General features: G+C 39.4%; 2 protein-coding genes and 1 long non-coding RNA gene across 6 annotated transcripts; 1 reads left to right on the top strand and 2 right to left on the bottom strand.

The window, feature by feature from the left end:
• Positions 1-70,172: 70,172 nt before the first annotated feature.
• Positions 70,173-189,110, bottom strand: RSPO2 (R-spondin 2). Of its 3 annotated transcripts, XM_054816372.1 has the most exons (6): positions 188,804-189,110; positions 188,220-188,490; positions 129,785-129,973; positions 118,679-118,822; positions 117,462-117,650; positions 70,173-72,271 (listed from the first exon to the last, which is right to left on the bottom strand). In XM_054816372.1, the coding sequence occupies exons 2-6, from the start codon at positions 188,311-188,313 to the stop codon at positions 72,162-72,164; spliced, it is 726 nt and encodes a 241-aa protein (XP_054672347.1). In that variant the 5' UTR covers positions 188,314-188,490; positions 188,804-189,110; the 3' UTR covers positions 70,173-72,161. The 3 variants fall into 3 exon arrangements, with proteins under 3 accessions (XP_054672347.1, XP_054672348.1, XP_054672349.1); XM_054816373.1 differs by having other exon boundaries at positions 188,220-189,110; XM_054816374.1 differs by lacking the exon at positions 118,679-118,822.
• A 23,289-nt stretch (positions 189,111-212,399) lies between these two features.
• Positions 212,400-237,945, bottom strand: EIF3E (eukaryotic translation initiation factor 3 subunit E). 2 transcript variants are annotated; one of them, XM_054818714.1, is made up of 13 exons: positions 237,743-237,945; positions 235,821-235,935; positions 232,774-232,891; positions 229,806-229,848; positions 229,238-229,342; positions 227,131-227,256; positions 225,524-225,648; positions 224,338-224,464; positions 222,154-222,255; positions 221,032-221,141; positions 216,531-216,633; positions 216,147-216,281; positions 212,400-215,063 (listed from the first exon to the last, which is right to left on the bottom strand). In XM_054818714.1, the coding sequence occupies exons 1-13, from the start codon at positions 237,830-237,832 to the stop codon at positions 215,025-215,027; spliced, it is 1,338 nt and encodes a 445-aa protein (XP_054674689.1). In that variant the 5' UTR covers positions 237,833-237,945; the 3' UTR covers positions 212,400-215,024. The 2 variants fall into 2 exon arrangements, with proteins under 2 accessions (XP_054674689.1, XP_054674690.1); XM_054818715.1 differs by lacking the exon at positions 227,131-227,256 and having other exon boundaries at positions 237,743-237,922.
• Positions 237,946-238,030: 85 nt separating this feature from the next.
• On the top strand, positions 238,031-280,640 carry LOC129203782 (uncharacterized). Its single transcript, XR_008576146.1, has 3 exons — positions 238,031-238,775; positions 273,109-273,300; positions 276,753-280,640. It is a non-coding gene; the product is annotated as an uncharacterized LOC129203782 (long non-coding RNA).
• Positions 280,641-288,358: the final 7,718 nt, after the last annotated feature.

The raw sequence follows: 288,358 nt of genomic DNA, 5'->3' as shown, positions 1-288,358 counted from the left end.
AATTAGTGAATTACTGAACTTCTAAAAGACTTAAATACTTACTTTTTTGGTAGGAAGATGTTCTTGAAATAAGATTTAGTTTGGGGAATAAGAGGAAAGAGGAAATTATGGTAAGAAGCCTGGAAACAAAATTATTTTGTGAGGTTAAATATATTGGAGAAGGTGTCTAGAAGACGAAAGCTGTTAACCATTTCTGAAGGACAGACAAACTTGACACCCACTTCATGTCTTCAGAGCCTCATTTTAGCATTAGATTCTTTGGTAGATAACTCTTGTCCCCAACTTTAACTTGATATTTTCTGAGCGGCTACAGAATTTGCCAAGCTAAATCCTGTCCTGTCTGGTAATTGCCTTCAAGATTAGAAAGAAGTCCTTAAACCAGAAGAGAAAGTCACTTGCCATGATGGACTTCAGCATAAACTTCCCCGCTCCCCCCCCCGCCATGGCCAGAACCATAAGGAAGGTAGAAAGGTACATTTTGTACCAGCTGGAACCTGTTCAAGATAGTCACATTCAGTTTCTAAACATACATTTAAAGTAGTCTTTATGGGAGTCAGGAAAAACTGCAGACTACTGAAGTAAAATTCTCATCAGAGATAAGGGAATTAATTTTCCCAGCCAGCTGGAGAGAAAAAAGGCACTTCTGGAAACCGATGTTACCTGCTCATCCAGTGTCGGCAAGAAGTCAAACAGAGCCCTGAGGCTTTGCACTGTTTTGATGAATGACAGCTGTATTTCTTCAATGGAAGGTGGAAGCTTTTTTATTATTATTATTTTTACCAGATATTCAAAGGATTTCCCTTTTCTGGTCAGTATTACTTCACTCTTCCCTGGGTTCAGTTTGATCAGTGGGGAATGTCTTTTGGCATTATGACAGTCCAAAAGTGGGGAAGTCCAGAAGTCCATCAGCTGACATTACCTCGTAATTTCCTTCCTTCTATGGATTACTGCTAAAGATAGTCAGCAATATCAGTCATAATGTACATCTCAGTTATGTGCAATAATGTAAACTGGCCAACTCGTGCCCAGTCTTCTTCACAGAGCTTTTGACACATGCCACTATCAGAAGCAAAGGCTTATATGTAGCAAAAATGGGGGACGTGGAGATTTGAGCTTTTGAAACTAGCTGTTAAAATATGAAGATGAGATGGGTAGAATTAAGATCTACTCTCTAATCTAGTGCTGTATGTGCAGGACTGGCAGCTTTTCTTTAGGGAAGAGGAAACATCTTGAATGTGAAACACAGAAAAACAATAAAGGAGAAAGTCACAACAACATTTTTACAATGCCAACCTTCAAAGAAGAAATTTATGATAAGTAATCAAATCAGTATATGAAATCTCCACTTGATACAACTTTTTTATTGGTAGCCTCTCTCTTTTAGGAAAATATGCCAAAATATCTCCAAATATATCAAATAATTCCATTCCAGTCTTTGGAAGAGGTCACCTGTGTTAGGCATCTCTTGAGTGATTGGTTAAACCAGAACAGAGATATTTTTATGTAGTGTTAATGGTAAAAAGGTCTACCACAATTCCAGATTAAGTCAGAATAAGTTTAGTGAAAAACAACCTACCTGTCCATATGGTCTTCATCAGAGTAATACCCTACACTGCCCAACATTAGCATAAAACTCTTTTCTGACAAACTAAATAGAAGAGATGATCTTGTAAAATGTTCTGACAGTAGAAAAAACTGAGGGGTTTACAGACCCATTGAGGCAAAAAAGTGTGAAGACCAAATGGAGAATGACCTGTCAGGCAATCTATGTCTTGTTAACAGAAGGAATTTCAATTCAGTCATCTCTGCTGACCAAAATATGTCATGAGGAGACTTGAGATCTCTTAGGCTACACTTACGTAGTTAAATACCCCTAGTTCACAAAATTTCTTTCCAGATTTGAGGCCAAGTAGCACAGACCACCCACATCCACATCTCCTAGCACTTGGCCCTGTGTCAGCTCTCAATCCTGTGCTGTTTCCGAGTAGCATATGATCATAGAATCATAGAATATCCTGAGTTGGAAGGGACCCATAAGGGTCATCGAGTCCAACTCCTGGCTCCACACAGGACCAGCCGAATCAGAGCATATGACTGAGAGCGTTGTCCAGACACTTCTTGAACTCAGTCAAGCTCGGTGCTGTGACCGCTTCCCTGGGGAGCCTGTTCCAGTGCCCGACCACCCTCTCGGTGAAGAACCTTTTCCTGATGTCCAATCTAAACCTCCCTTGTTGCAGCTTCATGCCATTTCCCTCGGGTTCTATCACTGGTCACCAGAATGTTGTTTTTTATTCAAAGGGCCTGCAAGCAATGATGGGGCTTACTAAAGTGGGTTTTTCTTCATCACATGATATTGCAAGTGTATGTTACATGCTAAGGGGTATGCTGGAAAAGTTTATGAGTGCATTTGAGATGGCAAAGCTTGTGGCAATAAACAAGAAAATATGGGTAAAAGTTCATCTGCTGCAATCTTGACCATGTTGCTTATCGGGGATGGTCCTGATGCATGCTATACACAAAACCATGCCTAGGCTTTGTCTCAGAGAAAATTAGTCACCATTAGTGATTAGATAGTACCTAGAAGCATGATAACAATTAAGGAATATAGATGGCTGGCAGTTAATCTATCTGTCTCACTGTCATATATCTAGCAACATAAATACAGGTTTTGTGAGGAATATAGGACATAAGGAGGAATACAGAGGCACAATCTGAGCATGTAGGAATGAGATTAGGAAAGTCAAAGCCCAAATGGAATTGAATCTGGCAAGGGATGACAAAGGCAGCCAAAATGGCTTCTATAAGTATGTAGCTGATAAAAGAAGTCATAGAATCATAGAATGGTTTGGGTTGGAAAGGACCTTAAAGATCATCTAGTTCCAACCCCCTGCCATGGGCAGGGACACTCTCAGTAGACCAGGTTGCCCAAAGCCTCGTCCAACCTGGCTTTAAAGGAAGACTAGGGAAAATGTGGTCCTGCTGCTGAAGAAGATGAGGGGACCTGGTGTCACAGGACATGGAAAAGGCTGAGGTACCGAATACCTTCTTCACCTCAGTCTTTACTAGTAACACCATTCTTTAGGAATCCCAGGTCCAAGAAACAAGGGGAAAGCCTGGAGCAAGGAAAACGTATGCATGGTGGAAGAGGATCAGGACAGCGAATACTTAAGCAAAGTGGACATACATAAGTCCATGGGCCCTGATGTGATGCACCCACAAGTAATGAGGGAGCTCGCATGTGTCATTGCAAGGCCACTCTCAATAATCTTCAAACAATTGTGATAAGAAGTGCCTGAGGACTGGAGGAAAGCAAACATCACTCCTGTCATCAAGAAGGGCAAGGAGGACCCAAGGAACTACAGGCTCATAGAGAAGAACAGGCTTGAAGGGCAGAGAGGGAGGTGGACTGAAGACTAGCTGAATGGCCAGGCCCAGAAGATGGTGATCAGTGGCACAAAGTCTATTTGGAGGCCAATACCTCGTGGTGTACCCGAGGGGTCAGTACTGGGTCCAGTCCTGTTTAACACCTTCATTAATGATCAGGATGATGGGGCAGAGTGTACCTTCAGCAAGATTGCTGATAACACAAATCTGGGAAAAGTGGCTGATATGCCAGAGGGTCCTTCTGCCATCCAGAGTTACGTCAACAGGCTGAAGACATGGGCTGACAAGAATCTCATGAAGTTCAACAAGGGCCACAAAGATGATTAAGGGACTGAAGCATCTGTCCTGTGAGGAAAGGCAGAGAGAGCCGGGACTGTTCAGCCTGGAGAAGGCTCAAGGGGGATCTCATCAATGTATCTAAAGGAAAGGTATAAAGAAATCAGAGCCAAGCTCTTTTCAGTGGTGCCCAGTGACAGGACCAGAGACAATGAGCACTAACTGAAGCACAGGAGGTTCCCTCTGAACATCTGGAAACACTTTTTTATTGTGAGGGTGACTGAGCACTGGCACAGGTTGCCCGGAGAAGTTGTGGAGTCTCCCTCCTTGGAGATGTTCAAAAGACGTCTGGACATGATCTGGACAACTGTGTCTAAGTGTTCCTGCTTGGGCAGGGGTGTTGGACTAGATGACCTCCAGAGATCCCTTCCAACCTCAACCATTTGGTGATTCTGTGATTCTGGTTTGGATCCCCCATTTATAGCCCAGGATTGCCACCTTACTATCAGTCTTGAAAACAAGATAAACTAACAAAGATCATATAGTAATGGTTGAGTTCACTTACAGAAAAAAAAAATAATCTCAACTTAATTAGTAAGTTAGTTTGTTTAGTTTGTTTAGCAGATTGTTGAGTCCTAAATGGAAGTAGAGCATAGGGTAGTAGTTCAACATTGCTAGGAAAAGGTGTGGATGATAGCTATAAGATTTGCATCTGAGTTAAACAAGCAGTGTCTCCAGCTGAAAAGCAACATCTCAAGCTGAAAAGAGGCAGATCTTCAAACACAGGAGGTTTAATTCACAGTACTAGTGTAACACATTATAAATAATACGTACAATGTTTTTTCTAGTCCTATACATATATGACATTTTAAAGAGCATCTTTATTTATAGGGACCTAACTTGTTTCATTCACTAATTTTTAATGAAATCATATTACTTTCCTCTTGTCATAGCCGAGTTCTGCTGCATTGTATATGACTGCCTGGAGAACTGGCTGACTGTCGGGAAGAAAGTATGTTATACTTTTCCCTGAAGTGTAACAACACTTATGATCTTAATGCAGATATTCTTTTGTGATTGCATTGCTCTCTCAACCTCTCATTAAAAGTAATTTAGAAGTAAAACTTTTTTATATGCAATCATTCTCTTCAATTAAGTTACTCTATCCCCCTCCTCTGAATTTTTAGAGGCCAACACTTATTTTCTCCTAAAAAATATCTTGTTTTGAGAGACTATCATCCTAGTCACATCTTAGAAAACTGTCTTGCTTTGAAGAATCGGGGCACCAAGAAATCAGGAATATGAGGCTTTTGGTCAAATTATTCATTATTTTTGTTGCCACGTTGATAATTGGTAGTCTGTTATTTGCTTATGTAGTGACAAAACCAGCAGTGCATTTTGCCTACAATGACTAACCTTTTGGCTATGTTTTAATACTGTCTTATATTAAAACACCAATTTTTCCAAGAGCTGGAGAGCACAATAGTTATATTTAGACATGGTTAATGTTAAATCCTAACAGTAAGTGAACAGAAACTAAAGTTTTTATTAATATTTATGTGACAACTGCAATATCAGTTCACACCAAGAACCCAAAATGATCTCCACATTTATAATAGTGTAGTCCTGACCTGAAGAGCTGAACTCTGAAAGTCAGACCTCTAACTGATCTGCATCTGAAAGGAAACAGTTGAGCTCACTGGAGCTTGAGAGCAATGTATTGAAGCTTGTCATTAAATTTCAGTTGAAAAGTAGATATTTTACATTGTTCTCAGAAATCTTTTTTCCATGAGCACCACTGAGCTATTCTGATTTCTGCAAGCTAAAATTTTAGACTAAGCCTCAGAGAGAATCTTCTCATTTTTTACAGAGGAATGACAGTATAGCTTCACTCTGGGGAAAATAATTTGAAATCAGGTTTAAACAGGAATACTTTTTTTTTTTTTTAAATCATCTTGCTGTGATGTGAGCTAGCCAATGGTGTTGACTTCAGTCGTAGTGATGGTCCAGAGTAATGAGCTGTAAACAGCTGTAAACAGAGAAGCATATTGAATCATAGCATGAGCTATGAGTTATGAGTGATCTTTACACTGAAGTGAGTGGAGAAGCAAGTTTGTTGTGCATTACAGAGAGATTAGGCAGTTACCTCCCTAGGAGAGCTGGTTAGGGAATGCAACATTTTCCCATGAAAAACATACTGAATCATTAGAAGAACGACATATACTGTAGGAATGCATCTATTTCAATATCTTCCCATTGGAAATGAGAGAAACCCTGTTTTCTGACAGTTTATAAGCCTTCTCTGCAATTGCCCCAGCTCCTGAACCATCTGGGCTGCCTGACTTTCAGGAATCATGAGCCACCTCCTTGGGAAATGGTGCCACAGAAATCCCAGCTCCCCAACACAGCTGGGCCTTCACAGTTCATAGCCCTTAATATGCTTCACACTGCTCCAGGAATGAGTTCCTCTGGGTTTCAGCAGTTTCTAAATCACGGCTCCCACGCATTTTATTTTTTATACTTTTAAATGTATCTTAAACATTCTAAATAGAAGCTTTGAACAACATTTTAAATGTTTTATTTTAATTACTTCTTCAAAGTATCTCCTCTGTTGTAATAAAGCAATTTGACACCTTGAATCAATGTGTAAAACTGCTCCATTATAACATCAGATAAGGGAAGAAATACTTGGAACAAGAAAGTAAGGTGTCTCAGTCAATACGAGTTAGAGTAGCAGCTGGTTTATTACTACAGCAAAATGCAACCAAGCTGCCATCCAGATATTAAAAACAGGCATCTATCTAAATTGTGCTGAGAGCTCATCTTATTTTCTGGTTCAAAGTTTCAGAGTCTTCTATGAAAAGTCTAAATAAAAGGCACACTGAAGAGAAAAATAACACAAGCTCTATGTCAGAAGCAGTTGTTCTTTACAATAAGATTAAAAAATTTGAAGAAATGAATGTAAATAAGTAAATACATTTTAAATAAAAACTATTATAAAATCACAATGTGCATACATATTAATCATATTAATAACAAAATCAGCTTAAAATCATTTTAACATATTAAAATAATTTAAAATTATAAAAATTTTATTCTTACAGTGATACTACATTTAATTTATGATTTTTTTTTAAACTAAATAATGCAGTTAGTTTGAAATTGAATTCATAATGGATTCTTTTTCCATGGAGACCTTTGTAAATTTTAGTTTTCATTTCAAATTCAAATAGAAGCAAATGTCAAACCCTCTAGCAACGGATTTTCCTGTCTTTGTCCAATTTTGTTTGCAAGCACCAAGAGATTTTTTTTAGGCTGCACTGTGAGAATGTAGTATTTTCTTTGGCAGTCTGTGAACCATAACTAAGGAGATATTGTCTTTGTAGATATCAATTTAGATACCTACTATTTCAGTCTACAGTGTATTTCAAACATATGTCCGCTACAGAGATGCCAATTCAATATATATCATTCCTTGGGGATTTATTGCTATTATTTGCAAAGTACCTTTAGAAGAAGCACATGAGAAGCAGATTGAATGAGAGTGAAATGAAGCAACTCTGGAAAACTGGATATATTAACAGAAACATAGAGAACTAACTGTAAAATACAAAAATGTTTTACAAACTACAGGCCTTTGCGGGAACATTGTGCACGTTAATTAAATCTTTTGGAAACTTCTCATGTGGTTAATTGTGAAGATTTTTTTTCTGTATGAGCATTAGGCATCTGTCATGAAATTTATGTTCAGCTGTACAGGTGCAGCTGTACCCAGAAAGTGCAAACTGCCAAGGTCTGGCATCCCACCTGTCCTCAGGAATGTTTCCTACCCTGATAAGAAAAATAGTTCAGCACAAGTGGAAATTTAATTGTGTTTCTTTAAAATCTAGATAGCTGGAGATGTGGTTATGGGTTTGAAATGGGTAATCCAATAGTTTTATGATCTGACTGATTTCTTGGATTACTGAACTTGTTAAAAAATGGAAATGAAATGGAGAAAAAATCAGATTAGTGTTGTTTTGAGGTTTTCTAATATTTATTTAATTATTCCAATATTTTAATAAAAAATGCAATAATAGTGCAAAAACTTCAATGGGAACAAGTATGAAAGTGACTTTTTTTAAAAAAAGATTAAAATAGTCTTTCATTTGAAACACTTAACCAGGTTTTGGGTTTGACATATATTTGGAAAAATAGTGTTTCTATTGTCTACATAGAGCTATGTGAGCTAACATTAAAATACAGTACAGGTCTTGTGTTTGAAAAATAATTTTGGCTTAAAGTAGCCTGCTCTATTTATTTTTTTTAACTGTAACCAAAATGCTGGGATTCATAGTTTGTCTTAGGGTGTGAGAACTTTGGGGAAACATATTCTCAGCCCCCTGTTTGTGAGAAGACTGCATGTTCAGCTGTAGCAGAAACACTGAGCTCTGCTGGTTCTACGACTATGGCCGCTACAGTAAGGATCACGGCTTTGAAGGTAAGGATAGTGAGCTGCACCAGCTCCCAACACTTTTTTTTCCCTTTTTGCCAATAAAGTTGGAGTGCTGTAAGTTCGTACTCATAAAGATGCACATTTACCATTTATTTACCCAGTCACAACGCCATAAACCCTGCCGCAAATTGTGCCGATTCTGAGTACAGCAGTCTAGAAACAATATCCTGTTTTCCAGAGTCCCTTAGAAAGTCTGGGAAAGAGTGATGACTCCTTTACAGGGTAGTGACACTCTTTTTCCCCTGGAGTACTTAGTTCCACCTCAGAAGACATTTTTCATGCTCTAAAGCATGCCTTGCCATAATTTCCTGGAAGCCAGCCACATCTAACAGGTTAAAACCTTTAAAGATTGTCCAGTCTGCAGGATTTTTTAAAGAGCAGGAATAGTTCAAGTATGATGTGGGTCCAAATGCAGAGTTTAAAACACTAGAGATATCTAAAAATAGTACTTAACAGTGGTGGAGAAATGTTCCTGTGCCTCCTTAATCTCCAGATTCACCATGGGATAGAAGCTGCCTATATAGGCACCAGACACTGGTGATTTGTGTGCATGCAGCGATTGAATAGATATTACAACAAATCTTCATGGGAATAAAATACGGATTGTGGAATACTTTGAACAAGCCAGTAAAAGTATAGCTATTGGACTGCAGCAAATCCACAGGGAGAAGGATCGGTGCAGATCTGCTCACAAATCAGGGAGTGCAGAATTATGAAAATATCCTTGCTGCTTCTTTTTGTATGTTTGTAGAAGCTTTTCATACCGGGTCTAGGTCATTATTTACAGCAACACAGAGACTCCACTGCTGTGATAGGAGCAGGCTTTGAGGAGATGGTATCCTGTACTATGTCGTCTCCTATGCCTACACCTTATTTTTCTTCTACTCAGTACTAGGCAAAAAGCATCACTTGCTGTTGACCGTTCCTAGCAGCGCTCCTCTTTTTCCTCTGGAACTTACTTCCCCACAGGTCTTGCCCATTCCTTTCAGTCTCTCTCCAGTAGCAGGGTTCAACATTGTTTCTATATTGCAGCATTCTTGCGAGGTTTTTAGTCTGCCATACTTTCCAAACCACAAAAGTATGGTCACACAAATCTCTCTGTCTCCAGTGTGGGTTAAAGACGTTCCACTGCTCCAGTCAGAGAGCAAGAGAGAGAAACAAGCTCCTAACTTCGGTGCAGTAGTTGTGTAGGCCCCCCCATCAAAATGCTTGGCCACCTCAGTATAAAATTTATCTAAACATCAATCTAATTAGAAAAGCATACACTCCTGAGACCTCTCAACATAATTTTCATTAGCTGTTGCTTATAACTTGATTTGATGGAAAGCAATGAGCCAGATTTTCACTAAACCATCTGTTAGATAGTAACAATGAGATATCATGACATATGACCATTTGGTGAATATATTTCCAATATTTAGGGCTATGTAATGAGAAAAAATCTCTTGACATAAAAAAATCTTCTTTCAAGGAGGTCCTGGGAAAGACTCCAGACACAGACAGATTCACAGATGGAGTGTCACAGTGTATCATATATTTATTTCAGTAAGGCAGTTAAACTTTAAGAAATAAAACACAACAACCATTTGAAGTAACATTTGCTAAATTCCAGTGATCTCATTACTCTCTATCTGAAAACAGGTTAATCATGTCCATGCATTTCATCCAACCATTACCTATCTCTATTATAGGAGGGAAGCAGTAGACAGAAACAATAAACACTGATAATTGCAGGTTTAACTTATGCTATATATCTTCCTCATTTCATGCCAGGTTCCAAATCCCGTTCATTCATACCTCCAAGAGTATATGTACAAGCACAAGCTGAAAATACATAACATGCATCTCACACAAAGAAGAAACTTATATTTTTATTCTTGTTCAAATATCACTAACACAGTAGCACTAAAATACATAGATCATGTTCTAATAGATAAGAAACACCTCAGCATTTAACACTTAAATCTTCATCTCCATCTTTAAATATTTCAAAGAAAAAATTCTTTACGCATCTCATGTGTTTGTCAGATAATTCTAAATATCTATAATGAGTACCATTAAATCCTTCAGAAGCTGTACAGTAATGCATAATTCATCTCTGTTTGTAAAAGAAAATAAAATGAATCAGCCTCCTATTTCAGAGGAGACTCCCCCATATATTTTCATATGGTCTTTAATAGCAACTAAAACCTATTTCTTATCCTACTGAGTAATGCTGAGGCAGCTGCAGAGAGACAGTGAAAGGCTGTTTGTAGAAACAGCAGATTATTTTTCTTTCTCTGGGTAAGTTAACATTTTAATTCTTTTAGCCCTCAAAGTTATTTTTGGCGGAACCGATAGAACTAGCCATTGTGACAAAGTCTGATCCCACAGCCCTCTATTATTGTAAAGGATAGCCCCAGGTTAAATTTTCTGTAAAAAGAAGATTTAAAAAAAAAACACGTTCCCCTAAAAAAACTCATCCCCACTCAGCTATCCCCATTGCTATCCAGATGTTGAATTTTCCTACACACCTCAAAACCATTCTTTGCATGAATAACTAAGAAATTGTAATCACCGTAAAATAATGAAACTGGGGCACTGATTTCTCATCATCCTCTGATTAATCACATACATATGTCTCTCCAGCTCACAGCTGCACTTCTGGGGTCTAGGGAAAAGCATACCTATAAGCTCCTTGAAAACGAGGAAAAAGCCATTGAAGGGACATACCATAATCACAGTAAATCAAAATAGAGTATGCGCAGTTTGCTACCAGAACATCAGTCATCAGAGTAAATTGCTGTATTTTGGGTGACAGCCAGACTCTGTAATTTTTTAGAGTAATAATTGTGAAGTTCACAGCAACATTCCTTGTATCTGGCAAAACCTGCTCAGGCCAGCCCTCCTGAGATGCTCACGGAGAGGCACACGGCCATGTCCACCTCCGTCAGCTCGCAGCACTCATCAGACTACAAAGTGCATCTCTGGGAGTACCTATGTGATTCCACGCATGGAAACTCATGTGCGGTGATGAAGTGGAAATGTCTAAATCAAGGTTTCTAAAATAGGCAGATCAGTGTGTTGGTTCAAGACAAGCATAGTTAGTAGTGATGGATATCTTTAATGCTGCCAAGATCCAGCTGGGACAGGTTCTCAGAAAGTACAGAGGGAAGATAGATTATGTTTTCTTCTACTGAAATCAAGTGTCCCCACCACCACATTGCTACAAATCTCTGATCTCTGACATTTCAAAATGTAGCAAGACTGTTGATTTTAAGGTGGAATGTGTTTTGAAAGGGTTAAAAGAACTGAAGAGCACCATACAGTCCCTCGTCTTAACTTTCCCTCTGGTGCTGAGGATCAGACACGTGAATAAAATATTACTGAATTGACATAAAATCTTGAAGGTATTATTTAGTTTTAGTAAATCTCTGTGAAGAACATTCTGTATCAGGAGGTGTTTATTGGAATAAAAATAACAGGTAGCTTAGAATATCAACAGAAATAAAGTGATAAGAACAGTATCTTTCCTTCCAATGGAATAATACAAAAATATTGCTGTATTTAATGCTGGTTGCACTTGTTATGAAAGATTAAAGAAGTTTGCTCAGGGCAATTGGAGCCTGTAGTTTACAGGACTGCTACTGACATAAGGAACCACTAGATCACACTTTTAAAAACAGCAGCAGAATCCCCGAGGTAAGTTTTGCCCTCTACTGTTACTAATATAAAGATGTTTCAACATTTAAACTTAATAAATGATTGAGTCTGCTTCTTTCTTTTCTTTTTTCTTTTTTTTTTTTCCTTTAAGAATAAGGTAATTCTGTGCTTCATGCAACAAGAATGGAGTACATTACCATTACCATCACTGATGTGTGACAAGAGTGTTCAACCAGAACATCTTAATGCAGTATCTACAAGAGTCAAAGCAGGTGTAGCAAATGGCAACATAAGAGAAGCACACAGTAAGGAAAGATGTAGTTCTGTATGTCTGTAACATTACAAGAACTCAAACTCTTTTGGAATAGAGAGATGGATATTCAAGTACATGTGAAATGTAGATAAAACATTAACTTGATTGCTTTTTTGAGCACTCAACCTCATACTTTTGTTTAAGTGTTGTCTGTAACCTCAGCTTTAACAGTATAATTATTTAACTAAAAGACTAGTAGGAGTAAAAATGATAAAATTTTGCTTTAAACAGTAGAATACCTGCATAAACAAGTGAATTACCTAATTTTAAAAGAGACTGATCCAGAAGGGATTACACTTACATCAAAGAGGATCCTAAAGGCTTGAAATCTTAGCACCAGACAAAGTGCAGAGACCTAAGTGATGGAAACAAAGATGTTTTACTGTTAAACACTCTTCCTGTAATAAATCACACACAAATCTTACTCTGCCTAGGAAAAATATTTGTACTTAATGACTACTTGAAGTAAATAACAAAATTTCATAGTCGTGCCAATCCATGCCAATGCAAATGAAGTGTATATCGATCGGATGTACCTTCTGTGTTACACTTCTGCAAAGTGATTAAACTGAAATACTGTTAATACTGCAGTGGTGGCATAAGAGCAGTCAAGAAAGCTATCTATTACATTAGTCTTCCCCATCACTGCGTGAAGAGCTTAGGTTTTGGAACACAGAAATCAACCATTTGGATTGTCTCTATCTTGTCCATAATCTGCTTTTGACAAAAAACAGCATCAGATATTTTCAGTGAAATAGATACGAACCATAGCAACAAGCATACTCTGCCTGTCTTATGGTATCTACTAGCTCAGCTAAAAATATTTAGTGCTATACTGTAAAGCTTTTCATTGATTGAAAAAAATGAGTAGAATTACATAAATACAGTAATAACCTTGTAACTTTACACTTGTAATGCTCATTTTCCCTCTTGAGACTTGTAAAACACTTTATAAACACAATAAGAGAGAAAACAAAACCTCAGTCGAACTTGGTAACGAAAGGTGCAGGAAGAGCACAGGGAGGTTTAGTGACTGGCTGAAGATCCCATACCAACACTGTGACAGTGCCAAGAACAGAACATCAAGCCCCTAGTTTTAAATCTTCAGTTTTAACATTTAACTGTTTCCTAGACATACCTTTAACTATATCACATCTCTGTCGGGTATAAAGTCAAAACAAATCAATCCGATTTAAGCACTTTGTGGTCTTGCTAATGTGATTATATTCATGCCCTTGAACGATACCTTCATGGAAAGTGAAACTACCACAACATACTGAATCAGTGCCGTGTTGAATTCCTGTAAGATACATGTTAGAGGGTAAATTTTCAACTCTTACTCATCTGAGACCACATGTTTAGCTGGGTCATACTGGTGGTTTGTCCTTGACTGGGTCAAGTGGCAGTCTGTTCCCCCCGACACACACACACACACACACACACTGTTTCTTCCAGTGCAAAGAGGTTGCTCAAGTATGCTTTACCCCACAGAAGCACAACAAACCTGGATGGAGAACGGCGTCACTACAGGGATTCCCATTGCGAATCAGACATGGGTGAGTTACCACCCTGCCAACGCACAGCTTTTTGTAAAGCAACAGGTCATTACACATATTGATTTCTGTTTAAGAGTTTAAGGTTTTTAGCAGTGATACTCCTGAAGATGTGCTTCCATAAAGACTCAAGTGCTTTACTGAACTTGGATCCAAAATACTAAAAAAGATATAATTTGTACCAATGTTGAAAAGCAGCAATTTTCATTTACATTTTAGAAATTAAATGCATAAATAGAATAATTTTTTTAAATAGAAACATTATTTTCTTGTAAATTTCCCAAAAGACTGCAGGCAGCTAGGGAGACAGCCAGATTCTTCATTGAACCTTGCATCCTCTCAAAGGTAAGCTCTTTTACATGGTCAAAAATTACCTATTTACATATCTATGAGTAGGTGGTTTCCTTAAGGGTGGGTTGGTTTGGTTTTTTTTTTGCATGCCTAAGAATCCAGGACAGCAAAGCCCTGCAATATAGAGTGTAAAACATCAAATGACACTACTATACAACATTCTAGAATATTAAATATCATGATACTATCTCAGAAGCACCTATTTTGCTGCTGTTAAACAGAACAGGGAAAGAATTGCAGACTCTTCCCAGAAACACACACTATTTTTTTCATAGTCTCTGTAGGTTTTGGGATCAGTCACCAGTCTGCCCAACCATTCTGAGCTGCAGAAAGCAATTTTCTATTCGGTTGGTCCAAATAGTTGTTAGTAAACTAGTTTATTTCTGCAACTATTCAGTTCCCTCTCAGTTGAAAAACAAAGGACCGAAGGAAAGTCCTCACTTTTCTGCACACAGAGTTACCATAAAACAATCAATTAAGTTTTTTTTCTCCAGAAACCTATGCCTTAAATTGTCTTAGAGATATTTGACCACATTTTAATCAGATTTAAACTTGTAATGTGAGAATTTATGCTCTAGTTGTACAGAATTATTGTTGGGGTTTTTTTTGCAAATTAATCACACATAATCATAATTTCCTTGTGCATTATGGTTTTTAGGTTGCATCTGCATTAATGAATACATTTAATGCTTTGAAGTTAGTGACAGGTATTTTACACGTTAATACTCTCTCCTAAGGTTTCCAGAGTAGTTTATATTTTGCTACCAGTCAAGATTGAAGGAGAAGAGATGCTTTCAATTTAGCCCGAGGTAGGCTTCTAAGAATAATTACTGGCTTTTATGTCATTGCAATAATTATTTTTAAAAATCAACAATAAAATAACCAAACCAAAACTAGAGCAAAATTTTAACTCATTATTATGATTCAACATTTTTCATATGTACATAAGCCAGGGATTTCTTCCTAGCATTATTACGAGGATAAACTATCTCCAGTTACAACCTTCAGGGGAACTGCACGTTGCAGTCAGTACCTGCATCCCCATAGCCCTCGGTGACAAGGCTGTTGTGATGTGAATTTGAGGGACTGTAATACCTTCTGGCCTTGGAAAAACAAGGTGGCAGGGAAGCTGTTCTGCAGCTACTTCATCCCAACACTGATTGTTTCAACTGAAACAGGCACAAATTAGAAATATTTGCTGAAAATAGCTGATTTGTCACCTCAGTTCCCTTCGTCCCTCTTCCCATGGAAGCTATTCACAAACTCAGAGAAACAACTCACATTTAATCACACTCAGAAGTCTTGCAAAATACACTTAGAAACAAAACTATGTTTGGACTTGAACTGTCTCCAACTGAGAGCTCAACAGCAGTGCCCAATTCATCTTAACACTGACTTTATTGAACCTGTCTTATATCTCTGTAAAGAAAAAAATGTACATTTCAGATACAGCACCTTGTATAGCACAAAATTCATTTTAGAAGATAAGCGAAAAAAACAAGGAAATGCAGGCGAAGGTGAAGCTGAATTAATTCTGTCTCTGCGAAAGAATTTCTACCCAGAAGCATTACTTGATATATAATTATTTGATAGGTAATGACAAATGACCTGACGATTACAGAAGTTGTCAACGCCATAGATTTGCCAGCAATAGAAAGCATCTGGGAGCCCTGCGTGGAAATAAGTGCCACAAAACCAAATTTTAAAATGAAATGTGCCAACCATGCTTACCTCATTGCATAAATTCTTGTTGCACTTCTGAAATAATCTTACATTTATGTTTTAAAAGATAGGGAAGTGATACAACTCAAGAGCTACCATCCTAAAAAAATGACCGTACAACAGAGTGTGAGAACTTTAACAAGCAATGATAAGTCACTTATAGAAGGTTCTCTAAATAATATCACTCACAAGTGTATTGAAAAAAGTGGTAATAATACATGAAAGACAGGAATGTACTTTGTAATTTCAGAACAACTTTATATGTCAGACTGCCAGATAAATATTTACAACACACTCCAACTTAGCTGAACTTATATGACTTCAATCAGGGGAAACTGCTTCCAGACACAAAGGTCGTGAAATATGTTATCAACTTTCCAGAGCCTGCCTTCAAAATCACATTGAAAGTGGAGAGCCACACGGCTGTCTAGTGTTATGCAGACTTAGAAACACTGATAGGAAGTTTATGAAAGCCTCCCCAGGGGAAAGAAGGGGCAGGGGAGGGGGGGGAAGACAACTGTACTTCTATCATATTATTTAATAAAAACTATGGAAGGTTGTTCTGTATGTATGACTCTTATAATCATGCCTGGGAACACTGACCTGTGACATAGAAGGCCATGTAGATTGCTGAGACTTTGAACGTGGATGGTAAGAATCACTCTGACAAGTGAGAACAAATGCGTAGAAAGTCTGTGCAGCAGGCCTCTAGCCAGATCTGCAGTGTCAAGTTGTCTTCTTTTAAAAGAAACGTGACTAGTGCTACACAGGAGTGGAAAGGGAAAGCATACCAGTTGGAAAAGACTGTGAATGGAGGCAGAGACCGGGCAAAGTTGTCACTGACAGCCACGGTCACAACTGGCAACAAATAATTATTTGAGATTAAAGTCTTTCAGATCTTAAAGAAGAAAATGTGAAGAATGAACAGTGTTTCTAGGAAATGTCACAATTCCATTTGGTATCATTACTATTCTCTTATTCATAGATTAAGTTAATTCATTATATGAAATTATCATGCAAACAACCCTCTACCCTGTTAAAGACAGAGAGAAGCAAACTATTCAAGGTATGACGGAACCTTGCAATTTAGGCCTTAGGTCATGTACAATAAATTCTTCAAATTGCAGTTAAAAGGAGTGTTTTGATGGCAATTACTATTTTGAAGCATCACTAGCAATGTTGAGAATTCAAAAAATTCCCAGTTTGGAATCCTTCCTCTAGTGAAAATGTTTGGTTTCTTTTTAGTTGCTTTCTGTTTTCTGAGCCTTAGGCACATAAAAAATACTAATTTCTAGTCTTCCCATGTGATGAGAAAAGCTAGAAATGACTTCTGCTTCATTTGTCTGGACTTTTTTGTTGTTTATTAAATAAAAGCTAAAAAAGAACATGCAAAACTTTCTTCATCATGAGTTTATGCTCATGTGGAAAAAGCAGAGAGGAAAGGATTAGTCTCTTAACTATTTTGCTGATGAATTTATTACTTCTTGCGTACCCAGTATTTGATATTGCTACTCCTGCCATACACTATGGGATATTGTTGGATACTTCTATTACTACTGGATAGCACTGTTGCTACTAAAAGAAAGACTATAAAAAAGTAACAATACACACTATTTTCTTGGCTGATTCTTACAGGAAATAAGAAATAACATTAACACCGTTGTATGTATAAACGCATACAGAAATCAATGAGTTTAGGTGTATTAATGCCCAAATAACCTGAAACTTGCTCATCATGTCCTACAACAATAATGTGGACTATTACTACCGACACAGTGACTATATCAGTTCTCAGCATATATGCCAATGCATGCAGTATACATGAGGGAAAAAATAAGAAAAGGAAGACCCACAGAGTATTCCCTGACTTCGGTGTACTTTCTGTCTCTAAATGCTTTTAAATAAAGCAGAATGATAGTTTATGTTGTTCACAACAGCCTTACGAAACCTTTGCCAATATCCAGCCCATTGATCTGAGAAATACAAGTTAAGATGACTTGGGCCCCCAGCTTAGACTCATACTGAGTGCCGGAATATTGATCATGATGCACAGCGGGAGAAGCAGCAGGTAGATGGCAGGGCTGAGGGCTAAATGGATCCTTTTTCAGAGGTGATGCAGGAAGGATTTTCCAGGTGAATTAAAGACTCATTGATTGTGTCTTTGGCCTAATGAAAAAATGGGCAAGTTGTGCTAATTAGCCCAACCGTTTAAGCTGTTTTCTTGACATTCCTGCTTGACTCTCAAGTAAATTAAATTGATTGATTTAACCTACAACATTCCAAAGAAAAAGACTGGGTGGAGGTACTTCTAATTCATGGGGAAAGAGTTGGATCATTTTCCTTTTTTTTTTTCAAAAGCAGTCCTGGGAACACAAAATAAATTCATGTGTAGCTTAATTGTCCCCAACAACAATTCAGTGTTTTTCCCTAGTATTGAAGTAGAAGCCCATCAGCAAAGCTAAGTGCATTTGCCATGTCATTAACCAGTCCTAGAATCAGTTCAGTTTGAGTTTGCTATAGTCACATCTACGCTGGTTTTATGCACAGCTGCCACACAGATTTGACTATTTTTTAACTTTTGTTGTTGTTGTTGTTGTCCTGTAATCTGTTTTATTTTAACACAGTCAGAAGAACAAGATATTCTGAAACCCCATTGCTGTCTCTTACTGGTGAGATAATCGATGTTACAGGCCTGTTGGTCTTATCTTTGGGGAGTGTTTAACAGCATAATGGGAGTTCCATTTTGATTTGTGACTGTTCCATCTGGGTGGCCCGAACAACCCATGGAAGGTGTGAACAAACAGAGAGCTGCTGCTTTTATAAAGCAAAGAGTTTGTTCTGAATCTTAGGTTTTATTTTTGAGGCAAGTAGAATATTGGGATTACAGCAAGTAAGACCTTGGGATCAAGCTGGTGCCTGCAGATCTGATACTATTTGTTTAAAGAAGGAATCACTCATCCAAAAACAAGTCTGCCTAGTTCATCCAAGGAATAATACCCAAAAGGATGTACCAGAAGGTGTACTTCCTCTTGTAGCCTAAACAGTGGAACATTTGCAGGATCATGGGGATATTCTGATGGCACCTCACAATTTAAAAAATTTCTATTTTCAGATGTTTAGCCTCTCTCAAATCTCTTTTTAAAAAGGTTTACCTTTCAAGCATAGCATCAGTCATTGTTGCTTGTAATGGCATGATGTGAACAATGCAATTAAAAGAATACCAGTTTACACAAAAGGCCTTAAGTTTCTGAAATGTTTCAAGTACAATGTTATATTTAAGTAAGTTCAGATATATTGAAGAAGAGGGCAAAATCTTACTGTTTAGAAAGCTCCTCTGGACCTAGAAAGGTATCATCTCTACTGATTGCTTCAAAAAATATGTGCAATTCTAACATCATTTATTGTATTTCTAATAAAAAGAGAAATACGTTAACAGATTGTGCTGGCTTTAGTTGTTAGGGCCATTGTTCAATTAAGTGTATTCCAGCTGAAGGTTTTAAGCTCCAAGATAGTTAGGAAAGTTGATGACCTACAGGAATATGTATAGTATGCATGGTGCTGAAAGGCAAGAGAGTGAAGTTTGACTCTATTAAGATGGATGTGGAGTGATTGATAACATGTGTGAGAATGTAGATAGGAGTCTTGAACACGGAAGCAGAGGAGACAGGGAGTGTATTTTTACCCATTTCTAAAACTTCTTTTCTAGAGCCAGAAGGGACAAAGTGCAGATTATTTGTACTCTCCTCCAGTTTGCTGTGGTAAAGATGATTTTTTAAAAAATCTGTGGATCCAAAACTAAACCCAGAACACCGGAAAGACTATGATTTGAAGAAATGCTACCAGAATTCACCACAAGACCTTCCTATTTGGTAAATGAATTACATTTCTGTTGCACACAACCACAAAAAAGCTGTCAACATCCACTAAGGGTCTTACTCTGAAACATAAAAGCTCATGAACACTCTTCTGCCTGTTTACAGAACTATCCTTCCCTTTCCTCTGCAGCCAGATCTACCTTGAGAACTGAGGAAGTCAGCTGAGAGGACTTTGACATAAGCACACAGATAAAAAAAGACTGTCTGCCTTCTAAACCTGAAAATGCTGCTTAAAAATAATTCTGCAACTAATCCTTAAGTGTGAATTAAGCCATTTAAAAACGTTGCGTCTCAGTCTTCTGCCCATAAATAAGGCACGCTATACATGTTTATCCTAAAACCAGTGGTTTTAATTTATTGCAATCAGTAGACTCAATCACTAAACGATGGCGATTTATTTAACTCTTTTTTAAACTAAAAGTAAACATTAAAAGCCATATAGGCAAAATATAATCTACACAATCCGAGTCAGTCAAACATTCTTAAACTTCTAGTTGTTATAACAAACCATTTTCTGGACCCAGTCTTTCAATGTGCTTTCAAAAGCTTTCATGTGAGTTGTTGCCCCTTTTCTTCATTATCTTTACTTTGTCAGTAAGAAGTCTTCCCCTACAAGCATTTCCAGAATTCTCCGTTGTGTCCTGAAACAGCAGATTTTGTAGCTAGAATGGCCTAAAGCAATGGTGACTAACATATTCCAGCACGCAGGTATATCCCCCATTCCAGCTACTTTTCCTGTCCCTCTGCACTGTGGCAGCAGGCACGCGAGCAGGCTGCACTTACTGCAAGAGGCAAATAAGATGCGGAAAGATATTTCTGTGTCTTGCTGAGACTTACAGAGTGGATGTTGGTATTCCAAAAGCAAGAGAAGGCACTGATTTAAGGACAGGCATTCCTCCTTAAGCATCATGATCTTCCACTCACTGTTGTCTCTAAAAAAACTTACTATTTTTTATTATTCCTAACATTTTCCTCCAAGTCACAAACTGTCAGTAAAACAAATAGATTAATAAATAGATTTCAGCAACTTTTTGCATTTCCCACCATGAGAAAGAATTTCTGGAAAAAGTTCTGCAACCATTTGTCCTTGCTTTGTTAAGATTGTTCCTCAAGAAGGTTTCAAGGTTTCACCCAGTATTTTCCATTTTAGATGCACTGCCCTGACTGAAAATGTACTTTAATCTGCTTTCCACATACCAGAAACTATTCTCTGAAAGTTGATAAATATTATCTCTATTAAAAGTTGATTAAATGCAAAGAGAGACGAATTGATAGTTTTGTGAGTGTTTGCTATTTTTGCATGTCCAACTTCAGACATACGATGTAAGTAAAAAGAGCAGTTATCAGTTCATCTGAAAAATCAAACTTTTTGGATTTGACATTGAATAACCTGAATTTTGGGTCACTTTGAGCATAAGCTCAACGTTTCCAGGTTTTTTCCATATTATTTTTGAGGAGTATAAATGTAAATCTAGCAGTAAGAAGCTCCAGATTCTACCACCTGATTTACTGGCGGACTTGAAGAAATCACTTCAGTTCTTTAAACTTCATTTTTTTTTCATTGAACGTTTAAAGTGCTTATCTATCTTCGTCCCTGTTTCAAGGCGAATGGTTTTGGTATCGCAGGAGACGGTGGCTTGTTATGCTCACACTTGGCACCTCGCTGCTACTGCTCTTCATCTCTCTCTGGTTATTGCAGAGCCTTCACTAACCCTCTCCTTTCCAGCTTCCGTCAGTAGACTGAAGCAAGCGCTGCACATTTCGTGATGGAGGCCAGCACACAAGCATTACCCCATGATTGTTCCTAGCTCACCGTGGTTACATTCATCATCTCTGGGATATGTTTATTTTTCATACTGTTTACTTCTTCCCCTTAATACCATCATTTAACGATGAAGCTATGCCATGTTTACATGTGCAAAATATTGCCTTGTTACACATGAACAGACCTTTAATTTGTTGCCTTCATCCTCACACATGCAAGGAGATTTATGAAAGCTTTTCTTGTTTGGTCCTCATGAATTCTCCCCCAGCTGAACATTCTTTTTATGCTTTTTCATGTTTGGCTTAAGTCACATCATATTATGTTAAAAAACTTTTGGCTCCATTTCATAACATTGAAGCAGAAAGGCTCATAATAAATTGATTTATGATCTGTAAAAAGACCTTATAGAATGTATGAGCCCTGACCCTCATTTCAGTGTGCATATATATGAGAATATAGGCATGTATGTGCATGCGTGTGTACATGTATTTCGTATGTACATGTATATGATGTTACTACAATGTGGCAAGTGTCCAGGATCTGAAGGTTTCCAGCTGTGGTGCAGTTTAGATCATTAGCCAAAATACACTGATAGTGTGCATATATCAACTGCACAATCGGTAGAAACACACTTTACAGTAACTGCATCTTACCTCTGCTAATATATAGATATTTCTCAGTAAAGCTTGTGTGCAGGACTACCTTTCTGAAAGAGGAAAGGAGAGAAGGAGAGAGAGAAGAAAGTAAAACTGCACAGTATTTCATCTAAGCAAATTGCTACAGAGCTCTCCACTGATTCCGACTTACAGATTTCGCTAATCTTTTTAGAGGAGAAAACAGTTGGCACATTTTTGTCAGGGTGAAATAAACAGAGTGTTATTTTAAGCAAAGAGTATATACATATTTTTAAAACCTCTTGGCATGATGAAGAGTGGGACATTAGGGAAATAGAAGTGTCTGGTTTTTGTAAAATTCCTCTGGTTTCTACAGAGATCCTCTCTGACCACAAAGGTTTACAAGGGAAAATAGAGTATAATGAATTCTCTCATAACTGCTCATGCCTCATAGACCTGAATTTTTGTAAATATGTCCTGATTCTTAGTATAAGGTACAACTTTTTTTTTCTTTTCCTTTTTTTTTTTTTTGGTGTCTAGAAGCGGAAGGACTGACTTCTTAAAAAGTAAAACACAAAACACAAAGTAAAAACCAAAACAGTTAGGACTCAGATATTCTAATTTTCCCCCAGATGCAGTGTTCCAGTTAATTTGTAGAGTATCTGAATGTTACTATGGTTATCTGAAATTTATGCTGCTCTGTGGTTATAAAATTGTTGAAAAACTGGATGATAACTTTTGTTTTTACTTATTTTGGGTGGAGATTTTAAAGCAGTGGTACTGTTCTCCTAATATAAATTTCTTTGTACCATCTACTTAAGCAAGTTCCATCTTTATCCTTGTCTTTGTATACTTTTTCTTCTTCAGTTTTACCACTCTCCAAAACCTTTTAGCAGGTGACGGACTCTATGTTTAGTTTTACACATAAGAACGCCAAAAAGTTCAAGGTGTTACAGTAGCTGCTCATTTCTTACAACAAGCAGAGAATGGTCAAATGTCTGTCCCAAATTACATTTTTAATTATTTGAAGGAGGCAAATCTGATACACTCCAACCATTACCACAAATGTAATTTAGCGATGGCTTTAGCAACCAAATCTAAATATTTATTACACTGTAATGCTCAGAACAGAATATAGAAAGATAAACTGTTCTTGGGATAGTCAAAACACCTTAAGGCTCTAGGAGTCTGAATCCTAATTTCAGAATAAACTCTTCATTTAGGAGTGCCATTGTGGTTTGGACTTAATGGTAAAACAGCATCTAATTGTTTACCAAATCTTTCCCCTTTCTGAATTAGGCCTTTCTATCTGCTTATTTTTGACAGACGTGAGTGTATAAGCCTTGGAGGTGTGGGTCATTATAGCGTCAGAGCTGTTAGCAGATCTTCTGTATCTGATGCATCTCCAAGGAAGTGTTGGCAATCTGAAATGCAGAACCCGTTAATGTGGACTAGGCAGACCTAACTTTCATTACCAAAACCTGGGCTGAATTTACAAGCCTGGCAGTCAGCTATGTAGGAGTTCACTGTTCTCCTACGTTGTGAGTGGCCATTAAAGTGGGAAACAGTAAGTATGCAGGTTTAAAGTACTGTTTTTCATACACACACACCCCCCCACGCATGTGCCTGTCGCAGTATAATTACTGTTGACTAATGGACAAGTGTACATCCACTAGGTAACTTAAAAATATGTAGGTCCATAAAAAAAGATGTGGAAATATTGTATTTAAAATAATGTTTGTTCCTTTGTTCTGGCTCTTCGCATCACCTCATAGATAATGAGTGATTTTTTTAAAAAAAAACCTTTGTGTACATTTGTCTCAATGAACTATGACCAGGCCCGATGATGAGTACAACTGTACAAACCAACCTAAAACACTAGTAAAATTGGGTCTGTCAGAGATAGGTCTGCTGGGTATTAATTTTGAACAAGATTATACTCTGGCAACATAGTACTGCAAATGTTCTAGTAACAGCCTTGGCACAGCCGCACACTCCCATCTTAATTTAACTTGTCAGGCTCATCATGAAATAAACTATGTGCATTTTATTTTAATTTAGTGTATAGTATATAGAAAACAAGACCAATTCCACATGAGAAGCTAACAAAAGAATGGGGTAAAGCAAAAGCTCAGTCACATCATTACCTGGATCGTGCCATTTCCCCACCCACTGCTTGCAAGAACAGGCAACAAAAAGGATCCAACTTATGATGACAGAAAAAAACAGGTAGGATTTTGCTCAAAAAATTGCATTTGCTCAGGCTTAATCCTTAAGCAACAAAAAAGGAGTATGAAATCCTATTAATATGGATGTCCTACAGGCTTCTGTGTGACTTCTGTAAGCTATGTCCATGAACTCCACAGAGATCATTTCAGTGGGTATATACCACTAGATATTATTCATTACTCATTTTCTGACAGTAATGTCATGGAGACTTCATACTAACTTCTAGGAATTATTTAACCACATAAAACAGGATTTATCTGCCCTAACTTGGGCATAGGTATTACGGACATCAAAGTGTGACATCTAGAGTCTCTCATTATAGGCCATGGAGAAAAATAAGTTCTTCTAGCACATCATTTCATCTTGACATGGGTGTGCCCAAAACATGTTTCCCCATCAGCCCACTGTTTAAGATCTTCATTCCTACAATACCTCTGAGAGGTATGGAAGTACATTCAGCACTAGGACACAAAGATGCTGGAGGCAATGTTCACAAAGGTATTTAGACAACCGCTCCTAATTAGGCACCTAATTTCTTCCGAAATTCATAGACACGTTGTGTTTGCCTAAGGTTAAGCCGTAAATCATAATCACCTTATAATACCTGGCTTTGGCAGTTTGCATGTGGTCACACAGGAAATTTTTGGCAGAGCAGGGAAATGATGTGACTTTTGCAAGTTTAGACCAGCACTAAAGCTACCAGGTCATCTGTCCTCTACATTATCTCTCAGCCTTGTCTAGCTGGTGCTCTTTCCTTAATGTTTATTTGGCTAGTTCCTACGTCTCCATATCTCACTGGACTCACTGCATGTGAGAAATTGCCTTATATATTATCCTTAACAAAATCATTCCAACTGCAAACCAATTATTTGAAAAGCAGTATAGATACCCCCGAAGAGGATTGGAACAGCCTCCTTCCAGTAGGCTGACAGGTTCTCCTTTGTTTCCTAGTCTTTTCTTCCCTGGCACCATAATCCTCCTAGCTGAATTCAGATACTCTAGAAGTATCAACTCTCATCAACATGATGGATAGCATGTCAAGCCCACAGCTAAAAACCCTGAGACAGGAGGCATTCAGGTAAATTTCAAAGTGGGCCAAAGTCACAAATTAAAAAAAAAAAAAAAAGAAAGAAATAGCTGGTTCAGTTTTAAAAAAGATGTAACTGATAAATGAACTGACCGTTCCCAAACCTCACACTCATACCATGTTATCAGCTTGTTATCTGCTCTGAGGAAAGAGCAGGGAATAGAGAACTAACCCAATTGTAGTAATTGGAGAGGATTTTAAAAGAGGATTTTTAATAATTAGCTAACACATTTGTGTTTGATTTCACTCATTTAAAGTACAGAATAAAGTAGCTGGATTTTCTAACAGTTGCCCTCATACTGTGGCCTCAGCTCTCTCCGTGTTCCAAGACTGATATAAACGGTCCATCAGATGAGACAGCTCTGGTTTAGAAAGTGAATAGATGAGACAGTGCAACAAACAAATACATCGCTCTTCTGACTGGAGCTTGTTAGCTCCAAAATGTGGTGTGATGCTAGCACAGCTACATGCCTCCTGAAACAACTGGCTTGTGTCTGACTCGGCATGTGGGTAAAGCTTTCCTGCATTTACCCACACCCCCCCAGCAAACACCTCTCCATGGGCTGGTCACCCCTTTGTGCCTGTCCAACTGGCTGGTGCCCTGCACAACTGGGGGCATGTGAGGATTCAGGTTCAACAGACCTGTTGCACTTCCCAAAAACTATGGGGAAGGGAAGACTCAGGCACAATTCCTGCTGCTCGTTTGGGGACTCGTGAAGCCAATAGCCTGTGCGAGAGACAAAGAATCTATCACACTGTCCCTCACTCCTCTGTGTGGCCAAGTGAAGATTCAATAGCTCAGAAATAAATAAATACAAGATACAGGGAATCTGTGTCAACAATAATGTGTACAGAGACTTCAGGCATGTCTACACAGCGAAGGTGAGAAACGTTTGAACTTGCAGCATTTTGAAGCTTAAGCAGTTATTTGGAGTCCAAGTGTTGGTTTAGTGAGTATTTGTTGACACATTTCCCTGTTCTACAAGAATAACTCTTTGAAATTAGTTATAATGACATTATAAGAGGACACAGTGTTTTATAATTAGCTGCTAATAGTTAGCTACATGATTTGAAAAGGTTTAATAGATTTAATTAAACTACTTAAACATTTACATTGCTCTAATCAAGTGTTAGGAAACGAGCACGATGCTACCCAGTTTTATGATTAATTTAGAAAAACCTTTTATGAATATGAATAACCTTTTGGTTGAAAACTATGTATTCATTAGTAAGTGTAAAAGGTGAACGTTTGTACCTCTTATTCCTTAGGAAATGCGCGTGGTTTCCTTAGCAGATGTTTACAATGAAGTTCCTGCCTGGCAAGAGTTTTACAGAAACTGTTAGCGACAGTTAATCCCTCAGATTTCTATCTTCATTTAACCTGCTGTTTGTGTGTTAAAGATGAAAGGATGAGACATGGCTGTTTATTTTCCTGCTTTCTGACAGCTTTACTACGTGCAAGTAAATATTTTTTGAACTGTAACAAGTGGCAAATAGACTGTTCACAATACTACAGGTTTGGGTTAAAATTTATTGAATATAATGAATAAAATCACTGATTTTCATTTCCTTTTCATCTGTCCATGGGAGAAGCAGCTGTGGCATCACCTGGAACTAGAGCGCTGAAAAAAATAGGTGACACTCCACCAAAAGAAAACATGGCACAAAGCACAGGTAACATGAGGGATGGGTGAGTTTGGAAGTACCGTTGGATGTTATTTTATGAAGATTTATGTGTCTGCAAAAGTAAGGCAAGAAGTCTCCAGTGAAGGTGGGACAAAAAGGTATCTGACACAGATGTACTGGTACCATGGTCCTGAGAAAAGCCAGCTGGGAGCTGCTTCCTGACCTTGTGAGGTTAGCAAAACACCTGCTCCCTGTTCTGGGAATCCTGCTGAGTCCATAATGGAAACAATGTCATCAAAGTTACAAAAAGCCCTCGGTATTTTCTCCTCCAAAGTTGCTCAGTCGGCAGCATGACGCTGTTGGGCATGAGCTCAGGCAGAACTCATGATAGGTCTTTAGGTAGCCATTAACGTGACTTTCTTAGCAACCTCTAGCTCAAGAAGTCTCCAGTTGCTGATTGCCTGAACATATTCACCCTATAACTTACCCTCTATTTCTTATTCTGTGTAAGCATCCACTACCAGGTCACTATTAAAATAGGAAACTGGGGAAGATGGACTTTAGATTTATTCTGGAAGTTCCTCAGTTTTATCTACTTAGTTTAAAAAAAAAAATCAACAGTCATCAAAAGAATCTCTGCAGTACATTGGAAGAGGCGCAGTGTGGAGTTTGGGGTTAATGCCTTAATTTCATATCACATGATTAAATATTCTACATTTTTTGAACAATAAAAATTATTATAAGGGTAACAGTGTCATACAGACTTTCTTTTATGAGAGGGAAGCCATACAGATCCACCACAGTTTGGAGCCAAGACTGATTTTCATAGAATCATACAATCATAGAATGGTTTGGGTTGGAAGGGACCTCAAAGATCATCTAGTTCCAACCCCCCTGCCATGGGCAGGGACACCCTCCACCAGACCACGTTGCCCAAAGCCCCATCCAACCTGGTCTTAAACACTTCCAGGGATGGGGCATCCACAGCCTCTCTGGGCAACCTGTGCCAGTGCTTCACCACCCTCACAGTAAAGAATTTCTTCATAATATCTGATCTAAATCTACCCTTCTTCAGCTTAAAGCCATTTCCCCTTGTCCTATCACTATATGCCCTTCTAAACAGTCCCTCTCCAGCTTTCTTCTAGGCCCCTTTAGGTACTGGAAGGCTGTTATTAAGTCACCCTGGAGCCTTCTCTTCTCCAGGCTGAACAACCCCAACTCTCTCAGCCTTTCATCATAGAAGAGGTGTTCCATCTCTCTGATCATCTTCATGGCCTTCCTCTGGACTCGCTCGAATAGCTCCATGTCCTTCTTATGTTGGGGCCCCCAGACCTGAACACAGTACTCCAGGTGGGGTCTCACAAGAGCAGAGTAGAGCGGGAGAATTGCCTCCTTCAACCTGCTGGTCACACCTTGTTTAAGGCAGCCCAGGATACAGGCTATTTGGCCTATTAAACAATAAATAAGGGGATGTAGGTCTTCATTATTGCTTCTTTACTTTCATTTCATTAAATACCTTTGAATCACAGCAAATATCAAAATGATCTGTGAAGTATGCACACACAAAACTCTTCCCTGTATTTAAGTCTCTGTATTGCTGAGTAAACTCTACAATGAGAGTTTCAAGGTATCTCTGGTTTTTAATTGTAGTGTATTGCACTTATATATTTCATTTGTCAATATTTTTTTTATATATTATGTAGCGCAATAGCACCTAACATGAAGGTCAAATTATACTAGGTGCTGTTATACAGAGGCACAATAAAACAAGATCCTCTGTTCCTAAACCTGAGGAGTTGATGCTTGGCCATGTATCACATCTTCAATGACCAACTGAAGAATAACTTTTCAGAAACTGGGCTATGACAGGGCAGGACTTGTGAAGAGTTGATTGAAAAAAATGAAGTAAATGCAAAGCTAAAAAAATGACTGAACATTCAGAATCAATCATGATTCACTGCATTTGTCTTTAGGTAGAACTATGCAGTGTGTGTGGTCTTGGCAGGCTTTGATGGGTTTACCAGAGGGTTACTGTTAGATGGAGCATATTATGGAGAGATTTCAAATGTGCATTTAAAAACCTGTATGTCAAGTGAAGAGGAAAAAGTCTTTAAAATCAAATAATATAATAAAATATTTCATATGGATGAACCAAGACATGCCTATCTGTCAGCTGTTTTGGATCTATATTGTTTTATATTAATAATGTGTTTTTTATACTGCAGCACTAAGTATAAATTAAGCATCACACAAGCTGTTATGCAAGCGTCCCCATTCAGCTTTGCCAGCAAATGTCAGCACTGACCCCACAACGCCCCATGCCTAGGGCCTCTCTTACACAGAGAATGCCAATTGTACTGAACTGTGGGAGCACTTATGCTGTGGAGAACAGAGGCTAAAACAAGACCCACTAAACTTAATTTCACTTGAGATCAAAGCCAGAATGTGAGTTCAACTCTCCAGACATCAAAGACCAGCGCAGAAGCCCACTGTGCCACTTCGACCTGAAATTATGTCCTTATTATGTACAGTGGGCAGTTTACAGCTTTTATCTCAAAATGCAATGCAAGAAATTCAGTTAGCTAAAAATATGAAATCAATGTAAATAATAATAATAACAGTAATCATCATCACCACCATCATCTGGACTTGATCAGTAAGAACACTGCTATTAAAATTAAAAGAATTGTTTCTATTCTTCCAAGATTTCATGTTAAGTAGACTATGAAAATGATTGAGTGGAAAAGCCTTATCCACAGACAATAAAATCAATATAATTTTCTTTATAATAGAATTTGATGAAACTCTAACTAAGTATGTCATAGTTTTACTGTGTTTCATATACAGAGACCTCAGAGCTGTCGTCTAGTTAAACCTATTTTACTAAATTGAAGATTATAAGCCACTGCAGTTCTGTTTCTGTACTCTTTGAAATCATCAGAAAGGCCACCTGCTGCTTCAGGCAAGTGGGGAGGTGGAAGATGATTCCATCAATGTGATTAGGGTTAGCTCTCGTTCAACATTCACATTGTCTTTCAAGTAGGTACATTGATACCCGTCAGTGTGAAGACTTCACTAGTGCCACCAAAGCAGGCAAGTGTTAGATCTGCAATGTTTTGTTCTCCAGTAATGAACCAGAGAAGAGATGATTTAGACAACTGGTTTCTTAAGTTGGACAAATGTCTATAATATACGTGGAAGCAGATGATTGCACATGCACAAAATGGGCACTTGTCCAACTTTGTACATGATCTTGACAATAAACAGCAAAGTGTAGATGTCACTCAGTTATGTGGCAATAAAAGAGTGCAGAGCATACACTTTTAGCTAGTCCAATGGCATTTAACCTTTTTTTAATATCATTTGGGATACAACATGAAAAATTTTCACTAGAGGTGTGTATGCTTAACGAGAGAATCATCCTACTGACAATAGACTAATTATTCCTGGTCAATTACAGCAGACCTCTCAGAAGTAATGAAGCCTGTAGAACCCCAAGGACCTGAAAAAAGGAAGGTTAAGCAGTGCATTAATCTAATAAATTTTTCAGTTCCAAACATATCTCATGAAATATAACCAAAGATCCCAGGAGTGGATAGTGGATATCATAAACAGTCATTCATGCATGCATAATACGTATGCCACATTGGAGTATTTTCCATTGACATACTGCTATACCATGAATATGAGTTCTTGGTGAAGGACTGTCTGAAATTCTTTGTGAATACCATGGCCCACCTCACCAGTGATCCTCCAACAGGTAGTAAAGGTAGGCTGTTACCTACATGTGACCTGTGACTAGTCAAAGTTATGAAAGACGTGCCTAGACTGGGTAGCAGGCACACGAGGATTGTGGGCCCTTAAACATCCATAGCAAGGATCTGGTCAGAGCACCTTCTTTCCAATGAGCAACCTGAGCTTCCTGCTGTGGAAATAAGGGTGTACGGAGCAGACAAGGTGTGCAGCACACACCTGGGTCCAACAAGAGTATGGTGTGTGGAAGTGCTCCAAGGCCCTGAGGCTTAGGTCTAGTGATTGTCTCTCCCATCTGCAAGGGCTTTTCACTTGTTAACTGTACAAGAAAGTTTTGTGAAACATCAGGCAAGATAAAACTAATGTACCTGTAGCACTTTAACAACCTGTAGTCCAGAGCCCGTACACAAACTGAAAGCTTTAATTCTGGGAATATTAAAAAATATAAGACATAGTAAGCACAAACAAATATATTTACACACTTTCTTTTGATTACCATAAATCGGTGCCACAACATACCTACCTCTTTTCTGACATCATAAGCTGGTGGTACAAGGGGTTACTTTATGGTTCACTTCCATTCTTGTTGCCTTGTGTTCAACTGGCTGGTTGGTATTGGTTGCTCTACACTGACCACTCATCCCTCTCTCTGCAGCCAGGTTTGAACCAAGGTCATAAATCAATGCTGTTAGCTCAGCTTCTGTTGAATAAGTGGATGCACAATATATTGTGATAAACAGTTGTAGCTAATAAAAGCTGTAGGACTAAATAAGCATAAATACTGAATCACCCTTTGAGCCCGTTGGAGTCTAATCTCCCAAGCTGTGAGGGAGGCACATTTGCAAGTAGTAAGCAATAAGTCAGTGATCACATGATGCCCACCCACATTGTATCTGGGCCCTGAACATATTTATATATTAAGAAAAAATGATTTGAGCATTTTCCTATATGAATGTATAAATATAGAAGGAAACAGTATCTTTAATATATTCTAAACTACTAGAATTTCAGAAAGAAATTATTCAACCTCAGTTTTGGCATTAGTCTGTTTCTATTAGTGCATTTTATTAAATTTTTATATTGTAATATTCTTATAAAACTAAATATTTATAAGAAGGTGCCAGTGAATTAAGACTCCACACAGAATTTCATTAAAAATCTTTGTGTTTTTCCTGTTCTATAAAAATAAATAACCTTTTCTTCAACTGGCCAAAACATGATCATTCTGAATAAAAGTACAATTCATCGTCAATCCAAGTTGCTCTTTAACAATACCCTTTGTCTCTCTGACATAAAGCTACATTCATTGCTTTTTGAAAATTTCCACTCTTAAATGCCTGTAAAACTAAAAACATGTACTGAAAATACTTTGGCTGTTTCTTCCAAAACACGTCTTAAATAATAATGAGACTTAATTTCAAAATAGCTGTTTAATAACCTCAGGGTTACAAATATTAAGCCTGAAGACAGGAGTTTTGGAAAGTAAGGGAATAACTGTGTGAGCAGAGCTGCGCAGTTTGAGCAGCCCTGGATGATCCAGGTTGGATCACAGACTAGCTAGGCACTGATGCCTTTGGTGATGGTTGCCAGGACTACAGGTAGCGTAGCCCCGGTCATGTCCAGACAGAGCAACTGTGTTTCCTGGGGAAAGGGGCACCATGTCAGATTCCTGTGGACACTGGCTTTTGGGGTAGTAGTAAGGAGAAGAAACTGATCTTGCAAACAGTTCACAGGATCACAGAATGGTAGGGGTTGGAGGGGATCTCTGGAGATCACCTAGTCCAATCCCCTTCCTAAAGCAGGATCACCTAGAGCAGGTGCACAGGATCACATCCAGGCAGGTTTTCAATATCTCCAGACAAGGAGACTCCACAACCTCTCTGGGCAGCCTGTGCAAATGCTTGGTCACTCTCAAAGTGAAGAAGTTTTTCCTCATATTGAGATGGAACCTTCTGTGTTCCAGTTTGTGCCCATTGCCCCTTGTCCTGTCACTGGGCACCACTGAAAAGAGTCTGGCTCCATCCTCTTGACACCCACCCTTTAGATATTTATAAGCATTGATCAGATCCCCTCTCAGTCTTCTCCTCTCCAGGCTAAACAGACCCAGCTCTCTCAGCCTTTGCTCAAAAGTGACATGATCCAATCTTGAACTGGGGAGCCCAGAACTGGACACAGAACTCCAGATGTGGCCTCACCAGGGCAGAGTAGAGGGGGACAATAACCTCCCTCGACCTGCTGGCCACACTCTTCTTAATGCGCCCCAGGATACCATTGGCCTTCTTGGCCACGAGGGCACATTGCTGGCTCATGGAAAGCTTGTTGTCCACCAGGACTCCCAGGTCCTTCTCTGCAGTGCTGCTTCCCAGCAGGTCAACCCCTAACCTCTACTGGTGCTTGGGGTTGTTCCTCCCTAGGTGCAGGACCCTACACTTGCCCTTGCTGAATTTCATTAGGTTCTGCTCCGCCCAACCCTCCAGCCTGTCCAGGTCTCACTGAATGGCAGAGCAGCCTTCTGGTGTGTTGCCACTCCTCTCAGTTTTGTATCATCAGCAAACTTGCTGACGGTACACTCTGTCCCCTCGGCCAGGTCATTGATGAGTATGTTGAACGAGACTGGACCCAGTACTGACCCTTGGGGCAGACCACAGGCTACAGACCTCCAACTAGACTCTGCGCCGCTCATCACAACCCTAACAGTTATTACATAGTGTGGTGCTTCTTCCCACCACAGCGGAAGGCAGTTCAAGGCAGTCACCACCAAGACATATGGCTCAGAAACAGAGCACAAAAAGGTTTGCCTGTGTAAAACAGAGTCTTGTATCTGCAGCTGACAGCAGGTTAGGTGGACTGAAGTTAGGGAAATTGTTTCAGTGTCAACTGGACATACCAGCTAGTAATTCCCCATTAGAAAATTGTTTGGTGACAGTAATACACAATATAGATAAGAGTGCCAGAACCTCAGCTAGAATAAACACGGTGGCACAACAACAGATCATCTGCGGTCAGACCAGCTTTGCTGGTTTACAGTAACTCAAAATCCATGATGTTTTGTAGCTTTATGAGAAAAAGGCCGGGAATAGCTCATTTAAAAAAAAAAAAATTAAAGTGGGTGGAAAAATTCTTGGTGGTCGTAATGACTGCACCTTCAACAAATGAAAGCAAAAAGTTATTGTAATCTCTCATGTTAATCCTTCACTCAGTTTTGCTTTCTGTCTAAGTAATATTGTTTTAACACTTGTGCCAATGGAAGCCTTGCCAATATTTTCACAGAATGTGGATAGGTTTTGCCAATGTTATATTAAGAAGGACATCTAAGAAATGCAAACATTTAGTAGACTTTTATGAAAAGTGATGTCTGTCCAGTATCTCATACCACTGGATAAAAAAGAAAACAAACTAAGAACTAGACCTCTGGAATACATTCATATTTCATATGACAAAGAGACTCACTCTTTGTCCTGTGAAATAATGGATATATATTATCATTGTTTGTTTTCAGTTGCCCAAATATACTCACATAATCTCACACTGTCCTTATCATGAAGCCCTTGCAGACTAGAGCCTACAAGACAACAACGATACATGAACATAGAGAAAAGGAGAAGTAAAAGAAGAAAAAAGTGGGTGATGAGACTAGCCAGGTCAGTAAACATATCTAGTGAGTTCATAACTTTTTTCCTTTCCCTTTGCTGTCTTGTAGTCAACATAAGTGTACTAATTTAGAACTGGTTGAAAGTTAGCATGTTAACTGCTTTTCCAGAGAAATAGAGACAGTTACACATAAACAGTTCTAATGTTCTCAGAAACACACAGAGAAAGGCAATGCAAATAAGCAAAGAACAAAAATGTGACATAACTCTGACGCACAGCAAATCCCAGAATTTCAATTTCTCCATGAAAAAAAAAAAATTAGGCTTGTGCTGTAAGCCAGGATGAATGGCAATGCTTGGGAGATACAGATCCCTTGAAATCCTAAAGGCTCAGCCTCTGAAGCAAGGCAGAGGAGTGGAAGGGCTTCATCCAACTCCTGCCCATGTTCTACCAACACCTCACTCAGAGCAGATCACTTGGGTATAATGCCTTGATTTTTATGACAAAGCCAATTCTGATCTAAATTAATTTTGTCATATTGTTCATGCTTTGAAAAAAATAATGGGGAAAGACAGGATTAAAATGTGAAGTTTAAGGCTTAATACTTCCTCCCAAAATTTCATTAGCATTAACAACAACAAATTATTCTAAATGGGTAGGTTGCTTCTAATATTTATAGCAAATGGCATAAAAATACTTGGTTGAGAAAATGTAACAATGAGTTGATGAGGGGAGACACTGGTAGAAAAGACATGAGTTTAGAAGCTCAGAATCACAGTAGAGATAGCAAGGGTTGCAAGAAAGTGCTCTGCAACAGAAGACAGGCAGTTTGTGTTTTGTTACCAGGGGAAGTGGAGGCTGTGCAATATGAGGGTGTAAAATGCATTAGGCACCAAGATCTGCATAACAGCTCCATCTTAAATGGATGTAAATTGAGTGTTTTAAAGCTGTGATAGTTAAAACTTAAGATTTTTTTTTCCACATGAGTGAAATGGAAAGATTCTCCTAGAAATGGGACCTGAAGCTCTGGGAAGAAGGTTGAGGTTAACACAATCCCCATCTTACAGGCATCAGGCCCAAGAAGGACAGTGGTAATATCGTGCAAAGATAACAAAGAAAACTGAAGGGGGATGATGAAGAATTGCATTTCAAGGATTCTGAGCTTGCCCTTGTATTAAGTAGCACTGAGAAGACTGGAAAAGAATTTGAATTTAACTTGGAGTGGAGGAGTAAACCTGTGAGTCGTTGGCGTACAGATGATAGTTGGAGTTGTGTCTGTAAAGACACAGGAGGGAAAAATAGAAGTAGTATTAAGGGATGAGTCCCATGAAACCTCAGAGAAACTTGGGAGGAAGGCATGCAGGCTCCCCAGGGAAACAGTAGCAGCAAATGTTCTTTGCAAATATTGTTGTGACTTGTGTTTGAAAATCCAAAACTTTGTTTAAAGAAATGCAGTGAAACACAGATGAATATAAATAAGCTCTGTAATATAGTTACAGGAAGATGATTTCCAAAGATCTAAAAGATGGCTTTTAACAAATAAATTTGCTGCGGTATTCAGATCAGGCCATGAGCAGCAAGGCAATCACTGCTGCCAAGAACTCATGATATTTAATATTATACAGGTTCTTTTCTCTTGGGCTCTCATTTCATGTCTTCTGGTGTCTCACTGTCTCTTAAGTAGATTCTTACTTCTTCCACCAAATTTAATATAGAATAATAACACTTTCAGCTAAGTTCAGACAAAGACTGTACAAGTCCCTTAAATTTGGTATGTTGTGTCAAGAACTGTACAATAAAAAGTAATACAGGATTTGTACTCAAGCCCGTAGAGGTAAACAGAGAATTATATGCCATGGTCAAGAAATGTCTATAGAAATCTATAATAGTTCCATAAATTATACTATTTTTTTCCTCTTTTAATCCTAGGATATTTCCATAAGAGTTTATGCTTTCCATAGTGCCATTCCCCTATCTGTATTTACACATTTCTTCCACCTATTTACAAGATTTATTTTGCAAATGACAGACTACGATGAGCATGGAAATGCTGAGTATGGTGTGACTCTTTTATTGAGCTCTCGTAGTCAATTGACCTAGAATGAAAAGTTCAGTTTACACAGAGAAATATAACAAGTGTAGCACATCCACATTGAGTGTTGAACACTGTAATTATTTAACGTGTATTTAATGTATCAATAACTGGTAATAACTTTTAAACCACCAGACTTACAGCATCTCGGGCTGTAGGAACTGTTGGGATAGCCATTCTCAGGTTGCCCTCTACTGTTTAAGGTCAGAAAGACAAGGCAAGTTTTACAGAGCTGTAAAAAGCAGTTTGGGGAGGGGAGCGGGTAGTTCTGGGACTAGAACAGGAAAATAAAGGCTTGCACAGAGGATTCATATCTTTATAAAAACTCCATTCGTTTTAAAAGGTAACATCAGAGAAGTAAAAACTCTCTGAAGAGGAGTTAATGATGGAGCAAATGTAGAAAGCTCTGAAATGTAACTTGATTTCTAAGAGACTGCAAAACTATTACTTTTCCTGGAGAGCCACCAGCTATAGGAACAAATCCTGCAGTTGTAACACAATTTCCCATTCAAGTCAATGCCACAAATCTAATTCTTAGAAGTGTGAACACTCAGTTGAAATTCCTGGCTTGGAGAATTTGACCTGGGAATGTGGCAAGAAACACTGACTTCTCTTTTACATCTACTTTATAGATCTACTATTATTTGGCATCATATATATATCGATTTGGAAACTTCAGGGGCTGTGCTACCTAAATAATTGAACTAAACTGACCCAGGTGCTTCCTGAACCTCAGCAAAGTTCAGTGCTAAAGTTCTTGAAGGGTGACCCTGGAATGACAAGCATTTCCAGAAATCAAGGGAAAGATCTGCTGCACTGGGAAGAGGCCCTCCATCCTCAACAGAGAAAATCACCTCTTTCCTATCAAAATGATCGTATTTGTCCCTTATGTAGGGTTTTCTTCACTAGTCTGTCTCAAAACAGTGGGTACAAAAGCCAGCTGTAGCATTACAGTAAATACCCAGACTCCAGTATGACTTTGAGAAAGCAGGTGCATAACAGTCCAAAAGAGCTTCACAGAGATCTTCTGCTTGCCTGATCAGCCAACTGATCTTTAACCTTGCAAACAAGGGCAAATCAAATTTATATGGGACAGAATGAAGGACAGAGGCAGGATGTGCTTGATTTAACTGGAGCAGAAGGGTGGGTGGGTTGGTTGGTTGGCAGTGGCGGTCAGGCATGGGGCCCAGTTGGCTGAGCGTAGGAACTGTGGACCTTCAGAAACTCCTACAGTGTCTTCCTTCTGGGTAGTGAAGAAGGTCCTGAATAAAGGTTTCTTGTTCAGTGACACTCACAGGAATTTTTTGCTGTTTGCTTCAAGTGCTTTATATGGACATGCTGATTTGCTGATTATGTTGTTTGTTTCTTTCCTTCATGAAAATATAAAACTGTCAAACTGTCAAAGTTGGTTTTGGTTTTGGTTTTTTTTCAGTGAGAAGGTAACAAGAGAGGGTCTAGTGTTCATTGGCCAATGAAGAACTAGTGGGAAAAACCTTTAGGTGATTTTGGGTGATTTGGATCTGCTGCATGGAACCACTAAAGGAAATTCATTTCTTTAAAAAAGTTTAATCATCTTTGGGCTGTTATGAAAAAAAATCAAATTATTGCCACATGGTATCACTATGGAGTGTGGCATTTGTACATTTTCTTCATCAGACTAATTTAGGTTTCTTACATGGCTCTGTTTCTTGTATTTGTTCTGCATGCCCTTTGGATATCTTTATTACTCAAAATTATAGCTACATCTTGTGACCTTAACTTGAGCTTAGCATAGCTTTTGTCTAGGATTGTGTATATTTAGGGTCACTACCAATTAACTTCAATATAACATTGAATTCACATAATAAATTCAAGAGAATGTAATGTATAGAGAGTTCTCATTGCCTTTAGGGAGAAGATTTTCTGCCTCTAAAAAAACACTCTGAACTGACCCAGATGTGCAAGAACAATACTCACTGACTATACAGAACAGGTTCTGGGGTCCTTTGATCTTGACCTCCCCATTTCTTTTCAAAACATCTTCAAAGAGCTGCCTTTCTGAAAAGAGAAGTTCACCCATCCTTATTTGCTGACAGACTGAACAGGAAGGGCACATGGAAGCTCTTTTTATTTTATTGTTTTATTTATTTAAAAAGCAAATGTAAAAGGTCTGACATTCTGACATTCACTGGGATCCAGGACTCCTCAACACACAGCTGAGTTCTGTACCATGGCAAACTCCTCAGAGGAGTAAATAGCTACAGATTGAATACTTAAGTGAGTCAAGTGCAAAAGTGAATGTTTTTTTTTTTCCATTTACACACTAGTCTAACACAATAAAATTCCATCATGGTTAAATTCTGACCAAAGTGTCTCTGTCACTTACAAAAAGATGAAATACAGACAGATCTTGGAATACAGAGAGGTTCTTGTTCATTGGAAGATACAGTATCTCCAATTTTTATTCAGGTTATCGGAAAATCTGAAGGAAAAGGTGTAAATAAGTGGCTTCTTTAGTATTATTTATAGACTGACTGATTTAGACCTCTCGAACAGCACTGTATATATCCTTTTAAGTCTATCATGTAGATAAGAAAAGAATGAATTTATACAATTTCCTAAAACTGACAGAGTAGAAATCGGTAGCAAGCCTAAAGTATGATGCAGGGCCTGACCCTTCACAACCACTCTATGTACTTCTTTGTAACAGTTCAAAGTAGATGTGGTCGTATTTTTTATGGTGTAAGGCAGTTCAGAGACTATTATTTCATGAATACATAAAGGTGCATCTATTTCTGCCACATCAGAATCCTTGAAATGTTAAAGTCATTATTCCAACTCATGCTCTGTATTTTCAATCATTTTACAAACAGGAAGACAGGCACTTCTTCATCTTCCAAGATGAGGACAGAGGAAACCAGCTTCTAAATATGCCTCAGAGACATTAATAAAGAGATTATAGCCATCTAACCATGTTACCTTCTGATTCTCAGGAAATAAACATAATGGCAATTCTCAGGGATAAGTTTGTGCAAGTTCAAGCTTCACAGGAGAGCAAATCCCACTGATTTGTGAAGTTTCTAAATATTAGAACTTCTGTAATGAAACTTACATACCTAAATATGGACTAAAGTGCATGCCCTTATCATCTGTCCAACAGTTGTGAGACCACATCTGGAGTACTGTGGCTGGTTTGGAGCTCCTCAGCACAAGAAGAATACTGACACACTGGGGCAAGTCCAGTGAGGGCCACTAAGATAGCCAATAGGCCAGAGAAAATGATGTGTGAGGAGAAGCTGAGAAAACTGGACCTGTTCAGCCTTGAGAAGATTAAAGGAAGACTTTACTGCTGTCTACAACTACCTGATTAGAGGATAGATATGATGAAGACAGAGCCAGGCTCTTGCAAATACACAGTCTTATGAAGAAAGGCAAGAGACACAACTTAGAAATATCGAAAATTCTGATTATATATTAGAAAACTTACTTTTCCATTAAACATTGGAACAGGTTGCCCAGAGAGACTGTAGAATCTTCATCCTTGGAGATGTTCCAGATACAGCCCTGAGCAACCTGGTCTAAGTAGATGTGCTTTAAGCAAGAGGTCAGACTGGATGACGGCTGGAGGTCCCTTACGACATAAATTGTTGTATAATTCTGTGATTCAGTGGGTGATGTTATTCATCCACTCACGCTGTCATTGTCTGACAACCCGTGGATTTGAATCCTAACAGACTGGAAAAGTATATTGATTGTAAAACTCCCACTTTCTGGCAAGAGCTCTAGCTGCTTTAGTATTACACAGAAATCAGGAAACACAACCTCTTCTGTCTGTTCTATAATAAATTAAGCACTGCTCTGTTCTACATAATCTCAGGAGAGAACTTCACATTCTGGCTCCTAAGTGGACAAAAATGCCCATTCATAGCCCTTATAAATATCTATGCAAGTTCTACAAAACAATGGTTCCTCAAAATGCAAGATTTCTTGACCATCCTTTAGAAGTTCTAAACTCTTCAGTGCCTTGCATGAGGATGCACGTTGGTTCTGGATTTCATTTACCACAATTTGCCTTCTTTGTCTAAGAGCTGGCATTATGGACAATCCATATTGTTTAATTACTAGCAAGCCTCCTGGCACATTTCTTTTTTCATGCCAAAGAGCACTCTCACAAACAACATCTGAGAACAGTTTGGGGATAGCATAGGGTATAGGAGAAAGAACATTTAGTTACATGGATGTAAATTGTGCCATGACACATTCCCTAACAGCCCATTTTAATTACATGCATAGATGCAAACAAGGATTCTAACCCTTAGATTCTTAGCTCCTTTCCTGGATATAGCTTGTAGTGATCCAAATTACTTACCCATACAAAAAGGAGTAAAACATGATCTAATACCTTTTCAACTCTACCTCTACAGGTTTATCCATCCTTCTCCTTTAATCAGGAAAGCAGGACTTAGAAGAAACTACTCAAACTCTCTGAGAATCCTATACCAATGCAAAATGCCATAGCAGAATAGTTATACCATACAAACTTTACAAAGGTTCCAGTGCAATGCCCACTACAGACAACAGAAAGACTCCTACTGACATTGTTAGACACCGGATTAAGTTAAAAAAAAGTGAGAGAAGATACAAACTAACTAAATATATACATGGAATTCAAGAGATATAGTTCAGGAATAGAGAAAACAGTGATAATACTAGAAGCATGCAGCTAGCTAGGAGCTTGTCAAAGGCACAGGAGTAGAAATTCCTCAACAAAACTTTAGTTGAGAGCCAAAGAATGTGGATTTATTTCACTAATGATGACAAGTTCAAGGCGTCTACACAAAAATAAGATGAGTGCTGAAAGATGAATTGACACAGGCTATGCACTTCATCTGAGGAGTGCAGATACTGTTCTTACAGGAGGATAGAATCATTCAGAGCACAAAGTTATTACAGACAGAACAATGACTGCTGTAATAAAATGATGTACAACAGGTCAGAGGCATAAAAAAGCTGTTTCTTTCAGGGGCATATTTTAAGTCTTTTTCTGTTTCAGAGCTGATAATAAAATTGTCTATATTGAGAAACAGCTGAGAATCCACAAGCATGGTATTGCTATGTACTTTATCATTATTTTACTGTGAAAGAGGGGAATGCTACAGATAGGTTCAAAAAGTTCCTCTTGCACAGGTTTATATTGAACATGGCTTAACACTCAGCAACATCTACCTCACTGTATATGGATGATCATCATCTTTCTGTACTTACAAACTGTATTAGTTAAGTTCACTAGAGGACTGAAGTGTTTCCAATTGGAAGAACAGGAAATTCCACAAATTCGAGATAAAAGTAAGCACTATTATGCACTAAATATCCATCAATAAACTGCAGGATGGCCTCGGCATTCCATATGCCCCTCCAAACCAGGGCCTGCTATGGCCCATTTGGACACAGAGACATGAAAAATTATTGTTATGAAAGGAATAGGAAAGAGTTCTACTTGACAAGAGCTTTAGCCTTCATTTTGCAGATAAGAATGTAGCTATATCATAGAATTATAGAAACATGGAATGGTTTGGGTTGGAAGGGACCTCAAAGATCGTCTAGTTCCAACCCCCTGCCATGGGCAGGGACACCCTCCACTAGACCACGTTGCCCAAAGCCCCATCCAACCTGGCCTTGAACACTTCCAGGGATGGGGCCTCCACAACCTCTCTGGGCAACCTGTTCCAGTACCTCCCCACTCTAACAGTAAAGAATTTCTTCCTAACATCTAATCTCAATCGACCCTCCTTCAGGTTAAAGCCATTCCCCCTTGTCCTGTCACTACACTCTCTGATAAACAGTCCCTCACCAGCTTTCCTGTAGGCCCCTTCAGGTACTGGAAAGCCACAATTAGATCTCCCCGGAGCCACCTTTTCTCCAGGCTGAACAATCCCAACTCTCTCAGCCTGTCCTCAGAGGAGAGGTGATCCAGCCCTCTGATCAGCTTTGTGGCCCTCCTCTGGACTCTCTCCAACAGCTCGATGTCTCTCCTGTACTGGGGCCCCCCGAGCTGGACGCAGTACTCCAGGTGGGGTCTCACAAGAGCAGAGTAGAGGGGCAGGATCACCTCCCTCGACCTGCTGGTCACACCTCTTTTGATGCAGCCCAGGACACGGTTGGCTTTCTGGGCTGCAAGCAGACACTGCTGGCTCATGTTGAGCTTCTCATCAGTCAACACCCCCAAGTCCTTCTCCTCGGGGCTGCTTTCAATCCATTCCCCGCCCAGCCTGTATTTGTGCTTGGGACTGCGCCGACCCATGTGCAGGACCTTGCGCTTGGCCTTGTTGAACTTCATGCGGTTCGCACAGGCCCACCTCTCCAGCTTGTCAAGGTCCCTCTGGATGGCATCCCTTCCCTCCAGCATGTCGACCACACCACACAGCTTGGTGTCATTGGCAAACTTGTTGAGGGTGCACTCGATCCCCCTGTCCATGTCACCGACAAAGATGTTGAACAGCGCCGGTCCCAGTACTGACCCCTGAGGGACATCACTCGTCACCGTTCTCCACTTGGACATTGAGCCATTGACCACAACTCTTTGAGGTCAAAGGAAATGTTCTTAAGATTTGAATGTACTTAAGTAGTTATAAGGAATTATAATTGTTAAAGAACGCTAAACCAAAAATACCAGGGAGTAAACTGACTTAATGAAGACCTAGTTCTTACAGTCAAGTTACACTGGTTTAATGAAATGGGATCTTCAAAGGCAACTTTAACATTATCATTTTTGTTTTAAGAATTGTTGCTTTTGCTGTAAGTTCAGGTCACTCTTAACCCTAAATTAAACTGATTTCTCATGGAGGCAGGCTTTAGTGCTACAGACTCCTAAGAAATTTCAAAATGTACAAAAAAACCCTACTTATGCATCTTCCAGTTTGCTATAATTTTGGTTTTATGCAGAACTTCTACAGAGCATGACTTCTCCTACCATTTCCACTCAAGTCTGTCTCCCAGTGACATCTATTTACAGACATTCATTAAGGATTTTTTATTTAAACTTGCACTGTATATGTTTATGGATACACAGGTTAAAAAGGAAATCTAAATATAAACAGGGATATTCAATCAGTACTTTTCTTTTGGCATATTTGAATACTGGGCTACAAAAAAAAAAAAAAACCACACCACACACCAACCAACTTGTCAGCTTGAAGAATATTCTAGTCCTTCATTAATTAGACTAAGGATGGATCAAGGATGAAAGACTCTAAATTTAACCCCAGAGAGGGAAAGTCACAAACTCACCAAGGCAAAGGAATATTATGCATAGGAGCATATACGTTAAAGGTGCTTTGCAGACAAAAAGTAAATCCAAGCCTAAGTTTAGAATTATTTTTTTTCTCTTCTTAATAAAAGAAAGCCCATTTAGCTGAAAAAGCTAGAGCAGCAGCCCACTTCATAGAAATGTACTCCTGTAATTAGTAGCGGTAAATATGGTACTTAAGGTCAATTGGCAAAATAAAGAGGTTCAGGTGATGGGAATCAACTGAGAAAGTATAAGTACATGAAAAACTTAGATGCAAGAGAGAGTCCTACTGAGATAGACTGAAATATCCGATAGTCTGATTTTTCTTTTCTTTTTCATTGCTATTAGTTGAACAGTTGCCCATTCTGTTGTGTTGAGTGACAATAAAGTTATATTGAAATTTTAGACTAGTGCAATAAGAAGTCCATGGAAAACAAGTACCAGAAATATTCTCTTTCTCTATGAGAAGAACATTCACATTAAAATGACCTGGAAAAATGCCAGCTCAAAAGTACTCAATAAGTGCATAGTTATTGAGACACAAACAACAATGAAATTAGTAAAATTTATAGTCTTAAATCTCATATATTCTACTACCATAAAACTGAAAATTAAAAAAAAAAAACAACAAACAAACTAATAACAAAACACCATTCTCCTTTTTCACAAATAAAATCTGAGGCATCTCATGATGAGCAAAGAGAAGCTGAATATTTTTTTTAAAATTGTGGAATTTTTGAAAAATTACAGGGAGAGAAACAAAATCTAGGCATTTCATGAAATCACAGGAGACACAGACATGCATTTTTTTAAGCTTACTCAGGAATAAACCAATAAAATAAAACTTTAATGTTTTTGTTTGCAAGAGCAAACACTTAGTGGAATAAGACAATTTGGAAGAATACATGGATTTACTTGCTGTGAAATGTCACTAATATGCTTTGCAGCCAGGTTTCCAATCATTATTTGTTCATGTGAAATAGAACCAGAAACAAATGTCAACTACTGAGAGCAAAATTTGGTACCCAGCTCCGTTCCCCATCTTTTAAAAGAGGGTTCTTTCACACTTTTGAAGTTCATGCTAGATATTGGGTGGACCATCTCTTCTCAAACTACTTTATGCCCGTATTCCTTGGAGCAAAGGAAAGCAGGAACCTATAATAATAGGACAAAGAATCTTTTGAAGAATCAGGTAGAACTATGAAAATTTCTCCCAAAGAAAAATATGCTACTGATAAGCAAATTGCTTCCAGCAGTGCTGCTAACTTCACTGCTCATTTTTGCATTTGAACTTATCCATAATCATAGAATAACTCATCCCCTCTTCCATATTTCTATATCAGTGATAAAAAGAAGGAAGGAAGGAAGGAAGGAAGGAAGGAAGGAAGGAAGGAAGGAAGGAAGGAAGGAAGGAAGGAAGGAAGGAAGGAAAGGAAGGCAGGCAAGTGCCAAACTAAAAAAAAAAAAAAAAAAGAATTTGTTCACAAGATGATCCTCAGATATTACAATGATAGTCATTATTATAGTAAAGTATTGTCTCTCAGATTTTATTTTTTTTTTTGCACTTTGTGCTTCTTTAAGTGAATTATTAACTATGTTCCAATTCTGGAGCCATACACACCTCACCCTCAAAAATGTTGTGTCTAGATAGTAAAATAATATGAATAAATAACTTTGGTACAGTGATAGAAATATCAGTAATATGCGCTGCTCACTCACTGTATTAACTTCTTAAGAAGCTGTTTGCAAAACATGTTTAAATCTTTGGAGTAACTACTGGAGAAATACAAAGTATTGTTATTAGAAGATATTACAACAGATGTTCCCCAACAATTTGCCACAAAAACAAAAACTTAAATTATTTTATAAAGTTCCTTTGGTGTTTCAACAGTCTTTGAAGTACAGAATAACATTTTCTAAGAGCTGTGATTTATAGCCATACCGTTTTATTTGGAATTTTTTGTAAATCATGTGGGGTTTTATTCTGCTCTTGTAATGTGACAGCTTAACTCCTCTCTTATGTTAGAACAAACTGAAAAAAATCCATAAACAAAGGAAACTCTCTTAGGACTTGTAATTCACAAAGTATACATTGGCATGATGCATATCAGGAAAAAAAAACAACCCAACTGTAGGCAATTTCACACTTGCTTTCTGGTGACTGGAATTTTATGACTTCATTGGAAGTAAGGCTCTTACACCTATTATACGCTAAGCTTACACTAAACAATGCACTGTGATTACTCCAGATATCACTGAACGTGATACATCTACATTACACAAAGAATTGTCCTAGAAATCATCAGCCAGTCCTGCATTAGCCAGGGGTATTTCCTGGAAAATTAACTGAAACTATCAGTGGTTTAGTTACGTGTGGGTAGCTGGTCCTCCTGACTCTTCTGAGTCCAGAAGCAATAGGATGTTTTCTGAAAGAAACACAAATATCTCTGTAACATGCTGCACCATTCACTCTGGACATGGTTACAGCTCCTCAAACAAATTCGTGCTTCTGGATTGTTTCCCCTGTTGGTGAACCCTAATATGCAATAGCAGTTAGCACTAGAACTAGCTGAGTTTTTAGCAGCATAGAGGTTCTGATGCCAACAAGAAAAATCATTTGTCTCATACAGGAAATAAAGGAAAAGTGTTTCAAAAAAGGTAATCTACTCTTATTTTTTTAAATAAATGTCTTTTTTTTTTTTTTTTTTCCAATTCAGAAAGGCTTTAACTGTGGAAAATCCCCATGATTTTTTTTCAATAGTGCTCACTAATTCTTAGAATTAAACTTCTGCGTCAACTTAGGGTTGGGCTTATTTTTTCTCAAAATGGTCATATTTTGTCCCCAGATATGACATTTATTCACAGAGCTCTAGTTAACAAGGTTTGAGTTGAACAGATGTGGTAAATTATATAATAAATACACCATTTACAAGAATTGGTAAAATCTGTGGTAAATCTAATGACTTTTCCATCCCCAGTTCCCTTAATTTGTTAAAGAGCAAAATACAGATGACTGAGCAAAAATTTGTTTTCATCGGTAACGTTAAACAGCTTAGCCATATATTTAAAGAATTACTTGAGCATTTTCTTAACCCTTTTGTGGGCACTCTTTACAGTGTTTTTCCTAAAATATCTGAAGATCATCCCTGTATTACTCCTGGAAGTGTGGAGTATTTTGCCTTTACATTCTTTTTGTCAGGCAGAAGTCCTGGGGCCTGAAAAGCAATGATAAATCAAAACGTTAGTCTGCTGCTCTGTAAACCCAAGAAAGCGCACAAAACATTTAATGACTTACCGGTAAGGCAGTGAGGTCACAACATTAATACCTATCAGTAGCTAATTAAATGAATAGGAATACAGAGAAGCCTGAAGATCTATATTTGCGGAAAGATTCATGTAGCTGTACAAACCTAATCTTATTTAGACAGGCACCTATAAAACCAGCTAATTATTCAGAAGTTGGGAGGTTGTGAGAGGGAAAAAATCTCTAAGTGCGTTTCATGCTCATGCAACTGTTCTGAATTCAGAATACAGTAATCTGGAAAAAATGTCTAGAAACCCAAATGGCTGGCTGCATTCATGTGCGGCTCTCTCTCTCTGTGAAAGTTCATTGACATCATGGAGGAATATAAGGAGACTAGAACACACTTAGATGCTATATTGTTCAGCATCTAGTGTAAGTTTTAAGGGTGCACCACCACAGGCTTAAGAAGAGTGGACTTAACTCTTCAAAGAGTTATAAAGTATATTGTGCAAAACTGTACACTGAGGCATCCCAAGTCAATGGCTGAAAGCCTCAGCCCTGGAAATTGAATGCTTTTTGTGATTTTATGAGTCATCATAAAATTGTTGTTGTGTTTTACTTCTTTAATGCTACTTTTTTTATAGAATATACGTGAGTGGAAAGCACCACTAATAGAGATCTTGCCCCATGTCAGTCTAAAATGTATTCTAAATTGTATTCTTTCCCTTTTGGGGCTAGCTACCCTCTAAAATGCACTTTTCTAACAATTCTGTATGTGTTTTAAGTGAGTCAAGTAAATTTGCATGTTCCGGTTTGATTTGTACATCTGGGATCTCTTTAATCAGTCATTTTCTTATTAGACCATGTAGAGAAATCATAGTCTTTTTCATACAACTTTGCATCAAAAGGAATGCATATGTTTGCTTCATGAAGGGAATAAAAAGAGTCTAGGGATGTTGGAGTTAACTGCATGGGCAGGTTACCTGAGATTTAACAATTCTTGCTATTCACTGCTGTCAGTGTTGCATGTAAGTGTTATATTCCCTGTTGTCTCCCAACTCTTCATACTTTTTGTAAGATAAATACTGCTCAAAGAATTATGTAAGACATGCAGCTGGTAATCAACAATCTATGATTAAAGCAGTTTTTAAAATATGCTGGATATTCTAATCCCTTTAATTCTTCATTTGCATAACAATTTGTCTTCATATTTTCCCTAAGGAGTTTAAAACTGTAATATAAGAAAAGAAAAGAGAGAGCTTCATTTTCTCATTAAAAATTTCCATTCACTTTAATAGCAAATAGGAGCCTGGAATAATTTGTCCGAGTATTAGCTGGTGCATATGGAGCGAGCAAACTGCCCAAACAACTCTCAAACAACTACTGCTTCAAAATATGGTCTGGACTGGACGAATTTTTTGCTGTTTCCTACCCCTGAACATCAGCATCATATGCTACCAGTCTGTATCCAAAGACCTAACAGGGATAAGGAAAGACGGAGGGACCTGCATGTGAAGGAGAGACCGGGGTACAACAGAGACATCAGCATTTTTTCTCACAATCTCAGCTTGAGGACAAAAGGGAAACAAAAGAAACCTCAGGCAGCTTTGATCAGCAGGCTTCCTCCTCCAAATTGTTAGACTTCATCCTGGGATGGATGGATGGATGGATGAGTGGATGGATGGGTGAGTGGATGGATGGATGGATGATTTTTTTAACAGAAATCTATAACAGAAATATCAAAAAGCTAGCTAAGCTCTAACTCCATGGTAAGCCAAGACGAGAAGTGACAGCACCTTGATTTAACTTACTGTGTTGTTTGATCTGAAATTTTGACAATGAGTTTGAATTGTAGGATAACAACTTTTGGAACAACATACTCTTTTCCAGTGTCCAATATTATGCTCCAGAAGAACAATGGTTTTGTTTTAAAAACAGTAATTTTTTACCCATGTAATGGGAAAGATCATTGCATGTTTTGCATCAGATTCATGTTTTGAATGCTACATCTGCCAATGTTTGCAGAGTCTGAAAAGATAGTCTGAAAAATGTGACTTTTCCCATTTGGGTATTAAGTCATTCACAGAACTCGGGAAAGAAACCTCTTGTAGCAAAATAATTGCGTATTCTTGTATTTTCTCCTAAAACTAACAAGAAGAAAAAAGAGGAAAAATTGTGTAACTGTTCCTTTAGCCACTGTGCAAAAATGTGAAATGCTTTTCATTTAGCATCTGACATTTCCAGCTTTTTCCACTGTTAAACAAATTACCTAAGAAAAAAGATTTCCTATGAGCAACATCTCATTAAAGTGAGATGTCCTTAAGAAGTTCTGCTGACTCTTACAAATAAGCAAAAAAAAGAAAGAAAAAAGAATAAGCAAATTACCAGAGCTGAACACAATCCCAAGCTGAAGAGCCAGATCTCAGCGGACCAAGAAGAGCTCTGAAAGCCAACACATCCACAAGGACTCGCAAAAACCCTCATGCGGAGCAGTCAGAGCACACCACTGGAAATGGATCTTACATCACTTGTGTGAGAGCCGTACTAAATCAATGGCATTTGTACTGGGGATGGAACATTGAAAATGTCACTTTATTCCTTTGTTCATTTGGTGTCTGCTCTAACATCACTGATCACCCAATTATATTATAAGTACAATATTGTTTATGGAAGAATTAGTTTTTCCAAGAAGTGTTCCGATGTAAGTAGAGTAGCACTTTATTCCATGAAGGGCTGTTGAAGAGCATATTTTGTGTTCTTTTCATTTACTCCTATAAACACAAAAATTGGAGTCAGCTGACAGTTTAGTTGAAATTAAAAGGATGAATATCACTTTAATGTTACAATTAAAACCAGATTACTCTTTAAAGAAAGAAAGAAGCAGCAAGTTATGCCTTGAAGAGTTTGTAGAAGATTTATTGCAAATGCACAAACCGAAATCATTTAATGCAACCACAGCTAAGATGCAGTATATATTGTTTTATTTTTCATACAGCTAATTCTGGCAGATACTAATTATCTCACCCAAAACCAGCACATGTATTTGATTATCATTTTGTCTCTAAAGCTGATATAAATACCAGTAATATAACACAATTTAAACCAATTTAAATATACTTCATTATTATTGGGAATTATACTTCATTCTTCATCGTCATTCTTCATCTTGTGTTTAAAATATAATTCTACTATTCTTACCCATTATTCTGAGATTTTCTTGCTTGTCTTGATTTTTCCCTCAAGGAAAGCCTGGCTTAGTAATGTTTTGTGACAACGGATGCACTTTTATAATGAAAACACAGTAGAATGCAAAGCTCATTGAAGTCAATGACAACAAAATTAAACAAAACAAATGCAGTTTGGTGTAGTTGCCTTTGGCTAGGATGCTGCCTTCTCTGCATGTAGCTACATCATCGAGAAAATATTTGCAAGTAAAAGCTGATAATAGTAGCAGAGTACGCACCAATACTAGCTGTATACTAGCAATGAGGTAATCTTTTCAAAACACTTATCTTCAAGCTGTCAACAAGGCCATGCCTGCAGCAGTGTCTTCCTCGCCTTTGTAAAGGCTCTCTAGCCAGCTAAGCTCAAGAGTTTTCATGCGTACCTACTGCAATGACCCCAAACAATCCTACTCTCACCATATAAATTCTCTTTCTCCTGGTAACTTCCAGCAGTGTATTATTTTGTAGTTAGCAGGTATGACTGTTTAAGCAGCAGTATGACAGCATGCAGCTGCCGTAGAAGAGCCCTGATGAAGTAAGGCAGAAGTAAGAGCTTCCCTCACCCTGCGGTACCTGACTCCCCTGCTACTGACTAAGGGGTATCCAGTGGGGTGCTCCTGAGTCACTGGTCTGCAGTACTCCCTGGAGATGCTCTCTTAGGGTTTATGGGATTTATTCAGAGAACTGCCTGTGCAAGAGAGAAGAAACAAGCACAATACCCAATGGTCTACAAACCTCTCAATGATTTTATGGCCAGTTTACAGGAATATAGTAGTCTCATTTAGATTTAAGGTAGTTGGACTGTAGATGAATCAAAGATTTTGAGATGGACAGGTCTGTCCAAAAAAGGAAGTATTATTAGTTTGGTACCATATAGTTACCCAGTAACCAGCAGGAGATCCATTTACTCTCTGTTCCAAGTATGATTTGTTTCCATAGAGGAGAGATTGTGGTACAAAGCAGGATCGCACAGTGTAATATGTCAGGATCACAATTCGGGACTTCAGGAGAGCAGACTTTAGCCTCTTCAGGGATCTGGTTGAAGAAATCTCATGTGATACTGTCCTGGAGAGAAGAGCAGTCCAGGAGAGCTGCTTTATTTTCAAGGACTACCTCTTCCAAGCTCAAGAATGGACCGTCTTCATGTGCAGGAAATGAAACAAAGGCAGTTTGGAGGAGTCCTGCATGGATGAACAAGAAGGTCCTGACAAAACTCAAGCATAAAAAAAAATCATACAGGAGGTGGAAGCAAGAACAGATGACCCAGGAGGAATATAAACACAGTCTGACCATGCAGGAATGGGAAAGACAAATCCATCTAGAGTTAAATCTGGTAAGGTATGTGAAGAGCAATTAGAAAGGCTTCTACAGATCTATCAGTAGTGAAACAAAGATATGGATAGAAGAAACATAGGCTGACTTCTGAATGGGATAGGGGTCCTGGTGACAAAGGACATGGGGAAGGTCAAGGTGCTCAATGCCTTCTTTGTCTTGGTCTTCACTGGTAAGCCCAACCTTCAGGAATCCCAGGCCCCTGAGGCCTATGGGAAAGTCCAGAGCAAGGAAGACCTCCCCATGGAGGAGGACTAGGTTAGGCAACATTTAAACAAATGGGGCTTATGCACAGGATATGATGAGATGCACCAATGGATGAAATTTGGGGAGGTTCCAGAGGACCAGAAGAAAGTACACATCACTTGTGGAAGAAAGTAAATGTCACTTCTATCTTTAAGAACAGCAAAGAAATGTATCTGGGGAATTACAGACTGGTCAGCCTCACCTCAATTATTGGGAAGGTGATGGAGCAAATAATCCTGAAAACTGTTGCCAAAAGTCTTAAGGACATAAAGATAATGTGGAGAAGTCAACATGGATTTATGAAGTAGAAATCATGTTTGACCAACCTGATAGCTTTCTATAATAAGTGGTTCTATGAATGAGAGGAGATCACTGAACGTTATTTATCTTGATTTTAGTAAGGGTTTTTACACTGTCCAAGTAGCCACCTTGTTCAACATGAGCCAGTAATGTGCCTTTGCAGCAAAGGTGGCCAACAGCGTGCTGATATACCTCAGGAAAAGCATCAACAGTAGGTTGAGGCAAGTGATCCTGCCCCTCTACCCAGGACTTGTGAGACACATCCAGAGCACTGGTCTCCCCAGCAAAGGAACAAATGAACATACTGGTGTGAGTCCAGTGAAAGGCCATGAATACGACTAAGGGACTAGAGCATCTGTTGTACAAGGAGGGGCTGAGAGAGCATGCACTGTTTAGCCTGGAGAAGAGAAGGCTCAGTAGGATCTTATAAATATTAATAAATACCTGATGAGACGGAATGCAGATGACAGAGCCATACTCTTGAGTGGTGTACAGTGAAAGGGCAAGAGGCAATGGGAACAAACTGAAATAAAGGAAATTCCATCTAATCTTAAGAGAAAGATTTTTTACTCTAAAGGTGATTGAATACTTTGAACAACCTGTTCAAACAGAGAGGTGGTGGATTTTTAATGCTTGGAGATATTCAACACCTGGCCGGACACAGCCCTGAGCACTCTGCTCTAGCTGACCCTGCTTTGGTGGTTGTACTAGAGGATCTCCAGACATCCCTTCCAGCCTCAACTATTCTGTAGTTCTGTGATTCCGTTTCCAAACCTACCTCCCTTGTTTTGCAAATGAAAAGCTTAAATCTTTCAGTCCATTTTTATCTTGGGAATTCACTGAAAATTGGAAAGATTTTTAATACTCACATAATACCAAAAATGCATGGCCAGTTGAGAATAACAAGAGAAACAAGGTACTTCTACAAAGTAAAAGCTCTCACCAGCACTTCTAACTGGGATATTACTCTTCTCTTTTTTAAATAAAACACACATACCTTGCAAGTGACAAGTCCTGGATACCCTGGAAGCAGTATAAGCAATATTTCTTCAAGCCACATAGCTGAACTGAAAGCAGTTAAAGGAAGGAAGCCATGATATACTTAATTTATATTTGATTTTTGCAAATATGCTGGTTTTAGCTGTAGGGTTTTTTTCCGACTGTGTAGAGCAGGCAAAAAAATTAACTGCAGTACTTTGAGGCAACACTCCCTTTGTCTTTTGATAATGAAATGTCTCATCATGGGCCTACATGTAATTATGGTTTAAACGATGCATAAGATTTGGAGAGAAGGTTTATATTTTTCATTACACTAATTTGGTCCACGAAAATGATTTTCCCTTCCAAATCCTGATACTCTTATTTCTTTTAACTATTGCACCCACAATATCTGTGCATATGAAGACCACAGGCAACATCACCAAGGTAGAGAAGGATCTGTTTTTATTAAGCTTTGAGTGTATAGGACAAAGCCATATCAGTACATCCAAACATGTGAGCATATTATATAAGATGAATCTTGTCATGCCAGCTCTCATTTGGCTATAATATTAAGTGGAAGAAAAGTCAAAGTTGGAACTGAGAATGGATCCCCTCCTTCAGTCTAATCCAAAGTGGGATTAAAAAAATATCATATTAAATATCATACTCCTTAACAGTAAAACAGCTTACCTTCCAAACAACATTCAGCTTAGTTCAGCCTTTCAGACAGGTTTTCTTTTCTTTTTTTAAGCATAATCAAATCTATGTACTGTTCTGATCATTCTTCAATTGCAAGAATACACATGAGGGAAAAATTCATGTCACAGTCTTCATGAAATAGGTATTATCAGCATAGGATAATCCATCCAGAGGAGGATATATGCCCCCATCCAGAGGCAGAAATAAAAAAATACTTCAACTGTGCAATATTGTCCAATGAAATTTCCCTAGTGTTTTCTGCAGGGCTTTAAAAAAAAGGTCACACAGAGTGGTGAAAAATGTCCTCATGTGAAATATTGCCTCCTTTCAGGATTGCATTCTCTCTTTGTGTTTTCTTATAGCTGTGTATTGTCAGCTTTTTATCATCACCGTTTTGTAGAAATATTTGCACACACATTTTTATATTGTTTAGCTGAGAAAGGAAATGTCATTGAGAAACAAGACTCAACATCTGACATATTAAGTTTTGATTAATTTAGGTGAAGTGCAGAGGCACAGTTGTAAATGTGCATTGTGAGGAACCTGCAGTGGATGTTTTGTTAGTTTGATGTTTCCACTGTACCGCCAAGTTTGGAAATCAATGGTTTAGAAATCAGAAAACCACAGTTTATGAAAGTTGTTGGGTTTTTTTGTTTTGTTTCGCTGCTGTGAAGCATTTCACGTTTCATAAAGAATGATGCAGCTTCATATGTTGCCTTAAGTTACAGTAAAGGCTCCTTCTCCCAACCCCGCAGAAACGCTGCTGTATGAATTGCAGCTCTGTTTCCTTCCATTACCTGGGAAGACGAGACATGTTAAAGGTTTAAGAGCCACGACCTTTTCACATCACCCTTATAAAACAAATATTGGGATCGTAAGGGATGAAAAGGCCTCCATAAACCTGGGATACCCGCGGGAGCCGCTGGCAGCGGGATAACCCGGCGTACGGCGGCGGCAGCCCTCCTCCGTGGCCTCGGGGCGGCACTCGCGCTCCGCCGCCGGGGAGCCGCGGGAAGGGAGAGCGCTCCCCAGATTTACAGCTCCGTTATTCCTAGCCTGCAGAGCCATTTCCCATCAGAAACTAATCCCGTTTTCAAATCCGCATGTTTCTTAGAACTACCCCTAGAAAACTAAAGGAAAACAAAAGAGCTGTGCGGCATCTATGCAATAACTCTTATACTTGGCTCCAGCCAAGCTGGAAGTGCCAACAGAACGGCTTCCTGCAGTAACTCAGCATTTCTTATTTTGCATGAGAACGTTAAAATAAACACAAACGCATACGCATTACTGTTCTGATTTTGTTCAGAGATAAACCTGAAGGGTCAGCCTCCTTTTTGTTAAAAATAATCTTACTCTCATCCACAGAAGAAAACAGCAGCACACATGAATATGCATGTTGGTTTCTTGGATGAAATTCCTTAGACAAGGTTTCTTAGATATTTTTGTCTTTTTTAAAAAAAATAAATAAAAATGCTATTCAGGCAATAAACCAAACTCTGTTAGGATTTCTTTGAGAACTTTTCTAGGTTTAGTGGGTCTGACATTTCCTTCATAGTTCTGCATCAGAGTGGTCTTGGAAATGAGACAATGTTTTGTTACTAAAACCTATGACAGCAAAATCTCTCATCTCTATTCAAGCTGCACACCATTTTTCTTCAACCAAATAATACCTGATTAGCCAGATAATGTTTAATATGAAGGAAGCGGAAACTGTCCTTTATTTTGTCCATAAACTGAATCTGAACTAGCAAAAAATCTAAAGTCTAAACCACCTTTGGCATATGTAGCTGCTGTCTTTATAGTATGGGAAGAAAAAGGAAAAAAGTGTTCTTTACTCATTATTACTTGCATATGAAGGGCCTTTTCTGATCTGAATTTGGGCAGAATGAAGTACTTTAAATTCTTCATTAATAGAAAGACTTTCATTTAAAAAAATCAAACAGTCTTGCTGCCTCCAGAGGATGCCTTTTACCCACAAATCTTCATTTGATTACTTTCAAAGGAAGCAGTGGTCAATTTTCATCAACTGCCTTATTTTCAAGAAGTGTTTATTTTGGTTCTTGTTCCTTTGAGAAGATCTTTTGAAGATTTGTGTGATGTGGGTTCTTTGTGAAATCTAATCGGGTAATCTTCTTCTGATGCAAAACTGTTAAGCTGTTAGCAAGAAGTCATACATGAACCTAATAGCTGTTAGATAATAATGTTCTATTATATCCTGCTGAACAGTGACAAACTGTTTAGAGATTACAGATGGGATGAAGATGATAAAGGAATTGACACCTCTTGTCTAAGCCTGAAAGACTAGTAGCAGTCTTTGTCCACAGTGCGATAGTCCTGATTTATTCCTGTGGAAGATAACAGCAACATCAGCACAGTGGGGCTGGAGGGCAGTTGATCCAGAAAAGTGTATGATGAAAGGATATTTAGAAAAGCATGGCAGTTAACTGGAAATCAACAGGATAGGACTATACCTAATAACACAGTATTCCAAGAGCAACTCAGACCTGGCATTAAAGCCCAAAGTCTACACGGCATGGACACAAGCCACAGACCAGAAGCTTTAGGCAACCTTGATGATATTCCAGAAGAAAGGTTGGTAAGCTCCATCCCTCAGCAAACACCTATGAGTGCATGAATCACAGTGTGCAGAAGACAGTTTATTGGGGTATGTTCCACCTATGCTTAAATAAAATCATGTGACAGGTAGATAAGAGGAAGGGCCCTGTCCAAAAGGTCCCTCACTAGGATGTAACAGCAACCAAGTTGACTAGTCATGTATGATGACCATAAATACTAGCACAGCACAGTTCCCGCTCTGTAATACCCAGTTTGTGAAGTGTTCCACTGGAAATTTAGGCAAGGTAGTGGAACATTTTTTCCTTCTGTGCAATGGTCAGAAAAACAATGGAGCTACTAATGGACCAATGATAATATCTTATTAAAAGATAATATGCTTCCAATTAAGAGCCTTGTATGATAGATGGATACAGCAGTAAGGGAGAAGAAATCCCAAGCAACCAGAAAAACTGGGTGGTTTCTATTTCTACCTAAGCAGAGATGGTTATGCATAGGTACCATGCTGTATGGAAATCTGCTTGCTCAAACTGGAAAATAACAGTAAAATATTAAACTTTTCAAACAATTCTTTCAGCAATGGAATACTATTTTATTAATACTAAACCAGCAGGCAACATATTACTCTTGAAATAAAACAGTGGTAATAGAACAAAGTTATTGTAAAAATTAAGATCAGAGGAACTGAGGCACAGTCAGATGAAGGACGAAGAGTTGTTCAGAAAAATCCTAGGAGGTGATGTGCTCAAAGCAGTCTCCTTCTCCATCTGTTGTGGTTTAACCCAGCAGGCAGCAAAAACAACCACACAGTCGCTTGCTCCCTCCCCAGAGGGATGAGGGAGACAATCGGGAAAAAAGGTAAAACTCGTGGGTTGAGATAAAGACAGTTTAATAAGACAGAAAAGGAAGATAATAATAATAATGAATATACAAAAAAAGTGATGCATAAATGCACAGCACAATTGCTCAGCACCTGCAGACCACTAATGCCCAGCTAATTCCTGACACCATCTCTCTGAAAGCAATAGAGGAGAATATTGTGGCAAGGATTGTTATTAAAAATTAATTGTTTTCCACATTTCTTGGAGGTGATATTTGACATTTGTAACAGAAGGGGTTCCAGCACAGCTCTTTGCTGCTGCACAGTCTGCATCGTGCCCCTTTCCATTCACATGCTCCACCGAAGTCCCCAGACAGTCTATGGCCTTCTGCAGGGATGGAGCTGAAGCCTGTGTTCCCTTTACAGTTTTCTTTGAAGATTTGTCAGCCTCCCTCTGGGTGACAGTTCCCATCTTCATATGGGCTGTACTTCTGCAGTTGCTAAGGGAAATGATAAAAAGCCCAAGAACGTGTTGGGCTGCTCTTAGTTTTCATGCTAACAAGGATGAAAATGTTTCTGCTCAGAGCTTTGGAATGCTGTTGCCCTCCGTCTCCTCTGGGGTGGCTTTCCTTTCAAGGGTCTTGTCCAGAAAGGCCTGGACAAACTAGAAAGAAATGAAGTGCTGCTATTCACTTGGCAACATTTATTATAGGTACAGAGGGCAAACAGTCAGTCCGTCAGGCCCTCTGAGTGGTGCTTTGACTTCCAATTTACACAACAAAGCAAAACATCCTCTTTGGCTTCTATTCAGTTTTATGATACACAGAAATCTGCATAAGTTTAATGCAAATTTTAGCATTCGCATTGCAGAACTCTGTTCAACAAAACACTCCATACTTCCTCAAAGATTTATACAATTTGAGCCATCTCTGTGGCTTGATTTAAATATTTACCTCTGGAAGATTCAGCTTTATTTAACATTAAATTTATTAATGCATCTTTGAGCTAATACATCTTTCCTATTGTTTTAGTTACAGTCTTGGTATCTTTCACTATTATAAACATTTTTGTTGTGCAATGCCTGAATATTTCCACTTGTTTTGTGCAGAGAACTTGAATTAAAGGACAGCATGGGTTCTGAGGATTTTATAAGCAGACAGTAAGTCAGGGAAAATGTATGAAGGCAACAAACATGAGCTGTGATTGAGGATTTCATGCAGAAATTGAAGATCTTGGAGATTTTAAATTCTTCAGACTTGGTAGCTGCTTGAATATGTGGCATTAATCCTAAGGAAGGATCGTAGGTTTACTAAGTATTGCAGCAGGCAGCTGATATGCAGAAGAGGGTAATTTTGGTGTCTCCTGCGCAGAAGTGAGCAGAACAGAAGATTCCCTCTGTAGCACCTCCGGAGTGACTGAACTGCTCCTTTACAGTGTGTCCAGCACTGGTGCCCGAGAGGCAGTCTACTCGAATGTACCTGGTCGCTTTGGTAAGTCTCATCCTGTCCAGATCTTCAGCAAGGAGGAGAGAGGTGGAGATTCAGCAATGAAAAGTGCTGTCTGGGACATTTTGATGACTGTTCACTTCCTCTTCATAAACATGCAAGGATGCATTCCAGTTTTTCATTGTGTGGCCAGACAGCAGTATAGTGAGGGGTCTTGCTTTGGCTTTTTCTCCCGAAGACATTTCTGCCAGTGATCCTTTCATTTGTTTTAACTTTGGGGACAGTTTTGTCTCTGCCCTTTCTCTTTGAAAGTGCTTGACAGGAAAGTGTAATAAAGATGTGGGCATTCTCTGACAGTTCTCCAGCTGGAGTTGAATGTGTGTATCTCCCTCGAAGGCACTAGGATCTTTGAAGAGTTTCCAATAGAAGTAGCCGAAGGCAAGAGAATGGCTGCACTACTAGTTGTGTGATGTTACTACTTCTTAATCACAGCATGGTAGAGATTGGAAGGGACCTCTGGAGATCATATAGTCCAGCCCCTGGGTTCACTTAGACCAGGCTGCACAAGATCACACCCAGGCAGGTTTTGAATATCTCCAGACAAGGAGACTCCACAACCTCTCTGGGCTGCCTGTGCCAGTGCTCAAAGTAAAGATGTTTTTCCTCATGATGGAACTTCCTGTGTTCCAGTTTGTACCCATTGCCCCTTGTCCTGTCACTGGGCACCACTGAAAAGAGTCTGGCCCCATCCTCTTGACACCCACCCTTTAGATATTTATAAGCGTTGATCAGATCCCCTCTCAGTCTTCTCTTCTCCAGGCTAAACAGACCCAGCTCTCAGCCTTTCCTCAAAAGTGAGATGTTCCAGTCCCCTAATCATCTTTGTAGCCCTCCGCTGGAGTCTCCAGTAGTTCCCTGTCTTTCTTTAACTGGGGAGCCCAGAACTGGACGCAGAACTCCAGATGTGGCCTCACCAGGGCAGAGTAGAGGGGAAGGATAACCTCCCTCAACTTGCTGGCCATGCTCTTCTCAATGCACCCCAGGATACCCTTGGCCTTCTTGGCCATGAGGGCACACTGCTGGCTCATGGATAACTTTTTGTCCACCAGGACATCAATAAGAGAAACTCCTGTCTTTTCACTAGTTTTCAATCAGAATTATGACATCTAGTCAAAGTGATCCTTGCACAGAGATCAAGCGAGCAATTGCAAGAGTTGCTAGAGAACAATGCTTGGGACACATCTTTAGGCCCCAGGTTTTTTGCAAAAGCTCGCCCACAGAGCTGAGGAAGAAAGCCAGTCATGAAAATCTTCGTGATGGGAAAACCACTTTCCCTCATGTGTTTCCGTCTAACAACATACCCCTCTCCAACCTCTTTCTGAGGTAGACTGTTAAATAAAATGCCAGCTCTGTGCAAACAGTTTTCCTTGCAGAACACTGTGGCCTCAGTGCTCACCTGAATGACTTATTCTTGAGAAGAGGATTAACACTATGATACCGCACAGCTGCAACAAGTTACGGTAGTTCCTCCTTGTTGAGCCAGCTAAACCTGCAATATGGGCTCGTCTGTTCAAGTGCCTGCTGACCGACTGCAGCAGCGCCGCTTTGGACTGGCTCTGCTGCAGCGTATGCCTCAAGTACAGCATGTTCAGCCAAGGCACCCTTAAAAACCTAGGCTTATATGTTAAATGGATTTGAATTGAACCTTACCTGAGAGACAGAAGGGTGACATCAGAGATCCTGTAACACACGGGCATTTGAGAACACCAATTTTTGTGAAGTGAAGCATCTGTTTCTATTCTAGGTCTCCATTACTGTCTGCAAAAAATATTACTAGCTACCACTTGACACAAAGTATGACACAATGAAATAGAACTACTAAATGAGTTCCTTATTAAAAGCACTTTAATTCTTTTTTCTTTTTTCTTTTTTTTTTTTTTTTTAAAGTACTGCTGTTACATTTCCAATCAGAGATTGAAACTCCGCAATGCTCTTGTCAAATACATCATTTCAGACAGTAAATTATCTGGAAATATTTGCACACAACCTCTGATAAAATTTCAAGGAAGCAAAGAACCAAAATAAATGTTAACCTGCCAACAAATCCAACACAGTTCATTTCCTTTACTAGATTCTTATAAAGGTAGCTTTATGTGTTTTTTCAGCTTGGAAAAAAAAAAATGTTGTCTTGTCTGATGTTCTAATCTGTTCAGGACCTTTTTATTACTTCTCTAACCTGAACATTGTTAAGAGTTCCCGCAGCTTGGCACTATTTCTCATGCCAAACATCTCAGGGTATGGAAACTTTTTAAATGAAATCTGCAGTTGTCCTCAATTAGTGTGAAATATGAGTGACTAAAACATTTTGCCATGATTCTCTCTATAGCATCACACTACTAGCTCAACCTGCCTCTTTTCTCCTGCTACAGCCTTTTTGATATATATTTCCATTTCTTTGATCCTAGGCAAGAGACCATGCATCGCAGGACGATTCCTGAAAACTCTCCCAGACTGGCAGCACAAGCCAGAGGTTTATGACTCACTTTTCTTCTGATGGGTACTATTTTTTCTAAATAGACTGCCTTCAGCATTTCCCATAAGGACTCAAAAAATTTGAAAAATATTTTTCCAGAATATTGCAAAACAAATACATACATAAAGAAGAATTTTGCATATTAAATTGGGATCTCAGCGCTAGCAGCTCTACCAGTCTACTTAAACCTGTGCTGTTAGGGGCAAAGCAGTCTAGATTTGGGGAATTTTGCTGGAGTACCAACAAACACAAACGTCTGCTTATCAAGTTTGGTACTGAAAAAAAGAACACGCACACAAAAAAACCCTTTGCATAAACCTCTGTCCTCCTCTGTCCTCAGTCTCTATTTTCCTTCTTTCTGCCATGGATTACACTAAATCCATCAAAACCCATCCGGTGAGATGGTGAGCTGCAGCCCTTTAGGCGATTCCCTGCCCTGGCATCAGTGACCCACAGCTGCAGTCCCTCAGAGGTGTACCTGCGCCAGCGTGGGTTGCTCACAGGCCCATCAGGGTGTCCATATCCCCTTCTCCTCCTCCAAGAGTGCATCTCCAGAACACAGCAGTTGCTGTTGTCCTTCTACAATACTTATGAGTAGCAGCACTGGGGGCTAAAGTTTTGATCGGGGATGGGTTTTTCTGCTGTTGACAACACCTGTTTCAGAGCCACCTGGAAGCAGCTGTGACCATCACAGGGTAGTTCGTGGCCTCCCCACACTGGTCACCACTGCCTCATCCTGTGACTTAAAACCTGTAACTTATGCCCACTTATACCTATATGCCAAATATGAATTTGGAAAAAATTAGTGTGTGCTGAAAAATAAAATGGTCACATGTGACAAGGTATTGTGAAAACAGCACTGAATTTCCAATACCTCAAATATTTATGTTGTACTCTTATGCTTCACACTACCAAATATTTCTCATCAAAAGAGTCTTTTGAATTTGTAATTCGTGTATAAAGTAGACATTTAAGTTTGGGGGTTTTCATTTAAAAAGTAATTTTTCCAATTGACTGATACCAATCATACTCCAATTCTGGTTAGCAACTGGCAATCATCTACCTTTGATTCATTTACTGAGATAAACAACTCATGGAAGAATTTTATTATTTATTTTCCAAACAAGAGGCTTGCATTTTCTCTAAAAAGCTAAGCAACAATTATGAAGCTCACAGTCTTCTAAATAGCAATTTGCATAACTGGCATTGAACTGGCATTGAATATGCAAGACATTGGGTCCAAGCCATGCTGTTGAGAAGTTCATATTTGCACACATGCTTTCTATCTCCCCCATGATCCAGAGATAGGAGGATTGATTAAAATAACACTCCTGGAAGAAATGAGGGCATTTTCAGAATTTTGAGGGCTTACTAAGCTTATACTAGTTTTTCAGCTGTTGCTGTCCCCCACTGATGAAAAACTGCCTTTGCAATTATACTTTTTCATGAAGACCAGAAAAAGGATTTATTCCCCCAGAAGGCAGCAGTTTTACCGACACACACTGAATGGGAAGAGCTAAGGAAGATCCTATCTACAAGGCTAGCTTTTAAAAATTAAATAGTATTTTTGTGTTACCATTTACAAAGAAAATACTTATCTAAATGTGCCATATGCTACACCATTCTTGGATTCTTGCCAGTTTAAGATTATACTGTTCTTCAGCTTGGGCAGAACATTTTTGGAATGTTTTTGGTTTTGTCCTTATTTGTATCTCACTGAATACCAATATGAATTTTCTCAAAAAAATGGCATGACATTTTAGACACCAGCCAAGACGGTGTTTTTACAGATTTGTGCCTCCTCAAACTCATGGTGAGTCATTGAAGTCTCTATGGGCCTTCTGGGAGATCACAAACAAGATGAACACAGTGGTATCTGATAGCTTCCTCTCAAAAAGATCTACAGATTCACCTGCAATATCTAATGAAGCTCCTACATCTAGGCATCTGTCTCAGTTCCACTCTGAAGATTAATGTGATATAGCAGCATGTTACATGGCAGAATGCTTGTTTCTGGGCTGCTGTAAGTTATAGCCTCCTAAACACAGATACATTGCCATCTATTTCAATTTAGATTAATATGCATGACTATGCATGACTCTCAACCATCATAGCTGAGAAGAAAGGCTGGTGATGATCGCCTCTGGCAGTCTCTTGAGAAGACAGGTAGGAATTCAAAAGTGTCTGGTTGCCACGGTTAAGTTAAAGAAGGCTTGTGAGTCAGTCCTCAGCAGGACCACCTCAACTGTACAGACACATATATATAACAATTAAAAATTAGTTATGGGCTGTGCATTGCCCTTCTCTTTGGCCATATGCACATACGCTGCTTCAGAAAAATAAATACATGCAGAGCTATCATGTATTCTTTTCAGGTAACTAATCTCCTTTGCAAATGGCTTACCTCACACTTAGTTGGGTTTCAATGTCCAATGGATGGCAAAAGTGTAGTTAATAGGCCAGGCCATGCTCTAATGGCAAGCAAAGCTCTAATAAGTCAGGATTTTATATATACTGTATTGGGTCAGGCTGCGATGGAGTTAATTGTCCCCACAGCAGCCCTCACCGTGCTGTGCTGTGCATTGGTAGCGAGCAAGGTGTTGGTAACACACCGGTGATCTGGCTGCTGCTGAGCAGTGCTGGCACACATCAAGGCTGTCTCGCCAACATTTCCCCTCCCTCACCAGTAGGCTGGGGGTGGGCAAGATCTTGGGAGGGGACACAGCCAGGACAGCTGCCCCAAACTGACCGAAGGGATATTCCATACCACAGCACGTCTGCTCAGCAATAAAAGCTGAGTGGGGGGCATTCATTATTTACAACGTTTGTGTTCCAGAGCAAGTGCTACACATAGTGAAGCCCTGCTTCCCGGGAAGTGACTGGACATTGCCTGCTGATGGGAAGTAGAGAATAATCTTTTGGTTTTGCTTTGCTTCCATGCATGGCCTTTTGCTTTTGCTACATTAAACTGCCTTTATCTTGACCCATGAGTTTGGGGTTGTATCATGGGTTTGTCTAGGATAGAGTTAATTCTCACCAGAAGCTGGGATGGGACACAGCCAGGACAGGTGACCCAAACTAGCCAAAGGGGGTATTCCATGCCTTGTGACATCATGCTCAGTATAAAAGGGGGATAGTCAGGGAGGGGCGGGGCGGCTCCAGGGCGCATGGTTCAGGGATGGTCCGGCTTCGGGACAGGTCTGAGCGTGTGATCTGATTTGTACGGTTGCTGGGGGAGAAACTGCATTATGTATCACCAGTTTTGTGTATTCTGTTAAGTACTGTTGTTATTTCCCTCTCCCTTTGCCGTCCCAGTAAACTGTCCTTATCCCAACCCATGAGGTTTTGCCTTTGTCTTCCCATTGTCCTCCCCATCCCAACAGGAGAGGGGGGATGAGCGAGCAGCTGTGTGGTGGTTTTTTCCATCTTATTTTTATCCCCTCCCAGTCCTGCTGAAGAGGGGAGTGATAGAGTGGCTTGGTGGACACCTGGAGTCCAGCCAAGGTGAAACCACCACAATACTGAGGTGGATTTGCTATTAAGTCTCACTTGGACAGGTATTATTCATTTCATACAGAAACAACTGTACAATTTTGACAGTTTTGAAACTACAATTCACTGATCCAGGTGCACATTGCATAGCAGATGACATGTGGAAAATGGAAACTCCAGGTTTCTCCAGACATTTCAATCTGCCTGATCAATCCACCCTTGCCTAGTTCCCAAGAAGGCAGAAAGTACACACGGTACTGTGTATACAAAAGACCTCGTTGCTGTTGGTCACCCTCAGGACTGCTGCACTCTGGATCATGATCTATTCTCAAAACCTTTAAATTATTTATTTATAAAGGACAGAGGTGGCATAAAATTTTCTACAGGAAAGGAAATTGACTTCCGCGTGCAAATGTAGCATTAAAAATGGGCTACAGCCAGTGGACAATTTTGCTGCTGGAATAATTAGGCAGGTGAAAGCAGGCTGAAGGAGGGCACTACCACCAGAAGCTTGATGTGGAGAGAATGAATAGTTTGCTTTTTTTCTTGAGACTAGGTCAGATGGAGGAAAAAACTCATTTCAGACATTATGTTGTATAACCTGCTATATTCCACAGAAGAAATTCTGCTTAGGAATCAAAATTGTTCTAGGCTTCAAGATCTACTCCAGATTTTAAGAAATATATGTTGGGTTTCTAGACTGGTCTTCAATATAGCCTTGGTGATACAATAGTCCAGGCTGAAATGCACACCCCGTCTTCATTGTTAGCAAGGGGTCCATCAGCCTTAAATTACCTATATTTGCTCAACATACCTTCATATATATTTATATCTGTTAATTAGCCATGTTAATAGGGAAAAGGTAATTTTGGGTTTATGATAAGGTTATTTGTGGCAGGAAATTCTGTTGTACAGATGAGTTCTCCATCTCCTCTGTGTATTCAGTACAATAATGCTAGCTTTCTGCTTAAAAACAGACTGATATTCTTCAGTACCAGTATGGTCAAGGATCTCATTTTTCTAAGTGGATTTGGAGGCTTCCCAGATAGTACATCTGCCCTTTCTTTTTACGTCACACCTCAAAAAATGAAGCCTACCAGAGAAATCATAAGAATTAATATATTTCTCCAGAATGCATGCACTCCCTACTTTCTCTGAATAACATCTGGATTTTCTTCAGAGTGGCTGGCTCTGCAGTATGTGTCAAAACATCTGCAAGTCAGATTATATGAACATAATCATATTGCAAAGCATCTGCAGCTTAAAGCTCGTGGGAATTCCTTGAATTATGGTATAGGGAGCACAGGGGAGCAGGAAGGAAGGGGAAGAAAGAGTAGACAAAACCCCAAATCTTTGTGCTGCACTGTTTGCATGAAGGAAAGATAATAACAAAATGAGAATAAGAATGAAGAATGATTGCCTCATTCAACTAATCAGCATTGCAGAGCTGCAGCTCATTTATAATCAGAAGAAATACAATTCTGATCATCTCAGTAGAGACTTTTAGAATGCTTTAATTCAGCATTCATGCATCCTTATCATAACTGCATACAAAATTCAGACTGAAAATGTTTCTTCCACATGCATTTTTACTGTTGCCAATCTTGTATGAACTATCACCTTGTCATAAACTGGAAAATTCTTTGTAGTTTTAGTTCAAAGTCAAATATACCTTTAGGTGATAAGAACCTTGCACCTGCCGAAGTCTCCAACTGTCTTTATCAACTGTCCCAACAGAACTCATCAGTCCATTCGTCTCATACTGCCTCATCTGCAATCGTTGCATCAGGCATGGCCATTATACTTGCCTATATACTTACCTATTCCTGGTTTAGATTATGGATGTAAGAAGATATATACTTGCCTATTCTCTCATCATCTGTTTATAGACCTTTAGTCCATGAATTTCTCTTCAACTGTCTAAAGGGAAAGTATCTAATCACAAAATAAATTACTGAGATCAGCCTTAGCGTTTGAATCCATGTGCCCTCGTCAAGAGAATAAGCAGACTGTAAGACATTTGAGGTAGAAGGGCTGTTCACTGCTCCTGCCGAAGCCAGGCCACAGGGTAGTAAGGAACATGAGGCCAAAAGGAGAGTACCGAACTGTGACAGAGAAATCCTGTGGCTGCACTCCATGTTCCTGAGATTTTTTTGTGTACATATCACTAGACAGCCACTAGACAAAAGACTGAAACAATTCTGGAGCAAAGATCAGGAGCCCTCCTGCAGCTGAGGGCCTTAACTTCTGTACATAGCAACCAATACCTTCAAGTCCACTGAGAAAGAGAAATAAAACATAACTTCTCACTGAAGTGTCTCATAAAAAGAGGACTTCAAGAGAAGAAAGGGAAAAAAAAGCTCTCATCTCTCCCATAAAGCCCCTTTAAAGTCTGACAGGGAAGCTAAGACATAGTTGCAAGCCAAGACATGACATATTCTCTAACTGCCACTGTTTGCTTTCTCGAGCTGAATTTTTATTTTGAGAAGTGCTGGGGACAAACAAATCAGCCTTGTTTTCAGTGTTTATTCATCTATGAACTATTAGTTGGTTTCATTGGTATTGTCCAAGTAAAATCAACAAGATCACACGAGTGTCACTGAAGACAGAATTTGAAAACAAGGAGTCTGGGCAGCTCTTTCACATGACCACTGCCAGATATACTACCAGACAGTTTAAGTAAGGATCCAGTTTCACTGGGGTTGAGGATATACATTCATTAGATGTAAACAGAGCTTGTTTGCATTAAAAAAATATTAGCTGAAGTCTAGAAGAGTTAGACAATGGGCTGAAGGCTGGGCTCACTTAAGATGCTCTTACTAGTCATACTTTCCTTACAGCATTTTTCACTCCTGAGAGGAACTCAGTTTATACACTGGCCTGCCTTCCCTCAGGTGTCCTGTAGGTCAGGCTGCTCTAATGCTTCCTAAAGTTAATGTCCTTTCCTCACTCCTGGACAGTCTTCTCATGAAAGAAATGATGCCAGGTTCAGTGCGGAGCTTTCGGTAAAGAACTGAACAAAAAGCTGACTGTGGTTTCTGCATTACGCTTTCAGAAGGGTACATTTTGTTCTTGTTGGTGACAGTCCAGAATAACATCAGTCTAAAGTTTACTGGAATTTATGCTGGCTTACACCATCAGAAGTGAAAGTGAACTAGTGTTAAGAGACAAGTACATTTTGTTGGTGAAGGCAGAGAGATGCGCAGTTTGAATTCAAAAATCTCTCATATCCCCTAGTAAGTGGCAACATCAGTTATCAGTAGCATCACCAATTCAAAAAAAGTTTGGCACTTGTGCTGGTAGTATCCAGGTAATTTTATTCTATATTCTATTTCATCAGTATAACAAAGTTGAAGCATTAACTTTGATCTTAATCTGTCTGGAAAAATCTTCTCAATTTAGAAGCTTTCAATCAAGACTTTATCATTTGTTTGTTTGTTTTAATAAAGTTAACAAGGTATTTAATTGATTTTTGGTTTATTTTTAGCTCAAATGAAAATCTGCTTTACATTTTTTTCTGCTCTGCAGTTTTCTGTACTATAAACTCATACTGATAAAGACACATCAAATATAAGTTCTACAAATATTCACCTTTCTTTCATTGATATCTTTATGTTAAACACATAGGTGTAAAAGAGGAGAATAATTTCCTAATACTGACGTGTAATATGGAAGGTTTGCATTGCCATAATGTGGAACACAACTTCTTCTTTTTTTTTCCCCCCCTAGGGGTAAGAAAAGAGACATGTAACAATAATTTCTCACTAGTAAGAACAGCTGAGATGCATTAAAGACCAGTCAGCCACAAAATAATTGCTTTAAACTTGCACCTGCTTTTATTTATTTATTTATTTATTTTTAATTTAGAGAGACAGATGCTAGGGGGTCAGGATTAGGTAAGACATACTGAGGATAGAGAGATCCTAAATGCAGAGTGTGGCTATGAAATTGTCTCTTCTGGGACAGGTGAATAAGATATAAAAGAATGTACACTTTCAAAAAATAACTTTTTGCACGTCATAGCAATGTAACACTTTTTTCACTAATGATTACAGCATGGAAAGTTCTTTAACCTACTAACTTGAATCTCTTCTAGTTTTAAACAAAGTTTCAGTAGGTAATCATTAAGCCAGGGCCATAAAAACCTTGTGAACACAGAAGCTCCTCTGCTCTGAATCCTTCCACTGTTTGAGAGAAACAGTTACATTCAAAAAGTAATGGCAGCTCTGGAAGGGGGAAAAGGTGGCATCTGTACCTGGTCAGCTGCTTACCAGAAAAGAAGCAAGACCTTTACAAACCTGCTTCTGACCAAATTTAAAGGAAATAAGAGGCAGAGTGGGCACAAGCCACTTTCATGGTATCCAGCTTTGAAAACCTGATCTTCTTCGCTTTATCAAGAAACAGTATCTGTTTGAAGATCCTGAAGCAGTAGCATAAATCAGTCCTCTCCCAGAGCTGTCCCCAGTTCTCCAAGCATCCCAGCAGAAGTATGAAACCCACCATTGTGAGGATCTTCTCTGGAATCCTGAAAGGGAGTAGTCCAGGAGAGATTGGACCTCCTCTGCTCGGCACTCAGGAGGCTGTGGGTGCTGGGGTACTGTGCCTGGTTTGGAGTACTCAGTATGAGAGAGGAATGGAGTAAGTCCACTGGAAGGTCACTAAAATAGTTAGGAGGCTGGAGCACAAAACATCCAAGGAGAGGCCAAAGGCACTGTCAGTGTTTCACCTGGAAAAGAGGAGGCTAAAGGGAAATCTAGGAGCAGTCTTCAGCTGCCTGATCAGGGCTTATAGAGAAGACTGAGCTCAACTCTTCTCAGAAGGGCACAGCAAAAGGACAAGGGGCAGTGTACACAAATCACAACAAAAAAAATCGCTACGAAGGTGGTCAAACATGGGAACGCAGACTAGAGAGGTTGGCAAATCCTCCACCTCAGGCGGATTTGATACAACTTTGAGGTTAGCCCTGTTTCAAGCAGAGATTGGGACTAGATGGTCTCTCAAGGTCATAGAATCATAGAATATCTCAAGTTGGAAGGGACTCATAAGGATCATCAAGTCCAACTCCCTGCTCCTCTCAGGGCTACCTAAAACTAAACCATATGACTAAGAGCATCATCCAGATGGTCCTTGAACTCTGACAGGGTTGGTGCTGTAACCACTTCCCTGGGGAGCCTGTTCCAGTGACCGACCACCCTCTCAGTGAAGAACCTTTTCCTAATGTCCAGGGAACGGTCCTTTCTAACCTCAGGAGAAGTATGATCCTACAAAAACCCCAGTGCTATGAATACATTGATAGGATCCACATGCAAAGGCAGGATAAAACCGGATGTCTAGGACAAAGAAGAAACTACACATGAGGGCACTCACTACCTAGGAAAGAGCTTTTGTATCTACACTCTCAAGGAAACTCTGAATATGAAGGTCACAGGGACAAGAGAAATCAATGTATATCTAATGTACAGTCCCTTTTCAAACATGTTGTAAGTATCAAAAAAATAGCTGTTTGGAAAACCCTGAAATTTTCCACTCCAGTGGGTGAAAATCTGCATCCACACACTTTCTCCAATTCTTCTATGTGTATGCTATTCCAGTGGAATACACTCTTTGAATTAAAAAGGACGAAAAATATTTTACTCAGAAGCTTGTGACATCATTTTATTGTATTCTGTAGCATTCTTTCCATGGCATGCCTAATACAATATTTGTAACCACTACTAAAATGATTGTATGAGGGCATTCACTGCACTTACAGCCAAATTTGATAACCAGTAAGCAAACAGGCAGCTTTTTTTTTATTTTGAAGTGAGCATTTAATGTCCAAAATAGCAGCCCAGGATCAGAACAATCTTACTGTCTTTAACACTGTTATGTTCTAGGTAAATATGAACATATTCTAAATGAAAGATGGTGAAAATCTCATGGTTAAGTGGAAGTCCACAAGCGGTTTCTTGGAACATTCATATGTGCCTAACTACTGCACATTATTGTAGCAACACTTGTCCTAGCTAAATATGGATATATTTGTGCTTATAGATGCTTTATTTCCCTAGTTTATTTGTAAAGCATATAACCCATAAAACTAAAACTGAGATTTGTGGGATTTTTCTAAAGTATATGTCAAAAAGAGTTTTGTAGTTGTCTGGGGTCTGTTTTACCTTTCCCTTGCTTTGTGCAGGTCATATGCAAGTTTTAGTCCTAGAACTGGCATAACTTCTCTAAGCGACAGCATAAATGACAGCAATTTTAGTGCGGGTTTTCCCCAGCAGCGATTCATAAATCTCCTTTAATGCAAGCCCAATAATGCTAGATTACCAAATGATATATCCTGAGCCATTTTAACTTCCTACACAGAAAATTCTCTCCACCTCTCCTAAAAAAAAAACCTCAAAACACCAGATGCAGATTAAATTTGCTAAACTTCTACAAATAATTGGAAATACTGAGACATTGTCTGGGGTTTCCTATACTTTTGAATGACTGAACTTAAATAGCTTTTTCTTTTGTTCCTCCCCTATTCTCCCCTATTTGTTTGCTGTAACTGATGGGATCAGGACTAACAGAAATGAAACATTGTGCATTATATTTGAAAAAAACTACACATAGAATCTTAGATACCAAGAACTTTCCATATAATTTCTCTCCTGACAAAACATCTATCATCATCATGCCTCATCTTAAAAAAAGTTACACTTCTTTTTCTGAGACAAAATAGACCGGGGCTCAGATAGGAGTACAGAATAGCAGAAAGGACTCGCGTTTTACTAGTGTGGCAAGTCTACTTCAGAGCTGACACTCCATTGTGAGGGCCAGTACAAGGTAGTTTAGCCATCTGAATGTGCTTTACAAATGAGAAAAAAAAGTCCAGTTTGTAGCTATTGAGAAATATGAGAAGATACTTAAAACATAGTAAAAAGTAAACATTTGCTGGATTATTTTAAAGTATATTACTAGAACCAACAGGACATAACTTTTAACATGTATAAAGTATTATACATAAAAATGCATAGATGTACAGTAAATATGTTCACTTATATGTAGACAGAGTACTATGTACACAGAGGGTCTGTTGTGCTTCTGGAACTCTAAGCAGTAATTCCTGCAGTATATTGTCTTAAAGCAGTTTTATTATACAACTGTTTCAATGTAGCAGGTGCTGAGAACAACGTACATTAACGCTAAGTAGGTAAGTCATACCCATTTACTCTTGAAATGTACAAATATAGGAAACAAAGGTCATAAATGCAATAGTACCTACACCTCCAAGACTTCCTTTTTTTTATTTAAATATGCACAAGTCCGCCTAATGGTGATACATAGGTTTCTTTCCTGCTCCCCTTCCGTGTCAACACGTTAACCAGGCACTCAGGACAAAATCTTTGATGCACTTCAGCACCACTTCCACTGATTCAACTCAGTGCACTCGTGACCTTGAAGTCTTCAGGTCAAAAATGAGAGGAAAAATATACAATAAAAATATATAAATAAAACAAACAAGCTTGTGGGCTTTTTTTTTTTCACAAGTTATTTGCCACCAATACTGTCAAAGCAGCTGAATCGCAGTGCATCCATGGGCAGGAGCACATAGCAGCTTTTGTGCACTTTGCAAAAAAAAAATATATTAAAGAAAATCAAGTCTTTACTGGCTTGTTTTATCTGTCGCTAAAACAATGCTGTGCTGCTTCTGAGCCCTTTCCATCAAATTCTTTTTCTTTTTTTTCTTGTCCTTTGTTTTTGTTGGCCTTCTTCCTAAAAAAAAGCAGAAACAATATCAATGAGTCAATTAAGTAAAGAATACAGAAGTGATATTAGACTGCAGTCGAAAAACTCAGTGGCACAAAAATTACTGATGAGGACTGCAAATGTAATGCTGGTTAATGAGCGTCAATGATCAGTGAAAACACAAGTTTTCAATGTGGTACAAGAGGAAGCAGGATTCTCAACTGTCATCGCTTGTCCACAGGCACAATTTTGCTGGTGTGAGTAACCATCTTGATGTAGGTCTGACTTTCGGCAGGATACCTCACGCAAGCAATGTTACGCAAGCGCCTGGGGCTCAGGGCCAAACGAGTACGTAGACTCCTAACTCACTGAAAGCTGGATACGTGCCTTAGACCCTTGCGTAAATTTGCTTGAGTGAGTAATCCTATTTAAGTCAAGTCCAATACATCCGTGATTTCAATGAGAAATTAGGCATTGCAGCCTAAGTATTTGGTTGGATGCCATCCTACATGCTTTGGCAGAAGCAGTATCACTTCTGTGAAGAACTGCTATTATTGCTTATTAGTACACAGTGCCTAATTCTCACAGCATATTACTGTGCAGAAACAAAAATTCCATTACACGCTTTTTGTTATTGGAAGATCACTGAAAAATAACCACAATCGGGAAATCAGGATCAAAAAAAATTTTCAAGACTCCTGGGATGGCAAAGTTTTTTCCTGTTCAGCTCTAATAATAAAGCAGCATCCTTTAATTATCTCAGCAAAGATACCATGGACTGAAAAAATGCTAGATATAAAGGCCCTCATTCAGCAATGCATTACCTTTTAAGTATATGCTTAAATCCTATTGACAGTAGGACAGTAGGATTTAAGGAGACGACCAAATGCTGTCTGGAGTGAGAACTGTCTGGGTTTTCTTGGCAGTATCATGTACTGAAATATGTGACCAATGGCAAAAAAATAAGGTTATTAATCTCTAGAGGTGCCAACTTTGTAAACTTTCAGGAGAACTAAATTAACTTAAGGTGACAGTAAAAAGAAATTCAAGTAGCAGATGACACAAAAATGTGAAAATGCACTTTTCATCTACAATGTCAGGACATTATTAATTGGGAGAGATGTTTGCCAGTCTGGCTTTGTCTTATTTCCATGTTGTTTCTCAACTACGAAGGCCCAAACCAGTATGAAGCATTTTTCTCTATTTGATAATAACACTGCATAAATCTGATTCTAAAATTACAAAAATTTATGATTCATTAAAAATAGAAGTTTATATACTTGACATTACATATTTGTAACGTGCTGTCTGGGCTACTATTCTCTAGGAATTATTGGAATACTTGTATATAAAATAGGACAGGACATTAAGGTAACAAGCACATGAGTTTAGTCCATATTAAAATCATAAAGGTCCTTGGAGTTTACTTCTGCTTCTCATTAAAGTCTGGCATTAATGCTACTATGGCATTTTGCCATTTTTAAATCTAGTTAATCCTACACAGTAAAACCTCAGTCCAACCAATCATTAATCAAAGCAGCTTCTAAGTTAAAACTCTTTAGTAACACTGTATCTAATGACTAGGCACACCTAATGGGGTCAGAGGGAAGGAATACTTGACACAAAGTGGCATTACAAGATGGTTTCAATTATAGAAATTTCCATATCAAAATTTTACTATGCGATTCTACTAGCTGGTATATTGTAAGGTAAGAGAACTGGGATGAATGTATAGTTGAACACTGTATTCTGTCTTGCACTTTAAATATTCTGATTTTTTTAACCTGAATATTTAATATTTATTAAGGAAGAAGTAGATGACGGGAAACAATTTGAAACAAGTGACAACGCTGCTCATCAGGAGACCAGCAGAATCAGGTAGAACCTAAGTGGGGTTTTGCTATCCTGTGTGCTCAGTGATACTTCCTGAAGTTTTTCACTGTACAGTCCAGTTAGTAAAAGAAATATAAACTCCAGTCAGTGCCACATCTAGTCTTCTCTATGATCTCCTCCAGAGAACTAGTGTAAATGCTTACTGTAAGTTTAAGGAAGATTCGATTCTTTTTCCTCTGAAAAGCACAGATAAAATGACACATAATCCACTTGGTATCTATTTGTGTAAGTCTTACAAAGTAAGGCTGTAAGGCAAGCATCAAATCAAATTGCCAGCATGCTCCCCATACAATAATCTTAAAATAGAAATGAACCAGACTAGATTTCAGTGATTTGATGTGTCATTGTGCAACAAACACTCTGCCATGTTTCTGCTGCTCTGCAGCAATCGTCCCTGTACCTGTTTTTGCCCCAGCGTGCACCGAAGGCAAGTTACCTTCTTTTACACGTGCCGTGGAGCAACAACCCGTGCCAAGTCAGTACCACTGAGCCGTTGGTACCTGATAACTTGTTCCCCTGTTAGCGAGCGCTTTGGCTGCTCACCATATTTCTAAGTGTTCTGTAGTACAGAATAAGTTTCATTATTTTCAGGACAATATTAAACCACACAGAGAAAATCCAGATGGCTGGCGAGGCTAACAGAGTCCCAAACTCCAACTGTCATTTTAACCAGAAAACTGAATATAAAAGGTATTTCTTGGCTAACCATCGGTTCCTATATTGCTACTAGAACATAACAGAGATTAAGAGATTAGCAAGAAAAAAGTGACTATAAAGACTAGAGAGTTCAAACAAAGTATGCTGCTGAAGTCCCCACACATGAAAACTTTTATTAAATTCAGATTTCAGTTGCACTGCTTATTTTGTCAGCAGAAGCACAATGAACAGAAGTAACTTCTGAATATCTTGCTACAGATATCTTTTGAAGAACATGACGTTTATGATACAGAAAGATCCTCAAAGAGGATCGAGGAGCCAAACCATCCCAGTTCCCCAGCTGGAGGGCTGTGGGACAAGGACAGGCAATGGAGGAGGCGCTCCCCTGGGGCTGGGCTGGCAGCGGCTCCCTCCGCTCTGCGCCATGGGTAGGGTGCGGAGAACCTCACCCGCAGGGACCCTTGCACGGTGTCCCCCATGCCTCGCCATGTTCACTGCTCCTGAGAGCAAGAGCCCTGACCCCGAGCCCCTCAATCCATAGGAAGCAGCAGGACTCTGCTGTGCTTGGCTTTGCTGGGGCAGTTGAAAAGGAGTGGATTTTAGCAGCGGCGTATTATAGTCCAGAACTTGCTGTTGCACACAGACAGCAATTCCTGGCTGAAGCAAACAGGGAGGGAGAGCAAAAGGACTCTGCCCCTCTAGAGGGGTTTTATAATCCACTATGTGGACTCCCAGCCCTTAGAGGGAGCAGGATGGACGAGAAAGCCATGACCATCCTTGCTCAGCAAAAACCCTTCAGCACAGACCAGGCAGGCTAGGAGAGCAAGCCACCCCTCTGGCGAGAATGACGAAGCTATTTGTAAAAACTGCTGAAACCTGCTGTGTAAAAACAGGGCTGCTGGTTAGAAAGGGAGCACCTGCTACGTGTCCTGGGAGGCACCGGGGCCTTACACCAGGTTCCACCACAGCCAGTTATTCAGCACAGTGTTTCCTCCCCATCTAGCTCCAGCTCTCCAGTATCAATAATGGGTTATAGTATTACTGCACAGGACAGAAAGTGACAATATCTGAGATATTAAGTCTGATCCAGCTGGCCAATAAACCCCTCCTCATCAGAAACAGCATCCAACTCGTCCAGCGCAGCCGCCTGGGATGCGCAGCCAGCACCACTCTTTAGGCGACATTACACCCTTCCTAGCGATAACTCCCCTGCTTGTCATCTGGCAGGTAGCCATGCGCCTCGCTTCTCCTTTCCAAGTTGCAAGCCTCCACATCACGTCTCATCTTCAATCTTTATTTTATGATTGCAATCTATCCTTGAAAGCCCCTGGTGTCAACAGCAATAGGAGCAAATACAAATAATTCAATCAAAGAGCAGGATAGCTGAACATGGGCTGTTCAGGTTACTGTACTCCTATTGATTGCCTTTTCCCTTGCATACTAACTAGCTAACTAACATTTCCTTGAAAAGCACTTTTTTTTTTTCCCTCAGTTTCTAAAAAAGGGGTCCTCAATTTTTATGATCAGACAGCTCTGAACATAATTTATAGAAATTTATTAATACTCCACAGAGTGGTACATATACACTGAAAGGTATAGGGTCTAGGAATGATCTGAAACTTAGCTGGATTTGGTTTTCAATCATTTAGCCAATAAAACCCTTAAAAGCTTATCTATCATTCTGTATCTCATATTTCTGCGGAGGTTATTTTACAGAAGCAAGACTGGCAAAGCCATTCATTCAAATCCTTTATTGCAATGTTATAAAATTTCAGTTTTGCTGTTTGCTTTATAAATTACCAACAAGTCAGTCCTCATTTTCTACTAAGTAATTTATCCCAATAGTTGATATCTTTACAGTGTTATTCATTGACCTTTTGACAACTTGCTTATGGTAGGTAGATGGGCAACTAATACACTATGCAATGAAACATTATCACTAGCTAACAATGTACCACAACTTCTAATGGTATGATAACATATAGGTAATGGTAGAATAACATATAGGTAATAATGGAATTCCAACATAAATTCCTGAAAAAACATTATTTATGCTAATGTACACAACACTTGTCCATACATGAGAGAGTAACAGCTACAAAAATAATTAACTTGGGTCTTGCTGGATTATTTTTCTTCCTTTTTTTGTTGTTTTTGTACCATTTTATCAGTGTTGCTCTTATAGCTGCTGCGTGCTGATATATTAGAGACTTGTGCTCAGTTCTCTGGTTTGTCTCATACCTTCAGCTGAAAGGTATTTGGAAATACTGCATGCTCCTTCTGGTCAATTGGGGATACACATTACCTGGTTCCAAAGGAACCTTCATCACCAGGCAGCTTTTTCCGGACAGAGTTTGGGCAGCAGATTCCTAATACTCAGAGCTCTCCTGATTCTCTAGGATGCATTCAGATGTAGCAGCAGATGGATTCACAGGGACTCCCAGACATGTTGGTGGAGATCCTTGGCTCAGACAGCATCAGTTCAGTATCTGAATTGTCCTTCACCTGCTGTATAAATACTGTTGTATGTACTTGCTATCCTAACAAACCCCATCCATTGCCAGTTTCAGCAGACGGAGACAACACAGTGTACATCCACATGAGGGCAGCAAGGATTTACATTTGAAACATTTAATAAAAGAAAAAAAAGCAACAACTATCCGCAGCTCTGTTTCAGAGTGTAATTCCCTCAAGAATTTTCAGCATTCTCACATACACATTATTATTTTAGAGATATCAGAATGTTTAATACTGCCTTCTTTATCTAAAATATTTTTCTCTTCTATTGATGATTACTGAATAATGGGACTTACAAGTGCCTGCCTGCTTCCCTTCCCTGGATTTTCATAAGCAGAACTTTCACTGCTAGCAGCAAAGGCACAATGGTGTCCTGGGGTAATAACAGACCTTGCTAAACACACCTTTTAGTCTTCTCTTCCCTTTCATTTGACCTTTTAGGAGCTAAATGTTGCATACTTGTACATCATTCCGCTATGGCGGCTTTTCTATCATAGATCTCGTGTGTGGCAGCATCTCATTCACGTGGTAAGCTAGAAAAATTATTACACACAAGTCATATTGCTGAAGGCAGGCAGACACCAGGGAGCTAACGACAGCGGTGGAAAGATGATAGGAATACTCGATGATTAACCAGTCAGATCGATTCAAGAGAACTCTGGCAGGACAAACTTCTGTCCTGCACAGACCTGCAGATGCCTCATCATTTACTACTCATTTGCACTGCACTTCAAACTACATATAAACAGTGACTGCAAAACACCAACAACAAAGCAAAGGATTCAGTCCAGAAATTATTCCCCAGAGGTAATTTATTTCCTGGGGCTTTCAGTCGGGTTAAAAATTTTGGATACTGAAACTGCCAGAGAAATGCACAAATTGTTAAGAAATTGTATAAACACACACTCAATGGAAAAAAAAAAAAAAATCCCCCGCTGCTACAAAGTCAGCCTCTTCCTAAAGCATGATTTACAGACCAGCGCTGACAAATAGCCCACAGGAAGAGGATGCAAAGAGCTTTAATAGCGTAGCAAACTGCACGCCGCGGGCAACACTACCAATGTCACCTGCTACCGAATCCGTGACAGCTTTGCCAATGAAACTTTAGTTTGTAGGGGTTTTTTTAAACAGCATCAAATTTAGGCTGAAATTGGCTATGCTGAATGTGTGCCACAGGAAGAATATGACTTGGCAGAAATCAGCCACAGTAAAATAGCCTTTTTGGACAGGGGCTTGGATGGTGACACTGGAAAAGAAGTGAGAAGGTTGAGGAGATGGTACAGAAAGTCAAATGTCAGAAACCAGTTCTTCGTTTTCCTGGGTCAATTTCTGATATCATTAGAAGAAGTCATGCAAACACATATTTGCCTCTGAAGACAACAGAAAGGATGGTATGATCATACAGAGCACATCAGCTGCCCACACCACCATTTCAATTCCCAAAATACCAGAATTTTTAAAGGTGGGTTATGTAAAGTTTGCAAAGCACTGGAACACTGTAACAATGGACATGATGGAAAACTCACAGATTATTTTATCATTCTTTCTTCATTTGCAAGGGTTGAATAATGTTGAGCAACTGAGGTCTTAGAACAATTACCGAATAAAAATAGAAAAAAAACCATACCATAATTATAGACTTTATCACAACTGATAGAAAGAATGAGCACGTGAAGGCATTTCCTTAGCTTTGAAGTGCTTGAGTTTGCAAGCTTACTGGTCGTCTTTTGTATTTTTTGGTGCACTACTAATAGCTAATGGTATAAATGATAAGTATTCCCAACCTACTGAAATTAATAAAGCTATAACAATAATAGACTATAAAAATGAGTTCCCTTATGTAAAACGCACAGTTTGATGTTTTTCACATGTTCTTGTCTTTTGATGTCAGCTTTCCTGATGAAAATCAGGGAAATTTTTGTCTTGAGCAAACCTTGTAATTTCTACACAAATCATTACAAAAGCACTGGTAGTGCAGATCTAACCTGCGTGATATCTTTTTCAGTTCCTGACAGCCAGAATCTTGATATTTTATTTTCAACTTAGCAATTTCACAGCTTTGGGGAAATTATTATATCCCAACCAACACTTAACATTGCATATACTTTGTGTTTGTAGACAGCAGCTAATTTTAAAGAATCAAAGAATAATTCCTCAACTGAAAGAAATATCAAATTATCCCAAGTTTCCGTATCTTAGTCCCCCTAGCTTTTTTTGTTTTGACACATACACTAAGAAATTAAAGGTTTTACTATTTAGGGCATGAATAAGAAAAGGGAGATACTCTTTTTCTCCCAAATTACACATCTACTTTTCATCTGGCCTGAATAGAAACTAACTAAGCAATACTAAAATCTGATGTTCTTTCCTTCTGGACAATATTGAGTATCATCAGACATTGTAATCTGCCTAAGAAATACTGATTCCTCCACAAAGAAAGGAATTTACACGTCACAGCCTATTGAGAGTTCAGTGGATTTTTCCTCGACTTTAGGGCAAATTCACTGGGAAAAGAGTCGTCTTACATTGCAGAAATGCAATGCGTTTCCCACAGTGTACAGTAGATGGCAGGGAGGTATTGGATTGGGTCTGGCTGCGATGGAGTTAATTGTCCCCACAGCAGCCCTCACCGTGCTGTGCTGTGCATTGGTAGCGAGCAAGGTGTTGGTAACACACCGGTGATTTGGCTGCTGCTGAGCAGTGCTGGCACACATCAAGGCTGTCTCACCAACATTTCCCCTCCCTCACCAGTAGGCTGGGGGTGGGCAAGATCTTGGGAGGGGACACAGCCAGGACAGCTGCCCCAAACTGACCAAAGGGATATTCCATACCATAGCACATCTGCTCAGCAATAAAAGCTGACAGAGGGAGGAACGGGGTGGGGGCATGCAGGTTTTTTATGTTTTTTGTCTTCCAGAGTAACCAGTACTGAAGCCCTGCTTCCCAGGAAGTGGCCAGACATCGCCTGCTGATGGGAAGTACAGAATAAATCTTTTGCTTTGCTTCCACGCATGGCCTTTTGCTTTTGCTACATTAAACTGCCTTTATCTTGACCCACGAGTTTGGGGTTGTTTTTTTCCATCTTAATTTTCTCCCCTCCCTGCCTTGCTGAGGAGGGAAGTGATAGAGCAGCTTGGTGGACACCTGGCCTCCAGCCAAGGTTAAACCACCACAGGTATTAACTGAAAACTGGCTTCCACTTCCATCATTTCAAAGAATATTAATTTTTCTTTATAGAAGTACCCATTGCTCTGCCTAGAACATAAGCCGTTCTATTCATTAATGAATATAAAAAGTGCAAAAAATAAAAATTCACACATATGGACTCAGAGAAGAAAGCAAAAAAAAGCACACTGGGGGAAGAGAAAAACTAGCAAACTCAAGGTGACATGGAAACTCTCAGAAAACTCTGATAGAAGACCTATGTTTAACTGAACAGTATAGATCTTTAGATGTTGGGTCCCGTTGTCATTTCAGCCACAGTTTTGTGAAAACAGTAGGACTCCATTACAGCCAAAACATTTTTCTAATGTAGATTTAGCTCAGAATTCAAATAATAGGACTATCAGTTGCATACAGGGTACTCACTATTCTTATCTTAGTCAACACCATGTGAGATCAGATGCTTTGCAAGCAGAGCCAAGCAAAATATTTCCAATGAAAGGTTTGGGTTTCTTTGTTTTCCTTCCTTTCATGGTGCAATATAAAGAAAATTTCAAAATAATAAAAAATACTTATACACAGTCAAGAGTACGTATACACATGTAACTATATTTTAACTCTATAGGCAACAATTATAGCAAAGAACTAATTAGCTTTGAACTTCTCTAGGTTTGTTTGGACACTGATCTGACTTAACACTCCCTCTGTCCAGTATTTCACAACAGATTCTTTATTTTTCTTCTATGTCCCCTTTTCCATCCAATTTAATTAATTTTATTTTTATCTCATCATATAGGGAACAGAAAATAAATTCTATTGAGACAACATTTACTTGTGGCAACTGCAAGGCTTAATTTCATACTGTAAATTGCATTTTATTCAATTAAGGGCTTCGTACAGAGAGAGAGATTATACTGGACAGTTGATATTTTTGTAGAGATTTTTTTTCTTCTGTGAAATACTAATTAATTTTGAAGGGTTTTTCTTTTTTAATTCTGGTCAAGAACTGAGGAACAATTTTGTTCCAGGAATTTTTTTCTTTTCTCTTTTTCTTTTTCTTTTTTTTTTTTAACTGAAACAGCTCAAAAAATAGTTTTAATTATCACTTCTACCTCTCTTCAAGTAATGCACAGGTAATCCTATTGAAGTTCAGTAAGAAAAAAAGGCTAAATTCAACACGTCAGGCAGAGTCTATCCAGCAGGAAGAATCTTACTGAATAACAACTGAAAACCTATCAGTGAAGTTTAATATATTATTTCTAATAATATGATGTAAAATTATTACCTCAGCTCCTCAGGAGTAGTGTACTAGATTAACCGCTGCACCTGTGTTGCTCACTGAGATTCATTTGGCTTATACTTGAGAAGGTGCTGAAACAGAAAGTACTCATACTGCCTACCTACACTGGTGTTGGTTAGAGAATATCCCCAAATGTTGCACCTCAGTTGTCTGTCATGTTTTGACCTGAGGCAGCCAGCACTCACCCCTGGGGCTGCTCCCTCAGGCACCTCCCTGGCTTGGGAGCAGAGCAACACAGACATGGACCCTGGGGAGAAGGACTTGGGGGTATTGATTGATGAGAAGCTCAACATGAGCCGGCAGTGTGCACTTGCAGCCCAGAAAGCCAACCGTGTCCTGGGCTGCATCAAAAGAAGTGTGACCAGCAGGTCGAGGGAGGTGATCCTGCCCCTCTACTCCACTCTTGTGAGACCCCACCTGGAGTACTGCGTCCAGCTCGGGGGGCCCCAGTACAGGAGAGACATGGAGCTGTTGGAGCGAGTCCAGAGGAGGGCCACGAAGCTGATCAGAGGGCTGGAGCACCTCTCCTGTGAGGACAGGCTGAGAGAGTTGGGGTTGTTCAGCCTGGAGAAGAGAAGGCTCCGGGGAGATCTAATTGCAGCTTTCCAGTACCTGAAGGGGCCTACAGGAAAGCTGGTGAGGGACTGTTTATGAGGGAGTGTAGTGACAGGACAAGGGGGAATGGGTTTAAGCTGAAGGAGGGTCGATTGAGATTAGATGTTAGGAAGAATTTCTTTACTGTGAGGGTGGTGAGGCACTGGCACAGGTTGCCCAGAGAGGTTGTGGAGGCCCCCTCCCTGGAAGTGTTTAAGACCAGGTTGGATGGGGCTTTGGGCAACGTGGTCTAGTGGAGGGTGTCCCTGCCCATGGCAGGGGGGTTGGAACTAGATGATCTTTGAGGTCCCTTCCAACCCAAACCATTCTATGACTCTATGACTGATCTGTGCCACTCAGTACTGTGCCAGACAACACCCCAGCACGTTTAACTACCTACCACAGAGATAGTCACTATCTTTGAGACATAGCCAGTCGGGATTTAAAAGATGTCCTGAGTTACATGGCTTTATCCCTAAAGGTGTTACAGTAGCTTTCATGCTGGCTTAAAGAGAAGCACTTTCCACAGACTGCCTGCAAGGACCTAACGCTCAGAAGCATGCCAGGCTGATTTATACTGTCATCAGTCAATTCCACATCATATCACTACGGAAGGTTTATTCACTATCAGAAGCTGGAGAAAGGGCACTTTTCACTCTAAATCTTGCTTGTTTCCCAATAGTCACACACCAGTTTTTCATGGATATTAAAATTAATACTGCATAGCCATTTATAAAAAATGGATACATACAGTATCCAGTATGGCATTTTAGTTTGTTAAAGCTTTTGTTTGTGTGCTAGTATCATCAAAGCACTGTCACAACTTTAGAAACAGCTTTATGGCCCATGGCAGTATAAATTTTTTTATTTTTTTTTTTAAACAATGAAGTAATGAAATTAGGAACATAAAATCACCCGACTGGGTTCCGTTAACTATGACCTGGACCAGCTTTTGAAGCTGTGCTTTTATCTTTGGAATGGGAGCACATGAGGAGTTCTGCAAGGAAACAAAAAGGCATCAGGACGACGGTACCTCCAGAACATGGTCCCACTGCCCCTGAGCCCATCGGCTGCCTCTGTGGGAAGTGGCAGCACAACTCTCCCAGGATGTTGATGCTTTTTTTTTTTTTTTTTTTTTTTCAGCAAACATGCCATGGGGAGAGCTGTGGAAAGGAACAGCTGGAGTAAAGTGTGAGTTTCAGCACTCCAGGGAAAAACGCAGTTCCTTCCCTACCCCAAACCTGGTACTCAAACAGGTACATAACTACTGTACGTTCACCAGCACATACACAGTGTGTAACTTCTTTGGTTTAAAAGGAGACTTATTCAGACTTTAGTATCTGACACTAAATGTTTCATGCTGCCTGACAGACTTTGCCTGGAACGTGAAAGAAGGAGAAGTCGTATGACCATTGGCTCTTTGTGTTATTGTCTATTTTATTTCATAAAAAAGTACCATTAAGCCTATTTTCATTTTCACGCACCACACACCTAGAGCTTTGCTGTACCCCTGGCTCCTAGCCTGGCTGTGTTTCTGGCACACAGGCAGGGTCTGTGGGGGCTGCCTCAAACTCTGGACCATGAAACCGTGAATTTAAAACTACTGAACCAATTTTCTTCAAACTTCCTCCAGGATTTTCTTCTGAGTGTTTCAGCAATGCTCGTTCAAGTGCCTGCATAATTCTTGCCACAGGAAAAACTTTGCAGCACCATCCCCACAAAAAAAAAAAAAAAAAAAAAAAAAAAAAAAAACCACAACACGCAAGCAGTCCCAAATGTCCTCACGTTGCTGTGAAGTGTTAACTAAACTTTTGTGACTGACTGGTACTTGAGGCTTGAAAATGAGCTGGCTGAGGACAGGAGGAAATATCAATAAATTAGGATCAAAGACCTAAGATAAACTGAGCTTAGAAGTATTTCTTGTAGGCTTTCTCCAAAGTATTGCATAAACAGACCACGGGACCACCTAGCTTTTTTTGCCCCTAAAGTACTAAACCGGTGTATACCACTCATGAAATTCTTGTGCCCTGGAAAAATAATTTTGCTCAAGGTATTGTGAGCCTTTAAAAATGTGATAGTTAATGGTTTTCAGGGAATGGGTGGGAAAATATTTAGGGGTTTTTTTTTGTAATGCAGATGTTGAATTATTGAAAGGCATTCCCCTCCCCACGCCTTTTTTTTTTTTTTTTAATCAGAATATAGTGTAAAAGATCCAAAAGCAGAAAATTCAATCTGATGTGCCTGGAGATTTTCACAGAGAAAGTGTCACAGTTGAAGGAAATAAATGAGGTGATTTCAAAGCTGTGGTTATTTAAAATGGAAATTCACACAGAAACAAACAATTTATGCTGTATTTTCTTTAAATTATGGTCTACAATATTTCCAAATAAATTCAAGTCCACATGTAATAGCAGCATTAGATATAATGTATCCTATATTAAATTTTGCTGCAGATGCACATGAGAGCACAGTAAGGACGAACCACAAGCAAAATAACGCTGTGTTTTCTCAAAATTTATTATTAGGCTTAATAACTTAAAGTGCCTTTTTTGCCTTGAAGTCAGCTGAACCAGTTCTTATCTGAAGTTCACTGCATCAAGATTGTCTCAAACCTGCATACCTTTTCAAAGTCTGTAGATTAAATAATAAATACCTAGATAGGAAAATCAGATAATGCATCTCTATGAATTCTTACACTTTATATTAATATAATTGAAAACATGTTTTATTCCTTAAAATGTAAGATGATGCAGTGATTGCAAGTGAGACGTGGAGTCAAGAGAACCTCTAGTGAGATCTATTACATAAACATGAATAATCAAACATTATTCTCATATGCTGTTGAGGCTAATAACTTGTTGGAGACATGCAGCCCGTCTAGATCTGAACACAAGAGGAGACGGAGGATCCACCACTTCCTCTGGTAATTGTCCCAGCACTTAATCATTCCACCACCAGAAATATCTGTCCAATTCCTAACTTAAATTTTAATATCCAGCTATTATTTCTCATTATGCCTTTCTGTCCTAGATCAGACTTTTCTCTTTATGCATTGTAGATAAATCTCTTCTCATCGTCATTCTGAGAAGTTAAACATATGGGAGACTTTGTGCACCTTTCTTTAAAGCTTATTTTGTAGCCCTTAAATAATGTTTTTGACTCTTATCTGCACAGTTGCCAACTGAACTCTCTGTTCAGTTTTCCAGTATCTTCTATAAAATACGGGTCTCAGACTGGATGTCAGAGTTCTGCTCGTACATAGGATAAAACTGATTTATTGTGCTTTTCCCTTATTGCCAAAGTTATACAGCCAAGAAATGCATTTGACATTTTTTTCTTTATATTGTAGTGGACTCGTGTGGTTTCTGCTGAGAAACACTGTTTTTTAGATGCCATTCCTCATCCTGCAGGTATGCATTCCTAGTTCTCTTTGATTCTCCAGGATAATTTTACATTCAGCTAAATGAAAATTAATTGTGTCTGAATAGGATCACTTTACAAAGCAACCTGGATTTATCTTTAGGTCTGCTTATTGTTTACCTCAGATTATCCTCAGATTGTTTCTTTTTTTAAAAAATGTGTATATAAATGACTGAAACAAATAGCAGCGCTTACAGAACTGTATTAAGGCCATCATCACTTTTTCCTAGACATCCAGCCAGCATGTGTTTTAACTTTATTTTGTAGTAAAGATAAGAAAACTTTACAGATCTATAAAAGTCCCAAGTCTGAACATTTTCACGTATGGTAGTTAATCCTACCCATGACTTCTGCGATGCTTCTGTTAGCTTCATTTCCACAGCTGCAAATATTAATCCAAAAGGTAGTGACTTTGCAGAAGCTTTCCACATATGAATGTACAGGCTTAGTCCTCACACAAAGAAATTTTACTTTGAAAGGAATTCTGTTTGGATAAATTTATCTGCTGATAATATGACAAAAACAAAAAATAAAACAAAAAACCCCCCAAAACTCTACCTGGGCTTATCTTAACCATATACCTCTAACAAATTTTACATCAGAAGCTGCAATAAGCAAATAACAAAACGTGATCTATCAGAGGAGTGCCACAGGGCCTGGACTTGTTACTCACTTTCACCATAAAACCGTATGTCTAGGAAGAGCCATGAGAAGCTCAAGGGGTCAGTACTGAGACCAGTGCTGTTCAACACCTTTGTCAGCGACGTGGACAGTGGGATCGAGTGCACCCTCAGCAAGTTTGCTGATGACACCAAGCTGATGACACGCTGGAGGGAAGGGATGCCATCCAGAGGGACCTTGACAGGCTGCAGAGGTGGGCCCGTGCGAACCGCATGAAGTTCAACAAGGCCAAGTGCAAGGTCCTGCACGTGGGTCAGAGCAATCGCAAGCAAAAATACAGGATGGGCGGGGAATGGATTGAAAGCAGCCCCAAGGAGAAGGACTTGGGGGTATTGATTCATGAGAAGCTCAACATGAGCCGGCAGTGTGCGCTTGCAGCCCAGAAAGCCAACCGTGTCCTGGGCTGCATCAAAAGAGGTGTGACCAGCAGGTCGAGGGAGGTGATCCTGCCCCTCTACTCCGCTCTTGTGAGACCCCACCCGGAGTACTGCGTCCAGCTCTGGGATCCCCAGTACAGGAGAGACATGGAGCTGTTGGAGAGAGTCCAGGGGAGGCCACAAAGATAATCAGAGGGCTGGATCACCTCTCCTTTGACGACAGGCTGAGAAAGATTGCCTGGAGAAGAGAAGGTTCTGGGGACACCTTATAGCTGCCTTCCAGTACCTGAAGGGGCCTACAGGAAGGATGGTGAGGGACTGTTTATCAGGGGGTGTAGTGACAGGACAAGGGGTAATGGGTTTAAGCTGAAGGAGGATCGATTTAGATTAGATGTTACAAAGAAATTCTTTACTGTGAGGGTGGTGAGGCACTGGCACAGGTTGCCCAGAGAAGTTGTGGAAGCCCCCTCCCTGGAAGTGTTCAAGACCAGGTTGGATGGGGCTTTGGGCAACATGGTCTAGTGGAGGGTGTCCCTGATCATGGCAGGGGGGTTGGAACTAGATGATCTTTAAAGTCCCTTCCAACCCAAACCATTCTATGATTCCATAATCCTGAACAGAGTGTACTTGCAGAGCGGAACCAGTATTACTGCTGTTATGGGGAATGCGCCTTTTCTGGATCCAGCTGGAGCAGCTGAGGACATTTGTGCCCCGGCTATTCCTCCATGCCCACCACCTGGCAATTACCACTCTCACAGCTTTGCAGACAGAAGAGGCTGTATTAACAATTGCTAATCCACTGAAGTACAAAATCGAGCCTGCAGGAAGGCTCAGACTGCCTCCCTTGGTGCTGAGGGCCACCGGGCAGACAGTGGGGCTGGATGAGGAGCACGGCAGGTTCCTTCCCCCAGCACAGCCGCAGGAGCACCTGCAATGGGGCAGTGCTGGCTTCATGTATAACAACCATGCAGAACTGAACAAAGACTTACTTGAAAATGGTTTTACTAAACTGAAATAAGCCCTTGACAATAAATTTATCCACATGAGCTGTTTCACATGCTTAAATAGATTGAATAATGAATATGTATCTCAACCCAAAATGCATCAATGTTTAAACACGTTGTATTTAAAACCATGTATTTTTTTATATTTAGTGCTGACCTGAAGAACAACAACAAAAATACTTTCTTCCCCTTCCAGAGGTAAGAGACATTAATTTGCTAGGGGACTGAATGGACTGCAGCATCTCTGTTATGCCAGCCTACCGCTGCAGATGCTCTCAGCACCACAGGGGACTGTCTTCCCCCCTCACATACACAGCAGCTGGATGCAGCCTTGGCATCACATGATGTAAAAAGCAGTATAATGTGGTGTCTAGTAATACATGTGGAGTGGACAAATTAGGTTCTCTTCTTATTTTGAAATACATCTGCGAGAAAGACAGCACTATAATCCCCACCATCAGTTTAAACAACCAGTCTAAAGTAAATTGAAAAGTAAAGATTTTTCGGGCATAAAATGGTTTAAAGCATAGATTCACTGATAAAGTTGAAGAAATATGTGTGGATGCTTTCTTAAGAAGAAAAGGAAAAAGAATATATGAAATAAACACAGCATGTAGCTTAAAGACTACTTGCCATAAAAGTCTTTTCCTGACTGGAAGTTACAGATATACTTAAAAAACAGATGTACATCAAAGACTGTTGATTAGAAGCACAGAGAGAAGTAATTATCAGTTATTTTTTTCAAAAAAAGAAATTCTTTATTCTATTACCAATAAAACCTTAGCATGTACAGAATGATTCTATGGGTTTAATTAAACATATGAAAAATGTAAATATATATGCTATTCCTGCTCTACATCATCACATTCTTATGGCTACTTTGGGTGAGATTCTGATGGATACGAGATCTTGACTTCATTATTTTGTGACAGTATTAGATTAAAGACATTGCATAACTCAGATTGTTCAGGATCTATTTATTTTTTGCTGAGAAGTGCCTGATGCTAATAATTCTTTGTGGGCCAGAAGTGTTTCCACTTCTGAGGCTGGCAGTCATAGAGAGCCCATCCTGCAGTACAGTACAGTACAGTGAGTACAGTAGCACAAACCACAATTCTTGCTAAACTGGTGGCTGGCTGCAAGGGCTACACCTTATGAACAAAATAAAAAGAGTCAGGGCACAGGTTTGAACACTGTCCTGAAACACTAGCAGGTTTCCTGGCAAGTTTCTGACTTGTGCCAACTAGTACTTCTCCCAAGAATGGTACATTCCTGTCTCTACGTTCTTTGTGGAAGACCAAGAGATGATGAAAGAAACATTGACCTGGACCCTTTAGACTTCACTAATTTCAAATTAGCAGCTGTTTTTCAAGCTGTACAACTTTTACAGTTCTGATTTTAGATGCATACGTGATAAGCCCCCGGACTGGAATACACGGACCCGAAAACCAGACATGCAAGTGTATAACTTTGCGTACATACTCAGGCTGGGCTGATACTGTTTTGAATGCTGGAAGGAAGTATTTATTTGAACCAAGCTCAGTTAAGTGATTATCAGCTTCTCACATTGAAGTATAGTTGATCTCTGCTGAATGCTAATTATTTCATCATGTTACCAAATACTCATTTCTTGGTCAGTGCCTTCATCACAATTTGTTCCATGTGTTGACTTAAACAGTCCTATAAGATTAATAGTGGGTGACAACTGGATCATTTAGGGTGTGACATGCTTACCAAATTAGTTACCAGTATCCACTCAACTGTTTATTTTCTCTACTGAGACAATTAACCCACTATTATAGCCACTTTCCTTCTCTCTAAGTCAGACTGGAAGGCAGCATTTTCTTCTTGTCATTTGCTGACTTCGGGAGATTCCTTTCAAATTCTAGTTTGAATTTATTCTCCTTCCAGTTATGCTTAACATCTTTCAGTTTCCTTCTGTGTAGCGGAATGATTACTTACTCCTCAACGCTATCCAGTTATTCATTGTTAAACTTCTTTCCATACATACAGGCTTTGAACAAGTGATTGTTGTTGTTAATATCTGTGTAAATAAGCTTTAGATAATAGCTCTTTCCCCAAACCTGACTTCAACAGAAAAGGTAAAGTCCTTATATGCAGTCAAAAAGAAGTGTTTTTAATAAAGAATAAGCATTTCTCCCTGTTTGCCTGTCTATTCAGACAATTAAAATCTGCACAATTATACAGATTAGTTAGAAATTGCCAGTGTCTCTATCAGAACTATGGAAACATCCTACATAAGAGTCACGAAGCAGATTGACGCTTGTATCTCCATGATGAACATTCACAATGTGCATTAATAGTTATTAACATGTAACTAGATGGAAAAATCCTGTCACCTGTAAAATAAGCATGCTATACAGAAAAAAATGGTTTAAAATGCCCATTAGGATGTAATATCAACATCATACCATAAGTTAAAGAGTTTTTTATAGAGTTAAATTTTCATTGATATACAGTTAGCATTTCAAAGGAAAATACCTTAGCCATTTCAATATTTCTAGAACACTGAAAATAATTTGACCATTTTAAACTACTAATCAGTTTCTGCATGGATCTACCCAATAGACAAAACACATAGAAACATTTAAGAGTGATTTGTGAGGTAAAAGCAACAAAGTAATTACTCATTGTCAGGAAATGTGTCTTTTTAGATTAAATGACCATAATATTATTTATTTCCAACAAATACAATTCTATAATCCTTAAACAATATATTATTTTGAAATACCTCTGACTTAATGACTGATTTATTTTTGAAAATCTGGATAAATATACAAGCGAAATCTTTGGGAATCAAGACTTTCCATGCCAAGTCTCAACTGCGAGGGATTTTTTTATGATTAAGTATCAATTCCTGGAAAACATGGTTTATCATAGAGAAACTGGCAAAACTTTTACAGTATTTGCTCTAACAGGCGCCACTGTAATGGGCTGCAGATCTATGAACAGGCCAAGAACAGAAGCTAAAACTAACACTGAACACTACAATATGTCACAAAGTGGGAAGATACTTTTTTTTTCTTTTCTAAATTATAATAGATGGGATTTATTTCAATCCATAATTTACATAATGAAGAACTTAACTGGCCTGTTTTCATAATTTCTCAAGAACATTGTTTTGATAAGTGATTCTGTTCCAAAATTTCATCTGGCAATGAAAATATGGTCATCTTTGAAGAACTGGTTTATTCTATTCTTCCATGCAAGAATTACTGCTTGGGAACCTAACTGAGCTTTCAAACAACAGATCAGATATAAGTTATTATCACTAGCAGAATTTTGTTCATTCCATGTTGGTGAGAAGTCTTGAACAATGCACTGACCCTCAAATTTCACAAATCCTTAAAAGCCTATGTGCATAATGTTACAGGCTGGGAAAGTCAGCTGGTAGCATCGGAACACAAAAACATGAAAATGGCTGCTCTGGGTCAACCGAGGATCCACCAAAACCACTGTTGTAACAGTGACCCAAAACTAACATGTTGGTAACAGCATAAGAGTAGGACAAAAATATACTCTACCTTTCACAAGAAACTTCACTGCCACAAAGTGTGACCAGCAGGTCAAGAGAGGTGAATCTGCCCCTCTACTCCGTTCTTGTGAGACCCCACCTGGAGGACTGCGTCCAGCTCGGGGGGCCCCAGTGCAAGAGAGACATTGAGCTGTTGGAGAGAGTCCAGAGGAGGCCACGAAGCTGATCAGAGGGCTGGAGCACCTCTCCTATGAGGACAGGCTGAGAGAGTTGGGGTTGTTCAGCCTGGAGAAGAGAAGGCTCTGGGGAAACCTTCTAGCAGCCTTCCAGTACCTGAAGGGGCCTACAGGAAAGATGGTGAGGGACTGTTTATCAGGGAGTGCAGTGATAGGACAAGGGGGAATGGGTTTAAACTAAAAGAGGGTAGATTTAGACTAGATACTAGGAAGAAATTCTTTCCTGTGAGGGTGGTGAGGCACTGGCACAGGTTGCCCAGAGAAGCTGTGGATGCCCCATCCCTGGAAGTGCTCGAGGCCAGGCTGAATGGGGCTTTGGGCAACGTGGTCTAGTGGAGGGTGTCCCTGATCATGGCGGGGGGGGTGGAACTAGATGATCTTTGAGGTCTCTTCCAACCCAAACCATTCTAAGATCCTACGATACCATGCATCAGGCCTGGCATGTACATGGCTGTACCGAGTCACTTACTGTGGAAGGGCTTGCAAACAGGTTTTTGCTGGGGAATGTATTTTCTGGTAGAACTCTTGTAAGTGGAAGCCCCGCTATCTGCCCTTCTGCCATTCAGTAATTTCTTTGCCACTTCATGATCCTAATCCTGCAAAGCTAGTTAGGATCATGCAACTGTGACATTTTGTCACATAATTTTTCAGCTGATTATAGATCAGGCCAAACTTCTTTTGCACAGAAGGGACAGCAGAATCTGCATGACACTGAAAATGCATGAAATGTAGGCTTACCAGGGGAAAAAGCCTGAGACAGGCATCAAACCTGCAAATCTCACATGCCTGAAACATGAGAGACCAGAAATGATAAAGGAAAATCTGAACTGCTGTATGAGATGAGACTAATAAAGAGTGGAAGAAAGAGTGGAGTTACAGCTGACTGTAACAGTGCTTTCATGCTAAAATCAGGGTATTTGTTATTTCATGGCCCTGCACATCAGGTCCATTCCCCACATGATAGGACATGAATGTACTTCTTTTGCAATGCTAACCTACAGCATCATGTATTCACACAGAAGCTGCCACTAAAATCTTTTAGCTCCATAGTATATCATCCAAAAATGCGTGCATCATTCCACCTCTAATTTAAATGCCTTACAAATCAGAAACATAATGCCTGCATTTCAGTTATTCCAGGTTTACAACTGTGGAAAGTGATTGCATAATTTTGCTTATGGCTCCCGCTTACTCACAGTTTTGAAAGACTGTCCCAGAATGTTAGTTACAAAAGATGACAGCATGTGGAAACACTAATTTCTGATAAAACGATCGGTTAAGATTCCCTCTCTTATAAGCTGACTACATCAGACAACACTCTGAATTAAAAGCTCTATCATCTTTGGGAAAGGAAATAGAAAATTATTTTCCCTGTGCTTAAAGGGGGTCAGAAAAGAAAAAGGCATCTGTTAATTTTCTGTGTTGAGGCAAGCTTATTCAGCCAACTATTGTGCTAAGGTAAATGATAACAGTTTGTTGCAGATGTGCAGCTGAATATGATGCAGCCAAATCATCTGGGCTTTTTGCAGTAAGAAACTACACACAGAAGATGATGGTGGGTTCAATAAGCATTTTCAAAGAGAATTTTAAGCACAGTGCCTTCCTGTCAATTGCCCCCCAACCTCAGCCACCAAAAGTGCAAACTTTCAGTTGTAAATGTTATTTTGAGAAGATGTAGAATGACTCAGAAATCAAAGTACAAGTGGCTAATGGATTTCAGGCTTTAATAATGACATTTAAAGGCAGAAGCAATATTTTTAGGTTCTACAGTCACTCATTATATTGATCATTGTTATTATTGTAGCAGAGAGACAGAGATTGATAGAGTGACTGTAAAACAGAGGAAGTATTTTAGGACAGTAAAAAAAGAGACAAAAATGGTGCTAAGTGTCTCAGTTGTAAGAAAAGATCACCCAGTGTAACAAAGAATGAAAGAATGACATTCTGTCTTCAGATATATCAAATAAGCTGCAGATATTTTGCTGGCATTACTGTATCTTAGGTAAATTCTCACTAATTTTTTTTCCCATAGTGCTCCACAGGTTTCAGAAATTTTCTTCACGATCATCCTTAATGTTGCAGTGAGGTGTACAGCTTCCCATTACTCATCTAGCCATATAAATTGCCCTTCCCCTATACAGCAATGTCCACACCTGGAGTAAAACATCTGGACTACACAGCACCAAGGCAAGTAATTATTTATTTAATATATTATTTTTAAAATAAAGTATTGTAATTATTTTATGGGAGAAAAATTAGAAAACTGATAGCATTATGCAGGTCTGATAAGCTCAGCAACTTTGAAAATTCAGGTTTTGGTAAAGCTACTACAGTCCGATGTGTACGTGGATGTGTACACACTATGCAAGTGCCTGTAGAAGAGCAGATCTGTCTTTGTACAAGCATCCCGAGTGCAGAGTCGCTCCACCAAACAAGAACATCAAATCTTGTCTCAATACAAGACTGACAAATTATGCATAAGATTTGAATGGAACATTATGAAATACTATCAGACTTTTTTTTTCCTCAAGTGACTTAAAAAACATATCAAATTTTTTGTGGCTATGTCAGAGAGCTAAGTAAAAGAAAGAAAAAAAAAAACCAACCCAGAAGTAGATATGTCTCAACAAAAATGCACAGTGTGCACAACAGCTATATCTCCTCTCCAAACTCCATTATTCCACTGAAACTCATTTATTGTAGTAACCATGAAATGGAGTTTTAAGGTTATTTACTAGCCACATCTTGACATTTAGAAAAATAGCTATATATCAAGTAACACAATTACACACAGTACAATAACAATATAATCGTACAAGACAAAACGCAATCCGTTAACCACCATTTGAATATTTTCATATGCTTCTGCAATTCATAGTTTTAGCCAGTACTGGAAGCTCCACAAGACTGGAAGAAAGATTGTTCTTATGGCATAATTTCAAGGCAAGATTTTACATGTTTCTATTACCTACTGAAACATTTATCCCTTCCTTTTAAAGGGTAACATAAATTAAATGATAGTCAAGAATTTTTGCAATTATATAGAAAGCTAAATATTCTTGAAGTCATGGTTCAGCTTCTGGGGATGTGGGTTAATATCCTACTGTATTCAAAGACATACTGTGCTATCATTATTCCAAACTAATAAGTAATGTACACGTAGCTACAATAGAGAAATTTCTCAAACAGAGCACTCTTCATTATTCCACCCCTTGATTTAGCTGTTGTAAAAATAAGGTTTTAAATATTTGAAAATAGAGTATATTTTCACTGATACCAGCCAATTCCAAGAATTTCTAAACTGTTTCAAACCCCATTTCTAAACCAAAGCCATGGAGGGCTCCTTGAGGAGTGTTCAGCACATGTGACCACTGAATTATTTTGTCCCACTTGGGCCAATAAGTGTAACTGCAACATAGTCCGAAATATTTCATAAATTAGGTCACTGCTTCTGAAAAAAACAAAACAAAACAACAAACAACCACAAAAAGGAGAACATGATTCTATGGATCTATTTGTAATCTAGCATTTTACAATCTTGAATTTTTGCATGGAAAACTATAAGACTCCAAAAATCCCACAGCATGCCCTACAATACCATTACTTTGGGCAGAAAAAGACTAAGTTTAAGACGGACATTTTCACAAAACCTTGAGGGATTCAGAATGGCAAGTCCAACTAGAAGTCAGTAAGGCATTTTGAAAAAAGCCGGAGGAATGTCTTAAAATACACTCATCCTTCTGAAAGGATACTCTTCAGTAGCAAATATTACAAAGTGGTCACCACTCAATAGGGCCTGCTAACAACAAAATGGTTATGGAACAAATTTTTGAAAGCCTGACCAACAACAGCTGTGTATTAAAAGAAGTACCAATAGCTAAAGATTCAATTATTCTAGCTTAAGTATCTTCTGGATTTAGGAAATACTAGGAAGCTTGGAAGCATACCAATGCTTTTATTTCTATCCATATATGCATACATGTTAATATTTGTATTATATATAAACAAACAACTATTGTCCCAATCTCTCTAACATGGAACATCATTAGTTTTTGGGGATAATGTGATGAGTGTTAGGTATAAAAGAAAAGTATGAGAGATGTCAAATCTATTTATAAAAAATTTAAGCACACACAAAATCTAAGTTTCCATATCTTAGCCAAATGTGTTGAGAGTTATAAAAATCAAAGCAGAATAATAAATGTTGCCTCTTGAGCTACAGTAACTCAAACAAAAATGTTTCCAAATTTTAACATTATATACATGACTAAATACTCTATTTCTTGCTATTTTTCCATCAAAATAAAGCTAGACTGGACTAAACACTTTATGATGCTTCAAGCAAGAAAGATCTAGATCTGAGTATTCTTTTTTTTAATTTTTTTTTTTTTAATTTGCCAGGAAAATACTCCAAAACTTCAAAACTAGACAAAGTACCTCTTGCACTTATCTTCAGAAGTGTAAGATCACCATAAGTACATTTTAGCTCCTTTTTAACAAGAAAATATGTTTGGGAGCAAAAATGAGATTATGGAGCTTGTTTAGTATTAACTTCTGCCAAATGTAAACATTTTTTCTCCGAGTTATTACTGAGTCATATGGCTAATGGCAGTAATTGTTATCACTTCATTTTCTGCAAAATGGCTTAGGCTTGAAAACTCCCACACTTTCCCCCTGCGACTACCCTGGACTGTTAAACAATCAGAGAGCGCTGGCTTTCAAAATCTAATAGGTGTAGTATCATGGTGGCATCACTACCATTCCACAGCCTTTTAAAATGTGCATTTTTTATTTTGGCTCAGCTCATGTGAATTTGGCTCAGCTGAACACCATATTCACATGAACGCTAATGTCATAAGATAACTTCAATCAAATCAACTTCGAGGATGACATGTAACACATTTTTAAAAGAAAACTACTTTTTACTAGCAGACTGTAAATATAACTGAAGATTGAAGTATTTTTATCTGTAACAGGAAATTGCTGTGCTTAATGAAGGATTTGGAAAGTCTGACTATATCATAACTGGTTTTCGTGCAATCTCTTTCAGGACAGACAATTATACCTATTCAACACAAATGATACTGCTGACAGGAACCAAGGAAGTAAATTACCAGCTATTATTTTGCTTGGTCACAATGCATTGTGTTAGCCCATTTTCAGAGCCTAAACTAGAATATGAATTTTAATCTCTTCAAATTAGCATGCTAGATCATTGCATTGAAATGTTCCTTCACTAATAACCCTTGATTTTTTGCTGCTGACTAAGTTTTACATAAATACCATGAAAGCAAGCTCTTTGGAAATATGCCAAATCTATAGTCCTACATGACAACATTCTCTTCTTCACAAATTATACGGCAAATATTTTCATATAGAAATACATCAGAGTTTTCATATGAATACCTAAATGAGACACAGCATTTTAGCAAACATTGAAAACTCTAAACCAGCACCTTTGAATATGTTCTTTTTGAGGTTGGATATCAGGTACAAGTTTGACAACCACATTCAGTCAAAAATCTTGAGCCAGTCGCAAGTAAAAATTAAACCCACTAGATTTTAAAGCAGTAATTAACTACCAGTGCTTTTTATTTCATTTCTGATGTTGAAACATTCAGGGTGTCTGTGTTTTCAGACTTTTGCCTGCAGCTACAAAGACTGGAAAAATAGCTAAAACATGAAAACTGTTATTATGTGGCGGTTTCAGCAGCTGAGCTTTAAGAAATAAGGAAACTCGTAACAAAAAAAAAAAAAATCACACCAGAAAGCAACACAGGGAACTCCCATTAATGTCCTCATCACATGGGTCAGGATTAAAGGGAGCACATGGACAGGGGACATCATAGCAGGGGTCTGCTACAGGCCACCTGACCAGGGAGACCGAGCAGATGAGGCCCTCTGTAGACAGATAGGAGCAGCCTCACATTCAAAAGCCCTGGTCCTCATGGGGGGACTTCAACCCTGACATCTGTTGGAGAGGCAACACAGCAGGGCATAAGCAATCCAAGAAGTTCCTGGAATGCATCGATGATAACTTCCTCCTCCAAGTGACAGAGGACCCAATGAGGAGAGGTGCCATGCTGGACATTGTTCTCACGAACAGGGAGGGGATGGTAGGGGCTGTGAAACTCAAGGGCAGCCTTGGCTGCAGTGACCATGAAATGGTGGAGTTCGAGATCCTCAGGGCAGCGAGGAGGGTGCATAGCAAGCTCACTTCCCTGGACTTCGGGAGAGCAGACTTTGGCCTCTTCAGGGACCTGCTTGGTAGAGTACCATGGGACAAAGCCCTGGAAGGAAGAGGGGCCCAAGACAGCTGGCTAATATTCAAGGGTCACCTCCTCCAAGCTCAGGAGCGATGCATCCCAACAAAGAGGAAGTCAGGCAAAAATGCCCAGAGGCCTGCATGGATGAACAAGAAGCTCCTGGGAAAAGTCAAACATAAAAAGGAAGCCTACAGAGGCTGGAAGTACGGGCAGGTAGCCTGGGAGGAATACAGAGAAACTGTCCGAGCAGCCAGGGATGAGGGTAGGAAAGCCAAAGCCCTGACAGAATTAAATGTGGCCAGGGATGTCAAGGGCAACAAGAAAAGTTTCTATCGGTATGTTAGTGATAAAAGGAGGATGAGGGAAGATGTGGGTCCCCTCTGGAATGAAACAGGTGACCTGGTTACCCAGGACATGGAGAAGGCTGAGGTACTCAACGACTTCTTTGCCTCAGTCTTCACTGGCAAATGCTTGAGCCACACTGCCCAGGTCACAGAAGGCAAAGGTGGGGACTAGGAGAATGCAGAACCACCCACTGTAGGAGAAGATCAGGTTCGAGCCTATCTAAGGAACCTGAAGGTGCACAAGTCCATGGGACCTGATGAGATGCATCCGTGGGTCTTGAGGGAACTGGCGGATGAAATTGCAAAGCCAGTCTCCATCATATTTGAGAAGTCCTGGCAGTCCGATGAAGTTCCCACTAACTGGAAAAGGGGAAACATAACCCCCATTTGTAAAAAGGGAAAAAAGGAAGACCCGGGGAACTACAGGCCGGTCAGTCTCACCTCCATGCCTGGAAAGATCATGGAGCAGATCCTCCTGGAATCTATGCTCAGGCACATGGAAAATAAGGACTGGTGACAGCCAGCACAGCTTCACTAGGGGCAAATCGTGCCTGACAAACTTGGTGGCCTTCTATGATGGGGTTACAGCATCGGTGGATAAGGGAAGGGCAACTGACGTCATCTACCTGGACTTGTGCAAGGCATTTGACACTGTCCCGCACAACATCCTTGTCTCTAAATTGGAGAGACATGGATTCGATGGACCACTCGGTGGATAAGGAATAGGCTGGATGGTCGCACTCAAAGAGTTATGGTCAACGGATCAATGTCCAAGTGGAGAACAGTGACAAGTGGCTTTCCTCAGGGGTCGGTACTGGGACCGGCACTGTTCAACATCTTTGTTGGCGACATGGACAGTGGGATCAAGTGCACCCTCAGCAAGTTTGCTGATGACACCAAGCTGTGTGGTGTGGTCGACATGCTGGAGGGAAGGGAGGGACCTTGACAGGCTGCAGAGGTGGGCCCGTGCGAACCGCATGAAGTTCAACAAGGCCAAGTGCAAGGTCCTGCACATGGGTCGGCGCAATCCCAAGCACATCTATAGACTAGTTGGGGAATGGATTGAGAGCAGCCCCGAGGAGAAGGACTTGGGGGTTTTGATTGATGAGAAGCTCAACATGAGCCGGCAGTGTGCGCTTGCAGCCCAGAAAGCCAACCGTGTCCTGGGCTGCATCAAGAGAGGTGTGACCAGCAGGTCGAGGGAGGTGATCCTGCCCCTCTACTCCGCTCTTGTGAGACCCCACCTGGAGTACTGCGTCCAGCTCGGGGGGCCCCAGTACAGGAGAGACATCGAGCTGTTGGAGAGAGTCCAGAGGAGGTCATGAAGATGATGGGAGTACTGGAGCACCTCTCCTATGAGGACAGGCTGAGAGAGTTGGGATTGTTCAGCCTGGAGAAGAGAAGGCTCCAGGGAGATCTAATTGTGGCTTTCCAGTACCTGAAGGGGCCTACAGGAAAGCTGGGGAGGGACTGTTTATGAGGAAGTGTAGTGACAGGACAAGGGGTAATGGCCTTAAGCTGAAGGAGGGTCGATTGAGATTAGATGTTAGGAAGAAATTCTTTACTGTTAGAGTGGTGAGGCACTGGATCAGGTTGCCCAGAGAGGTTGTGGATGCCCCATCCCTGGAAGTGTTTAAGACCAGGTTGGATGGGGCTTTGGGCAACGTGGTATAGTGGAGGGTGTCCCTGCCCGCAGCAGCAGGGGTGGAACTAGATGATCTTTGAGGTGCCCTCCAACCTATGACTCTATGATTACTACTTTATTCTCTCCACTGAATTATCTTAGGAAGTAATAAGGTAAAGCCTTTTTGTAACAATTCCTGCAAGAGTGATGCATGGTGGCTTCACAGTTCAAAGTATTCTGCTCAAGGAAGTACCTGAGCATCCTCCAAGTGTCCACAGGGGACAAATACCCTTACAGATTTCAGGGCTGTTGTTACCGAGATCATATATCTTTCCTTTAGCAGCTGAAGCATTGCAATACTGACAGTATCAGAGTTTCTTTTCCTGAAAAAGTGTCTTTCCAAAATCAGTCATTTTTTGATTGAGGGAGAAGCCCGAAGTTTCCACATCGCACTGTTCTTAGTAGAAAAGGCTTTCATTTATTCTCTGGTTTAATATTGTCTTAGAAGAAAAGCATTAGAAAAATTAGCATAAGTGGTATAAAAGGCAGACAAAACAATTCAATTGCCAGTGAGCTGACATGATGTCTTTACTGCAAACTGAACAGTTCTAGAGAGTTTACACAGTTATAGAAAAATAAAACACACCCCTATCAATAGATCCGCATCCTGTTTTAGGATAGCCCTGAAAGATGATACAAACTTGCTGATGACTTGGACAACTGTCAAAAAAAAAAAAAAAAAAAAAGCTAAATTGTTCTTTTGCAACGTGTTGCTCCCAGCCTTGAAGTGCACACACTGATGTAGCCATTTATAACTCCAGGTCCAGCAGCGCTATTTAAATTCTTATTCTGTACTCAACTAGTTCAAAAAGTGTATCCTTTCCCCCCCCCCCCCCAATCATTTCTTCTAGGACAACCTTCCCTGAATTAGAGAGAGGTTTCAAAATTGCTCAATGAAGCAAGTGTAGTTATATTCTGGCTACTCTTTTAAGTTCACTTTTTAGTTCTGAGATCCTGTTATTTTGTGGAACAATTAATGATTACAAAACAGCCAGATTTGCTTCTCATTTAAACCAATCAAGCAATAAAACTTTGCTGGCTTTGATGGAACTTCTGACTTGGCAATAACCATCAAGAAGCTCACGTTCATCAATGCTATCAGAAATCAATAGGAACTCATCTATAGAACAACACTAACCTATTCCAGATAAGTATCTTACCCAAAGAACTAGGATGTGAATGCTTTATAAGCTTGAGTCACAGTTTGAGATACTGCACACCTATGACACTGTAATAAAAAGGCAGGACAGGGGCGGCGCAGGAGTGTTCCTCTCCAAAGAAATGGAATTTCTTTTCCTGAAAAAATAATTCAGATGGTTGGAAGAAAAGTAATAGAAAAGTAATATATTTTTCTTTCACAACATACTCCACCTGAAAAACATTATTCTGGAAAAGATGTATGAATCAACATTTTTATAGGAAATTTTAAGGACAGTTACTTATTTAATAAAAAACTTCAGTTGAAAGAAATATTCAGCATGTTATAAAGCTTCTTACAAAACACTTTGGTGTTTTTTGGGCCATGTCTATTACCGAGTTCTACAGAAATGATAAATCCCTCTTCTCTTTTTACTTGCCACAGCTGCAAGAAAAAACAAACCTTATCTCCCAGGATTTTTCCATTTACATGTGCAGGACTCAGGATCCACTGGCTTCCCCTGCTCTCAAAAGAGGTGTTACTGCAACCTGCGCTCAAGCTGGCAAAGGATTGCAGAGCCGATTAAGAAAGTCTGGTGACAGAATAATCACGTACTGAGTGCTGTGAATTACAGCTGATACATCTATTCGTAAGTCCTGCAGAGAATATATATTTAATCACCTTCAATCATTACAAAAAATTGATTTTGATCATTACATCCAAATGTCAGTATTTCACATTATAAAACTGACAGAGTCTGTAATGAACTTGAAACCAACTTCCTTTTGCTCTCAAGACTTCTCTCTCTGTATTCCACCTTGGAACGTTCTTTTAGCTAGAAATCTTCCAGTAGCTATTCTAGTTGTCTAACCAGAGCAAAGATTTGAAGCCTGACACAGGACTTGCTCAGTAGACATTTTTAAACTGTGGAGTTTTTATGGCCCAGAAATTTCTTCAGCCATCAGTTATCAAATACAATCTCTTTTCTTCTGTTGTAAATACACTCAAATAATCCTGCTTGTACATCACTCCTAGTGCTATAAGGCAGACTTGTGAACTGCTTTTAGTGCACCTTTCCTGCATAATCTTTTTCAATGCTTTAAAATTTATTCTCTGTATTTGGCCAAATTGTGAGTTTTCTTTGCTAGGCCTCACAAAAGTTGATTCTTCTAGTTTAGATGTTATAAAGAACAGACAGTAAATCAGGAGGTGTTCTGGTTTCAGCTGAGATAGAGTTAATTTTCTTCCTAGTAGCTGACATAGTGCTGTGGTTTGGATTTAGTATGAGAATAATGTTGAGAACACATGGATTTTTTAGTTGTTGCTAGGTAGTTGTAGTGCCTACACCAAGTCAAAGACTTTTCAGCTTCTCACACCCTGCCAGGTGCACAAGAAGCTGGGAGAGCACAGCCAGGACAGCTGGCCCAGGCTGCCCACAGGGATATTCCCTGCCATAGAATGTTGTGCTCCACGGATAACTGGGGGAGCTAGCTGGGAGGCAGATTCGCTGCTCAGAAACAGACTGGGCATCAGAGATGGGAGGTTCCACATGTGGTGAGCAATCGCATTTGTGCATCACTTGTTGCTGTTCTTATTAGTATTATTCTCTTCCTTTGTTATCCTATTAAACTGTCTTATCTCAATCCACGAGCTTTATTTTTTTTTCATTCTCCTCCCCATCCCCTTGGTGGATGGAGGGGTGAGCAAGCTGCTGTGTGGTGCTTAGTTACTGGCTGGGGTTAAACCACCACAGAAGGTAACAAAATAATCTGGTCCATAAAATCAGAGCAAAAATACAAAGCTAGAATTTAACCATCTTTGTGGTAGTTTTTAACTAGTTTTGTTTCAGAAACCCTTTACACATTTGCCATTTCAAGTAGCGGATAAATGTAGCACTTTTGTCAGTATTGATGATACTATAGTATTAAGGCTAGTTATGCTAGATATGATCAAAGTTGCCTAGCATTTGCACGTAGTCAACAGCTAAGGTTTCGTTGTACAACTTTAAAAGCAATTAAGCAAAAAAGTTTGACAGTTTTTACAGTACTCTTTCTACTGTGCTGAACTCTTTGTATAAGTACAGTTGGCAACACATTCAAGATGTTCATATTTGTATCCGACAGAGAAGCAGAATAATTTAAGAGCTGGCTGTCATTTTCACCAGGAGTTCACTATAATGTGTGCCATGGTGTTATCAGGGGATATTAATGTCATTGGAAGTACCTGTGATCTTTATGCCACATGATAGTGCAACTCAAACATAGGTGCTTGAAAGTCACACCCCTTGTTTGAACTTCTTAACAAAGTTCTTAATAAATCTAATGTGCTGAAAAACACCTTATTGATGTCCTACTGCTGCTGTTCTTTGCAACTAGATACCTGATACCTGCATGCTTCTCTGCTCTCCAGCAGAGTCTGACTTGGTACCAGGTTCCCAGAAGTTATCAGAATTAAGTGTATGATCTGCTAAGAATGCCAAGAAAAGCTCATAGGAAACCAATAAACAACAATTTGAGTAAAAAGGCTTAAAATGGACAAATTTATGGACAGTCAAACTAATCGGGTTCTACAAGAAGAAAGTTCTCAAATGAATAGCCTTAAAAGATGAGCTAACAGTTTGCTATTGTCTCTGCAATATTTATATGCAGTAAGTACATATCCATGACATAAGATTAAAGCGTCAAACTTGGAGGTGATATGTAAGGCTGTATAAACTCAGCCTTCATTTAAACTCAAATAGCCTTCTTCCTGATTCACGCTGTATAAAGAAACATAAACCAATAAACACATTATATGGCAAAGATGATGTAAGATTCTAATTCAATGGAGGACATTTTACCTCAAACTTTTGTGGCCCCTTCAGAATCTAAGCTGTGCCAGTTTAGACACACAAAATAACTATGTTTAAGAAAGAGGACTTACTGCATAAAGGCGTAAGGGACCCCTTTGGGAACCAAACATATTAGTGCAGTATTGTGTCCATCATAATTAATAGGGCTTCTATGCTTGATCATACTGTCGTACTGACACAGGTACAGTACTGAGTTACCTCTGTAGTACTGTACTGCTATTTTACATGTTACTACTCATTTTAAGCTAATTCATTCTTAAAATTGTGCTCAGAAAATTATTTAAATCCACCCATTTTTAATGTGAGGCTATAGTACCATGTAAAATCAACGCAGAGTAGGGATGCCCTGTTCATCATGAGCAGTTCTTGCTTTCTATTGTTTTTTTTCTCTGCTTGCATTCCCACTCCTTTTCCAAACATTATCTGCAGTCATGTTTGTAGTTCTTCAGAATGAACCTGGAATTCAAACTGTTCAAGAGGAAGTTCTTTTCATTCACCTTTGAGGTGCAAAGCAAGAAGTACTATAGTAATCAGTGGTGTCCAAGCTTTCCAATCTGAGGTAAAATTATCTCAGAAAGCTCCAAAAAAACCAACCAACCAAAAAAAAACCAAAAAACCCCAAAACAAAACCAAGCAACAATATAAAAAAGCAGCAGTTTTTTCCTCCATTCCCCTCCTTCTGTGCTGCTCATAAGAGGTAAAGATGCAGACATACCTAAAAGCTCTCTATGAAAGATTTTCACAGCACATCCTTAAAAATCAGTGCAGTTGACTCCAGCCTAGTTCTAACACTGGGGAGGCTTGATCAAGTGAGAGCAGCTGGGGAGATTGCTCCTCCACCTATTCCCTGTTGGCATTCCCCCTTGACTCACTCCTGTAGCCAGCTGGTGCAAGTTAATTAAATTAAATCTGGCCTACAGCAGAGTACTGGAAGTTGCTGCATTTATGAAATGCGCAGCATCCCTTTCCGGAATTTTTGTGAGCCCCTCTGTGATAATTATTTGACAGGAATAAACCCTGCAAGAGAATGAGTCCCCCAAGTTAGCACTTGGGAGCTATGCACCCATACAGCAAATCACAGTTCTTTATCACAAACATAGTACCTCATGGCCTGAAAACATTATATCTGCACAGCACTGTGCCAGATCTAATATATCCTGTCTCTCAGCAGGGGTAATTAACTCTTGCACAGTATTATGTTGACACTTTTAAACTGTTTCTGTTTCTTGAGCTACCTTATGCAGCACCAGCTTGGGAGCCTCTGAACTACACATCCCTGTAGATGTGCCTGTTGTGGGTCAGATTTTTAAAGGCACTGGGAATCTGTCAGTGAAGCAGCATGGATGGATAGGCTTTACCTTTCGCACTTGGCTAACAAAGCCATTAATTAGGACTCAGACGTCCCTACATGATTTTTTTGTCTGAAGAGCCAAAGAACAGGAAGAAACCACAACTATCTGTTTCTCAGATTCTTCCCTCTCTCCTCCTCTTTGCTGGATTCTTTACTCTCCAGATTTGCCCTGTCTAGTTGTGGGACAGGAGCAAACAATTTCTGCTGAATTCAGCCTGAATCCATCAGGCTCCTGTTTAGGGCTACCTTAGGTTGCCACTAGCTATCAAGCATTCAGAATGATTCTCCAGGAGAAGAGAGCTGTTATAAAGGGTACAGACAGGCCATCACAATCAATCAAGTTACAGCAGTGTACTGAGTTCCTAGCTCAGCAGCCAAGGAGCTGCAATTAGCTGCATGTACACTGCTAGCCTATTGCAAGTCAGAGGGTGATGTTTGCTTAGGTAATTTACTCTGCATTGGTGCTGTGCAATGAGTATGCACCCAGTTATGTCTCAGCTGAAAAGCTTTATCTACTTACACTGATAATTTAACTGTTGGTAATCACATGAGCATCCACAGAATCATTGGGTCACAACAACCCCATGCAATGCTACAGGCTTGAGGGACAGTGGCTGGAAAGCTGCCTGGTGGAAAAGGACCTGGGGGTGTTGGTCGACAGCCAGCTGAATATGAGCCAGCAGTGTGCCCAGGTGACCGAGAAGGCCAACAGCATCCTGGCTTGTATCAGATATCGTGTGGCCAGCAGGACTAGGGAAGTGACGTCCCCCTGTACTCCGCACTGGTGAGGCCCACCTTGAGTGCTGTGTTCAGTTTTGGGCCCCTCGCTACAAAAAGGACATTGAGGTGCTGGAGCGTGTCCAGAGAAGGGCAACAGAGCTGGTGAAGGGTTTAGAACACAAGTCTTATGAGGAGCGGCTGAGGGAACTGGAGTTGTTTAGCCTGGAGAAGAGGAGGCTGAGGGGAGACCTTATCGCTCTCTACAACTACCTGAAAGGAGGTTGTAGTGTGGTGGGTGTTGGTCTCTTCTCCCAAGTACCAAGTGATAGGACAAGAGGAAATGGCCTCATGTTGTGCCAGGGGAGGTTTAGATTGGAGATTAGGAAAAATTTCTTCACCAAAAGGTTTGTCAATCATTGGAACAGGCTGCCCAGGGAAGTGATTGTCACCATCCCTGGAGCTATTTCAGACACATACATGTGGTTCTTAGGGACATGGTTGAGTGGTGGGCTTGGCAGTGCTAGGTTAATGGTTGGACTTGATGATCTTAAAGGTCTTTTCCAAGCAAAACAATTCTATGATTCTACTTCTGTCACAGCTGGTTAGAGATCACCAAGCCAGTCCTGCAGAGCAAGGCCCAATGTTCAGAGTCATGTTTTCTTATAGCATCCTTCAGGATGATGAAGCAGATAGAATCTAAATATTGCATACAAATACTGCTTATATTCTAAATATTACAGTATGATGAAGTCTTTCTACTTCAGTCACAGCTGCATTATTTATGGAATAACTTCCAATATTCAAACACTGCCATTATTAGTACATGTTCTGCTGGAGAGATGAACTGTACAAAAGATGAGGAAACATCCAACCAAAAATTCTGCCAGAAGTACATCAGGATGTGGCCTTTCTATCAATGTTGTGAAAACAAATAGTATCTGTGTAGCCTAATAGGTTCATTAGTTAAGAAAAGACTTCTGTGCAAGGAAAGTGAATCCTTAAAAATGAGCAAGGCTGCCTGCTCTCCTGACATGCCATACCTGAAGTAGATTGTTCTCCAGACCTGCTATACCCAGGCCAGTGGTCTGGGAGAGGACAGGCATAGAATTGTGCCTTACTGACTGATCTTCAGGGAGGAAAATATAAGCTCAGGCAGGTGAGTGTTTGCTGGTTTCTCTGCTGTGACTGAAACGACTAATACTATAATGTATATAAAAAGCTGTCTGGCTGAGACTCAGAAATGCGTAAGTATATGGCTTTTCCTCCTACGGGTGGATTGTAGTTTCAGAATGAGCAAAAGACAAAATCTACAGGAGTTACTTCATAAAAGCATGCACAATAAAATTTGTCAGGTACCTTTTATGGACAAATTCAATCTGTGCACTTGGATCAGCTACAGCTCTTTTCAGTATTCATATTTCCATGTGGATTAGCAGCTGGCTCTCTTTCAGTATTTTTAAACAACCCTGAACTGTAAAATTGCCATGGGACAGTTCTAACTCACACTGTGGTCATTTACCAGGATTTACACTCTGGTACTTACTTCATTATTCATTAAAAACAGATAACTCCCATAGGAGATACCGCATCACATGATGCTCACGCTACTTCTGAAATACAATATACTTAAGGAAACACATATGTTGAAAGTACTTATCTGGTCTAAGATATAATAATAGCAATAAATAAATTGTGCATACAACCTTTTAATGATTAGAAAAACTATGCAAAAGTCTTCCCAAGAAAATATTTCCTATTAGTTTTACTAAAAAGGCAGATTGAAGGATAATTTATGTTCAGAAGGAAGGGAAAAACGTGCTTGAGTTGAGTATTTCTGTACTGCCAGTAACTCCCTGATAATCCTTTGAAAATAACTTGAAAATGTATCATGCTGCAATACGATAAAACAAAACATAAAACTCCACAGGCTGAATTGTCCTGATAAGGTACGTAGAGCTAAAACTTTGCACTCAGGAATATATAGTCCATTACAAGATAAGCTTTGGGCAGTGGTACTGCCAAAATCAGATGACAACAACTCTTTTCCACAAAAATATTTTGCTGATGTCTTGAAAGGTACCCTCTAAAGGTCACTTTAGACAGATTTTATTTATAATCTTAAAAAGAACCATGAATTTTTAAATTCTGTCAAAGAGAACTAAGCCTGTTAAAACCTTTAAAACCCTAACTTATTAGTTAAATAAGCAAACCAAAACTACAACAGCACTCCAAGGAAATTTAGGCTACTTGCATCTAAGCTAAGTTACACGTTTCAATAAAAGTAATGTATTATTTCACCATATTGACACAAACCTACAAATTTTAATAAGTGCAGCTGTAGCCCATTGTAATATTTATCTGGACTAAAACAACAAAAAAAGGTTTGTAGGAACACTGTGACTTAACATCAAGCTGCCTCAACTTCCATGCAAGATCCATCATACCAGTTTCAAGGAAAATACCAACCCAAATACTAAACAGTTAAAAAAACCCTCAAACTTTGAGAAATTCTATGAACACAGTATGGGCATAAGCAAAGAGAGAACATACTAATTACTTAAATCTTGGAAGGGTTATTTTCAATAAGTGTTGCTATTTATCAGAGAACTTAATTGCTTAGCTGCTTAATTTAACTAGCCTCATTTCAAACACACAGAAAATGGAGAACGATGAGTCAACAGCCATATCTTGTTCACAGAGATTTGAGAGCCATCTAAACGATCAAGCAATGTGAGGCAATTTAATCACAGCAAAGAGGCATCATTCCTCTAAAATCTGCACAGGAAACCTGCATGTTGGTCCTTGCCAGATAGTACTTGGTTTTAGAATTAAACATAACTGATGTTCAAGTTTATAAAACTTATAAAAACTATTTTCTAACTGCTTTTCAGACATGAGTCTAATCAGATTGCATTTTCCCTTTGGAAAATAACTAGGGAAAGGATTGCTTCCAACAACGTAGCAGACAAATAATTATAAAGCAATTTTTAAAAAGTCACACCAAATTTATACTTGAACTCATTTTAATGAATGTGACTCAAACGCATGTGTAATACAGCTATTTATTGTCTTAGCTCACACGTGTGTATGCATTTTCTTTTCTCCACGTATTCAGGGGTTTTGTTGCTTGGGTGGGGGTTGTTTTTTAAAACAAGTGCTGAAACATAAATTCAGGCGAAACATTTTGTGTGCAATTTTCAGAACAGGATTTCATAGATTCATTCAATCACATATTTCCTCATTCATATGACCAAATAACACACAAATTACCCTGTTTGAACAATAATATTTATATTAATTTTTTTGTATTTCTGTCCTATAGCTGTGAACATCAACATGTCATACTGGGTTGTCAGGATTAACAGATTTGTTGTTCATCAGCCTTAACAAAAGAACATATCTGCTCATGTTTCATCATTAACAGACCTTAATTTTCTTTACTGCTTTGATACAAAAGTATGGAGAAGAACACTCCTCTATCAACAGATTCCTAATTTTCCTATCCACACTGCAGGATGGAAACAGAAGACAAACACACAAGAAATATCAGTATAAGGTTTTTTGTTTCTAAGAAAAAAATAACATAAAATACTATATTTTAATGCAGAAAAGAAAAATCAGTGTTTCTTGCTATATTTCAGTTATTTTATAGTAATCTGTCGGCTGAGAGGTACACTGCCTAACTTTTATCTGCAAATCTAAGAGGCATCAGATTTAGAAGTGCTCTAATACAGGTACATATCTGCATTATATAAGTTTTCAGATCCAAGTGTAAATGAATGAAAATGTAATTTCAAATTTGCTGTGCATTTTTATATTTTTCATTTAGAAGCAAATAAAAATAACACCATTTTCCCTAGAGTTTATAAAGCAGCATCTCACAAATAAAGATGTGAAGAGGAACAGAGCTATGAGCAAAAAAAGGGAAAATATTTAATCTCTGAGGACTTTCAGAGTAATAGCTAATCCTGGTTTTCTCACAGCTGACCTGATTTAACAGGAGGCTGGAGTAGATGACCTTCTGAGGTCCTTTCCAACCTGAACTACTAAGCTGATTTTTTTTATTATTACCAAATACAAATCACAGCCTTTGTGCTCTTTTTTTTAGAAGCTGGCACACACTTATCGACTATTGATAATATAACTATACCTCTTGCCTATGAGCCTTAGTTTAAAATACTTAAAGTCTAGTTGCAGGCACTCTCACTGGAATAAGCAATATTATGAGTCGTATTTTCCTTAGGGTTTGGATTTCCTATACTATTAGTTTTAACATGCAGCAGTCCCTTCTGAATATGATCAGCTGAAGGGTAGAGTATTAAAATGTTGGTTTTTTCTCAGCACAACATTCTCTGAAGGAAGCAGATGTTGACAATCCAGGCGAGCAGATTCTGCAGCTGACAAAAGCTTGTTTCCTGAACAAGCTTACTAACAAGCGTGCCAGGCTCCGAGGGTTAAGCCATGCTATAAAACACTTCTTGTTTTCTGGAAAGTCTCCAAACTATGTTCATCTTGTCCCTTCTTGCTCCCACTTGCTAGCTCCTTCACAATACGTGCAGAACGGCAATTGACTCAGACACTCTGAAATATTTGCTTATTACTATTGCTTTCCCAACCTGCACTGGGCAAATAAGTGTCTCTGGTGGAGTTCACTTCTTGTAAGCTCTCTGCTGATGCTGAAATGTGTTTTCCTCTTTTCCTTCAGAAGCTTTGAGTCATGCCTTGTAACAGAAAATTATGGGTTGTATTTTCAGACAAACTGAGGCCAAGCCTTCTTGGTCAGAGTGCAATTGGTGCTCACGAAATACATCAAGGACGCAAGCCTGCTTGGTGATACCAGTACTCGAGCAGAGCTGCACTTAATGCAGTTTCTACCTGTCCGCTGAGGGCAAAAAAGGGCAGATTTGGTCCAATGCTACTGCAAAATTTATAGAGAGCTGCAGTAGGCAATGACAGTATATTGTTGTAAATACTATGTACTACTGTCTTGTTTAAAATGTTGATAAGACTTGCAAACACTGATTTTTAGTATTACAGTGATAAATAATATTCCAACGTCTTCAAGATTCATGCAATGCTAACCAAAGCAGTAAGACCTTACTGTTTGTAAATCTTGTCATCTTTCCCAGCATCACAATGCTTTTTGTTTGCTACCATCCCTCTTCAGATCATCCCTCAACTTATAAGATAATCTTTTATCTTTTTTATCTTTATCATTTTCTTTTATCTATAACTTGCCACATACATTTATGTCACAAATTAACTAGCAGTGGAATTAAATCCTCAAGTTACTAAAAATTTCAACAAATTAGACTGGACTTTTCTTTAAGATTTGAAAAGTCAAAGCAAAAAAACTAAACTGAAGTTCTACATCTGCATCTCTACAGTACCTCTGCTGGTCTTTCAATGTTTTCTTAGACGGACGTAGTGCATTAATTTAAAATAAAAGTACGTTGTGCTATGTGTCTTTTAGATCCTATACAAGATTTTGAAATTAGAAGTCTGTAGCATTCAGCTAAATACAATTAAGTGAACAGGTCAAACGATAATAAAGTAAATTAAGAAATCAGCACTTCCAACTAAGCTTCCATACTGATTAAAGGTAAACTCGGAAATGCATGAAACAGCATTATATTCAAAATGTTAGACACATGCGTGTTATTTCAGTATCAGTAAAATAGGCCAAAATAAGAGATCTCAGCACTATAACAAACACGGTAAAGACTTGTTTTGTTCCTTTTCCCTATGACCTGTCATTTCAGCTTCTCTCTAATTGGGACTAGAAGATATCAGAAATTTTGCAAAGCCCAAACAGGAAGAACAGGGTTCTTTCAGCCTAAATCCAGCACATTCTGCCTTTCACAGCAGAAGAATCATCCAGGTTGGTCCCCAGTCCAATTTCCCACTCTCAGTAGCATGAAGACCATTCAGATCAGATTGTTCAGGGCTTTGTCCAGTCAGGTCTTGGAAACTTCCAAGGACGGTGGCTGCACAGTCTATGGACAAATCTAGCCTAGTGCTCAACTGTCCTTGTGGAGAAGGTAACAGTTCTTGCTGTTCCTCCACCAGTCTTTGCCACTTCAGCTGTCTGTTCTTGTGGCAACATAACAAGACCAACAGGAGACACAAAATGTGGTGGTTATGTTTATTGAGAACCACCGAGAGAGAACCCTAGCATTGACACCTAAAAGGCAGACAGCATTTGTAGGTATTGTGCCTACTTGTGACTACAAGTGCAAGGTATAAATTAAAGTCTCAAAAGCATCCTGGCGTACAACTTTTCCACATTGGGCACTTCAGCATAAATGTAGTCAAAAAGATCAAAAGAACATAATCATCTGTCTGATCACAGAGATGACTCACTGAGTTCTGGTGATACATTTATTTTGAGGGGGTTTTTTTATTTATTTCTCACTTTGAAGAAGAGATTCATTGTAGCTGAAAGGAACCTCATGAAATTCAACAAAGACAAGAGCAAAGTCATGGCCCTGGACCACCTTGTCTGACCCTACTTTGAGCATGGGGTTGGACTATGTAACCTCCCTAAGTCCTTTCAAACCTGTATTATTCAATAATTCTATGATTTTGTTGGTTGCACAACTAAAAAAATTCTTCAGTTAGCCTCTTCTAAATAAATCTAATGAAAGAGAGAAATCCTGATTTCCTTTGCCAGGTTTCAAAAGAAAACAAGTGTTAGCACCAAACTTTTGGGAGGAGTGGAGCGGATTACACAAGAAAATTTTTGACCCTTTATACTGCAGGTTGTCAAGTTAAAGCCAGAAATTTTAAAACATTCACTCTCAGAGGAAATATGTCAATTTAAAGAAGGAAAAAATACTTACCTACTAGAGATAACTATACTTGTAACATGGCTTCTATTAGAAATTCTGCTAGTTTAGTATACTTAAGTGTATAGCTAGTGTCTTCACCAAAGTGTATGTACAGTTTTACTCTAAATATTGTTTATCCTACCTGAAATATTTTTGCAAACTGGGATCATTAATTCCCTGTTTGCCGTATCACTAGTAGCTTATTGGATTAAAAGAACTCACGCTACTCAGTTGTTAACGTGCATTTTTTCAGCTTTGCATATTTATTAGTTTTCTATATTAAGTATATATTCTTTAATCTCTTAATCTTTTCAGTGATAATTCTGAATATTAATAATGAAATGTAACTGCAGTATAAGGACAGAAAGCCTGACTGGATCCTTTTACTGTTGCTCTTCCAGAAGTCTTAAATTGTATTGCAGCAATGGAAAGAAGAAAGATTACTGCATTAAATCCTCCACAGTCCAACCAAGCAGCATGAAGTCCATCCAATTACATGTCTGTGTCAAGCAAAGAACGCCTTCCCATTGTAGCCTCACGACCTGTCCTGCTACCTTCCTTCTTCTGAGCTCAGGACATTAATGCAGACATGCATCCCATCTTCACCTCTCTTTTTCTTGTCCAAAATAAGCACTCAGAAAAGGCATAATGATTTTTACTTGAAATAATAGAATAATATTCATGGAATCATAGAATGGTTTGGGCTGGAAGGGACCTTAAAGATCACCATGTATCAGATAACTTGAAGAACTGTGGTCTGATGGAAGACTAAAAGAAGCAGAGAGCTGCTTTGCTTGCTTTTGTAATACTTAATAAGAAACATGAGAGCAATCTGCAAGTACCTCCAGGGTACAAATGAGAGAGGAGTGATTTACTGAGATGAACATGGGGAACATGTAAAAATAAGAAGTAAAAAGAGAATATTTATACTAAATATATGGGAAAACTTCTAGACAGCAAGATGTATCAGCCCATAGAACATTTCTGCCTGCTTGTAACGCAATCACTTTTTTAAAAATTGTTTCTTTCTTTCAAGATAAAGAGGAGAAAATTCCTTATCCCCAAAAGACCAGCAAGGGTAGGAGGTGGCCTGAACAGTCCAAGTCATCTTCTTCTAAGTCTAACCTCTCACGCTATGAGTCACGTTACACCCAAGCCACAGGGTAACATACATAACATGAACAGATACACAAATGTGACATTCCCATCCGGTAATAACAGTTAAATCAATTAGTACTGACAATAAGAAAATACCACTGAGTAACATATTTGAAATCAAGTAGAATATCCTCTTATGTTGCTGGCTTCAGTAGGAAAGAAGTGAAATCATCTTTCACTTGCATTCCGGCTTCTTCCTCTGCAACTCTGCAAATACTGGGAAAGTGATAAAGAATTCTTCATCAGCTATATTTGTACCACAGCCATACAGACAGATGGGTAACATCTCAATCCTTGATAAATATAAAACTGAAGTACTTAGTAGGAAAACTGAATTTAACTCCAATTCTTCTGCAAACATGTAAAAATCTGTTTTGGAAGTTTTTTCTGTAATGTGGACCATAAATAGTAGCTCTAAAATGTACAGAAGTAGAAAGCATGTGTCAAAAGCACTGTATTTGACTGTGTTATACCAAAAATATCCTTACTTCCTGTGCTCAATTTAATCCATCACAATCTACAACCATTTTAGCTGTATAATCCAATACTCATCCTACACATTCGTGTGAGTTTATGTATTGAGAACATTAGAAAGAAAGGATTTAACAGCCTCTCAACTGACATTTACACGGATTATGGTTCTTCAGTCCCCCAGTAGTGCAAACATTATATTTTTCTCTTATTTCCTCAGTTTAAAAGTTCAGTTACAAAATTTCTAACGTTAGGAATACACTGTATTTTTAAAAACACAAAGTGTCCTCCTTAACAGCCCGGATCTGCTCCATCTCAGCTTCCCTGTAACCAGCATCTCCGCCTCCTGCTACTTCACAGTGAGTACGTAAGCAAAGAAACATTTCGAGTGTCTGATGGGGCAACCTGCTAACTAAATTAAATGGGATAAAGGAATGGGATCTTACACCAGCTGTGTATATAATCATAACTAAAACATACTAGGAAGCAGGATTTTTGACCAGGACGATCTCCGTGGCTTCCTCACCCGCAGAGATAACCAGGCCTGGGGAAGACTTACCCCAGGTGCTTAAAACACCACTAACACACTCCCTCCCAGGAGTTTCTTAGGAGAAAGAAAGGAGTTTATACTCTGGCCAGTGTTTTATAAGATTGCACAGAAGCAGTATTCAGCATCAGCATTCAGGGCGGAGAGTTCAAACCTGCGTTTTTGTACATATGTATTTTTATCTCTGAAAACACAGGCAGGGAATTCCACAGCACGGGAGGACAGGAGAGGACTGTAATCTTTAGGATTTACTGGAGCCTGTGGTTATGAAAGAGTACTACAAGGCTTTCACACTGAAATTGTAACTTTCCTGATACATAGTGAAAAAAATGCAGAGATTTGGTCAACGATCTTGATACAGACTAGGCAATAAATTTCCTAACTCTTAGGAAAGCCCACCACTGTGCCTTTGAAAAGATAAAATTTGAGAGGTAAATCTTTAATCTGTAACCTGAATTGCTGGACAAGAAAATTTGAAACAACCTAAGAGAATCTGCTACAAAAAGGTATGAATATTCAATAGCTCCAGATTACCACATGAGCATGCTACAGCATTCATAAATATCGTGGTCCATGTAAGCATACTTCTCAAACTATTTACAACAATTTGAATAATTTGTATCCTAACTAAATTATCAAGAATAAACCCACACTTGTAAATTTCTACTTGCCAAGAGTTTGTATAGAAGCTGGACACCGCATCCACGAAATACCTCCACCTATACACATTGGGTACATAAATGACTAAATCTTTACCACATGGAGTTGAACTGAAAATATTTTGCACTTTTCTCAAATTTTCCACTACGAGCTGAACTTCATGCATCTGAACAGCAGAAGAAGAAAATACTGACTAGACATTTAGCAGAACTTCACACAGGCTCTTTTTTCTTCTTTCCATTTTAGCAGTAAAACATTTCCCCAGTCGATGTGATCACTGGAACAACTCATCCACCTCAGCAGGCTGCAAGCACTGGTACGTGTAGCTACCTTGATATAGATGCAGCTGACTCGCGTTCAAACATACCATGAGACACATACCATGGCAGCCCAAATCAGCCTTGATTTTCACCTTTTCTCCTTCCTTCCTATAGAGATGTTCATTTTGTAGGTTCCACCCTTCAATGTCTTTGAGACGTTTATTTAGGTTGCAGGTTAACTCTGCTGTAGAATGCACCCCAGTACCACTGCAAACATGGACTGTACGTGCACGCACGTGTGTATGAGCACGGGGAGAGGGACAGGGAGGAAGAGTGCATAACAGACTCAGTTAACCTGGATAACAGAGAATCAACTTGATATTCTCTTCCAGATTGTGTCAGGATCCTAGAGACAAAAACGAAGCTTGCACAAATTTAATCCGTAAGCTAAAACTTTATGTATCATTTTCACACATACTTGTGGGCAGTACGTTCAAGCCAAGAGAGACAAATTCAACAATCCCCAAACACAAAGCAAACTTATTTATGAACCTATTCTAAGATTATTTCAGTTTTAGTTTATTCATCAGGTTATGGCTTTTCTCAGGACTCTGCAACCCTTTATTCCTTTTTATTTGTCTGATCTCATGGTTGACCCAGCCTGTAGCAGGAGGTTGGACTAGAGATCTCTTGAAGTCCCTTCAAGCCTGATTCTTTCTTTAATCCTATAATTCCAAAAGGAATGTCATCTTTATCACCTGTTGATCATCCACTTCCTACAAATTCTGAAAACTCTCTAAGCATTCAGTCTGCACAAGTAAAAGGTTAATCATTTCAATTTAAAAGGTAACAAAAACTTCTCTCTCAGTGACATGGCTCCACTTTGGGGCCTACAAAACTGAACGCAAATTTGAAACTCCATTTCCTTTGTCAAATCAGTATCACTAGTTAAGTCTTAGAACACCACGATAAAGAAATTTGATTATTTCTTTTATCTACCTGTGGTAATTGCCATAAGCCGGTCTCATGCTGAAAAGCTTGATATTTGTCACTATTCTGCTTGTATCGCATCTATAATAGTTTGACCCTGATCTACAATAATCACAGCAATAAACACATTCCAGTTAATAGTTCCAGCTAACAATGCCATATGCAACTAACCACCTTTAATTTACATACCCATCGCACCAGCACTGGGTGTGCTGCATGCGGAGAGGTTTAGAATCACAGTCTTTCCTGCCATGCACAGAGCAACTAGTTAATCCACCATCACTATCATTTTCATGCTGAAGCATAAACCACAACCTGTTATGGTTCTTCCACAAGGCACCTCTTTGAAAAAGCCTCAGTACCACACCAGGAAAAACAGAGTTTCACCGTCTGCTGAGAGACTGATCACTCCCACGCCGAGCCTTTCCCTGGGGTCTGGCTGCACACATTAGGACCGCCGTAGTACTGCTGCCTTTCAGCCTGGCTGGCAGAGCAGAGACTGGATTTCCCCTTCAGCGGGGATGAAATAATAGCTCTTTTTTTCGAGTTAGAAATAGGATTTCAGCTAAGGAAAGCTCATAAAGATCTTTGTGGCATGGACTACACTTACCTCCTGGGCAATGCCTCATGGCCATTTTACACCGTCTGGATTCTGCAATGGTTGGACATGGTATCGTGTCTTTTGCTGGCTTCTTCACAATTTGTCTTGTTCTCGTTTCCAGGCCCCACTTAAATCCACATGTTTTGTTATTTCTGCTGCAAGTTCCCCACTCACTCCACTGACCCACTTCACAGCCCTCTGATAAAGCAAAGGAAAACACAAGTGAGCAATTCTTCTGTTTGTTTGTTTTCCTTTGTTTTCATTTTTGTAAAATTAGAATACACTATTAGAAAGCACCACTTGAAAACTTTACTGTTAACAGACAAAAACTTAGAAACAAAATTAAAATCTCCTACAGAACCTGAAATAATCTTTCTAGCCAGTATCAACCTGAGTATAAAACCATCAGACTATCAATCTGTATGTATAGACATCATGCCAGTTCCAAATATTCAAAACTCCTCCTGAAACTGTGAGACTGATTTAAATTTTTTCTCTTTTTAATAAATAAATTCTATTTGGTTGTCACCTGGATTTGCAAATCTCAAGAGTTCACATTTCCAGGTGTTCTCCATCGTGAAATGCAAGGAATACTTTTGAAAGAAGAGTCTGTTCTGACACAACTCCCAGGCTTTAAGATAAAACACCAAATTGTGAGACTCAAGAAATATTGTGAGAACTGCCAGTGCTGGCTCAGAGTTATGAAGTAAATTTCTACTAAATCCACTTATTTAGTTATTTATATTTGTTACTTGCTAATGGAAAAGGGGGGAGCTGCAGAGAAACTAAAACTGAATTTTAAATCCAGATGCTACAGGAATTCCATCTGCCCTGCCCCTGATTTCTGGCCTTGGTAAAAGGCAAAATGAGCGGGTAGTTTTGTGAGGGAAGGAGTCTGAGTACGTCATTGACTTGAAGTTCTAATGCAAAAACTGGCCTTCCTGAAATCTTACAAATTCTGAGTTATAAATCCTCGTACAAGGTGATTTATAGTTAAGAGGACAGAACCTTCTGATGCGGAACAGAGAGACATTCCCAACAATGCAATGTTTCAAAGTTTGCAACAAACTCTTCTTAGGGGTAAAGAGATCCAGACGCAATCCCTCAGTGAATATTTCTTGTTAGAAAATACTAAGCATCAGCTTAAAAATAGCGTCGTAAGTGTTTGAACCCAGCCGCCTGGCAAAAGAGCTGCTTCAGCAGCACTGCTCTGCTAGAAGACTCACCCACACATTCCATAAGCTCTTCCAAGGCTGCAAATCCAGGGGGGCATCCTCGGAAGCAGCGGCCTCTGTGCGAGTAGAAGCCGGTTTTGCATTTGGTACAAAAGTCTCTGCTAAAGCAGGAGTCGCAGTTTTCTATTCTGCATCCTGAATCAAAAGGATCATAAGGAACACTGAGAGTTAGGGCGAGACTGAAAATTGAAGCTCTTATAAAGCAATAAAATAGCAAAACCAGAAGTGCTCTAATGAGGAATACTGTCATTCTGAAATCTATCATCTGCTCTATAAGAGAAATTATAGTTAACTGTAATTAATTACAACATTTTCCCCTGCATCCTTTTAATACTATTTTTAAAATCAAAACTGTAGATAAAACCTATAATTAAGTGATATTTGAATTAATTACATCTTTTTGGAGGAAAAATGTTCAATGTAAATTATTCCTGAGTTTAAGTAATTTTGAGGAAAATAAGATGTGGCAGATTATTTTGGGAAGTATGCATGTATTATATGTACTGTATTCAGTTTATTATTTGTCATTGCAAGCAGGATACAATTTTTTTCCATGAGTTGACCCTATAAATAGCTCAATGAATGCTTTTATGTGTTACGTCTGATTTCCATATCTACACATATGCACACGCAATTTTTCTGGATATAACTCCTCTTCATTATAAATGAAGTCAAACCATAAAAAATGGCCATTATATTAATGACTAAAAGACATAAAGTCATAAAGTTATAATCAATAGCAAAAAAAATACTATTCCCTTTTGAAATATTGGATTTGTCTGAAAATTTAAGAGAGATACAGATTACAGACTCAGAAGCAGACTGCTCACAAACATCCTATTCCATACTAAAACATGGAAACTTGGAAATGAACTATGTATCGACAATTATATGCACACCCGAAAAGCAAAAATACTTACATGGAGGCTTATGAAAGTCAGTCATACCTACATAGTTGCCTTTTGATGTCATATAAACACGCTTAGCAGGCGAAAGCCTGCCTCATCTTACGCTGGGGGTCTCCTCCATAAAACTATTGCTATTTAACAGTACATATGTGAATACCCCATATTTAAACATTAAATGAACTAATCAATCTTCTTTCAGTTTCTTGATCTTACTTCAAAATTCTCATCCTATTTATATCTTTTGCTTTGCCTTCTATGCCAGTTTTTTTTTTCTATCACGGTAGAGTCCTTGCCATGACAATTATATTTTGGAAGCATTAGTAGGGGCTCCTGGGTTAAGGCTGGGTGGAGTTCTCACCAAGGCAGTTTAGTTTCAATTTTTTTTCCTATGAAGATAAATTAGTCCAAACATGAAATACCTATTATTTAATCTCTATTAGATGCAATTTAGGGGGAAATACTGAAAAATTATTAGGAATACTTTAAGAATTCTGAAATTAAAACATTAATTCAGCAGAGTGATAGTCAGCACAATGCTTGGGGTTAATGGGTGCTAACTGTAATGATAATTTAACTCAATAATAGACCACACCGTAGCTGAAGATCAGCTGGGATCGACAACTACTCCTTTTTGACATCCTCCATACACTCTCTTTCAAATCACGAATGGTGCTGGTGCAGCTTTCTGTCTTGCAGGGACTTTTTTATAAAATTTAAATAAACTAAACTAAAGAACTAAAGAAGAGGAGCACTCCAAAAGTTAGAAAAGCTAACTTTCTAGAAGTCTATTTCCAATTACTACCTATCATAGGAGTGGTTAGAAAAGAAAGACATTTTTAAAGAGTTTATTACCTTTAGTGCCTAGCTTAATTTTATTATATTGTTTAAATGCTTATGGGGCACATTTTCTTTTTTATTTTTTATAAAAGTGCTATTAATAAATTATTTTAACTGTGACTGAGGTTAGTAAGTTAGAATAAATGAATTCTTTAAATTCTTTTGCTTTTACAGCTAAATATACCAACATGGAAAGAGAGAGAAAGAAAGCATACACATTTTTAGTTGGACTCTTAAAGAACATTGATACTCCATTATGAATATTAAGATACGTTGGCTTGGAACTAAATATAATTGTGTCAAATTTTGTATCTTTTTATGGGTAATCAGCATCACTAACTGTGTATATTTTATTAAATATAAGTCTTAACGGAGAATTGCAGAATTTGAAATTTTTTTTGCATTCTGTTGTTTAAATAATAAATTGATGTCCTGGTTTTGGCAGGGATAGAGTTAATTTTCTTCCTAGCAGCTGGTATAGTGCTGTGTTTTGGATTTAGGATGAGAATAATGTTGAGAACACGCTGGTGTTTTTAGTTGTTGCCAAGCAGTCAAGGACTTCTCAGCTTCTCATCCTGCCCTGCCAAGGAGAAGGTGGGCGGCGCCCAGGAAGCTGGGAGGGGACACGGCCAGGACAGTTGTCCCAAACTGACCAAAGGGATATTCCCTACCATATGATGTCCTGTTCTGTATATAACGAGGGGGTGAGCCGGGAAGCAGGACAGCTCAGGGCCTTGTGGAGCATCAACTTCGAGTGGTGAGAAATTGGGCTGTTCATCACTTATTTTGTATATTACTACTATTATTATTATAATCATCATTATCATTGTCATCATCTTCCTTTTTTTGCCCTATTAAGTTGTCTTAATCTCAACCCACAAGATTTTTTTCCTGTTCCATTTTCAATTCTCTCCCCCATCGCACTGGGATGGGGGAGTGAGTGAAGAGCTGTGTGGTTGTTTTAGCTGCCTGCTGGGTTAAACCATGACAATTGGATAATAAATGAACAATCTAGTATGAAACCTACGGAAGAGCTGTTTGACATAACATACAATAATTAAGAAAACCAGCATTGTAAAAAATTGGTTTAGCCTTTACACAAAATAATATAATAAAAACCAAGGAAATGTTTTTTAAAGTTAATGACCTGAACTGCTTGCTTCTGATTGATTGCCACCCTTTGAACTTTCTGAACTCAGCATCTTATGCCTAACTCTGGAGAAGAAAAGCAAAATCTTTCCTACCTTTCAAAACCCCTTTCTAAACCCTTCAGTTTACCTTTAAAATAACTAGTTAGTTTACTGATATGATTACAATAAACTGGAACAAAAGAGATTTTTATTTTTTTTTTAATCTGCAGAAGGTTCTTGTCAAAAGCCATTTTATTACTTCAATTTACTATCTATAGATCCAATTGCTTTTCTCACCAGTTCAGTGCTTTCATTTTCTGAATAATTTCAGTAGCTAAACCATGCTGCATTCTTTTTATTCCACTTAAAAGATTACCTAGAAGTTTACAACACTAAAAAAACCCCAAAGGAAACAAGATCAAAACACTTGAGCATAGCAAAGATTTTAGACCCAAGGAGCATTTTAGAGGAAAGAAATAGATATTGCATAACCCACAGTATTCTTCAGAAATGCTTTGATTTCTATTCTCTAAAAATAAACAGAAAATGGTGCCCACTAGAGGTTTCCAGATAGACAAGTGTAACTGCCTGGGAGGTTTCAGAAGCAGTAAGGAGAGGTGGGCTAGAAGTGGAAGCTTTGGAGGCATGGAGAAAGATAAGATTGATGTTGAAGGGAGAAAGAATTGATAAATTCAGTTGTGTAGAACCACCCCAAAGAGCAATCACATACCTTTGGCAGGCCTACCATACTTGCAGGGCAACAATGACAAGGTTGGAAGCTTAATCTTCAGAACCTGAGAGTGAAGAAGTAAAGGGTGCTTCATTGCTGCTGTTCCCATTTAGCTAACAACAAGAGGTCTGTAGGTTAGGGGAAGACACTTGTGACTCCCTACCTCTTCCCTCCCTTGTATTCAGTTTGCAGTGTCTCATCAGGGGTCTGCTTCCTACAAGACCTCAAATGCCTTCTATTCCTGCTCAGCATCACGTCTCCTCATATCTCACCGGCTCTGCTACCCTCTACATAGCCAAGACCTCTCAGACTCATCACAACACTCTTACAACAGCTCTTCTAGCACAATCTCATATTTTCTTCCCAGTGTTTCTATCTTCGGAAAGTCAGAAAGTCAAATATTTGCACCCATCCTTCCACACGAAAGGTATAAAACACCCTTGAAAGCCATCCCCATATGAAGACTGAACATCTTAATCTGGTACCGTCCTCACATAACTGGACTACAAAAAGCACACAGGGAGACCCACAGAAATCTGCTGGTATGTCTGATTAGTACAGCCTATTTCTAAACAGATGACATTTTTTAAAGTGTTACATCGTACTTCCCACAAGACTTGTATGTGAATGCTAAAAGAACATTCTGACCTCACTGAAATCCATGGCAAAGGTCCTAACTGCTTCCGCAAGGGCAGTTTTAAACTGATAACTTTCTTATCCCATCGGATAGACCAGAGCTCACTGCAATCACTTTAACAGGCAAAAGTAATATTAAAAACCCTAAAGAAATATAATCTTTCTTGATAAATACATATTTATAAAGGGAAAAGTAAGAACTGAAGAGCAGCACTCCAAAAGTTAGAAAAGCTAACTTTCTAGAAGTCTATTTTCGATCTCACACTGTCACAGGAGTGGTTATAAATTCACAGCTCCACGACTTAACCTCTCAGGGGAGAGGGTAGAAGAGAAGTTACTACTTTGTCTGGTGAAGCTAAGTTGGGCTGAAATTAGACAGAAGCACCCTGCTCAAGTATCTTCAGTGTTTAGACAAAACGAAGCAAAACAACAACTTATCCCTTCGGCAGAGCTCTGAAATGTTGATTTATGGGACAAGATATATCCTTTCTCCAATGGAAAGTCTATTCATGCTGTGCAGTCTCTTAATTTAGGCTGACAGGAGAGTAAGAACGTGAATGATTGGCATTTCAGTGCAGCGCAAGGGTAGATTACAGTATGTACAGGTGAAAGCAGTTACAGAATATGCTCGAGAAAGAAATGTAACTCCATGAGCTAACACTGTGGCACTCCTCAGTCAAGGGACAGGAAACCTACAGAAAGGAAAGACCAAATTCTTTGGTTCTGCAGAGGAGAAAAAGAAAAAAGACATAATATCCCCATCAAAAAAAACATTGTCAGAAAAGAATCTGAAGACAGAAATTTAAAACATCTTTAATTTTGCGTACGGAAATAGAGTGGCAAGGGCTTAGGAGCTAAAATCCCCTTTTCCTTAATTTTCAGTGAGCTCTAACCCCCCAGGGCACTTCAGAAATAATTTTCTTCTGAAGTGCTTTTGCACATACACCAGATTTTTTCAAAAAGTAATAGCTATGAACCATGTTTCAGTCAAGGCTAGGGCAACCAATCTGGTCTGTAAAAAGTGCATTTAGCTAGCCAGGAATAATATATTTGTATTTAGGCTTCGTAATCTCATTTATATCGCCTAAATGTTTCTCTGCCATTTAAATAGCAGAAAAAGCACAAATCTGATTGACGTGGATGAAACTTAGACTATTTATAAAAAAACTGCATAAATGGTGCATTAAAGAACTCTGGAAAGAGAAAGCCCAGATTACAAATAATGCCCAAATTAGAGATACATTTTAAGCAGATGAACCACAGTGATATTGAAAGATCTTCCTGACCTGCTTTGGCTTCCTGACAGTCATGATAAGCCACTCCTACTCATTCTTCTTTTAAAATAAGCATTAAAGAATTGACAAACCTGTATTTTAGAGAAGAAATCAAAAGCCCAGGAGTTCAAATTACAAATTCAGACATTGAATTAAATTTATATGCAGGTGCATATGCTTTGTTCCTGTAAAAAAAGACTATGTGCTCCTGTAAACAGCTTAATTCTGCACTATAATTACAGAGAGCATAACATTACCAAAACAAATACTATCCTTCCATTGTAAAACTTATCACCAGTTTATAAAACAGAATAAGCTGAATTGTAGGGAAATGTAATTTGAAGCTCAAAATAAAGCATAAAATGTTCCATAATGAGATGCATGTGCTTCATATTTTAACATACCTTTACAAGAAGAAGGTTACTATATTAGCATACGAAGTGCAATATGATGAATTTTAAGGTCAAAAGATGTCTATCTCAACTTTTAAAAGTGGTTACTCATTTGGAAAGTATTTTTATTGATATGCATATTCTTGAAAAATTTATGTGAGCCTTATTTTGCCTTTGTGAAAGATCCCTATTCCATTGTCACATTGTTCCTTTCTAAAGATGATCAATATGATTAAATATTCAGCCACAACTCCCTTCATAACAAAAATATTTTGTAGTACCTATAGCAGAAAAAACCGCTGGTCAAGTCCTAGTAATGTTAATAATAGCAACGATTCACAGCAAGTTTGCTCCGCATGAAACGCAGACACCAGCGAAGAGCAGTTGAGTATGGGAAAGGGCAGTGAGAACACATGAGAGGATCTGCATGAGTGGAAGCCAGCAACCAGCAGCGTTAGAAAGAGAACTGTACCGAACACCTTCAGGATGGAGACATAATGATCATGTTTTGCAAAGGGAAGCTGCAGACTGAAGCTGAGGAAGGAAACGTGGAATTCCTAAATTGAAGGGCTTGGTAGTCTTTGCACTGCAATTGGGTTCTTGCTTGAGGTGTCCCCTGTGTTTAAGATGACAAAGTAATAGGAGATGATGATCCTCTACAGTCAGGGTTTTCCTTTCCAAGGTCAAAATCAGTCTTTCGATTAAGTCACCATTCCAAAGGAGCCTCTGGGCCCATAACTTGTGAGGTTGGTAATCCTGGGGTGTGACAAACTGTTGCTGGGTCCAAAGTACCTACCTTGCTCTTTCATACTGAGCTCTGACTCACAGCTTCCTACTCTTCTTGTCTTAGATCTCTCTGCCTCTTCCAACCCAGAACGTCCTAACTTCACCTATCCCCAGACTGTCCTCACACCCACCACACTCACTCCTTCCAACTCCCGCTCCCATCCCTCTGCCGCTCAGTAAAACAGCATTGGCGCTAGAGACTTAACTTCACCCTGCCATCCTGGCGCGTCCGTTGTCACTCCACACCAGTCTGCCATCGACCCACACCACCTTCTGTGCTAATCCTCTCCTGCATTTCCTGAGCTGGGAGAGACTTCAAAAATCCAGACAGACTACATGTTTCGTAACTCGCCTTGAGGACACACGGGCACACGAGGGACAAAGACTGTGCTAGTGCTAACAAGAGCAGGAGACAGAGACGGGGAGCTGAAGGCAGATATGACGGAAGCAGTTCTGTAAGGGATGGAATATCACTTGCAGAACCCATTCAGGGAAGACATTGAGGAGATAGTAAGGAGAGGAGGAAAATCATAAAGCAAAAGAGCTTTAGCCTACAAGGGAATAGCTAGCTATTTAACCTCCTTAGCAGATGTGGCTTAGGTAGCTGCAGGTTTATTATCATTATTATACAAAGATTTTTAAGCTACAACTTCAGCAGGGGCTGAACGTGGATGCTAGAGAATGATACACACAGCCACTTCACCGTAACGGTTCTGGAATACAACATGCTGATTGTAAAATACTATAGTGAGAATATGTTTTTAAATAAATTTACTTAGTAAACACTTGGTGATACATTTCCAGTATGTTCTAATTTTGATTCATTATTAGTTGAAATCTTTTAAATAAATGCCAAACCACAGTGTTTTCAATTAGTACTTTACAAATGTACAATTACCCTATTAAATGTAAATTGACTACAGATTTAATAAATCTTAATTCAAAGCACTATGATGACTTTTTTTGCCAGACGGATGGAACAAAACTCTTCTGTTAAAGTATCAAGTAAGGCCAAAAAAGAAAAAAAATCCAAATTAAAAAAAAAAATCCAAATCCACTTGATGGAGGAAAAAAGAGTGGAAGAGATAAGGAAAAAAAACAAATGCCTGTAAAATAATGACAGGTAGACCTCAATTTCTGGCCATCCAACTTCATTTTCAAAATCCCAAATGCTATATTAAGCTTGGTTTTAAAAGATAAAGCCATATATGAAGGAAATAAACACAAAGGTAATGAAAACTATTTCTAAAAAGGTAGAAAAATTATTTTATTTAAAGTAAATAGTGCTGCCCCTCTGCTACTTGAACTCCCTGACAGACTGTTACAATTGCACTGACTACAACAGTCTCAGGTGGTCATATGCTCTGCTATACTACATAAGAAATAGTCAAGCCATGATACATTAATGATGTCTTGCTATTTTGTAACAAAGTTCAAAAAAATCATTACCTTCCTTAATACAGTGAATTAACTACACATGTATAATAAATGCTCAATTTGTTTAAAACCTTCTCCATCTTGTTTTTACTGAAGGCACATGGAAGGGGAAACTACAATTTTAGCAATGTTGGGCCCTCCTGTGAGAAAGAAGGTGAACCTAAACAAATGGAGTAGCCAAGCAAAGCTGAAGGGAGCTGTAATTTCTAAACTCTGAGTGCTTCCTCCCCCTAAAATTGTAGGGGTTGCTATGGATACAGACTAAGTTGAAAGGTTCAAGATAGGCTTGATCCATTAATCAGACCAATGTTAAACCAACCACCCAGGTGACAGATTTCATCTGACTCTTTAATTCAGTTTTGGGTTTTTTCTCATGAGATTATTTCTTGTTGGAGCAGTTCAGTTGAAAGTCATTAATTATTAAAATTTCTTAGAAAATTAACAAAGTGTAGCTCTTCTCTTGGGCGCTCTTCTACAGACGAGACTCAACACTTTCCAATTTCATGTCCAAATGTACTGCATTCTCATACTGCAGTGTTCAAAATGAAAATCATCTCCAGCAGGAAACTCTACATTGATTTCTAGAGACAAGCTGTCTTAAAATTACATGATTCACTGTTACTAGAAAAACAGTCTAGAACCACTTAGCAAATTCAAGAAACACATACCGCTTACATGTAGAAAAGAAAATTAGTCTTGAAATTCAAAATTTCCATCATTTTAGAGCTCCTGCACTTGGCTGTGGTATTTATTGTGTTACATTTGGCAAGAACTATGTTTGGCTTTTAAAATCATGTCAACATTTTCCATAAAAATATGTTCTATAGTTTCTCTAAGAAAAATGGGCAAGTGTTCCAGTAATAAAATGTTAAATAGCTTTTGTGCCTATAAAGACGTTAATAGGGCAGAAATCATTTCAACTTATGTAATTCAAGCCCTGTAACTCCCAGAAGGATTTTAACATAGCCAGAATTTTTATTATTTTTAGCTGAGATAGTACTATCTGAGCAATGAAGTCTGTACTAAGCATACCTAAAAGCATCTAACATCAAGCAGGAAGAAACTTATTCTATTCTTTAAGAATGTTTATTTTAACTCAACTTCAATCCACAAAATGTCTGTGTGTCCACAATGCAATGTATCTGCCATGCAAGATCACCAAACCAAGAAAAAAACAAAGATGTGATTTATAAACACACCAGTTGGCAGTTACACTAACATAAAAATATACAATACAAAAATCATTGGAGGAGAACCAGGACTGGACAATAAATGCAACTGCATCATTATTCTTACAGGGGGAGGCTCCCAAAGGCATGAGGGTGAGTTAAATATTCAGCGCTCAACACATGCCAATACCAGTTAGACAGAACTTGCATTTATTTTCAAAACCAATCCTGTAATTCAGGGGAAAAGACGATTTTCTGTAAATGGTAAAACTGAAAAAAGTTATATTGAATTCACCATCTACCTCCTGCAAATAATTTTTTTTTTCTTTTTCAGAAAGTAAAGAAAGACTGACAGCATGACTACTTTTCCTATTTCACAAGCGTAGTACAGGCTAATATAGACAAATTCATCTCTTTCCCAAAGATGTAACTATATTCGAGAACGTTTTTACATGGGCAAGTTTTTACGGACCAGTTTTGAAAGTTAAAGTGGACGAGTTCCTGAATTCACAAATGTGTTACGAAAATTAAGGCCAAGATCCTAAATTACTTTACAGAAGGGACACATAAACCATATACTGGTCTCATTTAATTTTTCATCAAAGCCTAGCCACCTGGTATAGATTAGGCAGCACTCGGCAATGTTACACAGCAATTGGGAACGTAATGCGAAGAATACCACATCCACAGAGCCTGCGCAGGGCATGAGGGGAAAGAGGCAGGATGGCACTGCACGGGCTGGGATGGGGCCAAGCACGGCCGCGGGTGCTCCTCATCCAGCCCAGACTGCCGTGGAGTGACCTCACGTGGGCCTCAAGATCACGCGCGATGTGAAAGCCCGCACCCGCTTTCTCACAACGCCGTGTGCCCCGGTGACGTGCCGCAGTGCCGAGGGGGAGAGTGCCGTGCATTTAACAGACACTGGATTGTTCCGGGAAGTGAAGAAAAGCTATTTCTCACTTCAGGTTCTTAGGTTCGGTGACCTAATTCTGGTTAGACTATGACACACATACAAAAAAAAAAAAAAATCCCCATAAATACAAATTAGAGGTAATAGCAATGATTAATAATCCATATGGGTAATACGCCACATACAAACATATGGAAAAATCGATACAAATAGGCACAACTGCCAGACAGTGGTGAAATAATGTGTAGAGATACCAGAGCACTCGCTGATTTTAACAGTTGTGCTTCTAGGCACAGACATGCAAACAGGGAATCTTGTTGCACATTAGCAGGCTGTAAATTTCCAAATAAAATGCAGTACTAAAAGTGAAAGGTTGTTTTTTTGTTTTTAATAGTACATCTGTTTTATTAAAATAGCAACACTTACATATTAAAGCATGTCTGGTGTGAGGTGTCTGGTCACCTGAAATTTGTGTGGGAACAAAAAACATGACAAGAAGCCCACCCATATATTAGTGCATATACTGACTAGTACCTACATGAGGCACTGTTAAATTAATGTTTAATCCTTTTTATTTTCATATAGTAGGAATTTTTTTGTTAAAACTAGGAATAGCTGCTTAAATCATCATTCTTTCCTAAATTTCCCTTCTAATTACAGCAATAATAACCATAAAAATAACAACAACAATAAAAACTAGGTTAATGCATCAACTACTTAATCCACCGAATGTTACATATCTTGGAATGAGCTGGGACATTCTTTAACAAAGAAGTTTGATGATGATCTTGAGACATCTGTGAAAATACCATCATGTTTCATCATAAAAACTGAGCGTGAATTATGGCCTTTCTACAAAAGTGAATGTAAGGGTTCGAAAAAACTCACTTGAACATCTGTTCATATCTGGCGTTCGGAGTCCGTAGTACCCTGATGGGCAGGAATGCAAGCATTCACCATATTGTCTCATTCCTTCTCTTCGCAGGAAGAAGAATAACTTGTGTTGGCATCTGATGCACCCATTATCCTTTGAACAAGATAAACAGCCTTTGCAAATTGGATTTGGTCCATAGCTAGCTGCAAAATAAGAAGGTAAATTACACTTTAAGATCATTTGGAAACTATTTTGGCTGGAGGTCCTCTTCCCTCTAAAGTGTTACTTATCTATGGCATGATTACAAGTAGTTTTGAAAGGAAAGTTCTGAAAGTGCACTCACTCTCGTACATCTGCACTAGTAAGTGAATAAAATGAGACGCAATCTCTGTATTTTTAATTATATGTAGGACAATTTAATGAATTTACACACACTTAAAATAAAGGTACAGGCAAGCAGAGACCAAGCTATATAAAGCTCACCAGTATACTGTAAGTAAAGCCCAAGTGCTGAATCCTATTTTGAAGCTGGGGACATAAGCACACAACAGCAACAAAATATAAGAACATCAGCACCCTGATATATGCACCTGGAATTATATGTCCATGGAAATTCAGCAACCACACTAATGCAATTTCTGACTTGTAAAGAGAGCAGTATTAAGAGCAGAGAACTCTCTGCAGAACAGGTACAGCACTAGCAACACCTGCTGTCCCATCGCTCTCAGACAACAGCTGTCTTCTTGCACTCTCTTCTTGGTCTTTCTAATGAGAATGTCAAGATGATTATTTCCAAAAAAAAAAAGAGTAGCAGTTTTAACTTCTAAGAGCCTTTTTCTACAAGTTTCTACCCAAAATGGGTTGAAAAGTATATGCACAGATATCACCGAAGCAGGACTTTTAGTGCAGATTACCATTTTACGTCACCAGTTGCTGTACCTTCAACTCTGTTTTCTGGATTATGGTTTGGGTTTTTTGTTTTGCTTTGTTTTGTTTTGTTTGGGGTTTTTGGGGGGTTTTTTGTTTGCTTTTTTCTTCTTTTTTTGTTTTAAATTACTTGGCTGATAATGCAACACAAACGTTAGCTGCATCACTCTCTGCCCTTATGAGCTTTTATTATCCTGTCTTTCTGCAGAGTTGCAGAACACTCCCCTGTCCCCATGGGCTGTCAACTCCTTCTCAGGCGCTGAGTCAGCACAGCAGGTTAGCAGAGGGAGGATGGCTCAAGACATTCCTGAAACCAGCATAACTTAACAGGTCTGTTTTAAATATTAAATTGGCTACAGGACTTCACAGAAATCTGCAGTTCAAACCTGGTTTGTTGGAAAAAAAGAAAAATATTATGCAGCAGAAGGAAAGTGTCTGTGGGGTCCCAAGAGCTTTTTAATAGAGGCCACCCCAAGAGCAGCTGGCCAACAAGGGAAGGACTATGCTTGATTGTTATATTTTAAAATATTTAAATGTATTCACACCCTAACATAGTACTCTAGTACTTTTATCTTGTATGGATGGATAATTGAGGTTGTTCAATGGATGACTTCATCAGCAGAGCCAGGAACAGAAAAAAGGAAAAGCCCACCACCCTCTGGAACCAGTAGCTGATAAGCTTTACTCTCACCTTCACACATCTGCACACCACATTCCCACTCCCTCTCTGCTCCAGTCCCCCCCACATGCCTCACCAAGTTCAGCATGACAGCATTCAACTTAGATCTTGTACAAAATAATGCTAGTGGGTGGCAGGCAGGACGAGAAGCCAAGCAATCTGGTGTGAAACAGCTCAGCCAGTGGGACACTTTCTGAGTGTTGGAGTCCTTTGGCACCAGGCTCACCTGGTGATATCCTCTTGATTGGGAATAGCATCTTTACCCTCTATGGTATATGTATGATTCTTTGGCTCTCTGTTCACCCTTTTCTAATGACACACCCTGCCAGACCAACTGCCTTATACTCCTAAACCAGTTCCCATCTCCTGTTGCCCACAAGACCTTAGATATAACTTTTCCTACAGTTCATCTTACAACTATTCTTTCACAATCCACATCTTCAAAGACATACAAGAAGAGAAACAAACAGATGATGTGCTAGGCCTGGATCCCTCATCTCACTGTCAGCAGGGATTGCCTATCTGTAACCACATCAAATAATATCTGACCATGTACTCCAAAGCAATTGTTGCTTAACACATGGTAGGCAATCCTGTAGACTTCTGAATTGCCTTTTAGTCTCCTTGCATCTCACTCTCAGTAAATCTGTATGTCCAGCTTGTTCAAGGTTCCTTGGGGAAGCCTGTACTATAACAAAAGAATTAAAAGGAAAAAAGGAAAAGATGTGAGATGCCTGAATTTATTCACCACTCTAAGCATTTTTCTGGAGTTTGAATCAGCTGAAGTCAGGATCTCATACACAGCACGTATATGATTATGATTCAGGGCCAGGCCAATTGCTGAACAGCATGGATATAGCTAAAGGCTATTATTCTCAATAGTGTGGCTCAGGGAGTAGGGATTAGGCTCTGGAGCAAATAGGATCATAGAATCATAGAATACCCTGAGTTGGAAGGAATCCATAAGGATCATTGAGTCCAACTCCTGGCTCCACACAGGACCAGCCGAATCAGAGCATATGACTGAGAGCATTGTCCAGACACTTCTTCAACTCAGTCAAGCTCGGTGCTATGACTGCTTCCCTGGGGAACCTGTTCCAGTGCCCGACCACCCTCTCAGTGAAGAAACTTTTCCTAATATCCAACCTAAACCTCCCTTGTTGCAGCTTCATGCCGTTCCCTCGGGTTCTATCACTGGTAGCCAGAGGGAGGAGATGAGCACCTGCCCCTTTGCTCCCCGTCGTGAGGAAGCTGTAGGCCACGATGAGGTCTCCCCTCAGTCTCCTCTTCTCTAGACTGAACAAACCAAGGGACTTCAGCCTCTCCTCATACGTCTTCCCCTCTAGACCCTTCACCATCTTCGTTGCCCTCCTTTGGATGCTCTCCAATAGTTTTATGTCCTTTTTGTACTGTGGCGCCCAAAACTGCATGCAGTACTCGAAGTGAGGCTGCACCAGCGCAGTGTAGAGTGGGACAATCACTTCCCTAGACCAGCTGGCAATGCCATGCTTGATGCACCCCAGGATACGGTTGGCCTTCCTGGCAGCCTGGGCATACCGTTGACTCGCGTTCAACTTGCTGTCGACCAAGACCCCCAAGTCTCTTTCAGCATGGCTGGTCTCCAGCGTCTCATCGCCCAGTCTGTATGTATAGGCAGGGCTGCCCCTTCCCAGGTGCAGAATCCGGCACTTGTCCTTGTTAAACCTCATGCAGCTGGTGATTGCCCAGTTCTCCAATCTGTCCAGATCTCTCTGCAAGGCCTCTCCACCCTCGACAGAATCAACAGCTCCTCCCAATTTGGTGTCATCTGCAAACTTGCTCACAACACCTTCTAGTCCTACATCCAAGTCATTTATGAAAACATTAAAAAAGAACTGGCCCTAAAATGGAGCCCTGGGGAACTCCACTGGTGACTGGCCGCCAGCCTGATGTAACCCCATTTACCGTAATTCTTTGGGCCCGACCCATCAGCCACTTGCTCACCCATCGCACTATGTTTATGTCAAGCTGTATGATGTACATTTTGTCCAGAAGGATACTGTGAGAGACAGTATCGAAGGCTTCACTGAAATCTAAAAAAAATGACAACAACGGGCTTCCCTTGGTCAACTAGATGGGTGACCTTGTCATAAAAGGAAACTAAGTAGAATAGAATCATAGAATCATAGAACAGTTTGGGTTGGAAGGGACCTCAAAGATCATCCAGTTCCAACCCCCCTGCCATGGGAAAGGACACCCTCCACTAGGCCAGATGCCCAAAGCCCCATTCAACCTGGCCTTGAACATTTCCAGGGATGGGGCCTCCACAACCTCTCTGGGCAACCTGTGCCAGTGCCTCACCACCCTCACAGGAAAGAATTTCTTCCTAACATCTAATCTAAATCTACCCTCCTTTAGCTTAAACCCATTGCCCCTTGTTACTACACTCTCTGATAAAAAGTCCCTCACCATCTTTCCTGTAGGCCCCTTCAGGTACTGGTAAGCTGCAATTAGATCTCCCCAGAGCCTTCTTTTCTCTAGGCTGAAAAACCCCAACTCTCTCAGCCTGTCCTCAGAGGAGAGGTGATCCAGCCCTCTGATCAGCTTTGTGGCCCTCCTCTGGACATGCTCCAACAGGTCAATGTCTTTCTTGTACTGGGGCCCCCCGAGCTGGACGCAGTACTCCAGGTGGGGTCTCACAAGAGCGGAGTAGAGGGGCAGGATCACCTCCCTCGACCTGCTGGTCACACCTCTTTTGATGCAGCCCAGGACACGGTTGGCTTTCTGGGCTGCAAGTGCACACTGCCGGCTCATGTTGAGCTTAAAATACATTTGTAGTGTCCATGTAGGTCTCATGCCCACCTTCCCTCATTGACCCTCATTAAAATTCAGGCTTCTTGGCTACAAAATGGGTTCTCAGTTTGTCTCTACTGTCCAACTTTATCTACAACTGCCCACATGTTACTCTCCTCAAGTACCTCCTCCTTCTATTTCTGGTAAGATGTCTTCGTTGATAACCCTTTGTTCTGCAGACAAATTTAATTATGCTGACTTCTCTGGGCTTCAGCCATATAGTGTCCTACATCCTTTGTCCTAACATACTCTCACAAGAAAAGGAGCTAACAGCATAAAATACTCCTCCAATATCCTGTGCTATCCTTTGTTTAGGAGATGGATGGCAGATCTTTCACAGCTTAAGGTCAACACAAGATATATGAAAGCATTCAATAATATAGCAGTTTTGTAAGTTGCATATATTTATCCCAAAATTTTAACTAGCATGTAGGTTCCCCAAACCATGACATCTGCTCTCCTTCTTTATCTCCTGAGCAGCCTTATTTGTAATTTCTATGCATTTTTTCCCCTCTTGTAGGAATGCTGTGAGATTCAGTTCATCAAAACTTGTAAACTGCTCTGAAATCCTCAGATATGAGGTATTACAGATGTGACACATGTATTGTTACTTAAATGAATGATTATTAAACTCACACATTGAATTTGGATAACTGAGTTCAAGATGGTCACATAGTTAATGGTCACATAGTGATGACTTTCCCTGTTGCTCTCCTAGTTAAAAGTTATAATAAAAACCTAAAAATGCATCTGATATTTTTCTTTTATTTCTTTACCACATTAAGCACACACAAAGAAATCACTGAAGAATTATACAATGGTAAGGGGAGATAATATGATTTGTATGTTGTAATACGGAGAGAAAACTTTATGAAAGAATCTGAAAACTTCCCACTGTGCTGCTTAGGCACCAAACCGAATAATTTCCAGGTATTTTGCATACAGTAAGTTATTGTGAAGTGTATATCACAGAATCAGTGTTCTTCCACATTGTTTTTGCCTATATTCTTTTCAGAGCTTCATGGGAAGGACACTGACTTCTGCAATCTTTCTGTCAGTTCAACTTGTCCCAAAGTGGGGAAAATCATGATATGCTCTACTACTAAATTACTTGGAGACTGAACATATACTTTAACGAATCAAATTCCATAGCACTGTTTTTTGTGTCACAGAGGCATGCCGTCTTGAAGATACCAACTTAACTTTCTCTTTTGCCCTTATGTACACAGGCTATAATAAAATCTTACGAAATTCCCCCCGGCCCCAAAGTCTTCTCTTCCATCTTGGTTTCTTAACAAAGCAAATACAATGGATTCTTATCACATACAGCTTTTCAGTTCTCATATAATTGCTCTTTGAAGGAGGAAATGAACACCTCTGTGTTCAGCAGAAGCATCCATACACTTCCTTTTGAATTTCTTCATAACCTCTTCTTTTTCCTTCTGTATTAGACTGCATGAAAAAATTACAAGCTCACAAAACATGGTCAGTCACATTCCAAACTACCAGCTGCATCATAGGCAATGTAAAACATCATGCTTCTCATCTCTATTTCAACCCTGCCTGGAACACCCTCCTCAGCTCTGTGTGCCAGGCAGGCAGGTTTCCTCCAGCCAAATCCTTCATGGAAACTCACTCCTTCCACAAGGCCCACAAATGTTAACCAGTGTCAGAGTGCTGCTGTCGTCACATCATAAAACCGAAAATGCACACATGCTCTAAGTTAGCACCATCCTCTGGGTCTCAAAGCACATGACTGCCCTGGCTGCCTGTAAAGACTGTAAGGTCCTTGCAGCAGGAGTAAGGTTTTGTACAGCCACATAAGTATGTACGTGGGTGTGAACACCACACGTACACACAAACACACACCTTTATACAGATAACACATTTTCTATTCCTTCTGCTTGCTGCTTCTACGACTATGCTCTAGAGCATCTCTATATTTGAGGAAAAAGTATTTATAGACTTGATTCCCTATGTTGCTTTTTCATTTTAAATCTGGGATTAAATTTGCCAAGTTTGAAAAGGTTACTTGAGAACACAGACTAGTACCCAAACACTGAACGAAACACTTCTGAACTCTAAGGGTGTTCAAAGTTTCATGGTTTGGATCCATATCAAGTAAAATCAAATGTCAGCTAATTACTTTAACTCTTGTCTGGATCAAATGTGTTTAAGCCATATTGCTGAAGCGGTTTTAAGTGAATTGTTATGACTATTTGAAATCACAAAGGAACCAACAATACAAAATGAGTCTAGCCTGTTCCCCACAAGAATACAAGTTGTTCTGTAAGCAAGAGAACTAAGAGCATTTGATTTCCTATGATGTTACTGTCTTGCAGCCCATACCACAACAACTGCTACTAATCTGAGTCTTTCTTGTATACTCACTTGTTAGGTGCCACAAACCTCTTTTGAACCTGGTGCTTCAGCTCATCACAAGAACCTGGTATTTTTACACTTCCATAAAAACCAGGCTGGAATGGCCAAATGAATTCAAAACCAATTGGAGAAAGAGGGGGGCCTGGCAGAGAAATGAGCAGTAGAAAAACACTGTACCTAAATATAATTTCTTTAGAGGGCAAGGCTAACATGTTCATTATGTTCCTAATATCACTCATTGCCTGGTCATTGTGTCACTATTTGGCTGTCTTTGGTCTTTTGAAGTCTCTGAAGTCAGAAACTGGGCTCACTGGTACAATGGCCAGCTTAATAGCACTCTTGCCCTAACTGGGTTTGCAGCCACATAAATGCTGGTAATTAGATTCTAGTTCAGATCGAGCAGGCAAGTCTCCAAGACACTTATCACTGTAAACATGCGGTATGCAGACACGACTCAGAGGAGAGAAGCAACTAAAAGACCACTACAAGCTGCACTTATTGCAGAAAGAGTAGATTTCATAATCCTGAATTTGATTAATGCTATAAAGATGTCAGATACATATCTCAATAAAACCAACTAAAATACACTCATGCTTGGCATATATCTTCAGGGTACAAAAGAATGGAACAAAGAATACAGCCTTACAGATACACCAATATTACATAGTATACCAATGTACTAACACTGTATGCAAGGTCATTATAGTTAAAAACCATCTGATGGGCTATGGACGGAAGATGGTCAAGAACAATACCTGTGTAAAAGCAAAAGTAAGTTTTGGACAGAAAACTTGAATAACAAAAAAAAAAAAAGGAAAAAATTACTAGCTTGACTCTAGTCATTGTCTTTAAGAGAATTAAGATATTCAAGGTCAAAGGGGATTTTTATGAACAATTAGCCCAATGCCCTGTACAAAGAAGCCACAAAACTTGTGCTTTACTAAAACATATCATTTAAGAAACCATTCAATCTTGATTTTTAAATTGCCAGTGGTAAGAAAACCACCACAACCTTTGTTAAGATATCATAGGGGCTAATCACTCTCACTGTTGAAAATCTGCAGTGGAATTTTGAACTTCAAATAGCAACCACTGGACCTTTTTATATCTTTGCCTGCCAGATTGCTAACAGTTTTTCAATGTTTTTTTCCCCAATGCAGACGCTCTGATCAGGTCAAGTCTTAGCCTCCTTATGGGCAAGATAAACAGAGCAAGATTCCAGAATGTCTCACCGCAAGGCATAGTATCCAGTCCTTTGATCAATCCTTTACCATTTTATCAACAGGCTTATGGACACCAAAAAAAAGAGCTCAGCAATTGAAAAGGGATTGTACCAGCATCAAATACAGAAGTGATATAACTTCTTTACTTTTCCTCCATATTACTCTCCTCAAACATTCATGTGTTATGTAAGTTTTTTTGACCACAAAGACACCATTTCCCAAGCACCACACTGCTCTGGGTAGGAAGCAGCCATTTTTTGGAGTTAGGCAGGAGAAGACCCAGTGCTATCTTTCTCAGGGTGCTGGGCCTTAACCACTCAGGATCCTTTTCTCTGGAGTTGTCCCCAACTCAGAAAACCCACATGTTCCCAACTCTTCCTCTGAAGATAGACTAACTGTAGGGTGGCATTTCACTTCCATGAGTTTGGTATAAATCTCACCAAATTTATGCTCATAAGTGAACAATTTTGCCTGTTTATTATGAAACTATTTCTTCACTTCCTTTTGAGGTCTTAATTATATTTTCAATATCATAGTTTTAGGCTTAAACTACTCTCATTTGTCAGCTCATTTCATTGTCTCATTATTGATATAATGTCCTTCTGATTATTCTAGTCTAGGCATCAGAAGACTTATCTTCATTCCATTTATTTCAAAAGACAGTGGACTTTTATTTCACTTACAGATCAAAACATTTTACTTTTTGCTACATGGCTATCCAGCTGAATACTTTCAGAATTTTCTGTACTGTTTTCCCCACCACCATGGTAGGGAGAATCACTGTGAAGATCAGTTAGATATTATTCTCCTTCAGCACCCTGACAAATGTCAAGAAATCACCTACATGTTGAGATATTTCGCAATATTTAGTGACTATATTATCAGCATTGCATACTGACTACCAAATTCAGAAGCCCATTTTATCAATAAATTACATGTATGTTGTTTTCAGGATGCCTTGGTTGCTTAGATATTTTGAGAACATTATTGACTTTCTTTCCAGCTGGGCTGACCTGCCAGTCACAGAGGTATCTCAGCCATCTCTCTTCATACAGCCACCTGAAGCTTTTAAAGGCATCTCTCATAGTTTGCTTTCTGGATACCTGCTATCAACTGGAAATTTTTAATTCCCCTTGTCCTCTTCTGTCTGCTGTTCACAGCCTACCATCACCTGCCATCCTAAAAATCAAGTACAGAAATAGACACAGAGAGGAAAGTTCCCATTCCCTGTTCAAATTGTCCTAGGAAATATTATCTGTTTGCTGTTCACAGATTCACCAGTTTTATCCTAGATCTTCCTGCTGTCACTGACAGAGAGTAGTTCAACACTCACATGTGAAACACTGGGGATAAAAAGTCCAAGCAGTGGACTCCCAACAAAGTGCATGCAGAGACAAAAAAAAGTTAAAATAAAATAAAATAAGCCATCTTCCCTTGTGTTCATGCACACAGGCCAGCTACACAGCCTGTTCAGAAACAAACAAACAAACAAACAAAAAAACCCCCAACAAACCAACCACCCAAAAAACAACAATCAAGCATTACCAAGCGACTGGTTCACAAATACCACTCACAGGTCATTTATCTTGAAGCCCAGCCCGCCCAAATACTCAGATTTAGTGTTCAAAAATCTTACATGATGCACATTCATATGCATGTTGCCAATCCCACTTCTGAGTTTTAATTTATAAGCCAATCCATTTCAGCTATAGTAAGAAATTGCACTACACCAACAAACGGACCAGCCATTTCCTTTAATCCATTCAAGTTTTTGATTTGTAAAGTGGCTGCTTCAGTTGTTATCATGCTGAGAAGAGTCCTTCTAAGATGACCTCTGTTTCATCTGCTTATGAGTTGCTAGAATGATGCTTTTTTTAGGAACTCTGTAGTCTAGCAGTACCAAAACATAGCCAATACGTGCCCATCGCTATACTGTTTGCACAGCTGTGGGCAGTTTTGTCTACTCCAAGTCTCAAAATTCTTTATCTTATCTGGCATCTTCAGTCTCTGTAAAAACATCCATGATATAAGCTTTAAATAAACTTCCATCAGGTAGTTCTATGATTTAGGATACTTTATAAACCCCGGATAATTTGATTAAATGCCGGTAGCTTCATTGTATAGTAACCTCAAGAAACTCCAACCCTAAAACCCAAGAGGATTGTTAACATGCAATACTTCTGAAGGATAAGTTGTCTTCAAATTTCTCTTATTTGGATTTTACATTAATTATACTTTCAGCTTTTTACAGGTCTATAGAGTAAAATGTAGAAATCTCCCAAAGCCACTACTGAGATTCTGGGCTGTTCCCCAAACCCCAGCAATTCAGACATGGAGGCAAAGAACCACAAGTCATTACCTTTGGCAACAGCACAGATTAATTACATCTGATGAAAACTGCATAAATCAATTGATGGGACAGAGACCAGACCCCCAGTCTGCTCTACCCTTGGATCTACCCCAATGTCTGTGTGTCTCTGGCATGCCCTTCATGCAGTGGCGGGGCTCTTTCACCTTAGTGGCACAGCCAGCTGGTTTCAGCAAAGGGGTGTCTACAGCTCCTTCCCACCACGCCACCGCTCCACCACAGCTCCCTGCAGACAGTGAAGTACAACAGAGCGTGAGTACTGAGCAGCCTTGCTGGGCCTGCACAGAGCCGACCTTAAACCATCTACAGCAGGGATCGGGAATCTTCAAAACCAATCGTTGTGTCCTCCCAAACAGGCTTTTGATAATCACATTCCTCAGCTAAGGCTTTATCTCTTTTTCACTTATATCTCCTATATCTCACCTACGTGTGAAGCGCAGGAGCTCCTTCTACACTTTGTATGTAGGAAAAGGGAAGCAGGGAAGACAGTACATGACAAACCCACATTCCCCAGCTTATTTCAAGTCGGAAGTTTATTTGCCTTCTGTTGAAGATAAATTGCATTGCTATAGCCATCCAGAAATGCACAGGCTGTCACTGCCTACTTCTTAATTACAAAATTGCACAGGAATGCATTTTCCCTATGTACATATGCTGTGTGCCACTACCTGATGGCACATTCAACAGCAAACTTCATCCAGCATATTGCTGCTGCAAATCAACATCTGGGACACAAATCCTATTGGAACAAAGTCCCAGGTATTTAAACAAATTCATTTTTTTCCAAGCCTTTTAATATCTAGAATATTTCAGCTAGCTGCTGTGAATAAGATTCATCTCTAGCATGCAGGTGAATAAACAGAGATTTAATTTTTTCCCCTTTGATGGCATGTTTACCTTGTCTTCTATTGTAAGTTATAACTTTTCCAAGCACTGAAAACTGCAGGGATCCAATGTAGAGGCGTTCCAACAAAAACACAGTTCCAAACCCAGATCCACCCAAACCGCTGAAGACAAAACATTATTGAAAGCACTAAAGCTAAAGAGGTGAAGATCCAGAACACTCCACTTAAGACACGAAGTACAATGACATACAAGAAGACTTTATGTATGATGCATGATATTTCACTTTGCCTTTTCATACTTTTATTGAACAATTCCTAAAAAGGTAGAAAAGATTGAGGAACAGAAAAAAAAGTAGTTAGAGAAGGAGCTCAAGCCTTTCTTTTCACTTCCTGGAAGATTAAATTCAACATACTTTAGAAGTCATAGATGTCAAATCTGGACTCTGAAGCTAGACACTCCATACAGCAATTCCAACAGAAATAAACAGAGGCAAAGACTATATAGTTATTTTCATTGTTATATTAGGCACCACTAAACTAATGACTACATGCTTAACTATTGTTTACTATTGCATTTTATTATACAACAAAAACTGGCATGTAAAGGAAATGCCAAACAAATAAACATTTGACTGTGATTGTAAATCTGTAACAGTGAAGAACATGCCTTATTTTTCCAGTTTATAAAGCAGTGAACACACTGGTTAGTGTTTCATAAATACCAAACTTCTGAAATGTTGAACAGCATGCTTTTTTATTATTATTTTATGCCTTTTTTATTATTATTTTTTTAAAAGAATATTGTTAAACTGAAAGGTACAGAAAGTGGTACCCTCTAAGAATGAAGAAATGTAAGGTTTAGATAGTTGGGAACAGTCTGGAAGATTTAATGGCCTCAGACATAAGGAGCTGAGTAGGAAACTTTAAAATGCACATAGAGTTATATTCACAGTATCATAACTTTTGCAGAAGAAATGTGGTACAGGTCCTTACATTCAGCAAAAGCTAGTTCTGAGCAACACTTCAGTGGGGGTCTGTACAAGCAGATTTGCCAGATGTCCAATTCTGATGGAGGCAACCTGGGTTTCAGGTTAGGCCTTCGGTTGAGAATGAAGCTTAGACCACACAGAAGTAAAATTGCTCCCCACAGTATTGCAGAGAACAAGGCTGGTAGTCTCCAGGTAGACATGACAAGTCGGCAGAGAAACTCATTTGGGTACTGTGTAGGCACAGCACTGCATTTCCGCAGATGACAGCGTAGTTATTGATTATGTTTGCACTAGAAAACCAATAGCACTTACAAGGTCCCAGGTGGGGTACTTGGGCTGAATCCACTTCAGCTCTACTGAAGCACCAGGCAGAGAGGAAACACTATTTTCTCTTTGCCCAGGAAGGAAATTCAAAGGTAGATGGATGCTGTGGTTACTCCAACAGCTACCCAGTTTCAGTAAGTCCACGTCTCCAAGTGGCATCACAACACTCCCGAACAGGTAAAGGAAGGCACAGCCATTTCAAGCCCCAACTGGATAAAGTCCCAGCTAACCTGGTCTGGTGTCACACATGAACCTGCTTTAAGCAGAAGATTGGTAAGGGAGGTCTAATCTCCTGCTTGGGAGGTCTCTTCCAGACTGACTTATCCTGTGGTCCTATGACCTGTATCTGAAGTATCAGATTTCATTTCTTGCTTGAAGAAGGAAGCATCTTGAGCTACAAGATATGCAACACAGTTCTGATGGAGGAGGAACAAGTAACAAAGGACACAGGGATATGGAAAGTTCTCTGGATGTCCAAACATATTCCATTTCACAGGAGATCCCATGGAGACAGGCAACGAGTATCAATGAAATGGAAACAAAACATTTTGAAAACGTGCTGTAATTGCAAATAAGGGAACCTAAAGGATATCTTCACAGCTGGAAGTATCCTTTCCCACACAAACTGAGACAACTTAAGAGAAAAAAGGTGACCAGGGGAGAAGACCTATAGGTAGCAATGCAGCTCCAGATGAAATTCAGGAAAGCACAAAACAACATCCACCGTTGGCCAAAAACCCCCAACAGTTCCTGCCAGAGATACCTTTCTTTTGAAAAGAGCAGAGACATTCCAGAAGGACAGATGGTCCCCACAAGCACAAGCCACCCTGCCGTACTCTGACACCACAACAGAGGTTTCATTATCACACTCCTAAAATACAAATTTTGATATGGATACCCACCTTGTATGACCAAGACTGAGGAGAAAGGGCTGTACATTCAAATGCTGAAAATCCTACCCACTCCCCCTCGTTCCAGGAGGTGAGACTCGGATAAGCAGTGATGGGGCAGTACTCCGCACCAGGCAAACCACTACCCTTTAGCATCTCACACATGCAGCAGTACAGCAACTCCATGGCCTATAGAGCTCACTCACAAGACTAAAATGTTAGCACTGATGGACTTACAGTCCTGCCCAGAGACCAGGATAAATTCCTTCTTAGCCATCCCAGGAAACATTGGCATTGGAGAAATCTGGTATGTCCGATATGAACATTTAAAGAAATTTATCTAGAGTTTCTTTAACAAGGTGGGGTCTTTTGTATTTATAAAGAGCACTACCTTAGTATGCTTATTATGAGGTGATTCAAAATTACATTAACTTTTAAGACAAAAAAACAGGTAACTGCTGATCAGAAATTACCAGTTGACAATGTACCTGTGAGTTTTGGACTGGCTACACCTCCACTGCACAAGGAGTACATAGCATAAGCCAGAAATGTGATTATTTGAAGCTTTGCAAGGGCCAAATTTACCAAGTTTAAATTACTTGTTGGCATAATTGACTGGAAAAAAAAAAATTAGACACTGTGAAGAGTTAAAATTGATAATTGTTTAAAGATATTCTACTGGATGAATAACAAGCCATAGTACCACAAATACCAAAACTAAAAAAAACTTAGGGCAAAAAAAACTGACTAAAAAAATAAATGTGGAAGTGGTATCAAAGCATCACTTCAAAGGATGGAAAAACAAGACATAAATAGCAAATAATGTAAGTTAAAAAATGGAGATAATTGACAAATAACCTAAAGGGATCAAAAAAAAAAACAACCAAAAAAACCAACCCCACCCCTCTAAGCCCTCAAATCCCAAAACTCAACAGTGAATAGAGACCAGAATAACAAACCATATTTCTAACACTTAAAATAACAGACAGAGAAAAAGCAAAAGAGCCTAACAGTTACATCTTGTGTTTGGAATAAAGCAGGATGTATCCACCCAGTGTGATAACACAGCTGTAATCAAAAGTTTGCCATCCATACAAAAGGAAGCTATGCATAAGCATTTGCCAAAGAGAAAAAAAATTAAACAACTATCACTGCCAGTCAATTGCTAAATGCATTAACTTGATGTTTCCCTCTAGAATTATTATTTTTTTTTCTTAATAAATGCTTGAATACTGAGGAAAAGCCCAACAGCTCTGAGGACAGCCTATGTACCAAGTAGGGAACTACAGACTGATTCACCTGACATCAATTTCAGGGGGAAAAAAATGGAATTATTAAGCAAGTGTTACATCATTGAGAAGTAGAGACTAAATATACATGTATACATAAGTGATAGATAGAACAAGCATGGGTTTAGAGCAAAATAAGCTGTTTCTATGAGCATGGAATAAAAGAAAACTGTTGGTGAGTTATACTTTGATTTCTTCAAGTCATCTGACTTAGTACAACAAGACATTCTGATTTTAAAACCCATCTCACCGACTAAACTCTGAATGTACACTGTAATAAGAAAGAAGCAATGCTTATCAAAAAAGCTCCAAAGAATATACAAAATCTTTGCTGGCACAATCTCCAGATGGCAAAAGTTGATGGGGTAATAAGTCATCACAAGGAATCATTACTGAAACAGTGCCACCTCAAGTCTCAACTAAACATTTACAACCCAAAAAACGCAGTTGAACAAAGGTAAATACCAACTATTCAGGGGAAGGCAGGGAGGGATCCATCTTGCTGATGATGACTGGAAGCTGAAGTTAGACTTGAAATAAAACAGGATGTGTCCATCATGTTATTAAACACTGGAACATGCTACCTGTAAGATGGAGGGAGAGAAGGGAACAGGAAGAGGTTTGGACTGGCTTGAAGCCCCTCTTAGGGTGACTACTCTCTCTTCAGAAGTTATATGCTTTCATGGCACTTCTGGGATAAAGTATTTGGTTCTTACCCCTGGAGTTGTCATGCAAGCACTTCAGAATACATGAATTGTGAGTGTCTATCACAGTTTGGATCATCAGTGTGCTTTTATATCAGGAATTCAAATGATCCCCTATAGACTAAGCTTTGCTCTGCATGCCAGAGCACTCCTGGACCTACATTTCCTTCAAACTAACCTGAACTGGAAAATATGTTCCAAATATACACCTAAAATTCTTCAACAAGTAGTATGCATCCAGTTCACAGGACCAGATTAGAGCTAGCCCAAAGTAAAACCCTAAAATGTGTAAAGCGTGGGCACCAGGTCCCCAGAACTAGCTGTTTAGTTCTACAAATGCACCCCACTGGGCCTCATTTCTTGCTGTTGTAGACATGGCTAGTGAGTCTCTTCTGATCCCAGGTAGGACACAAATGCCCCGATTGCCCTCAATAGTCGCCTGCCTGTTAAGACATTAATTATAAATCACATATAATCTCTTACTTCCAGGCCCAGCCAGTAACCTGAAAAGGTGACTGACTTTAACATGCAACTGGCAGGTGTCATTTCCCAAGACTGAGGGAAAATTATTTTTCTTCTTCTGAATGATCAGAGACTGGCTATAACTAGGGGCAAGTAACATGCTAGATCAAAACTTGTGTCTAGTTTGTATATGTCCCGCATATACTCAGAGTCAAGCTAGTTATCAGATTACATTCAGGAAGGAATTTTCTTCCATCAAATCAGCACAGACTTGTAGCATGTGGCATGGTTCACCTGCTGAGACCGTCTGGGCAATTTTCATTTAAAGTCTTGCCTTTCCAAGGGCCTTAAGTGTTTTGTGGCTGCTTGGTCACTGCTGTGGCCTGTGACGCATAGTTTAGCATCCTGTGAATCAAAGTGCTTTGTGCTAGTTTGAGTCTTTAGACTATATATATCTGGGTAAAAGGTAATAGTACTTGGCAATATATTATAATAACAGTCCTTTCTAGTCTTAAAAACCAAGTGAGGATATGCTAAATAGGTCGGGTTATGTTTGTATTCCCTTTTTTTATAAAGGCTATACCTTTGAGAAGAGGAATGAACTACTCAAGGGAGCCCTCAGCTCAGGATAACACCCACCTCAGTTCAAAGAATAATTGAGCCACGGTTGTTTTCATGACTTGGGCAAGTAACTTAACTTTTCTTACTCTGAATTCCTCATTCCTAAAACTGAGATAATAGCACTTCACTACCTCAGAATAAAAGGAGTGTCAGCGACTTAAAGTAAGAAATTACACAGGTGGTTTTTTCTCTCTTAAAAAAAAAAAAAGGAGAAAGAGAGATCAATTCCATTAAAAAATGTAAACCCTTCATTTCTGGAGTATTTCATGAGAAAGAAATAATTTATCCAAAGTTCTCCCCTCAAGTCTCAGAACATTTCATCCTAGAGATCACCAGAGGTAAAACCTGCGTAAACCATTGAAAAAACAGCTACTGAAAAACACAGACCAGAATTTTCAAATGAGGCACCTGAAATCTGCCAGCTAAATCAATACTTTGATATTCAAACATGTTTTTAATTTTGATACTGCTGTACATTAACAGACTTCAATAATTTGAAATAAGTCAGTAGGAGCCAAGACCACTCCAATTATGAGCCTTCAGTTTTCCTGATGATAAATATTTGGTTTAGGTTTCCAGAGGAAGGACTGTGTAGTACAGCCTTGGCACAACTATGGTCTTTAACTCAGCCTGCTAATTCATATCATAATTACAGCTCTCATTATTAGATTTTTAACTCAAAGTAATTAGCTGGAATAAAGAAAACATATCTTCCCACTGGAAGCAGATGATATGAGTTTTCTGCAAAGATAGGCAAAATTGGACTACTAGGAAAGCCCATGGAGAGCCCAAAATGCACCATTTCAGTAAAGAAAATCCTAGCCATATTGTCATTTAGCAAAAGCCACCTAAAAATTAGCAGTACTAAATATGGTCTCATATATATTTGTCCAAAGTCACATACTAGGACCTCAAAACAAAAAATAAATCTTCATACACATATCTGTAAAAAGAAGCCTTGGTGTGGACAGGTCTGGGTTCTAAAGTGAGAAGTGAAAATGACTGAGAATAAATTTATTTCATTGCATAGATGACTGCAAGGATGTGCACCGAGGAGAGGATCTCCTAATACACCTGTTTTCTTCACAGTTATTTCACAGGAAGAAAGCAAAATATTTAAATGCATCTCTCTCTTTGTACCCCAGATTTACTTGAGTTTGTAATTCCTTAAGATTTTTGAGAGGTATTTTTAACACATAAAGCTGCAGCTGAGAATCATTTTCATCTCAACCACCAGAGGCAAATTTTTAGGAAGTTATGACACTTATCTTTGTCTCTCAAAAAAAAAAATCATTAAACATACTAATATTTAAATTGATATTTAAACACTCAGCTACTTAAACTGAAACCTTGAGTTATGTAATCTCTATAGTGCTGGGGTTTTGTTTGTTTTTATTATTTTCTAATGTGAAGCATACAGAAAACAGGCTTTCCTAACCTGAAGTACAGAACCATTTTTAAAAAATGGACTAAGTGATGCATTTAGAATATTCTTCAAAGTACAGCTTCTCTCCAAAACATGACTGCAGAAACAACATTGTGGCGTTCCACACTTGTGCCTCAAGGACTTCCAGAACAAAGTTTGCTCAAGTTATGAGCTGCACACATGTAAATGTGTACATACACACATACACACACGCATACATATTCCCTGCCAAAACCAGCCCTACAAAACAACTAATTAAATCATGACATGGAAGGTGCTTGTATCTCCCTCAAAGATTTTGTACTCACTATCCTTTTATTAAACCGCTTAAAAAACACGGTCTTCATAATTAAAAGGAGATGTAAATAAAGGCAGAATTTAGGTTGCCAGTGCAATTTTATTTCATTATTCTTAAAATATACAAGCCGGAATCCAAAGCATTTTTTGTCACAATGCTGGCTTTGCAAAGTCAACAAGACAAATGAGCATCTTTTAACTCTATGAAGCAAGAATGATAGAGTGCATGCAAGATAGTCCCAGAGAAAATACTTTACCTTATGAAAGATTTTTTTTTATATTTTCAAGATTATATTTTATCTATTTTTTGATTCAAAATATAATCACTATGTCTCAATGTAGTACTATTAACTGTTGCCTAAACACTCATTTTCAGCAACTAATATTACAATCACCCAGATACAGCACGATCCTAAACATGAGGCAGTTCCTAATTTTAGTGTCCTCTTATGGCCAGTAAGTAACATCAGGGTCTCCTTACAGTCGAGGGACAAGACACAATGGTCCAGCTCAGTAAGATCAAGGAGTGGCATCACCTCCGTGAAGGGAGAGGGATGGGAGCACCAAGCCCTGTAGGTACAGTGACTGCCAGTGCCTCCATGTGGAGATGTGAACTCCTGCCTTACCACCACTGCCTCCACGCTGGTCATCACAGGCAGCCAGCGATGGTAATTCTCTGATTACAGACAACCCTTTACAGTAGACCTGCCTCCAGCTACACACTCTTTCCACCTGAGCAGGAGCACTGGCCTGTGTGACTCTGACCCTGAACTCGGGGCACACCAAAATACAAGGTGATGTTAACTTTGTGGCTGTTTTCCTTTAAAAAAAACACGTCTTACATCCACTTGAACATAAAATGAAACAGATGAAGTATGTGATCAAGATAAAAAGATAAAGTAGATGATTTAGAATCACCATGGAAAATGCTGGAGAGATAATCACGAGTGATTATCACACATATTTCATTTCAGCCAGAGGAGAGGACTGGATCTTGAAAACAGCTTCCCCTCTCTGCAGGTTTCTGTAGGGATTGTTTGATGATGCAGTGCAGCCGGGTCAGACTAGGATTCTAGCAAAAAGATATAAAATATCCTGCAAAGAGGGAATGAATGGGGAGGGCAAAGAGGGAGATATAGATAGATATATATATATATAATAGCACCTTCCTATGCCCATTCTCTCCTCCTACAGTCCTCATATATCACCATTCCCTGTGGAGCTATTAAACTCAGCATATAGCCCCTTACAATTACTATAACCATCTGATTTTTATAACCTCCCACTCCAGGCTTTCATTAACCCCAGACTCACTTGATGCCAAGTCTTCCTTCCTGGAGCACCAAGGCTATGTGTGGAGTCCAGCTGGCGAGTCAGGGAGACGTCGTAAATTGGAAGAGTGTGCTGGAGCTACTTAAAGTTGTGGTGAACCAGAGGAAAAGGACCAATTGCACAAAAGATTTAGGAAATGGATATAAGGTGTTAAAATATCCATCAAGAGCATAATTTATGAAATTACATCCAGAGCGCAACTAAAGACATCTACACAAACCAAAATCATCCATCCAGACCTGATTCTGCGCAGAGTGACCCATAAAAGCAGACCCCAAACAGCCCCCGTACACCTATCGTCGCACATTTCCTGACTTCTAGGAGTGCAGCACAGTCAGAAAGCAGCAGATTTCCCAGTCTTGTTGATGTTCCTCTAATTTCAAAGCTGCCAGACTTTAATTGCTTTTCAGCAACGACTTCATGTGGCATGCTTTGGCTGGGAACATATTTTTATAGACAGTTATAGCTCCCTCTCTCCAAATGGAAACACTGACAGGTTTCTAACTGCAGAAATATTAGCAGGAACCATAACAACACGAGTCTAGTTGAAAACGTAACCTGTGACCTGGAAAGTAATTTTTAACACTTTGTGTTTTAACATTTTGTGTGCCTTTTTAGGGTAGGTTACTTGTAAAAAATAGAAATGGAAAAAGAATCCCAGGTGCCAAAAGTGCACAGATTTCCCTCACTCTCCACTACAGTCCTTGTTGAACAGCTGCCTCCTCCATCTCCAAAGAAATGAAAACATAATTGTGCCATATACCTGCACGAAAACGTTGTGCTATGCTTAGCTCTGCTTTGTTGCAAGCACTATAAAAAACACATTGAATTTAATTTAGTCTTTAAAAATTACTTAATTCCTATCTGGAGAAACAGAAAGATGCATGAACACACTACACTTCCTCTGCACAGCTCTGCAGCAACTGATTTATCTGCAGACAGTTCTACTGGGACAACCAGTTTCTGGTGAAGTTGACCCAAAGACAAACTCACTCACACGCAAAATGATTTGGTTACACAAACTCATTCGCTTTTGAGATGAACCGGCTATATGCCGGAGTCATGAACTCCACCTCATCAAAAGGCAAAGAAAATCACCACAAATGCTTGACTCTTCAAACAACTAATCTGCCAATTTAATAACAATTGTGACAAAGGGAGTTGGTTAGAAAAATGATACGAAGTATATGTCCTGCTATACTGCCACACCACTAGTTGTACGACGATTTCCACACACAGGTTAAGTATTCTGTTCCCTAACTGTATAGCTCTTCATCTGAATCTACCTAATAATTCAAAATCCCCTGGTACAAAATGGTCCTTCTCATTCGCAGTGATGTATGGAAAATAAAATCCCACTTGACAGAAGACCTTGCTGTTTCAAAATCAGTCTTCCTTCCCGTGCCGAATAAAGTAGGAATAAATATTTCAAAGATAAGCCAAGTCCTGTTGCTGCCCACCCGACACGGGTATTTCATTGCGCCAGGAGCAGGAACAGAGGCACTTGGGAACTGGCATCCCCAGGGCTTCCCAGCTACTCACACCCTTTCGTAGTATGTAGGGGGCTAAGGGGAAGCCCCCAGGGATGAGCACCGAGGCATGCCAGTATGCTCTCCCCACAGTGCCTGGGAAGCTACTGGGGCAGCCAAAATCCTGGCAGCACTGGAACGCTGTGGTCAAGTGCAAGCCCCAGAGCTCAGGAGCTGCAGCAAACACCACTCCCAGCTTCAGCCTCCACAGCGTCTGTCCTGGCTACCAAATACTGCGCCAGGGAAGCCCACCACACTAAGAAGGATTTATAAATATGCTACTGGTTTCTGCTGTGATTCCAAGATGGTCCAGACTTGGTTACACGTAACGATCTGCTGACTGGCAATACTCCTGTGCATCCGCATTTATTTTATGACAAACAATCTTCCTTCTATTGTATTCAGTAGTAACGGAGTCTCCCAGGCTCGCTGGAAGCAGACAGGCTACAAGAGTGCATGCAAACACAGACACAGTGCAGTGTTTTAGAACCAGCTTACTATTTAACCATAGCCATTAAATTTGACTTTGTTCTACACCTCTCTTTTTCTCAACAGAAGACATAGAATGGAAGAATAGTGATTTACAATCAGAAGAAACTGTAACTATTACTAGATAAAATGTCTTAGAGCTAAACCAGCACATTGGGAAACACAAATTAAGAAGTTACTTAGGATATACTTTACTGCTTAACTTACTGGTTGAAGGTTGGAGAACATGCATTTATCAAGACATAGAAGTTCAGTGGGAAAAATAATTACCATCTCGCTTTAAAAGCTGTCTGAACTCTCTCTTTCCTTAAGGAAACACAGTCTTGCCAGCCTTAATTATAGTTTCCTCCAACTGTAACATTCATAGGTCTTAAATACTTTACTTAGTTTTATTGCCAGTAATTAGAGAGTGTATGGTTTCTGTCCAAAACATGGAAAAGTTTTTAAATATTAAGAACTTTGTCAAGAAAATTAAGTACTTTGGTATTGCTAAATGACCATTTCACTCCCCGCTCTACTCCCCCCCCCCCGCTATTTTGCTGAACTCATTTTGGAACAGAACGCATATCATGCTTGGATTTATCCCAGATAAATGAACTTGAAAGTCATTATTTATCATTTATGATGCCTTTTCTAAACACATTTGGCAACCAAATCCCAGCCAGATCCCTTTTTACCAAAGAGTTTGAGCAAGCAGGGCTTTAGACACCAGGAAAACAATTTGTACCAACAGTCAGAGTACTAAACCCGAACTTTCAGTCTTAAATATATTCTGCAAAAGTAAATGCACTTTCAGTATGTAAGTGATAAAATATATGACTAAAATGTGTGGGCAGTATTTTGATCATTGCAGGGTAGAAACAACATATAGGTTAAACAGCCTTGTTAAGTAGTGGAGTAGGCACACATACCACAAAACATATGCCTTGGTAATCTTCTGTTATATTAGCCAACTCATGACACGTGCTTTGCATCCAAGTATCATTAAAGGAACAAAAATAAACAGCACACAGCAAAGCAATGCTGTAAAACTGGACGTAGACTCTGCAATGTTATATCGCTTATAAAACAAAATCTTTGAACTAGAAACTGCACTACTGCCACTGCTACCTCAGGAAGCTGCGGTTTGCTTCTTGGAATGCTTCATTCATGTCCTATTTTTAGGAACGTGGACATCTAAATAATTTTTTTTTAGGCACACAAGGTTATCTAAGGGTAAAACTTAGTGTATCATATTCAAAAACACAAGAGAAAAGGAATACAGAACAATACATGTTTACTGGGGCAGTCTTTTTGGAGAACGTGGTAATTAGGAGAGAAAGAAAGGCTTGTCGTAATTCTTTCAGTCCAAGTTGTGCTCTTAGAAGTCTGCACCACCACGGGGCTCAGAGGAGGTCTCAGAAGGGGTCTCAGACAAAGAGATGGTAGTTTCAACACCATTTCTTGTCAAGAATGGATTTCTTCCCCATAAAAGCTGGTGGGGAATCAAGAAGTGCTTTGCTTGGTATGAGTAGGCTGAAGTGTTTTTCTAGGTTCATCCAGCTTTCCCTTTCTGTTTAAACATGAGCGTGGTCTTTACCATAGCTTTGTTCCTATTGATGGCACAGGTAGCAGTAGAGTTTGCTGCCAGGTCAAAGACCTCTAAGGTCTTCAACTGATCCATCAGAAAACTCTTTGTTGTACCACCCTCAGCTTATTCTTTCCTCATAAAGTTCCAGCCAAATGCTGTCTTACTGGGTCCTCCTGCAGCCCCTGTACAACCTAGCACGGCATGGACTCCCGTGGAAAGACATACGTTCTCTAATTAAGTGAGGAGAGAATTAGGAACACCTCAGTTTGGAACTGAGATACTCAAGTACCTACATGACCAAGTATCTAACTAAATGTGTTCTGCAGCAGAGAAGCAGGTCACACCAACTTTTTACCCCAGAGGGCGACAAGCTAGGCTGGTCTGAGAGCACGTAGGAACATTAAGGGCATACAGAAGGAATTTCAACAAGTTTGCGAGGAGATTAGCGTGCAACACAGGGACAACGCGTATGGGGGAAGTACAGACAAGAAAAGGTTGAAAAAGGAAAATGAGTCCATCACATTCACACCATTTTCATGCTATTCCACCTCTTTTATCAGAGGAAAAAGTACTGCAAGCAACCTCACTCCAGGACAAGATGCATTCGACTTTAGCTCTTTACTTCAGTTCTTTGCTATGTGAGATGCATATTAACAGCATGAAGCAGAGATGCAGTAACAAGGAAGCCTAGGTTTCATTCCAACAAAGAAATTTTTCATGTTGCAGCTAGGTTGCCCATCTTTATTTCTAGCTGACAGTAACATGGCAATTAGTTTTGAGTAGTAATAAGCTTAAAACCATTCCTGCTATCTTTTTTCATTACCCATCCCCTGTTCTTTTTGCTTGCCTCCACAGTCCAAGTTTGGTTGTTAGAAAGGCTGCAGGTTACGCATTCAGACTCTGGACTGAAACAGTGGAACATTTACCAGCTTTCAGCTGATTTAGTCATTTAAATTATAGGAATTTTATATACTTTGGGGATTGCCTTTCTGCTGTTTGCATTTTAGCAACTGTGCCATTCCCACCCCCATCAATCCCGCTGTGTACAGGAAGTCACACTCCCTTTTCTAACGATGGGATGTTACACTTGTGTGTGTCTGCGTGCGTGCGTCTGTATCCAATGTTAAACCACTTCCTCAGGCTTCAAGGAAAGGTTCTTGGAGAAGGTGGTGTGCAGAGGGGTGGATGTAGAACAAAGCTCTCATGGGAAAGGGAAGAGAAAATAAACACCAAGGTAAAGCCAGCAAAGGAGTTTGTTAATACTCTGTTTCACAGCGCTGGCTGATTTCACGCCCTACCTATTCCAGTTGCAGATGCAGAATGGACAACTGATTACTGGATCAATTCTACGCACTATGAAAGTCCACTCAATACTTTAAGAGATGCTTCAGATTTCTTCTGTTCTCTAACAGTTTGCAGTTCCATGCTTACCTCCTAGATGCCAGCTGCCAGTTCTGAATGCTGGTGCGACAGACGAGCTACTAAGATCCAGCTGGAAGTTAACAAGCTGAATCTGGCCCAGTGCCTTTTCCCTGGAGGAGGCAAACCAGCCAGCACAGCCCAGCCAGCTGCTTCTCGCACAGCTGGGCTGGGAGCATCTGCCACCCCGCAACGTCACGGCCTTGGAGAAACCTGAGCGCTGCAGTTTTCTTCAAGTGTGGAAGAAAGAAGAGTCAGCAGAACTGCGAGCTGCTGTTTATCAGAGAGGGAAAGGAGACAGGAGCGGAAGAGGTCGGCCTCCAACACAGCTCAGGGTTGCCCTGACCTTCTGCTGCTGTTGTCTCCCAAGAAACCCAAAACTGACATCTAGTTCACGTGCCCAGTGGTTAAGACCAGAGCACCTGAGGCTCAATAAAAACCTAACCATCAGATCTCTTGTGGTATGTTACCTGTAAAGTCCTCAAAATACAAGACCAAAAAAAACCTCTTGGAACCAGATCAGAAAGGCTGAAACTCTTAACTGCAACTGTGCCAATCCCAAACCTTTACTCTTGCTTAGCAATAGGAATTGTCAGTTTGGTGTACACGAAGGCATCGATCACACTTAGCAGGGCTCGGAGAAATCTCAGAGGTTTTTCACGCCTGTGGAGAAGATTCCCACGGTGGCACTCAGCTGGAAAGGCAGGGAATCGCCAGGCTCTTCCAGGCACAGAAAGTGTTACTGGAGTCCTGCTGAACAGCTGTAACATCTCTGCCCATCCATCAGCTTTTCCTCAAAGATTCCTGCAGCTCAGGAAATCTCCCTCCAAATGCCTTTTTCTCCATATGCTGTCCCACAAACAGAAACTAATGGGATATGCTGAAGTAGAATTTAGAACAGGAAAAATGAAGTTAGATACTCTGAAAACCTCTGAAAAGGTCACCTTTCATAAAAAGGAGTGATCATCTGGTCGATCTGCCTTTTTTAATCACTCTCCACCTGCTGGCAGGAACGTTTCAGCACTGCAATACAAGACAGTGTGAGGAAAAGTACCTGTCCTTAGAAACAGGAATTAATATACATTTCAGAAAACAATGCCCAGAAAGGAAAGCTATACACACACACACACTCAATCTCTGTAGCTGAACACCTCCACTGTTTGCTATCAGAAAAGTGCTCTTCTAGGAAAAGAAGAGACCATGACTCAGTATGACTAAAGACAAAAAAAAAAAAAAAAAAAAAAAAAAAGGCAGATCTCAGCCCCAACTAACATTGACTCCTACTGCAATGCCCCAAATCACTTCTTTCTCAAATTTCCCCTCTCTCACATAGAGACGATGATTCAATAAAAATGCATTTATTAAAATAGGGAGAGCGCTAAATATATGATTTTGGTAACAAAGCAGTTTGGAGATTCTAAAAGCAATTACTGTATCAGTTTAGTCTTTGAACTGTTTACACTAAGGATTAGCCTCATCTCCTTCTGGCTGCTGCTCTTGCAGACACATGTGATCTCAAAATATCATAAACAAATAAATATACACCCAAAAGTGAAAAAGTTCATCCAAATCTATCTAGGTGTCTTTGGCAACACTAGGCACAAATACATGTGAGAACAGACTGTTTTTTTCTAAACTGATACATCAACTTCTGACTGTATCCAGAAAGCGCGCAAATGTAAGATTCTGGCATACAGCTGGAGGAAAAAAAAAATTAATCTTTATAAACCACAAAATAACATCTGCTTACAAATGTGGTGCAGTTTCAAGTATGTTCCTGTGAGATCTCCCATCTTTACATACTTATTGTGCAGAGCATTTTCACAAAGAACAGAACCTTTCTGAAGACGACACCATCATGGAGAGACAAGGCTGAATTCTGCTCAGCTCCACTTGTAGTGATAGGAATCCATTACCAGCTTAATCCACCTCGCTAAGCAATTGTATGAAAACAGTTGCACCATAGTCAAAATGGAAAGTACATTGATACTTTTTACTTCCAATGGTCTTGAAACCAGCCTCATTTGACTGGATATTAAAAATCAGTTACATCTGTACAAATTAGAATTTGTTTGGAAACATGAGTATGGAACTTTTTAAAATGGGAAAAAAGGAAGACCCAGGGAACTACAGGCCAGTCAGTCTCACCTCAGTGTTCGGCAAGACCATGGAGCAGATCCTCCTGAAACTATGCTCAGGCACATGGAAAATGAGGAGGTGGCTGGTGACAGCCAACACGGCTTCACTAAGGGTAAATCATGCCTGACAACTTTGGAGGTCTTCTGTAGGACCTGACAGGGTCACAGAGTTGGTGGAAAAGGGAAAAGCAATTGATGTCATCTACCTGGGCTCGTGCAAGGCATTTGACACTGTCCCGCACGACATCCTTGTCTCTAAATTGGAGAGACATGGATTTGATGGATGGACCACTTGGTGGATATGGAATTGGTTGGATGGTCGCACTCAAAGAGTTGTGGTCAATGGCTCAATGTCCAAGTGGAGAACAGCGACGAGTGGCATTCCTCAGGGGTCGGTACTGGGACCAGCACTGTTCAACATCTTTGTCAGCGACATGGACAGTGGGATCGAGTGTATCCTCAGCAAGTTTGCTGGCGACACCAAGCTGTGTGGTGCGGTCGACACGCTGGAGAGAAGGGATGCCATCCAGAGGGACCTTGACAGGCTGCAGAGGTGGGCCCGTGCGAGGAGCCCCGAGGAGAAGGACTTGGGGTTATTGATTGATGAGAAGCTCAACATGAGCCGGCAGTGTGCGCTTGCAGCCCAGAAAGCCAACCGTGTCCTGGGCTGAATCAAAAGAGGCGTGACCAGCAGGTCGAGGGAGGTGATCCTGCCCCTCTACTCTGCTCTTGTGAGACCCCACCTGGAGTACTGCGTCCAGCTCAGGGGGCCCCACTACAAGAAAGACATTGAACTGTTGGACCACGTCCAGAGGAGGGCCATGAAGATGATGGGAGTACTGGAGCACCTCTCCTATGAGGACAGGCTGCGAGAGTTGGGATTGTTCAGCCTGGAGAAGAGAAGGCTCTGGGGAGACCTAATTGTGGCCTTCCAGTAGCTAAAGAGGGCCTACAGGAAAGATGGTGAGGGACTGTTTATTAGTGAGTGTAGCAATAGGACAACCGGTAATGAGTTTAAATTAAAAGGGAGTAGATTTAGATTAGATGTTAGGAAGAAATTCTTCCCTGTGAGGGTGGTGAGGCACTGGAACAGGTTGCCCAGAGAAGCTGTGGATGCCCCCTCCCTGGAAGTGTTTAAGACCAGGCTGGATGAGGCTTTGGGCAACGTGGTCTAGTGGAGGGTGTCCCTGCCCACGGCAGGGGGCTTGGAACTGGATGATCTTTAATGTCCCTTCTAACCAAAACCATTCTATGTTACTATGAAATTAACTTTCAAAATGAAATGACATGGGATTCTAGACAATATATGGCACCAAACAAGCACATTTGGGACAATAAATCAATCAGTCAAGCTGTATCCCAGAGAAAAAGTACTATTCTTTCACTTGACATCAAATAGCAAGTACTTGTTTTCTCCTTGCCAGCTGAAGTGGCACAGCAGAATACCCTAACCCTTCCCTAGCTGCACTGAGTCTAGTCGAACAGTAATAATAGGGTTTTGTGGAACTGGAATAAAAAGATAGACAGGAAAAAAAAAAAGAAAAGAAAAAGAAAGAAATAGTGAATCCAATGAGGTGTTAGAAATTGCAAGACCATATATACCACTCTAAAAATCCTACCTTAATGTACAGGTGCATACAAGTCAAGTAGTTTCACCTGCATGGGGCCAGTAACTTTACCATGAGAAAAATGACACTCAGTTATAAGGAATCAGAGCATAAAATAGGAATTCTGTTTCCTACTTAAATAAGACATAAATACCTTAGGAAAACCCTATTTTTTGTGGTAAGGAGGGAAAAAAAAAATCTAACACTCAAGAAACTGAATTCTAATTCCTTATAGAAATAAAAATTAATTTGCTGAACATATTTTCAATAAATCCTTCAAATCCATGAAACATGAGTCAGACCAACTCTTAAAGCACTTTTTAAAAGCGCTTTACAAACTCCCTTTGATCGACACCGGAGACATAAAACCAACCTACAAGGTCAGCTGTAGAGAATATCAAGAAAAGTAGGGGCCACACAGAAGCACTTGCCTACACAGACAAAACAAATACAATATATATAAGATTTCAACACATTTTTAAGTCTTTTTAGAGTTGGCAGAAAATGCATGTTCCCTTGAGTCCCATTGAAACTATAAACTTTACCCGGGTCTCAGTTTTGAGAATCTGTTTAAACAACTGTGTTTTCCACAGTGTATTTTGTATTGACTACAAATGTTGGAAAAAAATACATATACTTCTTCCTTTTTAGTTTTGTTTTTTCTTTTTCCTCTTTGCTCTCCTCTCCAAGCCAGTAAGTGAACATATGAGACGATACAAAGAACAAATTATAGCACACCGTGGAAACTCTAAAACAAACGCTTCACCACAAATATAAGTATTAGAGATAAAGATCAGTAACTATAATGCAAAGAAAAAAAACTATCTAGGAATTAAACAGAAGGCAAAAGCCAGTCAAGCACCAGTGCCAAAAAGCAAAACAATTTAAGAGCCAACATTCCCCCCCTCACCATAAAAAAAAAGCAGCCCAGGATGGTAACTATGCAGAGCCAGACAGGAACCAGAGGAAAACAATAATCTATAACAATAATACATACAGAATATCATGGAGAGGTTAATATTGCTGTGCAAGTGAACATACCAAGATTAGAAGGTTGGCAGAACATCCTAATGTGCTTTCTAGGCAATCCTGAAATTCAACATACCATGGCAAGACTCTCCATGAACACTACTGCTGAAAAAGTTTCAACTTTTAAGTTGTTTTAACAGAACTGGAGGCAAGCAGATTTCTTTATTTGGTATTTCCATCAGCTCACTGACAGTTGTAAGAATAGCCATGTCACCCATAGGAACTGCGTTAGCTTTGTGCATATGAAGGTTTTCAGGATGTACTGACAATCTACTTTTGTGAAGTCAAGGTTTTGAAAATATAGAAATGAAGAACAGGAAGGGACCTGTGTAGGTAGTACAATGTAAAATATTTGTCATAAGCTTTTTAATTTTCATCTTAAAGGCATTTTTCTACCATAAACCCTTCTGCTATCATTCCATTATGGAATGATGTTTCAAAAAAATTCACCGAAACTTTGGTCTTCAGACTCTACCAGAACTTCCCAGACCAGAGCCCACCTCTGGGGATTCTGCATCTTGACAAAGGTATTTCTTTTCACAAATTGACAATTCAAAATGTTGTTTTGCTCAACTACATTAAAACAAATGCTCTTCTTTACTACAGTTTGTAACAAACGCAATTTAACTCCCACCACAGATCCATCCTGGATCATTCTCAAGTCATAAACAAGTACACCCTAGTAACAAGCTACAATATTCAGCAAGCTAAGGATGGAATTCACTTCACCTAACTTCACCAGTAAAACCTTAAGGATTCATTCTTAGGTCAGCCCCTTGGGATAAGATAAATCACCCTCTGGAGATGCTCGTCCTCCTCCACTAACTACAGAAGAACCGAAAAGCTAAGTGGGTTGAACATCCCTGCTGAGAAGCCCATTTCATTTCACTGACTAATGGCTAGGTCAGACTGAATCTAACCTCCAGATGGCTAAAACTAAGTGAAATGGGTCCCTCTCTAAACTTTAATCTATGACATTTTTGTATTCTTTGCTGTAATAATCTCTGTAATGCAAGGGCGCTACACTTTTGGGGTGGGCAGACAGATGCTTGCCAGTAGTATCTGTTTACTAGGCAGTGGCTCCAAAAATAAATCATTTGCGTAGATATCTAACAGAAATCATTGAGAAGCTGCAGTAAAATGAGGGCTATTTCACCTACCATTTCACAAGAGCTTTGAAAATGTATTTTTGCACTACATTTGGCTGGAAATGATCACTCCATGCACATGAGTGAATTCATACCATCTCCTTGAGGTTGCCTCTAAAGATCCCTTTTATCACAGTTTATTTATTACATTTAAAACTCCTTAACCACATAAGAAAACTACTTTTGGCTTAAATTTCAGTACAATTACCTTTCAGTGGCTGAACTTCCAGCTTTGAGATTTAAGGGGATTTTCTGGGGTTTAATGCTTTTTTGTAGATATGCGCATTTAGCATTACTGTACTGTTATGCTATAGGTAATGAGGCATTCGTACTTGGAGAACACCAGCTTCTTGTTAAATTCAATCAGCAGACAAACAACTGTGTCTTTGTCACAGAAGCTCAAGTTCAAATGCATAAGGATCAGATAATGAAGAAAAAAAATCTTGTATGACACAATATGCTTTCACTTTATTTAAGAAGTGAATGCACAAGTATCTAAATCAGATGCTCTGGAACCAAAGCAGTTTAAATGAGTGCATTTTAAAGCCTAAAATATGTTTAAGCAGTTGGATGTTATAACAGCACACACCACATTGAAATTAAGTTACAATCAGATTTTATTCTGGCAGTTTGAAATGTAAAAAAAGAAAAACAAAACACAAAAGCAACAACAAAAACCACTACACACACAAATAAGTGGCCTTAATCTCAAGAAATGTTTTTAAAATTTGAGAAAAGAGGAGTTAAAAGAAAAAGAAACAGAATTCATTTTCAGAAACAAATTACCATCTCAATATCCTTGTCTTTTATATCCTGAATATGTAACAGGAAGTGGGAATTGTCAGAGGTATGTATAACTATGCCTAAATTATAGCTATAAAGCCAGCTAGCCTAATTCTTAGAGAACTTCTAGTTAGGACCTACTCAGATTACATGCAGATAATAAAAAGAATTAAGCTAGGAAGCTGAAGGGGTTTTTTTTGCCCACACGTTATTTAAACATGAATCCAATTACTGAAGTTTCATGGAGCGGCTGTCTCACTCCATTCGGTTTTCCCTAAAACAAAGATGATATAGCTGTATTGCTGTGTTGAACAGTCCTGAATTAGTGTGGGCAAATGAAATCCCTTCTACAACTTTACTCTGCTGTGGGAGGGGGTGTGGAGGAATCTCTTTTAGCATAATAAAAATGATGGTGATATAATGAATAATTATTATGGGATTTTATAGCTGGAAGGCATGGTAGTTATTTCAAAGCTATTTGTAACCAACAGCCTTATAAAAAGCTAGAATGTATTACATATGTGCAGAAGGTAACTGTGAGCATGTATTAAATCCCAACATCTGAAATAACGAACGGATGTTTGTTGCTACAGTAACTACCTCTTTATCAAATGTAGGCTGACAAGCAACTAAGTTAATTAATTAACAGCCTTTTAAGAAAACAGAAATGAGGACTTAAAATAAACTGCCATGAGATGAGAGTTCTCCTTTCCTTCTCTGACAACTATATCATTCCCTTCCTTCCAGCAGCAATCTGGTTTTCGGGTGAAATGCATGGTGGACAAGCCCTGGTAGATTAATTAGCTCCAGTTGCCATTCCAAAAAGGGCTGATGCCAAAGAGCAGGATCTCCAAAAGGTGGTATTGCCAACACCTAAGGTGTGGGAGAATGGGATCCCAAATACCCATGTCCTGGATTCCTGTGATAAATAAAAGGGCAAACAATGGGATTTCTTTCTTCTCTTCTTAAGGAAAAAAAAACCCAACTCTATAAAGGAAAAATAGAAGAAGCAGTGTCTACATTTGCAGTCGGATTGTATAATAGCCTTGAAACGTAGGAACTACTTTACAGACCACAGAGAACTTTTCATTTTTTTGCTTTATCTCCCTTGCTTTATAGCAATATCAGTAATTTTGATAAGTTTTGAGGAAATTGTTTTACTTCATCATCATGAGACAATGCTGTGATACCACTCAAGAGAATGGTCCATATGCCTTCTCTGTGTCTCCAGGAGTTAAAAATGGATCCCACTGCTGTTATTCCCATATAGCAAAAGAACATTTAGTTTGGTAAGTGATCTCCCTGTCTTTATTTCAAACTGTGAGCTTTTTCATCTTACTTTCCCCCCTGTCTTGTTGAGGAGGGGGAGTGAGAGAGTGGCTGGGTGGGCACATCTGGCAGCCAACCAAGGTCAGCCCACCACACATGGGCACAGGCAACAATCCTGAGATGAAGCATGAATATCCATGTGGACTACGGAAGTGGGAGATGCTCCTGAACGTGGGTCTGTTCCTCTGAACAGAAGAACTAACTGCTCAGAATATGATTTTGAAGGAGTCACCTACAAGTACTAAACCAGCTCCTTTCAAAGGCAGCCCACTTTTTTAAGCAAATCAAAACAGTTCATGGAATTAATAATTCAGTATGAAAAAAATGAATGAAAGTAATAGAAAGGTTTAAATTTATTAGTTTTTCCAAAAAGTCTTAGAAAAGATCATTTTTATATACTTTTTCATAAAATACTGATTTTTAACACCTAGACAGAACATAGTAAGAACTTCAACAGTATGCAGTAATTCCCCTATATAGTGCTCACACACTTAAGCACACACATTTACACACACTTTTCTGAAAAGCACAAGTCACTTTAAGACATATAATGAAAAACTATTAGATTCCTGCCTATGCCCTTTTTATAGAGTCATGGCCTTTGTTTTCTACCAAAACATGCTTGTCTCATTAGGGTACACTTATGCAAACGTCCAGAATTCCCTCAGGGTCCATCGACATTTTCTGGCCCCCCCTCTTGCAGATACCTCAATGCCGCTCCGCTGTTTTGATCCGTGCAGCAGCAGACCCAGCCAGGTCTGAATGGGGAAGCAGCGCATCCTCTGACACCGTCTGAGGTATGCACATCCCTCACCAGCCTGTGCTTAAGGGGTGGAAGCAGAGGAGGGGTTGCTACAGATTTCTTTTTTTTTTATAACATGCTCCCCACAGGAATGTTGACATAGAATCCAGTGATCTGATTTTCGCTATGAAAGGAGTGGCTAGGCCAGGCAGCGCACATGTAGGGTCAGTGGGTTCGGCAATACTCCCAAGTGTAAGTGCTATTTTGGAGGGGGAAGGAGGAGCAGGCAATCAAACCACTTACTAATGTGGCCCTAGGCTAGCTACCCATTAGTACCTAAGCACTACTGCTTTATTGAAATGCTTAGCCATGAAACAACTTTTAAGAACTGGTTATTAACATTTCTGTATAAAAAAATATCACTGATGCGGGAAGACTGCATCCTATATCCACATTTTCCTATATGCATCTACTCTCTGTAATCTCTGTTCTGAAAGAGGATAAACTAAAATATGAGTTGAAACAATTGTTTTAAAAATGCAAGTGATACACTTGAAAAGCTGCTTGTTGTTCAAAATGAGTTTTTCCTCAAAAGCAGGGATATTACATTTCAATTTTCAGGAATTTAAAGGGACAACACAACCAACACTGATGCCTGCTTATTGTAACAATATAAACCATAATACTGTTGGCTTGAATCCATTAATGAATTAATCTTTGTCAGAAGAGTGTCTATAAAGAAGGTTCTTAAAAGACCCCAAAGACATTATAGCAGTGATGGTTTACCATTATGTGGTATAGCAAAGTTTTACTCAACCAGTTCTGAAAGGAGACATATGGAGTCCATTAAACCCCTCTCTTTTTTGTGGTGTAATTCTGAATGGCTGTATTATGCTACTTATTTAAAATATGGATTGTAACTTCCACCACCAATTAATAAGAGTTCTACACATTGCATGCAATTTATAAGTTGCACAAACTTTGTCATCAGCACCTAAAACTGAAACAATGTCAAGAACTGTATTTCAGCTAACTGTAACAAATAGAAGATTAATACGATGAGAGCCAAATAACATTGACACTAATTAAGTCAGGGACACACAATTTAGCTGCTGTTAAAGTCAATGAAGAGGTGCTTCTCCTGTAAATCTCCTGATATTTTGAATGGTTAGTCTTTTTTTTTTTTTTAATGTATACATTGTTATCCTGTCATACATGCATAACCATACTCAACCACAATATTCCCAAATAAGGAATTTGCATTTAATTTTATAAATATTTTTAAAAAGAATTCCACACATGAAACCAATCAACTCAGCTGATCTCCCTCCCATAATAAAAACTGCCTTCTTCACTGTTCCTTCCTCTTGGTGCCACATTCTGCCCTCTTACACCAGCATCATCTTTTCTCACCTTCCTTTCTTTACTATGATTTTTTGGACTTCCTAATTAAAGCAATTAGACCTCAGTCTTACACGCAGCTCCTGAATTCAGTGGAGTTCAGTATGAACCTAGAAAATCCCTTGCATTAACCTTATATCAATGTCAGGGCTATGATGAAAGAGGCAAAGACCGAGGCGCACGCTCAATGTTCAAGTGACTATCTTCTTGCAAAGCATCCTAACCAAATAACAAACAGCAAGGAAGTAAAGCTAAGAGATATTTAGAAAAATATAGCTGCATTGCACATGTACTTATGCATATATGGATTGTCAGTCAAAATCTTCACAGCAGAGACTAACTAAAAGAAAACAACACAGGAAAGCTCATTTATCTTTACTCAGCCCTCTATCACTGGGAAATGCAGTTAAAATGGAAAAAAAACAACGACCCAGGTTTAGTAAACTTATCAAGTAGATAAGAAGAAAGATTTTCAGACACAAATAAGAGTAAAGGAACTAACTCCCTTGTCTTACTGAAAACTTTAAATTTTCAAATCCATATGACCACCACATTCAATTTAATGTAAAACCATCTAGCACTAAAAAGTGTGAGGTTTTGCCATGAGATCTAAGGGAACCTGACAGTCCACAAATATAGTATCTCACTCATATGCTGGCCACTAGAAGTAGATACATTGAAGAAAGTGGGAGGGGAGAAAGGACAGTCCAGTGAAGACTGTTCTCCTCACATGCCAGCCTCAGCCTGTGAAGTGTTACAAGGCCACAAAGATGAGGATATGCAAGGTTCTTTGTTGCACAGACTTGTGTCCCGCCGAGCCCATCACTGGCTTGGTTCAGCTCAGGAGGAGACCAAGATGAGGTGACCATATGCTGGAGGATGTTAGTAGTTAATACTTATCAGCACCTGTTAAATATTACAAAGCTGAGGCCAGACTTAGGTGAATGTAAAGTTCCCAGCTAAATGCTGGAAATCAAGCAGATACCATCATTTGCAACTTTATAGCAACACTGCTGAAGCTTTTTCCTTCCTATTTTGGCCTCGTTGTCTTTATTCTGAATGGAAAAGAGAAAGTTCATCTTCACGTGAACCCAAGAGAAGACTCTCCTTTGAAAACCAGCTCTTACACTTTATCTCCCTTCTGTAGTTATAAAACCTTCAATACTTCATACAGCAATCATATAACCAAGAATGAACAATCAAATATAACACACAGCAAATGTTCTCAGATGAGTCACTGTACTCTTTATATTCTTGATTTGTTGGCTTCTTTGCCAAGCAATCATCAGCTAATTACTGGGCTAACTATAGAACACCAAAATTGTTACATCTGCTCAGATACAGCCATTGAGGGGGGAAAAAAAAAAAAAAATTCTCGTTTCATACTTGAGTTAAAATGAAAGTGTACATAATAATAGTTTTCAAGAGATCTCATTGCTACTTTGCTTCAACTATTCACAATTTTTCACATAAATATGTCCTTTATGTTTTTAAGAGGACTGCACAGCTTTATTATCTACCCACCACAACCCTACCTTCAGGCTACTCTCCCAGGTCTTGTAACACAGTTGAGCAGAGTTGGGTTCCTCAATTCAGAATCTGGAAAATTCCAATAGATCGGGTAACATTACAAAACCAGAAACAATCTTTTTACAGAACGTAGGGTGCAATTTTTTTCATTGCTTTTGCATCCCACGCGCCCAAAGCGAGCAAGGAGTAATATCAAATGCTACTGCAAAAGAGTTTACGGGTCTTTTAACCGATATGAAAGCCAACACAGTGGACAAGATAGAGCTGCCCATTGTACAACGCCTTGGGATTCACAATGCACGGTTCATAGCAAGCACTTCTGTATCCAGGAATGTTTCTGGAGCGTCCTCCACTGCAATAGTGACCTGTCAAAATCATCATTGTATCAACACACAAATGCATCTCTCCCTACTGACAGTTCTTCAAATGGCAAAGTACTTGCCAAAAAAGGACTGGCTTTTGTTCAAAGAAAACTATGCAACATGGACAACAGGCAGCCAAGCTGTAACAGCAGCTTTTAAAAGTAGCAGTAAAAAAAAAAAAAAAAAATTACAGAAATCTAAACAACTTTTTCTGAGAGATCTCGTCTTTTTTTTGAGGAACTGTAAGAGGAATGTCTACTACTTTTACAGATACAGGTACCACTGCTGGTAGATATTAAGTTTCCAATTATTTGTTATAACACAGCTGAGAGTGATTAGACAGTTTACATATGACTGCTAGGAGCCCGGTGCACATTATGTGGGCCATCAGGTCCTGCAGCCTAAACACAATTCTTGATTTAATGGATAAATGAATTTTGCTAAACCACTTCAAATACAGGAATGTTTTCTGAATCTGTGCACAGGCTGTTAGTATATTTCCATGAAGTCTCATTCCAAAGAGATCATAATGCACTTTGTCAGACCCAGTAAAACCTGCACCCCAAAAATCCCATACCAATGAATTAGATACTGTTTTCTATGGCTGCTTGTAAGCTTCTACGCTGATGTCTTGTTCGGCAATTGTTTTTCTTTTTACTAAATGATACTTTCTATGAAAGTTGTCTGCTTTTCACGAAAAAGGCTTCTTCTTCCCCTTATTTCTCTGCCTACCCTCCCCCTCCACTTCTTTGTTTTTCTCCAGCAAATAACACTGGTTCCTTTGCTCATTTTTCCAAGTCAGCATCTCTGTGCTGTCGAAGCACAGTGACCTCAATCCTAAAGGAAAGATCTGAGGCTTAAGAAAGGAACAAAGTATGGCTAGAAATTCTCTTTCACTACATCTTTTACTGCTCAGTTGCCAGTGTACTGGAACTTGACTTGTTCTTACAAATGCCATTGCTGAAGATCTGAAATTTCTGCTGTGCTGTCTTGTAAGAAGAGGAAGAAAGTAATATGGCAGTACACTAATGCAATACCAGAATTTTGCAGCGCTATTATATAAAAGTAATTAATTAAGCATTAATTAGGTGGTCCCAAAAGAATGTCTCCTTTTTCATTTATAAAGGAACTGTCCTTTCACTTCAGAAATGTATTGAAAGTCTGTCTACCCTGGAAGCCAACACCATGAAATATCTTCAGGATGAATTCCATGAGAAAGAAAGGGAAACTTTATAAAAAACATGATGGCTTTCAATATAAACAATATGAAACTCTGCAGTACACAATGGGTCCACTTCTGGAATTACAGACTTCAAAAACTTTTGAAACATCACATATAATGAAGACTCTTGATCAATATTCTGCCCTTCACAAATTTCAAGCAAAAGTCTGGCACCTTGACTGTGCTAATGCCAATCCAAGAGGAAAATTTTGCATGGGAAAATTAAAACTGTATTCAAAGGCCTTCAAGCTTCCTTTCCACTTGTATGGTCCTCATGGATGAGCTACAAAGAAGCTACACAGGCTATTTGCCAGAGTATACTTCCCAGGTTGGAGCCCAGTGTTTGGAGGTCCATTTTCCCCACTGAGTAACACCAACTAATTTACTGAACGTATGGCCACTGAGATCATTACGATCATCACTTCTAAGATTCTTCTAGCACATGCTAAGGTATCAATAGGACTTCATTCTTTCCTACTCCTTAAGTGATCTGAGTAACTCTCATATTAAACTTGGGAAGGAAAACCAGTCCCAAATTAAAAGATCATGGTAAAATAGAAGAGCTTGGATTTACTGCTTCATTGACTAGATTTATTATTATTACTATAATCCCCAGTGTAAAAATGCAACCATTCTCATAATTGAGGAGTCTTTTTCTTCTGTGAGAGTTACTGAAGAACTCCTCACATACTCTTTAAGTTGTCTTGTTCCTAGATTCAATGAAGAATACTAAGCTGAAGGTAATAAAGCCACTGGCCCTATCTATTTAAGCTATGTCCAGAAAAATGTGGTAGACATCAACATATAATGTCAAACAATTGAAATTTCTTAGGGCTTTTTGCAATTAACCCCAAAATAAACCAATAGCAGATGAGCCTTGTCAACAATTTGCTAGTTGCTTAGTACACTCTGACTACCATGTTCTAGAATGCACACTATATATCTGGTTGGTATTAAAGTGCATAATGAAGAACATATTTACATCCTGTATTTTTCCAATCTTATTCACTATATTACAGGATTAATGGGCCTACAGTTCATGTCAGGAGCCAAATTGTTCTAATAAAATATGAAGCATTTATCTACTGAGAGGCTGGAAAGGGCACAGTTTGTTTATTGCCAAGTTTGAAACAATGCTAACAAGAACGCATGTTACTAAATCTCATTCATGCCCATAAGATTTCACATGCTAAGACTATGCCGAGTAAATGAAATTCAGAAACCTAAAGGAAATCCTATTCTCTTATTTTTATTGACCATTAGTAACAAGCTTGGCTCTGTACTGGAAACAGCTCATCTCAGCTACTTCTAAGGTACTGAGCACATCATTATAATCTACGTAAGACATGGAGAGTACTGGGCGAATAAGCAAAGGGGCACGGTCCTACCAGAACCCAGGAAAACCACTGGATAAGCAAAGTTTATTGACAGCCATATCCAACTGTCACAGCATTTCACCTAGCACTTACGAACCAATGATGATATTCTCACTGCACTCAAGTCAACAGAAGATGTGCCATTAATTTCATAGGGCCAGAATTCTCCCTATATCTTTGTCTTAAAGAACCTACAAAGCAGTTTAAACAAATAACAGTACACTGCTCTAAAGCCCAAGTATGAGGTTTTGATCATCTTGTTCATGGAGAAAACTTGCAAAGAACATATTGGATAAAGACACTACAAGTGGAAAATAATGAGTGCTAAGGAACAGGTATTCCAAGTTATAAATATCAGAACAAAAAAGGAATGTAGCAGAATGTAAGTAGAAACAGAGAATTAGATAGCAGAAATGAATTTATTTCTTCTAAAGATGTGCAGACTCTTCACCATTATAGTGCTGCTGCAGGTCTATGCCAGGAACAAATGTGTAGTTCCATCTTCCAGATGAAGAAAGATGGGGACAGGAGATGGACTGAATAGCTCACCAAGATCACGCAGACTGAGAGCCAGGAAGTGAAAATAGTTCTTCTGCATCCTGAGACAGCTCATTATTGCAGTCTTCCTGTTCTAAATCTTTAGCAAAACTGAACATAATGAGTGCAAAACCTTAATTCATAGAGCTCTTTAAAAAATTCATTTTACTAAATTTTAAAAGACTTCAAAACTTCCCACAAAGTTTTCTTCCAAAACAAAAATGAACCAGTAAAACCATTTTCAAATAAAGACAGGGGTTTGGGTAGTATGGGAGACAGGAAGAAGGTGATACTTCCCATAAATATGGAAGCTTCAGCAACAAGTTCAGAGAAAAACTGAAGGATTTGCAGGCAAGACAAAAGAGCTTATAGAAACTTGGAAAAACCATGAAGAAAGAATAAATGCTAGAAATTATGCTGAAGCTGCACATGACTGAAAGGAGGAGCAGCAAAGCCATCTAATTAGAAACGAGGAAGGTAGAAGAGCAGAGTAGATGTCTTTAAACATAGTGGAGAGACACCAGATTGGAAAATTATAACTCTGGATATATGCAAATATTCCCACACATGAATATATCTGAGTTACAGAAAAATGTACGGAAAAGACAACTCCAACTCACTGTTTCCACACAACACAAACGTGCACTTAGCTGCAGGACATCACCATAATTCAATCCAACAGCATTGTGCTTTACATCCTGCATGTACTTACCACATTCAAAACATCCACCAAATCTGTCATCCTCGCTGTTGTCAGCTCAAGGCATCAGAGTTTGAGACATCACACAATGATGATGGACCAGACTTAGAAATCTTGAACTAGAACAGATGGAGCTCATTTGCTGTTCAGATATGTATAGCTTTATCTCCTCATCTTGCACGAATACCATTAAAAAATTAAATTAAATGAAGTAGCTTCTGTATTTCAGGTCTACTTAAATCACAGCAGGCTGAGTCTCATCCAGAAAGAATGACACTTAACGGCCATAGGGCTTTTTTAATCCAAATCAGAATTCCTTCATAAAGAAGACAAAAAATAAAAATATATTCAGTTTACCTGTGCACTCTGGGTGTTTTGCGTTTAGCATATTTCAAGCAGAAATTAAAATTAGTATTTGGCAAGCAGGCACGGAATTTGTTTGGTTATTCTGTGGGAATGCAAATAAGTTCTTAAAAACAGCCAAGTCTTATGTTTATAAAAAACCTAAAAGCCACTTGGCTCACATGATACAGAAGAAGTTTGTAATGTGAATACTAAGGGACTCTAGAATTAAAGGAAAGACACTGACAGCTCTGAGGAGGTAAAGACAAATATGACATATACTTTTTTTATTCTTAATTAAGAAATACACATTTATTAATTCTGAGAATGCCTTTAAGTGTTTAAAGCTATGTTTCCATTTTCAGATAAGTTACAGTAAAAGTCAGTAATGTGTTCAGCTAAGTATCTCTAAATGCAGGCCTCAAGCATCTCAATTTCAGAGCCTAAGTCTGAGATGCCTCAAGCTTCTTGTCATTTTCAAAATCTGATCATATAATTATCTTACTCTAGTAAGAAATAAAACATCATTTGTTTTTTATAAATATATAAATTGTTCTTACAGCAATTTAGTCAGTCTACTGCAAATGCCTACTTGCATATGAAGAGCTCCATCCTCTATGTCTGAAAGTTAATAAAATATGTCAGGATAAAACCCTATTTAAATACTTTTTCAGACACATAATTTCTGCACGCTACACAGCGGAGACGCAGAGTCACACAGGTTTTGCTATCTCATCTCTGGCAGATGTGAGAATGCAGAGGATTTCACACCAGATAGAGCCAACACTTTCTAAATCCCTTAGATCACTGCCATGGATGCAATGTTCTACATGCAGGTGCTTGCTCAGTCAATAAACTTGGAGGCAGGAAACTCATTTATGTGCTTATTATCCTTCATAATAACCATATACATGCCTAGAGATTAACACTCTAGGACCTGTTAGCCATGCAAATCACTGATACAATGTAAACTGCACTGTGATAAAACACTACCCTCTGCACCAGAGCAACTGAGGCACAGAAGTGAAATAAAAACTTGAAGTTCCTGTTTAAGCTGTGAATGCTCAACATTTAAGGAAAAAAAAAAAGAGAGAAAAAAAACCTTATTTGCAGACACACATGCAAAAATCCATTACGGGGGCGGTGGGGTAGAAGAATCTGGTTTTAAACATACTGACCAGCTCTACTGGTAAGAGAACCAGGCACCTTGGATTCAAATTTCATGCTCTCACCACTAAACCACAATCCCTGCAGAGCATTTAAGTAAAGCTGTAAAATGGAACATCAAACAGCAAATGCAAAGCTCTAGGATATATTTTAATACTATCAAGAACATTCAGATAGTCAGATTTCTCCTTGGCTAAACATACGTGAAAAAACAAAAAGATAAATTATTCCATACAGTAGAATATCATGGAGATCTCTACATGGTTATTACAAGGAGAGAAGAGATAGTGTTTGTTACAAACTAAGCATGAATGACAAAAAAAATAAAATATCAAGAAACAACATGGTAACAAGCAGTGATGAAAAACAACTCAACTATGTTTGTGGCTAAACAAAATGGTTAATGCTTAGTCACGATCTCATAAGTTAGCAGTGTGAGATGTAAGTGCAAAAGAAGGATAACGCTAAATAGTTCTGACATTAAATCATTTCAATACAAGCCCCTTGAGAGACATGTTATTCCTCTACAGCACTGTATTTTGTTGTGTGCTTTTTTCTCTCATATCTGCCAGGTTTAATATGACTTGAGGTATTTTTAAGAAGAAATATCAAGCCCAGAAAAGTATATGCTATGCTGAACCTCACAAAAATACAGAATCAATTACTGTTTTCTGTAGAAACAGAAACTTTGTAATGAAAATTTTACATGGAAATTGAAGTATTGAGTAAAAGCACTGCTCGCTCCAGCAGTGGTCAATAATGCCTTAGAGAAAGGTTTAAGAAACCTCTAGTTGGTAAAGGCAAGTTCCTATCCACACTAAAAGTATTCCCAGTCTGTGATACTCAAGTTTAAACCTAGAAGCATAAGATGAAGTAGTTCCTCTGAAAAATTCTAATCGCAATAAGCATAATTTTTTTTTATTTCCATATAAAAATATTTCCTACTTCACCCCGCAATGGTCCAATCTCAGATCCAGCAGGAATGGCTATAGTGGCCTGCTCTGGTGAACATCCACCTAGTTGCATAATGTGGGCACAATCAATCATTTCGTTTTATTCTACCCCTATCCCAATTCGTAGCAGAGCTGAGTAAAAATAAAAAACCTATATATAATCACTTGTGACTTTTTCTTTTTCAGAGGTGCCAAGCAACCTTAATCCTTATTCTCTTTTATCTTATGGAGGATCTCAGACCTTTATAACCCCAGGACTCCATTTCTACACCTATAAGATACCCCTCACTTCAGAGGAGAGTTGCACAGGAAAGTGTCCTGAGCACTCCAAAACACAATCACAAAACAGAAGAATAAATGATTTTCAAAGACACCATCACAGTAGGCATGTTATTAAGAATATGAGGTCACTGGGCTCGCTAACCCCACGTAATCAGAAAACAAAGACCGTGGTGGATGAAGTACCATTGCTACTGGCCACTCAGTCTTCTCCTGGATTTTGAAGTGTCAGTTAAGGTATTATTTTGAAGCTGTCCATATCTAAGGATATGAACTACACGTGTAGCTGTTTATCAGCTACAGTACACACGCTGATCTCCCAGCAAGGACAAAAGCAACAGAATGTAGATGAAAAAATGTTAAGACTTCAGTAATTAGAAAAAGCCAGCTGCAGCTAATAAGGAGATGGAATGTTAAACTGGGATTTTTTTTTTTTTTTTTTTTTTTTAAACTGTACTGCAGCTGAGACACAGAAGCCAAGTAAATTACTGGACTCTTTCACTATATGACTTCTGGTAGAAAACTGTGCACGGAAAAACCACCACAGCTGATCTGGTAGGAACACAAGCCCTAAATGGAGGTCTTCGTTCAGGTCAAGCTTTGGCAAATTCTAATCCTTCTCAGGTGACATTACTTGTATGCCACCACATCCAGTTGATCTCTTCAAATATTTTCCTTCCTCTCCTCCTTAAGCCTTCCAGAGTGTGTTTAAGTAGCACAGACTAATGTTATTTTACCCAATGAGCCTCATATTACACCAGGCTCAATATGCAGTAGTTTCACTTAGCGGCTGCTTGGAAAGCTATTAAGAGAAAACAATATGAAACCAAGTCTGTCTTCAGATTCAGGTTTAACAGAGTCACATTTCAACCCTTTTCCAAAAGCTGAAAAAACCCTACATATTGATGCCACTGCTAATGTTACAATAACTGAAATAAAAGTTGGAAGCAGCAAGACTTTTTCCACGAGTCTGATGGAAAGAACCGAAAGTAATGAAAAAAGAGTTTAAGTTCTCAAATACAGCACTAGCAAAGTGAACTACAACTCTTAAAAAAGAGAAGTGCCTGGTTTTCAGTCTTTCTGTATGATCTGGCAGTAATATTGCATGAGACAACAATATACCTGAGCAAGCATCATTTTAAAAATATACACTACATCTGAGACAGACTGACACTACACCCAGATTGACAACAAAATGAGTGAGACCAGACTTAGAGCCAGTACCTTTATCATTACATTCACAACGGACTCGTTGGTATTTGTAAATATTTGGAAAGAAAAGAAAGGGGGAGCAAGGAACTTAAATGATGCAAAATAAGCATGATATAGAACTTTATTTTATGATAACTTTAAATGGTGCAGATCTTCACCACAAATCTAGTTTTTCATCTTCCCTCTAATTCGCCTCTTACCTTTCATTTCCGCTGTGCATCATCTGCTTTGGAAGTGTGCATAGGAGGGCGAAGGGAAGTAAGAGGTGGAGCAGGTGCTATTTCAAGACTTCTGCTAGACTAGGAGTCTTGTTGAGGGGAAAGTGAGAGAGCTGGGAAGTCCTGTGTCACTGCTAAATACCAGGAGGCTCCTCTGGGTTGATTTCAGTACTCCAACAAAGTTAAGGTGATTGCAATTGCATGTGATTCAGTAAAAACAAAACAAAACAAAAAAATCATTGTAAAAAAGTGTTTCCTGATGTTCAGAAGGAACCTCCTGTGTTTCAGTTTGTGCCCATTGCTTCTTGTCCCGTAACTGGGCACCACTGGAAAGGGCCTGGCCCTGGCCTCTTTGCACCCTCCCTTCAGGTACACTGATGAGATCTTCCTCGAGCCTTCCCCAGGATGAACAGACCCAGCGCTCTCAGCCTTTCCTCACAGGAGAGATGCTCCAGTCCCTTACTTATCTTTGCAGCACTTTGTTGAACTCTCTCCAGTATGTCCACATCTCTCTCGTCGTGAGGAGCCCAGAGGTGGACACAGTACTCCAGGTGTGGCCTCACCAGCGCTGACAGGAGGGGAAGGATCACCTGCTGGCAACGCTCCTCCTAATGCAGCGCAGAACACCATTAGCCTTCCTTGCAAAGCAAGAGCACATTGCTGGCTTACGTTCAGCATGGTGTCCACCATGACCCCCAGAGCCTTTTCTGCCAAGCTGGGGTGGCCCCCAGCATATGTTGATGCATGGGGTTATTCTTTCCCAGGTACAGGACTTTGCACTTCTTGGTCAACTTCATGAGCTCCTGCTGATTTCTCCAGCCTTTTGAGGTCCCCCTGGATGGGGGGTTAATTTGCACAAGACGCAAATAACAACACATTTTTAGCAGAAGAACAGACTATATCTTCTTCTTGTACCCGAAGCTGAGCAAAACAAGATTCCCTTTGACACAATGTAGAAATTGCAGAGATGATGCGAAAGAGATGGATAGAGCATATGCACCACAAATATAGGAAGATAAGTGGAAAACTCTTGACTTTCTTGCTGAGAGAGATACAGATGAGGCTGAACTCTACTATCTGAAATGAAGGAAATACTTTTTTTTGTGCTAGTACATGCCCTCAACACAGAGAAACAGCATAATCCAGTAAACATGGACAAGTCAGAATCAAAACTGGAGATAAGAGACCCAACCTTGTCCCAGACTGTTAATCACAAGGTTATTCTGTGCCTCTTCCTCTCCTACCCTGCATCAGTTTTGCTTACTTGAACCCTTCAAAAGAAGTATGTATTTTGACTACTACACGTCTGTACAGCAGCAGAGATACACACTGTGCAGCACTAGGTGGCCTACAGGTTCTGTTCACCTAAATATTACAAGATTTGCTTCTCAATTTTACAGCACACAAATTGCATTGAAGTAGTTCATAGTTTTCTGCTTCTACAACAATCTGTATCTAAAAAAACCACAGTAAACTTGAACCAAAGTTAGCTTTATAAAAAAAAAAAGAAGTTATTTTAAACACCGCAAAAATGTTGGGGATTTTTCTCATTTTACTTTCCAACTACAGCTACAAATGGTGGGCTTGGCAGTACTAGGTTAATGGTTGGACTTGATGATCTTAAAGGTCTTTTCCAACCTAAACAATTCTATGATTCTATTCTATGTTTCCTAAAAACTCAATTCCCCCCCCCAAAAAAAAACTTTGAAGGCCAAGTGCAACAGGTGAAGTTCAGCAAAATCTAAGACTAAAAGAGTGTGATAATCATTTGTAATTCTATAGTTTCATTAGCTAAAAAGAGAAACCATGGCCCACTGTCATCTCAACATCAGTGAAGTTGCTGCACTCCAGCATAGTGCAGCACTGCTGTGAGAAATGCAGTTGGAAGCCAAAGCACCTGTCGAGAAGCACCATTTCAGTTAGATGCTTTCATTATTAACTCCATCATATTAACATTTCACACTTGAACGCTGCTTAGCATTTACATAAAACAGGGGTTTATTTTCTATTACCATTGCTATTCATGCATGCACATATTAACCAAAACTTTGACATGTGGAAAGACTAACAACGAAAGCAATCCCTCTGACTCCCTGAACATACCCTCTTACCAGCAAGGCAGACTTCCCAGCACCAAACCATGTCAGGTAGACAATACATACACAAAGCAGGTGATCTGCCAACGTGCAATCAATATTTTCTGAACATCTTAGAAATCACGAAGAGAGGCACATGCAGGCCAGTATATTTTTGATGGCCCAGGCAAGGACCCTAAATTGAAGAACCGTCCTTTCATCAGCTGTTGCCACAGGAGATCACAACAGCAAAGGCACACAACTGCCCTACTCCAAAAGGTGCTGTCCCTTGGTTATCCCTCAGAAAGTCAACTTTCCTCAACAATGACCATTCAGCGTAGGACGGGAGAGATTGACCAGTTGGAAGAGAGCAGGAGAACAAATTTAGAGGTAAAACCACCTGCTGAGAATGCTCTTGATTAAAGTATTATAACATGTAATTCCATGAGGACAGAGAAATAAGCAAACCCTCAATAAAATGTTCTTTGGTGTTAGGTCCCTTGCAAGAGTGAAGCATCTCAAATCAGAGACCATTTGTAAGTATTTTGTAATAATTTGCAATAGCTTTAAACTGACCAAAACGAAGTAGCTGCTGTATTGTTGTGTTGTGAACACAACCTAACTAGCTTGGGTGCATTGCAGTAATCCTGCTGAGTTACAGTTGCTCTTGGTGAATCAAAACTGAATCCATGTCCATCACTTCATTAGCACGCACTGTGTTAAAAGACCTAAAACAGGTCTGAACTAGCTGTAATGAAAGCCCAAAGAATACTTCTGCTAGCGGAGGGAAATCCAGGACAGATGCTGCTCTGGTGTGGTGGGTTGACCCTGGCTGGATGCCAGGTGCCCACCAGAGCCGCTCTATCACTGTCCATCCTCAGCTGGACAGGGGAGAGAAAATATAACGAAAGGCTCATGGGTCAAGTTAAAGACAGAGAAAGATCACTGACCAATTACCACCATGGGCAAGACAGACTCAGCTTAGAAAAAATTAATCTAATTTATTACCAATCAAATCAGAGTCGAGTAATAGGAAATAAAACCAAATCTTAAAACACCTCCCCCCACCCCTCCCTTCTTCCTGGGCTCAACTTCACCCCCCAATTCTCTCCCTCCTCCCCCCAGCAGCACAGGGGGACGGGGAATGGGGGTTGCGGTCAGTTCATCACACGGTGTCTCTGCCGCTCCTTCCTCCTCAGGGGGAGGACTCCTCACACTCTGCCCCTGCTCCAGTCTATGGTTCCTCCCACAGGAGACAGTCCTCCATGAACTTCTCCAACGTGAGTCCTTCCCACGGGCTGCAGTTCTTCATGAACTGCTCCAGTGTGGGTCCCTTCCACGGAGTGCAGACCTTCAGGAGCAGACTGCTCCAGCGTGGGTCCCCCACAGGGTCACAAGTCCTGCCAGCAAACCTGCTCCAGCGTGGGCTCCTCTCTCCACAGGGCCACAGGTCCTGCCAGGAGCTTGCTCCAGTGTGGGCTTCCCACGGGGTCACTGCCTCCTTCAGGTGTCTCCACCTGCTCTGGCGTGGGGTCCTCCATGGGCTGCAGGTGAATATCTGCTCCATCATCATCCTCTATGGGCTGCAGGAGAATCTCTGCTCCGGCACCTGGAGCACCTCCTGCCCCTCCTTCTTTACTGACCTTGGTGTCTGCAGAGTTCCTCTCACATCTTCTCACTCCTCTCTCTGGCTGCAATTGCTGTTAGTGGGTTTGTTCTCCTCCCTTCTTAACCATGTTATCCCAGAGATGCTACCACCATCACTGATAGGCTCAGCCTTGGCCAGTGGCAGGTCCGTCTTGGATCCAGCTGGCATTGGCTCAACTGGACATAGGGGGAGCTTCTAGCAGCTTCTCACAGAAACCACCCCTGTAGTCCCCCCGCTACCAAAACCTTGCCATGCAAACCTAATACATCTGGTGACCTTAATTCAGAGGTTATTGTCTAAGCAGGGTCAGCGCTACAGGACCTCACCTCAGCTGGCATCCTTAAGTACTATGTCAATATAGATAAAGTGAAAAAGACGATGAAACTTTAATTCCCATTCAAAAGATTCTTAGCTACATGCTTTTCAGTGGGATCACTGGGTAAGTTGGTACGCTTATAATGAAAACATATATCTACTAAAGTGTTCTGTAGGGATTCAAGAAAGAAGCAAAAGCAACTCAGTAACACCTATCTTTGCTAAGCATAGTTGCTGTTTCAGTGGTTTCCAACTTGCCCAACAAGTTTTAGTATGGACGCACTGGGTGTTGTCAGCACTGCTATGCACGTGCAGATTAATCTGTGCATGCACAACAGCCATGTGTCTGATGTGGCTAGTTTGGGGTTTTTTTGGTATTTCAAAGGTGGCAACCATACGGCTGAAAAGACAATACATTAGTGCAGAGCATATATTTGTATGTAACATATTTCAGCCAGCATTTCAACTCAAAAAAGAAAATAACGTGTCTAGATCAGGAAGTTTACATTTTGTTGCACCACTGCAATTCTGACACAAATACTGTTGTCCCTTTGCAGCATAAATCAGTACAAGTTTCTCTCTATATATAACAAGGCACAGACATTGGCTTCATTGCTGCACATGGTCTACTTGGGAGTTCATGTTCATGCAACTGCCCAGTCATTTAAAACAAAAAAAGCACCAGTTTAGGCAGTACCTAAAAGCCAACGTCACAAACACTATGTATATTTTAGGTTCTTTCCTCCATCTCACTACATCTATGTTTGGGTCTGTTTTTCATCAAGATGGAGAAAATCTTGACATTCTCAAAAAATACAGACAAAAGTTTCTGCAAGGTAAATTTGAGACTTGTAATCCCTAAACCATATACTCTGGATTATTTTTAGATTTACATTTTTATAATCCTAGTGAGTAAAAATTTTTTAAAAAACAGAAAATCATACTAGAAGGATTTTCACAGTATTTTGAATCTATGTTAACCATACATGAGATTTGCTCTTACCCTCTTTAAATAATGTTCATAATTCAAAGTGTTTATTTTTAAATGTAATTACAGAACTGCATGCTTTCTCTAAATATTACTTGTAATTACTTACACTTTCCTTGTTACAGTCATACAAACACCCCATAAAAACAAAAAAAAAAAGAAAGAATGAGAGCAGATAGCATAAACTCCATTCCCTTATAAAAGGACAAAGTCTTACAGATACACCAAGTACTTGGCTTTACTGAAATTGGTATTTCAAGAAGAAATACATAACTAATTATTTACCGGATGCCAAGATTTGCAAACTGCCTGCTATCAAAGGATGTTTCTCCCATTACAGTGAAACAGAGAGCATGAACATTTTTTCACTGCTCACCACGTCTTGGCAGATTGGATCTTAAAAACATCCCCTTGCTTTGCAATCACATCAAAGTACCTAGAATACCAGTTGCTTCTCTGCTTTCCCTTAAAATAACAAAAAACCAATTTCTTTCTGCCCCATACTACAATTTTATTCCTGTATTTATGTTCTTTCACTCTTCACAGTTTGTATACAGAATCATTTAGGTTGGAAAGGACCTTTAAGACCATCAAGTCCAACCATTAACCTAACATTGCCACTCAACCATGTCCCTAAGCTCCACATCTACACATCTTTTAAATACCTCCAGGGATGGAGACTCAACCACTTCCCTGGGAAGCCTGTTCCAATGCTTGATAACCCTTTTGGTGAAGACATTATTCCCAATATCCAATCTAAATCTCCCTTGGTGCAACTTGAGGCCATTTCCTCTTGTCCTATCGCTTGGTACTTGGGAGAAGAGACCAACATGCACCACACTACAACCTCCTTTCAGGTAGCTGTAGAGAGCCATAAGGTCTCCCCTCAGCCTCCTCTTCTCCAGGCTAAACAACTCCAGTTCCCTCAGCCGCTCCTCATAAGACTTGTGCTCTAGACCCTTCACCAGCTCCATTGCCCTTCTCTGGACACGCTCCAGCACCTCAATGTCTTTCTTGTAGTGAGGGGGCCCAAAACTGAACACAGCATTCAAGGTGCAGTCTCACCAGTGCCGAGTACAGGGGGACACACTCTTCCTGATACAAGCCAGGATGGTGTTGGCCTTCTTGGCCACCTGGGCACACTGCTGGGTTATATTCAGCCAGCTGTCAATCAACACCCCCAAGTCCTTTTCCACCAGACAGCTTTCCAGCCACTCTCCCCCAAGCCTGTAGCGTTGCATGGGGTTGTTAAGGGCATTCAAGTCCATAAACAAGAGGAAAGGCCAGGAAATTTAATCACCAATATTTCACATGCTACCACCTAAAAAGAAATTTGAAGCCATAACTTCAAAGCATCACATTTAAGCATCAAAATAGAGTAAGATCAAAGCATAGAACATATTCATTGGAGTGTTGCGTTCAATAGTATTTAAGTACAAACACAAGGATGAGGTAGTGTGACCTGTACACGTCCAGAAAATGCTAGCATCTGCTCCATGGACCACAGTTCGATAGATGACAGTCAGAGACGTGCATAGCTTTGAAATCAAGGTGCTATGATGGAGCAATCCCGAATTATAGACATACAATTAAGGTCTCGAACTCTTGTAGTCTCAGAGGAAGATCTACAGAGGAAAGTACTGTGATACTCCATCATTCTAGATTAGATACAGCTGTCATCTCCATTCCACATTGACTTCCACATCAATTAAGTATTTTGAAATAGGATTATGTACAAACACCAATTTCTTGTAATTCCTCTTTCCTGCCCTCTATCTCCACTGCAGAAACTACTGGAAATGTGACATTAATTAGAGTGTCTGTCAGACTCATTCTTTCACTCTTGCCTCTCCTGTGTTTGACACTGCGTTGCACCATCATCTGCCTCCCTGATCCCTTTCAACTTCATTTCTCCTGAGTTTTGAAAAAGTATTAGTGAAAATGGACAGGATGGTTCAACTCGTGGTAAACCCTGCAAGAGCTGGACCAGCCAGATGTAGAAAGAATAAAGGGACGCAGCTCAGTTTCAAGTCAGGCTCAGAAGTTATCTTACTGCCCACAGATATATGAAGTTCAACAAGTGAAACAGTAAACCCTGGTCAATAAGTGACCGTTATGTATGGAGCTAAGTGGACAAAGTCACCATGTAAATACGGGAAATTGCTGTATGAACCAAACTCTGCATCTGCCTGATGGTGCTCAGAAGCAAGATCCACTTGACACTTTATTTCCTAAGATATATGGGTCAGAATCCAAGTATCAAAAAGTTATACCACAAGCCTATTCCACAGTCTACACCAGAAATTACTTGGAAAGAGATTTAATAAGCTTTAAACTGAAGCACTACTGCCCCAAAAAGTGATAGATTTACTCTGCATGCACAAAATGACTTTCCAAAGCATTGCATCTGCTAAACAAGTACTACAAAGACAATGAGTATACAAACCATGGCAGCACCTAATTTTGGTGTCTAAAGCAGCCCACGATGAAAGGATCAAGCTGCTACATTTGTGCATTATCAAAAGCCAACATGTATGAAGTCATGCTTTTCACTAAGAAAAGGATTAGCAAATACTTGGAGCCTAGACAAATACAAAAGGTTCTCCAACTGTGCCTGAACAAAACTTTGAGGTGAAAAGAGGGCATGCCTGAGGAATTTAATTTAGTATTAAAAAGTACTTGAAGCTAAATAAATCTCTAATACAAGAGAAAGTATAAATTTCAGGGACTGCATCTGCTAAAGTTAACAGTGCTACACCAACACATAATTTTAATAAAAGGTCAGAAGATTGGATGTGGCGGATGCCTTAGCATTTGGGGTTGACTTCAGCTTACTTCAGGGACTAACAATGAGGATGTGTACATCTGAATTACACTTCAATTATAGAGGCAATCAGGTCCTCTTATTTAATATTTATTGAGCTTTATCTGATCAAAGGCAGGCATCTATTGTAGAATGGAGTTAATTGTACCAACATCTCCATGGTCTGTACCAATTAGCACTACATCAATTATATAAGAAAATTTAGACATTCACGTTGCAGATAATTACATGTAGTCACATTAATCCCCTGGATTTTATAATCAAGGATGCAATTTTGGAAAGGGAAGTTATGGTCAGCTATAAGCTTCTGAGCTTGATGTACAGTGCACCGGGAAAAGTTTTCAACTTGTGTTGATATGCAGGTTTGACTGGACAGTCCTCTCTAATCTACAGTTAGCTAAGGTTTTTTGTATTAAAAAATAGCTAGATGATCAGAAATGAAATGCAGACCTCCACGGGATAGACTCTTGGCAGAAATAGCAAGAAAAAGAAAAAAGAAAACCAAAAAACAGTTTACAGAAAGGCCATTGTTTACTTCTTTATGCCTTGAATTTTGATAGTGAAAAACTCTTCCACTTTCTAGCTTTTAAATAATGTCACATTTTTCATTAAAAGCAGCTTATGTAAACAACACCATGCTAACATACTTTATCATAGTAATTATGCTGGCCTGTATACTGTAAATGATACATTGAAGTGAAAAACTGCATTCTTGCTGTTATCATCATAGCTTCCCTATATTAGTATACAATCTCACTTTTGGTATTTGTCATGCATTTTGAACTGCTCTAGTAACAGATTTCAGCCAAGCTTTGGAAAAACATACATTCCTCTCCCCCCCCACCCCGTCACCAAAAAGGGAAAACATAAAATTAAGCCAAGTTTATCAAGCAGACAAATGTAACTTCTTCATCACAGTGTAAATCTTCTTGCAGGTTTTAATACAAAAGCATATAAGCATAGACTTCAAGGTCTGACCAGACACATCCATCTAGCCCAGTATCCTAACTCCAAGCAACCTGTAATGGAATGTAATGGATACGGGAAAGGAAAAGCATACATAGAGCAACGCTGTGCCAGCACATGCTCCCTGTTTTCAATTTCCACCATAACAGGCCTTGAGACACCTGAGGGTGTTAGATGCGTATGACTTGCTGCAGGGTACCCTGCCTGGCCACCTGCTCAAGGTCAGGTACGTGCCAGGCCCAAAACGATATCTTTTAAATATCACCAGCAGCACTAGAAACCTGCTTTTGGCAACTGAATCAAGCACCTAAACTTAGGTGTCCTTTTTCATGCTGAATCCTGCTCTTGGCATTTTGAGCATCTCTTCTGCAAATCTTTGTGCTCCACTTGAGCATCGATTATCCTCAGCAACACTGCATCATTAGCTAGTTCAGCATTCAGTCACTCACACAGAAGTTCTGACTTCTGCTGACATTTTAGTTTAAGAAATTTCCTCAGACTTACCAGATAACAGAGCATAAGTAGCCAAAAGTTTAAAAGTTTAGACTTTTCAATGGTTACAGTGTTAGGATATTCTTACTGCTGTAGTAATACTGATGTGTATACAAAGAACGTTTAATAACTAACTCCTAAGTGGTAAGGGGCTGAGGAACGGAAGCTTTACCACTGATCACAAATACCTGGGAAATTACTCCAGAAAGTGTTAACATATCTTTGTTCTTTTACAAATTCTGTTACAAGCATTTAATGTAACACCTGAGGAAAACAAGTATTTCAGAGTACAGCTTCCTCCTAAGACTTTAAGCCTCAGCTCACAGACAAAAAGTTAACTGTCTTCCAAATGTAAAACATGTTTCAAGTTCAAAAAGAGGAGGATAGAATAGGTAAGATATTTGGATACTGTTAGACAATTAAAAGATATTCTTTATAGTATGACTTTTTTTTTTTTTAGGTAGTAAATTATTCTTTTGGAGTTAGTACAGTCCTTGTAAAAGCAGATGTGGTATTTACTTCAATCAAGTAATTCCAACACAGATTCCTTTTCCCCAATGCTCAAATCATCAATCTTTCCCAAAACCTGACCACACAATCCAACTGAAACAGGTTCCAAGATTTTCCCCATCTCAGGAAAGTATCTAGTTAGGAAAGCCAAATCACAATCCCCGATATCTCAACCGGTTTTTCTAGTTGAAAATCCATGTAACAGCTTCCTATATTAATAACTGGTTCATGGTCAAGACTCCCACCTTACATTGTGATACAGACTTAAGTGACGTAATTTTGATTCCAGCTACTATGTTCCTCCACGTATGCATATACTTCTATAAACACCATACGCAGAGCTATAGTGAGCTCTGAGAAATGCTTGGGGAAATTTCCTTTCCCAGGCCCTCGTATTTCCATCTGTGGATATTTCACCATCACCACTGTCGCTTACTATTCACTCATTGACACAGACCCTTTCTTTATGTACATCTAATACACAGCGCGAGCATCCAGGAGCTGAGTGTGCACCTTAGCCCTTACCACACTCCTTGAATGTGAACTACATAGAAAGTCAAGGACTCAGCGCCACGTTTTGATTTGAGTTCTTCGATATAGGTAACTTCCAATTTCTCATTATTCCAACATTGGTCTCACCAACTCCAGGGAGCCTTTCTGTACTACAGTTAAGTCTTCCCATCAATGCAGGCACTGCTGTCACATTGACATTTTTTCCCCCTGAGGGAATTTTGTTGTCATCTAATTTTTGATGGCTGTTTACAAAGAACCCTATATTATTTTCTGTCAATGCTTTTGCAGAAATACATCACTCCCCCCAGTAAGCCAGCCTGACAGCCTTCATTTTTATATACTCCTACTTTGATTTGTGGTACTCTTTGGGAAAGTTGGTTTTATCATGTCTCAGACAAAGAAAAACCAATGGGTTTTCATGTGCCTTCTGATATTCAGTGAAATGCTAAGACATGAAGCTGCCCATCTTATACTGACTGCTAAAGGGAAATCTGAAGAAAAATTTTCATTGACCTGAACAAGCGAGTAGGCATGCAGGAGAAATGAAAAATCAAGTTATACAATTAAACAAGACAGGGAAAGGAGGTGCTTTGATAGTAGGCTAAGCCAGCTGTGAGATTACACCACTGACCTTTAAGCTATGTAACCCTTAAATATGTTTTAGGATAGCTTCTGAAGGAAAGGCAAGTAATCATAATTACCTGCTCAGGACAGAGACTTCCAAAGGGAGAATTTGTTGGGGTGTTTCAAGGGAAGTAAGGGTCTGCTCTGAGCCAACTAGGCAAAGCAATATTCTAATGAGCTGCGAAAGTAACTAAACACAGCAGTGGAGTTAGCAGAATCTGTTGATTGTAATGCATTTACTGAATAATCTTTAATGAAGTGGCATTGGCTAACAAAACACAAATCAATGCCAGGTAGGAACCACATTTTAAACCTTACTATTTCATTCCACTTCTACTGCAGCATTGCACGCCTTGGTTTGGGAAAGGGTTGAAAGCGGAAGGGGAAGGAAGAAATCTGGGAACGTCCCCCCAAATTTGCTAAGCTCTTGTTTACTAGAGTATTCTACATCAGCTACAAATCCACACAAACTCCAGTAGAGGCATTATATACTTGAAGTTTACTGTACATTCAGCTGCTTTAAAAAAAAATCTACACATGATATTTGCCCATAATTCCAGACTGAATGCAATTGATTTCTACTGCACAGGAGACTTAACCTATGCCAAAAATTTTATTTCATTAAGAAAATGATATTATGGAGCATCTGAGATCATGTAACAGACAAAAACAGAATGCCAGAGAAATTTTAACTGCCAGTACCCCACAGTGAATGCCTGATTATTTGCAGATGGGATATGGAAAAATTGTGAAATTATTGGAATTTTGGGTCCTGTACGAAAGCATTACTTCAGGCTGCATGTGTCATGGCTAATGTCTATTATAATTTGAATACATTCTTAGATTTTGCTTTCAGTGCTTAGAACTGGCTATGCTTACTTCTTTCGACTTAAGTGAAAAGGACTGCATTCTTTAAAGCGCAAAGCAAAACCCTTAGGTGATAGCACAAAACAGTGCCAGTAAGTCAACTGTCAATACTGATGTTATTTATCCAATAACTAAACTAAAAACTAATTTAAATCAATCTCCTTTGGAAAAGCCAACTGTTCAACAAGCACAACAATTGCTCTAGGATCAATCAACGAACATGAGATCAATTAAAACCAGCTTAAGTTTTTGTAGGACAATTCACACAAGTCGAGTTAGATGTCTATTCATTTCAGTACTCCCACAATGCAACCCTTAAGCTCTGTTGTAAAGCAGAAATACCACTATCACCCTCCGCTGTCTAGCCAGCACTCTAAGTAGTTCCACATTTAATTAAAGACACAGTATACCCTTTGTTAGCACAGATAGTCTGGTCACTTTAAAGGACTGCTATCGTTTTAGCCACACACACAAAAATTAAATTCTGGAAGCCATCTGTTGAAAAAACAGCAAAACTGAATTGCTTTACAATTTTATTTGTACCTACTCTGAAGGTGACGTATACATGAAAGTGCAAACTGTTTTCCTTTCAGAGTTTTATTACTGTTTGTACTGGCTTAACACTGGAGATGTTAGCTCCTTGCCCTTCCAAATAATTGCACTAAAAGTGCAATTTTCAGAAATAAAAATTTCTCAGCAGCTGAGCCACCAGATTTTCAGCTAACTTTAGAAATGGGGAAGGGAGACATGGCCGAGAAAAGAATAGGAAGAGGGAGAGCAAAATAATCCAGAATATGTGGGTAATGAAAATATTTTATGCTGAAGGTGTGTGTCTCCCCCCTCAAAAAAAAAAAAAAAAAAAAAAAAAAAAGAAGAAGAAGAAGGAAAAACCCCACAGACAACCCTGACAGCAGGGGAAGAGCTGCAGTAACCTTTTCGTCCACATGGGTGCTGTACTGGCACATTTCTCCGCTCCAACTCCTAACTCTGGTAATCCCGACCCCAGCATTTTAGGAAAATAGATTAAACCCCAACGCACCGTTTCTCCCCCCCCCCCCCCCCCCCCGCCGGGATCTGCAGGTTTTGAGCAAAAGTTGGCGGCACAGAAATCCCCTCGGCGCTGGGAAAGGCGCAGTTCGCTCCGCCGCCGCGGCTCCCCCGCGGGCTGAGCCGCCCGAGCCCCGCGGGCGCGGCACGGCGGGGCCGGGGGTGCCCGGCGTCCGCGGCGTGAAGGGGAGAAGCCGCCTTTGTACCTCGGAAACACGGTCACTCCAAGCGACCGCCCACGGGAGGCTGCCTCGAAGTCCGCCCCACGGACACGCGAGCCTTAACGGCACGGGCTAACAGCGAACCTCCGGCTGCTGCTGCTCTAAGTTGTTTGACGAGGTACGGCGACATCAGCGGCTCCCGCTGCTGGCTGCGGCCGAGGGGCCGGCGGCGACAGCCGGCAGCGCCCGTCCCGCGGCGGGCAGTTCCCAGCGAGCCCCCCCCGGCTCTGCCTGCCCCGCGGGGGAGGAGGACACGGCCGCGGCGGGGGGCTCGCACCTACCGCTCGACGTCCCCGTCCACGGCAGCCCCCTCGCGGGTCGCGGAGCAGCCGCGCCGCTCCGGACGGTTCTTTCCCATCGGAGCTCGCGTCCACGCCGCTCCTCCCGCTCCCGACCCGGCCTCCCCAGCAGGAGGGCGGCGGGCAGCCCCGCGGAGGGGTCTCCGCGCCGACACGGCCCCGCGCCCCCAGGTTCGCTGCCGCCCCACGTGTCGGCCCGGAGCCCGCAGGCGGGGAGCCGGGGCGCTCCTCGCCGCGGGGGTGGTCACCTGCCGGGGAGCTCCCCTTCCCGTTCCTCGGCGAGGAGGGGACGGGCACGCAGTCCTCCGGCAGCCCCCCTCCTGCCCCGCAAGCACTCCTGCTTGCCGCCCCGGGCGGGTGTCCCGGGTGAGCAGGCGGCGCTACTCACCTCTCTTGCTGCGTCTCCAGCGGCCGGCTTGGCAGTGGCCGTAATCCATACAGTTCAGGATGATCAAGGCAAAGGAGAAGAGGCGAAACTGCATCCTGGGCCGCGGGGGTGGGCAGCCTCCTCCAGCGGCAGCGAGGGGCGGCGGAGGCCGGCGGCAGGCTGCGTGCGGGGCTGCGAGCGGCCTCGGAGGGGACCGGCAGGAGCTCACACGCCTCTTGCTCCCCTTCTCGGGCGCTGCAAACTCAGAGCCGCTTCCAGCATCTCCCCTGCGCTGCAGGGAGAGAGAGGGGAAAAGCTTGGCTCCTGGCTTTCCTGGTCCTCCCCCTTCTCCGGCTCTCCCCGAGAAACAAAAAGAGAAAAATCAAAAAGCCAGGTCGGGGCAGGAGCGGGGCCCCAGAGCAGAGTCACCGAAAGCCCCAACTTTATCCCGAAGCAGCGGGCGAGCACTGCAGCTCGGCACCCCCGTGCGCCCCGGGGACGGGCTGTCAGGCGAGGGAAAGCGCTATTTATCCCGGCGCAGGGGCGCACCCCGCCCACAGCCGCTCAGGTCGCGGGCACGACGGGGCGAAGCCGCCCCCCCCTACCTTCCGCGGCGCGGCCCCGCGGCCATCCCGCCCCGCCGCCGGGCCCGGAGAGCGGCTCCGCGCCGCGGGACAGACCCCCGCGGGAAGGCGCGGGCCGGCGGCCGCCGAGAGTCGGGCGCGGCGGGACTTGCGGCGGAGACTCCTGGCCACATACAGGCGGTACCCGCGCCAAACGCCCCCCCTCCTCCGCTCCCCCGGCTGCCCGCCTCCGCCCGCTCCTTTTATGCGGTGGGGCGGGGGCTGTCAGCCGGGGGCAGCGGGGCCGTGCGGGCTCCGCGGGGATGCGGGGCCGCGGTACGTAGGTGGTGCTGTGGTCCAAGGCATCCCGCGCCCGGCCCTAGCGCCGCCCGGCGCCGCGCCCCCGCCCCCGCCTCCGCCGGGCCCTAACGCCCGCCCGCCCCGCGCCCCCCGCCCCGGGAGCCGCTGAGGCTTTTGCCTGGAGGCTCTGTCTGGGAGCGCTTCTCCCTCTCCCCGCAAAGACTCCTCGTCGTTTTCCTGCACTGCTTATAGCCTTGGGAAACCTTGTCCTCCTCACTTCTCTCCTTTTTCTTTTTTTCATTTCCTTTTTTTCATTTCCTTTTTTTTTTTTTGTTTCTTCTCACACTGTTTGATAATTAACTATTTCTTTCTTTCATCCCTGGTTTTAGATCTTGATCCATTTATTTTTCCCTCCTTTTCTTCTGGTTTCCTAAAATCTGATCTCACATGTTTCCAAAGCCTCCACTTCGAAGCACCACTTTCATTATCCTGGCAAGATGGCTTTTGAAGTCCTAAAGTATAACTGTAGCAAATGATTTTTTAGCTGTTTCTAGCCACATTTCTACTTGGCAAAGATATTGTAAAGCTGGTAAAAAGGGAACCCTAATAGTACAGATAGAGTATGAAACAAGGGAACGCCCAAGATGTTCCAGGTGAATTTAGCTCTGATGCAGGAGGGTCTGTTAATTCCTCATAGCATCAACTGCACTGACCCCCCAGAGCCATTTGCTTTTTCTGGTCCTCGCTCACAGCCTGTTCCCGGGCACTGCAGGTACTGACAGACCGTGGCTCCTTGCTTGCGGTGCCGGACCTGCTGTGCCTGACCTAATGAGCCCCACAGGACCCGGGGCGCTAGGGAGCAGGTGCAAAAGCTGGGGAGGCAGCGTGGGTCTGGTACAACTGGCACAAGGCCAGGTCCCATAAACCCAGCTGGATCCAGGCTGACTCTGTGCTGGGTGTTCCTGCTCCTTTCTACCTCCCGACACGTCTGGTTGTGGGAATGTGGTGCTGAAATACCTGAGCTGCCTCGGGATGGAGCCAGCCAGGCTCTCACAAAAGCAGATGTACTCTTTCCAGAGCAGAGCTGGCCCTAGAAAGAGCATAACTGCAGTCATGTGGCGCTGTGCCTGAGCTAATAAATCGTGCTAGACCCAAGCTGGCTTTTCATCTATGGCCCGGACAATCTGACCACAGATAAATTAAGTCTGACTGTATGGTGTTTACCATGCCATCCTGAGACCTCAGAACTTTTGACTGTAGTTATCAGTATAATATGTGTCTGAAGCAGAGAAGCATCAGTATCCTCAGTTTCCAGACAGAAGACTGAGTTACAGAGAGGCTGAATAACTTTCCTGAAATCAAAAGGGTTGAAGGCAGCAGTGTCAAAACTTGGTCCTGAGTTTCCCAAGATCTCTGACAGTGGTGTAAACCCTGGGCTGCCCTTCTTTACATTTATCCACTGTACAGTAGTAGAGTTATATTAGTTTAACTGCTACTATGAAATTTGAAGATTTTTTTAAAGTCACATTACAGTATATAACAATATCTTCTGAGGTCAGAAGATTATTATAACTGTCATTATGGGGTTACAGTGTATGAGATCCCACTGTGCCACATGGAGCACCTGTACCTTTCAGTGTTGTCATAATAAAAGAATTACAGAGATGTGTCCTGTCAACTAATTAACACAGACCTAAGAACTAGGTCAGTCAAGGTCATCATAGTTCAGTGTCAGTGGTCTCCAAGTGGATTTGGAGTGGATGCTATGGGAAAGACTGCAAAAAATAAGGCATGTATATATGTGGTTTGTGGTCTTTATTCTCCCCAATCTACTTACACAGTGAAACTTTCCAAAGGAGATATATATATATATATATATATAACTTGTTGTAACAGAGGCCATAATTTATTTTAGTGGAGTATGTTTACTGGCAACTAGAGTTCTCCAAGACATGTAGCCCCCATATCCACTCTAACTTCATGTGACAGATTGTGTGCCACAGACAGCTGACACTGAGACTTTTTGTACTAACAGTATCTTTAAAGTACATGGTTACAATTTCTGATGCAGAAATAAGAAGTGTACCACCACCCCAAGCTGCAGTGCAAGGCAGAGAGATATCAGACTACAAGAGGAAGAGGAAATCAAAGAAAAAGAGGTGTTAACACCACCTTTGAGAGGACTCCAGGAACTGATATCCTTGCCTGTTTTCAGGTCTACAAACTCATAGTCATGGGAATTTGAGTCTACAGCAGTTATCTGGAGATGAGTCTCAGAGTCATTTGTGTAAATATTGATATTAGTACCTCCCCGCTAACACACTCCATTTCTGGATGTGTCTGAAATATATAGAAGTATAAATGGACTTTCAGAAAGGTGCCCTGCTGACACTGAAGATGACTGAGGTCTCTCACAGTGTAGTATTGGGTTTCAGGGGAAACAGGTCTCAGACATTTCCCCATTTCTTAAGGAAGAATAGCCTTTGAAGGTCTCCCAGACCTGGAAAATAAATATGAAGAAAGTTTCTCCAGGTGAAATTCCTAGCCTTGGAGAGCAGGAGTAAGCCTCAGTACTGAGTTTTTCCTGTGTGCAATGGGGGAGCCAGTAGCCCAGGTGGGAGTCAGCTCTGCGGAGGAAGCCTGCAGTGGATGGTTCAGGAGCTGGCTGGGATTTCAACATCCACTTTGAGCCAGGCAGGCTAGACTAGAATCATAGAATCATAGATCTTTAAGGTTGGAAAAGACGTCTAGGATCATCAAGTCCAACCGTCGACCCAACACCACCATGTCTACTAGATCATGTCCTGAAGTGCCATGTCTACAAGCTTTTTGAACACCTCCAGGGACAGTGACTCCACCACCTCTCTGAGGAGCCTGTTCCAATGTCTGACCACCATTTTGGTGAAGGAATTTTTCCTAATATCCAACCTAAACCCCCCCTGGAGCAATTTGAGGCCATTTCCTCTTGTCCTATCACTTGTTGCTTGGGAGAAGAGACCAACACCCACCTCACCACAACCTCCTTTCACGCAGTTGTAGAGAGCGATAAGGTCTCCCCTCAGCCTCCTCTTCTCCAGGCTAAACAACCCCAGTTCCCTCAGCCGCTCCTTGTAAGATTTGAATACCCACAGGCAGCCCATGTAATACCTGGTAGCGCTAGCCATGGGCTAGCATCCTATCATGCCATGTAAGTACAGGACATAGCTACTTCCTCAGGACAACTGGATGTGATTTACATCACGGACAGCTAACGGGGAACATCTGCAGGCATTGAGACACTGTTTGTCTGTGACAGGCAGGCAGCTGAGTTGGGTGGCATTTTAAAGACTTTGGTAGGAAACACAGCTATGATGACTTTAAAGGAATATAATTTTTATTTTTATTTTTCTTAAGTATTTATCAAGAGCTCTTTCTAAGTATGATGGGCTGTTAAGGAAACAGCATGAAAGATCTAGAATTGGAGTGATGGAGACTTGCATCCTGGATCAAATAGCGATTGGAGGTAAACTTTCAGTATTGCATGATGTATGATAGGCAAGGAGTGCTTTCAAAGAGAAGACAAGCAGCTTATGCTTCCTATTATGAGGAAGAAATGGGAAGTATGCAAGAAAAAGAATGTTACAATCAAAGTTAATGGCAAGAACATGTCAATGCTACATAGACAGCAGGCTAAACTGGATTTAAATTCACAGAATACAATGTTGCAAAAAGCAAGGTTTTTGGCAATAAGAATCTAGGTCATGGATTTGACACTACAATGGATGGAAAATTCATGTTTTAAAATAGGCTGCATGGAAATAATCTTCTTTCTAGATATAGTTTGGTTGTCAAATCTGCAGGTAAGTTTCAGGTGATGACTAGTCACCATTACAGAAATAACATCTGAATTTGTGTATTCAGAGAAGACTACCTAGACATAGAGGGTAGAAGGAGGAAAGAACAGACGCATTGAAGGGACTAGTTAGCTGGAAGGTGGATGAGGATCACCAGAGTATACCCTTTGGGTGAGTTTCTAAAGGAATGATAACAGGAAACAAAGGCTGAGGAGAACAAGAAGAACCACAGAGCTAATAAAGGACAAGAATTCAAGCGCATAGCTAGCTGTTTATGACAGTTGATAAATCAAGAAAAATGAAGGCAACTTTGAGATATGATTAAGAAAAAGTCCTTAAATGTTTTGGGAAGAATGGTGTCAGTGGCTCAGAAGCCAAATCATAGTCCTCAGAGCCCAGAACATGTTTACAGTCAGAGGGAAAAGAGTCAGCAGGGTTGAGAGGTTAAAGAGCAGAGGAAGGAAAAGTACTGGAATGGGTTCTGTAGGATGTGGTAGACCTTTGTGTCTATAGTCCCACTGAAATCAACAGAGGAATTCACTGTAAGCATGGTATCTTGGGTTTGTGTGGCAAGGTTTTGGTAGCAGGGGCGCTACAGGGGTGGCTTCTGTGAGAAGCTGCTAGAAGCTTCCCCTATGTCCAATAGAGCCAATGCCAGCCGGCTCCAAGATGGACCCGCGGCTAGCCAAGGCTGAGCCTGTCAGCAACAGTGGTAGCGTCTCTGCGATAACATAGTTAAGAAGGAAAAAAAAAAAAAAGCTGTATTTTGCAGCCAGATAGAGGAGTGAGAAGATGTGAGAGGAACAGCTCTGCAGACACCAAGGTCGGTGAAGAAGGAGGGGCAGGAGGTGTTCCAGGGACTGGAGCAGAGATTCCTCTGCAGCCTGTGGAGACCATGGTGAGGCAGGCTATCTCCCTGCAGCCCATAGAGGTTGATGGTGGAGCAGATATCCATCTGCAGCCCATGGACGGCCCCATGCCGGAGCAGGTGGAGGCACCTGAAGGAGGCTGTGACCCCGTGGGAAGCCCACACTGGAGCAGGCTCCTGGCAGGACCTGTGGCCCTGTGGAGAGAGGAGCCCACGCCAGAGCAGGTTTGCTGGCAGGACTTGTGACCCCGTGGGGGACCCATGCTGGAGCAGTTTGCTCCTGAAGGTCTGCACCCTGTGGAAGGGACCCACACTGGAGCAGTTCATGAAGAACTGCAGTCCATGGGAAGGACTGACATTGGAGAAGTTCATGGAGGACTGTCTCCCGTGGGAGGGACCCCATGCTGGAGCAGGAGCAGAGTGTGAGGAGTCCTCCCCCTGAGGAGGAAGGAGCAGCAGAGACACCGTGTGATGAACTGACCACAACCCCCATTCCCTGTCCCCCTGTGTTGCTGGGGGGGGAGGGAGAGAATTGGGGGGTGAAGTTGAGCCCAGGGAGAAGGGAGGGGTGGGGGGAGGTGTTTTAAGATTTGGTTTTATTTCCTATTACTCGACTCTGATTTGATTGGTAATAAATTAGATTAATTTTTTCTAGGCTGAGTCTGTCTTGCCCCTGACGGTAATTGGTGAGTGATCTTTCTCTGTCTTTATCTCGACCCATGAGCCTTTCGTTATATTTTCTCTCCCCTGTCCAGCTGAGGATGGACAGTGATAGAGCGGCTCTGGTGGGCACCTGGCATCCAGCCAGGGTCAACCCATCACACATGGCACTGTGTGTGAACCATCGTGCAGCACTGGGGCACCGATGAACACTGCACATGTTCTAGGGGAACTTTGTCAAAGGGAGGAACTGGGAAAATTGTCTGAGCAGTAGTATGTTCAATGAATGTGGTCATAGAAAGAATGAGTTAGTCAAGGCCCAAGAAGATGATGTGGCAATGATTGAAATACCACATGATGAGAGTCTGGGCAACAGCTTTAGCTGTGGGGATAGCTAGGAAGGGGTGTGTTTTACATAGGTTATTCAAAAGTCTCAGCAGCCAAATTAATGCACTTGAACAGTGCTGAGAAGATTCATTACAAACTGTTCAGAAATCATATTATTTTATAGAACTAGAGTTCTGTTCATTGAAAATTCAGTTTTATGTCTTGTGCTCCAGAGAGGTTTCACTGACTGTAAAAGATCTTACCTTCTACCCTTTGGCTGTATTAAAGCCAAAGTGCTGCTGCTTTTGCAATATAAAGTAATTTAACCTTTCCATTCTTTATTGGGCTCCATAGGATGTGATCTGTAGTGCCCTAATTTCATCACATAGCAGAGCGAGATCTTAAAAATGAACAATACCAAAGTTTATTTTAAAAGAAATTTCTCCATATTCCTGTAGCTGGGTGACTCATCTTCTCTACATTGAAGTCATGATCTTTCCCAAGACCAGAGTCTCAGCAATAATACATAAGTCTTCGTAGCTTTACACTGCAGTAGAAAAGATGTATCTTTATTTTCAGTGAAATGAGTGATCCTGACAGGCTTTACATCTAAACTTCAAAAAGAAATAATGCTTCCAACTCTTTATTACCTCCTTTAAATTCTTAAAATACACTTAATTTATTAGTTCTTCAAAATGTGATCTAAAATAATAAAGAACAATAATGGAATATTGTGCCAAGTTTTGGGTCTCCCAAAACCAGAGCAAGACCACTGGAGAGCCACCACGTCTCGGGGCTGGAGCAGTAGCCCTGTGAGGGAAGGCTGAGCTTGCTCACTCTGAAGAAGAGGGGATTTTGGGGAGACCTAACAGCTCTTTCCTGTATCTACGAGGAGGTTTACGAGGAGGTTACTGAGCAGGTGGAGCCAGGATCCTTATGGAGGTGGCGGGCAGAAGAATGGGAGACAGTGGTCATGTACTGAAACAGGAGACATTCGTGCTGGATATAAAATAAAATAATTTTCCCTGTGAGGATGAATAAGCACTGGAAGAGATTTGCCCAGAGAAGTTGTGGACTTGCCTTCCTTGGACAAGGCCTTGAGCAACCTGGTCTGGACTCTGCTGATCCTGCTTTTAGCAAGAAGGACCTCCCGAAGTCCTTGCCAATCTGGATGATTTGGCAAGCCTATAAAAAACATGAGCTCCCAAAATAGGGTGAGAAGACTGCCTGTGCACCTTTTAGACACTCATGTAGCTTTCTTTCAAACACTACCTGGCCACCTGGTATCTCTGCAACATCCACAGTGCACAAAAATCCCAAATTCTCATAAAATTTTCTCTGTTTTGAAGCAATAAAATGATTGAAGCAATAATTCTAATTTTAATTTTAAGCTACGATGTTCTTTAAAAAGTATTATCTGTGTAAAGCCAGAGAAGCAAGACTATTCCGAATTCTTCTGTCAGGCTACAGAGACTTCAAACTAGGCTAATTTTAAAAAACATCTTGTCTCAGCAAAAATACCCAATGCCTTATGGAGGAAGCCTGTAGATATTAAGAGACTGTGATTAGAAGCAAATCCAACCCAATTCTCCGATATATTGAGTAGAGGATCAAAGATTGTCTTCCTTCTGACTCTCTTCCCCCTCTGAAACACGATCAAACTCCTGGGTTTTTGACCTGCTTGTGCAGGCTTTGCTCATGCAACACTTCCAGCAGTATCCACGAGCATTTTGCCTGAAGAACAACAAATTCATTAAAGCTGTATGTTTTCATTAAGGGCTCAGAGAAGCAAATGGAAAGAAGGGGTAACATCCCTAAAATAACTTTTGTAGCTCTCTTGAGTTTAATTTCCAGTTATTTCTGTAAAGAGAAAAAAAGAAACAGAAAAATTAATAAGAAAAATATGCTCTAAATGATGTGTATCCTCCTCTCCCAGTTTGGACCGACACAAGACAACCAGTTCCTGCCTGCCAGCTGTGGACACCATATTTCTCTTGGAGCATGCAAGAGCCAGCGTGCTCGTGTGTGGATATCACATTCTGAAGCTGAGAGTTCATATTCCAGCTTGGCAGCTGCAGGTAATCCACTGCTTTTGGAGAATGGTGGTTTCAGTTTGCCAGCATATAGATCAGAAAATTACTAAAAAAAATAATGTATACCAAGCCATTTCAGGCTTTCCGTTTTGCAACATTTTTTCATCACGACAGAGTAGAGGTTTGCAACATGTATGTATGAATTTAAATATGCTCTAATATGGCCTCAGAAAAATGGCTTCACAAGGACCTGTGGAATGCAAAGATGAAATGTGAACTGGTTTTTGCACAGTTTTTCACATACTTTTACATAGATTTTACATCTTCTGCCCTAAGCTTTATGCAATCACTGCTTTATCTTTCATACAGATACAAACCCACCCACACAAGATTATAGAGCAGCTGGGTTTGGAAGGGACCTTGGAAGATCATCTAACCTCTTGCTCAAAGCAGAGCTAACTTCAGCGTGAGGTCAGGTTGCTGAGGGCCCTGTCCAGCTGAGTTTTGAAAATGTTTAAGATGGAAGATTCCACAGCCTCGCTGGGTGACCTCTTCCAGTGCTTGTCCACCCTCATGGTGAAAATTGTTTCCACACATCCAGAGAGAACTTTCCTCGTTGCGTGCTGTGACCATTGACTTTTCTCTGTGCACCCCATCTTCTTATAAGCTCCCTTTTATATCTGAATATATATATATGTTTATATATATATATAAAATTGAATTATATTTATTTATTTATGGTATATTCTGTTTTAAATGTATGTTTAGTTTTTATTTCTACTTTGCACTTCCTCTGTTTCTTTAGCACCTATACATCAGATGATAGAGAAAATACTGAAGATATTTTTTAAAAATGACATCCTTGAGATGAGCCCTATCACTTTGAGACACCTACCTTGTTTTCCCACTATTTTTGTTGATTAGAGAAGGAAAGAGGAACAAGGATGATTGGATATCTGTAAACACAGAACTGTTACCACCATGAGCACTGATAATGAAAAGCGGCTCTCAAAATGATGCCTTATTAAGAGGAAAGTGATATGATGGAAACTTTTTCATTGAAATGTCAGAATTTACAGATTATTTTCTTGTAACAGAAGCATTGTTCAGCATAGACATATTTTGTATTCAACATCTTGTCCAAATAACCTTTTAATTTAGTAACTGGCTTTGGAGATGGTTTCCAAGTATAATTTAGAGACCTTTACTACTTAATGTTAATAAAGGCTAAGTGTTAAATGTGATGTTAAGCACATGCTTTCTCCAGCATATCTATTTAGCAATAAAATGATTGCAATATTTGTTGGAATACACAAGAAGTATCTTTGCCAAATGATAATAAAGAAGGGATTCTAAAAAGAATTTTGGACGTTTAAGAATCCCCAGATAAAAAAACCTAACAATTTGTGTAGTTAATCTACAGTGAGTTTCAGAAGTAAAAATGCCTCCATTAATATAAAAGCACATGTTCAAGACACTTTTATAATCTGCAGAAGATTGTATTTCTCCGCTGTCGCATCATTGATTACCCCTTGTCTTGTATACCTAACAAACAAAGCTCAGGAAAACAAATTAAAAGAGAACTCATGAGCATTCTCTCTGAAACGCTGTCACCTCCTTCAGCCCAGCTCAGAAGAAAGCCTGGATCGGTCGATAACCCTACACCACAGGAGCAGTAGGTAGTGACACTAACAGGAAACAGGTGTATGATCTCATCGCGCTCAGGATGCCAGCCCTCCACGTGGTGTTGGGACAAATGCCTAAGCACAGAAATGAAGGCTTTCAGTGGAAGGGCAAGAAAAGAGCTTACGTTTAGTTTTGTCAGAGGAATTGCACAGAGGTACCCGAGGACATATTTTCAGAATTGAGAGCCACAAAATACAGCTTTTAATTTTAAAAAGTGCATAAACCACACTAGAATCTTGTTTTGTTTGGGCTCTGTACCCTGCTAATCATGATGGGAGCTGAATGCCAGCTCTTGCCTCACGGCAAGTCTTGGAAAGGTGTATCATACCTTCCTTCTGGAACAAAAATTTGACTCATTTCTGTCCTTACAGTAAGACAGAGCTAAACCATAAGGGAAGAACAGTGCATATTTAAGGTCACCATTCTTCAGAGTAGAATGAAGTTAGAAAACAGGGCAGAGAAACCGTGATGTCTGCCATTTCAACAATACCCCAGGGGCTGAGAAGGGGACTGCTGGAGCCAAAAGCACGAACCACAGTACGTAAGTAGCTTTAGACTAACCATCCCTATCTTCTGTTGATCAGCAGAAAGCCCATAAATCATGCTCCTTAGGGACTGAAAGGCTTAAATAAGTATTCAAGGATTCAGTCCTGCACTGGCAGAAAAATACATATGGTAATCTTGAAGATGTTGTCCGCATTTAATTTCTACTTTCCGTTGGACTCTTTTTTTTTTTTTCCTCCACTGAGCCCTTTAAAGAAGGAGAATAATTGAGGCCATGCCAAACACAGATATTTCACTTTGCTTTCCTTGAACTCAACACTGAAGTTTTTATCATCACTTTAATGGATATTTTCAGATTGGTTGGACCTCAGTGATGATTTTCATTATTTAATGTCAGTTCCTCTCTCTGGGGAAAACACAAGGTTTGGGTTTTTAGCCAGCATGACAATTAACAAAGGGAATATTACAAATCACATGGCTCAGTCTAAAAACAGCTCCTGATCATCTGCAATGCCCTCATGACACTCCCAAACCTTCCTTCACCCCAGTCCTGGTTTGGCCCACAGCTGGCAGCTGAATGCTTTCTGAGCGATAGCTGGCTTGGTGCATACAACTAATAATAACGCTGGGCCCAAGTCCACTCCCCACTGTTCAGTACTTCTGGGGAACAGCATCTTGCACAGTGGGCAATTGTTGCGGTATCAAAATCCACATTTTATCTGCCCAGCATGAGGGATGCAGAGGGATGTGGCTGGGACAATTTCACACAAGGGATTTTTTAACAGTGAATTCATCTTGTGCTGCTGCTGTCCCCTTAGCAAAGTGTCACTTTCAAAGCTTAAGGTATTTTTTAAATATTAGGAGAAGACAAGATACCTTATATCTTACTTTATAAACATATATATGGAACAGAAAGTAGGGCTAAATCCCTGAAGAACTTTAAGGATCAATCAAGTGGAACACATTTGAATGTCTGCAACTAAGTTTCACCTGAATCGATGCACCTAAATCCAAAATGGAAATAACAACAATAAAAAACCCTTCTCTTTGCTTGCTTCTCACCAGGAGGCTTTGAACTCAGTGGCACCATTTAGCTCGATTTCAAAGATCCTGGAGAAAGAGAGCTTTGCTTCTACCTCAAACCAGCAAATGTGGAAGGCTGAGACCCTCTCTGACAGAAGCATCCCCAAACCTTAAATGCAAACCAAGCACAAAATGTGTATCAACGTTTCCTGCCTATCCCCCTAGCCCTGTCAGTGTGATTCATCAGACACATTCTGAGAAAATCTCTAGGAATGGTTTCCTCACAAAACACAGCCATGGTGACTTTGTTAAAGACACAGCCAGGACGCTACGCTCATTCTACACAACATCTGACTATTTTCCCTCATTTGCCTGATGATACAAAACCCTACATCTCTGAATGTATCCTAAGTAATTAGAAAGGGAAGGCAGGATGGGGAAGGTCTTTTCCAACCAAAACAATTCTATGATTCTCTACCATCCCTATGGCAGCGGGGCCCCAGTGCAGGAAGGAAATCAGGATTTCTTAGACTAGTGAGAAGCGGGAGAAAGGAACCCACAGACTAGGACAGAGCCACGCTTGGGTTTCTGGTTTCTGTCCCCCAAAAGATGTACGTATACATTCATCAGTTACTGCATAAAATGTTACATGAGTCATCCGAGCTAAAGGAAGCCCAGACCAAGATGCTTTGTATTGGTATCTGCTTCTCTAATATCATTTGATACATTGATATGGCAAAGTGACTGCTTACTGGGTCAACCAAGGAGGCTGCTATTCTGTGAAACGTTAGGTGAACGTTGGTTTGCTATCTCAGGTTTAGATTCATATTTATCACTACAGATGTTTTGTCAGATGTTTGATGCTTAAATTATGATCATCTGCAGGGAGGGGGTGGAAAAGAAAGGCAGGGAACAGCACATAAAACCGGTATAGCCAGATAAGTTTTCCTATGCTCTGCTTTTTGTAACAAGAAATGTTTGCCATGTCTGTGTATGCGTTTGAATTCTCAGAAGTGCCACCATGTGCCTGGATGTGACCTACCTGGAGCAAAAAGCAGTGAGCAAGAAGAGGTGTAAGGCCAGGCTGATAGGGTCACAACATACAGTTTTGTCAGGACAGTCTGTCCTGATTACTTTTTATCCAAACTGCCTGCTGCCTGTTTGGAAGAGATCTGGAGAAAGGCAAATGGTGGTGTCTGTGGAGGGGACGCAAAGCAGGAGCTGTTGCCCAGCCAGCAGCAGTGCACCCAGCAGCTGCCGAAGGAAAGGAAAACCACAACTCACAAGTGTAAAATCAGCCATTATTAAAGAGGAATACGTAAAGAAGGGAGAACTTTTGAAGAGCTAATCCTGATGAGGTGGGAAGGCAGCAATTCATTTTCCCTACCAGTGGTAATAGTAGCAATAGAGTAGAAGCATGAAACTCTGCTGGCAAGACTTACAGCAGCCATCTCCGTACCACTGATGGTTTTCTCATTCACTCACTCTGGCCATATGTCATTCTTATATTACACTTCCGTGCTGAGAAATGCAAAATGAAAGCTACCTTTGAATGAAGATGATTCCTTTAGAATCCCTTCCATTCATGTTCGTGCACAGGGTATGACTCATGTTCACAACAGAAGCAGGATAGTCCTCTGCTCTAGAGGACACATCAAACCAAACTTTCTTCCAGACTCAGCCTTGGCCAGTCCTGTGCCAGATCCATATTGCAGCTGCTGGGCGAAATTTATTTTGGACATTCCCTTTCCCTATTGTCCTTGTGCAGATGGTTTGTACTAGTGGAAATCTTGGACCTCCATCCATTTCTGGGGCCTGACTTCAGCTCTGGCATAGTTGCATGGCCATATCATACTTCCTTTATTTAAAAAGAAGTTGCACTGTTTGGTACTGGCACATTTCCATTCAGCAGCCTCAGGTACAAGGGGATTATGACAGAATCAGAGTATGGCTGAGGCTGGGAAGGACCTCTGGAGGTCATCTGCTCCAACTCCCCCAGCTCAAGCAGGGACACCCAGAGCTGGTTGCCCAGATGACTTTTGAATATATCCAAGGAGGGAGACTCCAAAAACTCTCTGGAAAACCTGTGCCAATGTTTGACCATCCTCAGAGTAAAAAAGTGGGGGTTTGTGTCCAGACTGAATTGAATGTTTTCTAACTTGTGACCATTGCCTCTCACCCTGTCACTGCGCAGCACTGAGAAGTTTGGCTCCGTCTTCATTCCCTCCCATCAGGTATTTATTTATACACATGGATAAGATTTCCTGGAGTCCTCTCTTCTCCAGGACAGTCCCAGCTCTCTCAGCCTCTCCTCAGATGTGAGATGCTCCAGTCCCTGAATCATCTTTGTGGCCCTTCACTGGACTCACTCTAGTAAGTCCATGCCTTGTTTGAACTGGGAAAATGAGTGGTGGTTCTTCTGAGCTGGCACAGAAAGGCCAAGTGAGATGGACACAGGTCTGAGACTGCTTAGGAACCTCGAGGACAAAAGATCTGGGCCTGGTTGTGGACAATCTGATCAGGCCGATACACTGTCATGAACATAAAATCCCAGATCCACCAGAACAGAGGTCATATCAAAATTACATGACAAATATTATTTTAACCTCTAACCTGGTAGAGTCTGTTTATACCAGGTCAGAAATTTGACTGAGGCAGCTGCAGCATGTTTAATTAAATCCCAAATTGTCCGCAACTGTTTTTGCATTTGACACTGTAATACACACAATATTGATGGAGAAGTTTATTCGTTTTTATGATTTGCTTTTTCAGTCTTCCAGTAAGATACTCTTGAAGTGGAGAGTTTTCATAAAAGCAAGTAGTACCTTAACAAATGTAACATGCCAGAGCAGTTAATGAAAAGATTTTTTTTTTTTAAAATATATATATATTAAAACCCCAAAACTATGCATGTCATACTTGTCCATCATGAGACTATGGACATATAAGAAAAATCCTGCAATACTGTGTAAATTGCTCAAATAGTAGAAGAAAGCCACCCTTTGAGCCAACCACCTGAAGTCAGCAATTAGCATAGCTATGCTAAGAATGATTCCCATTGCAGATACCTTGTATGTCTCAGATACCACTAGCTGATACCTCAGTCAAAATAAATCCACTTTGTCAATCTGTTTACACTGCTGGGGAGTTTTGGTTAAACCAAAACCTTTCCATAAACTGCACTGTTTTGTATACAAGGTATAGAAAGTATTTGTGTTTAGGTTACTGGCTTCTCAATATTTTGTTTATTTTTCTGAGAGCTGGTTTGCTTTGAATAAAGCACTTAAGCATGGATTATAAGGAAACGACTCTCAAACTTGCTGGGACAGACCTGCTCCAGAAATCACTTAGGAAGTGTAAAAACAGAAAAAGGAAAAGCCACCCTGGTGCTTTCTTGAGAGGTGAGATGTTGAGGTTCAAATCCTTGTTCTAAATCAGGAAAAAGAGGGGCATAAGCTTGCCACCAAGTGTTTCAGGCGTGTGCTCAGGCTGTACAGCACACATATCCCTCTTCATCTTTTTTGTCTGTTTTCCTGCTAGGCCAAGTCTCATGGGTACGTTCAGAGAGTGCCCACCAGGTGAAGGAACACACCGTCACCTCTTGCAAAGGACAGCCTGCACGCCCGAAATCGGGAGTTTAGTCATGTGGGGAATTCAGAAGTCTCAAGGGTTACATACATTGTAGCTGTGGAAGGCATTGCAGGTTTAAATTTTGGATGTAGGCACTTGAAAGTGAAAGGAGGATTTTCTATCACTAATTCACCCTGTGGGGTCACACAGGGACACTGCTGATGACAAATGGTGTAATAGTTATCAAAGAGATTCCCCAATTACTGTGATCCCACTGCCTGGCTGAAGAAAGGTGGTTGAGTACTGACTGTTCTTACACATTTCTTCCTGTTGTACTAACACAACCTCGTGTGTTAACTAACGCGTCTCTTCCTTCTGGTTTCCTCCTTTATCAACAGAGTTATGGTTGAAGACAAAAATTAACAATGAAGAGAACGTCGTACTCTAAGTCTTACAGGATCTGAATAAATGTTGCAGAAAACCTCCCATAGACTTGATACCAGACGTAAAAGTATAGTTACCTATGCTGTTCACTTGAAAGCCAGACAATTTGGGGAATGCACAGTGTAGCTAGGACAATATTGCTGTAGCAGCCATGGCATGTCCTTCTTTTTTGATATTTAGAGGGCAATCCTAACCTTGCTATAGTTTGGGGGATTTTTAACACATAGATTAAATCTGCACTGCAAGTGAAACTGCAAGTGAAAGCCAGCAGGCAGGTAGCAGAGGAGCACCAGTGGTTTGGGCTATGCACACCTGCTGAGGACACCGAGACCCTTCTGAGATTCTTCACCTGTGCCGAGTCCTGCAACGTAGCATCCTCATTGCTACTAGTATCTTTATCAGGTAACTTCAGGTTGGCGTGGGGACACCCTCATACGCGATGGTCACACCTCTGTTTTGTGGAGTCCTTAGCTCAGCGAATGCTTTAGATTGTCCAAGCCCTGTTCACACACAGCTATTTACTAAAATTTTTATGTGCAGATCAGGTGGATGTAAAGAATAGGCTTAAGGCCCTAATTCTTCAGTGAACTTTGTACCTTCTCCATGTGCCAGTTTGACAGATCCATCTGGAAGGGGCTTGTGGAAGGACCCTGAGCGCAGGTCTGGGGTTGGAAGCTCCTGACTAACACAACAGCTACATTTCTAGTTCCATATTCCAGGCCGTTTGACAGCATCAAGACACACAAGACACCTACAGTGCGTGGAACAACTATGGTCTGTAATATTTTATCCTCATTTTAGATCAATCTAGCAATAATAAACTGATTCTTACAGTTCCTGGCAGGCTGCCCCAGTATGAAAAGTATTCTCTCTCTTGTTTAAATGAAAGATCGTTCAGCCAGACTTCTCCTCTAGCTCTGGGAGGTTTGGACTGTGGCGACTTCTTGCTCTCAGCCATCCTCACATCATGTTATTTATTTGTGGCATTTTGTATAAAAGCCCCTATGCAAATTATAGCTTGGAGCCTTTGTCCAATGGATGGCGAGAGCTGCAGTGTGCCGTTCCCCCAGTGGCAAGCCTGCTTCGGTGTCACTCAATAAATCACCATTCCAAATACAAGAGAAAAAATATAAGTATGTTGGAAATTTAAAATTGGATCTTTTATGTCATTCTTCTCTCATCACAAATAAACCAAAAAGAAAAGACAGACATTTGTGGTACTAGAAGCCTTTGGATTGTTATAACTACTAACCAAAACCTCCAATAAGCTGCCAACCAGACTACTTTCCTCAAGCTTATTATTCCATTTCTGTTTCTGCCATTTAACTCCTCAACTGTAATATTTCCATGCAAACAGCACGGTGTGCCCAAAATATCTTATCTTACATTAGAGAGAAAACAAAATTTTTCAGGGAGGACACTGTATCTCTTTTCCCCCATATGGCTGCAACTATGCAAAACCAAAATGGTTTCGCTCTTGGCAGGCAGGCGGGATTCCTAATGAGCCAACACACAGAAAACAGATAAAATTAAGAGACAAACACCAGAACGTATTTTATCCTCTTTCTCTTCCCATCATACTTTTGTCCAGCTCCTACATCTCCATTATTACCATTAACTATAGCTGAGATATATTTAGAAACTGCATTTCAACCAACGTCATTGGCTGACGGGCCCCATACATTGATGCAAACTTAACACTTCTCCCCCATATTCATGGCTACCGAGAATTCTTATTGTGTCCGTATCTCTGCTCTAATTTCCTCCTAACTTTGCCTGATACTTTTTTATTCTTCTTATCTGACAGCTTCTTTTCTCTCTCTTTTTCATAACATGCTGCATGTTGTTCCACACTGTCTTTGTACTTTCCCCAGGCTTCTCCTCCACTTGTTTCATCCTGTTTCTTTGGACATCCCTTTCACTCTTCTGGAGCGGAGGCTTCCCCCATGCCTTCCCTTTACATCCTTTATCTTTACTCCTTCATACGAGACCATAATAATTCCTCAGTTCAAGAATGATACAGCTGGAAAAACCCACGGGGGGCAAATACTGCATCTCAGATTCCCCGCTGCCCTGGAACCTTCGGTTTCGAGTTGACGCATCCTGAAGAAATGGATGGATACCATTAGTTAAACAGATGGATCCTGCCAGCTGATAGATATCCTTTTATATCCTATTTACTTTTCTCACAGTGTGGAGTTAACACATACGGGGGTGCAAGAGAGGAGGGCTGTGTTGGCTCTCTCCACGGGATCAGCTCAGAACCCATACAGCAAGTGAAGATACAGAGAACGTGGTGGGGTACTGGAATATGTGGGCTTCAACTAACACAACCTGTACGTCTTTGTGGCTCATGCCTGCATGGTCAACAGTCCCACTGAGCCTGCGCCTACACAGGGCTAAAGCACATACATGATAGCCCATTAATAATGTTTAATATATAATTTTGCTTTTTTTTTCCCCTCAGGAAAAATTTTTTGTATTTTATCAGCTTTCAGTTCTGCTGACTTCTAACAAGCCTTTTCGGGGATTTTTTTTTTTTTCCCTGAGCTGGTTTTGGTGGTGAGTAGGAGTGAAGAAAGAAATTCAATAAGCCTGCAGGCAATTGCTGTACTGGCAGTGTGCATTGCTTTTCATTTTGGAATTGGCATGAAGGCCCTCCAAGTAACACAAGCTCTCCTTTTTGACAGAATTGACAGATAAATTATATAACAAGATGCAGTCGGATAGTTTTTTTGGGGGGAATGAGGAGTGAGTGAAGTCAAAATGGAAAGCTCATTTCACATCAGGGGTATTCCTTCACTGTACTATTAAAATAGAGCACCTTTGATCTAAAAGGCTCCTATGGCACTTCAGAAAATGTAGCCAAGATTTGAAATGACGTGGCTGTCTAAATTAGGTCCCTCAATCTATAGCTGAACATACCAGTAACAACTTGATCATCACAAGTGTTTGACCTCTCACAAATTGTGTTTACTTGGTGGCGCAGGGCGCTGCAAATCATTAGTAACTTTAAGCTGTGCAAGTAACTTTAGCTGAAACTGTACATTCTTTGAAAACATTGATTGACTTTGTACAAGAAACTAATATCTAATCATGTTGAAAGCCAAAATAGATGAGTGTCCTTGTTTCTTCTAACTTAATTTGAACCTCCTGGAGCCCCACAGACATTCTCTGACATTTCCCATTCTTGGTAACACTTGCTTTATATTCAAATCATCTAACATATTAGACTATATTTTTCATACTAATAATTTCCAATATATGTTTTCAAAACTTTGGAAGCTGTTTGCCCCGAGTGAGTTTCAGATCCGTCAGGAAGATTTATAAGGCAGTATGAAGTGAGGAATGGAGAGGAAAAGAAGTTGAAATCAGACTTTCCCTACATACACAGTAAGAAAGGCATGGCACTAAACAAATAGTCCCTAGTTAGGTCAAAACTAAACCTGCAGAAAAGAAACAAACAGGTTGCTCTCTATTCTATATACTGCTCAAACCTCAAAATTTCCTGTATTACAAACAAAAATTCTTTGATCTTTTCCAAAAATCATTAGGGGAAAGGTTTTTACGTGAAGGAAATCATACAGTACAAGGTTCATATGAGAGAGAGGACGAACTACAGCTTTATGTAGGATAAACTCTTACTGTCTAAATGTCATCACCTTTTTGCCTCCTCAAAAATCTATCAGTCTGGCATCATGGGAGGAAAAATGCTCCTTAAAACAGTAGAAATAGGAAAGAAAAAAAAAAACAAAACCAAACCAAACCAACCAAATTAAGTATCATCTGAACAATTATTACCAAATAACAAATTGCATTTCTGTGGCTCCTACTGTGCAAGGATATGAAAACATACCGAAATAATTAAATTATTTAACATCCAATACTCCAAAAAGGTACTTCATCTCCTAAGTGCAGACAAAAAGATTACATGTTTCTTTTTTTGTAAGATTAAATAAGAAATCTGTGCCCAAGCCATGTGTAGAGTCTTAATCCTTCCACAACCAGCCTCATCGTTCAATCACAAGGTCGACACCTCTACACGTTCAATAAACAGCTCTTAGACACAGCACAATTTTTCCTTAAATACCATACCTTTCGATCACTAACGGACAACAATTAAGTGTTCCCAACATAAGTATAAAAAGATAGTTGTCCTAAATACTTCCACACACACCACCCAGGGTCATTATATAATCTGCACATTCCCAGCTCTTAAAAACAGCCCGTGGCCGTTTCAGCCAAGCCAGCCATAGCTGCGCAGCACAGCCAGCACCTTTCCACACTTCTATTGCCGCATGTGCAAGCTCTCATAAGCATCCATACTTTTTTTTTAATGACAAATCCTGCCATGTACGTTGGATGTTCACTGCAACAAGAAGCTCAACCTACTGAACCAAGCTTAAACTTTTATGTTGTGTTAAAATCTCTCTTCATGGCCAACTTAGGGTATGTAGAGTTGGTTAGCTCCAGGAAGACAAGCTCCAACACCACAATCATCTAATTAATGAACATTTTCAAACTCCTTAAGCTACAGAATATGTTTATACTGCATTATGATATTACCTGATACTAAAGTTCAAATTTGTCCAGTGGCCATAATGCATATAAGGCGGCAAACCCCTCACATAAAAGGTATTTTGGGATACAGTGGATGAAAAAGTTTAGCCCATACCACTAGTGCAGTGTGGATGGCGAGGTGCGCTGTGCCTTGTCTAGTCCGCTACCATGTCACCTGCTCTTTTACAAGGGGAGATAAGGATTGTACATAGCCTGAATTCAAAATGCCCTCCTGTCACTGAGGATGCACTGAGCAAGAAACAAATTTAGTACTTACGAAGATGTGTGTGTAGCCAAGAAGATGTTGAGGTGCAGCTTAGTCCCTAGCCCAGGCTGTTAAGAAACCATAGCTATCCTCTACTTGAACAACTTAACGTGAGTGTCTTTGGATAGCTGTTAATTCACTGGTGGTTTCACTCCTCATACAGCATTGCTCATTCTCATACAAAATGAAAATATTCATTACAAGGCTTGAGGCTTTGCATTTTCATATATTTAGTTTATTTAATGACTGCATTATAGAAGTAAAGAAGAAAGTTATTTTACTGCCTGTGAGCTTGCTGCTCAGTTACGGAAATGAGTTAGTTTCACAGCTGCTCCTGTTGCCAGTTATTGTCCTTTCCAAGAGTACTGAATTGATACTGAATTCATGAATCCACCTGCAGAGAGGTCACGTGTCTCTCCTGTAGTTTGCTGGCAGTCTACTCTCAGTACCAAACACCCCACGATGCTGTTACCCACTGGCCTCAGAGGTCGTTGCTGCATTATTTTGCTATAGGGAGGTAGGTATCCATTTTTTGCCATCTCATTTTATGAAGACAGTACATACACCAAACCCTCTGCTGACAGCTACAAAAGGACCAAGGAAAGTCGAGTCCAATGCTGTGCTCCCGGTGCTTCTGCTGACCTCCTTCACTTGCTTATCCCTGGTTCTGACATAAAACTTAACTCGAGCAGTCAGTGGTTTTAGCTAGCACAGCACAGTCTTAGGCCATAAAACCTAGTGATGACTTGGAGTAGAGAATAGCACGTCTGCCTCTCCAAGCTGCTGGTAGGATTTTGTTTAAACTTTTATTGTAATGTACAGCTCACAGGCATCTGATTTGGCTTTTCTCTGGGATGTTAAAGGTTACACCATTATCAGCTAACTGCAGGGAAGATTAGGAGTTCCTCACGCTCTTCTTCCACTGGAACATGCTACAGAAGGAACCCGTTACCAGAGGCAGCACCGTTCTCCCTACCACTACCGTCTTTTTAATTAAAAAGTCCTTGAATAGCTTTTGCAGGCTTAATGCCTGATGGCATTTCTGCAGTAAGAATTGAGAAGACATTTATTGAAACTATTGAAAATTTTATTAAAAAAAATTACAAACATATCTAGATTAGAAATGAAACATTTTAACTCCCCGACAATTATAGCTTTACACGTTAGACTTGTTTAAAGAGAAAACTACAATCTTTATTTTCTACAAAAGAAGGAAAACTTGACAATATAACATTATAACTGCTTAAAAAATTTACTGAAAAAATAAACCAACTTTGTTCAAGAGTCCTTTCAGCAGGGGAAGTACAAGATTTCCCCATCTTCCTTCCTCCCTTCCAAAAAAAAAAAAAAAGGAAAGAAGAAAGTCTTAAAATATTCTTCCTCCTCTCTCCCTTTCCAAGGACTTCTTTTAGCAGTTACTACAAATGTTTTTGTAAAAGCAAAGCCAAAATAAGAGGCACAAAGTGAATCTTATCTTCATGTAATTTAAAGAGAACAACTATTCTTGGATGTTTATAAAATATTGCTACTAATGAAATTGCTAAAGCTTAGTCAAAGGAAAGTTATGACGGAATTTGCAGTTGTCATGCTTGAACTAAGTTTCATCCACTGCCAAGCTATTGCAAGCTCACGCTCTGGCCAGCTTTGTCCTTTGGCTGAGAAACATGCTTTGCCTTCCCTTTTGCTCTCCCCTGCCCGTGTAACTCAATCCTAACTCATTTTCTGAAGACCCCCTCTGCTCACCGTGTGCATTACCTACACCCATTGCGACAAGCTTTGCAGAGCACACACCCAGCCATGCAGAAGAGCCATTGCGGCACTGCCATGTGCATCCTATGAGGGCTCACACTTTGAGATTTAGGGTCAATAAAACTTTCCTCTCTGAGCAGCAGTGCTGACACATACAGAAAGAGGGGACTAAATTCCTACTGGGTCAGTTAAAGCACACAGTAGATTTACTTCACCAGAGTCCCCTGGAACTAAAGGCTACAGGAGACCAACATTTTGAATCAGATGTTCTCCTTTCACCCATCAAAACCAGGTGAGATCTATACAATGTAAGAGAATGATTTTAGCAACATTACTCTGTGTAACAGCAGATAGGCTTCAGAACACATGCACTCCTCTCCAACCACATAACCACCTTTATGTTTTGGGTTTTATTTCAAAAAGAGCAATGGAAACTCTTTCACAACTTCTAGGCAGAGACAATGTCAGGTGACTGACAGAAGTAGTGCAAATAATTTGTTTAAAGACTCCTTTAATCTGAAATTGGAATTTCAGAATATTGGAAACATCACTTACAACATACTTGCAGGTACCCGAGATATCACCAGTGAGTATAGTTTGCTCTGAATTTTACATCTTTATGATTTCTATTTTAGTGAACCAACTAGGAAATGTCTGTTCTGGAAAGTGAATTTCTTTGAATTCCTGTTCTGAAGCCTTAAAGTCAGTGGCCTCAGTGATCACTTCACCAGGATTTAGATACTAGTGCAAAACCAAGATGCTCCTCATTGACCACCCCCTCTCAAAAATAAAAATCAACCCACAAAAGCATTAGTTTTACATCTACAGCAAACTGAATAAACTTCACACTTTGAGCTTCCTGAAAAAGACCAAAAAACCAAAACAGTCACGATCATTTACTGCATGCGAATGTAGCAGAAGTGTTGGGGTTTTGGGAGCGGGACTGAACCCATTAAGACATACATAGACTAGCTTGTTAGTGCAGGAATTCAAGTGTAGGGATGACAAGATATTGCACAATACTTTTACAGAAGGTACTGTAATAATTTTCAACTGAAGTTTGCCTTTAAGGTTTACACATGGAAAAATTTCTAAAGCCTCAAATCTGTTCACGTAACTGGCATTTCACTATCTGAGGGAAATTACCAAGAATTTCAGTACTGCTCTGCATGTACCTTTTCTATGCATGTGCACCTGACAGATGAAAGGTCAGAAAAAAACAGAATGGAAAACTGTGATAACACAGTACTGGGCTCCTGAGATGAGATGATTTTAAAACTCTATTTAACTAAATTCTTCCTGTCAAAAGGAAAGCTGCATGTGGGCCATTTCCCTGCTGTTTACAAAAAGCATTCCAATTTTATCTCATTTAAAAATTCTGTAATTATTACACAACAGCACTTTTGTGATTGTGTTATCAAACAGGGAACATGGCTATTACACAATCTGCAATTGTTCTACAGTCAATGTTTTAGGGCTCCAGCAATACAGAATTAATCTACAATTTGCAGTTTAGTCCATCTCTTGAGAGAAAACTTGAGGAATAATAAGGAATTTGGCGTAAAGAACATGTTCAGCCTTAGGAAGCTCTGCTCTCCAAAGGCAACTTGCTAACTCCAGCTGCTTCAGGACTCTACATCCCCCCCACAGGAACCAATCCTATATATAAAGTGAATCCTTGTGCTGTTGACCAGCTTTTTGCTTTGGTGTATATAGTCCAGCAACAATCTACCTTTAACTGCTTATTTCCACCACTTCTTAAATTCCATCTGCTAGGCCAACACAACTGCTGACAGTCATAAGACAAAAGACATAATTAAGCACAATAAACAATGTTTATTATAGCTCGATCAGTTCTTTGAAGGCACAAACAGTTGTGCAGCACAAGGGGTTTGGACAACAGTAGTGTTGCATGACAGTAAGAACTGGCCATGAGGCATACACAGGAGAAAGTGTAAAAGAAGCTGCTTGCAGAATCAGAGTGCCTACTGAATGTGCTAGTGACCAAAACCTAATGCTCTCTAGGAAAAAGGTTTAAAGAAACAATCATTAACTACATCCTCATCCCACAGGTATCCCAGTTCTAATTTTACTCTTCTACAATCCTTTATGTAATGGTAGAACATTTCTCCTTGCAAAAGCCCTGTACACCTATTACCTTCTAAATAATGAAGGTATGATGACTTTTTGCCCTTCCCCCCCATTTTTACAACTGTGAGCACTACAGGATTAGACTGTAGCACAATGAGAACCTAGATTCAATCATCTGCTGGAAAACACTTCCATTACTCTGCTATATTAAAGTATGTTTTGAAATAAGTTACACTTTATTAATATGCATACTAGTAACACATTACATCATGTAATAGTTTAGACTGGAAAGGACCTCTGGAGGTCAGAGTCCAACTCCCTGCTCAAAGCAGGTCTATCAGGATGGTCGTGTACTGACTAAGTTGAGCATCTCCCAAGAGGGAGATTCCATAACCTCTCTAGGTGACTGGTTCTACTGCTTGATCATCTTCATCGTAGAAAATACAAAAAGAATCTTTTTTACTCCCCCTTAAATCTAATTGGAATTTCCCCATGTTCCAATTTGTGTCCATTGCCATTCATCCTGTCCCCATGCACCTTCAAGACCAGTCTTGCTATGAATCCTCCCATTGAAGAGACTTAAGGAAAGAAGGCTAAGAGCAGATTTTACTGCTGTCTCAAGGCTGAACACTACTCAGCTGTCTCTTCTTTTATGTCACATGCTCTTGCCCCCGCATCATTCTGGTATCCCTCCACTGGACCAGAGGATCAATATCTGCCTTGCATTAGGAAGCCCAAAGTTGGTCACAGTACTCCAGCAGTGTTCTCACAAGGGGAATAAACTTTTCCATAAACCTGATTGTTCCACCCTTTGCTAATAAAGCCTAGACAGGACACTGTGGTTCTGCTATAGGCACGTCCCTTTCCACAAGGGCACCTACTGACTTGTGTTTACCTTGCTGTCCACCATATCCCCAAGTCCTTTTCTGGAAAGCTGCTTTCCATTTAGTGCATGAACCCTGCCTGCACTGCCACATGAGATTATTCCACTGCAGATGCAGGACTTGACACTTGGCTTTGCTGAACTTAAAAATGTTCCCATCAGCCAATTCCTCCAGCCTGCTGCAGTTCCCCTGAATTGCACCCCTGCACTCCAGCATCTGGGCTGCTCCCCTGGTTTGGTATAGTACATAGTACAGGATTAGACATGGGAGAGTAAAGATAAAAGCCTGCCTTGAAAATCACTTCTACAGACAGACACTTGCCATCTTCACAGACAAATCTGTTCCTGTGACTGTTTCTCAGCCAACACATGCTTACAGAAGCAAGAGGATTGGCAAGTTAACAGTTTTCCACATGTAAATGAGTTCCAGAACTTTCACAGCAAAAAGAGGAAGAGCTACATAGTTGGAATAAGGTGAAGGCAAGTCATTAAAATTTTCCCCTCAACCTTAAATGCAAAACTGCATGCAGAGATAGTGTAACTTTCCAATATTCACTTTCACCTCACTGATGAGTCACTATACTTCATAGAACCCCAAAAAGGATCTTGGATTTTCTGGCTTAGAGGTGCTAAGGTGTTAAGAAAACCCAGGGGAGTGTGAAAAACTGGCTAAAAACCCCCAGAAACTTTAAAACCCTTCAAATTACAATAGTTGAACAACACAGGGTTTTGTTGCTTCATGTTTGCATCATGAATCTTACTAAGTTCATACTTCAAACAAAAAGTTTTAAACCATACCCAGCTCATTAGCCAGACCTTTTGAAAGACTTTTTTTTTCCCCACTGGAACAAAAAGCTCTACTCCAGAAGCTTTCCGAGACTGGGCAAGATTAAAAACGAGATTTAGAACAGTAAAAATTCTGAAGCATGAACACACAGATCCACCTAAATTATTGTGCATGAAGACTACCTTAGGTTTCATAAAAGGTGTAGGCTACATATGCCTTCACTCTACCAAGCTGCTTCTGTGACAAACAAAAACATGGAAGTGCAGAAAAAGACTTTGGTTTGGCCGAATGTTCATCGGGGAACCATTTGTTTGTACCATCCACTTTGTGTGTGACATTTGCAATAGACAATAAATAGCTATAATTCCCCACTTCCAAATTCAGACAGCTCCAAAAGCAATATCATCCTTTTGTACAAACAAATCTAGTAGAACTGACATTTTAGATTTTGCAAACTGTGATCCAAAATGTTTAAGAACATCATTATGCTAAAAAGCCCCTATACAACATAATAAAATATCTAACTATAAGTTAGAGATGCACAGACTGTTAAAATTAACCAATTTTATTCAAATAATGTTAGATGGAACACATAATTACCTTTTCTCAAAAGGGTTACATATTAATGTGCTTTTAGTCAAATGAAAACTGATTTCCCGCCCCCCTTCTGCAGAAGTATTTCAGTAGAAGCCAGAGTCTTGAGTAGCCCAGTTGGGTGCCTAAAGAATAAATAAATAAATAAGGATCAGTAGAAATTACTATAATATTCTGTTACTGAAATTTATGAGAAATTGTTAAAAAAATTTAATACTGATACATGTCTAAGAAATGCAAATATTATTAATTAGTGAAGGATACCCTGTAAGTTTAAAGCAAGTGTTGATATAGCAGAAATAGATGCGGTAATGAAGTTGTACAGCCTGAGCCCCCCAATTTAGTAATTTCAAAGAGGAAAAGTTCTATAAGAATCCAGAATAAATATAAAAATAATTTGGCAGCTATATTTCTAAAAGAAAGTAGTATCACATAAGTTTCAGGTGACTTCCTTTTAATGGAATAAACTAATCCATCACTGCTTGTCCAACTTTCACCAATATGTTTCAGCCAAGCAGTGAGGAAGCCCAATAACACTGTTACTATGTGTTCTTCTAATGTGTGATTTGTTTTACGTACACAAGGCTGAGTCCTTAGTGGACCTCAGTCATCCACCTTACACTGTTCTTCACCCTCACAAAGCTTCCCACATTGTAAAGTGGACAGAGGCAAAACAAGATGATCTTGCCAACTTCCTGATTTTCACTGGTTCTACTTAAACCTCTGGCTGACCTAATTATATTCTCTACTGTTTCAGGAAATGGGTTTAAAAGGGTTTTGTACAACTGCTCCTTCATGTTCCAGTCTCATGCATCATTCATTCTTGTCTCAATACTACAGATGTATCTACACATACTTTTCAAGTACAACCCACTTGAGTAATACAACTACTTTTACAAACATCACCCTTCAAAACCAGCCATTTTCATGTGGCAAAGGAGACCATTCAAAGGAAGTAGAGAATCAAATGATAAATGAAACACACCTAGTTATGCAACAACAAAAAAGGAATATCTAGTGATGAGAAGCAAGAAGAAAACAATCACTGTCTAATGCTCACTATAAAAAATAAACCTTTTCAATTTCATACCTAGTGTCAGAACTAGAAGTAAGGATGAATTAAGGAACAGGTTAGGAGTTATACTTAAATACATCTCAAAAAAAAAAAAAAGAGAGCAAGAATTCAGAAAAATTTAACTTTTACTAACCTCAGATCTACCACTCTGATTCAATTTCTTCTCAATGTTCATAGCCAACATTTGACTACGAAAAGACAGGCTTTTGGTCTTTTCAATCACTTGTTGATAAGGAGAGACTGCATTGTTGCCCATGACTACATGGCCCTAAAACACAGAAGCGAAACAGCAAGTTTAACAGTCATTCAGAATGCATATGCCTTTAATTTGATGCCCTGCTTTCAGAGCTTTCACAAATCTTACACACAGGATCAAAAAAGAATAAATGAAGTCCACTACATTTTATGGGCAAAGAAAAAAACCAGCAGAAATTAGAATTCACTGTTCCTGAATAAGGAAAAATAAATTTAACGAAAATTTTAAGAATTTCACTTGGATCCATCTACACAGTCTTACCAGCTTAGAATCCAATTTGGCATCTAATCGTGCATTTCGAATTAGATTGACAATCCATCTTTCTGCTTCTTCAGGAGTCATATTTAGTTTATCTGCCAACATACTAAAAGATAACAGATTTAATTAAAAGGTGAAATAGAATCCCTCTGACGTTGGCAAACATGACTACAGACTATGGAATACAAGTTAAGTCAACACAAAATTTGGCATAGCCCAAGTCTTGTATTCAATAAATAGCAGATATCTGGGAAGCATAGTTTCATTTGACCAAATGACTTTAAAGCTTAGATACATGCATACCTCCCATCCTTACTGCTTTACACTAAGGAATACACTTCCAGAGAGTATATACTTAGTCATTCTGAACTACATCTTGCACTTAACTTAATTGACAGTTTTCCAAAGAATGTTTGTATAGGCAAGGTTTAGTAGGAATATATGAAAATTGTGCAGGTCAAGATTTATCTCACCACAACATGAAACAGCAACCAACAATTTAATTGCTTTTATTCTTATTTAAATCCAGCTGACAGTCATGAAAGTATCTCTCAGTAGCTGATTTAGCAATAAACTTCACTCTGAAGTTTCAGGAACAAGAGCCACAAGACAGAGTTTGGTATAGAAGATGTGCGTGTGGATACACTATACTCAGACTTCTTGCAATTTCAAGGAGGACAGAAAAAAGAAAATTCTTAATGAAACAAGTATTCTTGTCCAGGAATAATTTCTTCTGATTGTGTTTCCCATGGCTTTCCAGCCAACTCCTTTAGTCTCCTGCTGGCAGTTGGCTCATACAGGACATTTGTAACGCTCATTCTTTCATCAGCTTCCAGACTAAGGTAAAACATGAGGTAAGGGCTACAGACATGACCAAAAAACCAGCTGGCTACACTGAGTTGCACAAGAGGTCAATTCCTCACCATTTTACAGCATCTTGCTTAAACATATCCTTCTCTACCTGAAAACAATTGTTAGTGTCAAGCAAGTACTTTATAATATACTACCCTGTCTATCTAGCCAGACCATCTATACAGTCATCTTTATGCAGTCTTCTCTCCTGTATGTTGTTGACCTCTCAGCCCTCTCCCAACTATAAAAGTAAACTCCATTTTCTGGTCAGACAAACATGAAGTGAGGTGAAAAAAAAAAAACAAGTAACTTAAAAATACTGTACTGGCACTGAACTTGGTGCACAACAAACAGACAACAAAGCGCCTGGAGTTTGGCAAACCAAGGGGAAGTAAAATCCAACTACAAATGCTACTGCTATGCTAATTAAGAGAAGAGAAGATATCAGGGATGTAAGTTTTTTGTGGAATTATCAGTCATCTAGGCAGAGAAAGAGAGGTATTTCAATAGGAAGAAGCTACAAATTGCTGTACTACCTTTGAACCAGTGATTTTAAGCACCTGACTCAAAACTAAAGCAATTTCAAATGGGAAAACCAGGGGGTGGGGTGTATGTGTGTTAGGGAAACTCTTGTATTTCTCTTTTAGAAACATCAATAGGATTCAGATAAAATAACTCCTCCTCCAGATGACCATAAGAATGGCTATTGCCACTGGAGATTAAGCACCCTACCTTTGAGGTTAGAGCATGGAACCTCTATCTTTGGCAACAGTCAAAAATCAACTAGACAAGGTCTTTAGTATAATGGAACACTGCAGTGGGTCCTGCTCAGAGTTGTAATTGGGTGCACAAAATTGAATCAGATGACTTCCAGAAGCCCCTTCCAACCAACCTACAGCACCTAGATTTTGCTTTTTCCTTCCCTTCCAAGTACACAGGTTCTTTAGGTTAAGAGGGCACAGGACTTCTAGAGTCATTCCAAGCCAGAAACTATGAGGTGCTTTGTATTACCTAGCAGATAATTCTACTACTTCCTATTATGTCTAAATTTTACTAGCTCAGCTTCTTCAGAGGTGGGCTTATTTAAAATTAAAACATGTTATATGAATAAACATATAGCATATATGCACCTTCATGACAGAAATAGCACATCTCAACAAGTATTTCTTACTGCAGATGCATTTTAAAAAAAAAAAAACCAAAAACAACAGAAGCCAAACTTATAAATCATAGAATGAAAGTAAAGAGGGATACAAAAACCTATTTTATCTCAACTTCTAGCTTTGAGATTTACATGGATTTAAAACATACAGCCAAAAAAGCTTTTTCCACCCTTCCAGAGCAAATGCACTTACGATCTGTCCTGACTATGATTATGTAACAACCACTATTCTCCGATCACACTGTTAAAATAGGTATCTAATATTCAAGAAATGTAAACTACAGATTAGCCCCCATAAATGTCTACCAGTTCCAGTAATAGTGACACATTCAGATTTACAAATACATATTAGCACCATTAATACTAAGGACTAGAAGTAAGAAAAATTGTATTCTAGTATACCATTGTTTATAAAGATTCCCACTATAATTCAATAAAAATTAAAAATTATAATGAAATTTTCTTACAGAATACTGTCTACCATTTCAAGTTACAAGTGATTTCAAAGGGTAGTTTCCCAACAGCAGTTTCAAAAATAATTCTTTAAATTATTTCTGTCCCTCTGTTTTATATGGGGATTCACTTATTTGGGTCACGCTAGAGCAAATATTATTCAAGTTTTCCTTTGCTTAAAAGGAAAGTGTACTGAATTCCACACATCATCTTTTATAAACAAGCCTATCTTATACTATGCACAGAAGAAAAACATAGAAAAAAAAATGAAGCATATTCAGCTCTTCGATTACATACAGGCATATCAAGCTAACCAAAATACATTCTGAATTAATTTCATCTATTACTCCCTATTAAACATTGTATTTTAAACAGTAAACTAATTGCAGGACGATTTAGGATGTATGAATTTTATGTTACAACTGATAAAGCAACTACATCCTTCAGAAAACTGTCAGCTGTCTAGCAGATGTACATATTTTTAAAACAAAAACATTAAATGAGCAATCTATTTTCCATTCAACATAAGGAATAGCAGATTTCCCACTAAGTGTTTTCAAATTTCTTCTGAATAATTAAACGGTACTTATCAAGCACTGTGGTATAACCACTAGTTTTCAGCTCCAGGAACAGCAGTGGAAATCACTCATGGACAAAGAAACAAAAACTATGCCTCAGTCAAATGTTTAATTAAGAGCATTTTGACTGGCTAATTTCTCCAAAAACATGTTTGAAATGCACTAAGAAATACTTACGCACCCCACTTAAGCCCAAATCTAATGATTGTTACAGTTTGTACGGAAATTTAAGGCTTATGTCCATCATTTAAAACACACTGACCTACTGAAAAGAATCTCATTACTGATGATTAATTCCACATGCAATTACCTGAACTGATACATAGTAGGAATATTCACATCAATCTGAAGTGAAAAGGGATTAAAAGTAATAAGAATCTTTGTCCTTTCTCCAAGTATACCTATTCATAAAAGAGTAACCCTTTCAATAAGCTTGCAAAACTCTAAGACAACAATCTCTCAAGTCCTTTTCTTTTGAAATCAAGCAGCATTATATCGCTTCCTCAGAGGACCAGACACACATATTTGCTCTGGATGCAAGCTGGTAACAAGACTCAATCAATTTAACAGCTTTGGTCTCTGCTGTCTCAAGGATCTCTGCACTGTTCTCTACCATTGAGATTTTTATAGCATTGAGTTCTTCACTGGTTTTTTTGTTTGGTTTTTTTTGTGTGTGGGGTTTTTTTTTGGTTTTTTTTGTTTTGTTTTGTTTTTTAAGAGATGTGGAAATACAGGGAATGGGGGCAAAGGCCAGATGGAAAGGGATCTTAAGCATGCATAACAACATCTTCCTGCTTAGTTTCTACAATAGCAGCATTGGAACTGATCCATTTGAAAAGTCTGCTTTTATGAAATTAGAGTGACAGACATCCTTGCTAATAACGTTTTCTTACAGCTGGATCACTCTGTGCCAAAGGAAATAAGATCTATTTCTTTCTATTTAACTCATGAAAAAAACCAATAGCCCTAATTTTCAAAGAACATACCTGTAAGACAGACATGGGTATCTGTATCTACCAAATAAATATAAGCAATTGCTGTATTTGCAATTTGTATTTAGTTAATATTACCACTCTTTATCAGTATGTGTGAAATTAAGCTCCTGATTAAGACACTTGGACCTAGGAGACGCTGGGTATCAAAGTTCCCATTACATCTAGTAGAGATATAACTTGACACCATGAGAGATTTAGCTTAAAAGAACTGGTTGTTTGGGGGCTGGGGGTGCTAAACAGAAGTTGTTTTAAAGTTAATCACAATAATTCAACTTTAAAACATAATTGCTGTAACTTATCACATTATAGCTATAAAACTAGAAAGACAACTATCCAATTAAGTTTTAGTTAATGACTTTCATTTCACCTGATGACTGAGGTTTTTTTTACTACTGAAGCTTACACTGTCAAACTGTCATTCATGACTGATTTTCCCGAACTGTCCTATTAAGAAGTTATCTTACCCAATGCTGATACATTGATGGATGCGACAAAAAGTCTCAAATATAAAGAGACGGGCATTCTCAATGAAGTCCTCAAGGCATGCCACTAAGAAGAAATCATTCACAAGCACCTGCAAGCATGAGAAAGGGAACACTAAGAACAAACAAGGTAGTAGTAAATTACTGGTAGGTACCATCAATAAAAGCAAGATCAGTGAACAGCCTATCTAGAAACAGTTCTTGGTGTATTGTAAAACGTGGAGAGAAAGCTACAAATTTCACATAAATTTTCATTGTTCTGCAGCTTACTAAATTAAAATTCCATGCTAACAAGACCACTGAGGTCTGACTCAAGAAGAGGACAAGGTCTACTGCTGTCATAATACTACTGAAGATCCCTCCAACATGTAAAATTTAACTCCCCCCTCATATTGTAGGATTCTTCTCTCACTCTGCTATTTGATCAGCATTATCTGTCCCATGCAAGCCAGGTTACCTAGTAGTGCAAGTGTGCCTATAAAGTTCAGATTACAGGACCACCAGTCCTTTGCAGTGAAGATAAGCTTTCTGATTCACCCAATTAGGTGACTAATACTAATGAAAGTCAAACCAGAGGCTATAAGAATTGGTAGTAGTGTTCAGCTATTAGAAATACTAACTTCTAAACTAGTCCACCGAAGTGTTAGGTATCTTTAACTGTTCATAGTAGATTAACTAAGAATTTTCCAAGAATATCTATTTAACTATCCTACAGTTATTTCACTTTACTTTTCACCATTACAATTCCAGGATGCAATATATTTCACAACAAAAGGCAAATCCAAGCTTTTCTTCAAGCACTTCTCAAACACTAATGGAGAAGCTGAAGCTCAGCCAAATGCATGATTACCTATTCACTTTTGTTCTAGAACTGCTTAAATATAATTTTAAAGCTGTTTCCTTACCAGTAAGTCTTAAGTGTTACAAAAAGAATTGTCAAAAAAAAAATTCCACCAAAACCACCCCCATCCCCATGAATTAAAGCTCTGAGAAAACACTGGCAACTGAATCAAACACCACTTCAAATAAATTAGCTGGCCCTCCTTGTGAATTTGAGACACCTTTACTTTGAGGAACAAGTCTTATAAATGTTATAAACCTTACTGTTTCACACTCTCTCAGCTTCTTCTGCGCACCATCAAAATCAAAATTAACGTACAAACATTCCACAAACTCTGTGATAGGGTCCCTGTATGTGTAGGACTCCTGTCAAAAAAGTTAGGAACAGTATTAGTAATCATGGCCACAAGATTACTCGAGTATCCTTTATATTCTTCAAACTAAATTTAATACTGGAAACAAGTCCATACATCATCTTAAATAAAATATTCAGTTACACTTCCCAACCCCTCTTCTAAAAGCTGAATAAATATGCTTCCCTGCGCCCCCCGCCCTGTATGGTTAAACGACCAGAAGTGCAGTTTCAGCATTTAGTGCTGCAATCTTTGGGTTAGAAAAAATGTCAGACTAGAGCTGGTTCTGTATCAAACCTCCAAATATGTTAAAATATGGTAGAACAGATATTAATCCTAAATTCTGATTTCAACGACTAGTCCAACACCAAATGCCTCAAAATTCAAACTGAATGTTCATTTGACAACATAGCTAACACAAATAATGCTATTTTCTATATAGAAAATCCTTAAGATTTATTTTGGCATTGTAGGAATGACTCAACTTTCTTAACTATAAGGCAGGAACAACACTAGATCTATATACATCTGCGTAAATTAAGACTTAAAGATCCTCTGATATGTCTCATGGACAATTTAAGACAGCTTAACTCAGTATGTGTCAATATCTGCTTTAGCATACAAAAAAAAGTCAGCAGATTAAGGGAATTACTAAGAGAGATTTTTTTTTCCCCAGATCAGTTATTTTTCCTTCCCCAAAGAACTGTATTTACAGTCTCATTTAAGTTTAAAATTCAGTTTTATAGGTAAAGGTAGGGGTTTTTTAACATCAAAATTGTACTTGTTAACCATGTAATTAACATCCACTATGTAAAACAGTCTTGGATCAATCACCTTTTAAATTTGTGATACGAACAAACTGCTTACTTATCAGTTCAACACTTGCAAAGGTATCGCAAGTATGAGCGATCTCTAATTGCGAGTAGAGCAATCAGCCTCCCATATGACATTTGACAAATAACTTCATTCAACACTTTGTTCTTCCTGTGTAGACAAGTCACTAGCTATCCTGTGTGAAGCGCTTTCAAATCTATAAAAGCTCTACCATTTCACAATTTTAGTACTATAAACCATACAGAGTAGAAGAGCATTAAGAAAGAAATCTAGTCAGGTATTTCAAAACCAACGCTGCTATGATTAGTATTTTCAAAAGGAACATCTTAGTGATTTTTTTTTTTTTATTCATACCAATTGTACAAGATAAAACAAAAGCAAAAAAGTTGTAAAGTGTTACTTTAATTCAAATATTATTAGTTCATATGACATTAGAAGTTCAATGCTAAATAAGGTTTTAGCTTAAGATAAAAGATGAGTCCTAACACTTCAACTAGTCTATAGCTTCTTACACTACTTTTCTGAACACTAATGCTTAAAGACAGATTAAGATATGCTTAAAAATTGATCTTTGCATTGATTGTGCTTTGCACAGGTAGTTACACCAATCCTTGAAGTGGATACAACTGATTTGTAGCCTGTAATAACCGCACTGTTACATATATATCATAGTTTATTATTCACAACATATGTTGTTGTTATTAAAAGTGTTTGAAGCATGAGGGCTTGTATACAAGTTGCATGCTGATTCCAGATAAAAATCCTTACTGTAACCCCCTTGATTGCTATGAAGTACAACTCTTATTGCTCATCACAGTTATATGAGGATGTAGACATGGACAACAGAAGCATTTTCAAGAAAATGCACATGAACACAAAACAATGCACACAGTTCAGTAGTTTTGAAATGCAAACAAGATCCCTTATTCATATAACAATCCTTTTAGGGATGGCTGAAAGAAGAATGAGATCCAAAGCCATTTCACGTCTCGCTGAATTTTCTGCGGTTAGTCATACAGAAAGAAAAGCAAAACTGAGTGCGTATTCTATTTTACTCATTGCTTATTGACATGACAAGACAAAAAATATTCTGTCCTCCCACTGACTGACATGCATTTTACTTCACAGTGAAAAATTAGTTCAATGAGAGACACTGAGCTCCAAAATATAAACAGAAGTCCTAAACCAGGCATATTATTAAAAGAAAATTATGAAGTCTCAGTAAAAGAGGACAGAAAATCTCAGATATTTCAGTCCTTACCTGCTGAATAACCTTGACTAGATCTTTCAGCACTTGTCTACGTTTTCGAACATCCTTGTTTGTTATGACTGCGGTAGTCAGATATCTGAGGATATGCGGGCACATTGTCTGAATTGCATTGAGATACCTAGAAAGAAAAAAATGCAGATAAAGCTCAGATAATGCCATTTTGCATCAAAACAGTATTCATGATAAATAGCTTATGCACCTTTTATGCAATACAATACCACACCAGGGCTTATGACTGACCATTTATTCAAGTCTAGAAGGATGATTTATTTTTGTTAATCTTGTAATTATCTCTTTTGGATAGTGAGAGGAGGGGGAAAAGTAAGGGAAAGACAAGGCAGCAGTGCACTAGGGAGAGAAGAAAGGGGGCTGCAAAATAATAGGCCATATGCAAAGTTCAGGTCAACACTGGCCTAAGCTGTCAGCTACACTGGTTTCACAAGAGGCATTTGCATGGGCACACAGGACCACAGGAAGTCCTTTTTCACATCACCATCCGAGTCTGCAACTCTCCTTTTCAACTCCCCAATAAATTAGCCCATATTTACAACTGAGAAGTAGCAATTAAAAACCCCAAACCAACACATACGCTGTGAAACAAAAAGGAGACAAAAAAGCCCACTACAAATTACTGGTCTACTGGGATCATCATGCAAAAAAAATTCAACAGCTTTTCTTTAGTACGACTCTCCTATTCTAATACATTACCTCCAACCAGGTAATAGGACAGCAAAACTTGTAACTAATTTCTCAGTGTTAAAGCTGTTCTAGACTTCTAGATCTACTTATAAATAATCAGTCCTCTCACAAACAGCTATAGTGTTTCAATTTCAAACTAGAACGCTATCTTCCCCTCCAGCCCTAAAAGGTGCAGTAGCAGTTGGTAACACAGCAAAAACAGTTATTCCATGTCCCCTCCCCCCTACAAGCACCAGAAAAAAGAACCAGTTCTTCCTACTTCATCACCCCTTCTCCTTGAAGGGGAATTATAATCATGAAAAGCAGATTATACATAAAAATTCAAAAGAAGGGTTGGAAAAAATATCCAAAGCGTTAATATCATTAGAACTTCTGAAATAGCCTCAGACTCTGGGCTGAAAATGTTCGACAAGCTTGTCCATTCATCATCTGCCTTCATTTTGTTCTGAAGACCCCAACATAACACAACACAACTTACTGTGGTTGATAAAGAAAAAGGTCAATGATATTGTCTCTTCCTTTAGGATGATTAAAAAACACGAACAAAGACCAGTGGATGAGCCATGTTCTTTGCTGAAGAGACTGCAGCGGAGAACTGACAGACTAAAAGAAACATAACATAGGTTTAAGTCAAATAAAACACCGAAAGTTTGCATAAATACTAACACATGGAAACCTTTAATTGTTAAAAAAATTGTGATTTTCAACTGGCTCCTTTTAGCTGTTACCACTCTCACACTGAGTTTGACCTCCAGCATTTTGACCTGTCATCTGTTAAAGATAAATTTTCTAATATAAATTTCAGCAGATTTATCTTGGTTATTATATTCCAAATTGTTTGGCAAAATTTGTATTCTGTTATGGCAAGGGCATAGATTTTTGTCCTCCAAAGATCACCACATCAACATAAGTATTACTTGCCTTTGTAATCCTGAATTTTGTTTCTTGTATTCCCTCTTCCGATGTGATCTGAGGAACTACTTGACTTCCCTAGCTTTTCAGTTTTTTCTCCTCTTTAAAGCCTCACAAGAGCTTTTTGCCATACACTCTCAGACAACGATGAAATCATTGAAGCCATAATCACTGTCAGCCAAGAAATAAGAATGTAGCTATCTCCATTTAAACCAGCTGATAATGTACAAATAAAGATTCAGCTCAAAGTATCTGTTTAAGCTCCAAATTTCAGCAGCACTTCAAATAGATTGCAGAGCAACATGTTGACAATGAACCAACATAGCAAGTAATAATCACTCAAAGAGTGCAACAACTAACTACTATGATTCTAACCTACAAAGATCTTGGAGTCTAATCAGTAAGTCAAGTTTAATAGCCTATTATAACCTTATAGGTTCATAGAGATGAGAAAACTAGAGAAGAAAATTTGTTAACGTTACTTATCTGCCACATAGATAAAGAATGATTCTGAGTTAAAAAACCAAGCAAAAAGTGAAACACCAAACACTTTTTCAAGATTACGGTTCAGGAGTAAAAACTCTCACATTTCAGATAAGCCCATTAAAGCCCCATGAGCAGAGAGACTGAGATGTCCTTAACCACTTCAGTTGCTCTAAACTAGTACTGCAGCCTTCCTCCTTCCCTTCATGTTCTTGGTGCTCATCTGAACGTGAGCTGGTGAGGAAGCTGAATTGGCCGAAAACTATTTCCAGAAACAAGCTGTCTTGCATTTTCTGTCAAAAGTGTTATTTTCATGTGATAATAGTTCAGTTATGTATATTTTATTCTTTACAGAAAATGAATAGTACAGCTATCTGAAATTCAAGAAGCAAACAATTTCACGCAATGATACCTTGCCCTCAAACTCATCCTTGAGACCAGTTTGGTTTTTGTTCACTGGAAATACCATAAGAGTTCTCAAATGTGATAAGAGGGAAGCAAGTAATTTGCAAAAGGAAGCTTTGCTGTTTCTTCATGAGCACCCTTCAACTCTCCCACTATTATTAACAAAGTACCTAGTGAAAAGGTGGTAAACTACTCCTAAGCATGACTGCAAGCAATTCATAATAAAACTTGAATACTAACACCTCTAACCTCTCACCTTACTAACACAACCAAGATTTTACTTACATTATTATCTATTGTCTCCTTTAGTCTTGTGAGATCTTCCATGGCTGCATCCCAATTCTGCATCAGAATTTCAGATGCTAGTTTTCCCCACAGAGAACTCAAAGCATTTCTGTCTGTTGCTGGAACCTATTTTCAACAACACCAAAGTCATACTCTTTAGTATTTCTTTTTTTAATTATTTACTTTAAAAAATAAGAAAAATATTTTCTGCCAGTAGTTTTAATTTACAAGATATCAAATTTACATGGTCCTATCTTCCCAAGTGAAGTATTTTTTTAAAAAAGCAATTTAGGTACAGAAGAAAACACAGTAGTAAGAATTTCTGAAACAGAAACTAGAAAATCCTGTCAAAGTAAGACAACGCTCCATGCTGCTGCAGTTTAAGTTAAAAAATAAAATGAAATGGCTGAGCACCAGATGACACACTGGTTCCAAATTTTTTTTCCACCATATAAAAATGCTTCTGAACTACTAAAACAAGGTTGTTACAAAGCAGGTTCCTAAACAACTCATGACAGTAGGTAACCACCTTAAAAAAGCTAGCAGTCAACGTTCTTTCTGCCAATACTGTGCCAAAAAGCATACTTCTTACAGAAATGTCCAGTAAAACTGCAACTTTGCGGTAGTGAATCTGTTTCCTGGAAGGGTAGTCCTAAGGTCAAGCTGTGTTAGTTTTGTATGGGAATGAATTACACTAGGTCATTCACAGTGTCAAATTCTGTTCTCAGATCAGTTACAATAGTTCTTTCATAGGTTATGTTTCATCACACTGAACTTTAAACAAATCTTCTCCCATTAGAATTAGTAACAAGAGTCCTATACCAAGCTATTACTAGCACAAAAACAGTACTTCACTTTTTGAAACTAGTTGACATAAGAATATAATGTTAAGCCCAGAATTAAAGCATAAAGAATTAAGGACGGCTGCCCACTAACCTACATAAGTAACTTTTATTTCCCCTCTCAGCATGTGCAATGTACCTGTAGCACTGAAAGCCATACAAAAGAGCTCAGCTTTATCATCAACATTCAGATTAAGAATTCAACTCAATCCTACTTTAAACCCTATTCTAATTAAAGATATATTTCCCATTTTTGCTTCTTTAATTATAGTAAATAACAGGAATTATTATTCACTCTAGCAATACTTCAGAAAGTTTAGGCTATTTTTAGATAGGACTGGGTATTAGACAGCAAGAAGCAACGCTACATATTTTCAGCAATCACTCCACCCATGTGAGAGAGATACATAGGTTAGAAAGCATTATCTTCCAGGCAATCAAGGTGCCAATTTAGCAGATACTGTTAGTTGAGGAGGTTCATATGCACTGTGCTGGTTCCAAATCACATAATCAGTTAGCTATTCACATAACTGCCTTTAGTTACTGCAGCTGTTCTAGCTACAGTATCTGGATTTTTAAGCAGTTACCTTAAATTTCCATTTGTTAGTAAAATAGCACATTCACTGACCACCAACAATAAATTTACTGTGTTGAGATTCCTACAAGACACTAAATCTTCATTCTCAAGATTCACTCCCACCATTAACAAGTGATATGAATTACAACAACATGAAAAGAGTTGCTTCAGAGACGATGGATCTGGTTCTACAATTCTCATTTAAGCTGTTTACATTTCCTAGGCAGATGACTTCTGCTCTTAAATCCGTCACAAAACTCAAGAGAAGACAGATGAGAGCTCAGATAAGAAGCTGGCAGTTCACTGTTACCACCAATTACATTCAATCCACCTGCAAGCTTCTTATTACTGTTGATAAAAATCTGTGCACAAAGACAAGTATTCCTTTTGCTGGTATTTTTTGTTATTTCTTTATAATATTTTTTTCCAGGATACATGTACAGTGAGGAAAGAAGTAGTATTCTGTAATTAAATGTTACCATAAAACCTACAAATTTGTAAGGACAGTTCAGAATTCAGCATGACCACAACAGAACTGCTGGACAATAGTCAGTGATGATTATTAACAATTACTTTCAACTTTTCTTTGGTGTACATTAATTGCCTGAAAAAACTCAAAAGAATTAATACAGATAACTTACTGGTTTGTTTCATTAAAACAAACAAACCCCAAACACCCAAAACTTACCAGAACCCTAAAGAAGTAGAGATACTCTGCAGCTCCTGAGTAATTGCCACATTCATACTGGAATTTTGCATACCTGTAGAGTGTATCTAGGTACTCCTGCCTAAACTGAAAAGGAATAACAAATAAAAAAGCTTTTCTTCACTAGAAAAATGCTGTTACAAGCCCATTTTAATAGTAAAGTAACCCTTGAAGTCTTTAGGTTCTTTGAAAGGCATTGTACACAGGAAAGACAATAGAAAACTATTATACTCTTAAATCCACGCCACTGAATTAAAGATTATGCCAGCACTGGAAAAAAGGTTAAATTCTGTATTAGAAAGTAAAGCACATCTTACATACAAGAATGCAGCTAACATTAAGCTCCAGCTTTATGTTTGTTTGTATAAAAATTAAAAGTTCAAGGCATTCAAATAAAATGTTAGCATTAGGAATTCTGCCTCTTAGCTACACTGCTATGAGACAGGCCAAAATGCTAGTCCATAATTGCTCAGAGTTGTTGGCTGTGGGGGAGGTTAGATGGAGATATTTAGAACTGACTTGAAACAGATAAAAGCATTAAAATACTTACACCATGCTTCTCAGCTAAATAGTCAAAAAGCATCCGACCATCCCTGTAATAAAAAGATAAAACCTGCTGTTTTTACAAAACAAACTGATTGTCACCATGCAACATGCTACGCAACACAACCTTTAGCTGTTAAAATACCAGGAGTGTAAGTTTAAAGTGATACTCCTCCACTTGTGCAAAAGCTACTGCAGAAATAGTGAGCCAACTATTCCTGAAGTGTCATGAAGTTTCAAAATCTTAAAATTAATATAATTATAAACAAAAAAATGCTACCTGCAACAATGACTAGAGTTAAGAAAGGGTGGAAAGTTGTTTTAAGTTTTATGGCATCCTTAGATTTCACTATGAAAGTACAATTCTGACTTAGAGCTCTTCCCAGTCTCATGTTCTAATTCCACAGCAGTTACTCTAGCCAAGTAGTTTGAATTTAACAGGAGATAAGAAAAAAGGCAAAGACTAAAGTAAAATAGAATTAAAAAGGAAACTTATCCCACTAGGACACAGTAGTTAGCAGGAAAACCTTTACCACAGCAAATGCCTGTAGAATGCACAACTATAAACAATAACCATACTTAGTAATTTCTAAATATCTAATTTGCACATTTCTGAAGCCTTTTTTTTAATTTAACATGGATAATAAAAGGACAAGCAATATTATCTGTATCAAAGGAACGTTCAAGCCTCCAGTAGGCAAGCATGAAATTATCTACCACCAGTAAGTCTCATACTAATACAGGACTTTAGATAACTATTTTTTAAAAATACCACAGGTAATTCAGTGAATAATTTTTTAATCCGGTATCTGCAATGGATACTGATCAGCTCTTAGAGTGAGGTTTTAACACGCCAGCTTTTCATTGCAATAAGAATTCCATTCCAACTCTGCTGCAATCATGTGACAACAACAACCACAGTTGAATTCATATACATAGTTGAATTCATATTCATAAATAGAAAGTATTTTCAATTTGGCACTCTGATTGTACGGACTGCTTTTCTACAATACAGAAAAAAATTAATGACTTTTGTCTATTTGCCAGCCCCCATCCCCCTAGGCATGCTTCTATACCAGTAGCTACATTCCATCTCTTCTGTGCATTCAATCACGTGGTAAAGACGACTTGGACAATTCATGGAACTCTCTTTTATAAAACTGGCTAAAGGTAAAGCAAGAATTGAACAAGATTGCTATATATGGATCAAAAGTTCAATTAGATTTTAATGGAGTTATGCCAGCATCAGGAAGTCTTGTCTTTAAAACTGAGAGAGCCCCAACTTCCATTAGTTAACTGCCTTGAAGTTATCAGCTGAGCCTTTCGCTTTCAAAGGTATACTTCCAAAAGCTGTCAAGTGGCTCCCGGATTTGCATAAGCACCCAAGTCATAAGCAAACGTAACTCCTTTTCTTAGTATAATTATCTGACAAATATCCATGCTGAAATCAGACATAAAGGTAGCTTACTTATCCAAACAATGCTTTTTACAGCAGAAGCTTACGTACGTTCTGGTGATATCAGAACAGAAAATAGAAGCTTTTTCTGTAGTGCTAGAAAGCTAATAGATTTCACGATTTCTGTTGACATCTTGTTTCATATGTACATTGAGACCCAATGCATTGCACCTCACCATTTCTGCACTGATCAAGTTCTAAATTAGACTACAACAAATTCTGAAAACAATGTGCAGAGTGGAGAAAACAAATGCCAAATGTGTTGATTAGGTTTCTCAGCAAGAAAATGAAGAAAGGATGATAATCTGCACTTCTAACAAGAAGTAAATTCTAATGAAGCTCCTCCCCTTCAGGGATCCATTTTCTTCACGGGGGGTTGCTCCCAAACAAAGGTACAACCTCATCAAGAGATTTCTGCAGACTAGAAAAAAGTTGATGCATTCAATGTTTTTGTAAGAAAATTCCAGTTATGTTACAGTCTTCCCTATGAGTAGATGCATAAAGCTTGCCAACAGTAAATCCAAGTACAGGCTTCACCTTCAAATTCAAGTTAAGCCATAGGTACTCTATCTGATGTGGTACGCTCTATTTGAAATCTTAGTGCAGATAAGGCTGAAGAAGGGATCGAATTAGTTTTCCACAGTTGGTTGGTCACATTTACAAACAGTAATAGCAATGCTTCCCATGTAAAGGCAACAAACAGTATTTTACACTAAATGAATACCTACTCACCCCTCTGTTGAAGCTGCACAGTTACTGCCTCAATGACTACAGCTGAACTATTTCCTACAAGGCCCAATTCAGGCCTAACCACAAGAAAACTCTCACAGTTCTGAGATATGATGTGCAAATAAACTCATTCTACTTTAATTACTCCCGTAAACAAAGTGGGAAGAAATTGGACACATCTTAAAAAGATTATTATGAACACTATCTTACACCAACAAGTTGGCCAGTCTGGGGGGTGGGAGATGGCAAGGGGGGAAGCACAGGACTCTTGAAAGAAATATGTGCTATGAGGCTGAAAAGATGCTTATCCACCAGGCCTCCAAGACTAAGATAGCACTCCATAATCCTCTGTGGAAGGCAGAAAAGGGAGAGAGGGCAGGTGGTTTCTTAGAAAAGAGAACCTGAACTGTTTCAGCCCATATTTCCCCTCAAAAACCCCCAAACGTGTCCCCTCAAAAAAACCCCACAAACCAAAACACAAAGAAAAGCCTCCCAACCTCCCCAAAACCAATCTTGGCTGTGATTTGACTGCACTAAATGATAACTGTCACTTGTCCCAAACTGATTCATGGACATCAAGGAAAACAGAGATGCCTTATGTACAGCAGGTAAAAGCACTAAAAAAAAGTAAATTGTGTCCAGCAATTTCAATTACCTGACTACAAGCACTACTTAAATACTGGCTGGAAATAAAAAAGTCTTTCTTTGCAGTTGCTACACAGAGAGCATTCCCCATCATCAACACCTAAGAGACACCAACAAGCTGTCCTGCGAAATTATTAGAAATTACCTAGTGGACTGCATCTGCCTTGTAGTCTCTGGATCCTCAAACATCTTGACAATTGGTTCAGTTTCAGCTTGAAGCTGCTTCAGCTGTGCAACAACAGTTGTTCTCTTCTCACGCAGAGCTAAACACACAAACAAAAAAGATTTACTGTAGTGTCTTAAGGGGGGTTTTTTGTGGGTTTTTTTGTTTGGTTTTTTTTTTTTTTTTAAGAAACCAACCTGTAATTACATGATGGTAACAGTACATTTGCATGTGTTCTCAATTCCTACCTCACCTGTCCCCAGTCAGAACCAGAGGTATCTAACAATTCATTAACTTAATAAAAAGCTTCTAACACTTGGTTCCTTTCCTCCTGTGTGGAGTTCTAATGAAGCCATTACAGAACAGGTATAGCTGGAGCAGAGTCTGTATTAGACAAGGTATCTTCAGACTTCCACTAAGGGAGAAACAACCTTTTAAGTAAGTTCACTTATTCCAAATAAACTTGGAAAAATTAAACAGTGCTATGACACCAATAAGATTGTTTTCAGAACCTGGTCGGTTAGAGGAAAATCACTTTTTAAGAATACTTCACTGCAAATTGACAGGAACAATTTAAAGCAGCTTGATCTGCAAAATTATGATTTGGAATACTATGCATGCTTAATTAGTACATTAAACCTTTTATGAAAATCAATAGGAAATAAAACTAACAGCTTTAGGATGATTTTACACAGACCCAAACTTCCTCACCAAGTGCTACCAGTGCAATAAAATGAACACTTAAATAAAATTCATAAAAGCTTAAATGCTTAAAAAAATCTAAAGAAAAAAACAGTAGCACCCTGAGACTAGCTATCAGAGCCAAGAAACATATGGGATCAGAGAAGCCAAGACCAAATCCCAGGAGAGAACAGTATGCAGGAAACCATGGAAGTGAGACACACACCAGGACACTCAATGCCACAGTGAGCCTATTAAACATTTCTTTCGTGATTTAACTACATATATATTTGCAAATGAGGTCCAAAGTGGATAACACCATAATGGTGACCCAGCCTAAATCTAAGAATGACTTGCCTGATAGGAAGTGTTCCAATAAGGAGAAATTACCTCCAACTTCAGATGAATCTTGAGATTATAAAAGAGGAAGCGGAAACAGATGAAAGAAAAAAAAACATTCAGTTGACTTACTAAAAGTACTAAAATGTTTTCCTGTGACATCTCCCGGATGTGTAACTGTAAGCTGATCTCATGGAAGAGAGGATAAAAGCAACTATAAATTGTGCAGAGACATTTCTAAGTATAGTAGTGTAAGTGAACTTAGCTTTGAATACTTAAAACAGCAAGGTCTTAAAAAAAAGTATCAGTGTAAAATTCTATTGAAGTCAGTAATTCCACAAATAAAGAGAATCTGTCTGAACATACATTCTGGTAAGTGTTGATGCATAAAGATGACACATACCAGAAAGATCTCAGAGTAAGTGAAGACCTTTTCATAGAAAGCTATATAAGCAAGCACCCTGATCAGCTGACTCCATTTCAAAGTATTACCTCTGCTTAAGTTTATTTTATACTGTTGAATAAATGCCACAGATCAAACAGAAAAAGTCATCATATTAAAAAAAAAATCCTGCCAAGATGATGACATAAAAACTTAGAGATGTTTGAAAAAAAGTTCAAGAAAAACATTACAAGGGTGTAAAATGTTGGACTATGAAGGCATAGCTTTCCCAGTGACCAAATCCATTCAACTTACTTGCAGCTATGACCTTATGAAATTATACACTTACCAATCTACTTAAGTGGCTGTAACCAGAATAACATCATTAGACTTGTTTCTTTATCAAAGTGTACTAGTGTGCTATTTCTTATGCTGTTTACTACTTCAGTATTTTACTACTTACTACTAACAGCAATATTCTTTACCAGTTTAGAAGGGCTAGAGCAAGGAAAGAAAGAAGAAAATCTATTCGGCTTTGAGCTTTTTACAGCCCCGAGATAGTCTGACTTTCTTTAGAATCAGTAGAACTAATAAGTAACCTAAAGGTCCAGCTAGCATTACAACTATTTCTTAGATTACAAGAGAGAAAACCTCATTATTTGTGATCGGTCCCATGCATCATCACATATACACTCACAAACAACAACATATTATGTTGGCATATCCAAGATTTGGTCAAAACATTGACTTCAACATCCATAAGTCTAAGTTTTCTTCATGCATTTCCAAAGAGGCTAACTGCCAACTTCAAGAGCCTGGGAAGAGTAAGATCCAGAAGCAGAACAGTTGGATCTTGTACCTGACTGTGCAAAAGCACACAAGTTTCTTCCTCCTAAGCTGCAGGCAAGGCAGACTGTAGTCCCACTAGTTTAAAAAAAGGTGAAGAATTCTACAAAATGAAAACAGATGGAGAAATAGGAAGAAAGCATATATTCAAAGACTAGGGTCAGGAAGGAAAAAACAAACAAGTGACACACAAAAAAAACCCAGAAAGTTTCCAAAATCATGGAGAAAACCGCAAGATATTAAATTTCATATTCATTATGATAATATTAGTTATCACTGATTTTCTTTTAGAGAAACAGCAATTTATATGTTGACAGGAGTGAGGAAAACATGCATTTTCAAAACCACATGTATCTCCTCAAAGTCTAAAAGTCAGCCACAGAGACAGATTAATGGAATTACTCATGATGGAAATCTAGCCTTAATATACTGGATGCTTTAAAGAAAAAGTTTAGTGACCTCAAGTTGTTGTGCAACAGTATTTAATTTGACAGATGAAAAGTGCAACTCTATTAGGCTGTATTTTTAAAGTGCTTGAAATGACCAAATAAGCATTGAAATACTTCAGACATCACTCAAAGACTAAGTTCCTGATAGACCAACAAATCCAAACTTCCCAGGATTAGGGGATTCTATTTGTTTCAGTATTGCACATCCTTTCATTAAGACCAAAGTTAAACAGTATTCTAGTTTGAATGCAACAAGCAAGTTATTACTAGCTATTTATTACTTTAGATAGAAAGGTTGTGAAACAAGTTTTACTTCTAAATGAGCAGCTTACCATGTGGAATTTCATCGGAATAAAGATTTTTGTACACATCCATAGCAAAATCCACCATGTTGGTATCACTAAGGAGATCCAGTTTTCCTTGGAGTAGCTCTTTCTCATTGTATATCTGAAACAGAAATTATTAAATAGTTTTTAATTCATATTATGTAGTTAACTTTATGGAACAGTTTATTTATGGATTTTTCTCCAAATAAATCATTTTAGACATCAAATCTTACAACTTTGCAAGATCTCATAGCTCTATCATTTAGTGTGCTTACTATACAGCCTCTCTATTTCTGGTTTTGGCAAGATACCAGCAACTTCCTGCTATTTCTAAGTGCAGGAACTTCAAAGACTAGTTAGAAAACAACTAACACTTTATATTACTACTCCTTTATCAGGAATAGTAATTCCTATTACAACTCATGGGAAAAAATCCAACATGAAAAATCTCTGAAAATTATATATATATATAAACATACGTATATTTTAAAAATAATAAAACCTTGGTCAGATTTTTCTTTTAAATTAGTGAATACTTTCCACAAAATAACATGCTGAACAGTGCAGATTAGTCGAATAATTTACAGTGGATCTCAGAAGAGATACTCAAGATCAAACTTATAGTTTAATTGTAGCACAGATTAATCTAAAATATGTTGTTAGGTCTATAACATAAGAGTATATTTAGTTTAGCTTGTGTAACTGGATGGTGTTCTTTTAAACTCGTCAAATTGTTTTAAAGTTCCTATCCCAGAATTTAGCCATAAGTTGTAAACTACTGTTAGGTTTTGAAGATGTAGGTGGGGGCCTAAACTAGAGTATATCTCAAAAATACATCTGCATGAAGGCTGTATTACAATTCACCACATTTATGAACATCTCAGATACAGAACCCGCAAAACTTTAATTCAACTCTGAACATCGTGTTGTTCAGGATTAACACTAAAGAAATACCTCCAATTTAACCCTAGCTGATTTACAAATGCCAAAATACTAAACAAGCCCCCAAGATAACAGACATCAAGCAGAGTCCATACACCAGACATGAAAACTGGTTAGGTCAAGTTATCTTGATGCATGCATGCTTAATTAGTTCATTTCTGAAGCCTAAAATAATATCTATTTTAAATTCAAAGTTTATGTAGTTTTACACATTTTGTTTCCATTTTAAAGTGGATCAGATGAGTGCTTCAGATAGCTTAGACTAAAAGCTCATCAATCTTAAGTATCTGAAGCATTACCGGATTCTTTGGAGTAATATAATTAAATATATATAGACCAAAAAAGGATAGCACTAGAAGGGACTTACACTTGGTTTACACACAAATTCGTGATGACAATAACTTAAAGTTGATTAGCAACACTATCTGCACTGATGCAATCCCACACACCGCCCTACAATTCCAGGGCTGAGGGGCAACACGAGTGACAAGGGCCGCAGACGAGGAGTGGGGCTAAGGAGGGCTGTCACGCTGCGGGAAAGCGGGCAGAAGACAAACCACGACTGTGAGGGAGAGCTTTAGCTTCTCCCTCCCCTGAAGAAGGGGAAGGGAAAAAAGCTACGTCAAATCGGAAGAAGGGAAAAGAGGAGCTCCCCTCTGCCTCGCAAGCGAGCAGCCCATAGCTACGCTGCGGGAGGCACGGCTGCCCCAGGCCTCGGCCCACGGCCCGGCTCTGCCTCCCTCACGAGGAAGGCCCACACGCCTCTTCCTCGCCCTCTCCCCACGCGGTGCAGAAGGCCCAAGCTCTTCCCTCAGGAGGCGAGTTCCGAGTCACCTTACGGGACGGGCCCAGGCCGCGCAGCGCCTGAGCGAGGAAACGGCGACGGCGCGCCCAGGCCCACGAGAGGCAGCTGGCGGCACCGCCTGCCACTTCTCCGTTCCCCCAGCCACAGGGCCGGCTCTCCTGCCTCTGGGAGAGCCACATACCTCCTTGACGGAGAGGAACTCCAGCAGCGGGAAGACCAAGTGCCGGTCCAAGAAGTGCGCGATCTTGGTGGTCAGGTCGTACTCCGCCATCTTGGCGACGGGAAGGAAAAGAAAAGAGAGAGACGGAACTCAACAACGCGCGAGGAGGCGGCGGCTGCCGCGGCTCTTACGGGCTGTGCGTCTGCGCAGCGCCTGCGCGTCCCCGACCGCCGCGGCCGAAGCAGGGGAGGCGGCGGGCGCCTGCGCAGAGGATTTATTGTCGCTGTGCGCAGCTGTGGGGGTGGGTGATCTGAGTCGGGGTTGTCGGGCAGAGCGGTACAAATGGGGCTTCAGCAAGGAGCTTATGGCTTCTGCTGACTCTGTGTGGAGGGAATGGCTGAGCTGAATCCTGGGCTGGTTTCCGCGCCTTTGCTTGAGGCGGCTGTAGGGCCTGGCCCGGTGCATGGGGTGGTGGGGCCGGGGCCTGGGCGCTGTGGAGATGAGGCAGGGCCCTGCCTGCACCCCCTAGCCCTGCCTGTGCCTCGGGCTGGGTGAAGGCGCTAGCGTAGTGTGTGAGTGAGTGCTCAGAGAGCTTGTGGTGGGGTCAGCTTAATAGAGCTTGATTTGTGAAGTGGTGAATTTCTCCAAAAAGCATTATAGAATAGCTTTGAGGTGTGAGTCCAGCTCCACTGCTTTGTGCTTGGTGTGGGAGCTTGACCTGATTTAATCAGGTAAAGAGGAACTGGAAGGGGGTCTAAACAGTCTTGGGCACCAAATGAAATACTTATTATGTGTTGGTCCATGCTGGCCATGGTTCAGAGCTCTTAGTGGTGAGGGCATGACAGATGAGATGCAATAAGGAGGCTGAGGAGCTGGTGGACAATGGCTTACGCAGTGAAATCTAAGCAAGTGTGGACCTGTATTGTTGAGTTTTATCAACAGAAACAGAGGAATCATTAACACTGGTGATAACTTGGATATTTCTTGTAGCCAGAATAAGGAAGTTCAAGTTCATCATGATGTTAACTCACCAGAACATTGAAAGATGTAAAAGGTACTTTTTACTTTTATACTTTGTAAGTTTTCTGCTGATTTTTGTCAGGACATACAGTTGATTCTAGTGAGTCAAGCCTCATCTCTTCATGTAAAGCGTGAGTCAAGCCCTTGTCACAAGGAAACTTTTCCTTCCCTGAGCAGAGGCATAAATCATTTGCTTTGTGAATCATATAACTACAGACTATGTCTGTGATAGCTGCAGCAGCTGTTCATGCTGAATAGTGAGTTAATGTAGTACACATTAGTTGTAGGGTTGGCTGGTTTGTTTTAAATGTAAATGGGAAATGAGAAATAAGGAGGTAGTACATTTACTAACCCAGAATTTGCAGAATTAAGGATGTGACAGGCTGGTTTTTAGAGGTAAGTCTTCAGAGCAGCTTAATGATTACAATGGTAGGAGGCGTCTTGTAAGGAAAAAGTATTTATGCAGGATGAATTAAGTTAGTTCTTCACGTGACCCTGAGTGATTAACACTTATATAAAAAGTGTGGTGTCTGTAGTTTTGTATATAATAACATTCTCAGAACTTCAGCTGTGGAAAATAATCTCTTTTTATCTGCAAGACAACCTTATATTTTTCATAGTAATTGTAGATAGCATTTGCTTTAAATGGTACCTGTATGGTACCTACATATCACTGATGGCATAATTCATCTCTAATGGTGAAAGCTATCCCCCATAATACTTTTCCTCTAATAACTACGTGGGTTTCACCAGGGGCTGTTGAAACTCGCTGTTGGTCCTCCTCGTGGCAGGCAGGTTACAGAGCCGCCAGTGGAAAGCAGGCTGTGGAGTGGAGTTGCCAGTCAAGGCCCTCAGCAGTACAAAAGACTAAAGCATCTAAGGCACTGTGCAATGCTCGATTCTATTTGATGAGTGACTGTCTGCAAGAAACAAGCACAGTAATGAGAGAAAGGTGTAAGGAACTAGTTGGGAAGAGCCTTTTAGGAGAAAGACTTACAACGATACTGTGCCAAGAGAAACTGTCAGGACAACCGTTGTGAATTCCCAAAGTGGAATATATTCTACTCTGGGGACTACTGTTTTGAGAAAAGAAAAGCATGTCTAACTGCTTTAGCTGTATCATTTAGTGAAATAGTTATATCCCTCTTGGTGAAAATTGTTCTAAACTACATTTAAGCTTTCATGACAAAACAGTCTTAGCTAATCTTAACTGAATAACTGGAAATTTGAGTTTATTTCGAACTCTTTCACAAACACCTGACTGAGGAATTATACGAGGCATAGTAACCTCTAGGCCAAATTTCATTTTTGACATAGACCAGACTTGAAGTGCTTTAGCGCTTCTCTTCTGGAAATTCAGTCCACTGTACTTAAGATTCTTAAGTACCAGTGTACTTAAGATTGCTAGTTTGGTTCATGAAATAAAGGCCATTTGGCTAGAGTTATCTAGACAAATATCTTGAGAAAATCAACAGGAATGTGTCTTGCTCGGGTTGGCTCTTTTGATTTCATAGTTCTTAAATAGTGAGGAACTTTTGTCTAAAGGATTGCATTTACATAATTGGTTGTCATTTATCTTACTGTTAACACAGCAGTGGAATCCAACATTCTTTGAATTGTTAGAATTAAATAATCACTAGGAAATCATAGTAAAATATTTTTGTCTCACATTATCAAAGGGAAATTGAACTTGTTAACTTCTTCCACATCCTTTGACATAGAAGACAGACTGTATGATTCAAATCTTATGTAGCTTGTTTATTTTTTTAAATTTTGGTATTTGTAATTCAGAAATGATATTTCTGTCTTTTTTCTTTTAACTTTGTTTATAGCTGAAAAAAGATTTTATTTCCTGCATTCCATAAATATTTTTATACTTGATAGAATAAAAATACTCCTACAATCAAGATTGTGACATCTAGAAGAATTCACTGCTATCAATTATTTCTGGATAACAATCAAATTTACACTAAATGTATATCATAATTCAGCTGAATCATCATAAAATGATGACTGTGTTGATGTGCTATTTAAAGTATTTCCAAAAAAATGAGGAAACACAAGGGTCCCATGTGGAAATACCACGTTAAAACTTTATAATTATTTGATACACTTTTTCTGGTACAAGGATATTAGTAAAGCACTTGTCCAATGGCATGATAATTAAATCAGTGGAGTTACTCTGCCTGTATACTAATGGAACTTGTATAAGCAGGTTTTCCTGACTTGAAAGGATGGCCATATTAAAAAGTTGAGGGTAGCAATGCTTACCTGATTGTACTTTTCCAGCGGGTGCTGTTAGCTCTGTCCTCAACTTTCAATGTGACATTTTCTGTATCTTTGGAAATATTTCTTTTATAAAAATCTGGACAATTTATGGAACTTGTGTTGCAAGGTTCACCTTTGAATCAAGTGAACATTTGAGTAGAAGTCAGTCAGTTCTAATACATTCTCTCTCAAGGTTTCAACCAAACTTAGGTTTTTGTAAAACGTAAATGGAATACTTTTTTCTTTTTTCCCCCCTCCACAAAGGTAATGAAGAACAGAGGAAGCAAAGAGATAATTATTTCATAAAGAGAAGGTTTTTATGTGTGCATTCCACTTGTGGGGAAAAATATTCTCTTTCTCATAGCTTACAAATACAGGACACCTGTCAGAATAAAGGCTTAAGAGTTGATCTCTTATACATGTAGATGTCTCTGCTGACTGACATCCTCTTAAAGGATACATCATGTATTATAATATACTGGCACATGATAGGGTTAAAATTATAATTGTGAGGAAACCCATATGACTTGTGGCTTTGAGTTTGCTCTTAGTCTATTGCTTTGCTTTATTTAGAGAATGCAGTATATCAAAGGAATGGAGAGGGAGGAACCTTTTGCACAGAAATATTCCTTATCTTTCCACCCCTGTGGTACAATTTTGATTTTGTTTGTCACAGTAACAAGAAAAGGAGGGAGAAAGTATAACTTAATTTGAAAATAACAAATTTCCATCTTCAGTGTTACCACCTTGTCCAATTCTATGCTTTCAAGAGAGATTTGAAAGGCCTGTTAGAAGGCAGAACTAGATCTGGGAATTACAGAAGTCTTCAGCAAGCTTGGATTGCTTAGGAATAAATGAATTTGGCTCTGTAAGTATGACATAGTGTACTCTGAGTATACAAAACAAGGCAAAGGAAATTGTAAGTAAAGCTTTTTATCCCAGAGTATTGGAATTGGTGAGGAAAGGCATAATTTAATCTCAAATCTTTATTATTGGTGATGATGGATGAGCATGAAAGAAACCAACTTTGCTTTCCAATCCCAAGTTGTTCACAGGAGAGGGATTTGGAGAAAAACCACTGGAGTTCAGGAATACTTGAACTGGAGATCAGAGAAACAAATGAGGTTTTTCAAAATACGTGTGTTCCAAAGTTATTTTTCAAAATAGCATAATACTTTAGGGGGTACAATAAATCATGTGTTAAGTAACTTGAAATTCATTAGGAAGACTGTTGCTTCTTTGATTTATTAAAAAAAAAAATTACGAAAAGGGAAAGAAAAGGAAATTTTCCCAGTGGGAAATATTTTTAAATGTATCCCCATACATAATAGGTAGGGAAACATAATAGGTTATTATGAAAATGTTCCAATATAATCAGTGTACAACAACTTGTAGTGAATATTATTTTAAAAGTTTATATATGGAAAGAACTCTACATGCTGATGAACAGCAAGCAGCTTTTACTTTATCTTCTTTCTTTGTCCTTGACTGTTTGATCAGTTTAGGTTCAGTTATGAAAAATTAAACATTTGTGGAATGATAGCACATGAAAATCCGAGTTGAAGGTGATAGATATATCTCCAGGCTTTTTAACATAATTTGAAAGCCATCCGAATTTGATATAAACGTGGTTGTAGCCGTGAGTTTAATGGACTCTGTTCTCATTGTATGGTCTTTTTTTGGTCTCAGGTATATTTTCTCACTGTGACTTAAAAAATGTGCTCCTGTCTTCACTGTTCAAGATACAGGGCTTGAAACTATTTTAGCTTAAGATGTTTACCTCCAAGTTTTAGTATTTGAAAATGTTTTAGAAATCTTTCTAATACATAGAAAATGGAGAGGATGTTTGTTTCACGAGGACTTTAGTGTAAGGGTTCCAAACTGCAAGCATTATATAGCAAGTACTTGAAATGGAATAAAATAATTTTTTTTGTCATATTCATGTATGTTAGGTAGTGCCTGCAGAAGTTTACCAGCTTGCGATGAATTAATTTTTGTTGTGTTTTCTTCTTTCATTATATTGTAAATGTTTTGTTACTGCTTTATTTAGTACTATGTTAGTTTCATTGTTTAGTTTCTGCATTATTTAAATCCAACTGTGATGAAACTAGTCGTCTTCCTTTCAGTAATTATGGCACATAATGGATACCATATTGCTCTAATAAGGCCTGCAAATGTGTGACGTTCACAACCCTAAATTTGACTCCTAAATACAGGATTTTAAAATACCTGAACAAAAGTAGTACCCAAATTACTAGATCATCTCACACACACACGCTCCCCCCAGCATTATGTTCAGTAGGTCTTGGCTTCCCTTCGCAGCAGGGAGGTCACTGCTGATCCAGGAATGCTGGGGACAAAATCATGTTGGACTGTGCTGTGCTGCTGCTCACGGTTGCTGGCCTCAGGCGTTACGGACCAAGGTCCCTGAGCACTCCCTGGCAGTCATTTCCACATATAGCCCCTCATCTCAAAGATCTTTCCTCCAGCTGGGATTTTCACCACCTTCTTTCCAGGCCCCTTTCTTCTCTCCAAAGATCATGTCTTCTTTTCAGGGAACCCCTCTTTGAGGCCCTTAGCCTCTTTTTTTCTCACGTAGACTATGTGGAGAAACACAATGCATGATCAGCCTCCTGCTTGGGGTTCTGTCTCTGTATTAACTGAAGGAGTTGGGATGTGCAGTTCTTTAGTCTCGGTTTTATCAAAATTTGTAGCCAGACTGTACTGGTTGCTGGTAGGAAGCAGCAGTCTTCCTGAGAGTTCAAAAGTTCAGTTTTGGACATTCACACAGGTATAGACCCAGTTATCAGCTGCCTGCTAGTGTTGAAACTTCTTTTTTTTCCCCTATAACAGTAAGACACCAAAGATGCCTGAAAATACAAAAAGAAACCATCGCTGCTCTTAGGCTTTGTCCATGGGAAGTGGACTGAGTCACCATGCTAACTACAAGAAAAACGTTCCAGTCTTGCAGTGCTCTCTGTACTCATCTCAAATTAACTTCTCCAGGAGGGTAACATTTTAGGCACATTTGTCGAGGAGGAAAATTGAAGCAGGGAGATGATAAAGACTTACTCAGAGCTAGCACAATAGATTGGTGGCAGAACCAAGGAAAGAGGAAAAGATCTGACCTCAGTCTGGTCTCTTGCAGTACTTAATTGTTGTAGGGGCCTCCAGTCAGTAATGAGTCTAAGACAGCGGAAAGCAGAATTTCTCACGGGGGTGGGGGTTGTGGTGAAGATGTTCATTTCTCTTCTTTTGTTTGAGAGCTGTCTTTGAAGGCATTGTTCTTCCACAGCTGCAGTAGCCTACATTCACTGTGATAATTGTGGGACAATATGTGGAATGGATGATTGATACATGAGATAAAGTTGTGTAAGAATATTACTAGAAGATCATATGGAGATAATAAATTAGGCAAAGGCAGCTCAAAGAAATAAGCTGAGGACAATTTTTGTGGGGTACAGTGTGGGAGATGGCACAGCAGATCCAAATAAGGGTAAAAAAGGGTAAGAGAAACAGCAACTAAAACATTCGCTGGAACATGTGACATAACAGGACATGAATTGAAGTATTACAGATAGGTAAGACAGAAAAAACACAGTAATTAGCTCATGGATAGAAAAGGAAACAAATATGTTCCTGAGGAGCTCTGTACTCCCCGTGCACCCTGTCATCTTTTTTCCATATCAGAAGGAGGTCTAACTGCACTTTTTTCCCTTGGGTAGGAAATCCAAGTGTTCAGGCAGGGTCTGGATATTTGGGGGGCTGGGACCGAGAGACACCACAGAGCTTGCAGAGCAATCTAGACACATCCAAGGAGGCAGGAAGATGCAACAGTAGAGAGATTGCTGCCTTATAAAATGTGGGAGGAACTCTGTGTGTTCAAAGCAGAGGACATGTGGGTAGGCGGTAGGTGTAGGATACAGACAGCAGTCACCATGCAAAGTTTGTTTTGGGTTTGATTTTTCTGTTGTTTTTGAGACACCTTTTATGAATTTATTACCAGCTCTGTGCTAAGGTTTTTGAGCCAGGTATTCTCACATTTTGCAACTCTTATATTTTGCTATTAATTGACTGTACAGTATGGCCTGGACAGTTTGAACTCTCAGCTAATTTAGTTTTAAGAGCATCTTGAAAGATTTTATAACAGGAAAGTTACAGGAGTGGATTAAAAAAAGGGAAGATGCATCCTGCAGTGAGGAGAAATTGTTATTACTAAAGGAGTATCTGAAGTGAAGATTTTAACTTGTTACTGACATCCATCTACTGAGTCCACCACTTAACTCAGGCTTTATAGCAGATACTGTTATAAAGCAAGACCCAGCTGGCTGACTTAGGAACAAGCAGTGGAAGAAGGAATGATACAGACCTGTCAGATTCTCAAATTCACCCTGTGGTTGTGGGCTTCGCTCTCCTTTGACAATAAAGGGAGATTAGCTGCTGACTTAAGATGCTGTGACTGCCTCTTGTAGTACTAACTGGCTCAGAATCCCCATTCTGAATGCAGCCTCAGCAAGGAAGGTGAAGGGAAAGCTGACTTTCCTTTCTCACTGTTGTACACATAATACAATATTGATCTGCACAATTTATATTGGCGTTTTCAGTCAACAGAATATGATGTCATAGATCTCAATAATTATTCTCTCCTTGCCTAACAAGACTGGTATTTCTAGATGTCTGGTATCATATCCTTGTAGACCAGTCTCCTGTGGCATGATATAATCTTAGGGAGTTTGATCCAAACCTATTGAAGGCAGTGGGAAGGATCAGTTGATTTCAGTGGATTTTAGAGGATCAGAAACAGATATAGGATTTGGACCAGAGCATTAGCATAACGGATAATGTTACTGCCTGCAGCAGCACAGTATTTTCCCCACTATGCTAAATGACCTTAAAATATTTAAAGAATTATAAGAGTCAAATTTTCCTTTCCCCTCCCAAAACACTGAAAACATTTCAGTTACCTACGTTAATCTTCTATGATATTGTGTTTCAGAAATACAAGCATCATAAGCTACATACAGGCACAGAATGTTAGGAAATTGTGATACATTTGAAGTTGTTGAAACAACTTTTGTTCATGATGTTATGTGTTACGTTTCATCCCACAGGGAAGGTGTGTGAGCGATTTTTGTTTTGGGGTTTTTTTTTGGTTGGTTATTTTTTGTAAGCGGAGTTATTAGGCCCTGAAAAATGGAACTGCTGATATAATCTGAAATAGTATTTCCTGAAGGGCCATGTTAGGAGTCTAATAAGCCCCATTGTGAGAGTCATTTGTCATTTTATTCCTACAGGCAAATTTGTAAAGTTTAGTGAAGGCTATTTGTCAAAGTTAAATGCTGTTTAAAATTTTGTTTCCAAAATACAAGTAGTTTGTAAATAGTACTAGTTGTCCTTTTCAGATTATTTTGATAAAAATAGTTTTCAATAGGACAGATGGGGGAAAAAAGTATCTAAAGTTAAATTGTTTATACACTTGCTTAATTACGAAGAACTGTTTTTCTGTATAAGTAGTTTCAAGCTGAGCTTGCACAGTTTTAGTCAGAAAATTAGGATGGTCTATGTGTAAAAACTCCACATGCCAATAAGCGAATACTCAGAAAAATGCAGATATGTTAAATAGATTTGATTTGAGAGGGGAATCTAGTGTATTGGTGGCTAAAAGTATATGAATTGTGTATCCTGCTACTTGTTCTTCTCTAAATGCAAATGATACCTTGCAATTCCAGTATATATTTCAAATGGTTATATTTGTAGATGGAAATTAAGCTTCCAGTCTAGTGAATTCCCCCTACTTAACTCTGATATGGTTTAATAACGAGTCCATATGAAGTATTTGCAATACTAGGAAAAGGCTGATGCAAGAACTGTGCGTTTACAGTAGCAAAATGAGTTTTGGTTATTGCTTTTTAACATGAAAATGCTTACAGTTGAGAATCATATTCCACTTAACTATGGCATTAGCATTTTACAGGGAGTTGGGTAAGAACCTTTCTTCTTTTAAATAAGGGGAATTAAAGGTTTTCTTGTATTTTTCATCGAGTTATTAGTTATTTTCTGACAATGCAAAAATGAAGAGTGTAGATAGCTGAATTGACTGTAAACTTGTAGGCTTATAGGGTCTGTTTTAAAGTAGCCCTTAGATAAGTGATCGTCCTTCCAGGTAGCTTGATAGCCAGTCACCCCAATTCATAAAACAAATACTGAAACAAAAAAGGGAGTGCTTGTTTTCCTGAACTTTTTAATCAGCAAACTCTTCCCCAAAGATGGATTAAATCCTCTTTTTTAATTTATTTGACATAAATTAATTAAATTGAAACCTGATTAGCTCACAGTTGGGAGAATCTCTCTGCAATGACTTGGAACACTTGCTAGGGATTAAGCCCAAATCCCAGGCCCTGTATTCTTCTGCACTTTCTTTTTTAGTGACATCACTTGTTCACGGTAAGAGACTTTTGAGCCCTTCTTTCAGAGGCTGCTGAAAGACTTATGTGCCTTTCACCTGTATTTTAAAATGCTTATATGTTAATATTAGATTCAGTAATTCCCCAGTAAGAATTTTCTGAGAGTCAGTTAGTGAATCAGTATTTATGAAGTTGAGTGTATGAGTTACACAAAAGTAGTATTATTTTACTCTAAGCAGCAGAGGAATTGCCATGATTGTCAAGTAGTAATTCCATTAGCTTGATGTCAAAGCTATGCCTCATCTTTTCTGCTAAAGACAAAAGCCCTTGTGAAAATGCTTGCTCATTATCAAGAAATAATAGGATAATACTATGCAGTTAAGTATGAAAAGTTTTATTCTTACATCAACAATATGTTAATGATAAGCATAACATATTGAATTCTTTAGAATAATCATTATATGTTAAAGGTTTTTAGAAGTTTTACAGAGAAGTCGCATTTTTAAGTCCAGATCATAGCCAAAAGGTGGCAGTATTCTATTCAATATTCATTTGCAAAACAGTACAAAAATACATGTATTTATTGACACTTTGCTTCTAATATCAGATCAAACTGGATGATTGTATCCTGAAAATAATGTCGGTTTATGAAAAGGACTTATTTAGAATGAAATTAGAAATGAAATTTCTTGCTTATACCTGAAAGCTTGCAAAAAATAATGTATTATATAAATTTTAAATATTAGGTGTGTAGTGTTTCACATGGTATCTTCATTGTCACTAAAAGATAACTTTGGGGTCTGGATGTTTTTATGGAGTGCTTAAGAGCATCAGAACTTTTCCTCTAAGTTTTGGCAGAGTTAACTCATTTTACCTTCAAAAAGAGAGAAATCCACATGATTTTAATATGAGCCAAAACTGCTGCATTAAAAGCAATTTGTTTTATACGCCCTAGAGATCTAATATTTTTCATAAAGTGAGTATAGGCTTTTTTGTGCTGAGACAACAATAATTTGAAAAGTTGTTGAAATACTGCTTTTCCTGCCTGCCAAGTTGTGTAGCTATACACCAATGGTTTGTCTCAGAATACTTTTATCTCAAAGTTTAAATATTAGTGGGAGAGAATGCTTGCAAGTGCAATTATGTTCAAGCAAATGTTTCCATGTAAATTTTGATCCATAGTTATGTCAGATGTAAATATGAAATTAATGTGGTTACAGAATAAGTTTAAGTCCAATGCAGTAAATAAGTATTTTATGTTAATATGAAATATTTTTAAAAATCACTTCTTGTTACATCCTTTTAGAAATATTAAGAATCAAAGACCCATTCCCCAAATATTGGCCAGTCTGTTTTCCTGTGAATATATTTAATCCTTTTCAGCGTCTAAAAGTTTTGATAAACATTATATGTGGGATAGAAGAAAACTTGATTCAGAGGGCAGGACCTGGGAAATCCAACTGAAATGGTACTGCTTTTTAATAGGCTTCCATATTCACCTCCAGTAGAGCATAATTCATACCTGTCTATGTCTTGTAATGTCAAGCGAAACACAGTACAGTTGCCAAGGGAACCAGAATTAATAGGCCTTGAGATTCATCACTGACTTCTCTCTCTTTTGCTACTTTATTTTCTGGAATAGCCCGGTCACTACATCTCTAAGGGCTATTCCTTCAAAAAAGGACAATAGACACATTTTTGTTCAAGAATCATTTTGGTGTTCTTACATTGACAAGGAAGTGATGTGAAATTTAATTCTTTATTTAATCAAATGAGGCAGAGCATTGTATCACTAGCACAAATTCAGGAAACATCATGAAGATAAGCAGGATGAAAGTATCAGACAAATACAGTTGGATGCAACAGATATAACTAAGAGACTGTTCAGAAGACCAAAATGGATTATGTTAGTTTTTCACCAATAACTCATCACTTTTTAACAAAAAAGGAAGTACAAGTGTGTAAATACTGACTTTCTTAATAATCTGTTTCCTGCTGGGCTCCAATGTTTGTGATCCATCTGCTTCTAGAGTCTATTCCCAAAGAGTATATTAGAAAAGCTACAGAAAGGCCTAGAAATTTCCTGAAATTATTCTGGGAACAAATCCAGAGGATAGTGAAAACTCTGGGACATACTCTTGTATATGGATATCAAAAAGAACCATTGCTTGGGGCAGCATGTTCCCAAGATATTTAATATATCCCTGGAGGAGTGGGGGAAGTCGTCTCAGTGTATGCCTCACATTTTAAGGAAATTTGGTCAGGAAGCACAGCAACACTACAGCAATAATATATTTACATTACATTTCAAATACTGTGAGCACATCTAAAAGCAATGGCTTACACTTTAAATAAAATGTAATTGTCAGAGCTGTCATCTTGTAGGTTAAAGATACTTTATGTATGAGCAGTTACGTAAGAGAGGGCAAATGATGCTCAGTTTTCTTCCTGTAATTAAACTGGGGGGGGTTATGCATTCAGGTATTACTTTTAACAGTAAACTTCTTTGTGATCATGTGTAAGTAGAGCTTTAGGCTGAAGTTTTGTCTGCTAAGAGAAAGATGAGCTCCCTGGACAAAATGAGTGAAGGAGTTGGAAGGTTTTGACATTAATGCACGGGAGGAGGTTTGCATCCGCTGGATGCATGATGCATGTGTGCTCTATACCATGTATTTGCTTCTGTGGATGGCCTGTGCCGATGCGCTTGTTTCTAGGGGCTGCTATCTCTGCTCTTTAGAGAGGCTGTGGTTTCCTCTTGAACTTCTGCCTCTGCCAACACCCTCTGTTTTGTCTTGATGCCAAATGCAGCAGTAGGCGGAATGGGTGAGGCTGCGCACATGTGCGGCCATTCCTGAAGTGCATGTGCTGCATCACATATCAGGTGAGACTAAAATCCTGAGGCCCAGTGAGTTATCCCTGTCTTGCCGGTACTTCAGTAAAGATATAACTGGCTTGCAAATTTTGTCTTGTGTGTTCCTCCAAGAAAACCTTGCAGTGCGCATCAAATCAGCGGTTATTGCTTATGTGTTACAGTGTTGGGTTTGACCTGTCAGTGTTGTGGAAATTAATGGGACATGCTTTCTCCCACTTGATAGGAATTCCTTTTTTTTTTTTTTTTTTGGTGGTCTTTCTGTAGTACACCTTTTAGTAGCTAGCTTCTCAGAAATGTTTCCAAGCTTCAGTTTTCATTGAGCATACTTGTTTTACTTTTTAAAAATAAACTTTTAACTGACGGGCAAAACTTGCCAAAAACTAGTTCATTACATTTGTATGCCTCCACTCACGATTGCTTTTGGGGAATAAAGGAAGGGCAAAATGTAGGTTCTAGGAAATTTTGTGTCTCTAGGGGATTTTGGTATTCTTTAACTTGGGCATAAAATTCAAATTAGTCTACAAGAAAAATATAATTCATATAAAACTGTCCAGCTTTCTTGGAAGTCATAGGGAGACTTTTCAGGGACTTAAATGACGTTGGGTAGGCCAGCACATTCTTTGAAAATACCATTAATGATGACATTGCTAAAGAACGTACAGACAGTGAGACTGATCCTGTGCTCTGTGTGTATTCTGAAATTGCTGTGAAATAATAGAAACTGCAGGGTTTTCCTATCATTTATTTGTGGCACTCGTAGTTACTGTGCACATACCTTACATGGGACGCAAACAAGAGTACAGCATTGGTTTTACAAGAAACTGCTGTTTCTAGTGCAGATTATTGAGACATAATTTTCTAGATTCTGTAGCATTGGTATCTTCCACTCCCACTTTTTGACATTCCTATGCTCACACATTTTGAAGAATTAAATTTGATGAATGTCATCATGCACTTAACATGTATTTTTCTCTAGAGGCTTTGGAGGCTTTGTTTTAAGGGCTGCTTATCATTATGTGGTACACGTTATTACAGTTTTTTACCTTTCCATTTTTCAACCTAAAATTTAGAACATTTTCAGGACAATTTTCTACTTTAGGAGAAATTCCTAATTTACAAATTTCAGTAACACTGTACTGGGGATAAGCATCTTGTTCTATTAATCCCATTCTTCCTTCATGTATGGATAGGGAGGACTTGAAGGAGGATTTTCAAATGTACATGGTTACTCCTTGCTGGAGCTTTGAACTGACATCTTGTTGTGGAGACCTTTGCAGTGGGCTTCACTGGCTTCAGAGGATTTGAAATAGTGGAAATTGTGAGGTTGTGAGATAGGTGGATTGTTAAAACTTAGAGCCACCTCCTTTTGCCTCCTGTGAGTGTGATCTGGTAAAACCTTAGTTTAACTGCTCAGATGAATAGTTATTCTTGCATTCAACAGTCATTACTTCTCATGTAGTAATTTCTGAGATCAGGTGCAAGTCAGTTTTTAACCCAGTTCACTGAGGAAGTAAGGCTTCTGCAGTTGTGCCAGAGGTACCTCTGTTAGTCCCTATGTAACAGCTATTGAACCTGCAGGCCAATTCAGTCAAGTTTAAAAGCAGGGTAGAGATTCCCAAAGGGAAAATCTTTAGTAGTTCCAGGGACTGAAGACAGCCCCTGAACCTATTTGTTCATCTGCCACAGCATGAGAGACTTGATTTTCAGCTGGTGGCCAAGTAGATGGATATTTACATGTTAGCCAGCCCATCAGGTGTGTATCTAGCTGTGAGTTGCAGAGTGTTATGTCTCTTTTCCAACAGGAAACAAATACAAGTACATAAGGAGAACTTGAAGGTAGAGTTGTAAACTGTGAGTGTGTGTTGGTGTTACAGTTCAGCCACAAGACATGAGGACAAAACCAGCTTCTTCAAGAAATACTTGATTGCAGCTAATCAAGTGTGCAACAAACCTTAAACTCTATTTTGTTAGTAATTGCTATCTAATGTATCTACAGTTGAAAATATAATCACACAAGTTAAAGAAATTTAACATCAAAGAACTTAGCACTTTTGGACAATTGCTGTCAGTTTTGTGGACTTCTGTGCTGAGTCTCACAGTCATCCTGAAGTTATCTGAAATTACTGTAAATTCTGCTTAATATAGCAGAACTTTAAAATGCTGGAAATCCTCAGGGAAAAATAGATCCTCTGAAAACCCAAGGCACATCCATATGGTTGATGAAGCTTAAAAATATCTTATTTAATCTTTCTGGCAACTAGCCTATAATCAGTCTCTAAGATGACCTTTCTATATATCAGACTTCAGGAACTGCTGAAATCAGGAGAAATGTAAAAGCAGAAGTGAACTTGTTCATATTTCTTTTCCCATAGTTGTGAAGTAAAGATCTAATACACAACTGAGGGGAAAGGTGTGGGTAGTGCTGTTTGAAATCATGACCCTAAGGGCCTTGCTCTTCTGGGCTTAGGTCAAGATTGTAGCAAAAATGGCATTCTCCACTCCCTTGAAAGGATGTGTGTGTTGCTAATGCAACCCCTTGGAGGCATGAGTAGTTACTCAGAGGAAAATGCTTGTCCTCCCATTGGCAAAATATGTGTAGAAATCACAGCTGTTACTACAAATACTGAAAATGTCTTCAATAGCTGTATACTCTGAGCTCAAATAAAAACTGGCTGGCTCTAGCTATTGTTGTTGCAGAAGTTAAAATTTCTTTTCATCTGTGTGTTGCTCTGCCCTGCCTGATTTTGAAACATCTGTGTATGCAGGTACAAAACTTGATGATATCTCGTAATGAAAATGTTCAAGCTGATTTACACAATGTTGATGTAAATAAAGGGAATATCTGTTTTTCATAGGAAAGCCAGTAAGATGACTGGCTACCTGTCTTGATATGACAAGCTCATATGAAACAGCCCAAAGGAGAACGTTTTGCAAATAGGTGGGTTCTGGAGGTTACAATGCACCTTAGTTTGCAAACTACAAAATACTAATAGGCTGTCTTACAAGGGGTCTTCATATTTGTATGCATATTACTAGCTATTCCATCCCTTCATAATTTAGTATACTTTTAAGGTTTGCTAACAGAACTGTAATTAAATACTGCTTGGAGCACTCCTAAAACTGAAGGTTTGGAAGGAAGGGGTGATTCAATGTGCTGCCTTACAAACAATGACATGCTACCTCAGTTCACTAAAAAGAAATTCACTTTTCCAATTTTTAATCATACAGAGTTCAGATTAGCTTGGAATACAGTTCAATATATTTGTATTTCAGATTTCACTGCTCATAGCACAGTACATTTTTCTATTTACATTAGTTATACTGAAATTAAGAGACATTTTTAGACTCTGTATCCAGACATTGCTGAAACACTAGCTGGTTCATTCATTTTAATAGAACTATTCGCTGAACAAGTGTGAAGAAAACTGATTAATGCACGCTTAAATCCATGAGCTCAAGTGTGATTGTTTTCATTGACAAATTTTACTGAGGAAATCTTTCTATTTCTGCAGATCTTCTTACAGTGTTGCAAAAGAGGAATAACTAACTTCAGGGTGTGTTAATTTAGGATTAAAATGTTCCTGATGTATTTCAAATCATGTAAAAAAGGGAACTGTCTTACAGGTTGAGAGGAGAGAGCACACAAAAAAAAAATTCCTCCAATAATTACTTTTTACTCACTATTATTTTATATTTTTTGTGTAAGCAACTCTGATCATGCCAGAAGGTGTAACTCTATGTGCAAGAATTTGTCATCTCATGTGTGATTGATTGATCATCTTTTGCTTTTATGTTCCCAATATACGATTTTGCCATTGAAAGCAAACATACTAAATAGAAATGCTGTATGACAAATACAGATTTATTTCAACAATCCAAGCTATTGATTTAGAAATCCACAGTTCTCCTTGTAGAAGAACAGAAATATTTGCATAGGAAGCACTTGCCAATATTTCACAAAGCCTTTCAGAGCTCAGAAATAATGCAGTAGATCTGACACCTTGTAAAACATTGCATCTTATGAGCATCTCATCTCCTAGAGATTACCAGCCCTTTAGCACAGGGCTGAGAGCAGGCATCTACAGAGTCTACCCAAAGCACAATAGTAGAAAGAAGCATCTTGCAAATTAATTTTCTCTCTAATTTTGGAAGTTCTTTGTCTTTGCTTGTCACACGTGTTTAGAGGTGGCATATTTCTGATTTTCAGGCCAGTGTATATCCTGGCATAGGTTAACCTTTCCCAAAGCAGCATTAATACCTGTCCTCTTCTCAGTGATTGTGGGAATGTAATTCTGTATTTAGGGTAAATTGCAAAATAGCTCTTACATGCTTCAAGTATATCTTAGATGCAATTTACATGGGGAAATACAGGAGAGTAATCCTGGATCAGGTTTCATCACCCATCCTTTCTCAGTTTTAAGTACTCTAATCACTTTAGCTGTATCAGAGTGGTTGGCACTATCACCACGGTGGTTTTTAGCAGTGAAAGAACACTAAATGACTGAATTCCAACAAGGCCTCGGGACCTGAACTTGAGAAGTAGTGGTTGGCTCTGAAACCCAGTTTAATGTGCTACAGCATCCTGACTTTGACACCTTAAGTCTAACTTCTCTCAAAAAAGAGAGATATTTAGACACGCTTTTTCTGATGTTACCAGAGTCAGGAGGAGAAAAATTTTGCTCCAGGCATATTTGTGTTAACGGAACTTTCACTGTAGCTCTTATAATTGTTTCAATAGGACAGAAGGTCAAATGACTGATCAGGTGCCCCCATTCACTAGTCCTTCAGATCTTTCTGGATGCCAAGAAGAATTTTGGCTTTAAACTGAAAGAACTAGTTCTTAACAGCTTATGTTTAGAATTGTTCATGACACAGAATGGTGGAATTTCTGTGAATAAATAGTAGGTTGAGTAATTTAATTGATTGAAGTGCAGAGAATGCAGGTAAAAATTGTTTTAACCGTTACTGGGTGACTAGAGGCAAAGGCAACATGCAGGGTAGCTGGCTGACATGGCAGCTTTCAATTCACTTTGCAAGTAAAATTACCTCATTTTCCCCTTTGTTTTAATCTACATTTCATTTTGCGTTGTATTGTTCTGAGGAGGCATCATTAATTTTTCCAGTTATTATGCTATCATCCCTGCGTCCCGTGTTGCTTGGGGATGCAGATCTTAATTCTTCTATAAGTTCCTGGTGTCAGTACATCTGTGCAGGATTGTGACTGGAAAAAGAAAAATCTGTGATGATGCCATCAGTTGTCCCTAAGAGAAAAGTTGGCAAAATCAAGCAGTTCTCTGGGATTTTAGGCTACAAGTCCCATAAAACAGTTTGCCAAATGTACATAGCAAAACTGGAAACTTTTGTGAATTTTCATCAGCTGCACTGAAAAAAATATTCTTTTTAATGGTCCTATAGGCCACATGGACGGGAAGATTCATTGCAATGTACTGTAACTAAGTCTCTGTATCCCCTAAACTTTTCTTTACACGGGTAGTTAAACATTGTTGTCAGAAGTCTGGCACGGTTCACGAGCAGGATTCCTTCTGTCGTCTACTCATCAGTTGCTAGCTCTTACGAGGTGCTGCCGGGAGAGAAGGAAATTACTTGTAGTCTGTACAAAAGCACGTTGGCCTTGGCGCCTGGCCCACGCAGGCAGCCGTGGGAGAAGTACGCCCATACGGGGGGATGGAGTTGCTCGAGTAGAGCTCCTCCATCCTCTTCTCAGTAATAGTTCTGTGTTTTCACACAGCTTTCTGTCAAGCTTTGAAATCAAACCAACTTTTAGAGTTGAGAGCTCGCCCAGCCCAGAAGGATATGGCTCCAGTAACTCATGAAGCCTCTTTTAAAATCTGCTGGTGAAATCTTGACCATGTTGCAATCGACGGGCAGGTTTGAAAGCAGGAGATCACCACTGACTTGGGCAGGATTAGACTTTCACCTTGTGGGCCTATACTTGGCTTACATGTTATTGGAAACTTTATAATTGTAATGATGCTGAAAACGTGCAGTGCCCATTGGCTTCTGTAGGACCTCGACTGGATGTTCACATTTCAAAAGATAAACTTTTTTATCTGCTAACTTAGAAAAGAATTTAAGACCAATTTTAGACTTTTAAACTTGGTCTTTCAGCTACTCCATTAATTTAAGGAAAGCAGTAGTACCTGTCCTACCTGTAGCTACTACTAAGGTGAGCACATAGAAACCCCACAGCATTTTACAGCCATCTAACAATTTCTGGAAAGTACAAATGTTCTCTCTTGCTTACCAGTGAGTAGTCAGCTGGGATTTCCTTTTGTGTATGCTGCGTTATTCCCTGCTTTCTCTCTTTGTCCTTGCTGTTAATAAAAAGCTGAATATAAAAATAAAACTTAGTCAAAATCAGAACTGATGTATGAATATAGCATTCAAGAGTATTTTGCCTTTTTTTTTTTGAGAGAGAGGTAATATTTGTTTAATATAACCTGTATGTATTATGGCTGTGTGGGTCTACATGCCAGTGAATGTTTCTGAGTCTTTTTGCAATAAACTACATAATCATACTTTTAGCTTTTGTGATCCCAAAATCTTAACACCACGTCCCAGCCAGTGACCCTTTAATGAATATTGCATTTACATTACCAAATCTCATCTCCATATGTCCATGTGCACTGTGGGGCTCAGAGCAGTTGAAGACTGCTGTAGTTAGGTCTCTGAAATAAAATGAAACACAACTCCAAATGTTAGATGAGGAATTTCTGCAAAGGTGATGTTTAACAATAAAGATGCTGAGGAGAAACTAGTTTGAACTTAGTTCTTCATAAGGAAATTAGTTTGCTCGGTACTGACAGAGAGACTGAGAAGGGGTATTTCTGTAAATGTACACAGTGAACAAGTAAAGAGATTTTTATTAACTGCCAGGGTGAATTCTGTTCAATAAAGCTATCCATATGTGCTTTGAGGAGACAGTTAAGATTGTTTTTTCTCAGAATGATTAATGACAAAGGACATACGACAAAGGACATATAACCAGACACTCAGGTTGACTTTGAGGATGAGTCATTCAGATACAAATGTTAAGTAAAACCAATTATTTTCATTTATTCTTTGAAATGGTGATTTAATAAACAGCCCACCAGGGACAAATTTTTGGTCTAACACATGTAGTGTCCCTTGTAAGTGTTATGGGTTTCTGTTCTGATATAGTGACATTTTTTTCATATCTTAAGAAGACTTACTGAAGGAGATTATAATTTAGAGACTGTTTCATACTTTTATAAACTTCTGTATATATGTATGCATATACATTTGCTCACATGAAGAGAGATATGACAAGGAACCATGTCTGTATATAGTCTATCAATTCTACTGAAAATACTTAATTATTCACTATAAAAATGCTTTGACTACAGGGTAATTTATTATCATATATTCACAGATGCTTTGTCAAGTGACGTTTGAAAGGTTTCAAGGGATGACATATCCACCACCTTTTTTGGAAGACTCTTGATAATCAAATAGGAACGTCAGTAGGACCTTTTTCCTTGATTCACTGCCTACTTTCAACATGCCCCTTTTAAACTGTTTTTATGAGGAGAGGTTACTTGATTACACCATTCTTCTGTTTCTCTGTCTATCCAGCTGCTTGTCTAACAGTCCTCTAGTAATTTCTGAACCTGGTAGCCAATTTCAACCAAATTTGACTGAGGATTGCAGGTCTCAGAACTATTAAGGTCTTACACATTGCATGAAAATTGATGCTAAAGGAGAGAGACTCAAGTCAGTGCCCCACTGAGTAAAGCTTAGTCACAGCTTGCCACAGGGAATTGGCTTAACTGATTGCAAATTCACACTAGTGAATGTAAGTACTGGCTAGCTAAAGCCTTAATTTTGTAGTGAACAACAATATTGGTTTTCAAAGTTTTTGCAAAAAAACTTTTTTCTTGTTCTCTTTGCATTTGGCCCTCCCTTAACTTTTCTTCTTGGCAAGAAGCTGCAAAGGCTTTTTTAAAACTGCACTGAATTTCAGACAATTTCAAAGTAGCAACCTATATGTTAAGCTTACAGTTCAGGGGTAACTAGCACATCATGTTCTGTGAGTAGTTATGAGGAATCTGGAGAAGTTATGGCTTGGTTCACTTTCATTTTAGATTGATCATTAAAACTTTTATTGGATGACTGATACGATTTGTTTCAGAGGGGGGTAAAAAAATCCCTCCTGGTGATGTGATAGAGTAATTAGGATTTGTTATTATGGTACAAGAAAGACATGGAGCTGTTGAAGCAAGTCCAGAGAAGGGCCACGAAGCTGATCAGAGAGATGGAGCACCTCTCCTGTGAAGACAGGCTGAGAGAGTTGGGATTGTTCAGCCTGGAGAAGAGAAGGCTCCGGGGAGATCTGATTGCAGCTTACCGGTACCTGAAGGGGCCTACAGGAAAGATGGTGAGGGACTGTTTATCAGGGAGTGTAGTGACAGGACAAGGGGGAATGGGTTTAACCTGAAGGAGGGTCCATTTAGATTAGATGTTAGGAAGAAATTCTTCCCTGTGAGGGTGGTGAGGCACTGGCACAGGTTGCCCAGAGAGGTTGTGGAGGCCCCATCCCTGGAAGTGTTCAAGGCCAGGTTGGATGGGGCTTTGGGCAACCTGGTCTAGTGGAGGGTGTCCCTGCCCACAGCAGGGGGGTTGGAATTAGATGATCTTTAAGGTCCCTTCCAACCCAGACCATTCTATGATTGTATGATTATATATATATATTGCTTTAAATATTTTCAATGTTTTAAGTTGATTTCTTGCTGAAGAACACTCTTGTTTTCACAGCAGCTGCCATTTTTATCTGCAAAAGTACATGGTAGTGTAGCTTAGAGTCCATCCTTACGCATACAAAAGTCCTACTCATTTCAGGATTAAACTTTTATTATTAATTCTAATGGTTTTAATCTCCGTTAGTTCTCAGTGGGAATACAGACATAAATATTTGAATAAACTTCTTTATTAAACCATTTGTTCTGTCAGAGTTGAAACATCTAACACATTGTCACCCAAAAGGTGCCAGTGAACCTGATGGATGCATGCTTCCCGCCTGCCGTGGGAAAGCAGTATTCCTCACACTGGGTTCACAGGCTTGCAGGCTGGTACCATTGGTATTCCTCACCCTGTGTTCACAGGCTTCCAGACTGGTACCCTGGTGCCAGAGATGACAATTTATAGCTACCAGGCACCAGAATCACTGCCCTGCCATGTAGCTTAGCTTGCCAGACTTTGGCACATCACTGTATGGTTGATGTTCCTGTCCATAGGACACCTCTCTATAGGAGACCGCTACAGGAGTTCTTGTGTATAGTAGCTCAGGTTCAAAGGGCTACATAAGTGATCCATTGACAGTCATGTATTGCTTCTCTAGGAAGTTGTGCTACCTTTTCTGGAAGCAGCTCAGCTGCCTTTGCATTGCTGCACCTGGTGACATAAACATCAAATACCTTTCACTTTCCTCCACTGAGATTACAGATCCAAGAAGGGACTTAATCTATCTAGCTCTCCTGAGATAACTTCTCAGGTATCCAGGAGTTTCCTGTAAAGATGCTCTTAGTACATTTGTGCTGTTAAATGTGTCTGCTGTAGACTCTGATGCCTGGCCCGTAGACCATCTGGGGCAGGATGGTCACATCCATGCTTTTTAGGGCTACTGCACTCTGAAACAGACTGGTCACGTCCATAGTGTTTGACTTTTCTGAGCCTCATATGGTGGCCCTACAGGTTGCTATTTTTTATGTGTTTTTCCGATCAAAGTGTAATGCATGCGTTGTACTTCAGTCTGCTAGAGTGGAGATTTCACTGTATGAATCTTAAGGTATGTGCTGCAGGCTCTAGGGTATGACAGAGAGGAAATGTGGGTTTATTTGCTATAGTGTTGGAGGACTGCACTAAGAAGGATGCAAACACAGTGCAGGCTAGCCTGTGCTGTCTTTTGGGAACAGTTGCTAATGAACTATCCACAGAGCTGCCCTTGTGTTTTGATTTGAAGGGAGCTAGCTGATTTTCTCCAAAGAAAAGCTGGAGAATAATGTATTTATTCAGCATGGGTAGCCAGGTGACCACTGCCTGGGAGTTTGTCAAGGAGCTAAGCACAGTGTAGACATGTCCACTGAGGTCCCCATATGATGTAGTTCATGTGCTGGAAGACACAATGTCATTCTGGGGTATTGCGTGACATGAAGCAGAATATCCAGCTCCTGGGGCAGTTTTCTGGAGTTGTTGGTGCTTCCACTATAAATCACCGGATTTCACCAGGTCTGGAAGTTACAACCTTTGCTGTTTTCATGCCCTTGATCATGAGCCTACCCGTAAGGAAAATAATGCATGCTTAAGGCAGCACAAGGAAGTTAAAGAACATCTTCCTTAGCTTGATACAACTTTTTTTTAATAACATCTCTGCTTAAAATCATCACTTTGGGTAATTTTCACACTTTTTCCACTTTTGTGATTTGTAATATTGTACTGAATTGCCTTCGCTATTGATTTAAAACAAAACTCAGTTCATTTTTCTCACCATTTTTGAATGAAACTATTGTTTCAGATGGTAAAAATAAGATCCATTTCGTATTTAGATGCTTCTGGATACTAAAGCATTTTCTGTCATCACTCCCTAAGCACAAGACTCACGACTAAGCATCATACCAAGGCCTGAGTCATAAAGGACTATAAGTAATGTCTGAACTCATGTGCGCTTCCTTGGAAGCATTTCCACGATTATGTCTTGAAGCTTTCCCAGCTGTAGGTGCATTAATCTGTCCACACCATGGGAGAAGTGAGAACTGGGCTCTTTTTCTAAGGTTTATTCTTTTACTTTGAGAAAAATGTAGAAGGAATGGTCCATCATCTGAAGTCATCTTTCCTCTCCTTCACAGTGTGTGCCAATGTTAACATTGTAGTGCAAATTAGAAGTGCACTTGTGAAATAAAACTCCCGATTGTTCCTACTGACTGTGCTTTGCTTCTCATTGTCAGGTAGATTTGGAGCATATGGGCTAGTATCCTTCGGATGAAACTAAGTTGGAGTATAGGCTCCCAGAGCACACCTAATGCACTCCAGCCACAATAGGGCATTTAGTCTATGGGACCAGCCTAGTGTTAGTCCAGAATTCTCTGAAAAAAAATGAAGATAAAAGCAAAAAAACCACCTTTAAATGTGTGTACTGTGGATGTCAGGTCTTCCACACTGAGTGTTCTGCTCTACTAATTCTGTCCTCTTGGTCTTCTGTTGATGTAGAAGCCGCAGCACACCATGCAGATGTTACACGCTTTTGAAGAAGAGAGTATCTTGGAGTTGTGAGAACAGTGGAACCACTTGTCCACATTTCTTCTTTATCTCTGTGGAAGTTGTTTTAGCTTCCTCATCTCCTTACAGAACGAGAACGTATGGGCACTATACCATTTTCTGTTAGATATGTGGTTAACCACTGAGGCACTGAACTTTGTCTAGACACATACTTGTAATGTGTCTCGTACTTCACAAAGAATTAAAATCAGCTTTTTTTGTGTAGGGTGAGGATGGGGTAAGCAGAGAGGTTTTCAGATTTGTATAATTTTTTTCTTACATTGATTTTACATTTTTTTCAGAGGAGTTACTCTAGAGTTGCACTGTTTTAAACAATGAGAAAATTAAGGGCTATGGCTTGCTGTCCCCATTTTATTTATGTGCCCCAAAATACCTTGAAGGTTACTCAAATAAATGCACTTCATTCCATTTACTTGACTGTCTGATGGCTTAATCATGCAAATAAATGTGTGGATGATATTTATTTGACTGTCCGTCATGTGGTCTCTTTGACTATATGATAAAGCATACTTTCTTTTTCCCCAAAGAAAAAAATTAAATGAAAAAAAAAAAGCCAACCCCATATTGTAATGCTACAGTTGAGATTTTAAACACACAAAAGTCAGGACATTCAGAGTTATGACTCCCTAGAGCTTGTAGCTCAGCCGTGTTGTACATGTGGTGTAGATTAAAGCAGTGATTTCCTCTCCTTTCTGTACTCCTTTCTCCTCTGGGTCTTTTCCTGTTTTAGCTCTTTTATACTGTCTGTGCTGGAACTCCTCCATGGGATGGGCAATCCTGTAAGGCCCCAGTTGACAGGCACAGGAGCAGATCCCATGCATATGAGACTCTGGTACTGCTTGTGGCGGCCGAGAAGCGTAGCAAGGAAAAGAGCCGGGGGACGGCTTCTGAGGAGCCCAGAGCTCCCTCATGGCACATGTGGGGCTGCTCCTGTCTGCGCTCCGTGCTGGTCTCACGCTAGCTAGTCTGTGCTCTCCGTGTTGCAGCATTATCCACATAGCACTTCTGTTTTTTCTTCTTGTATGTGCACTTGTCACGAGTCTTTTCCTTGATGCACTCTATTCATGTTGGTCTGTGTTATAGAGGGAGTAGTAACTTAACAACAAACCCGTAGGTCCTCGTTCACGGATATTCTGTGAATATCGCAGATACTGTGTGAATGAGATAAGCAGACAATGAGATACCATTTCTTAAGACCCAGATGTAGCATACGTTGACTGTCAGTGAAGGATGGATGCTTCTCAGCATTTGTGTTGATAAGAATTAACTGAAAAGAGTATGCAAGTTCTCACAACACTTGTATTTCCTGGGTCTTACTCTTTTTCCTTGTTACTTTTTATATTCTGTATTCCTACATAACCTCAATAAAGTATTATATACACTTTGATGTGGTTACTGTTTCTTTGCTGGTCTGCTAAATAACTTGCAGTGTTTTCTGTCTTGGTGTAGTAAAACTCCCGAAGTTCCTCAACAATCTAAATTTCTGGAGGCTGATAGGTGTAAATTGCACTGAAGAGAATGCTAGTTTGTTTACACTCCTCTAAGCCAAATTCTGTAATGGAAGAGCTCGTCTGTCCAACTGCTTTTTTTTTTTTTCACAAGTGCATCTCATTATACCAGTCCCTGCATTTTGCAAAGAAAAAATAAGAGCATTTGGGACTGTTGTTGTTAGTAGCTAAAAGTTCCTGCTTTTTCAATTCTATAAACATTGGTATAATTAAAATATTATTCTAAATCCTTTTGAAATAATAGTTTTGGTTTAGTTATTGCTTGTTAAGCACTTACTGTAGTAAAAATAAACACCTTTCTATTTCAGCTTATACAAGCAGGATATTATTTCCAAGCTCCTCAGGGCAGGGATTGTACTTGTCCTTGTAACTGCAAATTATTTATTGGAAGAGAGGCCCTATCCTCCATACAGCTTCACCGTTAATATTAAGCGATGATCTTCATATGGAAAATATTGAATCTGAATACACGGAATTTTGTAAATGCCAGCAACCTATTGTACAATCAGGACAGCGCTTTTCTTTTTCAGCTGCTCATATTTCTCTCCTTGGTTCTTCTGCATCCCTTTGTTTAATTGACTTGAGGAGAACAAAGCAGAAAAGTGTTGACCTCTCAGAACCTTCAGAGCCTTCCCGATGAACTCTTCCTATTCTTGCAGGTTGGTAGTTTTATCCCTTGCAAAATTCTTGCTTACTTGGTACATGGAGCTGAAATCTGAGCAAGGTTGAAGAAGTCCAAGAAATAAAAGCAGATGTAAAGGAATTGGTTTGGATATGTGGTTTTACTCAGTGTTGCCAGTTCAGTTCTATTTTACAAGAAGCTTTAACAATGGATAAGTGTTGTATTTTTAGAAAAAGAAAATACTTGCTAGTACAAAAGAAAGTGTATTCCAAGATTTAGTGGGAATTATACTACCTTTTCTTCCTTGGTCTGGAGAAAGAAATAAACCAAACTGACTCAGGCCTGGTTTTGATAAGAGGAGAAATTCAGGGCAATCACAAAATGGGAGAAAGTAACAGACATTGTAAGAAAATATTGGATGGAGCAGCAGTCATTGCCAGCATTATATTATAATTGAATGTACTAGGTTATTGGTTTTCATTTTAATGAAATGCTGTATATAGATCTGTAAAAGACAGTACCTTTTGTCCCTGCTTAAATATTTACAGATGATATTTGGAAGCTGTTATCAGAGTTAAATTAAAAGATCCTACTATTTTGTATCTTGTATGTTTGCATAAACCCTGTCAGTTCATGTTTAATAAGATTTGCTATCAAGAGAACCACAAACTGTTTATAACATCTGCAGCTTTTTCAGGTTTTTACGGGTTACATGTCTGAGTAGATTTATTTAACTCAAATAAGGAATTATGGAAACAATTAAATTTCTTCCATATTTTTGTGTCACTGACAGGCTTCCAGTTCAGCTTTACAATATGGTGTTTCTTTGCAAACAGCTAAAATGAGACGTTCCACAGGAACAGAAAAATTGCTGGTTTTGTTATCACCACAAGCATATGATGTCTGCCATCAACAGTTGGGAAAGTTTCCATTTAAATAAATAATAGAAAAATATTTCAAAACACTTTTAAACTAAGTCCCAGTAGGTGTATATTGCAAGAGCACACACCAGTTTAACTCAGGATTATACTGATTTTCATTTTTGTCATTCACTGTTGTAAGTCTGCCTTAGATCATTTGTTTAAATACGTTCACATATTTACAAGAAACTGCTTCAGTTATGCACAACGTGCCTGCCATTAAAAGTTATGGTTTGGATTTGTGCTTGCTTATGAAAGATAAAATAAGAAGCAACACTTTTCAACCTCCAAAGTGTTGTCAAAGATGCATTTTACAAAGGGTTCCCCATTGGCTCAATCTTTGTGGACTATTATTATAAATGTGAGGCTCTTCTGTCCCACAGCAAGGATCTGTCTGGCAAGCCAGGTTATTTTCAAAAGCAGTAAAAGACATGTATATTAAGAAAAATTACTTGATAGTTCACTGTGTCCTTCCTGCTCCTAATGAAAGATTGTTCAATACAGCGTATTTTACGTTACTTTGCCCAGTCCACTTTTTAATAACTCATGGGACATGATTCTTTATACTTTCCTGGTGAAGTTCACTCTTGTGTGCATCTAGTTATTACAATCTCGTGCGTGGTTTTTTTTTTTCCCCTTAAGAGAATTACTCTATTCTCTGTTACACGCTCTTGTATTGCCCTCCACAACTTTTCCCCATGGTAGGGGCTTTGACTGCTTGTCACTGTCATGACATAAGAAGAATTTACATTCCTCTGATCTGCCTAAGAGGAACTAGTCCTTCGTAAACTCTGTAGGATCCAGCTGGAACCAGTTAGGCTTTTTAAAGTCTTATTTTTGCGCCCAGCTCAGATCGGCTGGGGAAAGGAGAAAGCTTGTCCCCTTTTTCCCTCTCAGCACAGGGCAGCATATTTGAAATGTAACAGACAAAGCAAGAATATTTGAAATTTATCATGAATCCTTTGATATAAGGTAGTGAGGGCTCGATTTATTCCTAGCAGTTATACAATGCATGCTCTCCTTTCTTTTACGCCTCGTGGTTTGCTACTAACCTGAGGATTTTGGAGGTGACTGAAAGCAGAAGCTGTGTGTGAGATTTTTACCTAAATGTGATACTACTTCAGATCCTCCTGTACATCTCAGTCCAGGATGTAGCATATAAGGACACAGGTTATTTTGCATCAATGTGAGTGGTCCAGCTAGACAGGTGTCTCTGCAGCAGTGCTGCACGCCAGGCTCCAAAAGGAAGTCTAACAACCACAATATTGCTAACTACTGTTTCCTTACATCTTTCTTTGTTACGGTTTATTCTGCATTATTGGTGGGAACTGTGAGATGATCAGAAATATCTGGAAGAATTCATTGTTCTCTTTGTAGAATCATATAATCATAGAATGGTTTGAGTTGGAAGGGACCCCATCTAGTTCCACCCCCCCTGCCATGGGCAGAGACACCCTCCACTAGACCACATTGCCCAAAGCCCCATCCAACCTGGCCTTGAACACTTCCAGGGATGGGGCCTCCACAACCTCTCTGGGCAACCTGTGCCAGTGCCTCCCCACTCTAACAGTAAAGAATTTCTTCCTAACATCTAATCTAAATCCTTTAGCTTAAAGCCATTCCCCCTAGTCCTATCACTCCATGCCCCTGTAAACAGTCCCTCTTCCAGCTTTCTTTAGGCCCCTTCAGGTACTGGAACGCTGCTATAAGGTGTCCCCAGAGCCTTCTCTTCTCCAGGCTGAACAACCCCAATGGATTACTGTTCATTAATTAGTATTTATTATTAAGCTGCTTATTGAGGAAAAAAGAAGTCTGTAAAACTGTTCAACCAGTAGCTGAATAAATGTCAAAAATCGGGTGTGAAGCAGAGGAACTCTTATATCTACTATAGCTTTATGCTAATCATCATTGTCCCTCTATCTCCAAGCCACTATGGAAAAAACTACACTATCCATTGTCTTCATCCACCTGGGAGAACTATGCTGTCTCAGCCACAGTGAAGAGAGAAAATCAGAAAGCTAGATTTGATTTTGGGCAAGTTGTCAATATTTGTTATACTGGTACATCATTACTCGGTGTTGTAAATGTGCACATTTCCAGAGTCAGCTCTTGGAGATGGGTTTTACAGCAACAAATGAAACAGCAGAAATGTATTCCTGTGCATATCTATATTGTACATTACATGGCTCACTTTTAGACATCCATGGCGGTGTGAATTCCTTCCAGTACATTTCTCCAGCTATCCTCATCCTATAGAACTAGGCTATAAGATAGACTATAAGACTATTGACTATAAAATAATGCCTATGACTAGGCTATAAGACAATGCAATTCAGAAGTAGCAAGTGATTCCAGGACCATCACAGAAGCCACCACAGGTGGTAAGACTCCAAACCTATCCAATCTATTTACTCATTATCTTCAACATCACTGACCTAGAATTAACGGGAACATCCATCTCAGCCTTGTGGGTGGCATGCAGATTTAAGAACGGCCAAAATACAGGGGCAGCTGTCTCTCTTGTTTTTCACTGGCTTGAAAACTACTGATAATTCTAAAATAAGGTCCACTCAGTGCTCTGGGACAGTAGGAGGTTACTATTCTTTATGTCTGAGAATGTGCCAATTTGAGCATTTTTTGGAAGCTGGAGAAACTCGAAAGGTTTGATCCCTCTGCCCTCGCTGTTGAACCTGACAAACACGTGCTCCAGCACCAGGAGACCGCTGGAGGACTGTCGGGTTGGGTCGGGTCGCTCCCCTCCTTCGACATGGAAGTGGGCAGAGGTACATTCTGCGTCAGACTGTTAAATGAGAGCTTTCCTCTGGAGGGAAACATCCCTGAATTAAAACATAGTTGTTCCCACCTGTAAGAAATTATCTTTTTTTCCTAGTGGAGCTTGTTCTAACCCCCTGCGTAATCCTCTGTCAGCCGAGGGGAGGGCAGAGATGAACGACTGACTGCTGTAGGCAGAGCTGAAGAAAATTGCCTGCATAGCTAAAACTAACAGTGGTCTCAGATCTGGAGACCCTGGTTCAAAACTGCCATCATGACAGTGACTATCGCTTATACTCATGTGAGAAGGAGTTTACTATCATCGAGAGGCTGCGGAGGAGCTGCCGCAGCTGGTGGGAAGTGCCAGGACCCTCCCTACATGCTGCTGGGGCATCAGGGCTTCTCCGAGCCCTCGGCAGCCAGCGAGAACAGGTTAAAAGAGCTTTATATCCCGTTTTCAGCCTAGAAGATTTTCCTGCTAGTTTTTCTCAGTTTCTACCGAGAACCAGCAGTTTTGGGTGTCCCTGAAGTGCCTCCTGCCAGCCATGGAGCTGCCGTGTGAGTGGAGCTGTATCTCAGGCTCATCTGTCTGCCCAAGCAATTAAGTGCTGTCATTTTGCTTCGGCACGATGGAGCAGGGTTTTATAATGAAACCAGTTCTGACGGTTCAGAGGAACATTTGGCACAGGTTCCCTGTTTCTAAGTTTTCTACCCCTTCTGTCCACAATTAAGTTGCAATCAAAATCAAAGCTAATTTAGTGATGTTTAAAATAAGTTGTTCCAAACCTAGTTAAAATTAAGGGGAGTTTTCTATTGATTTTAGTAATTCATATTGTTGTGGATGAACACTTTGCCAGCAGCTCAGATCAAAGTGGCAGATAGGAGAATACGAATTTGCTATTTTTTCTGAACTCTTGGAGAAGGAGGAGGCCATTGTGTCTGTGCAGAGTGTTTGAGCCTCTCACAGCACACAGTCCCTTCTTGTCCCTTCAAATTAACCTTGCTTTCAGTCAGTCTTGCCTTAGGTTTTCAGGCGTACATGGACTTGGGACCCAAAGCAACAGTGGAAGGGCCAAACCTTAACACGATAGAGATTTCCTTTGCAAACAGAAAGTGGACATCCTATCCTTTTTTAAAAACCCTTCATCAGGCTGCGTAATCTCCTGAAACAAAAATCAGATGAGGTTTCTATCAATATACTTACTTACTAATTAGGAAGAATAATTTATAGAAATATAGTTCGACTGGTGTTCTTAAGGAGATAATCTCTTGTATCAGTACATTTCCCAGACTAATTACCAGATGTGTGAAGGAATTGTTCTCTTTCTACATGCAAGTTTAACTCATGAAAATTTCATGGAGATGAGAAGAAAGATGCAGAAAAGCAGAGAGTTGCTGTACTCCTACAGACCCAAAGGGGGATAACACTGTAACAGTAGGAGTCAGAGAAATTTGTAGTAGTTTTTAAACTATTTAACTTCTGGAGAAATGAAAGTTTCCAGAAATTTCTTTTTTTGCAGAACAAAAGTTTTGAGTGAGAAAAGTATCATCAGTAGTTGCTTACATATTGAAAGGGACATCTATTGTAGAATAATGAGTAACAGAGAAAGAGAAGTGATGTATTTCTGCAAGTGAGGATTTTGTATTTTAGAATATGATAGACTTCAAAATGAGGGAAGGCTTTCAGCTTGCCAACTTCTTTGAGTTATGCCTGTCAATCGACCTACGTAATCCATTAAAATCTCTTCCTTGAGTTTAAAGGACTGGAAATTGGATTAAACTTGCTGTGGCCAGCCACTTCTCATTACAAAAGAAATGGTCTCGAAGCAAAACTTTACCTTGTTATATCCAAGGATATACCAAGGATCCAGATCAGGACATGGCTCATCTCTGCTCAGGCGGGATTCAGAACTGTCTTTTTCATTTTTCTCAAAACAGTGAAGTGGGGACTGGAGTCTGTGGTGAACCCATAGTTCAGCCCTGGATCCTAGCACACGCACACCACGGTCTCGTTTTGGCAGTTTGTTCTCAGGGGTTAACTGAAAGATGGCAGCACAAAGTGTGTATTGCTCTGAAGAAAGCTCTAACGGTCTTACTGTCAGGAATTGGGGGGTTTTGGAATATTTCCTCACCCTGAAAAAGTTAACTTACTTACTTACTTACTTTCTTTCTTTCTTTCTTTCTTTTCCTTCCTTCCTTCCTTCCTTCCTTCCTTCCTTCCTTCCTTCCTTCCTTCCTTCCTTCCTTCTTTTTCTTTCTTTTCTTTTTTGGGGGGATAGTTTCCCCTTGGGTATCTGAAGAAAAAGTGATGATTACAGTAAGAGAAATTGCAAGAGATTTTCTATATCTAGGGACAGTGGTGACATCCCCATAAATCATGGGTAACCCTAATGCAGACAGTCTTAAAGAGGCTTAGTTGTCATATATAGGTAGGACCATTCCCATCGTATTTATCTTTCACTCCACAGCTTATAGAAACCAAATTTCTGTCATCAACAATTATTAATCATCCATTTACCCTGCTGAGACATCTAATAAAGCATCAAGCACAGAATTTGAACACGAGAGAGAAGGAGAGAAAATGTAATCCAAATTTTCAAAAGTAAAGGGAAGAAAAATCTCATGTAACATCTGTGCACCACATGTTCATAAATTACAGTGGGCCTGTGAACATTTCTTCTCTCATCTATATGTCACGCAGATTTAATAGTTCATAATTTCACAAAACCCAACATTATTATGCATAACATTATTATGGGGTGTGATCAGCTCTCCAGCAGCACTGCTGCAAGCTGCTCTCCACTGAGGGCAAGCTGGTGGAGGTTTAGCATCTTGTGGTGTCTCGGTCTTTGCATGCAAAGCTCGTTCTTCATGGCAAGACTGAGAGGAGCACCGCTGAACTGCACCTCAGGAGGCTGGGCCTGAATGTGATAACCTTTCACTCTCCAAGGAAATTAACATTTTGTGCTTAGACCATCAAAAAATGTTGTTGGAATGTGAGGGCTCGCTGAAAAATACAATGTCTCACTGGGAACACAGTCTTTCCATCAGTAGTGCATTATAGAGCAGGGGTTTTTTAGCTTGAACGAAAGAATGAACAAACGAGGTGTTACACAGTTCGCATGTTTTACAAAATTTTTACCCACCACTAAATTGCAGGGGTTAATCTAAATATGTGTGCTTCCATCTCCTGGGCTGAGACAAGCCGATGGTGTACAAAGGAATCCACAGATATCCAGGTTTGCTCTTGCCTTTTATTTCTGGTGAAATTTACCCATCTGCATAAAATCTATGTGCATCGTTAAATCCCGGGTCTTGGGCTGACTCTGCATGCCCATAAGGAAAATCCGAATGTTGTGTCTTGTAAACATTTATTCCAAGATGTGGAGGAAAACCGTGATTTAGATGCAGAGCTAGGAGCAGAAGAGTGAGGGAGAGAGACGAGTTTGATGAAAGGAAATTGTGCTTTTATGCTATCATCTCTCATTCTTAAAATAACCCTCTTCCCCACCAAAATGATCACGTCTTAAAGAAGAGATAGAGCTTATAAACATACAAGGGTTTTTCCCACACAGATATGGTTAATAATACAAAAAGGAAAAAAAAGAAAAAGCAGCCATGGATTCCAGTATATAAGAAGCAAAAGCAAAATCTTCAGGAAACGCACTTGCAATAAAGAAGTTGGAGACTACAGGCATTGCAGGAGTCGTGTGCTAAGCACGCTGGCAACGTTTAGACTCCTTACAGCCTAAAACATTCAAACTTAACTTCAGTTGTAATATACAACTTTAGAATCTTGTTCAAGAAAAGTATGGCTTGGAAGCAGTTTCCAATGTGAGAAATTTCCATCGTTTCTCTTTTTCTGCAGATGAGAGTTCTTATTTAGGGAAGGGTATAAGAGATGTAAGGGGCTGCAAACCCAATTTGAAGCGTTTCGGATTGTTATCCCAAAAAAGAGCACACAGACATTGTCTTCCTCTACTTAAGTCTTCATTTAACAAAGTGCTTAAGCACAAGCTTATAGATTGATTTAAGTAGAAGTTCTGTCAAATTTGGCAGGGAATTTTGTTGCAGTTATCAAATCCTAGCAAGGGATTGATTTCTAAGTAATCAAATTACTTCGTTAAATGAAAGCCTCACATTTCTCTTCTGAACTCTTGAGACAGCTGCTGAATTTTACAGAAGGCCATTAGACGCAGGGCAGGGCAGGCAGTGCCCCGCTGGCAGGAAAGATGACTTTCCCCGGCTGCCTTCTCCAAAGGAGGTCTGAACCTGCCAGGGGATTTAACGGCGCTCTGCGTGCGATGAACTATCAAAGCAAGCAAAACCCCTGGATCTGCGCGGGGGCCACCAGCTGATGGGCTAACTCCCCCAAACCAGGTAAAAATAAGAGTCAGACGTTGGAACCGACTTGTTGGAAATTGCCTTTGACTGCAGCTGCAGAGTGGAATAATTCCAGTTACTCCACGCACATGTGCGTAATTAATTTTTGCATAGGAATTAAGAAAAATCGTGAAGCTAGAATGCCTTAGCAGCCTAAATTTCAGGTTTAAAGATCGTTATAACTATCAGAACAGATAGTAACATTTTTGATTCATCCTTTTATTTTTCAAAGATAGAAAAGACAGTGGCCATGTTTCCATAACGAGCAAAGTGAGATTGTAGCGTTTCTGTTTTCCTAGCAGGAGCAGCGTTCCTGGCTCTCCCTTTCCCACAGACTGTTGAGAGGTGCACTGGGGTGCCGTTGTCTTGCAGACCTCCTCACCCTCCGAAGGCTCGATTCCAGCAGATGTCCTGTCAGTCTGCAAAGATAAACCAATTTTTTTATCCTGGGAAAAATGTAGGGTAGAAATCAGCTCTGCAGTGAGCATGAAGAACTTCTGTCTCATACTTAATTTGATCTAATCTAAAGTTTATTGAGCTTAGGAGAATCCTACTGGGTTCCTTTTGGCTTTACTTCAGGATGATGGCTTGGGAAGTGAAGTTACGTTGCATCCATGAGCACTTCATCTCTTTTCAGTTTTCATTCATTTTCATTGAATCCTTTGTTTATCAACATCGGGTGATATGTTCCTAAAACAGTAAACCATTTATCTTCATTGAAATTATTCTTTTGGATTTGAAATGTTAGACATTTCAGGAAATTTGTTTTAAATTAGCATTATTGCTAAGTAAAAACATTTCCCAAGGGGGAAAAAAAAACCAAAGCAACCAAAACTTTGCAAGATTTTAATCAAGATTGAATCACGCTATGAACAGACAACTAGAAAATACAATCTGCAAAATTCAGTGCAAATTTCAGTTTAATTCTTTTTGTTATTTAATTCCAGAGGATGCTTTGAGTTGTCAAACTGGAGATGAACATACCTTTCTTCATGAGGAGACTGCTTGCTAGGCAATGTCAGTGACCACAGACAGCAGTTGCAAAGGAGGCTCAGAGAATATGGAAGCTCCTGGCACAGATATATTCTCTTCTTAGGGAGGGGAAGCAGAGCATATAGGAGCAGATCTATAGGATAGGAGCTGCGTGTTCAGGGAACTGATTTCAAATAGGAAACAGAAGCTCATTGATACAAATGCACTGGAGATAAAACGGGGTGGGAAAATACTTGTGTTCCTAAATGTAGTTTTGTTCCCTCTTCAACTCCAAGTGTGAGAAGGAGTTTGCTTTTTGCTTCCTTTTTGCAGTCTGTGACTGGCCGCAGCCCAGACAATTCCTGCCAGCCCTCTTGCCAGCATCGCGAGAAGGATGTGGCCGGAACGGATTTACCGTACAGGACACAATATGTACGGGGAAAACCAGCAGCAGCTGAGCTGCGGTTCCGATTTTGTTGGTGAGGAACTGCAACGATGCATCTTGCGTGGATAATATAGCTTAAGGTACTTTGTGTGGAAAATCCTGAGCAGAGCCTGTGTGAAACACGTGCTCACTGTAACTGAGCTGCGTGTAAAATGGAGTCCTGAATGTCATTTCAAATATTGCCTGCATTATAACTCCAGAGAAACTCGTACCTATTGCTGTTCTTGTCTCACAAGGTGGCTTTTGCTCAAAAGCATTTTGAAGTGCTTTGCGGGCTGCAGCTGTACAGTCCAGCCAGGAGGATGTGCCATCTCCTGGGTTGTGCTGCGCTGGGAAGACTGGGAGGGGGAGATCAAAAGATTACAGACGTAATCACAAGCAGCCAGATCACAAAACAGGGTGAGAGAAGCATTTAGTTCACTCCTTTAAAAGGATAAAAGGTTTCTCTGCAGCCATGGAAATGAAAATGAGGATCAGATTAATATGTGAACACTAGCATCCTAAGCTAAAATGCATAAAGAGATCAATGTTTCATTGCACCTCTGTAAAGTGAGACAGGGAGATGAGTGATTGGCGCTGAGGTCTCAGTTCCTCAGGGAGGTGGAAACCAAAGATACTTCGAATAAAAGTTAGAGCTTTAATTTTCCAGCAGTGGAAGCCGCATTTTGCCATCTCAGAGGAATTTTGAGTTTGCCATTGTACCCCAAACAGGTAAAAGGAGTTTCCCAGAAGAAATATAATAAAAATTATCCACGTTTCTGTATCTCTCACAAACCCCAGAAATTTCAGATTGCAAGGTTTAGGAAAAAAGTTGTATGAAGTTGAGATATTTCCCTCAGTTTTATCTTGTAACATTTTTCATTTTTATATATGTTATCATTTTATACTGTTTTACAGGAAGTAAAAGTGAATACCATCAATTTACAGTAATTCATATTTCCAGATAAATAATAAAAGAGAAGTGGATGTTTGTATTTCCTAATTCCGGGATTAATAGTTAAGTTTATTTCCTGATTACTCCCTATAGAAGTGAGCAGAAATTTTTCACAAAATAACTTTTATGAAAATGTTGCTTTGGATTGCATTGGAATATTTCCTTTAAATATTATTTTTATGAAAAGTATATTGAAGGTACTGTAAAATTTAATGTAAATGTTAAAAATAAATTTTTGCATTTGCATTATAATAATTTTCTTTTTTGTGTAATTTTTACTTTTGCTTTATTCAGATATAGTCATAGTCATGTATATTATGCACATTCAATATCCATGTGTCCAGCTGTTTTATTATCAAACACAAGGTCTTTTGGCTTAGGAAGGAAATAAAAGATGTTGCAGTGAAAATTATACCTGAGCTTAATGATGATGTCTTTAAGGATTCTGAAAATGTAAAGTAACTCTTCTGCTTTTGACAAGGCATAATAAAATAATTACAATAAAATACCAAATATAACATCACAAAATACTATTTCAATACCCCCTAAATGACAGTTTTCTAGCAGGAAAGCAATTGCTTTAAAAATACTGGTTTTGTGGATTTTTTGTCCAATTGAGTTTTTCACAAATATGCAAGTTTCAATGAAACAGCATTTAGCTCCGTGCAGGTTTTAATAGACAAGCTTATTTCTGAAATTCCAAATAGAAATAGAAAAAAATCCCTTTTTCCTCAGTCTTTTTAGGTAGCTTAGAAAATGTTAATTTATCGCTACATCTTCATAATTAATTGCTTGATCTTCCCACCAAAGCAACTGCAGCACTACCAAATTTGACAGTGCTGCAGATCTGGTGAGGATTTGGGGTTTAGGAGAATTGCTCCTGGGGGGCTGGGGTGCTCGGGCTGGCAGGACTCAGCACGCAGCACTAGGACGAATGAGTTTTCCCAGAACACAAAACCTTTACCTGGGAAAGGTAAAACACCCCAAAAAAAACAAAACTCAGATTTTGAAGACGTTTCATCCAAGACTTCACCTGACTTTACTGTTTGGCCTGCATTTTTTGTTTACTTTTTTTTAGATCTTCCATTGATTTTAACAAAATGAAGTTTATAGCATGTAAACATATTTACATATGGGTTGCAACAGTGTCCGAATTAATGTAGTTAACTGTTTTTAACAGCTATATGTGTTGGGATGTGTGAAGAGGGTTCAAGGGGAATGACAGAGGTGCCTGGAGTCTCGAATCTTGCAATTTAGCGAACGTGTGTTAAATACAGTAATGGAGGAAAATCAAACGGATTCATACATCAGCCATGTGCGCGTTACTTTTAAAGGTTTCTGTCAGTACTTGCCAGGCAGTGCTTTGGGAGCAGGGCCTGTGGGTGATGCGCCGTAGCAGCAGACATGAGTCAAAGACTGCAGCCGTTGGGTTTTTTTAGCCGGCACTTTTTGCTGGTGATACCTCCCGTGCATGGTTGGCTGCTTTCTCTCCCAGGGACGCAGTCTGGTGCTTGCCAGAGGAGATGGGGTTCCACATCCATGTGTTGTGTGCAAGCACAGGCTAAAAGTGAGAGGAGGGTTTTGCTGAGACAAGACACACGTATGTACAGAAAATTTTTATTCTTGCATCTAACTCTTTCCTGAAAAATGACAGTGGTGAGTGGTGGTAACTGGAGAAGACAGAGAGTAGAAACCAACCTAATGGAAACGGTGGGGTGATAGATAAACTCAATATTGTACAAGAATGGGCTAACAAGAACCTTATGAAGTTCAGCAAAGACAAATGTAAGGTCTTGCACCTGGGAAAACATAATCCAGGAGTGCATCACAGGCTGGGATTTACCTGGCTGGGGAGCAGCTCTGTGGAAAGGGACCTGGGGGTCGTGGTGAACAACAAGCTCAATACGAGTGAACAGTGTGCTGCAGCAGCAAAGCAAGCCAACAGGATGCTGGGTTGCATCAACAAGGGTATCACCAGCAGAGATAAAGAAGTCATTACCCGACTACTCAGTGCTTGTCAGGCCACACTTGGAATACTGCTTTCAGTTTTGGTCCCCTCTATACAAAAAAGATGTGGACAAGCTGGAGGGGGTCCAGAGAAAGGCCACCAGAACGATCAAAGGACTGGGAAGCCTGCCGTATGAGGAAAGGCTGAGAGAATTGGGTTTGTTCAGCCTTGAGCAAAGGCGGCCTTATCACCGTGTTCCAGTATTTAAAGGGTGGCTACAAAGAAGATGGAGACTCCCTTTTTACAAGGAGTCACATGGAAAAGATGAGGGGTAGCAGGTGCAAGTAACTCCTGGGGACATTCTGATTGGATGCAAGAGGAAAAATTTTTGCAATGAGAACAATCGGCCATGGGAATAATCTCCCCAGGGAAGTGGTGGATTCCCCAACACTAGACACTTTTAAGATTTCGCTGGACGGGGTGCTGGGCCATCTTGTCTAGACCATGCTTTTGCCAAGAAAGGTTGGACCAGATGATCCTTGAGGTCCCTTCCAACATGGTATTCTATGATTCTATGATTATCACAGGATAGTTTTGCCTTATGAAAATGCTTTTCATAACAGCTCTCTTTTTGTATGGTTGTCTTTCAGATCAGGAAGACACTGGAGCTTGCAATGCATGGATTCTTAAATTTACAGAATTGAGAAGGATATGAATGTAGGTAAAATGACAAAAAAGTTGAGAAGGGGAGTGAGGAAAGACCTACATGCAAGCCTTCAGCCTTGAAGGCATGGGCATACACATCAGAGGAGTGAAAGAAATCCCATGGAGAAGGCAGTCATGGCAAGAGGCTCCCTTGAACCCTTGGATATTCAGCACAAAAATCCCTAAAAAGACCAGGATTTTGACAGGAGAATACTTTCTTCCATTACTTTGTGCAGCAAGTAAAGGAGTTGAAGAACATGGAAAAGCTTGATAGAAGACACATGGCTATGGTGCCAGGTACAGAAAGCAAGCTCTAAGTTTGTTACGACTTTTTCCTTACTTTTTAGGTTTGTCCTGAGGATTAGTTAGCTGATGAATAGAAAATAGGTGTGATGATAGAAAGAAAAGCAGGAAGAGGCCACACCTAACGTCTCAGACTAAGACTTTTTTCTCATTGATATTTAAAGTTGGATCCTCCAATCTTTGTTCTAGACTTTGACTCTATGGCAAATAACCATATCACAGGAAAAAAGATATATGTGACTATAATGCGCAGGCAAAACTCTGCATATCTGATGCATAAAAAGGATTCTGGATTTTGAGGTCTACTGAATCAATTGGGGTTTATTCCAATATGTTTTTTTGGTTCATTTGTTCAGGGAGAGAGCATGTATTAAATATGAAGACCATATATATAGGAAAATAATGATTTTATTCGTTAAGAGAGCAAGAAAAATATGTATTGCCCCAGTATTCCTTTAACCTGCTTATCCAGTGCTAGTGCAATACATCTTCCTTCTTTAACCAAACTTCGGAATGAATGAAAGTCCTGGTAAATTAATGAGGCCCTTCTGCCCACTTTATAAAGTTTAAGTTATCCAACGAAGACTAAAAATAATGATAGTTGACTCAGGTCAAAATGAAATTCTAAATTTCAAGTATTAAATGACTACCCTCATTCATGTAAACTGTTCCATAAATTGACTATTTAATCTTAAGACAAAAATGAATTCAAAATAAATGTATAGCATTAGCTCTGTAGAAAATGTGAAATCAGGGAAAGGGCTGAGTTTATTGAATAAATAATATACCAATACCCCTTAATATATAATATATTAATGCAAAATATCTTCATATTGATCTGCTGCCAAACAACCACGATGACTGACTTAGTTTGTGTAGAGAGTAGGATTTTAAAATATCAGCTGATACTATTTTTCTTTATTACAGGGTTGGGTTGAACCGTGCTCAGTTGCTATGTGTGGCCATTAAATATTCAGTTTAAATACGCTGAAAGGAGCTGTAAGAGCTTTCCAGATTTCCCAACCTTCAAAAATTCCCATCTCTCATTAAGGATGTGCTAAAGCACACCTTTAATGAATACCCCTGAGTGATTTTTTTGTCACATCAACATTTTCATAGAAAAATGAATTAGTAGAAACTTTAGACAAACTTTTCAGTAATTTATATATATTACATTCAACGTTTAATGTACATTTGATGTTGATCAGCAGTTCTATCCCATACCGCCTGTATGCTTTTCAGTTGTATCTTGCTTCCTATTATTGTAGCATAGCTACTGCACACCAAACTGTGGATCTACCAGATGCTGTGTAACCAGTCTAGGAGACGTGAGCTGGTTCCCTTGGTTTCGCAAGTTCCTCAAAAAGATGTTTGAAGAGTCTTTCAGTCACCACCATGAACAGAGGCAGACTTCCCTAGGTCCTTCTCATGGCTAGAGAAATGATCTGGAGATGTTCCCATGCAGGTATTCATAGGCAGGAGCAGAGATTTGAGAGTTTCATGGGAAGACGTTGCCAGCCTGGCTCCTGAGCTTGGGTCAACTGCAAGTGGCAGGTGAGGTGCGAACGCCTGTTTCCAGCGGTGCTGTGCAGTGGCACGCACGTGTCCTGCAGAACATGCCTAGGCACGGAGGAGGACCGTGGCGGAGGACCACACCTGCTCATCCCTCTGAGCCATGTTTCGTGCCAAGCCACGTGGAGCTGTCAGTGGCTTTGCGATGCATTTGGTCGATGCTGCATACTCACAAATAGTGCTGCTGTCTGTGCTGGGTTTAATTTTGGGGGGATTGAAGGAAAGTACCTTGGGAAGGACTGTACGAGGAGAAGACACATAAACCTTTCTTCCTGACTCAACTTTGTTATTTTTGCAAATGTGGAACACATTTGGTCTGCCATCCCATTTGATTTCTTTACTGCTTTTGTGTCCCACATTTGAAGAGGCCTTCCAAAGACAGATATTTCTCTCATCTGGCCTGGCTCTGTCTTCTGCACAGAAACCCCAGTATAGGTGGGTGGAGTACACATCCAGGGCGTTAGGGTGGGCCGTGAAGGGGAACACGGTGAATTTTTTGGAATAACCTGGGCTGTACTTTCAGCCTTGCCCACGGTTCAGTTGTAGAAATTACCAGATTTGTTTGGGAAGTGATGTTAGGCAACATCAGCTATCAGCCCTTACCTTGGTTGCACGCAGCTCGCTCTTTACGTGATCCACCCCTGGATGTGGAATGTTACAGCACTGTTACAAATTATTCTGTCTGTGTGCTTTGGAAAGTATGCAGTATGGCTCATTTTCAAGCATCACTTTTTTTATAAAAATCAGTGGCTCCTACCGTGACCTGAAACTAGCCAGGTAGGATTTAAACGAGCAAAGAATTTCACAGATGGCTGATTTGTTACCTCATTGTGGTGTGTGTAAATGGTTCTGTGTTTCAGAAAGATATTTCCCCTTGTGTTCTAGATAAGACTATTACTATTTTTTCATACAATAGTAATTCCTAGTTTTGGTGGGATGTATTTCAGTCAAATCAAACTGAAAGAAAGAACAAACCCATCCTGTCAGCCCAGCCTTTTTCCAGCCAGAGCCCCCTCCCTGGAGTCTTCCTTCTAACCACCATCTCTGCTGGCCTTGCCCTTTTCAAATATGCTGAGGAATTAAGTAAGTAGTAGTTCCATCACCCTTGCCACCTGGTATATCTGCCAGAAGGGTTGGGATATCTAAAATGGGTAATTTTTTTTCTGTGTATACTCTGAGGCTCAGAGTATAGCCCCTGTCATACTGCAGTCTTTCAGAAATGCACTGACTTCACTTAAACACCTCTGTAATGGCCCAGAAGAAGACACTTTTCCCCAGAAGCAGTTGCCTAGCTCACATCATTCTTGGCAGTACCTGCAAATAAACTTCTTGTAATTGATTTAATAATTTTCAAATAAAAAAATTATGATAGCTGAGGACAGCTATAAATAACAGAAATGAAACACATTATTTGCACTGCGCCTTCACATGCACTTGTTTAGCTCTTTTTGCTGTTAAGTTAAAACATCTGTTTCTATGGAAGTGGAGCATTCCATGCAACAAACACAGCACTGGAAGTGACCCACATATTAAATGACAACATTTGACAAATTCTAGCAGTTGATTACTGGGGAGGAGTAGACTGTGGTTATAATCAGAGTAAACCAAAAAAATGTGTACCTTTATAAACCTAGAGTTTAAATGAAACATCTGTACTAAATCATGTTTGTAGAACAGCACTGTAGCCAACTACCAGACCATATGATAATGGGGTGTTTTTAACAATCCCTATTTCCATCGCCATCCTCCAAATCAGATCCAGACTGTGCCCACTGGCATGAATTCTGCTAGAAACCAGTTGGGGTAGTGTCAGGCTACAGTGGATGCTGTCACTTTAGATACAGATACCCGTAAAAAGTTAGGGATTCTAATACCTCATGGGGAGTATAAGCACAGGTAGAAACTCAGGTGAATATTAGGGTGCTTTGTAGGCTACAGTCTTTTCCTGGCATATTTTAACTGAGGCTTACACCCTGGAAAAGGTGGATATGCTGCAGTGACTGTGAAATCTTACTCTTGAGGAAGCGTGATCGTACACCAAGAAAATGGGTATTGGAATGGCAGCAGCAGATCAGCTGGTGATAAACTGGGAGTGCTCAGGCTGGCACCAGCCCCAGGTTTGGCAGCTCACTTTAACATAATTCTTTGGGTCTCTGAAACTGGTACACAAAAGTCAAGCAAGTACAGTTTTCTTTCGAGTGCTTCCTGTTGCTGTTAAGTGGATACAAAGCAAAATAAAACTAGTTTAGCCCATCTTGTTATGTAGATTCTTAATCTGATATTCATTAGTAGCATCTGAACATACACATTTTCTTATTACTGCGGAATATTTCCTGAATTTATCTAAAAAACCAAACGCCCAAACTTTGTATTAGCTTTACATGGGCACTACAATCTTTCAAAAACAGATAAAAAGACAAACCCATCCTGCAACTACATTGTTAGTTTTAAATAGCATATAATAAAAATGCTGCTATGGTATTAGGAAAACCTGTTCAGAATTTCTTTACCAACATGAGTGATACTCAATAAAAAGTGAAATATTGAAATATTACTTGAGTGACACTCAAGAAATAGTAGTTAATTGGCACATGGAAAGTTCTCACTCTGAACAAGTAGATGAGTGCCGTTTGGCAGGAATAAAAAGACAGGTTACATTAAGAGGGAACAAATAATATCATGAGTTTTGGTGTCTAAATTTACATTTATCAGTTAGCAGGACATACCTAAACCACTATAATAATCCAATTATCTCATTGCTTAGAGCTAACCTGGCAGGACATTATGTCTATGAGGAGTTAATGGGATTCTGATCTAAGAACAAGGGACAAGTTTTTAAGATAACATGCAAGTTGTGTAGTGAGGAGGTAGGGAAAAATTTATGCACTATTCATTTAAAATATAATTTTGATGGATTTTGGTGATCCAATACTTTGTTTTAAACATCCTATTTAAGTTTGCAAATAGTGTATAAGAAGCTTAAATACTTAGATTGCCACCATAATAGAAATTGTGACTGGTAGGTTACTGAATTCAAGAATAACAACAGGAATAGTGGACAACCAGTGCAACCAGTGTGCTTAGATATACAAGAAAAGCTGAAATAAAAAGCTGAATTACTTTGAGATAAATACAAAAAAGGGAGCGGGGGGAGGAAAGTTAAAGCTCAAAAGACTTAGAAATACAAGATCATCTTTGGTCTTATATTTTATTAAAGTTTTTCATAGATTTATAAATGTTATTGTCATGAGGGACTATTAGATCATTTGGCCTGACTTGATCTTGTATAAAAGCAATGTCTAGAGAGTCCTCCGAGATAGCTCTTCCTCAATTTATTTGGTACTATATAACTAATAACATGCAGTGCTATTACACGAAATGAAACGCTTTGTCATACAGATCTTTAATGAAATAATTCTCACAATATATTTCTTGAATACTTATTTTTATGATGGTGTTTATTTCAAAATCCAATGAAAAACTGAATTCCTAGTATTTACCTGAGTTTCAGTTCAAGTTGCTTGCTTCTGGTGTCATAGTATCTGACAAATAAAACCACTTGATGGGGACCATCTAAATTTTCCTTATTCTTTGGCCTCTTTCAGTGTCAGGCCATCAGTATATATTTCAGTATATTACTTTCTGAGTCATTTATAATGGCACAGATGAACTGTTGTATAAAGTTGAAAAAATATCTCTGAACCTGCCAACATCAGTGTCTAGTTTCTTAAGACTAACCTTTTGGTTTGGAAGATTTTTACAATGGCTGTATGTCTGACTAATGAAAGCTGTCAGCTTAATCTGCCTCATCAAATGCACTACTAACTAAAATTCTACTTATATTTAGGAAGAGTGTTAGTAATTGATGAAATTATTCCAAATTCTATATAGAGATGGTTTCAGAGGGTTTTTTACACCACAATGCGAAGGCCGCTAGTTATACGTTATGCCTCATCACTCATGAACAGAAGAGCTTTATATACACAGTAAATAATAGCTAAATTAAACGGAATGGCTATTTTAGACAAGTTAAGAGTCCAGATAAATTTTGGGACACCTTTTTTAAAATACATTAAGCAGGTAGATTTCTTCTCTCAACAGATGCTGCTACATCTTCACCTCATGATTTTTAGAACTGTCTGGTATTAAACTCACTCCAGCAGAGAAATTTTGAATTTTGTAAAGTCAGTGAGCATGACCGCTACCATTTTGTAACTCTATTGCATTTTTCTTCTCATATCATGTACCATTATTTAATTCTGTTTTGCCATTTGTATGTCATGTGGGATCCTGCCTGTATGGCATGACAGTTGAAAGTCTGGCACACATTCTTGACAGCTGTTTTGAAGTGAAGGCTGTGATGCGTGCTACATCTGGAGGTGCTGAAGTTTGAGTGCAGACAGTGGAAAAGTCCGATTTCTCTTTAGGGAGACTGGGATAGATTTACAATATCTAAGCTCTCATTCAGGAAGGGGACTCCATAAGGATCTACTCAGGCAGATGCCTTTGCAAAATCAAAGCCAAAGACTCTATGGCACATTTTGGGATACTACAAAATAAGTTAAATAAAAACAAGTTAAATATTCAGTTAGGGGACTCACAGACATTGCCTATACTATCTGGCTATGGCAGCCAAAAGGTATACATTTTCTGTCTGATTTTCTTCTAATTTTTAAGTTATGGTTTTTGTTTACTTACTACATATAATTGTAAAGTTGGATCTAGACTTCATAGCAGACTTTATGGATGATGGGAGAATTACTAAAATGGTAATACTATCAATCTCAATAAATTTGAACCTAATTAATTAAGATGCATCATGTCTTAAAAAGGGGGAGTGGAAGAGCAGAGGACTGGCTAGTTATTTTTTTAAACTTGATCTGCTGACATTTTTCTTCTGTGAAAAGGATGATCTTTTATTAATGATTTCATGTCCTGTCCAGTCAAAAACTCTTAATTCACACACTTGTATCACATAAAACCAGTACATCCTTATAGTTACAAGAAATATTCAGTTTTTAGAGGCTTAATACTTCTTTATAAAGAAGTACCATATAAATATATAGTTCATTTTGCTTAATTTCAGAGCAAAATAGAAATTTACTTTATACACTTCCATATTGAAAAAATAAAGCTGGACAAGTTGTACTACACACTGTAGCATTCAAGGAGTGATGCATTTTTGGAACTGTAGGCCTTCCTCCTGCAACAGTTATTCCTGGGAGTAGTACTTTCCAAATATTTCAGGTTTCTATTTATCAATCCAGAATGTTCCTCCTAAAATAAGAGTATCCTGGGTATTTTATAATGCATAAGGAGGTGACAGGATTGGCTGGGAAGGTGACTGGTTTGATTATTGGCATTTTCTTGACTTTTTTCTAAGGCTCCACAAGCATTTTCATCCTTCTGGCTTTTGGAGACATGGTGCTTCCAATGAACTGAGCACCAACCATGAAAACTGGATACATCTCTGGAGCAAAGACGGGGTCACTGAGCATCTGAGGATCTCTCGTGTCCACACTATATCTCTCTTCAAGGCTGTGTTGTGCCACATAAGAACAGTTTGATGTCTGTATGACATTATTCAAGGCCTGGACGGAGCATTCCCCACCTCTGTCCAGTTCCACAAATCCCCTTTGCAGTGGAGGAGCTGGCAAGGTGTCAAGATGCCCCTTTCTTGTCCAGCATTGGTACATCCGTGCCCGGAATAGTGAAGTTTCACTGGATCCGGAAGGAAAAACAGAATATTTGATAAAGCCGATTGGGGATGCAGTTGGGATGCACTTAGATGCTTTGGTGACCGTTATTATAGAAAATCCAGACTTGTCTTCACTCTTGTGCTTAAAATGGTAATTCCTGCTGAGTATTTCATTCTGTGGCTGCACCAGAGCATATTCTTGTTCAAGCATTGCATCGTGCTCATTGTTCACTTCCAATTTCAGGACTATATTTTCATTTGAAGCCAGTGGCTTGTTTCATGGAAATGCAGGAATCCTTGCCAAAATCAGCCAACTAAGAATAAGGTGGTCATCAAAATAAAATTCCACTCTGGTCATATTTAAAAAAAATCAGTAGAGCCTAGGATAGCCTGACAGCACTACAACTCCTTGTTGAAGGCCCTGTAGCACATCGAAATACAGAATGTGAGTGTTCAGATTTTTGGGGTGAAATTCTATCCAAATCATTCCAGTACACAGAAATATGCAACCTCAACAGAAAGACTTTCTCCATCTGAAATAAAATATTAGTGTTGCTGTTGATGCACTTGCTTTCCCCAGGCAAGCTCCATCATCACATGGTCTTAATTGAGTTCTGACACTCAGTCTAATCAATCTGTATTAAAGAAATAGCAAAAGAACTTGACTTTAGTTTGGGGAAAAGTACATATTTAAAGGATGTGAGTATCAGCCACAGAGTGATTTTACATTAAGTGAAAGCTGCTGGTTGGAAAAGAAAATTGAGAAAATCTCAAAGCTACTTAGTCAGCTCCATTCACTGCATGTTTTAACAAGAGAAACCTTGTTTATCATAAATAAGATATCGTTTGTTAAATGAGAGCCCCGTGTATTCCTGATATGTTATTTTTAAGAAACCTTGCTTCCTATCCACATAAATATCAGGGAAAGTTCAAAATTACTATTTTACCTCTATGACATGTTAATTTTCTGTTTTTCCCCATCCAGAAGAGCTTTGAAAGACTAAGTACTACTTCAGACTTCTAGAAGCTAGTGAGGTTTTACTTGCAGAACCAATGGCCAAATGATGGTTGGGTGGTCTCCAGTTTAGTCAGCACCCAGATGTTATATGGTTTCCAGAACTTCTGTGGTTGAATTTGGATATTTCAATTTTTTATTCTGAACACTAAATCATTATTACATTATTATTCAGGGAGTAATGGAAAACTCTTAGCTTCAGCATGGTATAATAATATAATGAAAGCCTGAATTATAATTTCTTTGACATTTAAAATGTCGCTGTGTACATTTTTAATTATTTATACATTATGCACTCATAAATGTAGACACTCATTTGTGGCAACCAGAAATTTTCAAAACCATTGGTTATTCATCATGGATGTACACATGAACCTCCTGCATCCCCACAGAAAAGTAAGTAAATCTTTTGTCCTTTACTGTTTATCATCAATGGACTCTTGCAGTGGTTTGGGTTTTTTTGTTTTTAAGCATTTCATTACAGCTATATTTTTCATACATCTTAGCTTTGTGTTGCCTAAATTTACCTAAATTATATGAAAATTAAAAAGATGGAAGACAGATTGCAAAGAAAAAGCTAAAGTCTTGTGTTCTTTTTGAACTAAACTGCCAGTTATGTTTGCTTGCAAATATGCAGATCCAGGAGGCCTCAAGGGCCCCAGTGGTGGAATCCATCTGCAGCAGAGGCTTTAGTGTCTTAGGGACTCAGAGTAAAAGTTTCAAAAACATCCAAGGATTTCTTTCTACGTGATACTGTTTGGCTTTAACTTGCTGTTACTTCTCTTCCTATACAGAAACAACAGTGACAGAGAAATAGTGTTCTAGTCCTGTTTAGTTTTACATATCTGGTAGCAAAAATTAGCAAATTGCAATGGAATCTTCCGTAGTGAGGGAGTCTGGCCAAGATACGTTTCACTCATTATCTCACCTAGCCATTTGTCTAAGGTTAGACATCGGTGTTGGCCAAACTTTTAAAAAATCAGATTGACTGTAGTATCATCGATCCTAACCATGCTGTCTGTCTTACCTCGGTATAATACACGAAAGCATTAGAAGCCTATGAAAGGATTCATAGCAATCAGGAAACTGAACAGAAAAGCCCATGAGAAACTCCAGAGCCAAGATGGTTTTTCCTGTCTCCCAGACTTAGTTGTCTAACTCACTGCTCTGAGAGCCACAGTCCAAGAACACCTAGTAAGGCATCCCTTAGGTTCTGACAAACAGTTCGCTTTGTCAAAGCACAGCAAAAAAAGGCCATTTTTACATATAATAGTTGGAAGGTTGGGATACTTGTCATCAAAGTGGGAGACCTAAGTGCAGGTCCAGGCCTGTCCATTGGTGTCAAGTCTACATCTCACATCTCCAAGGATTCCCTGGTTTAGGTTGGAAAGGGCTAAGCATTTCATGTGTTCTCTTCTCCTGGTAAAGATGGACTATTGTGCAGCAAATTGCAAAATAAAGGCTCTGAGAATTTGTTAGGCAAATGGTAAACTGAAGCAGAAAGAGGCAGCAGTTTTCTAAATTTTCTAAAGATTACACACTTCTGGGTCACGGATGGCTTTGAAACGTACTGCTCTCACTAGATGTTGTTACTATCTTCTACAGGTATTTCTTTGTTTGGCCTTCTGCCTTCTTTTCTAGAGGTGGAAAAAAAGGGGAAAAAACAAATAAATATTATCTGAAATTTTTTTTCAATGTGGATGTGCTTATTTGCTTTCTCATGAAACCAAATGAGTGGAGCACAATTGAAAAAAAAATCCTTAGTTCTCTTGTCTGAGGTACTTTCAGTAGTCTCAGTTGCACTTACAGTCTTATGTGTACCAAAATTAAGTCAAAAACAGAGTTACAAAGCTTGGGAAAAACCTGCCATTTTAACCTTAATTTGAAAGGAAAATTTGTGTCTGAATTAACAGATGACCTCATGATTTCTCAAGCTCCTCATCAGATTCCCATAAGTACTGAGGGTACATCTTCCGAGTGCTGAGCACCCACCTATATTGAAGTTCTCAGATTTGAACCCAAAGTACCTTCTCTATGTCTGACACTCCTATTCCACAGTCTGACACCTCCGTCTCTGTTTAAAAAAAGGAAAAAGGAAACATGTCCTTTCATAGACTCCATGTCAGTCTCCTCTGTTGCTAGTTTAGTCCTTCTGTCTAGGGATGACTTTTCTCTTGGTAAAACCACAGGACTAGGAGGACAGTAGATCAGTGCAGACACCCAGATCACTCACATTTACACATATACACAAACCAAAATCAACTGTTAAGAATAGTCAGGTCTGGAGCTAGCAGAGGTAACGCTGCTCACCTGGCTTTTATACTCCAAACTTTCTAAAGCACATTATTTGCAGTTTTACACTCTTTTACTCAGTTTGCACTGTCTACAAAGTTAGCCCAAAACCAACAATGCCTTGATTATTCATTGCAGCTTCCAAGAGGCCAGCTGCCACTTCTGCCACTGAGTCATAGGTATTAGACTTTATTAGGCTTGAGTACACATGATGCCTTGCTTGGCATGGTCACATCTGTGTCAGGAAAATTAATGAAAAAATATTTTTAGATCATTGATTCACTGATTTAACTCATTCACTCATTTAAACATCTCTCTTCTTTAATGTTCCATGTCATTTTTCCTAGTTACAAAGAACAAACCAGCTTTGCAGAAATATTCGAATCAATCTTTGACTTTGATTTTTCAAGAGTATCTGTATGGGTAGGTCATTATAGAGTATCTTTACGGAATAAGGGACTTAGATGCTGTAAGCCATTCCCAGCAGTCTCAAAAGAGAAATTGTACTTTTCCACTGTACTTTTCCACTCCAACCTCACCAGATGTAGCACACATCATATTCGTAGTCTCAAAACAGCTGTCAACAATGTGTGCCAGAATCTCAGTTGCCCTGGCATTCAAGTGGTGTTTCACATGACAGACAAGTGGCAACCTCAAATTAAAGGAATAAT

This window comes from Grus americana, chromosome 2, assembly GCF_028858705.1.
Source record: "Grus americana isolate bGruAme1 chromosome 2, bGruAme1.mat, whole genome shotgun sequence".
Classification (NCBI taxonomy): Eukaryota; Metazoa; Chordata; class Aves; order Gruiformes; family Gruidae; genus Grus; species Grus americana.
This window is presented reverse-complemented; position numbering and strand designations above follow the sequence as displayed.

Bases quoted from the DNA above. Each gene is read 5' to 3' on its own strand.
- RSPO2 (XM_054816373.1), bottom strand. From the start codon at position 188,313: ATGCAGTTTCGCCTCTTCTCCTTTGCCTTGATCATCCTGAACTGTATG. The intron at 118,823-129,784 runs GTGAGTTTTTTC...CTTTTGATTCAG, and splicing joins AGATATGAACAGATGTTCAA to GATGCAGAATAGAAAACTGC. The intron at 72,272-117,461 runs GTAAGTGTAGTC...GCTTTTTTTTAG, and splicing joins CATGAGGCATTGCCCAGGAG to GAAGAAGGCCAACAAAAACA.
- EIF3E (XM_054818714.1), bottom strand. From the start codon at position 237,832: ATGGCGGAGTACGACCTGACCACCAAGATCGCGCACTTCTTGGACCGG. The intron at 229,849-232,773 runs GTAATTTCTAAT...TTTTTATTACAG, and splicing joins AGGCAGATGCAGTCCACTAG to GGATGGTCGGATGCTTTTTG. The intron at 227,257-229,237 runs GTAAGTTTTGGG...TGTTGAAAATAG, and splicing joins TCTACTTCTTTAGGGTTCTG to GTTCCAGCAACAGACAGAAA.